Source organism: Bicyclus anynana, chromosome 14 (genome assembly GCF_947172395.1).
Source record: "Bicyclus anynana chromosome 14, ilBicAnyn1.1, whole genome shotgun sequence".
In the NCBI taxonomy this organism is placed as follows: Eukaryota; Metazoa; Arthropoda; class Insecta; order Lepidoptera; family Nymphalidae; genus Bicyclus; species Bicyclus anynana.
In genome coordinates, this window is record NC_069096.1 from 8408965 (window position 1) to 8697322 (window position 288358).

General features: G+C 35.9%; 2 protein-coding genes across 7 annotated transcripts; one reads left to right on the forward strand and one right to left on the reverse strand.

Moving 5' to 3' along the window:
• Nucleotides 1-43028: 43028 nt before the first annotated feature.
• Nucleotides 43029-220856, reverse strand: LOC112053343 (uncharacterized). Of its 4 annotated transcripts, XR_008251418.1 has the most exons (6): nt 220380-220856; nt 82485-82520; nt 47340-48733; nt 46805-46935; nt 45987-46041; nt 43029-45841 (listed from the first exon to the last, which is right to left on the reverse strand). XR_008251418.1 is itself a non-coding variant. In XM_052885308.1 (5 exons), the coding sequence occupies exons 3-5, from the start codon at nt 48703-48705 to the stop codon at nt 45790-45792; spliced, it is 1473 nt and encodes a 490-aa protein (XP_052741268.1). In that variant the 5' UTR covers nt 48706-48733; nt 82485-82520; nt 220380-220856; the 3' UTR covers nt 43029-45789. The 4 variants fall into 4 exon arrangements, 2 of the variants coding, with proteins under 2 accessions (XP_052741268.1, XP_052741270.1); XR_008251419.1 differs by lacking the exon at nt 82485-82520; XM_052885308.1 differs by lacking the exon at nt 46805-46935.
• A 1658-nt stretch (nt 220857-222514) lies between these two features.
• On the forward strand, nt 222515-229983 carry LOC128198723 (P30 adhesin-like). 3 transcript variants are annotated; one of them, XM_052885399.1, is made up of 2 exons: nt 222515-222538; nt 229508-229983. In XM_052885399.1, the coding sequence occupies exons 1-2, from the start codon at nt 222530-222532 to the stop codon at nt 229898-229900; spliced, it is 402 nt and encodes a 133-aa protein (XP_052741359.1). In that variant the 5' UTR covers nt 222515-222529; the 3' UTR covers nt 229901-229983. The 3 variants fall into 3 exon arrangements, 2 of the variants coding, with proteins under 2 accessions (XP_052741359.1, XP_052741358.1); XR_008251440.1 differs by lacking the exon at nt 222515-222538 and adding an exon at nt 226505-226653; XM_052885398.1 differs by lacking the exon at nt 222515-222538 and adding an exon at nt 228065-228222.
• The last annotated feature ends 58375 nt before the right edge of the window (nt 229984-288358 follow it).

Below are 288358 nucleotides of genomic sequence, written 5' to 3' on the forward strand. Positions count from 1 at the left end.
GTAAATATTATGTATACGAAATTAGTGATTTCATATTTAAAAAAAAAACTTAAAACAGCATTCTTTATTAAGCTTGTTTTAGTTTTTTTTTCGATGATTTATATCAATGGTTCGTACCATTTGGGTCATTTTTAGTCTAGTTTTTGGAGCAGACTTTGAAATCGAACGTATAAAATATATAAAAAAAAGTTAAATTGGTACTTAAAATAAAACAACATTATAAAATAAAATTAATGTTATTCGCTCAAACAACATTCCTTCTGTAGCATTCGAATAAAATAAAAACCTTAATAATTCATATTTTTGTGAGAGACATGAAAATTTTAGTTTTTTAATATGTTTTGACAATACGCCTGTCGGCCATAATGGTCTAGATTTCGACTGTTTCATGACGTAACAAAGCGAACGTTTGAAAAAAATATTAGTTAAAAATTTGTTTGACGTCAAGTGTGTTAGTGACGTCACAAAATGGACGACGTTTTGAAAAGCGAGCAATATATCAACTAAAATCACGCGAGTCCCTTCGTCAAAAGTTTAAAGAAATAGGCATTTTAACAGTAGCCTGTCAGTATATATATAACAGTATAGTTTATGTGAGACAAAATATTAATTTGTACAAACGAAAAGGAGATCTAAACCCACGTCTTACTAGACACGGGCATAAGTTAGTTATTTCTGCATATCGTCTCCAAAGAGTTAAAAAATCTTTTGTGGGTTTGGGTGTACTCTTCTATAACAAGATCCCCAAGACTGTGATGGACTTGCCAATGCACAACTTTAAGCAATGTGTTAAAAAACATTTACTTAGTCGAGGTTACTACACTATTGATGAGTTCCTTAACGACAAAGGTGCTTGGAGGCCATTGGATCAGCTTCCACCTTCACACAGGAAATAAAACTATAAGAAATTGTAATTTAATTGTTATCAAATGTAAATTGTAATACTGTATGACTTTTTCAAAAGAGCAACTGTTGAGTTTCTTGCCGGTATCTTCTCAGCAGAACCTGCCTTCCGAACCGGTGGTAGAATCTTTACAAATAGTCAACTGACGTGTCAAAAGTGCTTGTAAACTGAGCCTACTTGAAATAAATGAATTTTTTGAATTTGAATTTTTTGAAAATTTTAAAAAAATCGTGATATATAATATATTAAGTTTTATAAAAAATCTTATTCCATGTACTCACGAAATTAATATTGTTTATATTAAATTTCAGTCAACTACACTATTACAATGAATATAAGCGTTAATTAAGCCTTGCTTTGCTGTTATTTCTAGACTGCGGTAATAATGAAATGGTTGCTATATATCGGTGCTCATAGCAGTACGTCGCTGCAGAACTAATATGAGACGAACACGAATCATCTCTGTCTATCATTTATCTCACTTAGCTCAGATATGTTGGTAGGTACAAAATAATGTAGAAATCTGATTGAAAGATTATTTGTTTGTAGTGCTTAGGCATCCGACGGTTTGAAGTAATGCTCAGTTTAAAAGCAAATTTGTAACGTCAAGTTTGTCTATTTGCAGTCATTATTAGCAACTCATTTTCAGCTCACTGTTGAGCACGATTCTCCTCTCAGAATGAGAGGGGTTAGGCCAATAGTCAAAATTCAAAATTAATTTATTTCAAGTAGGCTCAGTTTTCATACGTCAGTTGACTATTTGTAAAGATTCTACCACCGATTAAAAAATTCTCATTTATGCAGGTTTCCTCATTCTTTCACTGATTGATATACGTACTATTTAATTTCTTAAAATGCACATAACTGAAAAGTTGGAGGTGCATGCCCCGACCGGACTCAAACCTAGGCCCTCCGAATCGAAGGCAGAGGTCATATCTACTGGGCTATCACGGGTCTCGCTCGCATGCTCGCTTTGCAGTAACTAGTGACTATAACCGGTCCGGAAGGCAGACTGTACTGAGAAGAGCCACGGGGATTATTTTCCCGTGCGAGCTCTGTCGCTTAGCTTACAATTTACAGTAAAGGACTTAAAGCTTATTTATTACGACCAAATAACAGCTGGTTACATGAACCAAAACATACGATTTAAATTGTCTAATAATATAAATCATATCTCGTACTTGTGGGTGGGCTGAAAATCATATGGACGTAATTAATAACGCTTGTGTCATGATTGTTGCTTTGGCATAGGGCGACACGCATGTGTAGCGACCACAATAACATGATAATGGATTTTAACTGCTATTAAATACAGTATAGAGCTCAAAATCGTGTGGTTGACTGGTGTTATTTTAAATTTGAATGGTATTATGTGATTGTGAATTTGGTTTGAAATAATACGTCCGCGATCGCGTCAATGAATTTGTATTAAATTCGTAAACTAATCTCGTATTATCTAGGTATGAAATATTTAACTAACTTTAATTTATTATACATATAGGTATGGTTTACTGATTTAATACATTTCTTAGAGTTGAAAGGTGAAATTATCATAAAGGTGAAAGTTTGTGTGTACCTAAATTACCGATTTGGCTAAAATTTGGAATAAAAATAGATTATACCCTGAATAGGCTACTTTTTATCCCGAAAAAATCCATGGTTTCCCGAGATTTGCGAAAACTGATGTTTTTGATGATGTGTATGTTTGTTACTCTTTCACGCCTCGACTACAGAACCGAATTAGCTGAAATTTGGTATTAATATATATTATAGCCTGGATTAACACATAGGCTACCTTTCATCCCGGAATAATTAATTTTTCCCGAGGTATTTGTGAAAAACTAAATTCCACGCGGACGAAGTCGCGGGCGTCCGCTAGTACAAGCCTAAATTAATAACGAAATAGTTCAAGTATCTTTGTTGAAAATAAAATGAACAGGACGCGACGTTCGGCAGACGGCGTGTGGCCGCCCGCCCTGTCCCGTCGGCCATCCATGCTGCCATAAGGCGTAGAGCACACTATCGACAATGATATTATTTAACTTATTTGTTTGTATGTTTGTTTAAGCGATCTAATAATGGGGATGATGACTAGGTTTGAATATATTGATTTTTATGATACATTCGGGTAAATAAGGTCAATGTTAACTAATGTATACATAAAAAGCAAAAATTGTATGGATATTTGCAAAATAAATGATATTATAAAATTTCAAAATCTATTAAAAATCTTTTATCGTAATTAGATGAAAATTCATACAGTTTTAGCTTCCTTACATTAAATGTGTCATTTTTTAATATTTGAACTGTACACATAAACGCACAAATAACAAAGATATTAGTAATTTAGTTTGAACGCACATACAAATCTAACGATCATTACATTACCTACAACGTCATTAGTTCGTGCCATTTTGTATGGGGCGTTTTTCGGGGATCCGCGGCAGCGCCGCAAATCTGACTCTTTAAATGCCTGTAGCTCCGAAAGTAATGATCGTAGATACTCTATTCCTTTTACAAAATTGCTTTACTATTAGCATTCTCTTAATTTATATACAATTTAAAAAACAGCCATCATCCCTATTCCTGGAACAACTAGCTGGATTGTAAAAAAGTGTTTTAGTGTATTATGATAGCCAGGCTCATGAGGCATTCGTATAATAGGCATTCTTTAACAGGAAAGAGGGGAAGAGGCAATAATGTGGGAAAACTTTGTATAAAAGTCTTTGTATAAAATTAGAAGAGTTGGGGTTTTGTACGCGCATAAAGTTTCGGGCGTCTGTTAGTTACAAAAAACGCATATAACATCCTCAAACCTAATTGCCTAAGATTTACGAATGACTGTGGATGTTTGAGATAATAGAATACATCAACTTACTAATTAATTCAAGATAGAAATTAACAGTAGACGGTATATAATCTGAATATTACAAACTAATTTCTTTAACGTTTCCATCCTTGAGTTAGGAAATTCATGTTGTCACAACCCAAATGCCTTGGCAATACATATAATATACCCATAGCAATACGTTGATGCCATTACAATCGCCTACGAAATTTTCAATTATTTGACATCTATAATGTACTGGACAATCACAGAGCACGCGCCTTATTATTTATTATTATTACTTCACTCACTTCACTTCACTTCACTTTAGTTTATAATTCTACTGTGCAGATTAAGAAATTAAATATCACGTGTCTCAAACGGTGAAGGAAAAACATCGTGAAGAAACCTGCATACCTGAGAATTTTCTTAATTTTCTGCGTGTGTAATCTGCCAATCCGATTTGTACCAGCGTGGTGGACTATATGGCCTAACCTCTCTCATTCTGAGAGAAACTCGTGCTCAGGCTGAATATGATTTGATAATTATGTGCAGATAACCTCCATTTTGGTTCAACTTACTTGCCGGAGCCTTTAGCTACTGCTCGTTATTATTAATTATATTCTTCGTTTCGAATTTGCGCCAATGTGAACGAACCCTTATGTGATCTCCAAGACACGTCATGTATTTCACGCTTAGTGTTATTCGTTGAGCAAAAAAAGATCAATAATATGACAGGTCTAATATATCGCGACGAGTATATCCGGGAGATCGAGTCCGTGTGCGGTGCTTCACGGGTTATTAGCACCAGAAATTAGCGCTCTGATTGTATTTGAAATATTATACAAGCATAAGTCAGGTTTTTAGTTTTCTTTTATGAAAGTTCTTGTTTGTTGTCGGGAAAGGTATGGCTAAAAATATTTTTAGCCAAAGGTGATGTTTTTCCTTCACCGTTTGAGACACGTGATATTTAATTTCTTAAAATTAAATCATGACATTATCTTGACCTTTCAAAAGTGCTAAGCCTAATTGAAATAGATGAATTTTGAATTTTGAAAATTTTGAATTAAAATGCACATATCTGATAAGTTGGAGGTGCATGCCCCGGATTCGAACCTACGTACTCCGAATCAAAGGCAGAGGTCATACTGGGCTATCACGTCTCTGTTAATGAATGCAGACTGTTTTTCATACCAAGATTCAATTAATGTGAGTATCCAACCCTCGCGGCAAAACGGTCTTATTCAATGGTAAATGGAATTAAAATGCCAATGCAATAGGTAATAGACACTAGACTGTATTTCACGTTCCCATCGCAATTAGATAAAAGAAAACAGAACGGTTCTCGTGGAACAAAGGCATTAATGATGGACTCACGCCCTCAGGTTCTTTGCACGATACATTTACTGTGTTGGCAGGCTAGTATCACTTTTCTATTTCAAAAGAAAAATCAAATTCAAAATAAAAAAGTCTGATAATAAAAAAAAAACAGACAAATTGTATCCTCAAAGAAAAATTTATTTTGTGTACTATGTCATTTTAATTTAGCAAATATAAACTTTTTTATAGTAAGTATATTGAATACTAATGTCAGTTTACAAAACAACAATCTTCGTTGTTTCGTTTTCAGTTTTAAATAGCTTCGTAACCCATAAATTTTTATTTTCATTCGATACCATGTCAAACTTATAAGACACACTTTTATCTCAAGACCTTAAGATATACGTATACCAAATAAAATAAAAGTATTAGGACCTTCAGCTTACATTATTCGACTGAGCAAGATTGTAATCTCTTGGATTTTTATTTTAAATTAATTAAAGAAGTGATTCCCACTCATCGTTTCATCAAAATTTATTTTTCAGAAAAAATCCATGATCTTCAGAAAAGCACAAAATAGGTACCTAATAAGATAATTAGGTACAGACATAACTTCTTACAAGATAAAACTAGTAACGCTTTGAGTGTCAATAAGTAAGTGTAAACAAACGTACAGATCTACTTTTATATATTTATATAAATAATACAATATTGGTATAGATGTTTCTGAGAAAGTAAAATGAATCATTAAATTATATAAAATTCGCCGATAAAAATCTTCTCCGTATCATAACATCGGGTGAAATTATATAGGTTTTTTACGACGTCGCAAAAATGACCAGAGGTTTTGACATCTGGCGGCTCTGTGTTTGCTAAGACATTTGGAACCTTAATGTTATATGGGGAGAGTGGTAAAAAATAACCAATGTAAAAAGTAAAACGCTATCATAAAAGCGAAGAGGGGTCAATAGCTGTGTCCGATCGATGCCGGAAGCTGCCATCGGCGGACACCGGATGCGATGCCTGGGCAAAGTGAAATTTATTTCATGGCAATAGCTTTCTGCTGGATGGCTTTTTGTACATCTATTGGTGCGATAATTTAAATTATAGTGACAATTATGCGTGACGTTTGGAAGTCTCTAGAGTGGTTTTTAGTCCAGCTGTGGATGTCGGATGATGGGTTGAAAGTCACAACCCTTTATGCTACCATAATACCAGCTTGGCTGTAATTTGAAATGCTGGCTAACTTAGTGTATCAATTGTGATATTTGGAAGTCTTTACAAGAGTCCAGTGGTGGTCACATGCAATCAACCAATCATGGCATAAAGTTGTGATGTGACTGCGGTGATAACGTAAGTCACAAGCTCTTCTTGTTACCATGGTTACCGTGGCGTGGCGTCTATTATATTAGTTTTACATTCTGAACTCAGAATACAGAAAAACACCAGAAGCCTCGTTTAGATGTCATTTATAGCGCGCAGTGTGTCCAAAAATTGTACACAACAGCCTACACTCGTCGCACTTCTCACCCGCGTAATGTTGCTAGTACTGTTAAATTTTTCCCTATTTTGTGGTAAAAATTTATAATGTTAAAAGGAAAACAATAATTGTACAGTTCATCACATTAAATGTTAACTTGTATGGTAAATAAAAAAACAGTGGGACCGGTTTTCTAGTGATTGCTAAGAGTCAGCACGAAAATGAACTCTAAAAAATTCAAGACAAGAACAAATAAATAATATATATAATATGACGGTTATTATAAAACTTATCAACTAACAAACTAAAGAAATACATATTTACAATAATAATTTTATATATTCTCTTGCTCAAACAAACAAGTAGGTACACAAACTAACAAAAGACCAAACAAGCACACGAAAACAAACAAATGTGCAAACAAATACACAAACAGACAAGAACGAACGAACTTATTATAATATAGCACGCCATTGTTATTTGTAAAATTTTAAAGCTTTAAGATTATTTTACACTTTCTTTATCTGCGCTGATTACCGCAATTTTATTTCAACTTACTTGCCGGAACCTTTGCCTAAAGTAGGGAAAATCAAAACAATTACATTGGCAACACTTACAAAATGGAGGCATCGGTTTCTATGACAACTAAATTTACGTAAAAATTATTCATTATTATATCATAAGAATATTTATTTGCGCTACTTACACGTGAAATGTGATCCTATCCAGTTTCTTTTTTTTACCAACGGCATTTTTACACGAAGTAATAGCACAAGACGGCTTAATTTAATTAAATTTGTCACCTGTATAGCACGTCAAACAACACGACAAACACAGTGAGTAATCGTAAAATGTGTAGTTTAAATGGCTTCACTTCTTTGCGCTATCACCCCTTCTGATGTTTTTCTGTATTCTGAGATTCTGAAGTATAAAAAGTCTGGATCCTTGAAACCTGCTTCCTTTCAAAGCCATGACGGTCCTAAGTATACTATACTTGTCTACCATGCTTACCATGATTATGAGTAGAAGCATGAGCTGACCAATTTTCAGCTTTTATAAAATTAGAAAAAGTCTCGTCGCAACAGACCATACGTTTATACAAACAGATTTTTAGTCTTCATATGTTTCATTAAAACGAAATGTTGTATAGGTGTTGTAATAAAAATAAATATAAACTATAGCGGCAAATTCACTTCAATTGTGACAAAATATACTTGTTCAATGATGAATAACGAAAATTGAACATTCCCATGAAAGCCTCTCGTCAGAGGCCAATCGAATAAAGTAAATATAGCCTTCATTTGATTACGTTTATTTCAACGAACCTCACAATTTATCTATTACGTATTTACGTAGCATTTCTAAGTAGATTTAGCAGTTCAATTTTATTAGGCTTGATCTAAATTTGTTCTAATAACATTAGCAACTATCCACTTAATCTATTATCCAATGTGCCTACTTTATATCCTAGCAGGATTATAAAATATTATTACAAAAACAAAAAACCCGACTGCTTAAGCGTAATGAACTGAAAAGAGAAAAACAAGTATCTACATAAAGTTCTGACTAATTTCTTCATGTTGCCGCATGCGGTGACAAACATTGATATTTTCATTATTTGAATATTATTATTCATTCTTTGCCCGTAAGAAAGAATTATTTTTCCCCGCCTGCAGCAGCACAACAGAACTTCATGTTGATACATGTTTTTTTTCTTCAGTTCACACTTAAGCAGTCGGGTTTTTTGTTTTGTAATAATATTTTTTTTTTCGAAGTTTTTAGTTTCTTTAAGACACACTTTTTATATTAAATACTAGCGGACGCCTGCGACTTCGTCCGCGTGGAAATCGATGTAAACTTTCAAGACCTATTTCACCACTTTTGAGGTTGAATTTTAAAATTTTTGAATTGAATACCATTATATTTCGTATTTTTTTATGAACTCTAAAAACGAAGGACTTTCTATACAAACTTTCAACGTCTATTTCACTCCCTTTTTATTTTATTTTCGCAATAAAAAGTATCCTTTAACCTTCTCCGTATTGTGGTCTTAAACTATGCCAAGTTTAACTTGAATTCATTAATTATTTTCTGCGTGATGCCCTAATAACAAAAAATCTCGGTCAGACAGACAGACAAAAAATCGAAAAAAAATATTTTTAGCTTGGGTATCGATTAAGATAAGTATAATGGCCCCAACAAAAAATCCCGATTAAATGTATAGAATTCGACCAGTTTCAAGTATAGATATAGATAACTAAGTACAGACAAAGTCATTCCTGGCTTGAATACATTTTAGTTAGTAAATTTTACTTCGATGCTCCGAATATACTTAATTGGTACGATTTTTGATAGTTTGTGTTAAAACAGTATAATACACGTCATGTAAAACAAACATTCTTGTTTATTGAAGAAATTAAGAATACTAAGCTAATTCAAATAAAGAACTGAAAATGTGGACCAATTTAGCTAAAATGTCGCTGAGGTATAATATTGGTGTATTATTGATCGATGACAGCATTGCTGTGCAAATAGCCAAGTGGCTATAAATTATTCCATCCCGTACTGCGAAGTTTGGCGTGAAAGGCGAGATTTCTGCAAAACATTTTGCGGATTCTCGGTCATAAATATCGTTTTATACATGGTTGGAAAAATACTCCACCGTTTCATTATCACTCGCCGTTGAGTCCTTCTTAACAATTGGATAAAAGAGGCATTTTGAGTGAAATGCCTTTCGGGCATCCTTTATATCAAACTCGAAGGAACAACGACTCTCAACAAATATCAAAGTGTACTACACGTTCCGAATATTGAAAATCTTCGCAACTTTTTCATGCGGAGAATCGTTTTACAACATTTTTTTATTAATTACTAGCTGAGTCCGCGCGGTTTCCCGCCCGTTCCCGTATGAATACGGGGATAATATGTAAGAATTTTTCAAATTGGACCAGTTGTTTCTGAGATTAGCGCGTTCAAACAAACAAACAAACTCAGCTCTATTATATTAGTCTATTATAGTAGATTCTGTTGTCATAAGGATACAGACGAACGGCTACTAGTATAAACTGAACTACAAGAGACCTACAAAACTGAAACGAAACAGACTAAAAAGTTCTAAAATTGTTATGTAGATCGTCGACCATCAAATTCATATCAACTATCATGTCATCATTTATAAACTAGATACTAGATAGTTTATAAAAAATACTGTTTATAGCAATTTCTAGGATATTTTATATTAACCCTAGAAAGATAATCTACGTCCGCGAGACGTAGACCGCGGGTAGAATTTGCTGTGTCTTTTTAACCACAATAGGCAGAGAGAAATCAGTCCTTGGCCGGAGCTAACGTGGGACGGCTGTCATAGTGGTAAGTAAGTTTGGTGCCTAGATATAGCTATGGCTTAAGTCCACAAGACGTATGATTATCTTCTGTGTAACTTTCACTGCGTAGATTTATTTTTTTAATATTATATATTTTGACTTTTATCGTTTGTAAAGTTTGCAACTAAAGACTGATGGTCATATATTAAGTTCCTATATAAAGAAGTAAAGGTGATTTTCAGTTACTTTTAAGAGAGTTTTTAATTTGCAGTTCATACTGACAACTAAATAAATATAATAATAAATTATTTGTTTTATTTGTTTGCATAATACTTAAACTAATATGTAAGTTTTATCCAACAAAAACTTGCATATATTTTACAATATACAATAACGTATAATGACGTCTCTGAGACGTATGATTATCTTTAACGTCATCTGAAATATGATTATCTTTCTAGGGTACTTGATATTTTATTAGTAAGTTGAAAAAATAAAGTGCGACATTCAGGTCAAGAAGTGTTGGATGATGCAGGTCAGCGCTTGACCTAAAATGTAATTAGTAGAATTTTTAGTCGTCAGCAAAGTGAACAAGGCTTTATAAATTTTTCGATACCTTAAATATAAATAGTAAAGCCTCCAAATCTGCTTATATCTTTCAAAATCCTTGAATTACATTATTATTTAGTATTTTTCTGGTATTTAGTATTTACTTTTTACAAATGTAAACCAAACTTGAAGGAACTTAATGTTATAATGAAGGACTTTCCATACAAACTTGCAACACCTACTTCAACCCCCATCTGATTTTATTTTCACAACATAAAGCACCCTATACCCTTTTTCGTAATGGTCTCTTATAGTATACGTTTCAATTTAATTCATTTAGTAGTTACAGCGTGATGCCCGGTCAACAAAAAGACGGACGACAGACAAACAAAAAATAAAAAATATATTTGGCTTCAGTTATGTCCTCCAATAAATATTATTGATATCAGTAAAAGGGCCCTTTAACCCAGCCAATGACGGTTGCCAGCCCGTAATCTCGCTCATGCTTGACTACCTGCCCTATCATAAATAACCCTGGTTTACATGTGATGGTATCAGCGCTGTACTTGATCAATATTGTAGTTGGAGGGTAGCCTAAAGCATAGTGAAACAGTATTAGCAAATGGTCGTTCCAGTAATGACCGATAGTGTTACTTTATGTATCTGCCATCCTTGACACGTAAAGCTTAGAACCTGCTCTTAGACTATGGCTTCTCCGTTATCAGAAGTAGTATTTAGTATGCTCCGCCGATATCAGAAGTGGAATAATAGTCGATGCCCCGATTATACTTAACCTCGGTTGGACGTAGGCAATATATTATCGTATTTTGTAACATGTAACAAACGTAACAAATAAATCCGATATTCACCAAATTAAAAAATGTAGAGGAAATTTAATATAATATGTCCCGACTGTTTTCTAATTGCTTTCGACACTTCTGGACTGAGCTTGTTTTTTTCTTTTCTGTTTTTGTATAATTTATGCAGTCGGGTTTTTTTATTTGTTTCATTAATTTATTTATAACAGTTGGTGTATATTTCAGTTCCTTGTATGCTTTTCATTGAATGCCTTCTGGGAATTTTCAATCGTTGGAAATCAATTCCTACAGTAATTGGAGTTACTTCCCAGTATTTCAGTCGTAAAGGACTTCGCGGAATCTCCTATCCAATGTGCTAACCGTTCAGCAGGGTTATTATGTATCTCGAACCTAGGTGTACCATTCAAATAATGTCATTTAATGGTTTAACACATGTGCTCGTAAAGTATCTCTTATTTCACCAATTTCATTATCGTAGTGTATCTAATTACGCACATGTGCCGTAATGTATAATGTAAAATGCACATCTCAAAATGGACGGTACTTTTTAAAATCTTAGCAAAGAGTTTTTATGTCGGAAAAGTTCTGAACATTTTATTAATAAAATTAACTTTATGAGATAAAATATAACGACGAATTAATAACTTCCTCTTTTTTTGAAGTCGGTTATAAAGGAACAAGATTTTTACGCGAACGCCGAAGTCGACGCCACCTGGTTTTACCCACATAGTTCCCGTTCCCATGGGTATACGGTATAAAATAAGGCTAAGACACTAAAAAATAACGGGTCTTTTTTTCAAAACTCTTTTACTAATGTAAGAGAGAATTTAAACTATCGTGAGTGTTATTTATATTAATTGATTATTATCAGTTTGGATCGTGCCGCGTTGCTAGAACCAGCTCATGACTATGGGCCCCGTATGGATTCGAAACTAGTCGTGCATACTCCGACATAATATATCATTTTAGCCGTGTTCTACTTGATTCTATTGATTCATAATCAATTAAAATGTGAGAGTTTTCAAAATCGATTCAGTATATCCAGAAATTACCACTTACAACCTTAAAAACACACGAACTAGCAAACTTTGCCTCTTTATAATATTAGTATCGATTTGTCTCCTGAAAAGTTTCTTTCAATGTCATAACATTCAAGACGTCATATTTTTCGACCTTCAGACGGCAATAATTGAATGTACCAAGATAGAAGGATTTTTCAAGTATATAGAACTTTTGCTTTTAAGCGTAGGAAATTAGAAGAAACCCCTTGCTTTTAAGCATATCAAATATTGGATATGCCGATAAGAATATATTTTCATTTTTCTGTAAAGATAAAGGGAAATTTTGATACGTGCAATTGTAGTCATTACCATTTTTGAATGGTGTTATGTAGTTAAATTAATCTATACTAATATTATAAAGCTGAAGAGTTTGTTTGTTTATTTGTTTGATTGAACGCGCTAATCTCATAAACTGCTGGTCGGCTTTGAAAAATTATTTCAGTGTTAGATAGCCCATTTATCGAGGAAGGCTACATTTTATTCCCATATTCCTGTGAATTCAGTGTATTAAATATACAGTGAATTATATCATACTTAGTATTTTCTGTTTGAGTTAGACCTTTGCTAAATCAATCAATTTATGAATTCGTCAGATTTCGAAATAAACGTCCTTTTTTGGGCTTTAAATTACAGGTATCAACCCATATTCGGCTGCCGAGTGTCTTCTAAGAATGTGAGGGGTTAGGCCAATAGTCCACCACGCTCAATTCGGATTGGCAGACTTCACACACGCAGAGAATTAAGAAATTTCTCTGGTATGCAGGTTTCCTCACGATGTTTTCCTTCTTCGAGACTTCTCTGGTATGCAGGTTTGTTTTCCTTTACCGTTTGAGACACGTGATATTTAATTTCTTAAAATGCACACAACTGAAAAGTTGGAGGTGCATGCCCCGGACCGAAATCGAGCCTACGCCATCCGGAATCGGAGGCAAAGGTATTTGGGTGTTTGTTACTCTTTACAGCCGCCACCGATTATTATTTATATAAAGGGCTATATATTATATATAGGGCGACATCTTTTCGTCCGAAATTCCTCAGTGCCTGAAGACAAAAGTCTTCGAACAGTGCGTGTTGCCAGTGATGACCTATGGTTCCGAGACTTGGTCGCTAACTATGGGCTTGATAAGAAGACTCAGAGTCACACAGCGGGCGATGGAACGAGCTATGTTAGGAGTATCTCTGCGTGATCGAATCAGAAATGAGGAGATCCGCAGAAGAACCAAAGTCACAGACATAGCTCAACGAGTTGCGAATCTGAAGTGGCAATGGGCGGGGCACATAGTTCGAAGAGCCGATGGACGTTGGGGTCCCAAAGTGCTGGAATGGCGACCCCGCACTAGTAAGCGCAGTGTTGGCCGACCCCCCACCAGGTGGACTGACGACATCAAGCGAGTCGCAGGGATTCGCTGGATGCAGATGGCTCAGTATCGTGATGTTTGGAAGTCCCTACAAAAGGCCTATGTCCTGCAGTGGACGTCCATCGGCTGATATGATGATGATGATGATGAAAGGGCTATCACGGGTTATTTTAAAATAAGTGTTTTTTATTAAAGAGTACCTATTTAAAATTGAAGGAACGTAAACAATCTGCCATCGAGACAGACAGGAGTATTACGTACACGAATTGGCACAAGCCCAACAATATCTCCACACGAGCGCGGCCAAACTAGACTCCGAAGTTTTACATCGTAGACAATGGCTGCAAATAATTTGCACCTCTGCACCACGTGGAGAAATATATTTTAGTCTGTACTGTAGTTCAATTTGCACGTTCAGGTATTGCAAATTTCAATTCAAATTTGTTTTATCAAATACTAGCGGACGCCAGCGATTTCGTCCGCGTGGTATTTACTTTTTTACCAATCCCTCGGGAACCATGGATTTTTCCGGGATAAAAAGTAGCCTATGTGTTAATCCAGACTATAATATATCTTAATACCAAATTTCAGTTAATTCGGTTCAGTAGTCGAGGCGTGAAAGAGTAACAAACATTCATATCATCAAAATCATCAGTTTTTGCAAATCTTGGGAATCCATGGATTTTTTCGGGATAAAAAGTAACCTATGGGTCAATCCAGAGTAAAATCTATTTCCATTCCAAATTTCAGCCAAATCGCCTCAGTAGTAGCGGCGTTAAAGAGTAACAAACATCCAAACATACATCCAAACATCCATACAAACTTTCGCATTTATAATATTAGTAGGATAGGACTAGCAAACTACCCAGTTACCCAGTCACTGGCAATGCTCCCATTAGTGGTGTAGCGTTCCTTGGAGGGGCCCCGTATCAAAATTAATTAGGGGGCCCAAATGAAGAAATTTCTTAGAAAGGAAATTTTTACCCTTCTTGACCTTAGAAAAAAAATACTTGCTTAAAATAAATATGACAGTGACAAAAAACTTTTGTAAATTCTGAAGTGAAACTCTATAGGCAGTTGTTTTTTCTGGCAAGCACCAGATTTAGTGAGATTGTGGCATTTTGCAATTTCTTGTTTTTACACGTAAGGGGCCCCTGTAGTCCAGGGCCCCGTATCATTGATACGGCTGATACAGCGGTAGCTATGCCCTGTCTCCCATGCTCATCACACATTTTCCAGTTGTGGAAATCGGTTTCACGGTACGGAGTACCACTGATACTAAAGTTAATCAGTTGTCGCTAGGTATTTAGGTACCCAGTTCAATTGTTTCGTCATTAATCCATCATCCGACGTATTGTAACGAATGTTGGAGACAAAGTCGTACGACAGTGGCCGATTCTAAGGCGTAAGTAAGCGCGTAACTATACAAAATAGTTCTATGGCTACTTCAGAACTATTTTGCCGATTTCGGATCGGATATAGTGTGTAACCGTTCTCACTAACAAATAACTAAATAATTATTTTGTCAACATGATATTAGAAAATTGCATCAACTCATCAGTTAACATATTGACAATATTGTCAATATTTATTATAGTATTAAAACGACATCAACTGTAAAATAAACAATTCTAAAATTCAGCTAACAGTTTGTTTTAGTGGACTACATAAATAATATTGAATGTGGTTTGATTCGTTTAAATAAATCCATCGAAGCGATGCCTAATATTAGCATTATGCGGTTGTCGGTCAATGGTACCAGTGTAATCTATTGAAGCTGTGTAAAACACGTATATTCTATACATTTTAATTTAATTTGCTTTGTGAAGTTAGGTTTTGCCTTTGTTATCTATGTTAAATTTTAAATTGTATCTGCGTAGGTCTAAATCATAGTTCATATTTTAAAAGTCCGCGAAAAAAATTAAACAGCGTATTTAACTTTCAGACAGATTCATCATCATCATCATTATCATTATCAGCCGATGAATGATGAAAAAATCCACAACTGAACATAGGCCTCTTGCATGGACTTCAAAGCACAACGGTCTCGAGCCGCCAGTATCCAGCAGTTCCCTGCAAACCGCTTGATGTCCTCGGTCCACTTAGTGGGAGGCCGACCAACATTGCGCTTTCCGGTGCGGGGTCGCCATTCCACCACCTTGGGACCCTCAACGTCCATCGGCTCTTCGAACCATGTGGCCTGCCCATTGCCATTTCAGCTCCGCGATTCGCTGAGCTATGTCAGTGACTTTGGTTTGTCTGCGGATCTCCTCATAGGGAGATTAGGAATATATAAATTTGATAGATAGATATAGTTAGTATTATGGCTTTGTAGTCTTTTATTTAGATCAAGAGGATGAAAACGAACATGTAACCTACTTATATTTGATTATTTATTTACGAGATCAAAACTTTCTTACTTCAAAGTTTATACAGAAACAGCTTCAAAAATAAGTTAACATGCATTAATAAAATTCAAGGTATAGTTCTACGTAATAGTTTTAAAAAATAATTGAGAAAATTCAATTGCAAATACTGCGCCAAACTAGTGAGAATAGAATTAGCTAGCGTATTCATTCACAAATTAGATTGCGATATTCGTAATTATTACAACAGTTTCAACTATCCAATCAATTATTCAAACATTTCAATCATTATTAATACATAAAATCGATTGTATTACTCCATTCCGCTTTGTTATTGCAGCAAACACGCCTTGCTGTTAACATTCGCTCTATCTCATAATAATCCATTACTTCCCAACATGATATTATGCCCACCATATATGACAATTTTTTTGAAACTTAATATTTCTTTTTTCTGTTGTTTCTCCCCAAAATTATTGTTTATACGCTATTTGATTGATTTATTATATTTTTTTGGGATGTAGATGCATCCTTTGCCTGGTTAGCATATGTGGCTTCGGATCACGACGTCCCGATTCCTGAGACTATGAGATACGAAGTTATTCTTTAATCTTAGTCATTTGCATTTAAAATTCTCAGCTGGGAGTTGGGAAGTTGGTGGTGTTGCGCCTGCGCCTCGAAGAGCACGTTATAGTCACTATTATTCACCTATGATAGTGATCATAAAATAGTATAACTTTATCAACCAAGGTCCGCCAACCCGCATTTGAACAGCACGATGGGTGTAAGCGTCACATCCCCTCTCCTTAAAGGTACTGTTACGCTTGCTCTAAAATAGCATGCTAAAAACATGCTATTAAGTATGCTCCATACGAGCAAGCTTATCATCAGTTTACATTTGCTAGCAATAAGCATGTTATTTTTAAGTATGCTCCTGAATAAGCATGCTCAAAGCAAACATTCCCATTACACATGCTAATTTGTATATATCCCTCTCTGTCTATAGTATCATGTTAGACAGGGAGAGATGAAGGTGAAGAGAATACAGAATAGCAATGCTGATCGACTAGCATACTCAATAAGCAAACCTGTTCAGGCGCGCAAAACACGGCCCCATCCACCCGCGCAGCAAGTAGCATGCTCATAAACACACGACTGTTGATTCTTGAGCAAGCTCGAAATAAGCATGCTCATTATTAGCAATGTTGCCATACACATGCTATTAAGTAAGTAGCATGCTTTCGTGCTTGAAATAAGCATGTGTAACAGTAGCTTTAAGGAGGGAGGCGTGGTCCTGTCGTGGCTTTTAATATCAGCTGACAATGATGATTTATTTATTTTATTTAAAACGTGTTAGTGCACACCCACAAAAAAACACAAAAACACATTACAAATTATTTACTATGTGTTATTCCTCTCCCACACAAACTTAAGTTGATAATATTATATTTGATATAAACAATGATGTTTTTAATTAAATATTGAATTATGTTTCACGTATTCATTATTTAATTACGTCATTCATAATTTACTTTATGATAAATATAATAGTCCGCTCTTTTGTGAACCGGAGACCCGCTAACTAGAAATAAATTAAATTCCTTCTGTAACTTTTTCCGGGGAAGTAATTATTGTTGTTGGCAGAGACATGAGTAAAATATGTTTCAAGCTACAACCTACAATTTTACTTACCCCGTACGTATATAAATAAGTACGAATGTACGTACGTAATGTAGGTACGTACGTGTCAAATCTTGAAAATTTTTAAATTACTTTCTTTAGACTTGGAACTTTAAAATTTAGTCAGCTTTTTCAGTTTTGGTGATAATAGATTTGAAGTTATAGAAATTTCTTGAGGCTGTAGCTATAGGATTCTATTTATAAGGGTATTCTTTTACGGTTATTAGGGTGGGGTCCACCAGAACCGATACACTTGGATTTTTGCATCTTTTTTACCCGTTAATTTTTGACAAGTTTCGTAAGTACGGACTTTCAATTGACGGACAAAAGGTGATCCCTTCCATAAATTTACTAGAAACTTCTTTTAATTCTTTAACATTAAATGAGATACTGAGTTTTACTTTCTTCTAAAAAAAATTTAGCTAAATCCTCAGCCCGGAGTTGGGAAATTGGTTGTGTCCTCTTGCCTTGCCTCTTACATGTTAAGTCCTGGTCATTATCATTAAAAGATGTCGTTAATAAATAGCATTATCACCTTAAGCCCGCCAACCCGCATTGAAGCAGAGTGGTGCGACTAAGCTCCATATCCCCTCTGCTCCTTACTGGCTGATAATGATGGATGAAAATAAGTAGGACATAAGTAGGTAATTTTTACTGACCACATTCAAGTTTACAAATACCTAAACCTAAACGAAACGAAAACGAGGCACAAATTTTTACACAAAAGAAAGAGTATTTCGTTCGCATGTTAATATTAAAGAATTCCAACAGAAAATAATTCAATACATTACGGTAACAAATTGGGAAACGACTTTTCGTGGTCTTATTATATTTACTTCGGCTCCTTTTTATCTTTTCTCTCAATTGCCAACATGTTTCAATTGTTTTTGAATTACTTCAATATTTGTAAACGTAATTAATCTAATTGTCTGACCTACCAGTATTTTCAATATCTTCTGGTTTCTTGTTAAGTAAACCTCTCGATCAAATAAAATTTAATGCAGATAATAATGGAATTGATTGTTTCGTGTTGCATATAAGTCCATGGACCGATACCATCAAGTTGGTTGCAGGGAACCGCTGGATGCTGGCGGCTTGAGACCGTTGTGCTTGGAGGTCCATGCAAGCCTATGTCCAGAAGTGGACGTCCATCGCTCAGATAATGATGACGATGATGATGCTTATCGTATTCAAGCGAAACTTAGGCCATTAGACTGCCGATCCGTCCTGGATCACGATAAAGACTGCAGCTCGGGCTAGATTTGGTTGGAAAAATCGTTTTGGTCCTATGCACCTCTATGTGAAAGGACAATATGAAGAGAAGAAAAAAATCTAATTATAATGACTGTCTTGTTAATATAGCAATAGACTTAGATTTAATCCTTTGGTTGGGGTATGAAATTAAAATGTTTTTTTCTTTAATGAAATACTTGATATTTCTGCAGGAAGTTTGTAGTATATAACTGCTTTGCCTCAAAGAGCACGTTATACGGCCGATTCTGGTAATTACAACTTTATTTGATAATACTAATTACAGAGTTCAACATTGTCCCCTGTCAATTTGCATTTGGTGGGTCCAAACTACAAAAACTAGAGACAAGCTCAAGCTCATCATCATCATTATCAGCCGATGGACGTCCCCTCCTGGAAATAGGCCTCTTGCATGACCTCCTCCAAAAACAACGGCTCACGAAATCCAGCGGTTCCTTGCAACTCGCTTGACAGCCTCGGTCCACCTAGTCGGAGGTCGACCAACACTTTTTCCACTTTCCAGTGCGGGGTCGCCACTCCAGCACCAAACACAATAGCTCTCAACTCTCTCTGGTTCCAACTCCGAGGACATTCGATACCCACCCGATCGACTTCCTTTACTAAAATTAATATTTGATTTGTTTGACCCACACCTAGCTCAGGCACAAGAAATCTTAAGAGACATTCCTTCATAGAGAACATATTTTTTCCAAAAGAAAAAATATGATCTCTATCAGGTAGGTTTTCCATAAATTAAAAAAAAAAACAAGTTTAATGTTTATTCTTAATTTTCAACAAACTACCTATACCTACTGATTTCTAATTAAACATGTTTTAGCGAAGAAAGAGTGTTCGTACTATATTAAACTTGAGCAATTTGTATAGAGAAACAGCTCGCACTGCTAATGGAAAGGACAGTGTGCTTTATTTGCCTAAATACTGAAGCGGGCGCTGCGGCTTGGCGAACAACTCTGTTCTGGTGCGACGGTGCAATTAAATTGCACATGTTCTAGTACTTACACATGCATCTAGACACTGAGTTATAGCTACGATGTATAGTCTGTAGTACTACAGGGTCTATAAATAAATACTTATATTTTTATTGAACCTATAAACCCATATTCGTACCCATATTTATGACGACCGCGTCAGTATAACCGGTAGACCGCGACGGCGCAGTGGGTAGTGACCCTGCTTTCTGCATCCACGGCCGTGGGTTTTTTCCAGTTTCTGTGTTTATTTATACATTATATAAGTATTTATACGTAGTATATAATTGTATATTAATATTATAATATCAACTATCTTAGCACCCATAACACAAGCTACTCTGTATGCTTACTTTGGGGCTAGATAGTGAAAAAAAAATTTTTTTTTTACAGGTTATATATTTGATAACCTGTGTGACCAACGAGATAATTTCGTGACGAGAAATAGACAAAAAAAAAATACAACCGACTTCAAAATCTAAAAACGTACCCACTAAAGCGAGAAATTAACAATATTATGTTATTTTTAATTTCTTTTAGTTTAGTGGGTAGTAGGTAGGTACATTTTTAGATTATGATGTAGGTTGTATTTTTTTTTATTAAAATTTTATTGTTTTTTCATTTTTAGTGAACAATATATGTATAGATTTTTTTTTATTCTTTACAAGTTAGCCCTTGAATACAATTTCACCTATCGTAAGTGATGATGCAATCGAAGATGGAAGCGGGCTAACTTCTTAGTTAACTCTTCTTCTAACTTAAAAGTTAGGATGAGGATGAAAATCATGAGTTTCTACATGAGATCGTCATCGGAACGCTAAATCGTTTGGCGGTACGTCTTTGTCGTTAAGGGGGTAATTAGCCACGGCCGAAGCCTCCCACCAGCCAGACTTGGACCAATTAAGAAAATCTCAAACGCAGCTGAGGATCGAACCCAAGTCCTCCGCTTTGTAAGTCCACCGCGCATACCACTGCGTCACGGAGATACTACAAGGAAAAATACTTTCATACACATAATGAACACCCTACTATTTCCTCCCCCCCTTAAATTTGAAAACTCCTTAACCGACGAGGAGTTCCCTTATCTGTCTTTCATCTTAATCACCCTAATGACAGTCGTAACCCATCTAGATAGAAAGTTCTCATCAATACAAATAAATCAAGTCCAAACACAAGGTAGCTACTGTAAAACGTTAAGAAGTGCCCTTAATTTACCTTGGTCTTTATCACCCGACCCCCAATGACAATTAAAGCCCATCTAGGTGGAAAGTTCTCCTCAATAAAAATTAATCAAGCCCAAACACAAAGTAATTGCTGTAAATTGTTGAGGAGTTCCCTCGTCTGTATTTTGATTCCATCATCAGATCGATTCCAAACCTTCATTAAATTGTAGTGCTTAAAAATATCATTATAAAAAATAAAATATATCTTTATAAAGTAAATTTTGTGATGTGATGTAAAGTTAACCCTTGACTGCAATCTCATTTTATGTAAGATCAAAATGCAACTAAGGATTACCGGAACTACGGAACGCTAAATCGCTTGACGTTATGTCTTTGCTGGTATTGCACGGCCCATGGATATCATCAGACCAGACCTACACCAATTTAAAAAATATAATATCTGGGTAGGGAATTGAACCCAGGACAGGTTGTAATCCACAGCATTACCAACTGTGCAAGATAGGGTGTGATAGGATATAGAAATATCCAAAAACTTACCCCGGACTGGAATCCTGGACTAAATTACTTCAGTATTTACCATTAGGCCAATGGGACATTTCTATAAAGGGTCTAAAAATGACTAAGTAATTTTCATTATTATGTAAATTTATCCCTTCTTTTGTGGTTGAAAAGAAGGAACATTAATTTAGATCCCTAATCCCGTTACAAGATTATGAAAAGCACATTGTCATTTTAATTAAATTACGCAACGAAATATCAATTGGAACAATGTATGCTCAATCCAATTAAAATTTCACCAAGTTTCACACTCAAGGAAAGTACACAAAATCATATTTCCAAAAGCGTAGTTTGGAAAGAAACTGCATGAATACCCAATCTTGTTGAACTTAATGGAAAAGTTTTGCGCCCGTTGAGATCGTCTGCCATTCGCCCTCTTAACAGTGCAGTCACGTAATGCGCGTTAATGAAAATTGTTTCGTGACGTCTGAATTCGGGGCGGTCTAGGTATGTAGGTACAATTTTATAGTGAACTCTTCATGGAAATCTGTTTACCGATTCATCATTATCAGTCTTTTCGGATAGGCTTTTGATCGGACTAACTATGACGGCCTTGAAACAGCTCGAACCCAGTACTTTCGTCTTGTAAATCCACCGCGCATTTCACTGCGCTACGGCTGCCGCCAATTGTCTATATTCTACTATAATAAATACGTGTATACGAAGATGCGTTGCCATATTGAATTCATCTTGCGTCCCATACAGCAATTGAATTGGTCATGCAAGGTTGCCCTAATTCGGTAATTGGCTCAGAGACATGAACTAGCTGTTACCTACATAATTACCTAGAACTGGTTATATATCTAATAATAATTTGTGTATCTGTACATCTAGATAATATTCATTTATACTAGAGAAAGCTCCCAGAGCGATCTGATAACTCATGTGCTTTGAATATCTGCGTCTTTGTGGAGCCTTTCTCTATGACACCTAGTCACGTTTTGAGAAAGGTAACAAAGTGTTACGTAGCTTAAATTCATGTAGCTAAATTTTATATATAATTTAAAATTAAGGTTGAGGAGTTCCCTCATCTGTGTTTCAGCTCCATCATCAAATCGACTGTAGACCTGCACTGCATAGTAGAGCTTTAATATACTTAATGAAAAATGTAACAAATGCAAAAGTCGTCCCTATGATTTTTGAAAGTTCCTCTCGATTTCCTCAGGATCCCAGCATCAGTTTCTGACATGATGACAATGGGACAATCAGAAGTATACCCTCAGAAGGTGTCTGACAAAAGATCTGGTCAGTGAAAAGTGTCTGAAATTTTTGATACTGATTTAGAATAATATTCTTCAATATATACGAGTATATACAAATCAACCATGTGAATTTAAGCTACATAACACTTTTTTTCTAGTTACCTTTCTCACCTGGTACCTGCCCAGGTGAAAAACGTAGACACAGCAAGTTTCCACACATACACAGGAATTCAAAGCACATGATACTCTACTGAAAACCTAAGGTTTCATCTTTGTGAACATAAGCTGTGTCAGATCTATAAAAAAATAATTTGAGTAGAAAAGAAAGAAAGAAGCCTGGGGACTTACTCGGGCCAACAGTTCTCAACAAGCGGAGTTGTAAAGTAGGTAGTGTTACACCTCGTGCCTCAGAGTACGTAAAGCTGTCAAAAATAGAACCTTTTTTCTTTTGAAGTCAGGTAAAAAGAGGATTCGTCTAGATAACGAAATCGCCAACCCAGCCTAGTGCATCGCAACTATAAAATGGAATGTTGAAATATTTTTCCGAAAACTGGTGTCGACTGAAAATTTGATGTCCGCGCAGTTTGTCCGTCCTCACACTGGCAATCTGGACGCGCGCCAAGTCAAATATTATCTTGATAGTAGTGGCGAGTGGAAAGCGATGTAAAGTGATACTTAAATTTTAGATTTCTTGGCGAATACGCGATGAAACTACCTACTAGTATAATTATTGCGACATCCCAGTGGCGCACAGGTTTTGCAATAAGTAAGATAGATAAATCTATATTGATTACTTATAAAATCTAATAAAATCGAATACACACCATCTAATTGTTCACTTATAGGCAAGGTTTCCCATACGCTGCCGCTGTTACCGCTCTGGATGGCAAGACTTATTCTTTGGGCCAAATAAGCGCCAGCTCTTGGGTTACCTAACGCATGGATCAATTAGTCACAAATAGTTTTTTTTTTTGGTATATTTAAAGTCTCAATGGCTTGCCTTTAGGCGCTAATATATTGTATACTTTAATATTATAAATGCGAAAGTAAGTCTGTCTGTCTGTTTCGTACCTTTTCATGGCTAAACGGCTGAACCAAGAACATAGGTTACTTCTAGTCTCTAAAATGAATATAGAATGTAATCCAAAAATTATGGAAATTCAACCTATACGGGTATATAGGGGTTGAAATTTGCATAAAAACAGCCATTTTTCAAGTTGTGTTAAAAATGGTCTTTAATCGACTGGTTAAATATAAGATAAAAATTAAAAGTTATGATCACGGTAATTACATAGGGTACATTGACTACCGTTAAAATGTAAAATGTAATGATAAATAAATGAGGATGGAAGCACACTAATTATAATAGTCAATAAATATGACCGAGAATTTACCACGCATAATGGAATTGAGCATATATTCAGCAGCTGCGTTAGGCGTTTGCGAAGTGCGCGAGATGATACGGTGCCAACGTATCTACGCAGGTTACTTCATACTAAAGCACATCCCATAGACAATACTCCTCACCTCATTCTCATTAACACCTCATTAATCATTGGACTTACACCAAAACCTAACCTAACCATTGGGTTTGGTTAGGTTAAAATGCAAGGAATCCTGTCTTATGTTCATGTCGCGTTAAGAATCTAAAAATCCCCTTTTCGGCTCCCCTATCTAATGTTTGTTTGATATTTTCCATTAGAGCATGACCTCGGTAAAAGCAATTTATATACGCAAAATTTCCACAATGTATCTAAAAGCAAAATACATCAGTTATTCTAATTGGATGTACTTAATTAGATAGCAGTAAAGATAATGTTTACACTGACAACAAACCCGAATACAGGGTTTGTATTCATTTATGTGTTGTTTTTATTTATGTACATGTTTTAGTTGTATAAATAATTTATTGGACTAAATAGGAACATTAATTTATTCCTGTGCTTTGTAATTATTTAGCTTTTTTGACAGGAGTTTTGTATTTTACATTTGCATTTCTATTTAGAAAACAACTCTAATATACCTAACTTCTTGGCAGTAATAAAGATTTCAAATTGTACCTATATGCGTTTATAATTATTTTTCCTGTGGGTTTAATTGTACCAATTTTAATTTAAAATTTATGTTTGAAACTTACGTTTAGGTTTTATAGTTAAAAATTATACCCGAAGTATAACAGCCAAGACTAGTCATCTGTTAATTTGCCTATGTAGATTGCCCTTAAAACATAAACATTATTTTATGTAAAGACTAGCGTACCCGGTAAAGCTACGCTTTTACTCATTCCCTATCCATATCTTATTCTACCCTTACCCTGTACCCTACTCTACCGTATTCCAACCCTACACTTACCCTACCCCTACCCAAGTTTACCCCTATCCTACGAAATTTTCATTATGTGAGCTGGATCGAAGAAAAGTATTTACTTACAGGCTTTCAAATAAAAAAACCGCATCAAAATTGGTCCATGCATTTGAGGGCAACGATGCCACAGACAGACATCAACGTCAAACTTATAACACCCCCATTTTTGCAACGGGGGTTAAAAAAAACTCTAAAGATACCTGCCATCCGCGATTGTGATAACCTCCCATATTATTGTGATGATTTTCGATTTAGTCAAACGTCAAAAAAGAGGATACCTACTCTGTACTCAATAAAGGACTGTGCAACCTCATGAAATACTGAATATTTCATATGTAAACTTATCTAGGCTGTAAAAGTTCGATGCCTAGTTTGTCTGCGCTCGTGTGGAGATATTGCTGGCACTGAGCCAGCTCAAATACTACGCCGATAGTAGGGCGGTTTGGGGCGACACTTACATTTTAGATTTGCCTACGAATACCTGATAAATTGAAGACTTTAAAGAGGTCACGGTAAAGAAGTAGCTGTTATTGTATAATGAATTAGGTGATCATCAACAACATTCGATGTTCGGCTTTCTGCAGAGCACGAGTCTTCTCTTAGAATGAGAGGCGTTAGGCTAATAGTCCACCACGCTGGCCCAATGCGGATTGGCAGACTTAGCACACGCAGAGAATTAAGAAAAGTTCTCACGTATGCAGGTTTCCTCACGATGTTATTTCTTCACCGTTTGAGACACGTGAGATTTAATTTCTTAAAATGCACATAACTGAAAAGTTGGAGGTGGACGCCCAGACCAAATTCGAACCTAAGCTCTCTGAATCGAAGGCAGAGGTCATATCCACTAGGCTACCATGGCTCTAAGTATAATGAATTAGTTGACTGTTTAATTTCATGTTGCTAGTTGAAACTTTAAAGCTTTCTTTTTGTGGACTTAAAATAGTAAATCTATTACTTTTGAGAATGTCTATTTTATATAATTCAGTTTATTAAATTCAATCTGGCCAATCATGCGTATGTTAAGTAATATTAGCTATACTTAATATTATAAAGCTGAAGAGTTTGTTTGTTTATTTGCATGAACGCGCTAATCTCTGGAACCACTGGTCCGATTTGAAAAATTATTTCAGTGTTAGATAGCCCATTTATCGAGTAAGGCTATAAGCTATATATTATTTCCCTATTCCTACGAGAACGGGAACCACGCGGGTGAAACCACGCGGCGTCAGCTAGTACATTTAATTAACTTTTTAACGAAACAGTAAAAACTGATTCCACGAGCATAGTCGCGTATGTCAACTAGTATTTTTGACAAAACAAAATCACAGTTCAGTTGAAAACTACAGAAATGCACGAGTTTGTTGGAAGTAACGCAAAACTTTGGTCCCGGAGCGGGAAACAGAATAGAGGGGTGTCATTTGCCTTTTTAATAATGCAGTCACGTAATGCGCCCTAATGAAAATTGTTTCGTGACGACTGAATTGGGAGAAATTTACCTAACTTGGTGTTAGGATCGGGCTATTTGACACGAGCCATGCTAGGGTGTGAATTTGAATATAAAATGGTTCGCGTATAAGATACACTGATGAATTCTGTTCAAATTTCACATACCTGCATGATGTACCTGTTATGTACCTAACGGGTAATACTACTAGAATACTAGGAGAATTATGAATAGGTACTTAAAAAATTTCGGATCCGTAAGTCACTGCTCAAACATAATATTGCAACAAAACATAATATAGGTAAAAGTGGAACATACAAAATTTTAAAACTTTTTAGGGAATTTAATATATATAAGTACTTCATCATCATCATCATCATATCAGCCGATGGACGTCCACTGCAGGACATAGGCCTTTTGTAGGGACTTCCAAACATCACGATACTGAGCCACCTGCATCCAGCGAATCCCTGCGACTCGCTTGATGTCGTCAGTCCACCTGGTTGGGGGTCGGCCAACACTGCGCTTACTAGTGCGGGGTCGCCATTCCAGCACTTTGGAACCCCAACGTCCATCGGCTCTTCGAACTATGTGCCCCGCCCATTGCCACTTCAGCTTCGCAACTCGTTGAGCTATGTCGGTGACTTTGGTTCTTCTGCGGATTTCCTCATTTCTGATTCGATCACGCAGAGATACTCCTAACATAGCTCGTTCCATCGCCCGCTGTGTGACTCTGAGCCTTCTTATGAGGCCCATAGTTAGCGACCAAGTCTCGGAACCATAGGTCATCACTGGCAACACGCACTGTTCGAAGACTTTTGTATGGACCGAACAAATATATAAGTACGTGTGTCATCCAAATTGAAGTAAGTCCTTCTAAACGAAATTGCAATATTTTTCTTTTCTTTTTCCAGTCGTATTAACAATTTCAAAAGTGGTAATAGAATGTTTAATTATCATCTGATGCCAAAGTTGGTTTGCAGGCCGGAAGGAAAATTCAAGAACGTTCTTTTGGTAATAAAGTTATTTTAGGCCAAAACTAGAAAAATGCAATCTTTCTTTGATTAATTTATTAGCACCGACGTCAGATAAAGACGGCGAAACCGCTAGTTAACACTGCTAGTTATTAATTAAATCCAATCTATTATAAATTATGTTTATAGTTTTATACTATATCAAAATATGAACATCACATCGTTATTCACATACCACGTTAAACTACACTTAATAAGTAGAGGCTAATGAATTAATTTGATGAATTTTTAGTGACAAAATTGCAGCGCTTTTAGCTGCAAATAAATTAATTTAGTTAAATATAAAATTGTGAGTATGCATATTGATTCGTTTTATTATATGTTTCATTAATACTGGACACCCGTTACTTTGTGCTCGTAATTAGATAAACTATGCGTTTGAGTATGAGTAGATGGTTTTAAAATTATCGTACGTATCTCTTTCATATAAATTGATTTTTACTTAATCTTACTCCGGTTTTGAAAACTGCGTTATGCATACGTTTTTAAATCTTTTATTTATGCTGTGACAAGTTAGTTGTTAACCACGATCTCATCTGATGTTAAGTGACGATGCAGTCTAAGATGGGAGCTGGCTTACTTGGAAATCCCTCTGACGGTTTCTACGCGGCAACGTACCGGAACGCTAAATCTAAAATAATAATTGACGGTAGATACTTTGGCCGTAGGGCTATCTAAACTAAACTATCTAACTAGCCATGGTCGATGCCAATCACCAGACAAATTACTGTTATGTTAGATTTCATCATCATCATCATTGTCATGTCAGCTGATAGACGTCCTGAGCCACCTGCATCCAGCGAATCCCTGCGACTCGCTTGATGTCGTCAGTCTACCTGGTGGGGGATTGACCAACACTGAGCTTCCTGGTGCGGGGCCACCATTCCAGCACCTTGGGACCCCAACGGCCATCGGCTCTTCGAACTATGTGCCCCGCCCATTGCCACTTCAGGTTCGCGACACGTTGAGATAAGTCGGTTACTTTGGTTTTTCTGCGGATCTCTTCATTTCTGATACGATCATGCAGAGAGACTCCTAGCATAACTCGTTCCATCGCCCGATGTGTGATTCTGAGCCTTCTTATGAGTCCTATAGTTAGCGACCAAGTCTTGGAACCATATGTTATCACTGGCAACACATACTGTTCGAAGACTTTTGTCTTCAGGCACAGAGGAATTTCGGACGAAAAGATATCGCGAAGTTAGAAATAGTGACCATATGTCCTAGGTACATGTATTCGTCTACAATTTCGAGTACAACGTTCTCAATTATACCTGGGTGGAACGATACATGAGCATTACATATGTTACATTTAATAAACCATAATACCATACTTACCTTACTAGCAACACCAAAGACCAAACTAATATACAAGCTTTTACAGTGAAATATACACTTTATAAATATCACTTTGTAAACTCCATATTCTTCAAATCCAACTGTAAGTACAAGATCTCAATATCTGATGTCTGGAGCACTCCGCTATCAGAGCGAATATCACCTAGAAAATACGTTTATTTGCTTTACACCTTTGCCGATATTGCAGGTGCGAGAACTTTCTAAAGCTACTTGATCCTCGAATACTGGAGTGAAAAGTAAGCCGGGATCCGTTTTAATGAAGTAAAGTGATTAACTTAACTTCGTTACTCTCTATATTTGTTTTCCTTTTAAAGCTTGTATAGTTTTACGTTTAGTTAGCATTCTATTACTGTTACTTTATTTCTCTAATTCTATTTACAAATCTTACATGCTCGAAAACTTAATTAATTAAACGCTTGAAATATTAAATAATCATCATCTTGTCCTGTATCATTGTCAGTGCTGTATATAGACTTTCTTTAAGGATATACAACATTTTCAAGTTTACCTGAAACTTGTAATGATTCTTTTGTTGTCGTCGTTTGCTTAGATAGTAAGATGTCAATCAATACTGCACTTTCCGAAACGGCATCGTCAATCTAGCAACTCGTACCTTTTGTTAGCTCGTGAAATCCCATAGTACTGGAAGTGGAGAGTTAACATTAACAAGTAGGTATAAAAGAAAACACTGATCATGGCGCAGCTTTTAATTATTAGGTAATAACTTAGGTAAGTAGGTAAATAACTACATATTAATTTTGTGTCCTCTTGCTCTTACTGAAAACAAAACTAAAAAGGCCTATGAAAGTATTTCATAATTTCATTCAACGTATAGATTTATATTATTCTATTATGATTAACATGTTCGGAGAAACTCTGCACGATCGAATCAGAAATGATTCCAGATTCGCAGAAGAACCGACATAGCTCAACGGGTCGCGAAGCTGAAGTAGCCATGGGCGGGGCATATAGTTCGAAGAGCCGATGGACGTTGGGATGGTGCAGAAATGATGACCCCGCACAGCGCCGGACCGAGGTAAATTTTAGAATGGAGCGAGATCCAATTATGGCGCCTTTCCTGTTTGTTCCTAACATTATATACTAGGGACGTTTAAAAAGTTCGTAGCCATACATACATACATTTTTAACCGACTTCAAAAAAAGGAGGAGGTTTCTCTATTCGACCGTTCGATTTCGATTCGATTCAAGCCGTTTAAATCATAAAGATTTTAACTGGATTTTCAGACACTTCTTTCAGATACGTCTTTAATTAACACAGCACTAACTTGGTACCGCCTTCAAACTGATCAGATGATAGCACATACGATGTTATGTTTCGCTTTTAATTTAATGAAAACTTTTTATGATATAGTAGTATATTATAAAGTGCGCGGCCGAAGGCCGCGCGTTTTTTGCGCTTAGGTGAAATGCCCAGCCAAAGTCACAGTCAGAAGCCCTATTACAAACCCCGGCCGCAGGCCGGTTCACAACAAAGTTCGCGTTTTTTGCTATATATCCGATCTTAATGAAACAAAGCCTATATGTTGCCCTGGACTATGCTTAATCTATTTGTGAAATCCGCATCAAAATCCGTCCAGTAGAACCAGAGAATAGCGCGAACATTCAGACAGAAGGACAGACAGACAGATAGACAAGAAATTTAAAACAAATGTTTTCGTATTCAATTGCTCATTTCTAATTGCCCTAACTTGATTTTAGTTAAATTTGGGCAAAGTATAAAACTCGATTTCTACTCTTTTATTATAGTACAGATAGATAGATAGATTAGATTGACTTTTAGGAAAATAGCTGACACTATTGGCATCTCAACAGAAGGCAAACATCACATAATCGCCTTGGCTTCTTTGAGTTGAACAAATACGCGATCGACTGACGAATTTTCGCAACTGCTTGGAGTTGTTTGAGGCAGATACTTTTTTGTATGTTTTGTGACCATGGTTAAAACCTGAGTATATTACTTTAACTCCAGAAACAAAAGTACAGTCTAAAAAGTGGACACGATCAGGATCCAATGTTCCAAAAAGGCAGAAGCGGTTTTGCGTGTTGCAAAAGTAATGGCCTTAGTTTTTTGAGATTCGCGGGATGTAATTACGGTGGATTACTAAAAAAAGGCGTAAATATAAACTCTGCTTAGTAGTGAAATCTGCTGCGATGTTTCAGAGGACAAATTAAAGAAAAATGGCCATGATCATTGAGAAGAAAAGTTTTGTTGCATCAGGATAATTTGCGAGTTTCTGCTATGCTTTTAATAAACGTGTGAAACGTTTGTTAAAAGCACATAAATTATAATTCATCAGTATAATTTAGAATTCTTACCTTACCACCATATTCATATGATCTAGTCTCGTCTCGATCATCGACTTTTATCTATTTCCGAAGCTAGAAAAAGCACTTATTTTTATGAAAGTGGTCTATGCATTTTCTAAGAGTTTAAAGAAAAAAAAATAGCTGGTATAGAAATGTTTCCAGGCCAACAAAATAAGTGTATTGAGCTCTAAATAAAGTTGAAAAATAAATTAACTAAAAAATTATAGCTTTGTAGTTTCCTGGTTTACTTAGGCTACGAACTTATGGAACGCGAAGATTTTGACCATACTCAGGCCAATTGAAAATCAGGCACAATACCGTCTCTCGATCACGTAGTGCCCGGGTGCAATCATCACCCTAGCGCCCCCTAGTACCTATAGAACCCGCGCGGCGAGTGGCGCTTGGGCGCCCCTGAGATCGCGGCACCCGGGTGTAACGCACCCCATGCACTACAGGTAAAGACTCTAGCTCACGTAGCGCCCGGGTGCAATCATCACCGTAGCACCCCCTAGTACCTATAAAACCCGCGCGGCGAGTGGCGCTTGGGCGCCCCTGAGATTGCGACACCCGGGTGTAACGCACCCCCTGCACTATAAGTAAAGACTCTCTAGCTCACGCAGCGCCCGGGTGCAATCATCACCCTAGCGCCCTCTATTACCTGTATATACCCGGGTTAAAATCAACGCACTCCCTGCACCATAGGTAAGGAAAGACGCCTCTATTAGAAGTAAATTCGCGCACGTCGCGTTCATCTCTTCGCTTTAAATATAGACGATCGAAAAGAAATAAATTTCTTTTCGATCTTGTCTTTACCATTTCGGCGCCCCCTAGGATTTGGCGCCTGGAGCGACCGCTCCGTTCGCCGTATGGACGGTCCGGCCCTGACCCCGCACTTGAAAGCGCAGTTTTGGTCGACCCCTCATAGACTGACAATATCAAATAAGTCACACGGAGTCGCTGCGGCTCAGGATTGTGGTTAATTGGAAGTCCCTAAAAAGGTCTATGAGGTCTTGCAGTGGACGTCCATCGGCTGATATGATGATGATTTTAATACACAGAAGCTCATAGTTATTAACTTTAAAAAGGTAATAGTACCTACTTTACTATGTAAAAGCTCACTCAGGATCAGCTATGAGGTTCTCTTACCTAAGTATTCTCTTTAAATGCTTCTTGATCGACATAAGACCACGTTAATAACAACACTCGGTATGTTCTTACCTAAATATGCAAGTTGAGAAGATTTTTAATATTCAAGCCGTCTGACGTACTTTCATGTTTGTTGAGTGTCGTTTTGCCTCAAAGTTGGATACAAAGGGAACCCGAAAGGCATTTCACTCAAGATGCCTCTTCTATCCGATTGTTGCGAAGGACTCAAGGCCATATAATAATGAAACATTGAAGCATGCTTATAAACTTGCAAAAAGTTTTTATTTTTCTTTTACAGATTTTATGAAATACCGATATGAGAAAGCTAATCGCTACCAATTTTGGAATATCTAGACAAAAATAAAAAAAAATGTACAGGTATGCACTTACTTTTATAATAATAAATGATCAGTCAGTGTTTTGTGGCAAATAGGTAACGCAAAGAGATAATTTTGTTTACATATCACTATTTCTTTCATCTCATCGCAACGCAAGACAAATTTCCTTATGTAGCCAAAATTCCTGCTATTAATTGGAGTGCAAATTTGGCCTTACTTGGCTTTTAAAAAATACCTGATGAATGATAGTGATATGCAATTCATATGTTTAATATTTTGAATCTAGCGGACGCCCACAATTTCGTTGGCGTGAAATTAAGTTTTTGTATATATAATCCCGCGGAACCATAAATTTTATTTAAACTTAAATAAATTAACTTCATAGTAATCATTTGTAAAAAATGTTTTACGGATCCCGGACTTTTATGTTGCTCTATAACCTTCTTTATTTTCCAGTGAAAGACCCATTAAAATCCGTTCCAATCCAGATTAGCCCAGATAAACAGAAAGACAGACAAAAAGTTCAAAAAAGCTTCATTATGTTTGTCTTGTAAATAGCTTTAAGGACTTGAAAGAACACTATTATTTAGACAACAGACAGACACTTCAATTTTATTTATAAGTATTGTTAACAGCAGAGTATTGGTTGTTGACAAATTCAGAAGTTCTCCGGTATTTAGTTTGGCTGCAAAACTGACTGTTTTCTTTGGACCAACTTAGATTGCTACGATTGTGCATGCTCTGATTGAGTTCAGCGTTCCGATTCGTGGTAGTTGATACGAAATAACATTCGGTGAAACTTACTCCAGCCAATCTTATTTACCTAGCTACCATTGCATCAATACCGTGTTGTGAAGTTGCCACAGACGTTATCGAATATTTATACGTGAACGTGACAAAATAAAATCTCATAGTCTAAGATCCGATATCAGAAATATATACCCTCATCTATTATTTATTAGTGATAGGAAATAAATAGCAGAAATTATTTTCTGTGACACATTTTTTATAAAAAATCCAGGAAACCTTGAACTAGATAAAATGCAACTTAATAAAGTTAAAATAAGCTTCCATTTGACATATTGGACGACTAAATAACATTAGTAGATGAGGGTATATAAATAACATTTGTCAATTGTTTATATCTAGCAACCCACAGTTGCAGTGACAAACCTTAAAGTTATAAATTATGTTTATACTGTTTCATGCAACTAATGTACGATTTTTATTAATTGACCAATGAGAGAAGTTGTTTAGACAAATTCAATAAAAAATTTAATCATCTCCTGTCGCAATTTTACTAGGCAACCAATGTGTCAATGTGAATTTTTAAAATTTATTTCTTATCTTAAATAAATAACAGATGAGGGTATATATTTCTTATGCCGGATCTCTTACTATTAGTATTTCGAGTAGTTTCACGGTTAAGGGCCTGGACTAAAATCCAAAAGGTCAAGGATTCAATCCTTTCTCTTTGGACTTCTTTTATACCACTAGCTAGAAAAACAAAGGGGAATAAGACCTACAAATGCCTATGTATTATATAAGATTGCTAATTCTAATATAAAAATACGCATTACAAAATATAACGGCGATGACCAAATTGACCTCATGTGGTCAATATACACACACACGGGGCCAATTTTGCTCTTACATTTTGTAAGGAACTAAAATAAAATTCCAACTATGAGTTACGAACCAAAAATACGAGACGTAAAGCTATAAAAAGTGGATTTCATTTATTTTACAAATCTACCTTCATTTTACATAGTTACATGACAAAGAAAAGGCTACAGCTGACGCGTTTTCATATCCGTGGTTTCGATAAATATTAAGAGTATTATACAGGCTTTAAATATTAGGAACGCCAATAATTTTTATTTTAATCTCCCGTAGCAGATACTTCATATTATTTTATGACCCCGAGACGGATGAAAGATAACATTTTCCTTATGAAAATCCATTACACGGTAGCATTTATAATTAGAAGAGCTTGTTTTGGCTTGATTATGTAGATGGATTCGTTATAAGAGATCGTAAGAGTAAACCTACAATAGAACGGAGTTTCTGAACAAAAACAAACGCTTGCGGCGTTTGTTATTACAAGCTCCTTATTATACAGTTATCTTTGTAGTAGGGTGGTACCTATTAATTTTGTTCCGCTCTTGGACAAACTTGGGAGGCTTAAATGGGTGTTGTGTTGGACTAAGTTTTGCCCGCGGCTTCACCCACTTAATTGCTTATGCGGACAACTTGTAATGTGTGTAATGTGAATGACCCTTCAAACTTTATGCGCTGCTCAAAATTAATTAATTAATTATTATATTAGCAGACATAATAGATGTGCTGTGAACATTAACTTACATTTAATTTCTAAAATATGACGAAGAGGAGAGGAGGTGAAAAGGGGTAAAGAAAGAATTATTAAATTATATAATTAAATTTTAAATTATATTACAGCTTAACTGTCCACGCAAAAAGTGGAGCAGAACCTACCAATGAAGATACCTGATGTTTTAAAAAATCTTGCAAACTAAGCCTACGTAAAGTAAAATAATTTTTAATTTAAAATTTGATAAAACACTGTCCTAAGAAGTATGAACTGAAAGTTGTATATTTCTACAATTAAAGCGACTTCTGAGATACTAGTTATATTATCTACGACACTAACTAGAATAATTAAAGTAAGAATTCTTTTTTAGCCCTTATTTCTCGTTAATTTTATGTTAGAATGTAATTTATCTTTTTTTCATCTGCCGTTCAGCACGAAACAGCATGCATTTCTTCGTACTGACTTTCCATTTTTCATTTCTCTCTTTCTTTTTTTCGGATCGTTCTTTCTCTCTCCTAATTATAATTTCTCTAAGCATCTGTGAATACGTCTATTTTTCCTCGTCTGCTAGAATGTGTGCAATAAGGTTTTACGCATCTACGTTGCCCCTAGACTACGTGTGCCTAGTGGGAGTTTTCAATATTTTCATACTGTTACTATCACGTGATGTAAACGCAAATTTATATGGAATTGAAACAGTTGTGCAGTATTGCCACTAGATGGCGCTGTTTCAATTCCTTAGAAATTTGCGTTTACGTTACGTGACAGTAACAGTATCAAACTGCCACTAAGCCCTCTGTTCTTAGGTCAGCGCATCCCGTACACTCGAAGATCGCATGTCTCGGAGTGTACACCTCGGTAGCCTTGTATTTTATTTTGTATGTCGGCTATACCACTTGTTAGGGTGGTAAGAAGTGCGACTTACCTTGAATTACGCAAAATCATTATTTGCGTTTAAGCAAATAAATATCACTTGATTCAACATTGAAGGAAAACAACATTAACCTGTTCTTAGGTCAGCGCATCCCGTACACTCGACGATCGCATGTCTCGGAGTGTCCACCTCGGTAGCCTTGTATTTTATTTTGTGGCTATACCACTTGTTAGGGTGGTAAGAAGTGCGACTTACCTTGAATTACGCAAAATAATTATTTGCGATTAAGCAAATAAATATCACTTGATTCAACATTGAAGGAAAACAACATTAACCTGCATCCTTGAGAGTCCTCCACAATTTCCTTCAGACGTGAACTCCGCTAATGCAGACCTTGCCAGCGCGGTCTTGCCACTTTCAGAGAATACTTGTACTGATTAGTGCGCCGATGGTCTAATAAAGACACAGAACAGGAAGTTTAATTTAATTGGCCGAAATCGAAACGAAATCCAATAATAATCAAAATTTGTTCCGTATAATATCTATACTTATTAACTTGTTGATATTTTCACAAAGTTAATTAATTGAATACAGAATTTCATATGGTATTGCATAGCTTACCCGGGTTATTAAGTTGATTTTCCTCCAAGCGTGTACAAGCAGTACAAGTAAGTAGCTTTAAGTTCGTGACATTGTGTACCTACATTTTAGATTACCAAAAATTTTGTTTACATTTACGCAGCGGTTGAGCCCGAAACAGTTAACCACTAACCAAATAGTTATTTTTTTCAACAAGAGAGTAAAGTTTGTTTTTGCTGCAAGTGCCAAGTTTGAATCCGGGGCAAGCGAAAGATTCTATCCTGAGCCTTGCGAGGGATTCAAAGGGGCAAGAAGCAAAATACTTGTCTCTCAAGTGACAGTTCAAGATTCATATTCTATGAAATTTTGAGCTTTATTTTCTTCTTAGAATTTTTCAGTAAAATTCTCAGCCCCGAGTTGTAAAGTTAGCGGCGTTACTCCTACGAGCCTCGGAGAAATGGAAAACCGTAGTCCCAGACATTTTTAACATTAATCGATTAATTTAGTATTACTAACGATATTATTACTATTACACACAAAATTTTGTCTTATACCCCCTCTCTTATAAGAAGGGAGCCTGGCACTGTAGTGGGCCGTAGATATAGGTTGATGACGATGATGTGCGGAGTGGCTTGCACTTCATAGATCCATAAAGACAATGCATACCCTGAGGATACATTACGAACCTATATTGCAGGAGCCATTTTCTGTTTTGTACAATTTGTGTGTATAGTGCCTAGTGCCCTAGTTAAGAACCTCGTGCACGCCACTATGAACGCGTATGTAGTGCAATAACTGATTGGTGTGTTGCTGAAGTAAAATTAAGTTACTTTCGTGGTTTAAATCTTGTTTATTTGATACACGCATGTACACGCGAAATTAGTCTGGATGATCTTTATAAATGTGTTTGCTTCAACTATTAATTCTATTGCCGTGCGCAAGCTAAAATCCAGCAAACTCATTTGCACGGAGTGTGATTGGTACACTAAAGTTAAGCTACAGCTTAATATTATGAGAACGAAGCTATCCTATTGTGTGGTATCATGCATATTTGCTTCGAGTTGGCATACGATTAACTTAGCTTCATTAAAACATACACTGGCAGATAGCTTAGCTAATTTTCGCCGGGTCGACCGGGTTTCTAAACGTGTAACTAGGCATTATATTATGATAGTGAGCATCGTTACTTAAAATATATTTCGCGATATTATTAACTGACAAAAAACAGGTTATTTTTTTGTTATTTTGCATCCAGAGACGCACGCCAAAAAATCCAGCTGAATAAATAACAAACAAAAATACTCAAATATATTGTCGACTACCTAGTCTATTCCATGACTAAGTCCACGTAAAAACTCTAACCTTTTGACATTTCATAGAGTTTTCCTATCTATTTCTCACCTCCTTTAAAGTAACTCTTTTGTATCTGGCTATCTTAAACAAAAAAAAAAATATCATCATCATGATCATCATATCAGCCGATGGACGTCCACTGCAGGACATAGACATTTTGTAGAGACTTCCAAACATCAAAATCCTGAGCCGCCTGCATCCAGCAAATCCCTGCGACTCGATTGATGTTGTCCGTCCACTTGGTTTAAAAAAAAAGTGTGTGTCAGCTCCGACGCACGAATGGAACAGATCGACTATCTAAAATTGTATTCCAACTGACAGTTTTGGGTTTAAACAAACATACCAACAAACTCTTAGATATAATAAACTCGTACATTTCTTGCTTGCTTGCATATACTTCGTGAAAGTGCACCTTTATCACGGCTATAGGTAAAACGTTACATCAAAGCTTTGACCGTCGACAACGCGTCTGTGTTTTGACGCCGACGAGTGCTCTGCAGACACTTCATATTATGTATGACACAAACGCTATTATACAGTACACTCCACGTACATTGTACAGTCAGCAGAAAAAATGCTTTTAAAAGTAGGTTGGTGTACTGGTATGTTAAACAACTGGCTAAATCATCCTTTTTATGATCTCCTGTGCGGTTTCTACGGAACACTACACGAAATCCTTGGCGGTCTTTGCCGATAGGATGGTAACTAGCCACGACCTGGACCAATTAAGAAAACATCAATCGGCCCAGCCTGGAATCGAACCAGGATCTCCGTCTTGTAAACCCACCAAGCATACCACTGCGCAATGGAGGCCGTGAAAACGTTGCTTTACAAAATAGCTAGTTCGATTCACCTGTGTCTTCGAGCTCTTCACCTATGTCAGAATTGATCTCACTGAGCCCATTTAACGGCCTCCGTGGCGCAGTGGGATGCGCGGTGGATTTACAAGACGGAGGTCCTGGGTTCGATCCCCGGCTGGGCCGATAGAGATTTTCTTAATTGCCGTGGCTAGTTACCACTCTACCGGCAAAGACGTACCGCCAAGCGATTTAGCGTACCGAAAAGGGGTGTGGATTTTCATCCTCCTCCTAACAAGTTAGCCCGCTTCCATCTTAGACTGCATCATCAGTTACCATCAGGTAATATTGTAGTCAAGGGCTAACTTGTAAAGAGTAAAAAAAAAAATGTCCCTCTAAGCCGATGTCTAAGTGTCACTAAAGACGACGCTATAAACACATTTCAACCTCACCCCCTGTTCATTACGCCTCGGGCTTACTGGAGGTAGGGCCTTCTTTGCCTAGGCTTCCCGGTGATGCTACATAGCAAATATACAATCAGAAGAGTTCTTAGTAGTAGTAGTTTTGTATGTAGCAGCCCATTCGGGGAAGTTCTACCATGCTTATTTATAACACAGTATTGTTGGGTGATATGTAGGTGCAGGTTTTTATGTTTAAGTATCATCATCATTTTCAGTCGATGGACGTCCACTGCAGAGACATAGGCCTCTTGCATGGACTTCCAAACTAAACGGTCTCGAGCCGCCAGCATCCAGCGGCTCCCTGCAACCCGCTTGATGTCATTGGTCCAACTAGTGGGGGGTCGCCATTCCAGCACCTTGGGACCCCAACGTTCATCGGCTCTCCAAATGTGGCCTGCCCATTGCCCAGCTTCGAAACTCGCTGAGCTATGTCAGTGACTTTAATTCGTCTGCGGATCTCCTCATTTTTGACTCGGTTACGCAGAGAAAACCCAAGCAGCAATTCAGCCGCGGGGTTCACACAAACTTTATTGCTCCTATAAACATAATCAGATGGAAATACTAAATTATTGATGTCCCACCGACATTTCTAAATTTTTGGCTGTAACCGAGAAATAAAAGGTAGGTGTGGTGGCTTTGGGAGGTAGCAGGTTTTAAAGATCCAGACCCTCAAACGTCTAAGTATAAAGTGTAATTTTTTCATGTTTTCCTCGGCATAATACGTTACGTTACGTTATCAACCCATATACGGCTCACTGCTGAGCTCTAGTCTCCTCTCAGAATGAGAGGGGTTAGGCCAATAGTCCACCACGCTGGCCCAATGCAGATTGACAGACTTCACACACGCAGAGAATTAAGAAATTCTCTGGTATGCAGGTTTTCTCACGATGGTTTCCTTCACCGTTTGAGACACGTGATATTTAATTTCTTAAAATGCACACAACTGAAAAGTTGGAGGAGTCGTGATAGCCCAGTGGATATGACCTCTGCCACCGATTCTGGAGGGTGTGGGTTCGAATCCGGTCCGGGGCATGCACCTCGGCATAATACGAGAAATTATATTTTCAGTTTCCAGTCGCGGCAAACCTTCGTAAACACTATTTAATTTGAAACTTCAAAGGTCTCTCGCGAAGGGTTGCCATGAAGTCAAGTGTCTGGCAAATAATGATATCAATTCTTATTATGCCGATATAAATAAGTCTGATTCCTTAAAACCTGCTACCTCCCAAAGCCACCACGGTCCAAACTCCATAATTGGTTACCATACATACTTATAGTAGAAACATGAGCTTACAAACTTTCAGCTTTATTATACTGACAAAGTCACGAGCTCTCGTTTAAAGAATATAAGCTCAGCCAATTTTAATTACGCGTGGAAATACATGCCTTTAACGCAATATTATGTCTTTATATCGCCATTCGGCAGCTGTACATTCATCGAACGCTATAAATACCTACATTGATTTTTATTTTTATTGGTAATTAAACAATTAACCCATTTAGATGTACAAAGGGCTGTCTGAGCCCCTCTCCCGAGGGAGAAATTTTATACCCATTCAAGGCATTGTGGTGAATTTTAGGACGTCTATTCAGCAAAACGGATGAAAGGTTTACGTCGAAAACAAGCTATTTGCTTAATAAATCGGGCTATCTCGAGACGGTTTGTGGTTTTGTAGTAAATATTTCGGGTCATATGAATATTCGCTCTATTTACTTACATAATTCATATACCGAAATATATTTACCGTGAAATTTTAATTGGTTTGTGTTACAAGACGAGTCAATATTTATTTTATTATTGTTCTTTTGTCTTCTCTAGGTATGACTTCGAATCCTGGTTCGAAGAGACATACTTTCAAGCTTTCATCTAGCCTCAATTACAGCAGGTAAATAGCATGGACTCAACACCATCGAGGTCATTGGTTCGATCCCAGCCCGCTCCACTAATATATTGTACCAACCTACTCCTAAAACATTTCCTACTATTATCTGAATATAGAAAAAGGTTATATTAAAAAAATTAAAGTTAAAGTATAATATAATGTAAAAATGTAATAGGTGCTTACTAGTGGATATCAGACAGTAGGTAAATTATATTTTGTCACCTTTATTTAAATAGGTTTATAATAAAGACCAAAATAGTGAATAGGCCAGCTGATCATTAGAATTATTAACATCTTCAAAAATTTACTACCACATTCCCACTCTAAAACTAACTTAGTTATTAAAATTTGTGACCTGTGTGACCAATAAATATATGATTATGAAATAAAGCCTACGTAAAGCATAGGTACCAACAGATTAAATACAATATACAAATAAACCTACGTAGTACGTAAGTATATCCCGCGGCAGACAAATAAATTCAAGTTCTTTTAGAAAATATCAAGATCTCTCAACAATAATAGTTCGGTAAGCCTGATAGGCGGATACTAACCATTTGGAAAAGAATTATGGCTCATCATTCTTACTCCTTCCTTTGATAGCATGAACCGGCTCCTTTAAATTGTCCGTCACGAACACTTGGCTTCCGTTTTATTTGATAAATGAATATTCAACTTTGCTCCTTTGGAGTCTAGTTGCAAAAAGCTTTTGTTATGAAGCTTGTAAAAATATTTGACTTTTATGCCTTACTTACCTTAAAATGTAGGGTTGTTTCTGGTGGAATGACGGTGTTTCTATATTGCTTTAGGTTTTTTTATTGGCTTTATTTAAGTATATCTGCAATCAGACCTACTCCACGCATAGCTCGTTGCAACGTCCGCTGTGTGTCTCTGAACCTTCTTATGAAGCCCATAGTTAGCGACCAGTTAGTATATAATAATACATAGTACAAGTATAGTATCTACATCTACATACTAGTATCTACATAGGGAGGTAGCAGTGACGAAGGTTGGAATTTAGACGAAGGTAAGCCGTCCCAAAGAAAAGGAAATTCTTTCAGCGTGGTACTAACTCTGGTTTCACATATATTATCTACAGATGAACTCGTATCTGTAGATATATGAGAAACAGTGCAACAATGAATATGCATGGATTTTAAAGGTAACCCGGCGGGAATCGGCTTGCATGAACTTTTCGGCGCTGGTAGGTAGGTAACTAGGTTTTGATTCAAAAATAACTGCATTTTTGGTCTAATGGTCTTGGTAAATGGACTTGTGGCTCAGGTTGATGGTTAAGCTCTTTTAAAACTAGTTAACTCTCCCTTTCTCCACTAGATAGATCGCATTGAATTCTCAGTATTCTCATTTCATTGTCATAATTTGAGGGTTAGAATAGAGTAAGGAATGATTGTTAAGTTATACCTATCAATAAAATGAAAAAAAAAAAAGTTAAAAAGAGAACATGTTAAGGCATTGGTTTCAATCATCCCCATGAGCCCGCAAATCAACATTGAAGTAGCGTGGTGATTAATAAGCACCAGATTCCTGTTTTTGAAAAACGACTCAGATTGCTGAAATTGTATTCCAATTTCAGTTAATTCAAAAATTGAAGAATATTTATTGGACAGATGCAGGTAACAGCAATATCATAAGCTATCTGACTCCACGTGGTTTCAACCGCGTAGTGTCCGTTCCCGTAAGAATACGGGGAAAGAATGCAGCTTCTATTACTCGGTGAAAATGTAGATTCCTAAAGGCGAAAGAGTTTTTAAAATCGGTCGGGTAGTTTTTGCTTTAAAATTGAAACGAACAAAAAATATAACTCACTTCTTTACAATTAAGTTTAAATAAATAAAACAACCGAAGGACTTTTTAGAGTTTATTTAATAAAAATTTCTTTTGACTTGAACACGATCACTAAATTACAGACAGTTAAAGAAATTGTGTAACATTGATTAATTATTTACGTCGAATCAGTCGAGCCGCTTACAACAAACAATCATTAAATTATATTCTCGCTGACATCTTGAAATACGTTATGAACATTAATATTTACAGTGAAGGTGGTAACTAGTAGAGCAGATCCAGGAAAAGCAAAATCTCTAGAAGAATAAATTAAAATTTTATCGTTAACCCTCAGCATGTCTGGTAGGATCTATAAGACCCACGCTGGCCCATAAACCGTCATAATACGTTCACATTTGAATTTTGCGCGCAAACGTCGTCAGTAGTTGAATATTATGAATCGCTCTATCTACTTTTAAAGTTTAAAATTAACATTTCAAGTGCAAACTTCTAAGAAACCACATTTCAAGAAGATGTTGATGTGGAAAAGACAGATTTTTAAATATAAGTTCTTTAAATGTATGAAAAAACAGTTAACAGCGAAGCGACCGACTTTACATTAGGCGTGAGCTTTCAGTTAAGCTAGCGAGAAATTTAAATTAAAAAATATAATGATTGGTCAACTTCGTACGTAATGTTCGAGTAACTATTATAGTTAAAAAAAAAATAAAGTTAGTTTTGCGTGTGGAAAAAAGCGTAGTGTGTGTGTGTCTATTGCTTGTGTAGGCGCTTCTTCAGTATAAATTATCATACTTTGGTACATTTTACATCTTTTTATATTTCATAAACAGGTCTTTTCGACCTTGTTTACTTAATATTTTTTTATCTGAAATGCAATGAATTAGAATAATTATTTATAATTAATTAGATGTTACTTGTGTTGTTAATAGGGAAGATTTTGCTCCACCTTATGCTCTACTAAGTGCCATCATAAGTTTCAAAATTACAAACATTCATTAAACATACAGAAATAACGATCATTGTTCTTTGTTTATTTTTTCTAACATGGAGCTAAAGGTAGACAAGTGTTCCAATGTGATGGTTGGCCAAATTTTGTTCTAAAACAGAACCAATTTTGCAAAATATTTATTCAAAATATGTACGTCGATTCAGAAGTATGATTTGGGTTAAAATATTCGATTAAATACGCGGTAATGCTGTCAATTAAATTACGTACCAAAGTAAATAGCATTGTAGTTGCTCATCTCATGGAAAAAGATGAATTAAATTATGAGATCATAATAAATATCATGACGCTTGACGGCAAAGAGATTGTTTCTTTAAATCTTGTCCCATATGTAGTATTTTAATGATGATTTTACAATGGAGGGGTTTTGAAAATGGTACGATTTTGATGATGAATCGATCCTAATCTTTTCATAATAATTATTATTTAAATATCAACAGTTTCTATGTTTGGCGTATTAAAGGTAAAAAAGCTTATATCAACAAAATTTACAAAGATCATTCTGAACGTTTGAATAGAAAATTAAGATAGAGATAGAATAGAAGCTTCCATATAAAAATTGTAATTTTTTTTACAAAGTGATTCATTATGAATAAGTTAGTCTATCTGTCGTGAGTTCGATAGTGTTTATGTAAATCCAAATTGTAACTGTACACATAAATCAATACTCTATTTGAAGGCCGGCAGTCACTGGGCAGATTTGATTTTCATGAGTTGTACACATCTGTAACCTATATAATCGCATATAAATACTATCTAACACAATTGCGACACATATTTAATGTTTATGTACAAGTTACATACGACGTAAAATGAGTGCACCATTTTTATGTTTATTTACAAAATTTACAACTACTTATTACTAACAAATATTAACAATCATATTATTTTCACCAAAAATTAACGGCATTATTTTAAAAATAATACTAATGATTCATTATTATTATTTTACAGAAAAGTGACGCGTAAAAATAATACATTGGACCTTGATTTTCAAATATGTTAGATGACTACAATTTTGAACTAAAGAAAATTTTACTTAATTCTCATAAATTTAAAATTTTACACCACAAATCAACTGACACTAACAATTACGAGGTACAAGAAAGCTTTGATAAATATAAAAAAGCCATTTTTATGTATAAAATCGGATTAATCGTGTCAGCCTTTTTGTACCTAATATCTACTAAAAATTGATAAGTAACAACAATGTAGTCATTATGTTTCTATGAAACTGTTGTCTTAACAATACAAAATATCAATTAGGCTCTTCTATCACTTCAACGTATACGCCTCTTTTAACATCAAGTAAGTTATTATATTTATATTTACAATGGCTTTTATGATACAAACTCTATTAACGTCAAAGCCTAAAACAGTGTCTTTGAGACGCCCTTAGAGGTGAAAGTGACACCAATGTGGTACCCCTTGCATGTGACGTATGGAATGTTGATATTAAAATAAATTCTCTTTAAACATCGACTGATATAGTCGAAACATGTACTTTGATAAGGAGTAAGTATGCAAGTTAGCTTTCATTCTAATGCAATTGACACAACTAGCGATAAAATTTCTCCGTCAACAGAGCGTAGTATAGAATAGATAAGATAACTCCGCGCCGGTCCTAATCAGTGACGGTCTCAGTATTGCGTTTCGATGTGAACAATTCTTAACTTTAGGCGAGGTTAATGTAAGGTTAACATGTAACAGTTGCATGTTTCGAGCAACTTTGCAGATGGCTTTTATCGATGCCGCTTAGTACTGAGTAGTCCTTCGAAGGAGTTGGAGGCGGGAATTGCGAGGGGGTTCCACCCCTCAGCTCTGCGCTAGGGAATCCAGTGGCACCACCAGTTTTCCGTTGGAGTAGCTGCAACAAAGGAAAAATTCTAAATTGAACGAACGCTCCGAATGCCTAAAGCACTTTTATTTTTTTCGCTCAATACCTTTTAATGATTGGGGGACTCTGTAAGCATGCATTATTTTCAGTTGATTTGAATCTGAATAATAATAACCTGTATGGTATTGTTGCCGTTCTGGATTTAGCTCTGCTTGGCCTACAGGCTTCATCTGAAACCAACATACTTCATTTTAATAATATAATTGGTACGTGTAATCGCTAAACTATTGGATTGGATAGACGCTTTCATGAATACTATTTATTGTTTATACGTTCCTTACTTTTGAAATGAAAATATAACATCAAGAGATTAATTTAATATCCCAAAATATGATTTAAAAAACTATATATTTTTTGTAATCCAAAAAAGTTATATCAAAAATTTACCAATATGACTTTGATCCCATAAAAAGAAAAACAAGTTTGCAAGGGTCTAATCGAAAGTTCCGCCAGCTCGTAGTATCGGCAAAGCTTAATTAAGTGGAAGCGCATTCTATTGTCTCGGTTCTTGCGGAACAATACTTATCTTAAGTCGAAGTTAGCAAAAGTAATATCTACGATACCTTAATGAGAGAACTTTGTATCGACTTTGTTAATCGTTTCTGAAACAGCCTCATCGCTGCTCGTTTCTGTCTCACTTGGAATTTAAGATGTAATATTTTCATAACCGTTTAAACAATAAGAACAACAACATTTAATTGTGCTTTACAAATGAGAAATATTAATGGTGAAAAGAAAAAAAAACCAAATAAATGAAAAAATAAAACATGTAGAGAGTTCCTCATGAGGGAAATAGCATGTTTTTGATTGGACGCGCTATAAGCCAATTGTTGTAAATTAATGAAAAATTAAAAACAAAAATATTTGTATTAGACGTTTTAGTAAGCCACTTTATTACGAGGTCATTAATGTTTAGATGTTTAGGTGCCTTACCATCAAAAGCGGCTAACATCGTTGTGAGAGGCACGCATCGCATTTGACGGGCTCGGCACGCCTCTTGCCCTGAGAGCCCTGAGAGCCCTGCGAGCCGGACTTACGCCGGAAAGTGTACCTAACGAGCAGACCTGCAATGAAATGCCGCACCGTTAACAAAACAATCGAAAACAACAAGCAGCGCCCATCTGAATAGCGCCCACAGGCGGATGAAAGTGGACAAATAAAACAGGATGTCATGACTTGTACTGTACCCGCTCTAATTCATTTGCGTTCTTGTGACTATGTAAAAATTAAATTTTGTCTATGTGTTACTTCGGTACGAATTGTTTTGTGTTTTGAGCTAAATACAGAATGTAAAATTAATCAATTGTTATTAAATATTGAACTCTCTATAAAAACTGTGTGATGAATAAAAATTAAAAACAAAGAAATTATAAATTCAAGTGCAAACAAAACAAAAATGAGTGATATTTTAGTGCAATTCAAAATAGTAGCGTAAAGGGCAACACAAATGGAGTGGATGATGTCTCACCTGTTAATCCTGCTTTGTTTATACTGTTAGAGCTGGAGAAACCAGAAATTTTCTTCCACGCTCTCTTATTCCAGAAGCCACTGGTTTTGGCGTCACCGCAACTTGAACTTCTCGGCGACGGTCCGTCTTTGGGACAACGTAGATTACATTCTTCAGCACCTAAGATACGAACACTCGCACCCCGCGTTCCATATGCTACAGCTGGCAAATGAGGTACAGATCCTGTCGGTTTTCTTCGCAAACTACCTACATAGCTTGCTCCACTACTACTTCCACTAAAGCCACTATCCAAATCTGGGGGATTACAACTAGCTGGTGATAATAATTCATCTGTTGGACCTACCCTAAGTAGTTCTTCTATGTTATCCCTATCTTCAGCACGTTCAGAATCAGGGGATTCACACTCGGGCATAAGCATAGCTTCGACGCTTAGATTTAATTCTCCCAATATTCTCTTATGCCTCGACTCTACTCGACGTACTTCCTCTTCAACAACACTTCTATCGAGTGAAACTAGAGACTGTCTAGGAACAAACCGATGCTTTGGACACGTTCTAGACCCGTCAGTTATTTCCTCGTAGATATTTTCTTCGGTACCGTATCTTGTAACAAAATTATGACGGTTTGTTCGATCTCGCACTATCCCACCACGTCCCCGTTGGCGGTTCGCTTTTCTTGACGAGGAAGGCATTGATAAATGATGGTCGTAGTAGGCGTATGAATAATCGACCGGTTCAAATCGTTCCATAGTAGCCGCGATATTACTTCGGTTCCACGATTGTGGCGGTGGGTCCCTAGAAAGATTTACAGCTGCAAGTCTGGCGGGCAATATTTCATCGAGATCGCGTGCACAGCGTTCATCCAGTGATTGAGCTCCGTCGCCATCTTCGCGTCGATGTTTTCGATGTGGCCGACGTGCTGTTTGCGACCGTGGATGTCCTCTATCACAGTCGGAATCATCGTGATTATAGTCTGGTGTATGACTACGGTTATAATCCGATCTATGCTTATTGCAATCGATTGTGTGAAGAAAATTATGTCTTAAACTATAACTGGAGTTTCCCTCGTAGTCTGATCGATCATAGCAAGGACTATCGTCGGCATTGCTCGAATGGGCGTGTGGGCAGTCGGCAGCGATTCCGGATTCGGATGAAGGGTAATCGTGAACCTCTGCTGTGGTGAGTACTCGATCGTCTGGGCGAGCTGGTTCTGACGTTGCGTGTCGATGATGGGGACGCGGTCGGCCGGTCTCTCGGCAGCTCGCAAACGCTCTCTGGAGCGAGGGTGGTGGGTATCGTCCACAGCGTGAGTCGAACACCGCCTCCCCACACTCGTCGGGGCTCGGCGGCGCGCTGCGTGATTCCATTGCTCATCGTCCAATCACCATATAGTGCCTGTAAAAGAAATATTATTTCATTATCATCGTCATCATCATCATTACCATTAGTCTATTCAAAAGGCCCATTACAGGCCTTTCACCATATAAGAGAAGGGATTAAAAACTTAACCCTACTACACTAATGCGAGTTTGCAATGGTTTAAGGTGATAATAATGTTGGGTTCTGTAATAATCACTATCAGATATCAATTATAATGACCTGTATCAACGGCTTAACACGCTCTACAATGCCTGGAGACTCCTTCAACATCCTACCCTAGTTCATATAAGAAAAGCTTAATATTTCAAAGCCCGACTCAGGAGTCGAGCATCTAAAAATCCAATGCCACTTTACAAATGATTGAAACAAAGAGGAGGTAACTATCATTTTATGGTATTTGAAATATATTAGTCAACAATATAAAATATTTCGTCCAATAAAAGAGCCAAGAACTCTGCGCATGGGTGCCGGAGGGCAATGAATCCGAAATTACATGCCGTGATAAGGGTAGGGTATGTGACGATCAACAGCGCAGCCGACGTCGATATATCATCATCAGTCGCCGGATAATAAATTTGGGCTTCAAACTGTTTATTGTTGCGTTTTATGCGGATAATGTATTCTCGTTTGATTGAATTTTACTTTATTGAGCTACTAGCGGACGGCCGCGACTTCGTCCGCGTGGAGTTTAGTTTTTTCCAAACCCAAAAAATTCAAATTCAAAATTCATTTATTTCAAGTAGGCTCAGTTTACAAGCACTTTTGATACGTCAGTTGACTATTTGTAAAGATTCTACCACGGCGTGAAAAAGTAACAAACATTCATATCATCAAAATCATCAGTTTTCGCAAATCTCGGGAAACAATGGATAAAAAGTAGCCTATGTGTTAATCCAGGGTAAAATTTGTTTCTATTCCAAATTACACTCAAATTGCGTCTATAATAATAATAAGTAGAAGTAGGAAGTAGGATAGGATAGGACTGTTATCTATATTTTTAACCGACTTCCGGAAAGGAGAAGTTTCTATATATGTTTTCATGTTGAATATATAAATAACTAATGAACAATAGAATAGGTACGACAATTGTGCGACAGGTGAAAATCCAACTTTTCATAGATTCAGTCCATTGTGAACTAAGATATAGAATCCTTATTAGTTAATAGCGATTAACCCACAGATTCAACCGTGCTATTGGAATACGATGATAAAAATGGCCTATGTTACTTGCTTATAGTGTAACTTTCTATTGGTGATATATTTTCAAAATCAGTCAGTGATATAAGTACCTAAAATTTGGGCTATAAAATTCATTTATTTTAAAAAGGCTTAGTTTACAAGCTCTTTCGAAACGTCAGGTAATATTATCGCATCATGTATGCTATTGTATATTAAAATTAACTCTTTGTGTATAAAGTAAAAAAAAATCTTTCATTTCATTTATTGCTGAATCTCAGTGGTTTTTATTATTGTCACATAACTTACTTATAAACATAACTAATAATAAACTGCCAACAGGTACCTACTATCTGTTACACGTCATGATTTTTCAGTTTATTATTACTATCTACATTCTAAATTGTAACTAAATCGGTTTAGTAGTTGCGGCATGAAGGAGTAATATACATACACAGACACAAACCTTTATATGATTACTATTAATGTGATGTGCGAATTTAAGACAATTTTGCAAACTTGTATTATGTCAGAATGTCTTAGAACGTGCATCTTTAAATGTTAATTCATAAAAACCCCAACAATTTCACTGTCGCATAAAAATGAAAAATGTATTCAAACGATGCAAAAAAAAACGTAATAAATCCATTTTTATCATAACAAAAATTCCACATCTGAATTTTATTGCGAACTCGCTTGAAGTTATTGCACGCATTCCAGACCAATTTATTACGATAACGATAATAAGTGTCCGTGAACTAGACAGTGTCGGGGAGCCGGGGACTACCCTCCCGTTGCCATAGCAACGGTCCCGCGGTTTATCGGCCCTCTTCCTCCCAATATTCCTTGCATCTAAATCATCATCAACGTTGGGAAGCGCCTCGTAAAGGGCCCGTTGACCGTCCGGTGACAATAATTTGTTATGCTATTGCACCGCGCTGAGATTCCACGTCCCCGATTGCGTATTAAGACGTTCTTTTGGCACATTTCTTATTCTTTATACGTTTGGGGGAACTGCTAATGGCGGTTTTCGCTTCATACTCGTACCTTCTTGTTTGTTTTTTCGTCCCCACGTATCGAGACCGCAGCCAATTCCATTAATTTCCCTTTATGGAGGTCTTACGAAAAACGTTTTGGTTTAAATTGTATTGGCACAAATGCAAGAGGCTTTTAGAGTCTTCTTTTAGTTAAGATTTTAAAAGCGACACATATAAAGTTTTATAAGATAATAATTTTTTTGTATATCTGACTAACGGATGCCCGCTACGTTAGGCTCGTGATATTCAGTTTTTAAAAATCCCTCGGGAACCTTTGATTTTTACAGTATAAAATGCTTATAAATAACCTATCTATTTGCTCTATCTTCCAGTGCAAGTCTCATTCAAATCAGTCCAAAGATTAGCCTGGACAAACAAACATGAAAAACGATTTTTTTAAAAAAGCTCGTTTGTGTTTTGGTATAGTGTGAATAACTATAATCATCTTGTAATATGCGAAATCGCGTATTTTTTGAAAGTTTATTCATATGTAGGTATTGATGATGATGGACAATCACGATTTGTGTAAATTCATTCCTAATTTGTGTGAATTCTTGTCTAGGTATCTATAAACTCATAAATGGCACGCTAAGTCTATTTCTTCGTAAAATACTAGTTTAAAAGAAGATAATAATATTATAAAGTAGATATTTTATAAAGTAATTTTAAACGGGGAAGCCGGTGTATTTTTAAACTTCTTGCTTTTATAAAATAACTTTCATCTCGGTTCTATAGCGAACTTAAAGTTCCCCTTCCAATATAAGCTATGCAAAAGAATACCTTCTTGCAAATGCTTAGTAGAATTTATCGTGGGCATTATTCGAATCGTGATATCAGCAAATTTACTCCCCTAACGTTCCCCTAACCTTACGTGTTGGGTGCGGGGGTTAAAAAATCATGCAACATTGCTTCCGGTGGCATAATTGCAATCAATTCCGTGTTATTTAACATTTATTACGGAACTGAGTCACTTTTTTAGAGCTTTTCCTCTATAATTCTATTATTGTTGTCATCAAAGCAATGTCAGTAAGACTCACTGAGCTTACAACTAATCGTGTTAAGTTAAATTTAAGTCACTCGTAGACTTCTAAAAATAATAGCCTTTTCTTTTAACTTTGTCAGTTAAAATGTGAATTTCACAAAAGCTAAAGAAATGGTTTTTCACTAAAATTAGATGGGTCATCAGCAGCGTAACTCTGTAATGATTTATAAATCGATAGTGAGACTCGTATACGTCTCTATGTCTACCATACTATAGATAGAGAGGGAAAGAGACGAATTCGAAACTCACTGTCAGCGCTGCTGCTCGTTCCGTCAATAATAATTAGTATAAAAAGAATGTCACACTCCAATATAAAATTAATTAGTCTCGGATAATTACCGCAGTAATTTGTAACTCATGTTTTAACGCCATCGGAGCGGGACATCTCGCTATTATAATAATACATCCATCCATCACGCGGCGATAAGATAATAAGTGTTTTTTCAATGCACCCCTCGTTGTTTGTTCGTTAGAAATAATAGTTTTTTGTTCGGGACACATGTGTACAACTTTTTTGTTTGGAATTTAATATTTCGTAGTACGACCATGTGAGGCTTTATTTTATTAAAGTTTACCACGAGGTAATCTGATTTTAGTTTTATTATTATTTGTCATTTTTTGACATGACATGCTCGTGACACAACGGGGTAGCGGCTACAATACTACCATCAGAGGATGGTATTATCGTGTTAGACCAAATACCTTATGGACTTCTGAGCTTGGGTTGAATGGATCCTTTCGGAATGCATTAACCTTCACCTCCCCTCTTCAATATGTTCTCCATGCCACACAATTTATAAACCAATTACACTACAAAACATAATATCACAAAATCTTTAACGCGATAAGCAGCGTGACGGTGTGCACGCTGGTCACAAATAACTGAACCCAAGTCACTAAACACTGTCAAGTCACACAAATCATAACAACTTTATACAAATACTTTTTTTATAATATTATATCCACTGGGCTATCATGCCCTCAGGTGTGAAGAAGTGATCGTCTAGTGTATATGACCTCTGCCTGATTCTGATCTGATTCCGGAGGGTGTGGGTTCGAATCCTGTCCGAGGCATGCACCCCCAATGTCTCAAACGGTGAAGGATTATGGTATTCTGGCCATAGGTACCATTAGATTATCGTCACATTAATCTGTGAAAGACCACTGCTGGACCAGGACCAGGTAAGACCAGGTAGGGACTTAAAAATACCGACATTAAAATTCTTGAACTAAAATATAAGTATCTTATTTTACTTTGAAAATAACAACTGTAACAAACAATTGAACTTATTATAGTAAATATTGGAATAAAAATAAATATACATACGACAATAGACATACGTTTTATCTATTTTCGCTCTATCAAACTACTTATATGATTTTCATATGCTTTTCGTACATTGTCTGTATTTTTTTTTCAGTTTAGTAGTCATGTCTTTTTAAAACCATACTCGTATACCTGATTTACCCTCAATTAAGCGGGAAGCTTCTCTTAGTTATGGTCACGTGTAGCGATTGAACCCAGAACCCCTTCGGCCTTGAGTCTACCCCTTTCGAGGCATTGAGATCGCATGTTGGGATATAAGTTATCCATAAAATAAAATAAGCCAGCTATATAAATTCATTTAATTTTACAATCTGCAATAATTTAACAAAGATAAAAGATAAAGGTTTTTATGTACGATAAAAGAGAATATAAATTTTAAATAGTCTGCACTATTTAGCTATAAAAAAAATAAAACAGTCGTTGTTAATCGAATCAAATGATCGTTAATCCGTATGTTTAATGGTCATTTAAAATGAAACTACTTTTTATTGATAGCCTACAAATAAACCCTAATCCCATTAAACGAGGGTATTACGAATTGTTCGAGGTTTACCAGCTGAGTTTATAAACTATTGACAAATGTTACGGAGAATCAGTTAAATGTTAATCTATTTTCAAAACCTGCTATTACTAACACTTTCGCTGCGGCACCGATTTTTCTGTATTTTACTTTGGTGCGGTACGAGGTTCTTTGAACTCATACTAAAACTTCATGTAGTGTGGTACGATGTACATCGACCTCGTAACTCTTTAGCACACTAGAACACAACACGCTAGAGATACGAGGTCAATTGACCAATTAGTTGTTATTTAGGTACAGAACTAGCTTATCCTCATAAAGTTTGCGTTTTTGTGGGGATGGCGAATTTACAGAACTCTAATGCTAAAATAAAACAAGCTGCTAATTATAATATTCCTAGTTTAGAAGGGTATTGGAACAAGTAACCTTCCGTAACTCGTTCAGCTCTTTGTTCTCGGCTTTGATACAAAACTGCGATCGTGGTACAAGCTAGAACATTACACGGTTAGATAAACTCTATTTCACAACAGCCATTTATGTTCTCAAGCAAAGCGCATCCCGTATTAAATACTTGTAGTATTTTTCAAAGAAGGAAAACCTACTTCTTTCTTATGGTGTTAAACTTCGTATGTGCGTAGCGGGGACTACTTACACTTAGCCGAAGATGGGACAATCAAGACCGAACTTAACTTATTGGATCATGCTTCGTCGGCCCAGTTGTTAGCCTATATGAATTCGGATCATGAGTTTTGGGTCTTATCTTTCTTCCGAGCACTTTTTAGTGTTTGTACACATAAAGCTGAAGTGGCAATGGGCAGGCCACATAGTACGAAGAGCCGATTTGCGTTGGGGTCCCAAGGTGCTGGAATGGCGACCCTGCACCGGAAAGTGCAGTGTTGGTCGACCCCCACTAGGTGGACCGAAGACATCAAGTGGGTTGCAGGCAGCCGCTGGATGCTGGCGGCTCGAGACCGTTCTGCTTGGAGGTCCATGAAAGAGGCCTATGTCCAGCTGTGGACGTCCATCGGCTGATAATGATGATTATGATGATGACACATAAAGATACGTCAGTAAATTATATAATGCATAATAAGCAGCAAAGTATCTATCATGACTTTGGTTTTTAACAGTTATTCTGTAAGCAACGTTAAATAAAAACAAATCACGTGTTAATAATTTATTTATTTTTTTAAATAAGAAAAAAAGTAAATACACAATGAAACAATGCTTTACTGCCTAATACTGTGTTTTTTTATTGTAGTTGTTTTGTTTGTATTAGTACATTTACGTACCCATCTAGGCTAAAAGGTTCTTTTATTACGTTGTATTCTACCAAAATAGTAAGTTATTATTGTAGTTACAATACAAGTATCAAGCTTTTTTCCACAAAACTGATACAGAAAACCAGACCACACGTATAACATTATTATTATGAAATCGTTCGTTCGTTTTACGGCTTAGGTATTTCTTGTCTAGATTCTCCGTCTATCTGACATAAGCCCGGCTTAAGCACAAATAGAAATTTATATCATTTGTCACACGCCTCGAGAGAGCCGGGTTGAGTTGGTAAATAATATAGCCAATATTCAATAGGATTCATATTTTGTTCAATTTAATAGATATTCTATTGCGTATTGAACTGAAAGTGTTAAGTTTGTAAATAAGGTTTTTCTTTTTCGTTGTACTATCTGTATCTCTCACTACAGTACATCTCATGTCTGTGGGATTATCGGAATATGTTTAGCAGTGGCGAAGGATGGAATTTAGATGAAAGTAAGCCGTCCCAAATAAAAGGAAATTCATATAGCCTGATAAAAACTCCGGTTACTCATAAATCTAGATACAGTACAACAATGGATATGCATGGATTTTTAAAGGTAACCCGGCGGGAATCGGCTTGAATGAAGACTTTACTCTATATTTTAGCCAGGTTTCATCTATAGCTTGGCAAACTCGTTCGTAACACTCTCGATGGTACGCGGGACGGGAGGCGGGTAGCGCTGACAGCATAATGTTGACCGCTATACATTACTTATTACGTTACAAATAAGTCTTCACGTTCAGATATATCTGAAGATATTCAGAGAGATCAGCTAAGCAGATCTATTGATTGAATAACAAATTCAATCATAGCTGAACAGGTAAGCTGATCATTCATTCAGAAATTGAAATTTTTGCATTTATAATATGAGATTGAGTACTTAAAGAACTTTTGATTAAAATTCTTGAATAATCTGATATAATATCTAGTAGATAATAAATTATAGACTTGACAGATTAACATATTAAGCAGAAATGAGAAAAGAACCGCTTGATTTTTCATTTTGCTAATTGTTTTATAAATTGAAAAATAAATTTAAAATATATTCGTAAGTAAAGATGATAAAGGCCACAGAATCGAATAAGACCCAAATAAACGGAAAGATGAAAGTAAACATCTTGTTATTTCACCTAAAGTGTAACCAATAAAACGCCACTAAAATTGAGGGTATTTCTAAGTGAAAATTTGCTAAGGAAACGGCGCGGCGAATTGGCTACCAGCCTATAAAATGTAATGTCACATTCATTTGCAATTCAAGAGTCCTCAGCTTGTATTATGCCTAATAAAATTTACATATTTAAATTAAACAGCGGAGTAACAAGACGTCGAGACCATCAGGGCTCAGATTACTCGTTATATACGCATACGCGTTTCGTTTGTCACGATCGGAACATGTTTTTTCAATCTAAAACCCATTACAGAGCAATTAATATATTTCTGTTATAGAATTTTGCTATCTTTCTTTTACTTTGCTGGACTGAAACTGATTAGTTGTTTTTAATCAGAGGAGTTTAGTTATTTCTTTAGGAGAGTTTTCCTTATTTTGAACTGATTCTGACAGTTCTTTAGGACGCAGTCCAAGTAAGTTCTGATCATTCGATTATGATAAGCGTTTCGTTTATCATAATCGGAACATGTGTTTTTAAATCTAAAACTTATTGTACATGTAATATATTTCTGTGTCTGTATGTGTATGTGTATGTGTGCGTGTGTGTGTTAAAATTTTACTATCTTTCATTTTTTATTTGTCTGCAAGTGACAGAGCTTTGTACTGTTTAATAGCAATAGAATGATTGACGATAAGTCTATTAAGGATCAAATTATATGTACATAAGCGTTACGAATTCACATATTGGTTGTTATGAAAGGAAGATGTTTCTTCAATCTAATTAATAAGCATAATTATGTATATGTTAGAACTTTCCTATTTTTCACTTATTATACTTAGATACTTGATTGAATCTGACATACTTTTTCTATACAACTTAGCTAGTAGTAGCACCAAATTGAATTCCACAACAAATTTGATGTTTAAATTTAATATGAGGCGGTGTATACTGCGTAGCCTATATCAGCAATTGCATATTTTACAGTGAACGCGTCAAGCAATCTGGCGAACACAAAGCATTATCACATGTGCACTGATTGATGTCAAAGGTCCTACGCTGTGAGCTCTGCCGATATATTACGCGTCAGCTTATCTATCCGTGAGAGTATATACGCCGTGCACTGGATACACCCTATACCTACTGTATTATGATTTATCACTTGCACCAATGAGTCATCAAAATGAACAGATATTACAATAACTACAATAAAATTACCATAAAATTGGTTTAAAAAAAGATGAATAGAATAAAATAGAATATATCTTTATTTGTCCACACACGAGTAATAAAATAAAATAAAATAAACAAACAGAACATACAAATATCTGGTAGTGGACAAAACAGGTATCCACCTCAGCACGATGCCACAGCGAGCTGTGGCGCTGGTTTTCAGGTGAAACCTTGTGAGTTCACGGACGTGTCTACGTGACGTGTCTTAACTTAAAACTTATACATGAATACAAAGTAAAATAAAATAATGAAACAAAAACGAACAGAGTAATAAAATAACAAAATTAACATTTATGGGAAACTAAATTAACAGGGAAAATCAATTAATACGAGTCAACCTGTAAAGTGAACGATCTGCCGCCACCATAGTAGATGAAAGTAAACATCTTGTTATTTCACCAAAGAATTAAACGCCACTGAAATTGAGGGTATTTGTAAGTGAACATTTTCTATGGAAACTAATTATTTAAAATTTTAATTGATTCATTATAATGAACAGAATGAATGAATTTATTTATTACAATAAACAACAATTAACTACAATAAAATGTAGGCTTATGATATTTGTTTTATTATACTATTGAAACTAGTAATACAGACAAAGTAAAAAGGTAGGAATGCGGTCCCTTTGTTTACATGTAGATATACTTGTAATAGGTAGAAATCATAATAGAAAATTTTTAGATTTTTCTAAATAATGGAAAACTAGGAATTACCACACAATGCAAAAATACAATAAATTTGTTAGCTTTGATTTACGGCAGGTATTAAACTTTCGAAAAATAAGTATTTTCTTGAAAACGGGCATGTAATTGAAAAGGAGTGTATTTTATAATACAATTGGCAAATAAAGCCGCAAGTCCTGCGGTTAGAATTCGACTGTAAACAGCTAAATATAATTAATTATACAAAAACAGGGCTTTCCTAAAAAAGTTTTAAATTTTAATAGGTCACTCGGTAGCACCTTTAAGTAAAATTTAATATTATAAAATACTGTGGATTAAAAGATTAACCCTAAAATTTATTCAAAAGTGTATGATTTATAAAATGTTTTATTTATTTTCACGAGTTATAATGGTTTTTCTTACTACTTATAAATGAACTTTTTAGCTAAAACAGAATAGTCAATCTCGTATTAATGACAAGTCAACCCTTTGGCTTCATCACCATGTTAGTTCCATATATTTGCTGTGAAAAAATTCACCAAAATCCTCAATGCTGATTTTGTATGATCACTAACATTAACATTTATTTTTAGGAAAGCACCTCGTTTGGTTCGGTCCGTTCGGTCTCGGTCATTATCATTACAGAAAGCTGCTAGCCCAGTAATGATCCGTTAAAGACCGATAATGGTGAATGTGCTGGAATGGCGACGCCGCGCGCCGCACCGAATAGCGCAGTGTTGGTCAACCCCCCACTAGGTGGACCGATGACATCAAGCGGTTGCAGGGAGCCGCTGGAGGCAGCTCAAGACCGTAGTGTTCGGAAGTCCATGCAAGAGGCCTATGTCCTGCTGTGGTCGTCCATCGGCCTTTAATAATGATAATGGTGATGAATGGTGAATGATGAAAAATGATAATAATAACTTGTAAAATGTTACGACTAAGGTGTTAACTCCCTGGTTACTGCTCGCTATGACGTCGCGCCTGTGGCCGCGCTTACTTCATGCCGAAGCGTCTACTCCCCAATCGACTTAAAACCTTATTTTAAATATACCTAAAACATTATAAAAAGATATATTTTAATAACTTAAAGATGGCCCATATATCTATTAGTATATTCCCCTTTACAGAATGATAAAATATGGTTTGAAAATGGAACTACAATTTTTTTTCTAATTACAATTTTTTCGCATATCCTCGATGCTAAGCTTTGTTCCCAATTTCATTATTTTATAACGGCTTTTTTCAAAATTCGGTCGTCGAAGAGTAAATGAAAACGGACAATTCAAATGTAATCAGTAAATGTATCCGTGAATCCTGTGGTTTAAGGACTGTTAAGTGGGGTCTGCCGCATTATGCGGAAGCGGGCGCGGCGGTGACGTACGATTTCACATTACATGGGTTTTACAAGTCACCTGTGCTAATGAAACCACTCGCCTGAATGGGTTGCCTGCGCAATGGATATTAATCTTTATGTTGTCACCATTTGACTAACTCATACAAGAATGACGACGTCTTAAATATGCAAAATTTAATGTGTATTATATAATACACATTAAATGCAACGACTTCGGTACAGACACTATACTTATAGTACGAGATCCGGCATAAGAAATGTATACCCTCATCTGTCATTTAATTGGGATGTGAAATAAATGATAGGAAATATTTACATTGACATATTGTACAAAGGTTGCCTAGTCAAATTGCGGCCAGATAGTAGATTATTAAAGGACTCAAAAGGTGATTACAAATATAAGAAAACTAATGTCGAACAAAGGTTATTTTATATAATTCACAACACTTGTCAGGACAACTTAATTAACAAATCAAACTGTAACCAATGTAAGACCCTAGAATGGCAGAGAATGACCTTGAGTGAAGCCACGTACTCGTGAACGATGTGTGTAGGGTTAAAGGTACCTTTGACTGATATCAAACACTCCCCTTTTTCACTCAAGTCACTCTCCCCGCCTATCCCAAGTATTCTTTATGGGTATAAAGAATACTTGGGATAGGTTGGTAATTACACAACAAGAGATTTAAATCATAACCTTTGTTCGACATTAGTTTTCTTATATTTGTAAACACCTTTTGAGTCCTATAATAAGATTTTTTTTTATTTATTTTATCTCCTTCGCTCGTTGGTTAGTTAAAAAAATACTACAATAATTAATAGAGTAGGTATACCCAAAATAATTGAAAAAGTAAAGGTTGCCTGCTTTTACACTTCAACTTTGGGGTTCTCAGATATTAACAGTTAAAAAACGAAATGAAAGCGTATTTTATGCTTATTTTAACTGTATTAGGTTGCCTTTGATCTAGATCATAGTTAACTAGATTTTGTATAAAAAATGTGTTTGGCCTAATTTAACTAGGCGACCTATTTGCAATGTGTTACTTTAAACATTGTCTATCATTTATTGCTTATCACTACTGAATAACAGATGAGGGTATATATTTCTTATGCCGGATCTTAGACTACAAGTGCTTATTTTAAAGATCATTATACCATTAACAGATATTTAAAAAAAATTGTTTAACTGTTTACTTGTCCGGGCTAATCTCTGGAACGTTTGAACCAATTTTATATAAACTTATATTACAAGAAAGAAGAGGTGATTGTGCAGCATTAAAAGGGTACTTTTGTCTCGTAATTGCTGAAGATAGATAAAAATAATAATAAAAATTATACCAAATTCACGTGGACAAAATCGCAAGCATCAAGCAACTATATACAACCAAAGCAATATAAAACCACATGCATTGCAATGTGGAATAATTATCCTTTTCATCATCATCATCATTAGCAAACCATTTTTCAGCTCTCTGTTGAACACGAGTCTCCACTCAGAATGGGAGGGGTTAGGTTAGTCCATCACGCTGGGTCAATGCGGACTGGTAGACTTCACACACGTAGAGCATTAAGTAAATTCTCAGGTATTCAGGTTTCTTAACGCTGTATTTCCTTCACCGTTTGAGGCACGTGATATTTAATTTCTGAAATAAATAAAAAGTTGGAGGTGTATGCCCCAAACCGGATTCGAATAAACACCTCAGAAGTCGTATCCACTGGGCTATCATGACTCTCAGTATCCCTTTACTCAGTCAAAACTAAGAAAAAAGTAATTTGAATAGAAAATGAATGTTGAACATTCTATACAAACTAAAATTACTACAATATCAATTCAGCCAGCGTATGTTAGACGTAATGAAATTATGGCCCCCAAAGGGATTTTCCCCAAAGGGCTGCAAAGTTGCCGCGAAATCAGGTCAGCTTTGTCATTTCTTGTAAAGGTACAGGCGACTTATGACGAATAGGAATTTGTTACACACCCTCGTCTGAAATTACGCTAGGGTGGAGTCCCTTAATGTTTTACATATTAAAATGAACTGGGCCCAGTTGAGATAAATTATTTTCGTCCTAATTAATTTATTAATAGTACGTTGACTTGTTATAAATGATTATAATATCCGAATTATAATCTCTATAGTAAATGATACTTTAACTAGAAAGCGCTGTTCTTCTCATAAATTAGACTGACGACATCAAGCGAGTCGCAGAGATTTACTGGGTGCAGGCGGCTCAGGATTGTGGTGTTCGGAGGTTCCTACAAAAAGCTCATATCCTGCAGTGGTCGTCCATCTGCTGATATGATGATGATAATATAATGATGGTGAAATGTAAATATCTGCAGTCGAAGTCTGCCAATCCGCATTTGACCATCGTGGTGGACTAAGGACTAATCCCTCTCATACTGAGAGGACTGGAGCTCAACAGTTTTTTTATCCTTTACAAGTTAGCCCTTGACTATAATCTCACATGATGGTGAGTGATGATGCAATCTAAGATAGAAGCGGGCTAACTTGTTAGGAAGAGGATGAAAGTCCACACTCCTTTCGGTTTCTACACGGCATCGTATCGGAATGCTACATCGCTTCGCGGTACGTCTTTGCCGGTAGGGTAACTAGCCACGGCCGAAGCCTCCCACTAGTCAAAATTTCATTTTCTGTTTTTTTATTAACAATTACGATATGTCGTATAAAAAGTAATAAAGTATTATCTGTGATTAAATTAAAATCGATTTACTTTTAAAGGAATCTAATTGACTTACAAATTCTGGCGTTACGTCGCTTTAATTTTATTGACATTTATAATTACACCTTAATTACAAGCCGAAAATAGAGAAACTTAATTTAAACTTCAGTGAACTTTTTGCATCGTTTCCGTTTCAGGGAAATTGTTGGAAATCTTGGCTGATTGACTAATTACAAATTTGTATTTCCAACTTTTAATTAAAATCAATTTTATTTTACGATTTCGTGTAAGCTTTTAGTATTGGTAGAATTTACTATCAACACTAAAAGCTTTCACGAAATCTAAATAGGTTGCTAACTATTACCCTCATATGAAGGCTCAGAATCACTCAGCGTGCGATGGCAGAAGCTACAAGAATGTCCGGAGTATCTCTACGTGATCGAAACAAAAATTTTAAAAAAAATGAGGATGCCGAAGTATATACATATAAGCATACAATACATACATAGGTCAACGATCCCCAAGGAGCTGAAATGGCGACCTCACACCGGAAAGCGCAGTATTGACGGCCTCCGTGGCGCAGTGGTATGCGCGGTGGATTTACAAGACGGAGGTCCTGGGTTCGATCCCCGGCTGGGCCGATTGAGGTTTTCTTAATTGGTCTACGTCTGGATGGTGGGAGGCTTCGGCCGTGGCTAGTTACCACCCTACCGGCAAAGACATACCGCCAAGCGATGTCGTGTAGAAACCGATAGGGATGTGGATTGTCTTCCTACTCCTAACAAGTTAGTCCGCTACCATCTTAGATTACATCATCACTTACCATCATATGAGATTGTGGTCAAGGGCTAGCTTGTAAAGAATAAAAAAAAAAAAAATTGGTTGACACCTAACAAGGTGGATCGATGACATCAAGCGGGTAACGAGGAGCCACTTAATGCAAGACCTACGGTGTTTGGAAGTCCTTTCAAGAGATCTATATAATATTTTTTAATAAATACAAGATAACTTAGTCTTTTGTTACTCTTTACAAGTTCGCCCTTGTTAATCTCACCTGATGGTAAGCGAGGATGCTATTTAAGATGGAAGCGTATAACTAGTTAGGAGGATAAAAATCCACATCCCTTTCGATGTCTACACGACATCGTAGTAAAACGCTTGGCGGTACGGCTTTGCCGGTAGGGTGGTAACTAAACACAGCCTTCCAGCCAGACCTGGACCAATTAAGAAAACCTCAATCGATCGGGATCGACACCAGTACCTCCGTCTTGTAAATCCGTACCAGTGCGCCACGGAGGCCGTCAAAATCTACGTTTACAATGTTTAGAAGTCGTCGTTATCAACCCATATTCGGCCCACTGCTGTGCTCGAGTCTCCTCTCAGAACGAGAGGGTTTAGGCCAATAGTCCACCACGCTGACCCAGTGGATATGACCTCTGCCTCCGATTCCGGAGGGTAGTGGGTTCGAATCCGATCTGGGGCATGCACCTCCAACTTTTCAGTTGTGTGCATTTTAAGAAATTAAATATCACGTGCCTCAAACGGTGAAGGAAAACATCGTAAAACCTGCATACCAAAGAATTTTCTTAGTTTTCTGCGTGTGTGAAGTCTGCCATCCCGCATTATTAGAAGTACGTTGGTAAAAAAGCTAATTGAAATAACCTACACAAAATCTCAAGCCCCTAAAGTGGAACACAAACTTATCTAACCCTCAGTCGAGCCGCTCCATTACCGTAACATGCCGCAACCCGCTGCAAGTCACCAAATTAATGATCTTGGTTAGTTTTTCTTCAAATAGGTACTCGTTCCTGTTCATTAAGCTAGAGTTAGTGAAATGAATTTGCGGTTTATTTCGGAGACATGTTTTATCCGACCATTAATTAAATGGTGCTTACACTATTTTAAAGGTCGTAATTTTTTAAAAATACTTGCAAAATGATGTTTTGAAAAGATGAAAGGTATTATAATCCGGACAGCATTGACTGAAATAAAAGCACAAGCTTTAATGCGAAGGACTGTTTTAGGACATGTTTCTAGTAATCAGTTCTATGTTTTTAACCTTCGACGCAAAATGAGGAGTGTTATAAGTTTGACGTCGATGTCTGTCTGTGGCATCGTACCACTCAAAGTTTAGATTTCAATGCAGTTTTTTTTATTTGAAAGCCCGTTTCTTTGCGGTATTTCTTAGCTATTTTTAGCTTATATCGGTCCAGCAGGGTAAGAGCACAGTAGATATATTACAAGCAGTATAATAACTCGGCGATATTTTTGAAATAAATACCTACAGCCGCGCGCTCCGTAAACATGTGATAGGGCCATGTCTCCAGCATTTTAATTACATTTGCCAACTTTGTGTTTCCATTTAGTTATGTGATTGTAAATATACTTTTTTTTAAATAAACAAATAAAATACTTTGTAAATTGTAGTAAAATAGGAAGTAATCAATAAAATGCGTGTTGTTTTTTGATTGGTAGATTTAAATAAGGCTGATACTAATCAATGATCTTGAAGGACCTTCATATATTTATTTTGGTGATGCCATCTATCTATTACCACCACACTAGGTGACCAAATAATAAAAAATCGGTCAAGTGCGTGTCGGGCCACGCGCAGTGTAGGGTTCAGTAGATTATGTTAGCACTTTAACCCCTTATGTAATGTACAAAAATACCGATAACGATACCCCCACACTATAGAATAGACGATAAAAAATTGACCCTGACTTGGCATGTAGGGAAGGAACTACAAAAAACAAATTGAGATTGACCGGGTTCGCTAGTAGTTTAATAAAAAAATCTGGATAGGTATATTGATATCAGCTGGCTCTTTACTTTTTTTATTCAAATACATTAAAGTATGAGCAACACAATAATGTTGTTAAATTCAAACAACTTCTTTACGTAACTTCTTTATTACCTTAAAATACAGGTATACAAAACATACATGTCATAAGATTTTAATCTATGTATTACATAATAATCAAAGAAAACAACCTAAATGAAGAAGTTAATAAATAATTATTTAATAATATTATATTAACGTTTACGTCATTTACCTATTTACACAATTTTATCATTTAAGCATTTATTTATATATATATTTATTAAATTATGCCTTTAGAATACAAAATATTAATCAAACTTTATAAAAATAATAACTTTTTTCCTAGTCGTCATAATTAAAAAATCCAATACACTGCGTTCGTCACCGCGGCACAGTCGCAACGGTCTTCACCCCACGATCACCCCACGTACGAGCTGCGTAGGTATAGCTCGCGTTTCGACCTTTAGTATGAAGTCCAACTACTGCTTGTAATATATCTACTGTGGTAAGAGTGTTAGCGCTTCTCCAAAATAATGTAAGGCACTTTAACTTAATAAATTTTATTTTAATTTTTTATTTTAGGGTGTTATAATTTGATGTCGATGTCGGTCTGTGTTTGTGTCTGTTTGTGTTTGGCTAATATCGGTGCAGCAGTGTAAGAATATCAGCTTTTTTCGAAAACGAAGGAAACGAAATTGATCATTAAATAAAATTTATAATTAAATTTCAATATTGCTAAACTGAGCCGTGGTAGTCCAGTGGATATGACCTCTGCCTCCGATTCCGGAGGGTGTGCGTTCGAATCTGGTCCAGGGCATGAACCTCCAACTTTTCAGTTGTATGCATTTTAAGAAAATTAAATATCACGTGTTTCAAACGGTGAAGGAAAAACATCGAGAGGAAACCTGCATACCAGAGAATTTTCTTGATTCTCTGTGTATGTGAAGTCTGCCAATCCGCATTGGGCCAGCGTGGTGGACTATTGGCCTAATCCCTCTCATTCTGAGAGGAGACTCGAGCAGCAGCAGTGAGCCGAATATTGGTTGATAATTATGATGATGATTGCTAAACTTCAATATATGCATCTGTATAAGGTTTATGAAAAACCAGTGAACTAAAATGTTTGCCTAAATCTCGTTCCAGCCAATTTATCACAGTAGCATGCCAGTTAACTATCGCAAGTCACTGTACTAATGATCGCAGTTAGATTTTGGTTAACAATACCTTTCAGTTACCGTTAAATTACAAAGGTAGGTATGGTACACCTATACCGTTTATCGTCCTTGAAAATAATCTATACTAATATTATAAAGCCAAAGAGTTTGTTTGAACGCGCTAATCTCAGAAACTACTGGTCCGGTTTGAAAAAATATTTCAATCTTAGATAGGCCATTTATCGAGGAAGGATATAGGTTATAAATTATCACCGTATTCCTAAGGGAACGGGAACCACGCGGGTGAAACCGCGCGGCATCAGCTAGTAATAACATAAAACGTAATATACCTACGAGTAATTTGTCTAAGCGAGTAAAATTACTATAAAGGTTGTCTAGAACAGCTGTTTTATTCAATTACAGCTTTAGTTGCGGTTATTACTAATGGGAGTGGGAAGCGGGTGCATCAATCATGTTCTCATCCACTTTGTGTCAACATGAAATTTTGATACTAGCATGATTGATTGCCGTTTGCGTAGAGAAAACTTTAGGGAGTTAGTTCACTAAATGTAGCTACCTAGTTTCACAAAGACAGTTTAAAGCATTGATTATTTTATACTATAGAGATTTTACGTGCCTACACAATCACCGCAAAAAGTTATCCGAATTTAGCGACTCTTATATTATTATAAAAGAGTTTCTTTCTTTGTTTAACGCCTTGTCGTCCTAACCAATTGTCATGTAATTTAGCATACACATTTTTAAGGAAACAAAAATATAGATATTTACGAGATATTTATGAAGATAAAATCCAGAAAAAGGAGGACATTAAAATCATTTCATGATATTTCATAATTTTCATTTTCATTTCATACATTTTCACACATTTCATTTCATAGATGATCATCCAGCAATACAAGGATTAGGAAATTCACGTTAGGAAGAAAAGAGCTAGCAACAGCTAATTTAAGATAAAATTGAAGTGCTGATTGTTTGTGGTCAGTCACCATATTTGTATCACCCTTTGACAGATATCCTATAGGTCTACTGCAAGGAGTGCCAAATACCAATGTGCCGCCAATATACCAATTTCAATCAGCTGCTACCTTTATGAATGGGTTCGTTAGAGGTTCTCGTACTCTGTCTTTCCGGTGTGTTGCTATTCCAGCAGATTACGATCCCAATGTTTATGGGCTCTTGCACTATGTGCCCTGCTCATTGCCACTTTAGCTTCGCGACTTTATGAGTCTAACTTAATCTTTGCAGTAACCAACATGCATATTTATATTTTTAGCAGAAGCTTCAAAAGTGGATTTAAAAAATAAGAAAACCAATACTGAACAAGGGTTATGATTCACAATATTTGTCAGGACAACTTAAATAACAAATCAAACTGTAACCAAAACAAACCCTAGAATGGAAGAGAATACCTTGAGCAATCCCAAAGGCTTGTGACTCCGGATGCAGGTTTAAGGGATCCCTTAGCCAACACTCACCATTTAATCCTCAAATCACTCAATCCCTATTCCAAGTAACTCATGTAGGACGACACAACAAGAGTTCTGGACGCCACGTGAATACTGAAGCCGACTGCCGACCGTCCGCGAGCGCCTTTAATCGCCAGTCGTTTCCGCCCGATCGCTACCCTCTCTAACTCCCTACTCTTTACAGAAACAAAACGCGCCACCTGGCGTCGGTACGAACCAACACGAGATTGAGCGACGTCATATCTGTCTCAGACTACTATTTCCTACAATATAAAATACAAGGATGAGCGTATAATTAAATGCAATCGATATAACAGTAAAGACAATTATTAACATATAAATGTACCATTTATAAACTGTAGACTTTGCTTTAGTGGTGTAAAAATAAAAAGGCACACTCAGCATTCCCGGCGGCTAAGGCGACGACAGAAAACGAAGAAATAACGCTCCATCCTCGAGCTGAAATACTTAAGACAGAACGGTTCAAGAACGACTCATTGTTTGTGTTTTATATAGATATATAATGTTACAATTGTTCTGTGAATATAAAATATTGTGTCTAGACTTGTGCGTCTTCATAAACAAAAGGTGCATTTGAATATTTGTAGCGTTTAGGAGATCGATGCATTTACCCTACTATCTGCTGCTTTTGAGTAGTATATTACAAACTCTTTCTTGTTGACTTCTGCCAATTTTATCAATTTTTTTTATTCTTTACAAGTTAGCCCTTGACTACAATCCCACCTGATGGTAAGTGATGATGCAGTCTAAGATGGAAGCGGGCTAACTTTTTAGGAGGAGGATGAAAATCCACACTCCTTTCGGTTTCTACACGGCATCGTACCGGAACGCTAAATCGCTTGGCGGTACGTTTTTGCCGGTAGGGTGGTAACTAGCCACGGCCGAAGCCTCCCACCAGCAAAAAATAAATATTACAAATAAATATTAAAAAGTAGCATATTACAACCTGTTTCTTGTTGACTTCTGCCTATTTTTCCGATTTCAGTGAGAGGGAACCAGAACACAATCTTAAGGCTTTCCTAAAGCTCCTAAAAGATAAAATAAGATCAATTGTATAGTTAAAGATTTTATTTATACTGCTACGTTGGACCCAGGTTTGGAAACTAAGATGGATTCGAAACTTTAGTCGTTATGTACAATATTGAATTATTATTTTTTCTAACAAACTTACTTTTTTCCAAGAAACTTATATTTTCCAAGAAGCTTTACTGCAATACCTATCAGTTTATAAAGGTATCATATATCAGTTAGAAAAGTACCTACGGCTACAGCTGTTCATAGCCGAGTACCTACTGTCAGCACCAGCAAGCGATATCTTGTCGCGACACTACTGATTTTTCTATGTATTTCTATGAAACACCTTCTAGACAATGTGTGAGAAGGTACCTTATAGCAGTATGTACGAGTAGAAACCAGAACTGACACTGCTGTCAATGTAGTCGGCTACGAACTCGTACCTTAACCATTTGACTCCTAAATGGACGACTGGTCGCCCATCGTATCTGATATGTGACATGTAAAAAAATATAACTACCACTAAGGGCAATAGGCGAGCACAGAATCATGCTCCGCGCGATAGAGGAATATAAAGATTTTTTAACTGACTCACAACGGTAGATTAAAACCGCATTCCCTGACTGTCGGCTTCTTGAACGCAGACGGGCTCACCGATAAAATACTCGCGGGCATCGAATGGTGAAATAACTCTTAAGGTACGATTCCGACAAGTAAATTCAATAAATGATATCTGCAGTATTCTCCCCTGAGATTAGCAGCTCGCTTGGTCGTAACGGTCGTAGGATGTTCGATATTACCCAGTAAATATAACAAAACGAGGCGACCGCAGACCGCAAGAATAGCGCCTGTCCAGAAAAATGAACCTCTCATGAAATTTAATGTGAAAATATCTTGAAAGCACGCCAAAACCACGCCTGAATTATTTATGTAGCACTATTTTAATGGCGTACTCCTTCGTTCATTACAGTAAAAGTGTTTCTTAATTTTGTATGCTAACTCAGTATTCCAAACGACTGTCGTGTGCGGCCATTAAAATGAAGTATGAAGCATGACTCGGGATGTTTTGCGAGGAAAAATGGGCATGCGAAAATACGAGAGCCTCGTTGGGTGTGCTCATTTTATTTGGCAAAACTTTCCGCTAAAAAGTTCGAGTGCTTAACATCAGACTGATTGGATCCGATTTTCGGAGCAATGAGGCGAATGAAGTTCGATTAGATGAAGGATTTATTATAAAAAAGCTTGATTGAAATCTGATGAGTTTTTCTCCGGACGTAACCAACTGATAGTTTGTTGGAACGGGGTGTTTTTCCTGCAATTTAATCTTCACAAAATGTTTCCGAAAGATCGGTTTGTAATTTAAAATGAAATAAGTTAATACAAACAAGTTTCAGCTTTGGCATAGTAGGTATTGTTCAAAGTACAGTGGACTTCCATCGGAATCGCGATGAAAATTCATCATCATCATTATCAACCCATATTCAATAACACTACTGAGCTTGAGTCTCCTCTCAGAATGAGAAAGGTTAGGCCAATAGTCCACCACGCTGGCCCAATGCGGATTGGCAGACTTCACACGCACAGAGAATTGAGAAAATTCTCTGGTACGCAGCTTTCACGGTGTTTTTCCTTCACCATTTATGACACGTAATATTTCATTTCTTAAAATGCACACAACTGAAAAGTTGGAGGTGTAGCCCTGGGCCGGATACGATCCCACACCCTCCGGAATCGGAGGCAGAGGTCATATCCACTGGGCTATCACGGCTTCGATGAAAATTAGCTAAGCTAAATATTCGTTGGTTCAAAGCGGATCTTGTGCCTAACAACAAACAATTTTGTATTTTCAGCTAACATCATTATTCCAGCCTTCAATAATATGATTCAGGATAATATAGTGTTGTGATAATTTTAGACAGCACTCAATGTGGGTTGTAACAATGCCTGGCGCGTTGCGTAGGCAAATTCGAGATCGATATGTGTAAATCAATCGCCTACGCCGCGGATGCGCGCGAGGCGTTATAAATATAAACAATAAACATATCAACACTTTGTCTTTTGCAATAAAATGAGTTTGCGTATTTCTGTGCAGACATGATCTTTTTTTACAGAAAATAAATTAAGTAACGATTGGTAAAAGCGATGACAAATTGAACACCATAGCAAAAACGCTCATGATTATCACCAAGGTTATATGATATAGCTGGATGCTGGCGGCTCGAGATCGTTGTGTTTGGAGGTCATACAAGAGGCCTATGTCCAGAAGTGGACGTCTATCGGCTGATAAGGAAGGTATATTCAATCGTCAGAATCGTCCATCTATATCATATACCTATATGATATAGATGGATTGCGTGGAAAATTTGTAAAAAAATATTGTTAACAAACAAGATTCTCCTATTGTACGATAAGTTTGCGATAGGAAAAGGTACGGTACGAGTACAATAGACCTATGAGTATTGATCTTAGAGAAACAGTAGAGCTATTAGCCTGGTCTACAGTAATATAATAAAGAGGGAAGGTTTGTTTGTATAAGCGAAAGGCTCCGAAACTTCTTAGTCGATTCTAAAAATTGTTTCCATTGAAATTTCAATATTTTTTTTTCTTTCATATGGTAATTGATAATAATAGCCATGATAGTATTAGCCATTACCTGAAATAAAGACAATTATTGGAATTTCAAGCACTCGTGTGTGTTTAAGTATCTTCACACTGAAGACCTATCTGTCTGTAAGGTTAAAACAAAAGGTAGTATGCCGTCCATTATAGACGTGCATGAAGCACGGCGCTGATTTTCAGCTGAGACACATGGTGACGTCACAGCTAAAGGAAATAATAAATTGGCTATATTTTATTATTTTATTCCCACGGGAACGGGAACTACGCGGGTGAAACTGCAGCGTTCCACTGGCTACTAATAAATTTTAATATGTACATGTACACCACAGATAAAGCCTCCAAAGCGTTCAGTTGCTAATAAACAAATCTAAAATTACCTCCATTCATTTGAGGAAAAACGGAAAACAATGATTACGAAATACAACCATTCTATTCAAGGAAGCTGCTCATTTCGCGAAGATAACGGTTTCATTCAAAATAAACACCCACCTAATAAATTCGGTTGGAGGAAATATCGCCAAGTCAATGGCAAACAGTGGGACGAAAATGTTATGTAAACATAAGGAATATCTGCTCCCTGGGCCGAGTCCTCCTACTGAATAAATAACGCCACAGTGAAAGCAAACTCAAACAAAAGTAAATTTATTCACCAAATAGGACGATTAATACACGATCTCGGGAGCCCTACTATCAATTTCATGGAGAATTACTATTTCAATTATGAACTGCAAAAGTTATTCGTTCTGATTGAATATACTCAGATTAAAGTTTTTTTTTTTTAAGAATATTTCTTTTTTTAAATATGACCAATATTCACATTCCTCTCCAATTAGACGGGCAGGACTGTGTTAGCCTATAGCCTATAGCCTCAATAGCGCAACGGTAAGAGCGGTCGGGGATCGTACGACCACCCCTCGGTGATGAGTCCGACCGCTCTTACCGTTGCGCTATTGAGGCTATTTATAATAATATAATGTTTATAAAGGCTGAGTGAGGTCACTTCTATCATTCAGATCATACTAATAATATTTGGTACTGGCTTAACGAGTAGATCATTGTTACTCTATCTTTAATTGGACCTAAAAATACGTAAAAACGGGTTTTATATAGTATATACTATTATGAACTTTTTCTATTTATAGTCTACAGAATATCGTTTAATTCTACTGTTAAAAATACTTTTTATTATCTTCAAGGACATTATTTGCACCATTCCAAATTATAATCACAGTGATTAAATTTATCAATTAAAAAAATCAAACTAAGTAACTCATTTCATTTAAACATTATAAATTACATTTCCTATAACCATTATTATCAGCCTATTAAAACGACCCACCAGGGCCAGACCGCCCAAGACTAGAGATGACGGCAGCTTAGGCCCACCAGGTTGTTCTAATGTAGGTTAGCGGGCTTAGAGTGAAACGACCAATCAAATGTTAAAGAATGTACCGACGCCAAAAAGTGCGCGATATGTCCAAGAGTCAGACGAGACGCCCTTAGAGAGTTTTTCTACATCTCGAGTCTTCGGACTCATCAGGCGATGCTTCTATGCGCGCGCCCACAACCGCCGGTGACTTCGCTGCGGTTCTATATTACTTTACCTACACAAGCAAAGAAAAATAAGAAAAAAAGTGCACTCCGGGGCACCACTAAGGTTTTGTAACACCACTTTTAATTCCGCGCCGCGATTATTTACTAAAATTTATTAGAAGTTAAAAAAACTCAGTAAGTAGCTTGTCCCAGGACTTCAACCTGAATTTCGTCATACGAAGTCACACAGGCTAACCTTTGGACCAATGATGCATATTACCTTACTGCTATGTATCTAAAGGCAAACCAGAATACATATGCGGTCGTGCACCTTGCCGATTAGCAAACAAGGCTCAACGTTTGCTTTATACATAATACAAAGTCCGTATCAAGATGCTACGCAGATCAAGCCTGCACTCTGCATAGTGCACATTGTACCTACTATATTATTTAGTTACGTGTCAAATTGTAGAATCTGTCTAGTGACTGTGGTGAAATATACATGGTCATTAGTTGCAAATACTCGTAGTTTTAGTAAAGGATTTAGGATTTTCTCTTCTTCCTTTTCTTTCCATATTTTATTTATTTGAAGTTTATACTTTTAAAAATATGTTCACATCAGAAGTGGGATAGTATTGTTGTCTTCTTGATTGTTATCTTAGATAGATAGATATACTTTATTTGCACACCACAAAGACAAATACAAGTGAAATAAAAACAAATTAAAAAGAGATCAGCATACAAAAGGCGGCCTTATCGCTAAGTAGCGATTTCTTTCAGGCAACCTTCGGTTTAGGAAAACTTAAGAACATCAGCAGGTGGCGTAAAACAAAAATAACCATAGTATTAGTAATACACACATACAAATAATTTACATCCTACTGCTTTTATGATGACTGTATCAACAACAGGGAGCAACCGTTTGGTCGCTTTCTCTCAACTTTGCTCAGAACTATGCGTTTGGGAAGGCGGCGGACAATATGACCAAAATAACATAAAATTGTTCCAAAAATTCTTTACTAATAATAGATACCAAACAGAGGTTTTGTTATTATTTTGCAAAAATACAAAAATATCTGAAAGAAAGAAAGAAAGAAAGAAAGAAAAGATCTTTATTTTTAAGTAATGCCACATATCACATTAAATCTAAATTATAACATATTATGGCTTAACTGTCCACTCAAACAGTAGAACACTAAAGAATGCCCTGTAATATGTGGCATAACCTAGAAAAAGGCCAAAACTCAGCATTTTGCATACTTTCAATAAAAAAAGTATCTAATATAATGAGCATTGAATATTTGTTGAAAGAAGATCCATATAAGGATCCGCTACTATTTGAAGTCTTGTTTTATTGAAACCGATCATTTTGTAAACATTTTGTGAGAAAATCAAATTCCACGCTTCAGCTAGTATTTTAATAATCATAAAATGAAAAAATCCACAGTCACAAAATGAAAGTAGTTACCTTTCATTTTGTGTAAGTGTATATATACCCTTACACTTATATACCTTATATTATATGTAATAATATACCCTTACACTTCACGCAATGAAGTGTAAGGGTATATTATTACTATAATAACGGTTTTTTTTTAATTTTAGTGTGGCAGTATTTCTAACAAATGTAGGGCAAAAGTTTCAAATGGGCGAGAGAATATTAGTCGCTTTTGTGGTTTCAATGTACCTTTTGTTTCGATTTTCAGCTTCAAAGGGGATGTATCGATGGTCCATCATGCACCGTGTGTATTGACAGTGGAACGTACAAAGGGAACATATTTTTTACTTCCCACGCTAAAACATTGACTGGTCTCGTGATGTATGAAAGCTACCTTCCGTGTAGTATCGGTTTTTGAAACATAGATTCAATGTTTATTTAAAGTCAAAACTAATTAAAATTGTACGAGTAGGTCAGAATTGACAATAAAATGTTCCCATTTGATAGTTGGTAAATAGTAATTAAATTATGTTCTTCATATCTCTGTACTCCGTTACGGCATATTTCGAAGCGATTTGGAATGGAAATAGAATTTACTCTGGATTAACACATAGGCTACTTTTTATTACGAAAGAATCCATGGTTTCTAGAAATTTGCGAAAACTGATGATTGAATGTGTGTTACTCTTGCACGCCTCGACTACTGAACCGAATTAGCTGAAATTTGGTATTGAGCTATATTATAGCATGGATTAACAAATAGGCTACTTTTATCCCGGAAAAATCCATGGTTCCCGAGGGATTTGTGGAAAACTAAATTCCACGCGGACGTCCGCTAGTGAATAATAACTACATTCTTTGTGACCTATGTCCAGGCATAAAATTGATTATGGGTGCCAGAGGTATAGTGCGCAGAGTTACTGTCATAAAGGGAAGCCGGCATCAAAACGGAAATTGAAGTTCCGTGGCTCAGAGCACCGCGCAGACCGGAAACTACGCCATTACAGACTTATGGGCACTGAATTATGGAAATTTAAGAATATGATCATAATGTCATGATACCAAACTGATTGGATACCTGTAGGAGTTTAGAGAACTCAGGTTGTGAATGAATTAATCTATTATTTCTGTTTAATTCTTTTAAAATAAGCCAGTATTTAAAAACTGAAATAATGTTTTCAGTTCTAATATACTGATTTATAAGTAGCTATATTAATATAGTGATCAGTATTATGAACCGTGTTAGCCCAGTGGATATGACCTCTGCCTCCGATTTTGGAGGGTTGTTTTTTTTCACACTTTTCGGTTGTGTGCATTTTAAGAAATTAAATATCACGTGTCCCAAACGGTGAAGGAAAAAATCGTGAGGAAACCTGCATACCGGAGAATTTTCTGAAGTCTCTGCGTGTGTGAAGTCTGCCAATTCGCATTGGGCCAGCGTGGTAGACTATGGGCCTAACCCCTCTCATTCTGAGAAGAGACTCGAGCTTAGCAGTCAGCCGAGTATGGGTTGATAACGAATAAGTATATTTATCTAATGTGTAAAAACTTGTACCTAATTCGCTATTTAAAGTAGTAATGTGTTGTTTTACTTATTTCTGTTATTAGCTTATGATAAAAATTTTAATAAAAAAAATTCAACCGACTTCCAACTCAAAAATTAACCTAAACTAAAAAGCAAAAAATAACATCTTACCTATGTGCTACCTTCTGATCAATTTGAAGGCGGTGCCAAGCCAGTGATGTTTTAATTCAAGCCGTTTAAGTTACAAAATTTCTGTGGTTCTTTCAGAAACGGCTTTAATTAAAACATGACACTGAATTGGCACCGCCTTCAAATTGATCAGAAGGTAGCACATAGGTAAGATGTTATTTTTTGCTTTTTAGTTTAGGTTAATTTTTGAGTTGGAAGTCGGTTGAATTTTTTTTATTAAAATTTTTATTTTTTTATTTTTAGTGTTAGCACACCTACTGAGTGTAACCAAAACTGATACTAATAACCTTCGAGAAGTTCTCTTCATTGTCCTTCGTCTTCAATACCAGACCCTTAATTCAGTCACAATCCTTCTAGGTGGAAAGTTCTCATCAATACAAATTTATCAAGTCCAAACACAAGGTAGCTACTGTGAACCGTCGAGGAGTTCTCTTCACTGTCCCTCGTCTTCATCTCCAGACCTTTAATACAGTCGCAATCCATCTAGGTGGAAAGTTCTCATCAATACAAATTTATCAAGTCCAAACACAAGGTAGCTACTGTGAACCGTCGAGGAGTTCTCTTCACTGTCCCTCGTCTTCATCATCAGACCCTTAATACAGTCACAATCCATCTAGGTGGTAAGTTCTCATCAATACAAATTTATCAAGTCCAAACACAAGGTAGCTACTGTGAACCGTCTTAGGAGTTCTCTTCACTGTCCCTCGTCTTCATCACCAGACCCTTAATACAGTCACATCCCATATAGGTGGAAAGTACTCATCAATACAAATTAATCAAGCCCAAACAAAAGGTGACTGCTGTAAATCCTTGACGAGTTCCATTGTCTGTGTTTCGGCTCCATCATCAGACCAACTCAAAACCTTCGTAAAGTTGTAGTGGTTTAAAATACCTTATGGAAACACTAACAAACGTACTAGCCGTCTCTACAACTTTCGAAAGTTCCCCTCAATTTCTCCAGGATGCCATCATCAGATCCTGATATGAAAAAAATGAGACCACCCTGGAAGTAAACCCTACAAAACAAAAAAGAATTTTCAAAATCGGTCCATAATTGACGGAATTATCGCTGGACATACATAAAAAAAAAAAAAAAAAAAAAACATACATACAGCCGAACGTAGAACCTCCTCCTTTTTGGAAGTCGGTTAAAAAGTATACTTAATTTGAAAAAAAGGTTCAACTTTATTTTCATCTCAAAAACCGTCCTAAGACGTAATCTTTAAGATATTAACTTAAGTGCATTGCAGTGGTTTATGTTTTAAATCCTCTTACAACCAATGGTGTCCTATTCCTTCTTATACGCTATCAACTTTACTAAGGATTATGTTTATAATGTAACATTTGTTACATAAAAACTTAAGAAAAGCTCCTTATCATATAAAAGTATTTCGTAAATGTTTTTTATTGAAAAAAAGCTCATTGACCATGCATGTTATTTAACCAGTAAAAGGTTAAACTTGTTTTCTCACAAAATTCTATATTATAAGACTCAAAAGATGATTACAAATATAAGAAAACTAATGTCGAACAAAGGTTATGATTCACAACACTTGTCAGGACAACTTAATTAACAAATCAAACTGTAACCAAAATGAGACCCTAGAATGGCAGAGAATGACCTTGAGTGGAGTCACGTACTTGCGAACGATGTGTGTAGGGTTAAAGGCGCCTTTTACTGATATCAAACACTCCCCTTTTCCACTCAAGTCACTCTCCCCACCTATTCCAAGTAACCCATAAAGAATTACACAACAATAGATGTGGACGGTTCGAACGCCACGAGCACATTGAAGCCAACACCCAACACGAGATCGTGCGACGTCATATCCGTCTCAGACTACTATTTCCAACACTAAACGGCGATAACATCTAATTGACTATTTTTATTCAAGCTAATAAAATAATTGAAAGCAGACCTCGCAGAAGGAAAAAAAACAGTATTTCAAAGCCATACACAGGACCTAAGGCAATGATTATTCTATATACTATAGATATATTACGTGGCCACGAAATCATCTTGAAAAATTATCAGAAGTTAGCAACTCCACTAAGCTCATACTGCATGTATGAACTTTGTTTTTACTTACGTTATATTTTTATAGTTCTTAAACTTCCAAAACACACAACTCAAGATTGTAGACAATATTTAGATAATATGTGTTTAACTGAGTTTATTTGTTTAATAAGCGACTAAATGAGATTAAGACAATTATGCACACTTGTCTGCCTCAGTTTTAATGCGCTAGTGCCTTATCTCTAATAGAAAATATCATTGATCTAAGGCCATGTACAGTGTACTTACGGAACCAACAATTCTCCTAACTTCCATAGGGTAGGTACAATGTCTTAAAATACGATCAAGGAGGAGTAATAGTCCAAACACTAAAGTAACACACGATTATTTCCACGAAACCGTAATGTTAGCAGAACTCCAAGTATTACGCCCCTATTAAAACGGGGTGTTGGCCTCAATGTTTATTTATCAGCTACTGTAGCCCGTTCCAATGAAAACCTACGACCTTTACTTTGTTTGCTTTTAATACAATAACAAACGATTTCTGATTGAAACAAACTCAATTTATGTGTTAAAGTTCTCAGACGAGGGTAGGAGTAAATAATTTTTTTTGTGAAGTTCTGTTATGTTGATGTTGTTATATTTAGGCCGCTAGTAAACGTTATGCCACAGTCTAAACAATATCCGTTATAGTTATACGGTAAATTAGTTGGAAACGTGGGTCTTCATGTGCGTAAATTACAAGTCATGGCTAGGGCTGTCACTAATAATATAAATAACTTATTGATACTTTTTGACGTGACAACGTCTTATAATTCGATCGAGCCTGCACACCCGAAAAAAGATGACGACAAGAAATAAAATATATCCTGGTGTATGAAGAATATAACAGTATTTTATGCTGATTGGCAGCTGGCCCAATGCGGATTAGCAGACTTCACACACGCAGAGAATTATGAAAATTCTCTGGTATGCAGGTTTCCTCACGATGTTTTCCTTCAACGTTTGAGACACGTGATATTTAAATTCTTAAAATATACGTAACTGAAAATTTGGAGGTGCATGCTCCAGGCCGTATTCGAACCCACACCCTTCGGAATCGGAGGCAGAGGTCATATCCACTGGGCTATCACGGCTCTCAGGTCTACTAACTTCTACGTTATTTACATATTATTTGAAATAACCAGAGAACCTCAAAGTATGATAATATTACAGTAATTTAAATGAATGAAATGGAGAGCTGTAAGGCTAGATCTGCAGATTTTATTTGCTCTTAGCCTTTACTCTATTTTCTTTGAAGAGGCATGTTTAAAATGTACCTTTTACATTTTAACATTCCTCTAGTATTGTTTTTTTTGTCTGTACTCAAACTTGATCTTGTATTTATTTTTAAAACTAGTTGACGCCCACGACTTTGTCCGCCCTTAGACCTCTTTAATCTAGAGCTCTTTTAGTAGTATCGCTGTAAAAATGGAGTAACTTCTCCTTTTTCATAACATTTCCCTTCACTTCTCTGCTCCTATTTATCGTACCATGATGAAAAGTATACTATAACCTGCCCAGGAGTATGAAGAATAATTGTACCAAGTTTTGCTAAAATCCGTCGAGTAGTTTTTGCTTCTATACCGAAGATACAAACAGACAGACAAAAATTTTACTGATTGCATTTTTGGCATCAGTATCGATTACTAATAGCCTGGTAATTATTTTAGAATTATATTTCATGTACAGAATTGACCTTTCTACAGATTTATTATATGTACAGATAACGTCAATCTATACTAATATTGTAAAGTTTAAGAGCTGTTTGTTTGTTTGTTTGTTTGATTGAACGCGCTAATCTCAGGAACTACTGGTCCGATTTGAAAAATTCTTTCAGTGTTAGATACTCTATATATCGAGAAAGGCTATATATTTTCCCGTATTCCTACGGCAACGGGGACTACGCGGGTGAAACCGCGCGGCATCAGCTAGTTTTATATAATAAACTAGCAAACGCCCCGCGGTATCCTGCGTTGCCTATGATACTCATAAACAACGTGGCTTTCTATTAGCAACAAAACTTTTAAAAATTGATTTAGTAGATCCTGAGTTTATCAATTTTTTGATTAAACTCAGGATCTACTAAATCAATTAGTATTAGTATATATTAGTATAGTTGTTAGTTAACGTTACCCCAGCCACGGTTGGTTAGGCAGGACAGATTTAGGGCGAACTTAAAGGGCTTCCTGACTTCCCGTTAAACCGGCGTAATGCCTCTTATAGGTTAATGGATTATAGATTTTTTCTTTGGTTGGTTTCAGTGTTGTTTTTTTTTTGTTTACGTCAATCGAGGTCAGTCTACTGTTATGGCGAAAAAGCAGATACATTTTATATTTTAAATGCGAAAGTTTTGGATGGATTTGTTATTCAATCACTCCAAAACGGATTTTTGAAACCGAGAAACGTTTAGTTATGGAAAGCAGCTAGGGTACTTGATATATATATTATAGACCTATTTCTACGGGACCGAGATTTTGGTTGGTGGGAGGCTTAGGCCGAGGCTAGTTACCAACCTACCGGCAAAGACGTACCGCCAAGCGATTTAGCTTTCCGGTACGATGACGTGTAGAAATCGGAATGGCTGTGGATTTTCATTCTAAACCTAACAAGTTAGCGCGGTTCCATCTTAGATTACATCATCACTTACCATCAGGTGAAATTATAGTCAAGGGCAACTCCGCTTGAAGCAAGGTACTTTCTTTGAGATCGTAGGTAGAAAAAAATAACATACAAGAGAGCACTGTATTGTGCTATATTCGATATTTTATTAATATAGTTAAAGTCATCAGATTTTTTATTAGTCATAATTAATCATTAATTAGTTGTTTTCAATAGGCAAATAGTTCTAATTACTTGCTTTATGGTTTAATGTCTTACTAACAGTGGAATTCATAAACGTTGCAGGGGCATCCCCAGGACATTATTCACTTGCTGAGTGTCGAATTTTCATACGCATAGTGTTTAAATTCAACACTCAGCGGGTAAAGGATCTCCTGGAGGTGCCCCCACAACATCTATGAATTTCATTGTAAGGCAATTCACTTCATTTTATTGGTCAAAAATATTTATCATCAGTTTGAGCAGACTGAAGCCGAAAGACGTAAGTGATTTAGGTATAAAGAAAGAGGATTATCCCGTAATCCCGCGTGGCGATGTCGGGGCACGTTTGTGACTCGGAGCCAACATTAAACCCACATTAGCTCTCCATCGATTACCATTTGCGACATTTTATCTAACTCGAATCATCTTCTAGTTACGGTTAAAGTTAAACAATATTTTTTTTTATTCTTGACAAGTTAGCCCTTCACTGCAATCTCACCTGATGGTAAGTGATGATGCAGTCTAAGATGGAAGAGGGCTAACTTGAAAGAGGAGGAGGATGAAAATCCACACTACTTTCGGTTTCTACACGACATCGTACCGGAACGCTAAATCGCTTAGCGGTACTAAGGTACGTCTTTGCCGGTAGGGTGGTAACTAGCCACGGCTGAAGCCTCCCACCAGCCAGACCTGGACCAATTAAGAAAATCTCAATCGATCCAGCTGGGGATCGAACCCAGGACCTCCGTTTTGTAAATTCACCGCGCATACCACTGCGCCACGGAGGCCGTCATATAGTTTAATGGTTATAGTTTTATATAATGGATACATAAAAATCATTGGCAAGTAATACACAAACTGTTATATAATTATTATCAATTAATTCAATTTTATTGTCCCAAAACATTATCATCTATTTGAGCTTACTAAACTTTGAGTTAAACCCACATTAGCTCTCCATCGATTACCAATAATTGGCAACATTTTACTTAACTCGAGTCATCTTCTCATTGTCGTGGTTACTGTTAAACAAAACCTGCCTTGTCTATATTATCTAAGGATTATTATTAAAACCATGAGAGTAACATACTATTTAAAAGTATATTATATCCCAATATATTATATATTGTGTAGCCGTGATAGCCCAGTGGATACGATCTCTGCCTCCGATTCCTGAGGGTGTGGGTTCGAATCCGGTCCGGGGCATGCACCTCCAACTGCTCAGTTGTGTGCATTTTAAGAAATTAAATATCACGTGTCTCTAACGATGAAGGAAAAACATCGTGAGGAAACCTGCATACCAAAGAATTTTCGTAATTCTCTGCGTATGTGAAGTCTGCTAATCCGCATTGGGCCAGCGTGGTGGACTATTGGCCTAACCCCTCTCATTCTGAGAGGAGACTCGAGCTCAGCAGTGAGCCGATTATGGGTTGATCAAATCAATACCTATGGGGATGACCACTAGTTCTACTAGTACATAAATATTTATTAAGATCGGAGTTTTATAGTATTTGTTGATCTACGTCACCAATGCCGTGGGCAAAATGAATTACATTGACCCGATATCATGCTGCCGAGGGCAAGCGGTAGAAAGAAAAACAAAAAAAAAGACAAAGTTACCTTATGACATGTTTAAGCCGCCGCGAGTGTTGTCAACTGAAACAAAAACAGAGCGTTACAATCATGACTCGGGCATCGGTCGAACTGACCAATTGTCAGATAATAGCCGCACCCACATACGGGTGTATTGACTCACAATAAATGTCACATATTTCTTAATAGAGCCGCACTCGTACCTAACGCTCGGTCAATTGAAGTGACCGTTAAGACAGGTTTATGTCAATCGAATCACCTGCTGCGAGCTATCGTCATTGTTGGAGTGTTGGTCTTTATAAGCAATTTCCTGCAATCAATTTGTGCATTTATGTGCACGTAGTACATGATTGAGCATCAGTCCTCTTGAGATTATACGAATGTACTGTATAAATAAGCTCGAGTGGGGCGGTTGTTTTCATAGCACTCTTTGTGGAGATATTATTAAGCATTTTGTTATTTGTTAGTAGCGACTAACGGACACTGCTAATAACTGCTTCGTAAATGAAATATTAACATACTTAAGGTGCGAATAAACCCAAAATTTGTATATTACATACATTACATAAACATAGGGCACAATGAATTTAAGAAATTAAATATCACGTGTCTCAAACGGTTAAGAAAAAACATAGTTAGGAAACCTGCATACCAGAGAATTTTCGATAGCCGATGGACATTCACTGCTAGGCAAAGGCCTCATATAAGATCTTGCAAACACCACAGTCTTGGTGGAGGTACAACAGGGGGCCGCTTTATGTATGCGATTCCCTGTTATTCGCCTTGATGTTACTGGTCCACTTAACGAATGACTTTGTCCTCGTAAAAGTTGACTATCATATTATCAGCTATGTTATTTAATCACTACGTTACTGTTTAAGTAGTTTACAGTTTCTCACCTTGAAAAAGATATGTTTAAATATTACATTGAAATTGGATCACAACGTATGTGACCCAGATAAATTTCCGATTCGGTTCAGCTACATTAATTACTCATATCTGCCAAGTTGCTAATAGTAAAGAGCCCGAGATGCTAAATTTGCAGTTACTAAAGCGTCATGGGGACCAATTGCATTTGGTAGATTAAATGATTGGATTAATAAATGGATATATACTTTTTTCGATTTTAACGGTGGAAAAAAAAAACTACAGACTTTAAGAACAATTTTTATTACTTTGGCTTAATGAAATCGTCAGAAAACATGAGCGATTATTCAGGAGATTATTTCACTCATAATAAGTAAAAAATTAACCGCGCTCGTGGTCCGATAACAGAAATATAAGGGTTTTATTTTGTAACTTTGGAACCCTCCCATTCCATTACGTTACGCTAAAATCTTTTCTATCAACTCACCTACCTTATCTTAATCTGACGTGCTGGTTGAATATTTCCGAAGTTAGTTCTTTTTTTGGTGCCCTAAATGTACCCACCAATATTATGGGCTCATACTTGGTGGAGGTACTCAACAACGTGCAAGGTATAGTCCCTTATGTTTATCTGCCGCGCTCGAGTAACTGCAAAAATCCCCTCTTCGGCTCCCCTACTATAAGGCTTCGACTAAGAAGTTAATGCATGCACGAGAAGGTATTTTGTGGGTAATAATAATTATAACTGTTCCTGTCAGGAGTAACAAATTACATTTACAAAAACAAACGTACTACTTCCTACATGCTTGTTGCTATAATTGTGAGATTTACATAATACAGGTGTTTTTAGTTCATAGTATTCAGTCAAAATCGTCATCATCAACCCATATTCGGCTCACTGCTGAGCTCGAGTCTCCTTTCAGACAGAGAGGGGTAAGGCCAATAGTCCACCACGCTGGCCCAATGCGGATTGGCAGACTTCACACACGCAGAGAATTGAGATAATTCTCTGGTATGCAGGTTTCCTCACGATGTTTTCCTTCACCGTTTGAAACACGTGTTATATAATTTCTTAAAATGCACAACAACTGACAAGTTGGAGGTGCATGCCCCGGACCGGATTCGAACCCACACCCTTCGAAATCGGAGGCAGAGGTCATATCCACTGGGCTATCACGAAAAATGCCATGACATAAACATGCCCGTTACCGTGTCATAATGAAAAGGCCTTTACAAATACGAAATGCTTCTGAAAGGTTGATGGTGTCTATAAAGAAGTGTGCAATTATTTTAACCACTTCTGATAGAGACAGTACTACAATACTGTAGAAGGATAGTACAGTATAGTTCTAACTCAGGTAGTATTACAAATAACGACCTTAATAATTGTGTACTTGATCTTGAAAATAGTACCTTATTATCCCTTTAAATTAAAATGCACCTTAGAGTGTGTCGTACTCATGCACCGTGGGTTCCGTATTTATAATACACTATTAATAATTGAATGTTAATTTTAAGGTAACAAGTATAAAGTATTTAGCAATTTCTTGATAGGTACTTCAGCGCTACAGTTACTTAGCTGTAGCATAGAGCTGAGGCAGCGCCCCATTCAGCTGAAGCCTACTGTTAGTATTAAATCTCATGTTTTTTTTTCTTATTTATGTTATGTTTTTTTGGCTGAATAAATTTGGTTTTTATTATTATTATTATTACTAATCTCTAATTTATTCTAGACATTTTTTTTTGGAATTTTGTTGGATAGTTTACATAATTTCTACTTCATAAGCCTCATTATTCAAAGAGATAATAGTTGTTTACGGGTAAATAGTCAGACGACGTTCAAATTGACAATGTGTACAAACATTTTAATTGTAGTTTTATTTTATTTCATATCTCTATTACCTTCGTTTACATTTTTTTTTTTGTTTGATTGGATTGATCTAAGGAAATGTGTGTTTAATTTAAAATATTTTTAGATGCTGATAATAAAAAAAAATATTCCTGACTGAGTATGTTGTGGGCTTCTTCTTCACTGGGTGTGTTTGGAACCCATATATTTAATTTTTAAGTTTGTGTCTTTAATTATCATGATTACTTTAGAATAATGTAAAAAATAACTTTTTGATTCTTATTCCAATTAGAATTCAAAATCACTGACTTCGACTTTGGATTACAATTGGAATTCATCTAATCTATTACATAGAATCGTATCGGATACGTATACCTAGATGTACACTATAATACCTACAGTAGATGTGCCTATGTAGATAACATACAATTATTCGTAGCGTTTAAGCAGTTCGCGTGTTCAAGTCCCGACTCCAAGTTGTAGTAAATTCATTATGTAATTTAAAATGCTAATAGCTTGTCGTCTGGAAAGTAGGGAGAGATGAATAATGAAACATCCGATACGAATCTCCCGTGTACGGTATTGATTGAGCCGATTGGTGGATTACGAACCTGTTTTACCTGCGCTCGATGTTTTCAAGTACAATTGAACTTGTAAAAGGCACTTTTAACCTTTTGATGGGTACTCTAGACGCGAAATATTGTACAGTTTCAGAAAACCTTTGATGTTCTCTATCAATGGATCAAAGAATGTCAATATTCTTGTTTTTAGCGATCTTAAAAATAGAAAAGAAGCAAAATCACTGAACACTTGACTGTCAATAATTTTGCCAATCATAGTGATTTAGCCAATGATGACTTTAGTATCAGAAATTTCTTTTAAAATAATAGAAAAAGGGTGGGATTATTTAAGAAAAACACAAATGACAAAATTTTTGTTTTGTTATATTTTTTTTTTATTTTAAATTATCATTAGTTTTTAGTAAGCTTTTTAAAATAAGAATGCATTGTATTATAGGTACTGCTTACCTACACGAAAGATTTTTGATACGAAATTGTTTTAAATATTTTACTGGTAAAAGTACCTAGAGTCATTCGTTATCAACCTATATTCGGCTCACTGCTGAACTCGAGTCTCCTCTCAGAATGAGAGGGGTTGGACCAATAGTCCACCACTTGGCAGACTTTACACACGCAGATAATTAAGAAAATTTTCTGGTATGCAGATTTCCTCACGATGTTTTCCTTCACCGTTTGAGACACATGATATTAAATTTCTTAAAATGCACACAACTGAAAAGTTGGAGGTGCATGCCGCGGACCGGATTCGGACCCACACCCTCCGGAATCGGAGGCAGAGGTCATATCCACTGGGCCGTCACTGACTCCACTGACCTAGAGTCATTACGAAAGTATTTTAAATAGAATTTGACTAACTATTTCGATAGTAACAATCATACTACTACTATGTTTAGTCCTAATTAATTTAATTTTTGTAACTGTCAAAATAAAATCCATTCAAATACAAATTTAAAAAAAACACCACTTACAAAGTTGAGGTCGGCTGCAAGTTAATACTTATTACAATTGATCGCGGTGGGCTGTTTAAAAGCTCTCACGATATCCCTATCGGAGACGGCATAACAATGGCGGCGTGGTAGATAAAGCAGCTTTTTTATTTAAGCGACTTGATAAGGAACCCTTTTAAATTTAAAATGGTTTGTTCCATTATATTCCACCAGGCCTGTTCGCTTATTCTCTGTGACTAAATGTGTGTTTTTGACGGCCTCTGTGACGCAGTGGTATGCGCTATAGATTTAGAAGAAGAATGTCCTGGGTTCGACCCCATTTCTTAATTGATCTGGCTGGTAGGAGGCTTCGACCGTGGCTAGTTACCACAGTTAGCGTTTTGGTATTGGTGATTTCATCATCCTCCTAACAAGCTTCAATTTCATTTTTGATTGCATCATCACTTACTTACCATCAGGTGAGATTGTTGACTAAAGTCTCACCTGAGGACTGACTTGTAAAGAATTAAAAAAAATAGATAACTAAATAAAAAGCTATTAGTGTTAGGCACTTAATAATTGAAGTTACTAGTTGGTAAGTTTATAAGATAGAAATTGCGAGTGGTAAAGATGTAACATCCCTCTCCTTTGCACAATAGAAAAATTATATGGTGCTTCTTGAACCTGAACAAAACCAAATTATTATGTTAAAAATCTCAACATCATCAAACTCCTATAAACCACATGCTATTCTAAGAGCAGGGAATTAAAAGCTTAAACCCAACCCAGCCTAAAGACGATAAAGAAAGAATTTAAAGATCTTTTTATATCGGGATATCTCCATCTCTCTAGGCATTTTTATAATTGGCTTATAAAAAAATTAGCTGACCCAATGAAGCTTCGCTTTGAATTACCCCATTGGCTAGTTGACGCATCAACCAATCGCAACGAAATAACCCACGATATACAGTTATAATAAAAGTTTTTACTTCGCAGATAGAAACTAACAAAACAAAAGTAACTTGAAAAAGATCATAATGGAACAAACCTCTCAATCAATATAAAGGCGGCCCACGTCGCGCGCGCTAATCGCTCATTTGGATTACGATTATGTAGACGAATGCTTGATGGTGGACATTAACGTACTATTGCTTCTAATAGCTGAAGAGCCGACATGAAAAATTCGTATTACGGAACAGTTACGGAACAGTTTTACGGAAATTGAAAGATGTAAAGCCTTTCTGACTTACGGATCCGAGACCTGCAGGGTTATTATGTAGCTCGGTGTGCCATTCAAATAATCAGTCACTACATCGTTTTTTATCGTATTTTCGTTTTTTCAAACATCTAACATTGTGTTTTCAACGAAATAACCTTAACTGCTTAATTTTACATTAAGTGGTAACGTTTTTTGTTTCTACGATCATCTAACAAGATTATTTCAACGAAATTACGTTAAATTTAAAAGAAACACATTAACTTTATTTACGGCCAGCTCCTTGCCTATGAATGGAATTAGCTGTTGAAAGGAATTTACGATGAAAGTTCCGAGATATAAGGTCTTATGTGTCTGTCATGTGTCAACTTGAGTGGTAATTTCAAAATCGATTTTTATACGCTATCCTGATTATATCGATTTTTCATATTGTATGATGATTACCTATTAAAGTGTTATTTTAATCCGAACATTGTTTGTATCGTTTTGTATTTAAGTAGATTTGTAGTGATTTTTTCCATTTCCTTATTGCGTTGGCAAAATTAACTCTTAATATAACGAATTATGTTGGTATGGTACGAGTGTGTTTGGTACCGTGACTGAACTACTAGTGTTAACATATTTGTCGTCATCAACCCATATTCGGCTCACTGCTGAGCCCGAGTCTCCTCTCAGAAAGAGAGGGGTAAGACCAATAGTCCACCACGCTGGCCCAATGCGGATTGGCAGACTTCATACACGCAGAGAATTAAGATAATTCTCTGGTATGCAGATTTCCTCACGATGTTTTCCTTCACCGATTGAGACACGTGATATTTAATTTCTTAAAATGCACACAACTGAAAAGTTGGAGGTGCATGCCCGGGACCGGATTCGAACCCACACCTTCCGGAATCGGAGGCAGAGGTCATATACACTGGGCTATCACAGCTCTGTTAACATATTACCTATAGATTATTTAGTTTTCTTAGGTTCTTTTTTTCTTTGTATTACGACGACGATGTTCGTTACTTTTTTATTTTTATTTTATTTATTTATTATTCTACAAAAACATATTTAAATTAAGCCTAACCATAGTGCAGCACAAACCACAGTTGGTTTTACTGTGCACTCGTTATTATTACATAATACAATATTTAAGAAAAAAATAACTAACAAACAAAGCACAATAATTAGCGGGTAGCGGGTAAATAAATATCATAATTATGTTAGTGTGAGTGAACCTCTTTAAAGAAAAAAAATGATTTTTGGACTCTTAAAGATAAAACTTCAAAAAAAAAAAACATAACAATCCTATATTTATTTAAACGTTTTTTTTAAATTTTACAAGATTCTACTCTATAATGCTAGTACATGCTCGCAAAAGCTATGAGAAAATTACCGGTATTATAAGTCCAAGTAAAAAAATTCACCTCCATATTATAATAGTTAAGTTGTGCCTACTTACCTGGAATTAATAAAGAATTATTAGTGAGTTTTTGTAATATAGACAATTATGACACATTATTAGACAACATTAATAAGGTATAATTTTAAACTAAACTTAATTTTAGTCACAAATAGTCTGCGTAACAATTTTTAGCTTTCTACCTTGAAAATTGCGGAATGCTCCATACAAATTTCCACCCCTCATTTTTTTTTAAATTGAGAGCCAAACATCCCATTGAATGTTCAATTCAGATCAATTAACTTGTTTTTATAAATACAATTATATTAGTTTATCTACAGCACGCAATGCTTTGCATACATCAAAAGCAAAATGTGAAACGTCACTTGTCAAACTCAGTATCTGTGGTCTACCGTCGGCACACATCATTGTCTTGTGGTTGTCATGTCTAATTAATGCCCTAATGGCTCATTTACACCATCACCATTAATCGACAACCACAGAATGGCTCGTGATTGGCACCAACATTGTACAGCAGTAAACACAATCGTGCATCCTTTATATTTGTACCATCATGTCGAACTTCCAGAAATATTTATCCGATAAAATATACAACGGTGGTTGTCCGGGTACGTACTTGTATATTATTTGATATATTGGTTATTTGATGTATTGGTGGATGATGTAAAGGGGCTGTAATATTGGCTACCTAAGCATTTAACGTCACTCTGACTTTATTTAATCCAACGATACAACGTTTATGTTTCCTATAGGTACATTAAGTCTGGTGGTATGCCGTATGCATCGTTAGCGGTTAGTTATAATCTTACTGGCTTAGACCATGACAATTGTATCTTATGATGCCGTGGAAAAACCAGTCAAGGGTTCAATAAACTGTACCGCAAATGTTAGCCGCGGAAATACAGTCAGACGTTTAATAACCTTCCAAGTTTACTACTATATACGTTATTTCGAATCGTTATTCCGAACGACCTTGGTTGTCATTACATAACTTCGGCATTGGTTTTAAGGAGGTTTGTAGGAGGATTACAAGGCAGAATTGTATGTCATGTACCTTGCAAGCCCTGTGTGAAGTATGTATCTGCCAAATAGCATTCTGTGCTCCGGTTACAAAGGCATGGTTGCCGGTGTGACGGGCACATAACCATGAGGCTCTCCGACGCCTAGTGTCATGGACGTTTTGACGGCTTCCGTGGCGCAGATCTTGGGTTCGATACCCAACTGTGCTGTTTGAAGTTTTGTCCAAGTCTATCTGATGTGAGGCTTTGGCCATGTCTAGTTACCACCCTACCGGCTAAGACGTACCGCCAAGTGAACAAACCGAAATGGGTGTGAATTTTCATCCTACGGCTAACAAGTGTGCCCGCTTCCATCTTAGATTGCATCAAGACTTACCATCAGATGAGATTGCAGAAAAAAAGAACAGGGCGGTATTTTGTAGTAATTGTTCATGCCTGTGAAGATTTGCCCTGTATATGGCTATCCACTTACCATTAGATTGTTTCGCCAATCATTATTAAAAATACTTAAAAATATATTAATCAATAGTCCACCACGCTGGCCCAGTGCGGATTGGCAGACTTCACATCGCAGAGAATTAAGATAATTCTCTGGTATGCAGGTTTCCTCACGATGTTTTCCTTCACCGATTAAGACACGTGATATTTAATTTCTTAAAATGCACACAACTGAAAAGTTGGAGGTGCATGCCCCGGACCGGATTCAATATGGGTTGATGACGATATTAATCAGCTTTATGTTTGAACAATAATTTACTACATAGCTTCCTAAATACTTCTAAAACTTAATTGCCGGCATTAGAAATGCTATATTTTTTTGTTTCCGTTATTAATCTTTATTTAATTAATACCTTTTAAATTTTATGCGCCTGGCCCGACGTTAACATTCTATTGCCCTATTGAAATAAGGCTACGCCCACACTGGGCGAGTTAATCGCTTGCTTCGATTACGTTTATGTGAACGGACGGCTTGCCTTATCGTGCTTTGTAATGGACTAAAATCCTGCAATAGCCAGACCTTCTTCATTTTATAAAAGATTAATGGTAGTGTGTACGAGGTACTGTGTTCGAGACCTGGTCAGGCTATGAAATAGAGCTTTGATTTCTTCTTAGAAAATTCCAGTTAATTTTCTCAGCATGTAGTTCTGAAGTGGGTTCACACTTCGTTTCCAGTCACTGCAATAAATATTTGATAGTACCATTACCACCCAAAGCCCGTCAATCCACACTGGAGCATCGTGATGGATCTTAGTCCATAGAGAAGGAGGGCTATTAGTGGGCTGATAATGATTAAGTAAAGTATATTAGCTTATGCATAAGAAATGAGGAGATCCGTAGAGGAACCAAAGTCACATAGTTCGAAGAGCCGATGGACGTTGGGGTCCCAAAGTGCTGGAATGGCGACCCCGCACTAGTAAGCGCAGTGTAGGTTGACCCCCCACCAGGTGGACTGACGACATCAAGCGAGTCGCAGGGATTCGCTGGATGCAGGTGGCTCAGTATAGTGATGTTTGAAAGTCCCTACAAGAGCCCTATGTTTTCTGTTCATGTACGTAGTGGACGTCCATCGGCTGATATGATGATGATGATGATGATTAGCTTATGCTCCAGCTATAGGTTAGTAAGTGAGGTGATTACGGAGAATAGACCGTGGTAACTTTGAGTGGAAAGTCAATTCCTCAATTGGCCAAGTATAAAATAAGCTTTTATAAAATGAGGTAGGTCTGGTCACTACAGGCTCTTGTTCTTTAAATTGAATTAGCTGTTGAAAGAAAACCGTGTAACATCCGAGATGTTAGTTGTCTATCCGATGTCAACTTGTGTTGTAATATCAAAATCAATGACCATAATCTTGATTGTCGATATTCAATTTAGAGGATTAGAGAAAGTATTCTATTGCTTTTGTCATACATTGCCGCGCATAATTTAATTCTTAGATTTTTACCAATTTTATATTAATTTGACATACACATTTTCAATTTATCTAAAATAAAAACAGTTATTTTGGTATCAAGAGAGCGCGCAAGGCCGGCGGTGATAGTGAAGTCACGCTTTTTCTTATTTTTTTATTGAGGTAAGTTAAGCTTAACCCTGTGGATATGACCTCTGCCTCCGATTCCGGAGGGTGTGGGTTCAAATCCAGTCATTTCGCATGCATGCACCTCCAACTTTTCAATTGTGTGCAATTTTAAGAAATTAAATATCACGTGTCTCGTACGGTGAAGGACAAACATCGTGAGGAAACCTGCATACCACAGAATTTTCTCAATTCTCTGCGTGTGTGAAGTCTACCAATCCTCATTAGGCTAGCTTGGTGGACTATTGGTCTAACCCCTCTCATTCTGAGAGGAGACTCAAGCTCAGCAGTGAGCTGAATGATGAAGTTAAGCTAACTTATACTAATAACTATACAAATCATGCCCACGTGGAATGGTGGCAAGAATACTGGCTGCATTACGGCGTTGGACAGCCAGGCTGATCCTTTGCACGTAAAATAAGCCTGTCGAGGCAACTAGCCGCGGTACATATGTTTTCTGTGCCAGTGCCTGTGTGTGTTTCAGTAGAAAATGAAGGCACGACTGCTGAGAAAGAAACCACAAACAATTGGTTTAAAGAGGTTAAAAATTAATTTAGTTTTTATTACCATTTGGTAATAAAAACTCAATTAATTTTTAAGTTATAAATTTTTTTTATAAAGTTTAAGTTATAAAATTACATAAGTCTATAATTATCGAAGGTGAAACACTGAATATGGAGAACTCCACAGTTTTTCTGGGAGTGACCTTGGATTGTAAACTTCAGAGGGGTGCTCATATAGAAAAACTGTCTGGAAAACTTAGCTCAGCTGCATTTGCAGTGAGAAAAATAAGACAGTTTACTGATGTTGACACACCTAGGCTTGTTTATTTTGCGTACTTCCACAGCGTAATCTCTTACGGTATTTTGTTGTGGGGCAAGGCTGCTGATATACATTCTATATTTGTACTTCAAAAAAGAGCAATTCGAGCAATATATCAACTAAAATCACGCGAGTGATTCGTCAAAAGTTTAAAGAAATAGGCATTTTAACAGGTTTATTGTTAAAACAGACAGACAAATTGGTTTAAACAGGTTAAAAACAGCTTAGTGAGTCTTGTTAAAACATTTAACCGCACGGCCGTTTGTTGTCACAGTAAGTGGCTGGCTACACACCTACATCATACACTCGGAGACCGCAGCGGTATGACACTCATTCCAACAATTTGCGGTTTAAGGGTACAGTCGACATCTGTGTAAAGGGTTATAGTTTATACAGGATGTCCTGTAAATAGTACGCTGTAGTAACTTTTATTATTATTCTTTACAAGTTAGCCCTTGATTACAATCTCACCTGATGGTAAGTGACGATGCAATCTAAGATGGAAGCGAGCTAACTTGATAGAAGGAGGATGAAAGTCCCTTTCGGTTTCTACACGACATCGTCCCGGAACGCTAAATCGCTTGACTGTACGTCTTTGTCGGTAGGGTGGTAACTAGCCACGGCCAAAGCCTTTCACCAGCCAGACCTGGACCAAGAAAACCTTAATCAGCCCAGCTGAGGATCGAACCCAGGACCTCCGTCTTGTAAATCCACCGCGCTTACCACTGCGCCACGGAGGCCGTCATAACATAAGTAATGATATGACGGCCTTAACTGTAAGTCATAACTGTAAGTAATGATAGCCCAGTGGATATAAGTTATAAAAAAGCTTGGTATTAAACTGTATTATTATACGACTGTGTGCTTAGTTTTAAGTAAGTTTGTAAAATGGTGGTATACAAAAAAAATTAATTGGCTGAGTTTGTTGTGGATTCTTCTCGGACCAAGGCGCGTTTGGAACCCTCGTAACTTTAATTTTAAGTTTTTGACTATTATTATCACCATTAGATTAAATTAAATTATGACATAACCTTGACCTTTCAAAAGTGCATATAAACTAAGCCTAATTGATACCACCAATATTGATTCTATTGCAAAATGTAAAGAGAGATGAATCAATTATTTTGATTGTTTAATACTCAGATTAAGAAAAAGAACGTAAAGAAAATCTTATTGGTCAATAAACTCAGAAAACTGAATGTTTATATCGAACGTAAACACACTGATATGAGTAAGTAAGCTCATTTTAGATTGAATGTAATTGTACGCTCCCATTTATCTCAAACAGCTCAGACGTCAGCGGCATCACAAAGGGATACGTGTGGATATGGATGAAAGGCGCACACAATAGGAACCCAACAATGTCTTCGAAAATTTGGCTCCTCATAGTAATGGATGCTCTATTACTCTTTGAGGAGATCTTATTGTCACATATTTCATCTTGATGTCGACATATTACCCTAGTAATTGATCTCAGTTTGAATCTCGTACATTTATTTCGATGAATTTATTAAAGTGCGTGATTGTAGCTGTATTTCGAAATAGATTTAACAATACCAGATGGTCTATTTCACTAACTTCGGTCTATTCGTTCGTTCGTTATCAACCCAATCAATATATAAGTATCCAATGTATCATATCAATAGTGAATACGAAATTATGTGACTCATGATTAACTAACAAATAGCTAGTTAGTAATTTTCGTGTATGTACATTACATCGACTAAAATTACTCAAAGTTAGTAGTTTTTTTATATATTAAAATTAATATCACAATATCGTTCGACCTCTAAATAACCGACCATGTTTTATCGTGGGAGCGGTATCGGATCGATTACCAAAGGTAAAAAACGTCAATCTTATCAATCGTTGAATAATGTCGGCCAAATATAGATAGGGACAAAAACACGACGAACCTTCGATTTGACGTGACAATTTTAACATCCAAAACTTAAGGATAAAGGTTTCACCTGATGGTAAATGATACCCTCTTGTGTCCACAAGAATCTGACATCTGCAATACTGAGCAGCTGTAGATAAAATGGACTTTGAGGGGATGAAGTAACTCTATAAGAGTCCTTTGTTTGTTTTAATTTTACGTAACCAATTATTATGTAGACATTATTTATACAATCGCTTTTCTTTTCTGTGACCACATATTGGGAAGTTGGTACACTTGGTACGGTTTAACAACATCAGTAGACGAAATTTAGAATTCAGAAATTACAGATATATAAACTGACTAGAAATTTGAGCTAGAAATTTATAAATACATCAAAAACACATACATTTATACAGAAATTTATATAGACATACGTTATTGAAAAAAAAAACAGAAGCACTTGTTAACGTGCAAAGCTGCGGACTTTCCCAAACATGCTAAATGATGCTATTTCTATAAGAATCATAATGTAACTAATATTATAAAGCTAAAGAGTTTGTTTGTTTGTTTGCTTGAACGCACTAATCTCAGGAACTACTGGTCCAATTTAAAAAAAATTAAAGGCCATTTATCGAGGAAGGTTATGGGCTATATATTATAGCCGTATTCCTATGGGAACTGGAACAACGCGGGTGAAACTGCGCGGCGTCAGCTAGTTAAATATAAAAGTAATTAATTGTAGCCTATATCTGAACGATCTGATATTAAAAATATAAAATTGAAAACACAAGTGTGTTCTTGCTAAACTTCAGTTCAAAAGTAAATATTAATCACATTAATGCACTGCTTCATACAATCCTATACAATATATGCGAGTGTGTTTTATTACTGAGGTTAAAGAATAATGCAACGTGAATCAGATTGATCACAATGTAAAACCGCGAACACACTTTCGTCGGCCATTACTAAATTCTTGACATGTTAACGAGTGTCCAGCGTGATGATTGTTAATGCTTCCGCACAAAAATAAACTTTGTGTATATGTTTTAGTGCTCATATTGCATTGGCATCTTCATGTGGTTGGATGAGGAAACTATAGTAGTAAATTAATTGTTAACATTTTAAATTTTTTCACCAACCAACCAAGTAGCAATAATTTATTTTAGTTGAAAAAAAAATATTTTTCGTAAAATGTTAATAGCTATTGTTCACATAGGAATTATAATACATAATTAACTATCTGTGAAATATATTTTGAAATTATTTTAACGCCTACTACAGGGCCAAGTCTCCCTACTGGAAGGGAGACATATGGAGCACAGAACCACTTCAATTTAGTTTTATTATATTAATTTATTATAAAACACGGCTTAAAACGTTCTTGCAACGCGGCAAAGAAACAGCTCATGACTAAGGGCCCCGTATGGGTTCGAAACTAGTCGGACATACTCCGACGTTGCATTACGTGAGTTTTAACCGCGTTTTATAATAAATTAAAATGAATAACACTCACGATAGTTTAAATTCTAAAATACTTTTATTATTTGAAAAACAGTTAAGTACACAAATAAAACTCCAGTTTAATAGGTTTTTATTGTCAAGTTATTTGTAAAGGTCATAAAATTATCGGAAAATTAATTGTTTTCAGGTGCATTTTTCGAATCCGGCAGCACGATCGGAAATGAACGAGGTGACGAAGTATGATTTCGAAAAGAAAATAGATAGGTAGATACTTATATTAATCTAGAAAATTCTTAATTTGAATTTCCTGAAAATCGAATACCAAAAGCTGTACTAAGGGGCAGTGGCGTAATTTAGACCCGAGACAAATTCATTGGATGTGGCCCCAGAAAAATCGTGACATTGTATTTTTGTATGTCACAATATTTGTATTAATGTGGACTCTGAGCTCACGGTCCCTCGGATCAAGGGCCTCGTCGGATCGAGGCCCCGAAGCATTTTGCCAGCCTTACTAATATAGTTACGCTACAGCGTTACGATGAGGACGGGTTAATTGAGAATTTAAATCATTGACTATCACCAAAAGCTGTTAATTATACTGGGTCCGATAATTTGTAGTGCTCTACGAGGTACAAAGGCGATCATTATAATTATTTTATTTAATATACACAATAGTGTGCACAGACCCTTATTCCCCGCCCATTCTAATACATCAGGCGTGCGTGACTCGCACCAGTAACGTCACCTGCTTTATATCAATTAATTCCCGAGGTACTAAAACTGAATACCTTTCTGACGATCTTTTGTTTTGTTTTAAATTGGCAACCTAGCGCGAGGTGTCTTGATACTTGTAGTATCAGAATTAATTAATATAATTCGTTATAATAAGTAGATTCCTTAAATTTAAGTAATTTAACCTTCACCCATCTGTTTAAATGATGAAAAATGTTATATATCAAATTTAGTAGGTAGGTACTTGCGTTAAAAATATATAGCGAGTAGTTGCCTAAAAGTTTCCTGGCCAAACTATTATTAACTATCATCAACAATAGTTTCGCCAGGAGTTTTTGAGGCAACCTACACGCAATATAATTTTTAATGTACTAAATTCGATATAAAATACTTTCATCCATTAAACAGATGGGTGAAGGTCGTTTCTAATACGGATCTAGGACTATGAGAAGACGTCGCTTGTTCAGTAGGTTCATCCTTTTATTACCTATCTGTATTTAAAATAATTGTTGTTTGTTAAAGCCTCGCTAAAACTTGTAAACGGCTTGACTGATTTATTCCTATACAAGCAGGCTTATTATATTGTACGAAGGTTTTATAGAATGGGAAACAGATATGACTAGTATAAAATGCAACCGTGTCAATTTTTGTCATCTACAATGACGTCAAGAAAGAAAATTGTTTCGTGATGTTCATAGCCTGCATTCTGTAAAGTTACAGCGATGCGACATCGCTCATTGCCACATCGTTATTAGTGACATTTTATTGTTGACATAATATACAAACAAAGTTCAAACTTTAATAAAACTTGTTTTAGGCGAATATTACATCGACGAATATAAAATAGTGGAATCACACCCCTGAACATAAATTATTTATATCCGCGTGTTAAACAAAAATAAGTCATTTTAATAATTTCTTTGTTAAAAATTTTGAAAATTCCAACAACAAAAGATTGACGTACTCAAATCTGCAAATCCACTATAACTTAAAAAGACGATAAAATGTAAGACTTTTACACTAATTAATTCTAAAGCAAGTAAAGTGTTTCAAACAAAGTCTCCCTGAAAGCCTTACGAGTCCTAAGATTGCCTTAGGTGCTCCTACAAATTGAGTTTGAAATTATAGTACGCAGTTTGAATCTAAAGTCCGGCGAATTTACTCTGTAATGCAACTAGATTCTGCCTTGGGCTTCTCTTGTAAATTTAGGGTTTGTGCACAAAATTTCCGGTATTAAAATGAATCGGTATTTTGAGTTTTTGACCCTTCAAGTAGGTATACATAATCTATACTAATATTATAAAGCTGAAGAGTTTATTTGTTTGTTTGACCGTGCTAATCTCGGGAACTACTAGTCCGATTTGAAAATTTCTTTCAGTGTTAAATAGCCTATTTATCGAGGAAAGCTATAGGTATATTTTTACGCGCGGCGTCAGCTACTAAATCATATTAGTAGACATCCTAGTGTTTCACCCGTAGTTCCCGTTGGTATAAAATATAGCGAATGTTACCTACTACGGTATCTATCTAATTTCTATTGAAGAAAAAATTTTTAAAATCAGTCCGGTAGTTTTAGTCGGAGCGTATTCGCTACAAACACAAAAATAAACAAAATATATATATATATATTTTAAGATAACATAGTATATAGAGTAGAAGTAGTAAGGGAGCCCGGGATACTAAATTTGCAGTTACTACTATTGGAATTGATTAGATTTGGTAGATTATATGATAGAAAGAATAAATAAATAAATGTACTTTTTTTGCTTATTGCGGTAGGGAAAAAACTATAGACTTTAAAGACAATTTTTGTTACGTCGGCTTACTGAAATCATCTGAAAACGAGTGATTATTCAGGAGATCAGTTCATTCATAATAAGTAAAAATTTAACCGCGCTCGTGGCTCGATAAGAGAAATATATAGTTTTATTTTGTATCTTTAGAATTACCCATTCCCTTACGTTACGCTCAAATCGTCAGATTTTCGAAATGCACCTTTTAGCTATCAACTCACATACCTTATCTTAATCTGACGTGCTGGTTGAGTAATTCTAAAGTTAGTTTTTTTTTGGTTGCCCTAAACGTACCCACCAATATTAAGGGCCCATACATGGTGCAGGTACTGAAGAACGTGCAAGATTTAGTCCCGTTCATCTGCCGCGCTCGAGTAACTGCAAAAATCCCCTCTGCGGCTCCTCTACTATAGTATAAACTACCTTCGTACATAGTGAAACAAGAGATTTCACATAGTTAAATAACAGATTTTATGAAAGAATATTACAAAATTAATAGATATTTTTTTATTAGTAGATGTTAAAATAAGGTGCAAGATTTTTTGAATTTGAAATTTATGTTACATCACTATTATAAGCAGCCAAAACGATTGTAAATTTCAACCCGTGCGAACACTGTTTGTATTTAGAGTAATAATTGAAAAAAAAAAAAAAAAAAAACAAACAGATGACCCACCCAAAATATCAAACATCAAAATATCTGTCAGAAGGTTTATTTGTTAGATAAGGTATATTTTGCTTTACTTGTTCAGCCTTAGAAAACTTAATTAATTAAAGAAAGTCTTTAAAATTAACGATTCTATAGAAACTTTTTCATCGGCAAAACTCATTCGCCGTTCGGAAAATTTCTCATTTTCTTTTTGCTTTACCATTTTACTTTTAGGAACAATATTATTTTGCTTTAGAAAGAAACACATTTTGTTAGAGTTTCTTTAGGATACTGTCATTAATATTGATATTAGGTAATATTATAATGAATACAAAAAAATTTACATCGATATGAAAACAGACATTTTACTAAGCTGACTTTATAATCTTGCATTGTTTTAGTGTTTCAACAATTGTATAGTAGTTTATCTACGAATAATATACTTGGACAAAATAGTCCGAAAAATCGGCCGAGTGCGTGAAGGCCCCTCATACCTTTCAACGATACTTCATACTTCACACTATTTTTTATTTTTTTATTTTTTACAAGTAACATAACTAACTATGAAATAAGCGAGTAAAAATTCATCCTCACCTTACATTCAGTGTAATTCATTGTGTTATTGTTGGAAATGTTCTAAACATAACAATTATAACATAATGTTAAAAAAAATCTTTTGTAATTGAAAGCTATTTAGAAAAACTTTTGCGTAAAAATAAATGTGTTTGCATGAAAATTAATTCATTAATTTGGGGTGAATTATTATGTTATTGTTTGGTGTAATTCAGTATCACACTCATAAAATATGTCAAAGGATTTCCATAAATTATCTAAAGGCCGTAAATACACAAAACAATATACATTCTTAAACATATAAATTTAGGAAAATATAACGCAATTTAATCCAACAGTATCGCGTGCCTCGAAAGCAAATGTCACTCGTTCTATTTCAATTATCTGGGCCCATTTGCCCGAAAAAATGGAAGTTGTTATATTTGACTGTATGCTTTGTACGTTCGTCCTAATTTTTCGTAACCTACTTTGTATTGCCATTTTGGTTTTACTATTACAAATTGTAGGAGCATAACTTAATTATGGAAGGTTTCCTGTAAACAAAGCACCTATAAGTGGGGTTATAAACATTGAGTTATTAAAAAAATATATAAAAATCTCGTGTCACGGCTTTGTATTCGCAAAAATCCGAACCGGCTTAATCGATATTAATATTTTTTTTTTCCTTTTTACTTACTTTGGTAATAAAGTTTAAATTTTTCAGTTTTCCTACCCCCATCATCATCATCATTATCATCTTATCAGCCGATGGGTGTCCACTGCAGGACATGGGCCTTTTTCACGATACTGAGCCACCTGCATCCAGCGAATCCCTGCGACTCGCTTGATGTCGTCCGTCCACCTGGTGGGGGGTCGACCAACACTGCGCTTACTAGTGCGGGGTCGCTATTCCAGCACTTCGCAACTCGTTGATCTATGTTTTTTAGGTTTTTCTGCGGATCTCCTCATTTCTGATTTGATCACGCAGAGATACTCCTAACATAGCTCGTTCCATCGCCCGCTGTGCGTCTCTGAACCTCCCCCCACCCCCCGTTTAATCGCAATTTTAGTATTTACGTAAGTCATACATACATATATCTATACTATAATATTATAAAGCTGAAGAGTTTGTTTGTTTGTTTGATTGAACGCGCTAATCTCAGGAACTACTGGTCCGATTTGAAAAATTCTTTCAGTGTTAGATAGCCCATTTATCGAGGAAGGCTAAAAGATATACACCATCCCTGTATTCCTACGGGAACGGGAACCACGCGGGTGAAACCGCGCGGCGTCAGCTATTTATATTATTATATATTAAATATGATATTATTGGCATTTTTAATGCCCAAATTAACGAAGTGAATAATACGAGTATGAAAGCCTGTAGGCACGTAAGTCCATCTGAAAGTCTAACAAAATAAAATGTAAGTTTTGCTCCATACATTTATTTACACGTTGTCACTTTATAGAGAGAATTTATCACTGCATGGATGGTTGCCAAACCACACTTTTCAACAAATTTCCATTCACTGAACAATCGCTATAATTAGTAATGAGTGACTAATTATTGCGATTGTTCAGTTAATTTAAACGCAAAAACTCGTAACTTATGCGCTTTTTGAAACTGCACTTAAACTACATACTAGTATTATACTTAATATTATATTATGAATGAAATTAAATGAATGAAATATACTTTATTGTACACCAAAAAGAATAATAACAGGCAATAAATTAACTTAAAAACTAATGTACAATTGGCGGCCTTATCGCTAATGAGCGATCTCTTCCAGACAATCTGTATCGTCACTTAACATCAGGTGAGATGACGAGATGAATGAGAAAGAACGCAGTCAAGAGTTCAGTTGTCACTGATAAAAAAAGGTAAAAATTAATAAATTGTTGAACTATCGGTTACCTATACTTTACCATTTTATTTCATTTACCGCTTAACTGAAGTAATAATTAGAGAAGATTCTAATTGAATATGCAATTTCGAAAAGAGCACATGTCGGATACCTATTCTATATACATATTATTTAGATTAATTTTAAAATAAATAAACATAATAATTTACTAATTTTAACACCAAAACGTAACATAATAGTTACTTTTATAATTTATGCACTGGTTTGGAAAATAATTAGTATTTTTTAATTCCTGGACATTTTAAATTTTTAGACATGTGCCCTTTTCGCAATTGCTCATTTGGGGTAGTCATGATATTAATCGAAGATTACACCATTAAAAATCGAGTATATAAAACATAATTTATTTAAATAAAAAAATAAAAATTAACTTGATAGTTTTATTTATAGATAATAATAAACAGTTTGAATTCGAGCTATTTATATATATTCATTTAATAGATTTTTGAATTGGCACTCAAAGTCAAATCAGCTCGCCGATGGAGCAGAAATCAAAGTTGATTTCTATACACAAGTGTTATGACCTCATTTCCAATACCCCAGCAATGTGAGGCCAATAATAAAGTCTGAGCCACTCCACCCTGAATGGCCCTCCAACCTTTCAAATGCGCCTCTGATGATGAAAAAGGGAATTATTCTTATTTCACACTACGCTAACCCTGCGTTCAAAGAAGCCCCTTTCGCTTTGTTCCTCGAAAAACCGACGTCATTGTATATCAGGGTTAATTATTGGACTTTCAAGATCGGCACGCAAGCCACCAAAACTCCGAATACGAGACACGGTGTGTGTTATTTGTTTATTTTGTCATGAACGGTAATGGATTTGATCAGAGATTGCATGTGAATTTAATATTATTGTTTAAATTTAATTAACAATAGCTAGTTAGCGTGGCGTTAATACGAACACGTGGTTCTAGGTTTATTATGTTTACAACTTCTGGTCCGTTAATGTTCTATAAGGCAAGTTAAGGCAAGGCTTCTTCGTTCCTCTATTACCTGCCGGTCAGTACGGAACCGCAAAGCATTTCTTCGCACTGACTTTATATTTTTCATTTTCATTTCTCTCTCGCTTTATTTTCGGCCGTTCTCTTTCCTATATCCTAATCTTAATAGCTCTCAACATCTGTGAATTCCTTCTTTCGGTCGTCTTTGTATGCTAGCATGCGTGCAGTGAGGTTTGCGCTTCCATCTTTCCCCTGGGCCTCTGTTCTTAGACCAGTGCAGGCCGCACACTCGAAGATCAGATGTCTCGGGGTTAAGGCAAGACTGTAATGGTATAAAACCAATTTTTTAGAATCTCTGTTTTAATGACAAACAGTCTAACATCCTATCCTACTTCCTACTAATATTATAAACGCGAAAGTTTGTATGGATGTTTTGATGTATGTTTGGATGTTTGTTACTCTATAACGCCGCTACTGCTAAAGCGATTTAGCTGAAATTTGGAATGGAAATAGATTTTACTCTAGATTAACACATAGGCTACTTTTTATCCTGAAAAAATGCATGGCTTCCCGAGATTTGCGAAAACTGAAAATTTTGATGATATGAATGTTTGTTACTCTTTCACGCTTCAACTACTAAACGGACGTTGTCGCGGGCGTCCGCTACTCAATTATAATTTCTTCATTTTTTGATAAGAATTATAGCTCAATCGTTATAATGCAAATGTAACCGAGATTAAGAGTCCTTTGTTCTGTCATAACAATGGCTTATATTAAATCATAAGGTGTATTAACATTTTCCACGGCTTGTCCTTGACATTAAGCACAATTTGTATTCCGCGGTTAAAGCGCGCAATATAAGAAATGGTCAACGCCCCGCAATGGCGGAAACGCGAGGGTTCTTAGAAAAAGATATTGTGAAGATGTATTTATTTATAGTCAACTAGCGGACGCCCGCGACTTCGTCCGCGTGGAATTCATTTTTTCACAAATCCCGCGGGAACCATGGACTTCTCCGGGATAAAAAGTCTATGTGTTAATCCAGGCTATAATATATCTCAATACCAAATTTCAGCAAATTTGGTTCAGTAGTCGAGGCGTGAAAAAGTAACAAACATTCATATCATCAAAATCATCAGTTTTCGCAAATCTCGGGAAACCATGGATTTTTTCGGGATAAAAAGCATATGTGTTAATCCAGAGCAAAATCTATTTCTATTCCAAATTTTAGCCAAATCGCTTTAGTTGCTGCAGCGTAAAAGAGGAATAAACATACTTACACACATACACACTTTCACACTTACACACAAATTTTCGCCTTTATAATGTTAATGTGATGTATTTTTAAAAGTCTTTTAACTTTGGATAGATGACAGCTCATGACAATTTGTGTGTATCAATTATTAGTAGAAGCCCGCCACTCCATCCACGTGAAATTCAGCTTCTCACAAATCCCGCAGGAACCCAAGAACAATAGGTACAGTGTAATAGCAACAATATACAATAATAAAAAAAATACTAATTGTTAATGTTTTTTTTTTATTTTTGTCGACGTGTAACAATTCAGAAGTGTTTCGGTAAACTTAATGTTGTTGCTGACCGTACGTGTCAGAATGTAAAATTTAGGGTGCAGCCATACTAGACGGTTACAAGCGATGGGTATCGTGATAAGTACAAAACACTTCCGGGTCCCAACTGGCTGCCCACGAAAATTATGATCTACTCCATAAAGATTGACTCGATAGGCTAATATTAAAGTAAACGCTTAAAGAAAATACAAACTTTTTGCTTTTTAATACGTACTTCTTCTTTATTCGTATTACATTTGTGGACTTTATGTTAAAAGTCCGTGAAGAGCCATGATAGCCCAGTGGATATGACCTCTGCCTCCGATTCCGGAGGGTGTGGGTTCAAATCCGGTCCGGCGCATGCACCTCCAACTTTTCAATTGTGTGCATTTTAAGAAATTAAATATCACGTGTCTCAATCGGTGAAGGAAAACATCGTGAGGAAACCTGCATACTAGAGATTTTCTTAATGCTCTGCGTATGTGAAGTCTGCCAATCCGCATTGGGCCAGCGTGGTGGACTATTGGCCTAACCCCTCTCATTCTGAGTGGAGACTCGAGCTCAGCAGGGAGCCGAATATGGGTTGAGAATGATGATGATGAATTCCAAAATACCAGTCCATTTATTTATTGTTTACAACCCCTAAATATGCCTTAATACAATTGAACATTGAACAAGAGATGTTTCCTGGTTATAATTTGAAACAGTAACTTGCACTTTGTGGTCTTGATCCACTCTACCGACGCATCAAAGGTCGTTCCATTAGACCCTTTCCTTTCCTGACATTCGTTGGATGATTGTACACTTTGTAATGTAAACAGGGAACATAGAGTAGAGAACTTCAAATTGTTTGTTTATGTATCTTGTGTAATGTAATATACGAATAATATTAAGATTTAAATTTTATTTTGTGACTAGCTGAAGCCGCGCGGTTCCCAGTCTCGTAGGAATACGGGGATAATATATAGCCTATAGCCTTCCTCGATAAATAAGCTATCTAACACTGAAAGAATTTTTCAAATCAGTCAATAATCATTTACATTTGTGGACTTTATGTTAAAAGTCCGTGAAGAGCTGTGATAGCCCAGTGGATATTTCCTCTGCCTCCGATTTCGGAGGGTGTGGGTTCGAATCCGGTCCGGGGCATGCACCTCCAACTTTTCAGTTGTGTGCATTTTAAGAAATTAAATATCATATTGTGTCTCAAACGGTGAACGAAACCTGCATACCAGAGAATTGCTTAATTTTTTGCGTGTGTGAAATCTGCCAATCCGCGTTGGGCCAGCGTGGTGAACTGTTGGCCTAACTCCTATCATTCTGAGATGCTCGAGCTCAGCAAATATAGTTTAAGAAGACGAATATGGGTTGATAATGATGATATGATAGGTCATTATCATCATCATTAACAATCTATACTCGGCTCACTGCTGAGCACGAGTACGAGCTGAGTCATCTCACAATGAGAGGGCCAATAGTAGCCCGCTGGACCAATGCGCATTGGCAGACTTCGCACTCGTAAAGACTTAAGAAAATTCTCAGGTATGCAGGTTTTACGATGTTTTTCCTTCACCGTTTGAGACACGTGATATTTAATTTCTTTAAAGGCATATAACTGCAAAGTTGGAGGTGCATACCACAGACCGGATTCAAACCTACGCCCTCCGAATCGAAGACAGAGAATCCACTGGGCTATCACCTCTCTCCAGGAGTGGTAGGTACTATTTATTCATTTAGTACTTAATTATGTAACTACCACCTCTCTCCAGGTAGTGGTAGGTACAATTTATTAATTTACTACTTAATTATGTAATTAATATAATATACATCGAATTTTCATTTAATCAAAAAAAAGAGTAAGCAATTGTTTTACGCATAAATAAAGTAAAAGCTGCTTTAATAAAGCACAAAATTATCACTTTTTGTTAGGTATAGCGGTTTGATTTAAATTACCACGCCTCAGAGCATTACCAGTGCGATAGGGGGTAGCGACGATATATTATAATCTTCACCCGGATGTCATTTCCAGTCAAATTACGTAAATGTAAAAAAATCGTTGCCTTCCCGACATCTTTCACTTAAACATATTCGTTTAGCCCCCAGGGCTTTGGGCCGGTGATTAATGAACCGTGCCGCGTATTGCCGGCTCCTGATTCGTGCATAAATAAACACCGCCTGAAATTATAACAGGATTATGTGTAATGACGGTGAAAGTTGAAAAATGGCTTTGCACCGTTTTTTATTCATTTCCGTAGATAGCTATGGCGACCGCCGCGCCGTTTTATTGTTCAAAGCGTACACTGTTCACAAAAATATATTAAACTAGCTGACGCCGCGCGGTTTCACTCGCGTGGTTCCCGTTCCCGTAGGAATATGGGGATAATATATATAGCCTATAGCCATCCTCGTTAAATGAGCTATCTAACACTGAAAGAATTTTTCAAATCGGATAAGTAGTTCCTGAGATTAGCGCGTTCAATCAAACAAACAAACTCTTCAGCTTTATAATATTAGTATAGATAGGGTAGGGGTAGGGTATAGGTACGGGTAGGGTAGGTGAGGGTAGGTGTAGGGTAGTGGTAGGGTAGTGTAGGGGTAGAGTAGGGGTAGGGTAGGGGTAGGAGTAGGGTAGGGGTAGGGAAGAAGTGCAAATAAATAAATAAATAAACAAGTCAAAGCGAAGCTTGACCGGGTCCGCTAGTATTAGTATAGATTACTGGCTGACCCAGCATATTTTGTTATCGCTATTAATATTAGGGATGATGGTAGACGGGTCAAAATGTAGAGTTGTATGTATTTTTCAATGCAAAACCATACCGGTCCAGCCGTTTTGGAGGAGTTTCTAAGGTACCATGGAGTTTAAATGAAATGAATCACCTTATAACGCATTGACCCTTAAATTATAAATCGATTGACAGAGAGCATACGTCCGGTCGTAACTTCAGCCATCCCTTTAAATTGCATTTAAGGGGATGGCTGCTTAAATTGCATTTAAGGGGATGGCTGCTTCTCCATTACAGATTTGCAAGTATTAGGTAATCAGTGAGCTAGGTCAAAACTAGGCTAAGAAACTATAATGTAGTTTCTACTAATGCTAAGTAGTGTGGCAAACCACATTCGTAGATTTTGTTTGTATCTCTCACGCTTTACACAAAAACCTGGTGGCTGGTGGGAGGCTTCGGCCGTGGTTATCACCCTACCGTCAAAGACGTACCGCCAAGCGATTTAGCGTTCCGGTACGATGTCGTGTAGAAACCAAAAGGGGTGTGGATTTTCATCCTCGTCCTAACAAGTTTGCGAGCTTCCATCTTAGATTGCATCTTCACTTACCATCAGGTGAGATTGTGGTCAAGGACTAACTTGTATAGAATAAAAAAAACCAAGTAGTTAGCAAATAGAGATAGTCTGTTTTTTTATTTATTCCAAAAATATGAATTATTGAAGTAAATTTAAAGTGTTATTGCCTTTTAAATGTAAGTAAACTAAGTAGTTTTTTTTTATGATAGTAGCTTAATAATAAATACCTTACTTTAATTATTATTCTGAGTAGATATAACTATGATAAAATTTGTAATGTGCCATTATTTTTATATTATGTGTTTTGTTCCATAAAACAAATACCTACGTATTTTAAAAATTATATGCATGTATTTAGAAGCCAGTTTAAAACGATATTGGAATACTTGAAAGTGTAACCGGTATTCAGATATCCGGGCAGGTACGAAGCGTCTTCCATATTTGGTAACTTACTCTCCCGATATTGTGACTAACTTGAAACAGTGAAGATGAATGCCGTTTTGAATTAATTTTATATGATAATTCATAGTTTTTTTTAATTATCAACTGTACTAGGGAGTTAGTGGAGTTTGACAAGTTACAAGAATTCAGTTTTTGCAATATGTACTTAAAGTATTTTCTCAGACATTTAATTTGTTTGGTTTATAGAAGCCTGTCTGACCATTTTTGAATTTATGATATTTCAATATGTACAATGTTTAGTCAAAACGAAACAATAAAACGGATACTATAACTTATTATCGCAATTCTACTTATTTAATGGTAAGTATCTAACTCTTGATTTAGTTTATGATCAATACTGTCTTCAATATATCAAGCAAGCCGATCATTTTTATTAAAAAACTACTATTTATTTTTTGAGCCGTGATAGCCCAGTGGATATGACCTCTGCCGATTCCGGAGGGTGTGGGTTCGAATTCGGTCCGGGGCATGCACCTCCAACTTCTCAGTTGTGTGCATTTTAAGAAATTAAATATCACGTGTCTCAATCGGTGAAGGAAAACATCATGAGGAAACCTGCATACCAGAGGATTATCTTAATTCTCTGCGTGTGTGAAGTCTGTCAATCCGCATTGGGCCAGCGTGGTGGACCATTGGCCTATCCCCTCTCATTCTGAGAGGAGACTCGAGCTCAGCAGTGAGCCGAATATGGGTTGATGACGACGACGACGTCGACTTTTTATTTAATTGCGTCATACATATTAATCGTGAGGTTTATTCAACACATTAATCGTGACTTATTTCTACGAGGCATAGTACTAATACTCTTTGTAAGTACAATGTTACGAATAACAAACCAAACCAAAGGCGAAATACACCAGACAAGAACTTATTTATAAACTAGCGGACGCCCGCGATTTCGTCCGCCCTTAGTCCTCTTTAATCTAGCCCTTACAGTAGTATCGCTGTAAAATAGTAACTTCTCCCGTTTTCTCAACATTTCACCTCACTGCTTTGCTCCTATTGATTGTAGCATGATAAAAAGTATATTATAACCTGCCCAGGAGTATGACGGATAATTGTACCAAGTTTCATTAAAATCCGCCAAGTAGTTTTTGTTTCTATAACGAACATACAGACAGACGAAAATTTTACAGATTACATTTTTGGCATCAGTATCGATCACTAATCACCCCCTGATAGTTATTTTGGAATTATATTTCATGTACAGAATTGACCTCTCTACAGATTTATTATAAGTATAGATTAAGTACATTTGAGTTTCGCATCGAACCCAATACTTGCCAGATATATTTTTTTTTTATTCTTTACAAGTTAGCCCTTGACTACAATATCACCTGATGGTAAGTGATGATGCAGTCTAAGATGGAAGCGGGCTAACTTGCTAGGAGGAAAATGAAAATCCACACCCCTTTCGGTTTCTACACGGCATCGTACCGGAACGCTAAATCGCTTGGCGGTACGTCTTTGCCGGTAGGGTGGTAACTAGCCACGGCCGAAGCCTCCCACCAGCCAGACCTGGACAAATTAAGAAAATCTCAATCTGCCCAGCCGGGGATCGAACCCGTCTTGTAAATCCACCGCGCAAACGACTGCGCCACGGAGGCCGTCAAACGATATAAGGAAACAAACTGTAAACAAAACAAATAAAGTATCGTAATACAGAACTGCAAGGTTGTATACAACTCAAAGTGTTATAGCAATTGTAATGCGTAACATGAAAAAATTATTAGCGGCGCCCACGATAAATAATCCGTATACAAAAAATAAAATTCGTATCGCGTGCATCCTCAGCATACTCGTAAGCATTTGTTACCCAAATGCTTTACTCGGTGGCTGTCAGTCCACAAATTGAATACAATTTATCATGCAATACATAAAGAGTTGAACGGGCACGATATTTTTCGTGGAATATACTAACACAACGGTGGATTGTAGGAGTGAAACTAGAAATGAATAGGTAACTAGGTACCGAACGTTGGTGCTGATAAATCAAAGGATTTATATTTTCAAGACACAACAGAAACATTGAAAATGTATTACGAATTTTCCATATGGAACATACGAAAACGTTCAAACGTGTCCTTTTCAATAATTCAATGTTCAAATGATCAACTGATGGACACATTCGCAGCACTCAGAGGGATTTCCACTGCTCTTTGGCCGCTTATGTTTATTGGATATATTCGCTTACATGCATATAAAAGTTATCCTTATTCAGTACAAGTAGGCAATTATCATTTGTTTATGTATGTTACGCTCAAAGATCGAAAACGCTCAGGGAACGGAAAAATAGCTCCCAACGCATTGTGGTCACAGTAAAACGTCCACATGGCGAAATTCGTGTTATGGCACTAATGAAAACGCGCACGACGCATTGTGGCAATCAGAGAAATACCAAATAGCGAAATTCGTGTCGTTGCTGACATGCTATTCGATCTTAACGCGTTGTAGCAATGAAGAAGAGCGTAGGAAGAGCCATAACACGAAATTCGCCATGTGAATGTTTTACTGTGACCACAACGCGTTGTCAGCTATTTCTCTGCTCATTGAGCGTTTTCGATCTTGAGCGGAGCTTTCTGACACGGGAGTATACAACTCTTAACTCTTTGTTTTGACACAGCGTAGAGTCAAAATCGACTCTCAAAACTGTGGTGCCAGTATTGAGAGTCGATTGCCTATTGCTGAATACCTACTTACTTAGTTCATAGTCCCGTTAACTATTACTACAAAAAAAAAACTTAAACAAGGCTCTGTTAATTGATATTTTCAACGGAACTATCATCAAGATTCAAGAACACAACCCAGCCGGGCTTAATTAATTCATGTTTAATTATATTTTGGTGCAAGGTCGACGAAAGTTAACACCGTCAGACAGTCAAAGACACCGCCAATCTAATTAGCGTTCTAACAAGATGCCATGCCGTGTCGATGTCAATTATATATGAGATCCACCAACCCGCATTGAAGCATAGTCATTCTGACTTTTTATGATAAGGATAATAACAAGAGAATTTCAGCATAAGGATAAAAATTTGTGAATATATGAAGCTTTAGGGTCACTCAACGAGTTACACACGGCGTATCTCTGCGAGATGGGATCATATTTTGAGAAAGTCGAGTCGCAAAGCAGAATTGACAGAATGGCGACCCCGCACCGGAAACCGCAGGCGAACCACAGGGAGTGGCTGGTTACAGACCACTCAGGGCCGTGTTTAGTAGCTCCTAAACCCACAAAAGACCTATGTCCCGCAATGGACGTCCATCGCCTGATGTGATAATGATTTGTTGTAAAATTATATGCAATATGGGAATTAATTATCATGATTTATCATGGTGTCAAAATATAGTTGTGCACAAAGCGTATCAGTTAATTGCGTTAGTTAAGTAAAGTCGCCGAAATCATCATCTTTATCATCATCATCATCATCGTCACCATATCAGCCGATGGATGTCCACTGCAGGACATAGGCCTTTTGTAGGAACTTCCAAACATCAGGATCCTGAGCCGCCTGCATCCAGCAAATACCTACCTGCGACTCGCTTGATGTCGTCAGTCCACCTAGTGAGGGCTCGACCAACACTGCGCTTTTTAGTGCGTGGTCACTATTGCAGCACAGGCTTTGTAGTATAATATAAATACAAATATCCTAATTTTACTACAAAGCATTATCTTAATAATTACCGATGCTTGCTAATAGACTTAAGAAAAAAGGAGGAGGTTCTCAATTTAACTGTAATTTTTTTTTCTACCTACTAACAATTTTAAAAATAAAACTAAAATGAAAATATACTGTGTTGTTGCAAACTGGAAACTATTTAAGAATCTGTTCCATTTCAAATATGTTGTTTCATACCAGAACGGTAGCTGTCCGCATTCCGAACGTAGATATAATCAACTCGGAATCCTACTGTTGTAAAATGTACGCGTAGATACTGTATCTCAAACGAATACCGCACCATTGTATCCTGCAGAATGAAACCACACCAAATACTGTTCAATTAAGCCAAAGCTAAACCGAACACAGCGCAGAAATTCATGGAAAACAAATGATGAACAAAACGTTTTCCCAGTAGTTGCATATGTGACTACGGATGAAGCTCTGTATAGTTACGTATCAATAAAATCTAGGTTTTTAGGGCTAGGATTAAAACAAATTCTAATTAAAGTTAGCAGCCTGGAATTGGTAAATTTATAGTTCCTTACACCCTTGTGTCTCTCCGAGCATGCTAAGCTATCGATAACTGAGTCAAATAAATTATTGTTCTATGCCCGCCAATCCACATGAAATTAGTATAGTGGGTCAGTCTAAGTTCCAAATTTTATTTCCTTTACAGAAAGAGTCCTGGCCTCGCAGTGAGGCCTTTGAAATATTTATAAGATGTTATTATAACATTCCTTCAGCTAAGTGATAATGACGAAGAAGTTTTGAATTATATCATTTCGTATTATATACATGATATAATACGAATACTAGTAATAATATTTCTATCAGAAGGTAATGAAGTCACCGTCAATACATGCAAAACAAACAGGCTCTATGAATAGATTTCTTTTCTAAGAGCGTTTCGTCATATTTTCGAAACGTCGAAGGAAAGGTGAAATTAGTCCCAACGGTTGTGACCCAAGTCCAAAGTAAATAGCTCTTAGTGATCTTTATTATACCACATTTAGAAGAATAAATAAGCAATAACATTAACTATACCTGTAGGCCCTGCTGGCCTAATTCACTACTTTAATCTTTATTATCAACCTATTAAAATAAACATCAAATCAATTGAGAAATATCACATACCTACTGTATGATATCCACCACTAGTCTTCTGACATGACAGACAGTTGTTACTTAGATTCTCAATTGCTTAGATGACATCTAACATACGTCAAAGTGTGTGAATTTTATTGATGAACTGTACACATTTATAAAAAAGCAAAGCTAAGTCCATAAAGACTAGATCTTTTGGCAACGACGAAAATACTTGTATGATTTTCTTTTTAAACGGGAAATGTTGAGTTCCAAGTAAGCTTGGTTCTTGGTTAAAATCTGCCACCAAAATACTAAATTTAGACTAAAGGAAACATATCTGTTATTTCAAAACTTTTATTTTCAATTACCTAATTAATGGTTGTAGACTATTTTCGTTAAGAATTGTGACCAAGTGTCAGTGTTTGTAGGGTGAAAGTGTTTTATGCGACAGAAGGGTTTCAACATAAGAAATCATTACACAATAGGGAGCCGGTTAATGGGCCATTAAATGAACCTATAAATTTAAGTTAATCATGACTAATTGAAGTGGCATAAAGGGTACACGCATGCATCGGCTTAAAGCCCCGCGCCGATTACGACAGATACAAATTGAAAATTCAGTGTTTTGTTCCTTAATGACGAATAGACGTAACATATCTGGTTTATTTTTGGCCAGTGGGTTTCACATATAAAATCAAGTGTTGATTCCTCTAGAGGAGGTAAATTCGCAAGCAATTTGTAAAATTTTTACCATCAGACTATAAATAAATGCCATGTTCATTGCAGGTTTTTTTACGTGGAATTTTAATTATATCAATAGAATACGAGCGGGAAAAGTTAACTAGTATAGTTAAAGTTAAAGCCCCCATACCCGGGTTACAAGTCCGGGGCAGATCAAGAGTCGGATACAGAAAGCTGTGATTCTTGAGACGGCGCGTATTTTGAGGAGATTCCTCACTCTAGAGCCCTGACCACCGATTGCTTGGGCACTCAAATGTCCGGCAGCGTGAGGGTTTCTTTTTAAATATTTTATTAGTGTTTTGTATTGTTTTGTATTTCTTACATTATTAAAAATTAAAAAAAAAAGAACAAATGAATAAAAATAGATACATTAAAAAAAATGTATAAATGTATAAATAAATACCAAAATTCATACAATTATAATATATTCTATAAATAAAACTTATGATAAGTACGTATTTTTCAGCTTATTACGATATACTTACGATCGTTAGTCTCAATCGTACAATATGCGTGCGCCTTAAGTTTTAATATACCGGGTGGTCCCATAAACATAGGTTTCGAGTTTTTAGATAGATAATATACTTACAGGCAAAAGGTAAGCTGCGTCAAAATTAAGATACGAAAGGAATTCTTAAGTGGAAGCGGTGAAAGAACGGTCATTTGATCCATTTTTATCAAGTCCATTAAAGGCCACGCTGTTATAGGTTTAGATAAATAGTAATTTTGTAAGTAATGACGATTGTAAACGAAATTGACTTAAGGGTACGTTTTGTATTACGTAGTTTTATCGGTCTCTTTCTACTTCGTAAGTTTGAGGATATTTGACATTATCAAAGAATATTAATGATGTATGCCGTGATAGCCCAGTGGATATGACCTCTACCTCCGATTCCGGAGGGTGTGGGTTCGAATCCGGTCCGGGGTATGCACCTCCAACTTTTTAGTTGTGTGCATTTTAAGAATTTAAATATCACATATCTCAAACGGTGAAGGCAAACATCGTGAAGAAACCTGCAGAATTTTCTTAATTCTCTACGTGTGTAAAGTCTGCCAATCCGCATTGGGCCAGCGTGGTGGACTATTGGCCTAACACCTCTCATTCTAAAAGGAGACTTGAGCTCAGCAGTGAGCCAAATATAGGTTGATGATGATGATGATGATGATTGGATTTGTCTTGTTATTGGATTATGAACAAACATCATTTTCTCGTGAATTTTATAAGCATTGGCTCTTTTGATGATATCTAGAAAATTTCCATTAAGTCGATAAATTAATCTAACAATCCCTGCTCTGCTTAAATAAATTGAAAAAAAAAACAGTATTAACAACGCCAGCATTAGGACAACAATGAAAACGTGATATAATGGAATCACCAATCAAGTTAATTCCACCCAAAGGATCACCATTTAAAACCCTTCATTAAACTTATCCAAGTAGCATCCAAGCTTGGAATCCGTGTAACGTAATCGATTTAGAAACGAGAAGCCGCGAAGGACAAAGTGCGGTCACAAATTTACATATAAATTTGGGATTATTTTAATTTAAAATGCATTTTGAAAGTTTATTTGCATATATATGAGGATCATTACCTTTCCTTTGTAGATTAGTATGGTACCTATCCGGTGTAGCATTCGCGTCGAGGGGACGGACGGAGTCGTGAAACGATTTTACGCCGAACAAACATGTCGGTACTGCAGCCACTTAATAAAATTAAGCAATTTGTCAGCCATGCATTACACCCATATTGACAAAGAGGGTCGGTATCTAGGCTTATGTGAAAATCTCATTAATATAGTGACCTATTAGTATTAAAGGTTTTGAACAGGAAAATTGTACTAAAGGTATATTTGTTGATGACAAAAATGTATGTGAACTTTACGGATTGCCAGACAAAGATCTACAAACACCGTCACTGTAATTGGCCCCTCTGTACACACTGATCAATGCAATGATCTGTTGACCAATTTACTATTTTGGTATGTAATCTCTCTCATTTATTTATTCCTCTTTTTTTTTTTAATTTTTAACAATGTTATACATAAAATATACAAAACACTATTAAAAACTTATAAAAAAAAATTCAACCCTCCCGCTGCGGGACATTTAAGTGCCCAAGCAACCGGTGGTCAGGGCTCCAGAGTGAGGAACCTCCTCACAATACGCGCCGTCTCAAGAATCGACCTATTGTATCCGACTCTTGATCCAACAGTTAAGCGAAAGCTTCTTAAGGTGTTGGTCGAAGCTTTTCGCTATAAGACCATTGACTGAAACAACTATCGGAACAATAATAGTTGACTCAACATTCCACATGGCGGTAATTTCGTGAGCAAGGTCAAAGTATTTTGATACTTTTACTTACTATTTTGGTTTTTATTATCAACCTACTAAAATAAACATCAAATCAATTGCCAAAATATCCTTTACCTATACTGTGTGATATCCACCAGTCAGCACATGACATGTTTACATAGTATCTCAATTTCGTATATGTCAACTAGCATAGGTACGTCAAAGATTAAGCCTGCTGGGAAGCCCTGCCAGATTACGTTTACTTTACCTACTTATTTATATAGGTATCTTCAAGTCGGCGTGGTAAGACAGTTTCTTGGTAAGCGCATTCCACCAGGACGCAAAAAATCGTATCGTTATTTAAAAACAATACTAATTATTTGATATACAATTAATGTTTTGTTGACCGATTTATATCCCAGTTTTGAGCGTGAATCAACTTCAAAAGTGAGCAAAACGGTGTTCGTATTAAAATATAATTTAAACAATATTACACGCACGAAATTTAACTCACGCATGATACATCAAACGGGCAAACTGATTTATTAAGCACCTCTAATCAGAGCGCTGGGGATTACGTAAATCAGCCATTCGCTAAGAGATTTCTGTGATCCGATTTTAGGGGGAGAGAGAGATGCAGGCAGCGCCTAATATTTGTTCTTGTTGTGCTAATAGCTCGTAAATATTTCAGCGGGAGCGGACACATGCGCTTGAGACAAATGGCCGCTTATAAAATATATGCGCCGTCACTTTGAACCTTTCCCATTCGTTACGTACCCGACGACTGAAATAACAATACCGACCCGACTGATTCCCGGGTTTTAAAACTCGGGCGGAAATGCTGGCTATCCATCAATTTTGTCGCATGCTCCACGAATACCACCTTTAATGGCTCAAGCATCGGAGTGCGGTTGAGGCGTTATTTTCGTCACTCTAATTTGGGAATAAACCCGTCATTCGTGTCACGAGTTCAAGTTTAAATTTTTAAATCTGCTTAATTGTCGTAAAGTAGTAGTTATAGCGTTTTATAACCAGTGAACGGAATTATTACTGATTAGGTACCTACTGTTATTTTTTAAATGTTTCTAACCCCTGACGCAATAGCGGGGTGTTGTAAGTTCATGTTGGGTATTAGAGTGTCTGTCTGAGGTATGGTAGCTCAGTAGCTATTAAAAATTCTACTAAAATTTAGTTTTCTGATTAAAAACCGCGTCAAAACTGCTCCTATAACAGTGTAGGAGCAGTTTTGACGCGGTTTTTTTATCAGAAAACTAAATTTTAGTAGAATTGTTTTGAATTTTCAGTAGAATTGTTTTGAAAAAATTCAATTGAATTGAAATGAACTTACAACACCCTTAGAAGAACTTTTGAAAAGAATTAGGTATGAAGATGAAGATTAAAAAAAATCAATCGGTAGAGATTCTAGCTAGTAATATGACAGGCTGGGGTTGTAAACATTTTTTATTCAAATAAATTATGGTTATGTAAAATACCACTGATTAAAATTTTTTAATATTTTTAAGTTTTACTCTTCAAACTATGTTTAATGATTGTACTTAATTAAGAGATTTTAATTCAAACAAAATTCATATATTTTTTTTATCAAAAATTATAAAACAATCATCTGTTAGTTACATAATAACAAAATCTATAAAACGACTTATTTTAGATTCTAAGCCGAGGCGTAGCTAGCACAGATAATAACACTACGGCATGCCGCCATTCTTAATTTGTCGGGATTACCTTACGGCAGCTTTGCCGCTTTTAGAACTATATTATCCTTCATAATCCTATTGAATTATCCCTTTATACCTATAACAAGCATAATAAAATACGTCATCAACATTCTAAATTACGAAATATTTATTAAGTAATAGTGAGTAAGAGGGGTTAGGCTTATAGTTAACCACACTGGCCCATTGCGAGAATTGAGAAATTGTCAGGTTTCCTCACGATGTTTTCCTTCACCGTTTAAGACACGTGATATTTAATTTCATAAAATGCACATAGCTGAAAAGTTCGAGTGAAAAGTGTCCTGGACCAGATTCGAAACTACGCCCTAACGCAGCGGTCTTATACTGGGCTACTACACTCTCAATCAGTAATACTCCGCCAACCCGCATTAGAGCAGCGTGATGGGTGTACGCTCTATATATCATCTCCTATAAGGAAGACGTGGGCCTGGCCTGGCCTTCTGTTGAGCCTTACAAAATAAGACTGATAATGATAAAATAGTGATAGAGACAATTATCAAGACGAAATACAAGTATGTACTTTACTTGTATCCTAACTGTTAAAGATTTTTCATCTTACTTGATAAAAACAACAGAAAAACAGAGAAAAAACAAAATAGGCAAAACCACTGGATTGGAACAAAGTATCTGCCTCGTTGGTACAGTGACTTCGCATCGCAAGGTCCTAGATTTGAGTCCTAAGTCGAACATATTGAGCTTAAGGAGGAGGCTTGGCGTTAGGCCACCTTGTAACTTCTCTGGCACACATTTCAAATCGGAGCACAGCAAAATATTGCTTGGTGGTAGAAATAAGTTTAGGATACATAATATTCCCTAGACGAGCTCTTCCACAGACAGCTCTAAGTACTATTCTAATAACTAGGTACTTATTTTAAATGTGAAAAGTGCGTGATTTCACATCACGAAAATTCAGAAACTGCTTGACGTAAGAAAATGAAATTTGGCAGGAATGTAGTTTATAGTCCGCTAAAAACGGATTTTGCGACAGGGCTGGATTAAAGAGGTCTAAGGGCAGACGAAGTCGTAGACGTCCGCCAGTACTTGTATAAAACTTGTTGGTCAAAGTAAAACTTGTCCAACGTCACTTGTCAAGGATAGCAAAACAAACTTGCGCGACGACCGACCTAGTGTAATTAGATTACATAATTTGATTAGGTTTTATTAAATAATAAAATGTCTACTGGATTGGTTTAATCGTAAAGATAAAGGAATAAAGTTTAATATAGTCAAAGTTTAATACAGCGTAGCTTGTGAAAAGGATTATCTTAGATCGAAGCGTACAAAAGATAACACCGCGATGCCGTCCCCGTCATTTTTCATCTGTGAAGATTACCTTCGGGCGGTCATATTTCTCCTCGTCTAACAATTTGTGGGAACACGCGTATAAACCGACGAATAAATAGAACACGCCGTGATTATTACTGAAGTTTTTGTAACTCTATTGACAAGCCAAGAGTATACCTAACTTATTTTTTTTTTTTCACTTTTGTGTAAACATTTTTTTACAGTAATAGAAAGAAAGAAACTTTTTGGCGGCCTCCGTGGCGCAGTGGTATGCGCGGTGAATTTACAAAACGGAGGTCCTGGGTTCGATCCCCGGCTGGGCAGATTGAGATTTTCTTAATTGGTCCAGGTCTGGCTGGTAAGAGGCTTCGGCCGTGGCTAGTTACTACCCTACCGGCAAAGACGTACCGCCAAGCGATTTAGCGTTCCGGTACGATGCCGTGTAGAAACCGAAAGGGGTGTGGATTTTCATCCTCCTCCTAACAAGTTAGCCCGCTTCCATCTTAGACTCCATCATCACTTACCATCAGGTGAGATTGTAGTTAAGGGCTAACTTGTAAAGAATAAAAAAAAAAAAATTTAGCTACACTGCACGTGATAGGTGGCTAAACAATCAGATTGGCCACCTGATAGTAATAAAAAAAAACCATCACCTATAACGGAATTATGTTTACACTTTGCAAGGCTTACAATAGTAAAAGGAAAACCATCGACTAAAACGGAATTATGAGTAGGTACTCTTTGGCTTACAATAAATACGTCATACAGTACGCTAGAATGGCAACCATACTTTCCAGAATGTAACACTGCATAGTAGACAGCAGAAATAAGGCGGTAGCTCAAAAATACAATGTTCAAAGTCAAAGTCAAAATTCATTTATTTCAAATAGGCTTAATTTACAAGCTCTTTCGAAACGTCAGGTAATAATATTAAACTTAAGATAATGGTGATAATAATCATTCGAAAACTTAAAATTAAAGTTACGGGGGTTCCAAACGCGCCTTGGTACGAGAAGAGCCCACAACAAACTCAGCCAAGGTTGTTTTTTATCACCATTTTACAAACTTATTTAAAACTAAGCACCAGTCGTATAATACAGTTTAACACCAAGCTTTTTTATCATTTAAATACTCATTGACACTATAAATCAATTCGTTCAATTCCTTCAATACAATTTCAATTAAAATCATTCAATACTTTTTATAATAAAAAAAACTTTACTCAGTAAAATAAAAAAGTCTCTCCACGTACTCCAAAGTTAGGCTAACAACTCCCAAAATTGTTTGAGAATCCATACAACAGCATCGTCAAAAGTTATAGCATTGTTAGCGGCCCAGCCGGTGCTAACCGTTCACTACCCCTAATATAGTCCCTTCGACCTTTGTAGGGTTATTAGTCGGCGTATATAATTAGCGGTTTCACTAGTAAGGCATTCAGAGAATACAAGGGCTGGATTGCGTCAAATTGCGTAGAAATAAAATAAATAGCCATGTTTGTTAAGGTTAAGATTTTTTTCAACGACAGGTGACAACGCCTTATTGGTTCCACTTGGAGCCATCGGCACTTACTCAACATGAAAAAATAAATCATAATTTACTAGTGAAAACTACATCAATCGAGTAGTTTTAAAAGATGAATGCGAGTTATTCATCATTATCAACCCATATTCGGCTCACTGCTGAGCTCGAGTCTCCACTTAGAATGAGAGGGGTTCTTTAGCAGGTGATTTGTGGGTTAGGCCAATAGCCCACTACGCTAGCCCGATGCGGTATGGCAGTCGTCACACACGTAGAAAATTAAGAAAATTATCTGGTATGCAGGTTTCCTCACGATGTTTTGCCTTCACCGTTTGAGACACGTGATAATTAATTTCTTAAAATGCACACAACTGAAAAGTTGGAGGTTTATGCCCCGGGCTGGATTCGAACCCATACATACCCTCCAGAGTCGGAGGCAGAGGTATCGGTAGGTGATCACAGCCTATCACGGCCTAGGAAAATTAAGATTAACACTTAAACTACATAATAGGTATATTCACAGAATACATAAGTATATTAGATGCAGTTTATATACAGTTCACACGTTAGGGGAATTATAATTACTTAGAATTTCCTAGAAGGTTGGAGGTAAAAAATAAATGCACCTGAACTTAAAGACTTATACGGAAGGTTAAAGCTAATAGTCTGTTACAATCGTTTTAGTATGAAAATTTAAATATTAAAAGGTTTAACTGCATAATTTTAATTTTATTTCAACTGTCAAATGCGTGTAGAGTTAGAGAAACCAATTTCTTAAGTTTTCAATATATTTTATGAAGTTATCCCTAAAATAATTCGAGTCGTTTGGATAATCTATTCGTATAAAGTCATCAAAATTTATTGAAAAACATCGTGAGGAAATCTGCATATTTGAGAATTTTCTGTTCTGTGTGAAGTCTGCCAATCAGCAGCGTGCCAGCATGGTGGACTATTAGCCTAAACCCTCTCATTCTGAGAGGAGACTGGTGCTCAATGGATAGCCGAATATGGGTTGTTAATGATGAATGTTTCTAGTCAATATTTAATCTTACGTAAAAAAAAATGTAAGGATCATAATTCGAAGGACGAAAAACTAAGACGTCCTGTCAAGTCGCCCCTTATGGCAATACTACCTTAACTAGAAGAAAAGTTGCGGCAGGGATGGATTTATTTGTCAACTTTGCTCTGATAAAACTTTGTTTGACATTTGATTGTGAGGTCATGCCGTTCCGCGATAACTTTCGAGGACCGCCTCTTTTAACTTGGAATTAATTTCCCTCGATAATATCGACGTTCAAAGCGTTTAATAGAACTTACATTTCTATGGGCACTGAGTGGAAGGTTTTATGAAAATTAAGTTCGTTGAAGCAATGTTTCCAGTATATTTTTTGCAGTGACGTGCATAGGGTTGTCAATCAAGGTATGCACAAGTAAGAAATTAACCAAATTGGGAAAATCTGCACTTCATAGGTGGTGGTTATTCAATAATAAGCATTAAAAAAAACACCTCTTAGGGTATGCAGTACTTTAATGGATGTATGAAGTGCACGCCACTGGATGCAGTCTAAGATGGAAGCGGGCTTACTTGGAAGTGGTACAAGTTTATTCCAACCATACCTCTGACGGTTTCTTCGCGGCATCGTAGCGGAACGCTAAATCGAGCAGTGTTGCATTTTCTTTTTTTTATTTTATTCTTTACAAGTTAGCCTTTGACTACCATCTCATCTGATGGTAAGTAATGATGCAGTCTAAGATGGAAGCGGGCTAACTTGTTAGGAGGAGGATGAAAATCCTTTCGGTTTCTACACGGCATCGTACCGGAAGGCTAAATCGCTTGGCGGTACGTCTTTGCCGGTAGGGTGGTAACTAGCCACGGCCGAAGCCTCCCACCAGCCAGACCTGGACTAATTAAGAAAATCTTAATATGCCCAGCCGGGGATCGAACCCAGGACCTCCGTTTTGTAAATCCACCGCGCATACCACTGCGCCACGGAGGCCGTCAAAACCACTAGGTTTCAAACCACTAGGTTCAAAAACGTAGGTTAACCACTGGACCATATTATTAAAAAGGATATTGTGTAACAAAGTTATTCCGAAAGTAGAACGTCGGAAATCAAGTATAATATTGTATTTTCTTTAGTATAGCGATTGGATGAACATTTTAATTTAGAATGTAGATTAATATGTCCAACGGAACATTAAAATTAAAAATATAATACATTAAGGAGAGACCACCCCGATTTACAACAAAATCTTTTTCTGAAACGATATATTTATGATGGACGAGATTTTACAGGTTATAAGGCTTGGCACACACTCGCGACCAACACAGCATACAGTAGTGCGTGCCTACTTGATATTATTAATGAATGGTTGCTATACTGTTGTGTGTAGTACGGTAAATAGCAAATAATTTATTATTTTACGGTAAGGGATAAGTATAGTATCGAAATTTTTTTAAAATAAATTTTGTGTTTTTCTGCTTCGATTGCCTCGTAATCCGACACATTTTAGAGACAAGCTGTCTGTTCGTTGAATACGTTTACGTACCAAATACTACTCTTGTATTTTAGTGTAGGTATACTAAGCATTTTTTTTTTGTAATTTCACTGCCTACAAACTTAACCTTTCATAACTGTATAAATTTTGATATATATATGATGTATAAAGTAACTTCTTGCCGTATGTACCTTTGCTTAGATTTTAAACTACACTACGAATTATAAAGCGGTTTTAGTAGTTTAATGAACAATGACGTATTTCAGGGTTTTCACGTACTTAGGTGTACGTGGGCGTCTGCTAATAAGCTATTTTGATCAATAAACTATAATTAAAGCATGTTGTGTAAAAGTGTGTAAGTTAAAAATTAAAAATGAACGTCTTTACGTCTTTCAACGTGTCTAACGTCCGTAGGAAACCTTAGTATCACCGACGCGCAAGTTTCTAAGGAACGATATAAAGCTCGGAAGTTGACAAATACCCCGCGTTATTTCTGTCCTAATTAGAGGCGAGCGTGGGCGTGTAGTGACAGGCGACATGTTTGCGGAGCATTTTTCAAATAGATTCCTTTTGTGAATGCCGTGCGTACTGGTACGTGATTGGTTCTTTTGTGTGTTACGTCCATATTGATCTAGAACAGTTTGTGCAATTTTTTTTATCATTACATAGTATTTTTGACTATTTTTAATAAATTCAAATAAAAATTTTACAATATTAAAACTACGTACATATCTATATTAACTACCTACAACTATTATAAAATAAAAAAGGAAATATACTAAAATTAAATTATATCTAAAGACTTAAGCGTCGTAGAATTCGTCTGAATCGATGTTCAATAGTAGAAACCTATAGCACTAAGTGTTTACCTACGTACAGATTTGTTACAACTAAATTGATCCGAGTGTTACTAAATCTCAGACTAAATACATAAGGACTAGTATCGCACCCAAATTCACGAACAAAATTTTCTGCCATTTTCTAAGGAAAACTAGCTTAGATTTCATACATATTTTAAACTAAACTAGCAGTTTTTGTTCGTTTTTTACACCATATAACTACATAAAAAGGTATTTTTACGGAGGTTTTTAACCTTTTTTTTTTTTTTTTCCTGTCTGAGTAGGTGCCGATAGCTCCCTGCGGAACCACTACGGCGTCACCGGGGGGGTTGGGCGAGCGCAGAAGCATCGCCTGATGTGACCCGAAGGCTGAAAGAAAGATAGAGGACGGAACGGCTCTCTAAGGGCGTCTCCTATGAGACTCGGACCTCGGCTTAGAAGGCCATTCTGGAGGAGGTAACCGTGACCTGAGTGAATCAGTCCGGACGCCCCCAAGATCGTGAGTTAGAAAACCCACGTCCGGGTGACGTTAGATATCGGGGACCTCGTCTTCGCCGGCGAAGACGCTGTGTAGCTTGTGATTGTGTTACCTGGGAAGCATTGTCGGTTGTTATGTCATCGTCTGGATCGTAAAGGACGTTCTTGGGACGCCTCTGCTTGCAGTTAGCGTTTAGGTTGGGAGTGTAATTGCAGGCCTCAACCACTAGTTGGTTGGGATGGATGGCAGCTCTGTCAAAATAGTTTTGAGAGAGCTGTTTCATGTACTTAGCTATTGTCGGTAATTCTAGATCTCTATGGAGGTCATTATTGCGTAAAAACCACGGCGCGCCCGTGATTTGACGCAGAAAACGATTCTGTAGGGTTTGAAGCGGCCTAAGGGTCGCTTTGGGACGGTGGGCAAACACTACACTAGCGTAGGTTAAGATCGGACGGATCGTAGTTTTATAAAGCGTTAGCTTTGAGCGGAGGGACAATTTACTTTTCTTATTTATCATAGCGTAAAGGCGGTGCATTACGTATGCGGCCTTTTTTCTCGCTTTGTTAACGTGCATGGAGAAGCTCATGCGGTTATCGAAGGTAACGCCTAGGTACTTGGCAGTACGTTGCCAGGGGATGGGTGCTCCGTAAAGGGAGACTTCTTTGAGTCCGGACTTGAGACGGGAGACCGCTTTGCCGGTGAAAAGCACGGCTGCGCTTTTCTCTGGGTTGACTTCTATACGCCAAAGGCGGAACCATTTACCTATAATGTTTACCGCCTTCTGGAGGCGGGCTCTAATGTGGACCCGGTTTACTGCCGTCGCGTACAGTGCGGTGTCGTCCGCAAACTGGGCGACGTGTACGCCCGGGTGGTCGGTGGGGGTTTTTAACCGACGGACACGATTTTAAACTATGAAACATCGATTCTTTAGAGACAGTGTTTATAATCGCATAAGATCGTTGATCATATACGTTGACAGAAAAATAATGTCTTGCGAGGCAGGTCTTTATCTAATTAGTCTGAGTACTAAATGGATACACAGTGACATATCACTCACACACACAACTCAACCACAACCCTGATTTGTAAACTTTTGTCTATCTTTACCTCTTTGTCTATTGCATAGCAATATTTATTAAACCAAAGTTCGATTCCAGCTCATTTTTATTTTATTTATTTTTTTCTAAAGAAAAAAAAACTGTATGTTTAATTCGTTTCGGTTTCTTCAATGTCTACAACACCTTGTTGATTTTGTATTGTTAAGCGACAAGCTTGAAATGTAATTCTTACAAAAACAATTTTTAGGTAACTAGAAAGACAATAATCCTAAGGGTGCCGAAGGAAACCTTAAATTAACGATGAACAAGTTAAGAGTTTGGCTCTAAATGTAAAGAGAACTTAACTTTATTTGAAACAAAATAAATTATTAGTGGACGAAGTCGCAATTAAATAAGCGCTTTATTACTAGAATAAATATTAAATAATAACTATTAGATATATTAAAAATACAGTGGTTAAATGTGAGCTTGACGGCCTCCGTGGCGCAGTTGTATGCGCGGTGGATTTACAAGACTGGGGCCCTGGGTTCGATCCCCGGCTGGGTCGATTGAGGTTTTCTTTCAATTGGTCCAGGTCTGGCTGGTGGGCGGTTTCGGCCGTGGCTAGTTACCACCCTACCGACAAAGACGTACCGCCAAGCGATTTAGCGTTCCGGTACGATGTCGTGTAGAAACTGAAAGGGGTGTGGATTTTCATCGTCCTTTAACAAGTTAGCCCGCTTCCATCTCAGATTGCATTGTCACTTACCATCAGGTGAGATTGCAGTCAAGGGCTAACTTGTAACGAATGAAAAAAAAAGCTTTAGTCCTTTACTAGTGAAAATGAGTAATCAATAAATGATACGGGCAACTACGGAATTTTACAACACTACCCGTGACCTGGCATCGCCATTTTTTAGTTATTCTATAGAATCAATGATTATTTTATACTATAGATAAGTTACGTGCCTACAGAATAACAGCAACAAGTAATCAGCTGCCTACAGAATCACCACAACAACTGATCTGAATACAGCGACTCCACTGAGCGCACACATGCATAATTTTGTGTATTATTCATTATATATTTATGTATATAGTTTTTAAGCCTCCTAAACGCATAACTCGATATTGTAGACAATATTTAGGTATTATAGGTTTAAATAACTTTCGTTGTTTACGTAATAAACGATTAAATGCAATTAAGACAATTATGCACATTTGCCTCAGTTTGATGCGCTAGTGCCACTTTAAAATACCATTGTATAGAATACATAAATATAACCTAGCTTACATGCGAATAGCTAACGCACACAAGTCTGCCATTAGCGAGCACATGTTATTCCGGAAACTAGAATTTAGCATTTTGATATTTTACTCACGACAGGTGCAAGGGATTCCGTTTATTGCACATCTTACAGTCTCACAGTTAGATTTTAAGACAATTGAAGCCGTTAAAATCATAAAAGGCTTAGGATTTTCAGACAGTTCTTTCAGAAAAGGCTTTAAATGACACAGCACTACCTTGGTACCGCCTTCAAACTGATCAACACTGAGCAAATTGAGAAGGTAGCACATCTATATTAATATTATAAAGCTGAAGATTTTGTTTGTTTGAACGCGCTAATCTCAGGAACTACTGGTCCGATTTGAAAAATTCTTTTTATGTTAGATAGTCCATTTATCGAGGAAGGCTATAGGCTATATATATTATCCTCGTATTCCTACGGGAACGGGAACCACGCTGGTGAAACCGCGCGGCGTCAGCTAGTTTTTTATAATGACTAGTAACTAACAGTTACCAAAATCAAAAACTTTCGTAAATATAAAAGTTGAGCGTCTCATCAAGATGAAGCTACTGACTTAAAATTTACTTGGCACTTGACAGTAATCAATTGTAAAACTGCTCCACGGATCCTGGACTAATACGAGTGCCTATGTTCTTGACAAAATTAATTAGGGTAACTACTTATACAACATGATTTATTTACCTACCTGAGACTAGCTTTATTCAGTCACCAAATGTGATTTTCAGACTCTGTAACTATTTTTAAAACGTCTTATTATCGTGTCAACATTGCCAATGAGATAAGTCAGACCAAGATTTTATATTTTACCTAAATAAAGGCACTGTCTCCATTTTAGGCCGTATCTACACAATACAACTAACAACGCAAAATGTACTTTTAAATAACATACGTTGTAAGTACTTATTATGGACAAAAACTGTCGTTACCCGGTCTATACTCTCAAAAGAAACTTCGCAATCCTAGCATTATACCCATATTAACTATATTCCAAGGAGTTTAAACTCTACCGAGTTGTAAATAAATGACATATTCGCGTGCACTCATTTGACGGTTGAGCCAGTGTGAAGCTTTTCTTACTCCTATTTCACAGTCATACATTGCCTTTAAAAGTCTGTGACGACATATTACATATTACGTCTAAGATCCACTCTAATGAGCTCTTTCCCTAAAAAGGCACTCTTGATAATTCTTGTGATAAATGAAAGACACGACTCTTCAAGACTTGTACGTGTAGAGATGTCATTAAGAGAGAGGAACTGACTAATTTTAGCTATTTATATATAATAATAAGAATAGGTATCTAGTACTAACAAAGTAATTGAGTTGGGGTTATATGTTATATGCGGTACATGCACTTCAAACTTTTCAGTTATGTGCATTTTAAGAAATGAAATATTACGTGCCGTGGTAATAGAAAAAATATTGTGAGAAATCCTGCATACCTGAAAATTCTCTAAAAGTGCGAAGTCTGCCAATCCGCATTCTATGTTGTAATGTTTGACTATTATGGTATTAGCCTAACCTCTAATTCTGAGAGGAGACTCGTGCTTAACAGTGAGCTGAACATGGGTTGTTAATGACAATTAAAGAAGAGAAGCAATAAAAAACTTTTTTTTAATTTTATATCTTTCCATCAGTCTGTTTACGTTATATTATTATTTATTAATTAATTACATTCCTTTCCAAGTATCAATAATAACTATGAACTTAATCAAATCTTAACTCAAAATATTAATCTATGTGCGATCGATGTGGATGTTCTGAGGTTCTCTGTCTACGCTTCTCGACTTCAGTGACTTGTGTGGTAACGGCAGCTTGAGTGGTCAGCCCAGACATATAACTACTCAAAAACAGTACTACAAATTACGAAAAATTCTTCAAAAATCAAAGGAAGCGTGAAACTTCCTCTAAATGACATTCCGCATTCTTGGCGCGGCTACTCGCCTGGTGTGTCGTAGGCCTTACAAACACTGCAACGCTGCATTCCAAAGTGAAATGCCAACCTGCTTCTATGTACTGTCCACCTTTACACGATAACGTCTCTCTACTATCTCCCTTTAAATTACGTACAGTAGCAAAGTTAAGTGTTAAAGTGTTTACTAGTTTAATGAACTCGGTCATTAAACTAGTAAACGTATTTTTTGCTTAAGTTTAAATAGTTTCTTATGTTTTGTGGGCGGGATATTTTTTAGGGTTCCGTTCCTAAAAGTAAAACGGGATCCTGTTACAAAGACTCCGATTACTAAATCTGCCCGTCATCACAAGGCTGTATCTCAGGAATTCTGAAGTTAGACAAATTGTAACTTTCACAGATCATGTATTTCTGTCGAAAATAGCTGAAAAACAGAATAACATAAGTATTTAAGGGAGCTCCCATTTTGCCGTTTTTAAAGCTAGTATGGTTAACTATCATGATAGTTAAAAATGGTTATTCATAGTTTGGCCAAGAAACTTTTAAGCAATCAACTCGCAACATATTTATATATTATATTATACTTTTCATCTACTAAACAGATGGGTGAAGGTCGTATCTAATACGAATCTTCTACTATAGCTTGTCAACTTCGTTCGTAACACTACCGATGATCCACGCGGGCCGGGGGGCGTGTAGCGATGAATGAAAACCCACGACTGATGCACCTCACTTCCCCGCACGCACGATTTCACACCCGCACAGTCTTTCCCCCCGTCGCCCGCATACCATGGGAGTGTCATCAACGAACTTGCCAGACTATATACGCTTCGTGCGCGAGACCGAGTTGCACTTGGTCGGTTTTTTGCTCAAGTTAAAATAGTTTTATACGTTTCGTGGGCAGGATATTTTTTCGTTACTTCGGTTGACGTATTTCTATAGAAAATTCGGGCTTGATTCAATTTTCCGCCTACGCTTTTTGTCAAATCGAGCACGCTCTTGACCGTCAAAAGCGCTGCTGTAGATATTTTTTGTCATCCTTTTTTTTTTAATAAAACTTTTTATGACAAATGATGAGATTCGATTTTGGATTGATAGTTTTTTATACTTCAAGAAACACTTTATCGACATTTTATTACGTCAGTATAATTTAATTTCCCATTTAAATTACAATAAAAACATGATATTCGATAAGTGTCACAAAATGTTATAGAAATGTGTCATAAATGAGATAAATATACATATAAAAATTCAGCTTAAGTAAGTATATTTATGTTGCAATTATCGAGTTAGACTTCGTTTTGAAATTTCGAATGATTTTAATGTATAATAAAATGTAGGCTTTTAATAAAATATCGTATAACATTCATGTATAAAGCTATAAATATAAATAGTCGTATGAATGTAAACGGCAGATATGAATTTGGAATTGATATGTATTTAAGTAAATTTATTCAGTATTTACTTACCGTGTCGGTTGTCCGCATGTTACATTGCATATCTACAACGGTTTTAAACAAAAATATTTGTTTTTTACATTTTTTTTAACCGCAAACGATTTTGGCTTTGTGGTCATTATCACTTATATAAAATAGACAATCATGTACGAATTGAAAATGTAGAATACTTTAAGAATAGGTTCGATTTCTAAATTTAAAATTGAACTTCGAGATGCTCGCAAAATCGATGCTCGTATCGAGTTGCCTTTGTATTTCACCTGTGAATTTCTCTTAAAACAGATATACATCTCAGATTCTCGCAGCACCGCGGCTATTAAAATAACAGGGAGCTTATTATCAAGCTATTAAACTTGTTATTAAAGCTCAGACTACACAATTATCTCGATTCCCGAGTTATAATTGCATGCCGACCTTCTGAATTTATTGCGTAGGTTCATATTCCCTACGGCAAAATGGGTATCAGTGTAATGAAAAAGGCATGATTAAATGAAATCGAATCTATCTTTGCACGTTGCAGTGTACTGTATTGAAAGAGAGTCAGTTAATTTACGTTTATAACTTTATAGTAATATTAAAATGGATCGCTGGTGTTATTTTGGGTCCGTATTTTTCTTGGATTAATTTTATTTTACGTTCTTTACACTTCAAAGTAGGTTAAATGTTTACATTAATACCAAAAAATCAAAATAAAAAACTATTTTTTTGTTTCAAAAGTTGTTTACCTAAAAAACTAAGTTTGTTTAATGTTTAAACACTTTGAAAACGGCAAGTTTGACTATTTGTACAGAATACATAAATACTAGACCATTACATTATTTATTGTAAAAAGCCTGTGTAAATGTAATTTTGTAACTAACACGTTCAATTTAGCATAAAATATAACTTGACTTAAATTATGTATCTATTATGTTCAGAAAGATAATTGTATGAAACTGAACAAAATAGTTTGCTTCTAAATTCTAAAATACTATGAATAATTTAATTTTGCGGAACCTCTTATATTTAAGCCATGCATTAAGACAATTTAAACAATAAAAATATTTAAGGCAATGAAGTCGTATTTGAAGTTAACCGAGGGCTATTCTACTATATAAAAATAAGTCGGGTTTTCCTTCCTGACGCTATAACTCCAGAACGCACGAACCGATTTCCACGGTTTTGCATTCGTTGGAAAGGTCTCGAGCTCCGTGAGGTTTTTAGAAAATAAAGTTCAGGAAAAGGTAGGGGTAGAGTAGAGTAGGTAGGTAGAGTAGTTGAAAGTTTACATCGAGTTTCACGCGGATGAAGTCGCAGGCGTCCGCTAGTGTACAATAAATAATTTTATATCTCAATAGATACCTAACTATTATTTTCGATATATTTTTATCATATAAAAAGTAACAAATCTCTCTCCACTCGCGCCGTACTACAAATAAATCACAGTAGGTTTCTATAGCCAGGACACTGTAACCCTCGTTCACTTAATTGGTCGTGCCTAAGAGCCTGAATTGAGGTCAAGAGCCTTTACACAGTTCTATAGACTGACCCACTAAATATTAGCTTACATACTATACATATAATATTAACTCCACTGTAAGAATAATTAGGTTGATAGCGTTTTTTGCTGACGGCTTTTTATTAGGAACCCAAAGCTCCGATCTAATTCAAACATTTTGAAAGCTAACCCCTCATTGGCTAAAAGGAAAAAGGTCTAGTTATTTTCTTGTATTATATTATGAAAAGATTTTCGCATCTCATTAAATGAAAAGTTAATGGAAACACACTATATGCTTTTAATGGATACCTGAAAAGATATTGTAGGATATAAATGCAATACAAGAAACGAAAAAGAAATATTTATAGTACCGAAACTTGTAGATTGGACGTAGTATTTTGTAACTATGGTATTTTAGGATACAAACAACTAATAACATCGATCGTCATATGTGAACTAGCGCTATACCATACCATACAGGCCGTTTCCACCGTTTACCTTTTCAAAATCCATACATACATATTCATTATTGTAATGAATATATATGACTGTATGGATATATGAGAAACGGGAATTTGTATCAAGCGGTATGAATTTCTACCCAATCTTATAGATTGGACGTAGTATTTTGTAACTATGGTATTTTAGGATACAAACAACTAATAACATCGATCGTCATAGGTGAACTAGCGCTATACCATACCATACGGGCCGATTCCGCCTTTTACCTTTTCAAAATCCATACATACATATTCATTATTGTAATGAATATATATGTCTGTATGGATATATGAAAAACGAGATTTTGTATCAAGCGGTATGAATTTCTACCCAATCTTGTAGATTGGACGTAGTATTTTGTAACTATGGTATTTTAGGATACAAACAACTAATAACATCGTTCGTCATAAGTGAACAAGTCTATACCATACCATACAGACCGATTCCGCCATTTACCTTTTCAAAATCCATACATACATATTCATTATTGTAATGAATATATATGACTGTATAGATATATGAGAAACGGGAATTTGTATCAAGCGGTATGAATTTGTTTTTCTTTGGGACGGTTTACCTTCATCAAAATTCCATCTTTAGTCACTATATCCGTAGTTAAAAAAAGTAATTATATTTCATTTTGATACAATATTAAACATCAGGTTCACAGTCATCAAAAGAGTATATAAATTAATAAATCTAGGCTTTAATTTCCCACTGTAGTTATCTGAATCTTACGTCATCAACCCATATTCGGCTCACTGCTGAGCTCGAGTCTCCTCTCAGAATGAGAGGGGTTAGGCCAATAGTCCACCACGCGGGCCCAATGCGGATTGGCAGACTTCACACACGCAGATAATTAATATAATTCTCTGGTATGCAGGTTTCCTCACGATGTTTTCCTTCACCGATTGAGACACGTGATATATAATTTCTTAAAATGCACACAACTGAAAAGTTGGAGGTGCATGCCCCGGACCGGATTCGAACCCACACCCTCCGGAATCGGAGGTAGAGGTCATATCCACTGGACTATCACGGCTTCTGAATCTTAACTATAATTAAAAAGAAAAACTTCAATGTTCTACTGACCTACTTAGGACATACATTAGGCTGATGGCAATGATAAAAATCTGGGAGACAGAAATAAATTGGCGTAAAGCTTTTGTCCAAGAAACAATCTTGTACATTTAAATAATGCTAATAACGTTAAAAAGGTATAAAAGGTTTTACTTTTTACATAAGACATGGGAGTGAAAACACTCAAAAGGCAAGTCACGGGCTATTGCAATGTGTGCGTGCGACACCAAATATCGCGGACCAATCGCACAACACCACCTATCCTTAGCACGAGTTGCAAATTCTACCGTACGAATACATTCGTATATCGAGATTATATTAAGTTGGCATATCAACACACTCATAGGTACCTACGGATACCTAGTCACATAATGAGCTCAAAGTGTCAATTTAGTGAGATGTCACCTTCAGCGTTATAAAGACGTTTCTTCAACACAATGTGAGTGTGATAACATGCCAAGTTAAATTAATCTAGATGTAACAATTTACAACCAGATATTGTTTATTAAACTATTTTTATTCATTTGCTGTTAACCGTTAAAATTTCAGGGAATTAAATTAACAAAAATGTTTTAAAGATTAATAAGTTTTTATATTTAAGATTTAATAAAGTTTGAAAAATTAGTTTTTTGTGTTATAAGCAAATTAGTGAAAGCGTAAGTAAATGGTCTACCTGATGAGGAAGCTGGGATTTATAGCCAAGTACCTATAACAGAAAATTTGAAATATATAATTTTTGTAACAATTATAATCTACAATTAACAACTTCATCGATCATCATTTGAGGCGTAGACTTTAAAGTCTAGTAGACTTTAAATCGCTTGAAGCTTGTTAACTTGTATGATTGTTGAACAACAACCATACAACTTAACAAGCAACCATACAACTTAACAAGCAACCATACATTTAAGCAAACACATCAACGCCGTGATGCAGCAGCTGGAATGAACATTTTCGGCCACCGCTGTGATGCGGTGACTGCAATAAACATAACAGTACAATTTCGATGTCTAACGAACCGAATACGAGACCTACACGTGTGTAGTTTCGATAATCGAAGAAGTAAATCGAAAGTGTGCAATCGTACTCAGGACTAAACTTTCGGCGACGGACAGCGTTTAACATTTCGGACGGGCCGCGAGTATTAATTTGTGATCAATTATGTTTGAGCACTGTTATTTATCGTTGTTTTGTTTTATTCGCCGTCTCAGCGCCGGTGGGTGGTCCGAGCCACGATTTACGAACGTTCACCAATACGTTCCACCGATTGTGGCGCAGGTCTAACGAACCAATAACGGATCGATTACTTCAAATATTATAGCTGTTACGAAGCGGAATTACAATTTGATTGGCATTTTATAATCCAATTCTATTTGGATACGGTTCATTTGTAATTATTTTTTTAAACAGATTTATTTGATAGGCTTCGTAATTAATTTTATCGTAATAGGAAATTGTATTACACGTTGTACTGATAATTTTATTTAATGCTGCCATTAAATGATTTACCCACATTGTCTAATTTTTTATCGCTTGTTATCTTTAACAGCCAAATCCGGTCAGTAAATAACTCTGACATCAGTAATTTGTTGTGGTCATTTTTATTCCATAAAGCACTATATGACCCTTAGGTAATTAAGTAATTTTCAAGCGGTAATTTACGTTAATTACGAAAAATACATAATTTTAATCTTGGATGTTAGATGTTTCAGTGATAATAAGTAACTAATCCAGGGTAAAATCCATCATAATTCCTAACAGCCATATCCATTCAGTAGATTTTACGTGAAAGAGTAGCAAAGAATGAAAACTTTCGCGTTTATAATATTAGCGAGATCTTCAGAAGTTGCCATTTTCATTTGTAGAGTTGTTCCAATTGCAAGATAATCCGGAAGTTACATAAATTCCCACCAAGCTGAATATCGGTAAGATTGTTTAAAATATCATTAAAAATAAAATCTGCAAGTTCCCCATCTTTCCCCTGTAAAGAAAAAAAAATATTTTTATAAATTTTTTTCTTACTGATTTTTATCATATTTTTATAAATCTTTGTCTTACCGATTTTCAGTTTGGTGGGAATTTAGGTAATTTTACTCTTATTTTTTGGTTTAATTTGACCGGACTAAGAATTTAGATGTGCATCTATAGAAACGCGACAAAGTGATTATAGAAAATGTTCTTGAGAAATTGTCAATACATTCACGTTCTCTCCAAATGTATGTTACATTTAAATACACACGCGGCCATTTTGTTATTCGGCTCACATCAGAACTCCCCCCTCGGATGGTTAGCGGTAAATTGTTCCACGTAATGTGATTGTAATTGAGCACACTTGTTTAATAAACCACATGGTTAACTGATAATATTTCTCGGTACTTAACTAATACATAATATAATATTAGCAATCTCTTATACATAATATACCGATATAATTTATATATATTTTTTATAATACCAAAAGGAGATATAAGATTTCAGAGAAAGTATGGAGTAGCACAAATTACTAATTCAGAACCATAATTTTATTTATAATACATTTCTTCGTAAAGTATCGCTTATTTCACCAATTTCAATATCGTAATGTATCTCATTACGCACATGTGCCGTAATATAATATAAAACCTTTATCATCCGTCTAAAAACGAACGGAACTTTCTTAAATTAAAATTAAATTTTTGAGATAAAATATGATAAAAAAAGCAGTTACTTTTAATAATTTTGACAATTCAACCATTTATCTGTATCAGGAACACAAAAATATTAATTTACTTTATTAGTAATACTGGCTGTTTTTTCGCATTTGTCTTAAAAAAATAACAAACGCTGGTGTGCGCACTTCGTTATCTGTGCAAAAATGATAAGCGTATCAAAATGTCATCTTATGGAAAACAGGCAAAGATGCAAATTCATTTTTAAAAAGTGTATTCAAAGTGTGTTTCCTCGCAAATGTGTTATAAAACTTCGTATAACATACGTGCGCTTTGATAATTACAGCCTCTGCTTCCTATAGCTCTCGCCAAGGCTCGAGCCTAAAAACTAAATTTTAAATAAATAAAAAAATTATAACAAATACCATAATAAATAACTTACTGTTAATTTATTTGAATAATTATTTATTTATATATCTGCTCTAGTTCCAAAGGCTTTTAAAATACTTAGTTCTGTAATAATATAGAGACAAATATCATTCCATGGATTCACCGTGCAGGTGCCGTGTCCTGTGCATGTCGCAGAGAAAAAACCTCCGAGCAGAGCCCCGGACTTTTGACTTGTGGGTGTAAGGTTAAGGACTTCCTTCATAACATGTTAATACTCCCCTTCTCTGTATATTATATATACAATAATATCGTATCTTGGGATATTGAAAAACCTAAGAAATTAGAAACTTGTCTTTAATTGTCTTAAATCTTGTCGTCGTCTCTTTCAAATCCTGTAATGCTCAGTTCATGTAGTCGCCTGTGCTACATATTTTAAATATTATACCAATCAAATAAGCAAGGATCATCGAGTATACCTAAACCTAAACCTACGTCATTGTATACTATCTTTTCTGAAATTCCCAACGTTGCTTCGTCTATTAGGGCTCTTGCAGCACTATCAACTTTATTCTCCAATTTTCAATCAATTAATTTGTGTTTCCGGAACTAAATAATTATTATAACAAACTATAACATTTGATTGAAGGACGTTGTGTGGGGTATGTAATATTCAATCTTCTACGGCATTTACGATAACAATCGCTACAACATTTTCGATTTTATCGACTACTTGTGATGAGATACCAGTGTGCCTAGTGGGAGTTTTCAATATTTTCATACTGTTACTATCACGTTGACGTAAACTGCAAATATATATGGAATTGAAACAGTTTTGCAGTAGTGCCACTAGATAACGCTGTTTCAATTCTTTAGAAATTTGCGTTTACCTTACGTGACAGTAACAGTATCAAACTGCCACTAGGCCTAATATAAATATATATTTCTAAATACATAAATAACATAAAATAACACATAATAATACATACATACATACATATATATCCTCACAAACATACATGAAATATGATACCAAATCGCAAAACACTACTACACTACATTTTGCCCAGTGAACATTAATCTCAGGCAAAAACTTTTTAGTGAGGGTATGCCTCACTAAAAAGTTTCACAGGCAACCACTTTGCAGTGATTCTGCTTACGGACTTAAAACCATAGTAGGTAGCACTTGTGAATAATTCTAAAACCCAAGCAATCTATTGCAATTAATCAATGTTATAATAAATGCAGTTATCTATTAATCATGACAATGCATTCATGCTGACACAACGTCGTATTAACTAAGAGCTTTAACGTCTAATCATGCCTTCAATTAATGGAACTATATTACGAGTCGCTGGTCTGATTTGATAGGTATGTAATTAAGAGAATATTAAAGAATAGAAGCTTAAAAGGGATATAAAAAAGCTTTTATTATATTCGTACGTTGCTAAAGTCGGTCACTGGCGATCCAATAAGCTCATTTTTTCTGCAGCACTAACAGCTTGACAGCCGATAAAACTGATCGTGAGTCGCGATGTGCATGACATCATGTCGATCGCTACCAACACACGATCAGTTTTAACGGACGTCAAGCTGTTAGCGCTGCAGGCATAAGGGCTTATCAGATGGTGAGTGACTAGCATAAGGAATCACAGTAACTATTTTTTCCGATTGTGTATATTTTATTGTAGTATTTTAAGGATTATAGCAATGCCACTGTAATATTTGAGTCTGAATGCAGTAGGCCCTATGTTATTTGGGCTCTATTTAAGAGCTTCTGCGCTTTCAGCGCTTTCTTGCTTAAACAATCCAGAAGCTTTTTTTCTTTCTAAAGGTTTGAGACTTTGTGAGACTCGGGCTCGGGCTTAATTTGTGACAGGGACGATCAGAACTATGGAATTTGTGGACTGATTGACGTCAGTCCTAACGGTCTCGTAACTGCGATTGTAATACACAAATAACAATTTAAAATAATAATTTGCATTGTAATGTACCTACTTTATTAGTGTTAGTTTTGGAAAAAAAATGTCTAAGCCACTTTTTGAACAAACCAATTTTTTTAATGACCGCGTTACAACAATATTAAAAAAACTCGATTGTAAAACAAAATATGTATTAGGTAACAGTCTTAAATGCCAATGTATATTTTATCGAAAATATTTCCTACGGCTTATGTAACGTGGAAATCGGGTGAAAAGAAAATATACATCCATAAACAGAAAAGCATTATATTTATTGCTGCTCTAATGGACCGATGGACGAGGCGGAAAGAGGCTAGCTGGGAAAGGCGCCGGAAATGGCTACAGGATGTACTTTCACTCCTTAGAAAATAGTCTAAGCCTGAACATCTTTGATTTTAGAATTTAAGATATAATTTAAAATTTATAATTGGTTTAGTACATTACATGAATGTACTAAATAAGTGCCCCGACATTTTTGAATAGTTCGATGTATAAATAAAGTCATAAAAATAAAAAAAAGACGAAAAATGTGTCGTAGTGACTTTCTTTGAACCCATAATAAATTATGATTATTTTGATTCTAAATTCATAAGCCCATCACCTCAAAGCTATTCGGAATATACCCGCGGAATTATACTTTTTTTTTCTATTTTAGTGATACATCTGATACCTTACCTTACCTACAATTATGCACATATTAAGAGTGGAGCAAAGATACTTTTATTTATATGACATTGACAGTGTGTAACTTGTTTGTGTGTATCTGCTTGGTCCGTCAACTATAAAAAAACTATAAAAGGCAAAATAAGGCAACTATTGTAAAGAATCATTATATATTATCACCAATCAATTTATGGTAAAACTTTGTCAGCGTGGAATCCAGTTATGAATGGGATGAAAAGTCGCATATGTGGTAATACAGAGTAAAATATATTTCCATTCCAAATTTCAGCCAAATCACTTCAGTAAACGCAGCGCAAAGGAGGAACAAACATACACACTTACACAAACACACACACACACACACACATAACATTTCGCTAATTATCGCTTTTTCATATTAGTATGATGACATAAGTCTACTCCATAAAGAAGCGACGACGAGAGAAGATGATTTAAAGCTTAGGCCCATCATGCTGTTTCAGGTACGCGGGACCAATTCAGCTTGACGATATTGTACCCATAAATAACATTAAACCAAAATTAAATCAACTTATGCACCTCCAAGTTAATACACTGTTCCTAACCTTCAGTAGGTGCCATTGTACTTAAAGCCATAACTTTTACTAACATCTAAACAAAAGGGTCTTTTGTTTACACAATGGTCGCATTCAGAACAATATGTCACAAAAACTAACTGTGCGGTTAAGACATTTTCTCTATTTTATGATAAAGCCGGCTCAAACGGTCGGCTAAATATTGTTTAACTATTTACAACAACACTGTTTTATGAACAAAGCCCTTTTGTTTATGTTTACGGCTACTTTGTGTCTCGAAATTGTATTTAGAGAATTTTTCGGATTTTGAACTAAGTGCCCTGTTATATAATAATTTATCTATCGTCTATTTGGTTGTACCTACTCGTATGTATTTTGTACTGCTTTTCTAGTTTTTTTCATGTAGCCATGACGTCATTCTTCTTCAAGTCTTTCAACACCTGGCGGTGCATATGGCCGAAACAAACTTTTTCCAGACAGATCTATCAACGACAGCCTTCAACTCTGCCCCAACGGTCCGCTTCCATGTTGCCTTTGTTGATCACGTCTTCTCTAATCACCCACTAGGATGACACTGAAAGGACTCCTGTGCAACAACAGATGATCGCCGTAAGACATGCTCTATCCAGTTCCACTTCCTGCGCTTTATTTGTTCGAGGATCAGGGGTTCTTTAGCGAGGGTCCAGAGCTCATTATTGGAGATTGTTCTAGGCTAAAAGATGCCACACGTGTCTCGCAGGCACTTGTTAATGAACACTTGCAGCTTCGTGATGACGTCTAAATACACCAAAATTGCCTAAAATGGAGCGAAAACCTCGAGCACGCAGTTGATAGCCAGCGATCCGCAGCGGATGCTAAACCAGAAAACAATAAGGTTGGCTTTTCTATATTGTAATAAAATGTTTACATACAATGTCACAATCATTGTTTGTCATCACAATAACATGTCAAATAGAATTCTTGCCTCACATATAGAGTTAATACAATCGCGAATGTAATCAAACAACTCTACAATTGCATTGAATAGACATGATTGTCGTGGAACGCATTAAAATTCATTGAAAACTTGTCTAATATGGCAGTACGTGGCAAGCGTAATTGTATATTCTGGCGCCAATAAAAAGCTCTTTACACGTCACGACAAAATAGGTGGAGTTTTTGTTCTTTATTGGGCAATAAGCCGTAAGACTTACGATGCGTGGGGTTACCTTCAACAAAAAGGAACATTGTATAGCTCACTGAGAACATTTCTAATTGTATTTTATTTATTTAATTATTTATATTTACAACATACCTACATATAGATACATACATAAATAGATAATGTTTATAAATGTGTCACTTTAACTTATACGTACATTATATCTATGACAAGTGCACACAACACTCACTAACAAAAGAAGGAAGAACTCTTTTTTTTTCAACAATACAATATATAATTGCAAATATGTCTATATTTTACGCATAGGTATATCTACAAGCAACGGTTGCTTGGTTTCCAAGATTTGTTCTATCGAAATGTTATACGCTTCTTGCAATAACTGGAAAAGACAAATTCGGTAAAGTTAAGGTTGCTGCATTTTACATTATGTTATATAAAAAAACATTAAAATTTTAAACACCATAAACTAAAATAATTCCATGGCTGTGCAAAGTTAATACTTTGCACGGCCTTGGAATTTTAGTTTGTAGATCGAAGCCCAATCAAATCACAAATTTGATTGGGCTTCGATCCACCTTACAACAATGTACTGAGAGGCATATTAAAAAGGGGCATATTAATCTATTTTTTACATTAAATTATCATAATTACAGACAACAACAAAAAATAGTTATTGTAATTTAATAACTTATTCCATATTAAATTACTAGGATAATAGTCACACAACAGAGACTAACAACAAGTTATCACAGTCTAACTACTAGTTATAGTTAGTCTGTGGTTGTTCGGCTGTTAACCCGATCGGTCGAGTAATCTTATGTGTCAGTTCCCACTCAGTATTCTCTCGACCCACCATTGGGCTGCAACCCACACTTTGGGAACCCCTGTAAAGGATTTTTTTTATTTTATTGTTCAAAACAAAAAGTTTTACATTATTTAGGTACATAGTTAGCCACTCTCATAAACTTGACGTGTTTGTGAGGATGGCGAGTTCACTATTATTTTATATTCTCTTTATTATATTATTTTAATTAAGCACTATATTATTGTACATAAATGACACAATTAGGTACTATGTTTTATAATACCCAATTATGTCCCCTGGAAAAGTGCATCCCCGAACCCTCCCCTCCCGTTCGAGAGTCCCGTTGAGTATTTTAATGATTCTTTTTTTTGTTAAATTAACATTGAACAATTTGTCAGTATCAAGTCCTGGCAAATTGTTCAATATAATATGTGGCACCATATAATCTTAGATAGACTAGATGAGCAAAATATAAAAAATATATTAGTCATTATCGTATCTTTACAGTCACTTTACCGCAAGGCTAAATGATACGCACGATGAATACGAAAATCTCATGTCGAGTCGAGATCCCCGATAATGTTAGGTACGATTCGCATGTCACACGGACTTGATTTATAATCCAATTTGACGGCTTGTGTCCCTAAAATAGACGAAAGAAAACGAACCTTAATCGTAGCTGCTCAATAAATATTCAGAATTCTAAGTAATCGTAATGGAGTAAGCATGTAGTGATGCTACATGTATTAAAATGTTAAAATATGTTGTGTCCAACGTTCTTATATTTTGTATTTTGAAATAGGAATACAATTTCAAATTCAGAATATTATGCACCGTTCACAAGTAGATAAGGACGCTTTAGATTCGTCATACATTATTCACTAGATAACAATCCACGCATCAGTTTATAGTCGGTAACAGTTCAACCAAAACGTTTTTGTTATTCTCGAATATGCTTTCGCAGAAGAATGTGACTTTTAGAGCGGCAATCTAATTCAACTTCAGTTTTTTCAAATTAATTTATTTAAAAAAAAAATCAAAAGTCATTTATTTCAATTAGGCTTAATTTACAACTTTTGAAATGTTAAGCTATGTCATAATTCTATTTAATCTAATGGTGGTAATAATCGTCGAAAACTTAAAATTAAAGTTACGAAGGTTTCCAAATACGCCTTGGTCCGAGAAAAGCCCACAACAAACTCAGGCAAGGTTTATTGTTTTTTGTTTACCACCATTTCACAAACGTATCTAGAACTAAGCATACAGTCGTATGAAGTTTAACACCAATCTTTTTTATCATTTTTATAATCATTAACACTATAATAAGACTTCCCTTTCAAGTAGACTTATAGACGCGCACTTTTTAAAAGTCAAGTAAGTTAGTAAGTAGAAAATCTACTACCGGTTCAAATGGAGAGAATAGAGAAGAACCGACAGGAAACTCATCAGTTGCTCATTTTGCAAAACTGCCAATTTTCAATTAGTTATGTAAAATTAAACTATTATGGTATAGAAGCGGAACCAACAGATTCCATGGATATTTGTCATTAAGAAAGTTTAAATTATATCAATACATCTTAAGATAAATCTAACGCTTTGATTTCTACGATAAAGATAAAAATACGATGAGAAACAGAAAGTCAGGACTGCAATATCTACGCCGTAACCATTTTACCCGTTTTTATCTCCCCACTAAGTTATCAAGATAATGGTAAACAGAAATCAAATACTTGTAAATGTAAATCCGGAGATACGTTGAATGCATAAGTAGGAAATACGAAATATTACAAATGGAGACAATGTAGATAAAGTGTAAAGTACTGAGAAACCGACGGAATAACATCGTCGATAAGTATTATCCGCTTATCATAACAAATTATGTCTTGTTTTTATTTCCCTTTACATTTTACTTGTGTCCTTGCCTCCGAGAACTCCCATCTCTTGCCTATCGAGTCTACAAATCAGAAATGTATTACAATAACTGTACGTTTTCAAGAAATTTGGAACGTAACTCGTTAGGGATAAGGACTGTTATGCTTTGACGATGAGTTAGTATATGCAAGATGCGAAGATAAACTTTAAAAGGAACAGCTCTTACAGCGTTGTACTCTATGATTGGTTTTCCGTACAGTAGATAACAAGGTACAAGTTTGTTAGTGTCTCCTTCTATGCAGCTTTATCGAGCGATAGCGATCGACTTTTTTATACCTCTTAGATGAAAGGACGTATGCGAAAGCGATTAGCATAGACTTCGTGATTTCGTGTAAAATACTTTAATAGACAAAATAGACGTAGGTAAATGACACTTAAAACTAAAAATAGAAAATTTAAAACAGTTTTGTAATATCTTAACTAGAATTTTGTTTTACATTACGTATTTTGGTTGTTTTTAATAACACTTATCAAAACATAAGCTTTTTTTTTGTGCTCAAACTAAGCCACGTATACGGCTTAGTTTGTGGCTTAGTTTAAGCACAGAGTTTGAGTTATAAAGAGTTATTAACATAGAAACCACAAATGCGAGCAATGCAAATCTTCTTAGGAACCTCCTCCTTTTTGAAGTCGGTTAAAAATTTGAATAATTTTTTTTTTAATAGATAATTAGAAATACTTATCCCAGAATTACCTATTAAAGGTTTTTATTAAATGTCTTTCAATTATATTAGTAGTTAATCGAATCGCTAGACTTCCATATCGAATAACATACGTTACTGACAGGATTTTCACTAGTCCTGTTATGTACCTGAAAATTAAAAAAAAAAAATTAAAACACAAACAATGTTAAAATTACGAATACATTGTTTTAAATGAATTTCAACGTTCTCCACCTACCCCTTAATTAACATGTCAGCCCCATCGTCATCCCCTAACCCAAACAATAACAATTTACAAAATTGATTCAATTAAAACTTTATAAACAAACATAATCGATTAACCCGCCAACTTAACCACGTAGGTATATTTTAATATTTTTAACCTCCGTCGCAAAAACAGGAGTGTTATAAGTCTGACCGATAAGTGTGTCTGTCAGTGGCATTTGAGCAAATGAACGTATTTGGAAGCAGGTTTTTTTACACGCTTTATATTAGCTTCACTTGTAATGTATGTAAGAAAATCTTGGAATCTTAATTTGACCCACTTCCCGGTTTTCGATTGGGATGAAATTTTGCACACGCTCTGAGTTCTGATTACAATACATGACTAGCTAAGGACATCGAATCCAGGACCTCCGTCTTGTAAATCTACCGCGTACACCGCTGCGCCATGGAGGCCGTCAAAAGCCTATTTTAAAAATAACACCGATTATTATTGATTACTGATGTCGTATACAAGACTGTCTTGATTAAATACTAGGCGACGCGGTTTTACCTGCGTAGTTCCCGTACCCGTGAGAATACGGTGATTAAGTATTATAGCCTCACAAATATTACTCACAAATAACGTAGCTTAATAGTGGTAAAAGAATTTTTAAATGGGTCAGTAGATATAAAGATTACCCACCACCTACAATCCTTAAACGTTGAAAGATTAGTAATAGATTTTAATTTGTATACTCTATACACTGCTGAGCTGTGATAGCCCAGTGGATATGTACCTCTGCCTCCGATTCCGGAGGGTGTGGGTTCGAATCCGGTCCGGGTCATGCACCTCCAACTTTTCAGTTGTGTGCATTTTAAGAAATTAAATATCACGTGTCTCAATCGGTGAAGGAAAACATCGTGAGGAAACCTGCATACCAAAGAATTATCTCAATTCTCTGCGTGTGTGAAGTCTGCCAATCCGCATTGGGCCAGCGTGGTGGACTATTGGCCTAACCCCTCTCATTGTGAGAGGAGACTCGAGCTCAGCAGTGAGCCGAATATGGGTTGATGACGACTCTATACACTTCTAGTCGCTAAAATATTTTTTATGACCACAAATTATACATACAGCAGAGTATTAAATATTGATTGGTTAGAAATTGTATTCACAGTTCTATTTCTAAGGTAAGTTATAATTTAAATAGACAAGAGGTCAAAACTGCGAAACTAAACTCTCTTAAGCGCCTGGACTTGGTATGTACCGAGTGGTCAAACAAGTTTGTCGGCACTCCGTTGGAACTACATTTGAAAGCATTTGGGTCACACAGAGCTTTTTATTGAATTAGGCTTTGTTATTTATGTTTAATGTGGAAAAATATTCTTAACTCACCACGCAATGCGTGTTAATTTATAATGGTTTCGCTCACACCGCGTTATAAGAACCAGCTCATGACTAGTCCTGTACAGTATTGAGTCCTGTACAGGATCGCAACTAGTCAGGCATACTCCAACATTGTGTTACGTGAGTTTCAGCCGTGTTTTAAATAATAATTAATTATAAATTTATAACAACTTAAATAGCCACACATACTTAGGTACCTTATTTGTCAACAAATAATCATCTCATCATCCTTATTTGTCAAAAACTATTAATTTGTGCTATAGATAGTGAGAGTCTAAGTAAATAGATTTTTTATGATTTCAAGAAATACGCTTTCAAATTACTCGTATATTAGCTTCGATATCAAATATAACAAAAGCTAAAACGAAAACAAATCGAAGTATTTTTGAATAAATCGTGAACAACATACTCAACATACTTACGAAATCAAAACCTTCTGTATAAGTAGCTACAGATACTTGTAAAAAAGCAGGTACTTTTCCTAATAAGTATTCGTGCCCGCACCTCACTTAGGAAAGCTAAGAAAATTTATGTAACTAATTTACTAAACTAAGATCCGGACAAGGTAAGGTGGTAATTAATGAAATTACTCTTTTTACAAGTTGGTAATCGTGTAAGGTTAGAGCAGAAGAAATTGATACTCTTAGTAAGTTTGCTATTAGCTTAAAACTGTTTTACGATGCTCTAATCGACGCCTAAAACGTTCTAGATTTATGAATTCTGTACAACCCGTATTTTTACCCGACTGCGTCAGAAGGAGGGTAATGTTTTTCAAGCGTATGTACTCTTATGTATATTTGTGGTTATGTATGTCCATTTCTTTGGCTCGCCCTACAGCCCAAACGGCTGGACGAATTTCATTGAGTTCGTCAGAATTGTGGTAATGAAATAGGCCTTATAATTTTCAAAATGGCGCCTGTAAATGTTAAAAGGTGGGGTGTGGGTTCGTTTTTTTTCTTACCTGCTGGGTACTGAAAATTGGGTATTAGAAAATTTAAATCCGTCTCTATCCAACTGCTTTAAATAGTCAACTATTGTCTTCCTAGGTCAATAAATAAATTATGTAAGTATTCTAGAATATACCAGCAACTCTAGCCTTTTAGGACGACTAACCAGATCTAAACAGACAGACTATACAAAAACAGAGCGACTTAAAACTTAAAATGTTCAAGTACTGTTACGTAAACAGTTTCGGAACTACTAATGTGTGTAATTAGATCGTTAAACTGCCATCAGTACCTAATCTAAATGACTTAACCGTACACAACAATATATAGTAGGAAGCGCCATGTAAATTGTTCTTCACGATGACAAGACCGCGGGTGTACGTTCACATCCAAACTTCATTAAAACAGGCCATTGTTCGCTCGTCACACTATTAGTTTTTGCCGGCTCCATTACAAAAACTGTGAAGGATTACAAAGGCCCTCAACATTCGTTAAGCCGAAACGATGGAACTGGCTACCCGATGCATGAACAAAATAAATGGAGTTAGTTGCAACAAAATACCTACGTAATGCCGCTCTACTGGGGTTTTATATAATATTTTTTTAACACAAAGTATTTTAATTGATTGGAATGGTTGTAATAACTTTCAATATTTTTTTTGTGTAATACCTATACTACAGTCTTCCTTGATGAGTACTGTTTACAAACAAATTAAAAATGAGTGTATAAATCACTAGTCATTTCACATCTAATAATAATTATAATTAACTTGTTCTTAAATTAATGAAAGTAAATTGGATTAATAAGCTCAGAACAGTTAGTAAGGGTTACTATTTAGGGTTATTATTTTACATAACATTTAATAAACAAACCATACATAATTTAAAATAAATAAGTTATGAAATGGCATGCGTTTTCTACCTTCATTTCTAATTTCTTTGTTGGTAAACAGTACTCATCAAGAAAGGCTGTAGTATAGATACTTAGATTATTCAATTTCAATTTTCAATTTCAAAATTCAATTCAATTCAAAATTAATAATACTTGTCTACTGTGTCTTTGTTTTGTGACTTATAGATAAGTAAAATAAACATATAACTTGAAGAAGTATGATAGATAGAGATGTTTTTTTAAACAACTTTGCACATCACTGGTATATGTCCTGATGTTAAGTTGCGATAACTTCGCACCTTAGTGTAAGACTTATGAGCACAATAACTTGCTTTTCTATTCAACTTGTAGACTACTGGCAGAAGATTTTTATTTTATCTTTCATTTGTTACTAAGTCAAGAAAATCTATTAAACATACAACACTTCAAAACAGTTTGTACGGGAACAATGCCCACAAAAAGGACTAGCAATAACATAAATAAAATATCGAACCCAGGGTCTTTTAGTTATAAAACTACGTTAATACTATTGAGTCAGAAGTTGTCAAAAGATTTCAAATAAGAGAGTGGAGTCTCAGACCAATTATAGAAGGACCTGTATCGCACGCATAGTCACGAACAAAATTGTCTGTCATTTTCTGAGGAAAATGAGCTTAGATTTGGTATATATCTTATACTAAACTAGAAGTTTTTGGACGTTTATTACACAATTCAATTACACAAAAAGGTATTTTTACGGAGCTCTTTAAACGACAAACACAATTACAACTATTTAACATCGATACTATAGAGACAGTTTTTATAATCGCATTAGATCGTTGATCATATACTTTGACAGAAAAGTAAAGTCTAGCGAGGCAGGTCCTAATAATTATTGGTCTGAGGAGTGGAGTGATCCCAAAAGGGCACTCAGCATGACTTTGCACTTTAGATATTGCACTTGAGACTAATTTATTATAAGCATAGCAATTAAAGTTACTTTGAGTAACAGACGTAAATAAATCAAAATTAAAGAGATAATTTATCATACTAAAACACAGAGAAATTAACCTTTTGAACTCGAATTTTACATCGACTAGCTTCTGATCTCGACAGCTTTAATACCCATCTCACAGAATCATTATGCAAATAGAATCAAAAATTCAAATTGATACGATGTATAAAAAGCCAGAAAAGTGCTAGTCGGGCTCGCCCACCGGGGGTTCCGTACAACTAATTCTTCCTAAAAATCAAAAACATCTGAAACGAAAACAAAAATCTGTTTAAGCTTGAGCCTTTCCTACGATATCCCTCAGGATGTGGCTAACTCAAGTCAAAATTTTGACTGCCGTTCCTTGTTTATAGACCCCGTTTTTTGTGATTAAAATATAAGTTACTAGCTAACCGCGCGCGGTTTTACCCGCGTGGTTCCCGTTCTTCCGTTCTTAGGAATGCGGGAATAAAATATAGCCTAATAGCCTTCCTCGATAAATGGGCTATCTAACACTGAAAGAATTTTTCAAATCGGACCAGTCATTCCTGAGATTAGCGCGTTCAATCAAACAAACAAACAAACTCTTCAGCTTTGTAATATTAGTATAGATTAGTTATTTCCCTATATTTGTTGTAGGCGGTATTACTTGCCAAATTTCATAGTTTTAATTTAACGGGAAGTACCCTTTGAATTTTCTTTTCCTTGAGTGTACATTTTTGACGCATAAATAGCCGTATCTTATTTAAACTTAGAACTTTGATCAGAGGATAGAGGTTTAAATTTCAACTCCATACATACACGCGGATCAACAACAACGTGATCCAATAAGGCTTCCGTTTTTTTTTGTTTTTAAGGCACGGAACCCTAAAAATGATCATCCATGTACTCGTTATCATTAAACGCGTTTCAGATTAAGCTTCAATTTTAAAGATTTTATTTTTTTGCTAAAATACTTTTTATTCTGGGTCGAATCGCGGGTGTTTTTAACGAGCTCTGACTACCTATTCTCGTTACGCGGGTTTTTATAAAACTAATGAATGTCAGAGACTAGCTTCACCCCCGTTTGCGTATTACCTTTGAAGTCGTCGGAACTTTGATGCGAATCAATTTTGATAAAACGTTTTTTTTTTCGACGCAAATGCCAATTACGAGAGTACAATGCTAGCAAATATAACTAATCATTTATAGAGGTATCATCCGTAGTCTACCTTGTGTGTAATATGAGAAATAAAAAAAATACTATTCATGAAAAACAGCCTTCAACCGCTATAGTAGGGGAGCCGAAGAGGGGTTTTTTGCAGTTACTCGAGCGCGGCAGATGATAAGGGAATATACCTTGCACATTGTTCCGTTCCTCCACCAAGTATGAGCTCTCAATATTGGTGGGCAGGTACGTTTAATCATCATGATGATTGCCACTTCAGCTTCGCAACTCGTTGGGCTATGTCGGTGACTTTGGTTCTTCAGCGGATCTCCTTATTTCTGATTCGATCACGCAGCGATACTCCTAAGATAGCTCGTTCCATCGCCCGCTTTGTGACTCTGAGCCTTCGTAAGAGGCCCATAGCTAGCGACCAAGTCTCGGAACCATAGGTCAAACAATAGGCTGGTGATAATGACGTCGCTGTTAGAAATAGCTAAATTTTCATATTAATTAAGTGCTTTTGAAAATTCCAAATGAAAATAAAAACTCGTATGTAAAGTGGTAAATGGTTGGATAATATAACATTCTAGCGGTTTCTTGTATGCAATTCTTGGTTCACGGCCAAATGAGCACAAATTACTTTGCCAATGTCAAGTAGGTCGGAGAAGACACGAATGAGATTGTTCGCTTGAAGCTTGCAGCTTGTTTTACAGTTGTATTATTTTAAATATTTTTAACATAATATTCATTCAGCCTGCTTCTAAACAAAATATGTTGTAAATAGAATCATGCGTTACTTTTTGTACAATGAATTATGATGAAATTAAATAATGATAAGGTACTAGGTAAAATATTAAAAGATGCACGACAAGACATTATAATATATGTATATATATTTATTCTTTACTAGTTAGCCCTTGTCTACAATCTCACCTGATGATAAGTGATGACGCAATCTAAGATGGAAGCGGCCTAACTTGTTAGACGGAGGACGAAAATCCACTCCGCTTTCGGTTTCTACACAACGGAACGCTTGGCGGTAAGCATTTGTCAGTAGGATTATAATTAGCCACGGCCGAAGCCTCACGCCAGCCTAAAACTCAAATTCGACTAAAGTCCATTACTAACCCAATATGTAGTAAGTAAAGAATCTACATGAATAGGTAAGTAATAGAAAAATCTGTGTAAATGTTAATAAAAAGAATGTAATCCTGGACCATAAATACAGTTTACATAGTATATTATAACAAAGTCCTTGCATAAAAAAATAACATTTTGGGTGTTTTAGCTAAAATACTCTATTATTAGTTGTCTTATTTGCCTCACCAGCCCCCCTAGCCAAGTGGCACGTCGATTCTCTTTCTACGATCGCTAACGATTCGATATAGAATAGAAAGATGTATGTTAATGACAAATCTTGATCACGTGACCTGTCGATAGCAATTGTCATTCCCATAAATCTTTCTAGTTTTCGAAGCGTTAGCGATCGTAGAAAGAGAATCTACCTGCCACTTGGCTAGGGGGCAGTCTATGTAATTATGCCAAATAATCCAATTCTAAGAAAATATAGTAACTAGTTCAATGTATTTTACTAAGTACCGACTAGTATATGAATTCTAAGAAAATATTATTTAACTTACCTTCTAGGAAGCACCGACCTTATTAACACGTATTTGTACTTACACGTATAATGAAAGCGGTGATAAGTATCTCCATTTTGTTAACTTGGGCTAAGCAAAGTTATGACGAGCAAGCCAAGTTTAACAACTTGAAAAGCTTAAAGCCATTTAACATTTATGAGGTCTATCAGAAAAGTAAAGTTGAAAATGGGTACAACCAGATTTTCACTAACGGACCTTGACATTTTCTTACGGAAATGCGTATTTTGTTGTTTTTAGGGCTCCGTAATCAACAATGATTAATATTTAAATTTCCTCTTTTGTACAAGGTTGTGTTAGAACTACGAGGACTTATGTTAACATGACTAGCTGGCTTCTTTGGTGATTTGACGATAAGTTTAGTCTTACTTATAATTTAACCCCATCAGTCTGTCTTTTGTGTCTATCAAGAGGCTATCCAGAGCTACTTATTCGAAAACTGGTACTTTCGTACTTTGTACAATTAGAAAAAGTTATGTGCCTATTTCTGATGGTACCTATTCGAGCGTTTTTGAATTTGTATTCTTTTAAGTTTATTAAGATAAGCTTTCGGAGTAATTAATTTTTTCCGCAGATATAAGAAGTAACGTTAACTTTTAGCGATGTCTTTTAGCGATGTCTGTTTTGGGATTTTTTTTAAACCCAGTAGGTACCTAATATACTTCTATATTTTATAATATATCACACTTCACACTTTACAGTATTACAGTAATATTATAAAGGCAAAAGTTTTTGTGTAAGTGTGAAAGTGTGTAAGTATGTTTGTTCCTCTTTTACGCTGCGGCTACTGAAGCGATTTGGCTGAAATTTGGAATGGAAATAGATTTTACTCTGGATTAACACATAGGCTACTTTTCATCCCGGAAAAATCCATGGTTCCCTCGGAATTTGTGAAAAACTGAATTCTACGCGGACGAAGTCACGGGAAGTCTAAAAGTTTCAAGCGTTCTTAGTAAGTAGACTAAACAGCATACCTACAGATAATTCAGCCAGTACATTACGCCATAGGTATAAAAAAAATAGCTAATGTGACTGTTGTTGTAATAATACGAATGTGTTAGAATTTACAACAGTAAAATTAGTGTAAGTATAACGAGCAATGAATAAAATTATTCAAAATATCGTACGTGATTAAGCGTGGGCTGTTCCTTACCAACAAATACAGCTGCTATAGTATTCACGTTCAAAACTATTCCTCTTGTGAAACTGGTTCCAATAAGGGCTGTTATAACATCAGCTCATTCAACTTGATACGTTACTGCTAACAAAATACGGTTTATTTTAGAAAAATGGACGATTAGTTCATGGGAAACGACGGCTACAATCACGGTAGTGAAGATATAACGAAATATATTATGTTAATTTTTTACAGCTGTAATAAAGCAGGCCATAGGTCGGAGAATGTTAACATAAATAGCAATTTATTGAACAAGTCTGATTATTGGAACGATCGTGTTTTTGGACACGCTACCAAAAACTACAGTTTTGTTATTACGTGATACGGCAAGTATTTAGGACAAATGTGGTACGTTCTAAAAATATTTTCCACTAAGCTTCATCGAAGATATATGGCACGGATGACTTTATTGATACCTACTATAGTATATCCGTGAGAATTAAGAAACCCCTCTGATAGGAGACTCGTGCTCAGCAGTGAGCCGAATATCCGTAGCCGGTATATCCATTTAAGTGGATTTATCAGATAGAACAGAATTTTTTATCTAAGTCACGGAATACGACATCCAGGGCCGGCCCGTCCATACAGCAAACAGAGCAGTCGCTCCAGGCGCCAAATCCTAGAGAGCGCCTAAATGATAATCCTAGTCAACCGTAGACGGTACTGCGCCTGATATTCAATTGGTCACCCCAGAGTATGATCAAGATTTTCGCGTTCCATGCTTACTTTACACTCATAATTTGGTATAGGTATCTGCCTATTATTAGGAGCAAAGAGAAGAGGCGCCATAATTGGATCTCGCTCCATTTTAAAATATACTTTGGGCCGGTGCTGACGACATCAACTGTTTAGCTACTAGATAACCGGTGTATGATCAAATATTTTTTCAAATATTATGATAACAGAAAATATAATTGACGATTAGATTTTGCAACTGAACGTTGTAGATTCAACACCTGAGGATACTTGAGGGTTTTAGAATGAAATATAAGTACGTAGAGGATTTGTGTAATGTGTAGAGGATTTGTGTAGGATATCACAATAAATCACGAAGATTAAATAAATTATGACCTTATGCAACTGTGTTATCCAAACGAAGTGTCAGTCAACGTCCTACACAGAAAAATAAGCTTCTTAAATGATCTACTTACATAGGGTGCCAGCACATCACTATTTACTACAGGTGCAGGATACGTACAATAGATGCCGTATACTTAGTAATGACGCAGCTTACTGTTAGAAGCAACACCATGTTACATATGGACTTGTATACAACATGCCGGCTAAAGCGTGGTTTGCTACGTATTTTAAGTATGGCGCACCAGGAATTTTTTCTCAGTGTAATAAATCTATTTAATATTTACTTTAAATAATACGTTGGCAGAGTATAAAGCAATTTAAGATTTATCTACTTAATTTATTTTTATCTTTTACAACTACGAGTAAAATATGTAGGTATCCTAATTTACTAACACTAGAAAGCACTTTATTAACGTAACAGTAATGGTTAAATATAGCTTGCCTGGACAAGAAATTCTCCTTGCGCTTAAGCCGAACAAAATGAACCAGCTTTTCAGCTTATCTGGAGCTTCGTGTACTAAAATAGTTTACGGATAATTGTTTACTTGCACATAATTCTTGATGTAGGTACGTTTTATGAAAATTTAAAATTGGCTTTTAAATTTCACCGATCTGCTGTGTTTATTTATAGATTACCTACTATAACCACAAGAACTTTAACAGAATTGGAAAGAGATGGTACGTACATAAGGATTAATTAAAGAAATTCAACCTTTCGTTGAATCAATCGAAAGTCATTTCAGAAAATAAGGAACAGCTTTAAAAAATATCTTACGAAGCTTTCGCCTGGTTGATTATGTCGGGTACAGAAAGCAATAACTCAATGACAGTAAGTATTACGAGGAGAATACTTGACCATAACAATGGGATGAGTGGGCTATCAAGCTTTTTATAATAGTTTAAAAAGTTTTAATTTATCTTTGGGAACATTGTTACGTTGGGGTCCCAAGGTGCTGAAATGGCGACCCCGCACTACAAAGCGCAGTGTTGATGAGCCCTCTCCAGGTGGACTGACGACATCATGCGAGTTGCAGGGATTCACTGGAAGCAGGCGGCTCAGGATCATGATGTTTGGAAGTCCCTACAAAAGGCCTATGTCCTGCTGTGGACGTCCATTGGCTGATATGATGATAATGATGATGAACATTGTTAAAAAATTAAAAAAAAAACGCATAGTTCAGCTAAATACATCAATTAGTATTCGCGATTCATAGAGAGCTTTTTTTTTTAATACGCACTTACTAACCATCTCATTGAAGTGTGTATACAAAACCTCTACAAGATCTAAAAACAGACCATAAATACAAACGGGAATTTGTCTCAAAAGCGAGCTGCGCCGCGGAAGTTTACTAGAACTCTCATCCCAAGGTTTTTGTTTTGTTTCGCCGTAAATGGTAGCACTGCAGGCATCTCTTGACTGCGGTCGGTGCTTCGTGCAATTTATAATTTATTAATTTTAATCGTCCCTCTTTCATAGGGCATTGCATTCATGCCACCTGCTGTTACGAGGTCTTGTACATGGTTTTAATGATGAGTATAATATTAATTATACCTCACTCGATGGTCCAGTGGTTAGACTATTTGGCTTCGAATCCTGGTTCGGATACTGAGATTTGAGCAATAGTACAAATACTCAGCCCGAAATTGGGAAGTCGGTGGTTATACCCCCTGTGCCTCGGAGAGTACGTTAAGCCTTCGTTAATAGGTCATTAATTAATTTAACATTATTACTATAAGCCCGCCAATCCATTGAGCAGCGTGGTGGGTCGAAGCTCCATTACTCTTATAAGGCCTAGGCTCTGTAGTGAAATAGGCTATTCTTCATGAACTGATCTTATGGATAGAAGTAATAGTGATCTGAAAAACACTGATATTATATATAGATGTCTTATATTTTAGCTTCATCGTAATTTTTAACTAAATTCCTATTTTTAAGATCTCCCAGCTTGAACCTCGAAGCCTCACAAAATTTGTCTTCTGCTTAAGAAAATTTATCAAAAGTTGCTTGTTCATAACAAAACTTGAGCATATTTTTGAAGATTATATGTAAGCTATGTGTATTCGTAAAAATGGAATTTCAGTCATCTATAAATTGCGTTGATTTCCAAATACCAAAGAATACAGATGTGTCAGAGTCAGAATCAGAAGGCAGTCACGTAACCGTTGTATAAATATTCCAGTAGGCACGCAATAGAAATGTGGTAGCAGAAATGTTATAACTCACGAACTAAAAGCCTATTTCGTCAAACATATATTTTTTTTTAACTTTAAAGCGTCTGACCAAAGTTTTGGTCCATGAAAAGTGTCTGACACTTACGATGCTACTTTAGAATAATATTCTATAAAACATATACAAAAATCAGCCATAAAAATTTAAGTTAGGTTAATCTTATTTTTAGTTACCTGTCTCACCTACTACCTGGCTAGGTGCGCCACGGCGAGCTCCATAAACTCACAGGTATTCAAAGCGCATGAGACACTACTGAGGTCCTAAGGTTTTATCTATTTGAAAATAAGTTATGTCAGATCGCTCTGGGATCTTGGACTATAATTTTTGGCAGCGTAACACTCGAAAACATCAACGTTGTTATTCTTAAAATTATTTTGCTGTTTTTAACACAAGGAAAGGAAGCAATTAAGTGCTAAATTCGTAATTAAGTAATCGTACTTATATAACTGGCAATGAGAATGTATTTTTTTTCGATAAACTTTATAATTATGTTCAATGTTTTTCTGAAAAAACTACACTAAAATCGAAGATCAGAGTTGTTGAGCTATACCACGAATATACAAATATACCTACCAACATACAAACTGACATAGATCTAGATAGACTAGATCCAAAATTAAAAGAAGTACCTAGATAAGAATCTCTGAAGTACGCGTCAGAAAATCGCTTTTAAACTTATAACCGGATGGCCTTTGCGCATTTAATTTTTATTTTCGGTTTCGTTTTTAGGTGCTTATGTTAATATTGATAGTTTAATAAAGAATTTATTCATCTGTCTGACACGCTAAATGACAGCTTAGTACTAAAAAAAGAAAAAATAAAAAAAATATTTTACATTATTTTAACTCCAGCAATGTGAATTTTGACAGTATCAAACGCTTGGCCGCACTTCGTCATGTCTGCGCTGACCCTAAGCCGTCCTAAGATGCAACGAGAGCTTAGTAGTCAATTAATTTTAACATTAAGTATTTTATTTCCAGCAATGTGTGAATTTTGACAGTATCAAACGCTTGGCCGCACTTCGTCAAGTGTGCGCTGACCCTAAGCCGTCCTAAAATGGCTGATCACGTGACAGGTTGAAGTGGCACCAGCCGCTCTACTGTTTTTATCCAGTGTTTTTTCGAACGCCATCGAATAGCCAACCCACACTTAGCCGGCGCTAACCTGTAATCTAAATTCATTTCTCGATACGACCCACCGGCCGAATCTCTTTTTATTACATCTCCGGGGCCCATTTGCAGGTTTTTTTATTTGTAACAAATTAGCTATTATTATTGTGACGGCCGGATCCATTATCCAACGAGGTTTTATAATACATCGTACATATTTTGTAGAGGCACATTTATTTACAAGTTTTATAAGCGTTTTTGGATCCCGCACAGCCTTATTTCTAAGTTTGTGAATTTAGTTGTTTCAAAATGTATGGACTGTTGACGCATTATAAGTGTCATGGTTGTTCAGGCGATTGTTAAACTTTATTGAAAGTAAATCGTTGGAATTTTTCAACACTTTTAACGTTGACTTTCAGAAGCTCACATTCAACTATTTGGTACAGAAGTATCAAGACTATTTTGTTCCAAAAAGAAATGCAACAAATGAATGGTATTTTACACTACCAAATGGCAATGAAAGTCTAGAAGATTTCCTAACCACCTTAATAAATAAAAGCAAATCTTGCGATTTTGGCAATTTAGAAGAGAGGATGTTAAAAAAATGCATGAAAACTGTTCGTGAAAGGTAGCTACTTGAAGATGAATTAACACCAGAAAGGGGTAGGAATTTGTCGAATAGCATAGTCTGCTAGGTCTAATGCAGTGGAGTTCAAATAGTCTACAAATGTTTTTTATATATTAATTATATAGCTATTTTTTATTCATATTTTTAATATTTGTTTCTGTGTGTTTCTGATTTATTATTTCTAATTTTAACTTTGACTCTTGGTTTAATTTTGAATTGCTTTTCTGTATTACATTACTCAATGTATATTGAATATTTTGTATATGGATCTCTGGCTCTATATGGATCTCTCTAAAATGATTTTTTTTTATTGACGCCAGTCATTTAATCAGTCTATAGTCAAATTACAGTCAAGGGGAAGGTCACAGTCAGTTTCAAAATTACAGTTCCAAGAAAGAAAAATCTGCACACGGCGTGGTCATATTTGAGATCAAGAGATTTTATATTTGTTATGTTTGATTAAAAAAAAATACTTGTAAAATTTAACCTTTCTCTATACTCTTTCTCTACTTTCTCTATCTCATACCTACACAACTAAATTACTTTAATTAAAGTTTCAATTCGATGCGATTTTTTCGTTATTTTTTCGTTACTCGTTACTTTTAAGAATTAAAAAAGGATTTTTCTCAAAATCCATTTTTGAAGTGGCTGACTCCTTGCCATACGTTATTTGGTTCTGGTTTACATGTGATAGTATCAGCGCTATACTTGATCAAGTGTGATTCGAGGGTAGACCTGTAGTTGTAAGTTAAGCGATCGATTCAGTGATGATTGATAGTGTTACTTTATGTATCTGCCATCCTTGACAAGTAAAGCTTAGAACCGGCTTTTAGACTACGGCTTCTCTATTATCAGAAGTAGTATTTAGTCTGCTCCGCCTTAATACTTTTATTAACAAATGAAAAATATATATATATATATATATATATATATAAAAAATATAAAAACTATATTTGGTGTCGTCCAAAGCTATTTTTATGAAGACGCTTGTAATCGCGATACTTATTTTATTCCACCTCCCAGTCTAGTGATTGCCTTTATTACTGCTCGGTAAAGGTATATTAAATATGTATTAGACTCCGCTTTCTGTCGCACTGAATAGACGATACCAACGTATGAATTATTTACATAGTATTTGTACGTAAATATTCCCATCATAATATCGAAGTTCTATACGCCTGTTAGAATGAAACTTTGTATAATGTTAAGCTTTGTATAATGTTTGACGGCCTCCGTGGCGCAGTGGTATGCGCGGTAGATTTACAAGACGGATATCCTGGGTTCGATCCCCGGCTGGGCCGATTGAGGTTTTCTTAATCGGTCCAGGTCTGGCTGGTGGGAGGCTTCGGTCGTGCCTAGTTACCACCCTACCGACAAAGACGTACCGCCAAGCGATTTAGCGTTCCGGTAAGATGTCGTGTAGAAACCGAAAGGAGTGTGGATTTTCATCCTCCTCCTAAGTTAGCCCGCTTCCATCTTAGACTGCATCATCACTTACCATAAGGTGAGATTGTAGTCAAGGGCTAACTTGTAAAGTTTTACTTTCAAACTAAAATTTTGAAAATTGTAATTTATCTATTCTATATTAATATTATAATTATAAAGCGGAAGAGTTTGTTTGTTTGTTTGATTGAACGCGCTTATCTCAGGAACTACTGGTCTGAGTTGAAATATTCTTTTAGTACTTATTAGATAGCCCATTTATCGAGGAAGGCTATAGGTTATATATTATCCTAGTATTCTATTAGAAACCGCGCGGCGTCAGCTACTATAAATAATAAAAAAGCCATTCATTTCCTAAATAAATCTTACAATACCAAAAAAAAAATAAACAAACAAAAAGGGAAATTATTTACTATATACCATTTTTGGTTCATAATCATATAACACTGTTAAGAACTCTCAGGTGAAGGCCTCTTCCAAAGATTGGCATTTTTCTCTATCTTAGGCTATTTGTTTCTATTGTAATTATGAAGTACAGATTATTAGATATATCAATTTAAACTGATAGGTAGTGTTTTGCTTTCGACATTATCATATTCCACTCGCTCAGAGGGCTTAGTGGCAGTTTGATTCTGTGTTGATAACGTTAACGTAAACGGGAATTTCTAAGGTAATGAAACACTGCCATCTAGTGGCACTACTGCACAACGGTTTCAATTCCATATAAATTCGCGTTTACGTTAACGCGATAGTAACACTATGAAAACATTGAAAACTCCCATTAGGCACACTGTAGTAATTAGTAATCACTTATTATTTTAAGGCAAACGTTGTTTTATTAAAGATTTTTCTGTAGCTCATCAATATTTCAATACACTTAAAAAGTACTCAAAAATACATTCTCCCAAAAGACAGTATTCATAATAAGAAGTAAACGATTGCCAACACAAAAAATAAACAACACAACCGTTGTCGCTTTTTCATACACAATATTACCTTTTTTGCTCCTTTCATATTTAATGAGGTCGAGTGATGGCAACACCGAACACACGGTGTGAGGCGCTATGAGGCGGTATGAGGCGGTATGAGGCGCTATGAGGCAGTGTGAGGCGATGTGATGCGTGGCGACACTCATTACGCTCCATTATGAAACGATTTTGTGAGAGCAGGTAGCTGGATAATGTTCCTAACAAAATACTTTGTTGTAATTTATATAAACATCCAAAATACAACCGACAATTTCGTGAAGCTTTCTGATGTTCTTGATTTCTCAGAGCGATTACAGGAATTGTGCTACTGGAAAATTTCACTTGAGGCAACGTTGTTAATTATCTACAGTATTATTCCGTGAAATGTTATGTCAGCCACTGACGATCAAGTAATCTCACATCCAATTGATTCAATTGACCATTTATTTCTCAAGTGTGATAATTTTGCGTCTGCATTAAGAAAATGTACGTAGGTATGATTTAAATTTTTGTACAGTGGTACTTTGTGGATGGTGGCCGGTATAGAACTACTATTTTGGCTTCTATCTACAGATTGCCACCGTTTTACTTTATTTTTTGTTCTATTATGTTATTTGTTTTCTACTCTTGTTTACTATTAATAAGTCTTGTTGCCAACTCCCTAATTGTGTATGTACGATCTTTCTATGGAAACTTAATTGGCTAAGTGTTTCTAAAATGTGTAAATTATTGTTTTTATGTTAATGCTGTTTGTTTCCTAAATAAATTAAAAAAAAAAAATCCTGCTGCAGCACTTTTGACGTCCAATAAAACTAATCGTGTGTTGGTCTCGATGTGCATGACATCATGCCGATTGCGACATGACGTCATGTACACGCTAGTTTAGATTTCTGACCAACACTAAACTATAACAATCATCCAAATAATAAATATCAATAATTTTAACAATGAGTAATGGAATCAAATGTTCTCTATTATTTTAAAACTAGCTGATGCCGCGCGGTTTAACCCGCGTGGTTCCCGTTCCCGTAGGAATACGGGGATAATATATTAGCCTATAGCCTTCCTCGATAAATAGCCTATCTAACACAGAAAGAATTTTTCAAATCGGACCAGTAGTTCCTTAGATTAGCGCGTTCAATCAAACATACAAACAAACAAACAAACAAACTCTTCAGCTTTATAATATTAGTATAGATACAAAGGGTCTAATTTAGGGGTCTAAATTAGACATCGTTTGATTACCTATTGTCAAACTAATATTTTGTGCTGGGAAATTTTTCGGAAAAGCCTTAATAAGTAATAAATTAGGTACCGTACATTAGCAAACACCCACATTAAAATATACGATCTAGGTAATTAATGCATATTATCTATACTAATATTATATATGCGAAAGTAAATCTGTCTGTCACGGCTAAACGGCTAAACCGATTAAGATGAATTTTGGTATAATGGTAAATGGGACTTTGGAGCAAAAAATAAGGTCCATTTTGACCCTAAAATAAAAATAGAAGAATGTGCAATAGGGGTTGAAAGTTTGTATAAAAGTCCTTCATTTTTAGAATTAAAGTTTTAAAAATTTGTTTATAAATCATAATATATGAGGTTATATATAATTACGAAGTGAAATGTGAATCAAGAATCTTTTAAATTCAACCCCTAAAGTGGTGAAATACTTAGGAGTCGCAGACGAAGTCGCAGCTGTATGCTAGTATGTACATAAATCCGTAAAAAAGGCAGTTTGTATTATGTTATCAAAATTTAATCTTGTAATCTAAAGAAACGACTAACTTTTAAAGGAACAATTATGTAAAATTACTTTCATTGTCTTTGTCACACGAAAAGATAAAATCTGAAGTTGTAGATTGACAAACGTTCTCACAACAATGTCGTTACGACAAACTTCACAAAATGAGACCGTAATATAAAAGTTGTCAGAGATCATCAACTTTGCTTCCTTGGAAAAAAATCACACAGCGATCATATGATAGTCAATTTGGACCATGTCCAGTAACGTCATGACATAATTAGTGATGGCGGACGAAAAATATGCCAATGTGAATAGTTTAGCATAATCGACTCGCTTAAAATACGTTTAGAATAAAATGTTCCTGGTTAAAAATTCTCAACAGTCCAAAATTAGAAAAATCTGCTCTCATAATATATAAGACTAGCTGACGCTGCGCGGTTTCACCCGCGTGGTGCCCGTTCCCGTAGGAATATGGTGACAATATAGCCTTCCTTGATAAATGGGCTATCTAACACTGAAATAATTTTTCAAATCGGACCAGTAGTTCCTGAGATTAGCGCGTTCAATCAAACAAACAAACTCTTCAGCTTTATATCTGCTCTCCGAATATATAAGATAAATTAAGCCATTGATTAGTTCTAAAATCTGATATGGCATTACTTTAATTTTGCCAATAAATATTTTAACACAGCTCTCCCGCTAATTATACATTAAAACTTAATGATTTCTAACATCACACGATTTGAAAACGAAAGATCTACAGTGCAAATTGAATACAAATTAAAATGTATTTTGTCATTCTCAGCCGATGGACCTGGACTGCTGGACTTGCTTCTTGCATGGACTTCCAGACACAACGGTCTCGAGCCGCCAGCATCCAACGGCACCCTGCAACCCGCAACAACCAACACTGCGATTTGCAGTGCGGGGTCGCCATTCCAGCACCTTGGGACCCCAACGTCCATCGGCTCAATCTGTGCTGTGTCAGTGACTTTGGTTGGTTTGCGAATTTCCTCATTTCTGATTCGATCACACAGCATAGCTCGCTCCATCGCTAAGTGACCAAGTCTATTTTATAATATATGTACAATTAATATTTTTCTTTTTAATCACCTTACTTCCACGTACTGTACACGTTGTTGTCACCGACTTTCCATTCATAGTCGTCAATCGAGATGAAACTTAACCAAAAGACAGTTTTTAAATCGTCTGTCACAGAGTCTTGTCTTGAGTATAAGCCCCCATTCGCACGAGCGATTTTTAAACGGACGTTAAAAAGCGTTCAAATATAACAAATGCATTCCCAAGTATATATTAAAAACGCGACGCTTTTTTTCGAGCTGTGTTGCATTTTCGATTTTGGGCGTTGGGAATAGACCTTCATTTAACTTTATACTATATTTGAATGTTAAATTCGCTCGTGCGGCTTGAGATTACTTGGGAATGGACTTGTTCTATTTTAACGCTTTTAATGTCCATTTAAAAAAACTCTCGTGCGAATACTTACGGATTGAGGCACAACTAGGAAGGACTAACTAACAGCATGCAGTCGAATGTTGTCATAGTAATTTTTACTACTTACTTACTTTCGAAGAAAAAAAGAATGGCGGTCTTATTAAAGACAAAATAGTATTTTATTTTTAATAATTTTTATTGACGGTGTTTTCGTGATATCTTATAAATGAAAATAGCATTTATAATTTAAAAAATGAATTATAATCGTGAAAAACTTGTGACACAACTTCAATTTACTCAGTTCACCGATACAGCTTTTGCCCATTGTCCTTTCCAAGTAACGGTATATAAGGTGACGATATGTAGATACACTGAGATAACGATACACTGCAACAAGCACATTAGAAGTTCCAAATAAACAGTCTGACCATAACAATCGGATTACTTGCAACAAGTACAGCGTTCCCGATTCAGGATCTGGTTTCACAAACTTCAGAGCAGTTGCGTTTAACTTGCAAGCTCGTGTTCCCGTTGTATATTGGGTGTTAATATAGAAACTGGAGGCAATTTTGACGGCCGTATGGCGCAGTGGGTAGTGACCCAGCTTTCTGCAACCACGGCCGTGGGTTCGATTCCCACAACTGGAAAATATTTGTGTGATGAACATGGATGTTTTCCATGTGTATTGTTTAAGTAAGTATATCTATTTATTATTATTTAAAAAAATCAGTCTTTCCAGTTGTATAATTCTCGTAGCGTAAAATGTAGTTTTCTTTAGTAATAGCTGACGCCGCGCGGTTTCAACCGCGTAGTTCCCGTTCCCATGGGAATAAAGTACAGCATATAGCCTTCCTTGATAAATGGGCTATCTAACATTGAAAGAATTTTTCAAATCGAACCAGTAGTTCCTGAGATTATCGCGTTCAAGCAAGCAAACTCTTCAGCTTTATAATATTAGTATATATATTAGAATAGCTTAGGTAAGAGGTCAATTGACCTCGTACGTCTAGCGTGTCCAAGAGTTACGAGGTCGATGGACCTCGTACACAACTACATAAAGTTTTAGTATAACTTCAAAAAACCTAGTACCGCACCAGAGGAAAGTACAGAAAAACCAGTGTTGCAGTGAAAGTGTTAATAACTCAAAACCTATTTAAAATAAAGTTATATAATCTATAAAGTTTTTCACCCACTTAGATAGCATTTCTTTTGTTGGCATCATGGACAACGACACATCTGTGTTATAGAATTTGGCTCCCATTTTCACATTTATGTTTTGATAATATTAGCAATATAACATTACTAACTGTTGTCAAAGTGTATCCCACGCATTACCTTTGACCGGTTTCAATTTGTTGATTGCATGCGTGTTACACGCATCACCAAAACCGTTTGCTACATAAATTACTCAGCCGTGAGAAAAATAGCGATACTTAATATTCGTTTGTTTCGTAACCTCTTTCTAAAGGCACGCCCTTTGAAGGTACCGCCTTGTTGGTAACAATGCATAGCATCTGTTGAATCATCAACTGCCATTTGGCAACTGATTGATGATTCAAGACAGATTTCAAGGCCTTGTTGGTCTTGGTGTCTTGGCTCAAGTTCTAAGTGCCACTTAATATTGGCAACTATGTCGTTGTTTGTGGTATGTGGCTTCGGATCACGGGTTCGAATCCTGGGTCGAGTTTCGTAATATACCTTGGCTATTTTTTTAAGTAATTGTAAGTTGAAATTCTCGTCATTATAACAGCCTTTGAGAAGCTGGTAGTATTACCCGAGTCAGGACTAGCTCGTTAAGTTATAATTTAAAGTCTAAAGAATTTAACATTATCGCATCACTTACAAGACGCCAATCTGAATCGAAAAACCGTAGTGGGTGTGAGTTTCATCTTCTCTTGTATTTATATGGACGCCTGGCCTTAATATGGACCTTTTAAAAAAATCAAATCGGTTCAGGCGCCTTTGAGTAATCGGTGAACATACATAAAAAAAAAGATTCCGACGAATTGATAACCTCCTCCTTTTTTTTAAGTCGGTTAAAAAGGTGATAAATAAGATGACGATAAAAATAAAAATATTCCAAATTCGCTTATTACAAGACTTAGTTTACAACAACTTTAGAAACATCAAGTTAGACTATTTACAACTTACATTAAAGACATGTGCTGCTGAGAAGAGCTGACAGTAAACTTAATAGTTGTTCTTTAATAAAGCGTAATTGTTTACAATGAATTAATCTTCAAACATGAAAGAAAAACCAAAGTTTTCTTTTGAAAAGCGGCGAGTTAACCACTGCGCTAAAATTATCAAGTTATTATTTTAAATATAATAAAAATGCATTATTAAAAGGATAATATTCTCATAACAATAAAATCGGCATTATCACGTAGTCACGTATAATTTTAATATACGAGCAATAATTCACATAAGTTTGCACAATATACACATTATAAATAGCTTTACACTTTATAGTGAGCTTTTATAAGCGCTATAAAAAACTGGTAAACGCTAATTTGAATGGTTGCTTTAATAAAGCTGGTGCGGTAAAAACAAAGAGAGTGGCGAGCCAATCAGAATCGGCAGCTAGTGATGGGCGGAGCCTTTATAAGCAGAAACAAAACCTCATACAGTTTGCGATGGAACGAAAAATAATTAACGCATTCAATTTTAAGTAGTAAATTCCCTTTTGTTTGGGCAAACCTTTGACGATACATTCCGGTCTTGCGAACCCCTACGCGTACCCGATTACGTGTCGGCGCAATTGTGTTTCGTCATCACCGTACCTACTTGCGTACAAGCAATTAATGGTAATACCCTTGTCTACCATGTTCATGTTGGTAGATACTGATTGACGCTGAGTCGGTGCTAGTCTCTACAAAACAATAGATTTAACTTTACAAAAGCTTAAACATAGTAATCCTATTGCAATTATATTTTTTTAAACATTGAAGAATTTCAGAACTTTAGCCATATTTTTCAGCGTGTTCATTACTAAGTGACCCTTTCGTTTTTAACTAAGCAAAACGCTCTACATAGAAGGTGGAAAAATGTAAAGCAAGGTTTATAGTCGTAAATAGGCAGGTCGAGTAAAAATAATATATTTATTTATATATAAATATACGTACCGTTAAAAGGAGACATTTTTGTTGGGAAGAAGAAGAAAAAGAGTTAAAAAAGAGTTAAAAAATCTTTTGTGGGTTTGGGTGTACTCTTCTATAACAAGATCCCCAAGACTGTGATGGACTTGCCAATGCACAACTTTAAGCAATGTGTTAAAAAACATTTACTTAGTCAAGGTTACTACACTATTGATGAGTTCCTTAACGACAAAGGTGCTTGGAGGCCATTGGATCAGCTTCCACCTTCACACAGGAAATAAAACTATAAGAAATTGTAATTTAATTGTTATCAAATGTAAATTGTAATACTGTATGACTTTTTCAAAAGAGCAACTGTTGAGTTTCTTGCCGGTATCTTCTCAGCAGAACCTGCCTTCCGAACCGGTGGTAGAATCTTTACAAATAGTCAACTGACGTGTCAAAAGTGCTTGTAAACTGAGCCTACTTGAAATAAATGAATTTTGAATTTTTTTTTTTTCAAGTTTATGATTTTATTTTTTTAAATCTCGAATATCAATACAAATCGTTTACGTGAATCTTACTAAGTGTGTTAGTTGTTTGTGATTCTGGTTACTCCTGTTTGAAATGCATTAGCTATAGAGTCAGCGTAGGTGTTCCTAGATTACGTTCTGAGCTAGTTAGATTAATAACCAGTTTGAAATCTCCTACATAAATTATATTTTATCAAACTTATATAGTATGTGAGATTGAAATGTAAATTACTGGCGCTTATTTACCTAGACATCAGCTCCATCGAATAAGTGCTTTATGTCAGCCACTGACGATCAAGTAATCTCACGTTCCTGCAGCGCTAATGGCTTGACAGCCGATAAAACTGATCGTATGTTGGCCGCGAACAGCACACGATCAGTCGGCATAAATCTAGTGGCGCACAACATCTCAAGCCTAGGTACCTACAGGCTATAATAATGATTTATTTGTGGTCTTTGGACGGAACAGCTAAGCTTTCTTGACATAAGTGTAGCCGTTCTGGGATTATTAAATTTATATTACTTACAAGTTAGATAGGTATAGGAAGTTAGGTAGTTAAAAATATGTATTGGAGGAAATATCTGGATGAAATTTTCTTCATCCGTGAATGATAACCTTCCGGTATTGTACCTACCTACTAACATAACTGTCGAGACAGATATACCCAGTGTATGATTGTCTGAAATAAGCGCTTTCGCTAATTAATAATCCTAACAAGAACATTAATACCAGATATTAGCTTTGAACTGGCTTAAATTGTGTATAGATTTTCCGATGTTAAATAGGATTTGGAAACTCGCAACATAAATTGGTTTCACTACCTACTGGATACAGGAACCGTTTTAACTTCCTTGTTTGTACATGGGTTAACTTGTTTGACCAAGAATCTTGTGGTCTCGGATTCTAATCCTTGTTTCGGCTATTATAATACTATTATAAAAATAATAACATAAATTTGAAAATTAATTACTCTCTCGATCAAGTAAAATATTCTCTTTCAGTGCGCTTTCATTTGAGTTCCAACTCGAGTATATTTGCAGACATTCGGTTTTTCTTCCCCACTTTCACCCTCCACAACGGTTCAACCAATTTTCATCAATCATGTCTAAGAATACTCTCACATAAGTCACCTTTAATAAAAAAAAAACTAAACTGAAATCGTTTCATCCAATCAGGAGCTATGGTGCCACAGACAGACTGACAGACAGACAGACACACAGACAGTCAAACTTATAACAGCCTTTTATAACACGCTTTTTTGCGTCAGGGGTTAATAAGGTTTTTGTAGTGCTGTTACTTACTAGCTTGTGTATCAGAGAACACGTTTAACCGTCGGTTCCTGTTATCATTAATTTCTTTACAGATATATCTAAGAGACAGGCAAAAAATGGCGTTAGCAGACTTGGGGAAATCTTTAAATCTGCATAGAGTTGAGCATATCTGCCCGTTTTAATCTTTTGACTCTATCAGTAACCCACAAGCCAGTGGGTTTGGATGTTTCAGCAAACGTTCCCGACGTTGCGTTTTGTACTTCTTTATCTCGTCCTGAACTGTTGGCATTTTCAAATATTAATTAAATCCTCACAGATAAAAATGAAAATTGCCCCATGATACTACCCCAGAACCAGCTGTTTGTTACTATAATAGCTACTTGCCTTGTACGAGTAATTACCACACCCATGCACTTTAAATTAATTTCCTAGTGCAGTGAACCGACGGGCACTGTCATTATGTTCTGATATTGCTGGCTGTTTATTATATTTTGTAGATAATGATGACAGCCGACCCGATAAAGCTTTGGGCACACTTAGCGTTAACAATTTTTTAACCGACTTTAAAAAAAGGGGAAGGTTATCGATTCGTCCGAATATATATATTTTTTATGTATGTTCACCGATTACTCGAAGACGCCTGAACCGATTTAAAAAAATATTTTTTTTGTTTGAAAGGGTTTGCTTTCCAATTGATTCCATAGTAATCATGTCAGGATCTGATGATGGGATCCTGGAGAAATCGATGAAAACTTTCGAATATTATATAGGCAACTAGTGCGTTTGTTAATGTATTCATTAAGTATTTTAAAACACTGTAATTCAATGAAGGTCTGGTGTCAATCTGATGATGGAGTCGAAGCACAGAGATGAGGGAACTCCTCAATGTTTGATAGTAGCTACCTTGTGTTTGGGCTTGAATATTTTGTATTGATGAGAACTTTACATCTACATGGGTTTTTTTTAAAGAAAGAGGTAGCACATAGTACGATGTTATTTTTCGCTTTTTAGTTTAGTAGAAACATAAACTAAAAAGCATAAACTTCGTTTATACATACAATAAAGTCAATTACAGAACCTACTTTTTGTAGGTTCTACCAAACATTTAGTAGACATGTTCAATCTTATAAAATATAATTTCTCTAATATTTTATTCTATACATTGAGTTAAACGCTGCGGTAGGTAATCATAAAATACGATTCATTAATTTAGAGGTTCTTTTATAATTCAAGAAAAAAATAATCGAACGTATTAAATAATATTACGTAATGGCGATTTATGATGAAGGCTCGCAAGGCTCAGCTTACTTATATTAAATTAGATTCTAATAGGGTTACCATCTTAAACCCATGAATGAAACAGGACACGAAAATACTATAAATAGAAAATAAATTTTAATAGTGCTCTGAATGCTATTAATTTAATATTTGGGTACTAAAATCTTATTACTTACAAAGTTGTGTATTGATGTTTGTATGGATGTTTGTTTGGATGTATGTTTGGACGTTTGTTACTCTTTAACGCCGCAACTACTGAACCGATTTGGCTGAAATTTGGAATGAAAATAGATTTTACTCTGAATTAACATATAGACTATTTATCTCGAAAATATCCATGGATTCCCGAGATTTGCGACAATTATGATTCTGATGGTATGAATGTTTGTTACTCTTTCACGCCTCGGCTACTGAACTGAATCATCTGAAATTTGAAGTAGAGATAGGTTATAGTCTGGATTAACATAATATAGGCTACTTTTTATCCCGGAAAAATCTATGGTTCCTGAGGGATTTGTGAAAAACTAAATTCCACGCGGACGAAGTCGGCTTCCGCTAATATTGTATAATTAATTATAATATAATGCACTGTGTTTGGGCTTGATCATATTATGTGTATTTTGTAGAGTAATAAATAAAGTCCTGTTTTTGAGAATCACCATTGGGTCACTACAAGGCTGTCTTAAGAAAACAAGCCAGTTGGCAACTTTAGTGTAGAGGTTGAAATTGATATCTAAAAATAGTCAATAATAGTCATCTTTTCAAATACAAATGAAATACAAATAAACCTTCTCGGCCATAAATTAAAATGAAAAATGAACACCCCTGTTCATATTTCCATTTCATTTCAAATGAAATTATTAAAAACCAGTTGTTAGTGTTATTCAATACTTAACAAGCCGTTTGAAATTTTATGCAGTGTTAAAATTTAAGGCATATTACAGTCGTTGTATTTTATTACTTTATTCGAACTATAATTTATTTGATTATGTAAATAATATGAATTGTCAATGCACGAGACGTTAAGTGTGTAAAAATTCCAAATACATTTATATTATAAATATTTTCTAATTTGTAAATAGCCAAAAATTTTATAACTTAGGTCGCTTATTCAGGTATTGTTGATTTTCTAAAATTATGGGGATTTATCTGGTGTACCAGGTGCTATGAACGTGAGTTCCTGACTTCAATTTCCGGCGTAGGTCAATATAGAGTCAGTACATATATACTATGGGCCTCGTAAGAAGGCTCAGAGTCACACAGCGGGTGATGGAACGATCTATGCTCGGAGTGTATCTGCGTGATCGAATCAGAAATGAGGAGATCCGCAGGAGAACGAAAGTCACCGACATAGCTCAACGAGTTGCAAATTGAAGTGGCAATGCCCGAGGCACATAGTTCGAAGAACCGATGGAGGTCCAAAGGTGCTGGAATGGCGACCCCGCACTACAAAGCGCAGTGTTGGTAGACACCCCCACCAGGTGGACCTACGACATAAAGTGAGTCGCAGGGATTCACTGGATGCAGGCGGCTCAGCATCGTGATGTTTGTAAGTCCCTACAAAAGGCCTATGTCCTGCAGTGGACGTCCATCGGCTGATATGATGATGATGATGATGATGATGATGATGATGATGATGATGATAATGGTGATGATGATGATGATGGTGACGAACCGTTACGACCACCACTCAGAGGAATAAACTTGTGCCTCTTCCAAGTTAGCCCTTAAGGTAATGTACTTAATTTATGTAAGTATCGTTAATTATTATCATTAGATGATATCGCAATCTAAGGTTAACACGTTCTTAAACAAAAATAATAACTACAAACGTATAAAAATCACATCATTACAACGTAGAAATATAAATAATAAAAAGGGTACCTAGCCATTACTCTCAAAATAGATTTTCATTAACACGAAAGCGCAGGTAAAACTGCCTTTTGATAATGACAGTATTCAACTCTTTGGCTTCGTTAATGCACTCCAATGTAGCGAGACTGAATGCTTTTTAATGGGCTGCCTGCATATTAAATAAATTATAACTTGCATGCCTCTCCATAAATAGTTTGTGGGCTTATGTAGGCGGGTGACACTTGAAAAGATAATTAATTTACTTGGATATAGTACAAAAAGCGTCGCTTCCTCTCTCCTCATTAATCTTACTCGGCGAATGTTGAACGCTGAATAAATACATTCATTTTGTGTAGAAACACAGCTACTATACAAAATAGTTAAAACAAAGCGACGTTATACAAATAAATTATGGAAGAAACTTACATCTAATCATTCCTACTGATATACGTGCAAAAGTCTAATTTTTAACACTTTACCGAGTTAGGTACGATTTTCATGTAAATACGAGGTCATAAAACAACGAAAAGTACACAAAAACATCGTATAGTTCGCGGCATGTAAGATAAACTACGCGTAGTACCCAGTAACATATTTTCGGGTGTTAGCGTAAGTAACTCTACCGTAACCGTAACTCTTTGAGGCCATTACAATTTTTTGAAAAATTCAATTATATAAAAAAAATTGACACTCCTATGACACTCACAAATAACGTGGCTTAAGTGGTTAAAGAATTTTCAAAATGTGTTAGTTATGTAAATCCAGAGTAACCCCCTACAGTACCATAAACTTTACCTCTTTTTAATATTAATATAGAAGTACATAAAGACAACTGTCATTTTGGTTCAATTTACTTGACGGGATCTATACCTATCTATTATACCTATGTTATCTACTGATCGGGTTGAAGGCGGGTTTCTTTAATAGATGTTTAACCCAAACTTGAATTTTTAATTCATTAAGAAACTGGTATTCATTATTGACAACCCATGTTCGGTTCACTGGTGAACACGAGTCTCTTCTCGGAATGAGAGGGGTTAGGTTATTAATCCACCACGCTGCATCAATGCGGATTGTGCAGACTTTACACACCGTGAGAATTAAGAAAACTCTCAGGTAGGTTTCACGACGATTTTGCTCCACCGTTTGAGACACGTGATAATTCATTTCTTAAAATACAAATAACTGAAAACCTAAAGGTCCATGCTTCGGACTAGATTCGAACCTACGCCTTCCGAATCGAAAGCAGAGACCATATCCATCCACATACCTATATTTAATTTGAGTGTTATAAATGACTGTTAGTTATAAATGAGTGTTATAAACACAAGGCAGTATAAAACACTCTCACAAATCATAACTCAATAATACAAATAATTAGGTGTTAACAAAATTGAATTACCACTAAACCGACCCAATTTTTAGAAACACAATTGAATTCCCTGAAGCACGATGGAACAGTATTTGCAGTAACTCCAATTTCACGTGAAAATTTAACGAAATAATCGCATAGTTCGAATGAATTAAATTACTTCCTGTTAAGTGATTCAATTTAAAAGTCCGATTGAGTATTCTGTTAAATTTTCGAATGATATTACAGCTATGATCACATTATTTTATACTCGGAGTAAATTAATAACTTCCCATTTGGCTTTAAATAATTAACTAACAGTTAAATCTTTCATTCATTAAATTTATTAATCAGAAACTAAATAAGTAAAACTAAGAAATTAAAAGTACAGTCCTCCGTTCCTAAAGCTGGAGGGCTCAAGAAACTAGTGGTCAGGGCCTAGACAGAGGCACTTCTTTACAATGCGCTCTATTTAGGGATTATTACATCTTGTATCCCCCTGATAAGCCATAATAAGCCAAGGAAAGACTTCTTGAGATGGTTAGTTAAAGTTTAAAGACCGGTGACTGAGTACAATGACGATTGACTCAATATTCCACTTGATAATAAGTCCGTGGCCCTTACCAACAACTTAACACTTTTCCTTTACAGCTGCATTAAATTATTGTCATGTGGAATTATCGTAATATTAAATCGGGTGAACGAAGGATCACAGTGCAATGATAGATCGACTAGCAATTATATCCGGTCTATTGGCAGCAATACACCTAATATTGCTACATTGATCGATAGAATCATTTCAAGAACTGATGTCGGGTGGTACCTTCCTAAGCTTTCTATAAATCAATAGGACCATATTGAAGAGCAAGCAGTTGATGGATTATCTTGGCTACTTGATTGTATCTTTGTATTTGTCATTAGCAAGATAAGAACACAAATATAACATACCTACTGCAGAAGAGACTCATAATATGGTCGAAAAATGTGAATGAGACAATGATTAGTAACCATTACCCTAAGTCAATAGGGTATATTTTGTATCTTTTAGTATATTTTGCTCCAAAGTCCCATTTACCACTAGGTATACAAAAAATCATATTAATCTGTTAAACCGTTTAGCCGTGAAAAGGACGGACGGACATACAGACAGACAGACGATAATTTAAACAAAAATAAATATAAAAGAGCAGCATAAACAAGTTATAACAAAAAGCGAGAATCATCTTCCACAATAACTGTCACTACATACATAACAATATGTAAATATTGTAGAATAGCTGACGAAACACGTGTTGTCGGCGCATCCATTGTTAAAAAATATGTTGATATTATAAAAAACCGGCATGTCGAATCGATTAACTGATAGCATCTAGAATATATTAAACGAAGCGGCCATTTATAAATACCTCAAATTGAATAGATGGTAATAACCAAAACTTGACTACATTATCAGCCTCTTAGAATGCTCTATCGGACTTTCTTTCTCCCTCTTATAGGTGGAGGATTAAGAGTTTAAACCTGCCTTGCTACTATGGTGCAGATTAAGGGGTACATGACGAGATGTATAAAATAACTTCTTGTCTCTCTCTCTTTATTACCACTACGAAAGAAAACTACAAAAAGTAACTGTTATTCTGTAACTACAACAAACGTAAAAAATAGTAGTTTAAATAACAAACTAAAACACGAAATATCTGCAGGTCCTATACATTATAATTCGCAACAAACTTAGCCCCGTATCTTGATTATTATCAACAAATAATTATAATATTTTAACTCATTAATTGTCATAAAGATTTATGTCTAAGCACCGCACCGGTTTAAAAGATTTAGTCTTTATATTATTCAGTTCTTTGTTTGAACGTTTAATTCAGCTTAATTCTATTTCGTTCTTGATCTAAGTTGAGTTTCATTTTATGCAAAATTTCAAACTTCACAAAGTCCATTCTTGACGCGGTAAAACGTGTTTAAATAGTACAACCGTGGGGCAAAAGTTTTAAACAATGTGTCTTTAAGTACACAGTAGAATTTTGGGAGTTAGGTATATAACTTATTATATATTTATTCTGATAATCTATTTTTTAAGTACGACACATTAAAATCAAAATCGAATTTCATTTATTTCAAGAAAGCTCAGTTTACAATCACTTTTATACGTCAGTTGGCTATTTGTAAAGATTCTAGCACCGCCGGTTCGGAAGGCAGGATCTGCTGAGAAGAAACTGGCAAGAAACTCAACAGTTGATCTTTAAAAAAAAAACATAGAGTATTATAATTTACAATTGAAGACAAAATTACTATTTCTTATAGTTCTCTTTCTGGTAAAAGAATTTTAATAAGAATCCAGAGATTACTCCCTCCAACACCACAAACTTTACCTCTCTTTAATATTAGTAAAGCATAGATTAAAGAAAATGAAAACTTGAAATCTATACTAATATTATAAAGCTGAAGAGTTTGTTTCTTTCTTTGTTTGATTGAACGCGCTAATCTCAGGAACTACTAGTCCGATTTAAAAAATTCTTTCAGTGTTAGATAGCCCATTTATCGAGGAAGGCTATAATTATCCCCGTATTCCTAGGGGAACGGGAACCACGCGAGTGAAACCGCGCGGCATCAGATAGTATTACAAATACCCAATAACTTGTTATAATGATGACATAAACCTGATCGAACTAGTCATGAGATTTTTAAATAAAATATTTTTTAAGCAAAAAAAAATAACTAGCTAAAGAAGTTTCACTTAATTCGCGTGTTTATAAACCGAACTTGTACATCTACAAGTTTAAATTTTGGCACGCTTTAGATGGATTTCAAAAGCGACGTCCAAGTTTGCAGTTTATTAAATAAACTGCAACGCCCCGCTACATTCACAGCGGCACTTCGAGCCACCGTTTTGTGGGGTAAAGTTTATGAAAAACCAAAACCGAATTGTATAAAAGTTAGATCAGCCTGCACGCTGCACTAAAGCCTAGTTTGGACTACTTTAGCATTTTAGTCGAGTGGCGTACTAAACTACTTGCTACTCGCCCAAAAATCGTTCGCAGTTTGTTCGAGTACAGTTCACAAGTGAGTAGTTGTAGTAGTGTTGTAGATTGTTTGCAAACCACCGCAAAATGAACAACCTACCATGCAATAAAGTAAATAAACTGATTAAGCTAATCACAATGGGTATAATAGTAGAAGTGGATGAGGAAATTTGTGTAATTAATAAAAATAAGCTATGGGTAATAAAATGGATCAATAGAAAAGAAATTTCATAGTTGTTACTTCGCTTCAGCGAAACGTCATTTTATGATTTTAGGAGCAACTAATGAACTCGACTGTTTCGCCAGGTTCGGACTTGTTCAGCCGGTGAACCAGTGAGCGTGGTCACGTGGTGGGAGGCGCTACTCGCCAGTTAAAATAGAGTAAAATGGATTGACTCGCCTAAACTATATACCAACCTACTCGACTAAATGTTTGGTGTTCAAACATGTTCAGCCGCTATATTTTACGCTACTCGACTAAACTGCTAAAGTAGTGCGAACAAGGCTTAAGCTCCTACTTTTAACTAAATTGAACTTGCTGTTCAAAGAGTGCACTGCGAACGTGATGCGTCTGTCTATCTCCAACTTTGTGACCGCATTACGTGAGTGGATCCGCGCTTGTTCGCTATGCACCGTGTGTCTCTAGCACTTGATGTTAACGAAATACTAGGTCTAAGAGCATGTGATGTCTAGATCTTCATAGTTTTTAACCGACTTCAAAAAAGAAGGAGGTTCTCAATTCTATTCGTCTGATTTTTTTTATTTAAGTTTGTTACCTCATAACTTCGTCATAGTAATTTTGTGTTAAAATGAAAATAACGAAATTGCACGTACTGTGGCATTTCCGTTCACTATGCTAGGACACACTAAAAACAGAAAAATAAAATCTTTTCAACCAAATCAAATTCAACCGAAGTCTGCGGTGTAGTCAATAGCACTTTGCTTCTGCTAAGTATTAATTCATGAAACTGTCATTAGGAATTACTTGTATTTATGTAACTGTAGGTACATGTTTTGTAAAGCGTGACATTATTGTAAATAACCGTATACATAGGATAGTTATAACCACAGAACTTGGATATAACAAAGAAGCTGGTCAACAAACAAGATCATATATAAGTACATTCGTAGATCGTTCGCATGTCTAAGCAAATAGGCAGCAGGACTTTTAGGAAAAGAAAATCCAATATACTCGTAGTCGATTTGTGGACTTTGTCGTGAAGCCATCTCTATCCAAGTTTTCTTTATTTTCGAAACTGTCTATAAAAATTCGATGCACATGTTTGTAGTTTATTTAATATACAATGTCCGCTGAATTCATTGCAAAGACTTCCAACCTGCATTTTATGCACAATGTAAGCCACGATTCCGTTAGCATACATAATATTTATGTTTCCGATAGAAGATGTACGTAATGCATTAGAATTAAAATTTTTGATCACAAGATTTATAACATTCAATTTATGTGTATAATTAGTGTCGAACACAAGGTTTTCAACTTGGGTAGGCACTTAACTTAAAAATTGTACAAAATTCTTTCTCCACTACAAATTCGTAATGAGTCCTAGACAGACATTAGACAGTGCATTTTTGCTTTTATGTAGTGCGCTGTACCTACTCGTATACAATAGTGTCTGGATGTTGATTTAGGCGGATAAACAGATAGATAGATATAGATAGATAGATAGATACTACGGTACTTGTACTATTATACAGGGTGCTCGGGAGTATTTCCCATAACTCTGAGGTTACACGAGTTGAGTTCTTTAACGTGTTGTAAAATTAATATTTTTGGAGTAAATAATGTTTTTTTTGTAAATAGGTCCTAAAATGTATCCCTTATACGCATCCTTAAAAATATGACGTAGCCAAACTATAAAATCTTTTAAAGGCGTGTGGTACTCGTGTATGGATTATTTGAATTATTTTGTATGAAAACATAAAGTTTCTATTTTTTAGTTAAACAATATTAGTAATGCAGTCCGGCTCCTATGAGTGGACTCGTCAATAACTTGAAGTTATGGGAAATACGTGGAGTATTCCCCATAACTTCAAGTTATTGACGAGTTTACATTTACAACACCTTGTATATTCTGTGCTACGGATCCAACAGCTCAAAATATTTAACTCAAAATGTTTCGTAGAGGAAAGTTCAATAAATACATTCAAAGACTCATTAAATTTATTTCACTAAAGTCTAATAAACGAGTTTTTTTATAAGACGTATTCATTCAATGTATTCATTAATATGACAGTACGTACAGTACAGTGTACGTACTGTCATATTAATGAATACATTCGGTGGCTGTTAGCTAACGTTAAAGTTATTTATTGTACATACATTAATTTTCATATAAGTACATTCAATTATTCAAATTAGAGATAAATTCTTGTGAATCACGTAGATTTAGTATCTAAAACATTACATTTAAAATGTATGCTAGTAGATATGTGGCTTAAAGATTTAAAATTTTGATTTTGAATTTTACGAAAGGTAGACCAGGATGAACGTTCCTATAAGCTACCTACGCTTTTAACTAAATTGAAGTCGCTGGACAAACAGAGAACTGAACGTGACACATCAGTCCATCACCCAGTTTGTGTTCGCATTACGTGAGTGGGTTTGTACAGGTTCTTTGTACGTGTTTTGGAAAAAGAGCTATAAATGTTCATTCACCATGCTTTTTGAACATGAACATGTATAAATCTTTTGACGACACCTCTAGTGTAGTTTGTATGCGTTGCTCTGTAGTTGCAAGGTCCTGATTTTTATTTGCGACTCGTGTCAAGTTAAGGATTCATCATTTATTAACAATAGAAAACGCTTATGTTATCTAATGCGGGCTACAAACCTTCAGATTATTTTTTGCAGTTTTAACTGTACTGTTTAATCTATACTAATATTAAAAAGCTGATGAATTTGTTTGTTTGTTTGAACGCGCTAATCTCAAGAACTACTGGTCCAATTTGAAAAATTCTTTCAGTGTTAGATAGCCCATTTATCAAAGAACGCTATAGGCTATTTATTATCCCCGTATTCTTACGGGAAAGAGAACCACGCGGGTGAAACCACGCGGCGTCAGCTAGTATAATCGAAATTTCAAACTCCAAAATACTATTACTTCGCCAATGTATCGAAATATATTTTCAATTAAAAATACAAAATAATTATGTACATATTAGTAGATTTCATGAGTATAAGCAACGAATAGAACAACTTCTGTCGGATCTAAGTACATTAAGGAATTTTATGTAATTCATTTCAAAAAGCAAAATTATGTATTCCGAATCCGAAGTTAGATCACGATATGCGGTGTAGCCAGTAGCACTTTACCTCTGCTAAGCTTACACTTTTAGGTAAATTGAACTCGCCAGGCGAGGAGTGCGAACTGAACGTGTCAGTACCCTGTTCGTGCCCACACTACATGAGCTGTACGGTTATATATACAGCATATTTTAGTAACGTTGAGTAGTCTGAATACCAACGTTTTACATCCAGCGACTTAAGCTAAATATTCTAGAACACAAAGTAGTTTATATCGCTCTAGTGACGTTGGCTTGGACCACTTTGGGTATTACTAATTGTTGTCAGCTGCATGTGTCATGTCAGTACCCTGTTCATTTGCGTACTTTCACAGCGTAATGTCTTACGGTATTTTGTTGTGGGGCAAGGCTGCTGATATACATTCTATATTTGTACTTCAAAAAAGAGCAATTCGAGCAATATATCAACTAAAATCACGCGAGTCCCTTCGTCAAAAGTTTAAAGAAATAGGCATTTTAACAGTAGCCTGTCAGTATATATATAACAGTATAGTTTATGTGAGACAAAATATTAATTTGTACAAACGAAAAGGAGATCTAAACCCACGTCTTACTAGACACGGGCATAAGTTAGTTATTTCTGCATATCGTCTCCAAAGAGTTAAAAAATCTTTTGTGGGTTTGGGTGTACTCTTCTATAACAAGATCCCCAAGACTGTGATGGACTTGCCAATGCACAACTTTAAGCAATGTGTTAAAAAACATTTACTTAGTCAAGGTTACTACACTATTGATGAGTTCCTTAACGACAAAGGTGCATGGAGGCCATTGGATCAGCTTCCACCTTCACACAGGAAATAAAACTATAAGAAATTGTAATTTAATTGTTATCAAATGTAAATTGTAATACTGTATGACTTTTTCAAAAGAGCAACTGTTGAGTTTCTTGCCGGTATCTTCTCAGCAGAACCTGCCTTCCGAACCGGTGGTAGAATCTTTACAAATAGTCAACTGACGTGTCAAAAGTGCTTGTAAACTGAGCCTACTTGAAATAAATGAATTTTGAATTTTGAATTTGAATTTTTTGACCCATATTGCATACGAGTAAGCCTACATATACCAGTTTGTTTTAGCTACATTCATCATTCTCAACTCTTATTCGGCACTGCTGAGCTGAGTCTCCTCTCTGAATAATAGGGGGTCAATAGTCGACCACGCTGGCCGAATCCGGATTCGCAGACTTCAAACACGTAGAGAAATTCTCAGGTATTCCGTTTTTCCTCACGATTTTTTTTGCTTTTATTCTCTACAAGTTAGCCCTTGACTACAATCTCACCTGATAGTAAGTGATGATGCAATCTAAGATGGAAGCGGGCTAACTTGTTAGGACTAGGATGAAATCCACACTCCTTTCGATTTCTACACGACATCGTATAGCGACATTAGCTCGAATATTCTAGGATCGTGATACCCGTAGTAATCTATATCGATCCCGTGGCGAGAATACCACCGATACGACCACTTTGGATGTGGTTGTTAGATGCTCGCTAAGCGAGTGCAAGCTGCAAATGCCACGTCAGTACTCTGGCCTTATTACCTATGAGTAAGTTATCTCTGGATATTTATACAGTCATGCAGGGTGTGGGTTCGAATCTGGTCTGGGGCATGACCACCACCTTTTCAGTTGTTACAAGAAATTAAATATCACTTGTCTCAAACGGTCAAAGGAAAATCATCGTGAGGAAACTTGCATACCAGAGAATTTTCTTAATTATCTCGGTGTGTGAAGTCTGCCAATCCGCATGGTGGACTATTAGCCTAACCCCCCTCATTTAGAGAGGAGACTCGAGCTCATCAGTGAGCCAAATATGGGTTGTTAATGATGATGATGATGATGGATGATGATGATGATTTATACTGCATGTTTCAGTGACGTTGAATAATCTGCACAAGCACGTTTGCCATTTAGCAAGCTTTCGAATATTTTATAACAGTAATACATAAAGTGATTATAACCCTACTTACTATCTATAGCTTGGCAACTTCGTTCGTAATACTCCCGATGGTCCGCGCGGGCTGGGAGGCGTGTAACGATAAATGATGCACCTCACTTCGCCACACGCACGATTTCACACTCGCGCAGTCTTTCCCCCCGCCGCCCGCATATCATGGGAGTGTCATCAACGAACTTACCAGACTATAGTGGAGTTTTTTTTCGTTTCTCTTGCTGAGCACAAAATAAGCAAATACTAAATAAATCGTAGATCTACTAGTAACTAGAGTATAGTAGAGGTACATAGATACTATAGTATACTTAGTTGTTTTTTAGTCGCTTTAAATCGAATTCTTCCACGTTTGCCATGCCAACTTCGTATTAGTCATTGATTCCGTCATGTCTGCGGTTGAAATAAGTACCAAAGGAATGGCTTGTGGCCAATCCTTTTGATATTTTCTGTGAATACGTGATCGAGGTGCGATAACTGCTCACGATCGATATATACTGCATTTACGTTTTTTTTTTTTTTGACGTAGTATCCGTCTGTACTAAATTAGTCACCCATTTAAGGGAATGATTTTATCTATGTAGCGCTGAAATACATAGCACCTTGTACTCGTAGTTCAAAACATGCGATTCTTTAACCTCTTGCAGAATATAATAATACCAGCGGATGCACGCAGCTTCGTCCGCGTGAAATTTAGTTTTTCACAAATCCCTCGGGAGCCATGGATAATTCCGGGATGAAAAGTAGCCTATGTGTTAATCCAGAGTAAAAACTATTTTCATTCAAAATTTCAGCCTAATCTGTTCAATAGTTGCGGGGTAACAAACATCCAAACAAACATCCACATAAACATCAATACATACAAACTTTCGCGTTTATAATATTAGTAGGATAACTTGTACTTAAAAATATACATAGGTAATGTTCCCAAAAAAATAATAAAATTTTACCGCTTAACAGGTATAATACAATAACATCTCGAGCCCAAAATTATTTAGTCATTAATTTAAACAAGTATTTTTAAGGATATTAACTTACTCCTACACATAAAGAAACAAAAAAGCATTTCAATATATAAATATACACGTATGTAAAATATTCAAGTAAACAGTAAGCTAGCGTTGCCTATTATTCATTTGGAAAATGAGAGAGTATCACGCCACACAGCTACCTACTCGTAGAAATTCCCTTCTTAATGTTACGTTTCCCACTTCAACACCTCCTTTTTATCAGATCACAAAACATTTGCCAAATATTTTCCAGCAAACATGCAATTTCCTCAGCTTTATTGCGGGAAATGGTCATTTTCCGTAACTTACTGTTAGCGCTATGTACACACGCCATTTTTTTCCCTTGCGGCTTAAAACCCATAACCAGCTTTGTATGCAGCATAGTTTTAGGCTTAGCCTACGGAGTACAAGCTCGTATTGCAGCTTATCCGATGCAGAGAGAGCGTCCATATTGAATCCAATATTCCGATATTCTATTTTAATATTTTTATGACCTCCGCCCGTGTTAGGCTTCAGTCGGTTTTCCAATTTGTACAATTTAATCAACTATATTAAATTTTAAAGCATTAAAATCCTTTGGGATGTCGTTACAATCTTCAATAAAAATACGCCATGAAATAAATATTATAAAATGAATCCTACTAAAATTTTAGATGCGAAAGTTTGTCTGGATGTTTGTTACTCTTTAACGCCGCCACTACTGAAGCGATTTGGCTGAAATTTGGAAGAGAGGAGATTTTACTCTGGATTAACAGATACTTTCACTCTGGAAAAATTCATGGTTCCAGCGGGTTTTGTGTAAAACTGAATTCCACGCGGACGAAGTCGCGAGCGTCCGCTAGTAGAAAATATTGCTGTGACCTGTGACATAGCAATTAGCTGCCTCGTTGGTCCAGTGGTTAGCCTTTGTGGCTTCCAATCACGAGGTACAGGGTTCGAGTCCCGGCTCTGGCCATAACTACTGAGTACACAATGATACACAATTGATAAGTTCCACAATGCTTGGAGGATCAGCTTCTACCTTCACACGGGTATTAAAACTAAAAGAAATCGTAATGATGTTATCAATTGTTAACCATAATGCCATCAAATCACTTGGCAATATGTCAATTCTTGCAACTCAGTTGTTCTACCGTAAAAAGTTGTGAGATCCATGTACCTGTATATGTACCAACTCGGTTACTTTATTTATTCCGTAATCTTCTGTCTCGTGTTATTACGTAATTAGCTCACTTATCAACATCTTAAGTGACCATACTAATATAAATAACCCTTATATTTTAAATAACATAGATTGGCTTGGCCATCGCATGAATACACAATATATTTTACAATTAATACATATTTTAAACAATAAGATTGCTTAGAGCGCTTGCTAAGTCAATCTATTTTATTTAAAACTGGCGGACCCGGTAGAGCTTCGCTTTGACTTGTGAGGACTTCTTCCCTATCCCTACCCTACACTACTCTACTCCCTACTCCTACCCCTACCATACCCCTACCCTACCTGAATTCATTTGTTACAAAAAATGTGATAAACGAAGAACCGCTCGATCCATTTTGTGTAAACTTCACTTAAACCATCTACTAAATAGTCGTAGTTCGAACAAAGCCTAAACATTTGCTTTAAAATTACAGCGCAAAGTGGCATTGATTTTAATAGAAATAGATATATAATATTTTTAATATTAATATTATGATGTTTTAAATTGCTGGATATTTTCAGTTGTAATGCAAAATTATGCTCACCGAGATTTTAAACCGTGTTACAAATGTAAGAGAGCGTAATAAGTGTCGTTACACGAGTTACACGTTGGAGTGTGTACTACAACCTACACCGTTTACCGTGTTAGCATTAAAAATATAGGCTTCAGCCCTTGAGAGAACCTTGACTTGAAGTTTTTGTTACGTATGCATGGGAAAATTATACTGAACATTAACTGAGATTACTTAGCGAAAATTCTTGAAATATAATGATAGATTAAATTGATATTAAACACTAGTTGACACTTTTTTTAATTTATTAAATTTATTATTATCGTTCGTTTTTTAAATATTTATTTGACAATACGCTGTCGGCCGTGATGGTCAACTGTTTCATGACGTCACGTCAAACAATGGAGCGTTTGTCAAAAAATTAAGTTATTAATTAGTTTAACGTTTAGTACATCAAGTAGTAACATTGTGACGTCACAAATCGGACGAGTGTTTTTGACGTTTGGAAGTTTTAATAAAATATATGATTTTAAAATTAAGTTTTATAAGAAATCCTTAAGTTTTAATAATTGATATAGATTCGTACCCTTATTCCATGTAGGTACTATAGAAAATTAATATTAATAATATTGTTTAAATTAAATTTGATATGAGTCAACTACCTCATTGATTCTGTTATATTTTCATTGTTAAAAACATTATATTCTACTAGCCTGTATTTCAACCGCGTAGATTTCAATGACAATGTTCAAAATAACAAATATCTGTTAATAGATATTTGATATTTTACAAATAGATCGACTTGGCAAGCGCTCTAAGCAATGTTAGTAATCGACTTGGTATTACATGGATCTCACAACTTTTTGCTGTAGAATGACTGATTGCGAGAATTGCTACATTTCATACGTGTTGTTTTTATGGTATCCCTATTTGCTATTCTAGACCATATTTTATCTCTGTTGCAGTTTTGGTGTTAGAAATTAAGTAAGCAATATAACTCGACTCCTTAATTTAAATACAGTTTGAACTTTGTACCATATTGATTGTACCTTAAATTTGAAATTTCCGGTTTCAAAAGCCCATTAGGTAAGTACCTGGAACAGAAAATTTAAATGTGAGTACAATTTTATTTTCACAGCTTTGGATTCTTAAGCGAGACAAAATGATTACCATTTTCTGTACATCATCAGAACTTTAAATTACTTAGTTAAAATGCAAATTAAAAAACAAATCACTGTAATTAGTTAATTAGTAGAGGCTTTTACTCCATCAGTGTAATAAAGTAATGTTGAAGGATAAAACCCAGCAGGGAACAACATTACGACGTATTTAGGCAGAGGCAACAGGTGGGTACGCCTCGGTAAGGAATATTAAAGAAAATACACGCCGTGATGAACCGTCTAAAATTTCCATTCGGAGAGTCGTGTTTTTCGTGCACCTTCGTATAGAGTTTCTTAAGAAACATCGATTTGGTGCCGCTTCATTATTTTTATTTTAGTGTTACCTAATTCAAAATAAAACCGGTGTGTTTTTTTTTTAATCTTTACAAGTTAGCCCTTGACTACAATCTCACCTGATGGTATGTGATGATGCAGTCTAAGATGGAAGCGGGCTAACTTATTAGGAGGAGGATGAAAATCCACACCCCTTCCGGTTTCTACACGGCATCGTACCAGAACGCTAAATCGCTTGGCGGTACGTCTTTGCCGGTCGGGTGGTAACTAGCCACGGCCGAAGCCTCCCACTAGCCAGACATGGACAATTAAGAAAATCTCAATCTGCCCAGCCGGGGATCGAACCCAGGACCTCCGTTTTGTAAATCCACCGCGCATACCACTGCGCCACGGAGGCCGTCAAAAAGTGTGTTCTTTTGACCGTAATTGCCAATACGTTGGTAATCTTTTAAATTTTTAAAATTCATAATACCTATAAGTAACAGCAGGGTTATTATGTAACTCGGTGTACCATTCAAGTAATCAGTCACTACATCGTTTTTCATCGTATTTTCGTTTTTGCAATCATCTAACATTGTGTTTTCAACAAAATGACACAATAATAGTCATTTAACGTAAAGTAACATTAGTCTAAGTGGTATTATCAGACAGGTAGTAACGTTATTTTAACGAAAAACAAATATTAAGTAATTTTGTTGAAATATTCATGTTAGACGATAGTTAAAACAAAAGATCATTACCACTTGATAACAAATGACATATTCAAGGTAATTTCATAGAAATAACTATATTAGATAATCACAAAAAGGAAAATACGACAAAAATCGGTGTAGTAACTCATTGTTTGAATGGTACACTGAGATACATAATAAGGACACAGATAAAGGACCAATCCTACATTCTTAATACCACTGATCCACCACCTATTTATTTCTACTGTCAATGTTTGCCATGTCCACGGATTAAACAAGTAAAAAGCGGTAGCTTTTAGCGTTTTTTTGTTCAGTAGAAATCTGTGCAAAATTCAGCAAAAATGTGTTTTTCACCAAACCTAAAATCCTCTGTGTGTGTTCTTCTACCACTTAGTACCTATTTATTATTACAGCAGGCTAGTTCAATATCTTTGGCGTATGCTAGTTGACATATACGAAATTGAGATAATATGTAAAACTGTCATCCGGTGCTTACTGGTGGTAAATGACATTTTGTCAATTGATTTGATGTTTATTTTAATAGTTTGATAATAAAGACCAAAATAGTGAATAGGCCAGCTAGTCTATCCAGCGAATACTTTGCTATAAACATAACGTATTTCATGTGTAGTCAAAATTTACCTGCATTAACATTGCATTACCGAATGCTATTCACGGCTACTCTATAGCCGTGTCAGTAACAGCAACGAAATGACAGTCTGTAAGCTATCTGCCGTAGACATCTGTTCACTAATTGACAGTGACACCCTATATCTATACAAACCTTCTCTTATAGAAAGGGAGTCCTAAATTGTTAGTAAAACTAAATTAGAAACTCTCTTTTTAAAAATCGATTAAATTAGATATACTTTACAAGTTTACTTAATGTTAGCCACTCACTATCCGATAAACCCACATGCCTACAGGGCTAACGACTTGACGTCGTGTGTTGGTCGCGATCGGTATGATGTCACATCGCAACCAACACACGATCAGTTTTATCATCTGTCAAGCCGTTAGCGCTGCAAGTATGTGAGCTTACTTGATCGTCAGTGGCTGACATTAAACCGTTATCTCAACTGAGCTTAAATGACGTAGTTTAAGATGGTAACGGGTTAAGCTTGGAAGTGAAGTTATGAAATAGAAACCAAGTGTTTATTCTATAGAAGGAAAACAAATTTCCTTCGATTTTACAGGTAAATTATGCTAAGCTTATAGGCATTGTCGAGATTTTTTGATTTGAGACCAAACATACTGAACAAAGCAATATAACTCCATGTAGAACGCATGACTCTCGCTGATAAAATCGTCTAACAACAGCTATGTTGATCTTGTAGGTAAGTATTTAGTTATGAGCTCGTGGGTAAAAGTTATACCTTGTTCCAACGGATTAAGACTCGGAAGATCGCCTACGTCTTGCATTAAATGAAATATTTATGAGAATTTACGCTAAACATAAACCTATTTAATCAAAATGCGCATGAATAAAACGGCTTGCTGGTACAAATATGGTTTTTAGTTTGTATTCGAATTTAAATGTATAATATTTTATGGCTACAGAAAACAAAATGCATCATAGCCGACAGGCGTTTTGGATCGTATTGTCAAAAACATACACTAAAATGTTCACATAGTCACATCTAAAACAAAAATATATAAATTTTTTTTTAATCTAGTAGAACGACAATGAACTAATTACCATTTAAAAAAAACCTTAAAATCAAGTGTCAACTAGCCAATTATCATCACCACGGTTACTTACTAATTTTATTTGCCTACCCATGTCACTTTACTAATAAAATATCTGCATATGTGCAGACGCTAACGCTATCATTTTTAATATACGTCATGTTTATGGAGGATTCAGCAATATAAAAAATACGTATTCCAAACGAGTTTCCATGTAATAAGATATTAATACCAATTTGTCACAAAATCGTGACAGGCGCAGTGATTCATTTGAAAGGCACACATGAATAATTTGCACGAGCCCGTATCACATAGGCACATGTGCGTGTGCCCGCATATAGGCACATGTGCGTGTATTTTTACACTATTTCGTGACGCAGGGCCCTTATCGCCAGCGACCCGACCGCCTGACCTGCATATATCATTTCGTAGCAAGCTAAAGTTAATAGAATAAAGCTTATCGCTCACTTTATTTAAATCATCACACTATTATAATCTACTAGAATCGTTACGATCGCTAACTTTGAGCCTCATAAGACGGCTCAGTCACTCAATGGGACACGGAGCGTGTTATGTTCGGAATATCTCTGCACGAACAAATCAGAAATGAGGAGATCCGCATAAGAACCAAAGACACCAACACACTTATTTTCATATGTGTTGTAAATCATCACCTACCGTCAGGTGAGATTGTAGTCAAATATTCGCATTATATACGCACTCACTTATATGTAGACTTTAAACACACAAGCCAATTAATTTAAAATACGTCCTTAACACGTTTCTTAGCCGTTAGGCCATTAAACAAGTTTTTATTTAAAAACCCAGCCTAGGTTGCAGTAATTTATAATTACCCGACTGCAAGAAGGGTTATGTTTTTCGCGTTAAAGAAAAAAAATAAGCTCAGTCCAGAAGTGTAGAAAACAATTAGAAAACAGTCGAGACCTATTAAAAAATGTAGACGAAAATCATTCTATTCAATATAATATAGGTCCCGACTGATTTCTAATTGTTTTCTACACTTCTGGACTGAGCTTATTTTTTTTCTTTTCAGTTTTTGTATCATTTATGCAGTCGGGTTTTTTTATTTGTTTAATTAATTTATTTATTTAATCTGTAGTGCTTTAGGAACCACTGAGTAGGTACTTATAATAAAGAGGTACTTACTCAGAAAAATATCGTAGCACTCGTTGTCCTTCTTTTAGCAAAATTATGAAGTTCGAAATTCGAATCATCATTATCAACCCATATTTGTTCGTACAACTCTCAAAATGAGAGGAGTTAGGCCAATAGTCCACCACGCTGGCCAAATGCGGATTGGCAGACTTCACACACGTAGATAATTAAAAAAAATCCTCACAATATGAGACGAATATCTTAGAATTCCATGGATTCACCGTGCGGTTGCCGGGTCCATCGCGTGGTAGAGAGACAAACTCCGAGCTGAGTCCTGGACTTGTAACCAAAGGACGTAGGGTTAAGTAATTCCTTGACAATCGATTAACACTCCCCTTCTCCGCTCGTGTTGTTCTAACTACCTAGCCAAACTCTATCTTTATATATATTGCTTCAAAATTAGAAATTCCTCAATGGGTGCACACGTTTAAGCTATAGCGTGATTCACTTAGTTCGAGAGCATCGGCAATAATAATAAACGTTTATCAAATTACTCGCTCAATGCGTTACGGAGCGAAATTGACAAAGCAAGCAAAAGGCTTTCAAGCCAGCTCGCGTGCTGCGATGTGTTTGCATCAGTAATTTGTTTGCTGGCGGCAGCGCGAGACAGACTACATTAATGGATCTTCGTCCTGCACGCAACTACATGCCACTCACTATGGAAAACAGTTTATATCTTTACATTTACCTATATGGTATACTAGCTGACGCCGCGCGGTTTCACCTGAGTGGTTCCCGTGCCCGTAGGAATACGGGGATGATATATAGCCTATAGCCTTCCTCGATAAATGGGGCTACCTGACACTGAAAGAATTCTTCAAATCGGGCCAGTAGTTTCTGAGATTAGCGCGTTCAAAAAAACAAACTCTTCAGCTTTATAATATAAGTATAGATTAGTATAGATGTGGGTAGCTAATTAATAAATAATATACAGTTCGGAGCTTTTAAAAAAGCATTATAATGAGTGTATAGATCAATCTCTTAATACTTTATTTAATATGGTATTGACAGACCCTGACCAGTGATGAACTATGGTTCGGAGACTTGGTCGCTAACTATGTGCCTCAAGAAGGCTCAGAGTCACACAGCGGGCGATGGAACGAGCTATGTTAGGAGTATCTCTGCGTGATCGAATCACAAATGAGGAGTTCCGCAGAAGAACCAAAGTCACCGACATAGCTCAACGAGTTGCGAAGCAGTAGTGGTACATAGTTCGAAGAGCCGTTGGACGTTGGGTCCCAAAGTGCTGGAATGGCGACCCCGCACTAGTAAACCGCAGTGTTAGTCGACCCTCCCACCAGTCGGACTGACGACGTCAAGCGAGTCGCAGGAATTCGCTGAATACAGGTGGCTCAGTATCGTGATGTTTGGAAGTCTCTACAAAAGGCCTATGTCCTGCAGTGGACGTCCATCGGCTGATGTGATGAGACAGACCCTAGCAAGTAAGTTAAACCAATATGGTGCGCAAGTAAAATAATTATAAATCGAAGAGTCAACATAGTGTTCATCTGCTCAGGTACCAAATAAACCAAAGTTTTAGACGCGTAGGTACTTTGAGTACGCGATAAAGATGTCAAATAGGATTAGCGTGTTGCTTGCCGTGCGTCACGGTTACCCCCTCCCGAATGGCCCTCTAAGCCGAGGTCCAAGTATCATAGAAGACGCTCCGTCCTCTATCTCTATTTCAGCCTTCGGGTCTCATCAGGCAATGCTTCTGCTTCTTCCCAAACCGTAGTGATCCAACTTGGAGCCATCGGCACTTACTCAACACGAAAAAAAAATTACCGTACGTCACTGACATCCGAAAATGTGTTACTGTGCATAGTTCAAGTTACAGACCGCGTATTATACTTTGTTTGACGCCTCTTTTTGCCAGTTCAGTCTACTGTGAGACGCATAAAATAACATCGTCCCAATAATAACAACAATTTGTGTCATCGACACGACATTTCATTGTTGTTGCTCTCATTTTCTTACATCATCTCATCGTAAATATAATATGTAATACATAAGTACATCAAATACTCTGTCTGTGTTGTGTGACTATGTGTGATTATGTGATTCAACGTCACATAATCACAATCAGAGGGCCTAGTGGCAGTTTGATACCGTTACCGTTACGTAACGTAAACGCGAATTTCTAAGGAATTGAAACAGCGCTATCTAGTGGCACTACTGCACAACTGTTTCAATTCCATATAAATTTGCGTAAACGTCAACGTGATAGTAACAGTATGAAAATATTGAAAACTCCCACTAGGCACACAGGATAAACTCTCTTTTCTGTATATATTACATAATATGTAGGTACATATGCTTAGATTTTGATACGGTTTACATCTACACATAGAGTGATTCGAGAGAAGTTTATTCGTATAAAGAGTATCGTAGTTTATGGTTTACATGTGGAAAAAGTTGTAGGCGTCAATCATTAACAATTAATATTTGACTCAGCGTTGAGCATGAGTCTCCTCTCAGAATGAGAAGGTTTAGGGTTCACATACCTACAGCTACTTGATCGTCAGTGGCTAACATAATAGTGCAGCACGCTGGCCCAATACGGCTACCAACCCGCATTGGGCCAGTATGGTGTGGCCAACTTCACAAACGTAGAGAATTAAGAAAGTTTTCAGGTATTAGTTTCTATAAAAAAAATGTACAAAACTGAAGAGTTAGAGGTGCCATGCCTCGGGCCGGATTCGAACCTACGCCCTCTGTAACGAAAGCAGAGTTCACACATCTTGGGCTATCATGGCTATATTATGTAATAAGAAAAGCCAGTCGATGAAACTTGACCTCGAGCTTTTTCAAAAGCAATGAAAGGATATCAAAAGGGTTTTAGAATTCCCTTCATGTAGAAGTGGAGATAGGATGTAATTAGAGAAAGTACGAGTAAAGAAATCGCGCAAGAACGAAACATAAACATAGGCACCTTCTTTTAGATTGACTTTAATGTTAGCAAAATTGAAGGAAATTGCTTTGAATAGTAAAATTAAATTACAGATTCAATGCAAAATATTCTAAAAATGTTTTCAATAGCGTCTAGACTGGTCTGATTATTTTAATGGTCCGCCAAGTAAGAAAGAAGACAGTTATTAGTGGACATCTAACAAGGTACAACAAAGGATCGTCTGTGTTATCCAAAGTACAGAAATATTTTCTTCGAAGATCTAATAAAGGTATTCAAAAAATCTAGACTCATTAAAATATTCTTTGCTCATCAAGTATTTTTATATAAATGGCTTAGAAAAGAACAAAGAAATAAATATATGAAATATTTCTATAAATGTAAATTGACATTTTAATTTAACCGATTTTCTGTTGGTAGTTTGTTTTCTGTACTTACCTACATTAATTATTGTGGTTAATATTGTGATCTAAAAACTGCATGTTGTAAAGTGAAACTTTACCAAAATTATAGTTTTATTAATTACAAAATCTGAAAGAATTGTATTCGTAATAAACAATACAGATTTAAAAGAAATTCCAATAAGGAGAATAATTACTTTATCTTCAATTGATACGATGATACATTTTCGATCAAAAATTTAACAGAAACCTGATGATGTTTCTCTTAATGACCATGTCAGGTACAACAAGATATAAAGCAATTAAAATTAAATGTGTTGTGATTTGCAATCCTTTCCTGGAAATTATATGACAGAATAAATAAAAATATAATACATTACTTTCAAAGCAATCTACCCACAAATCGATGCAGCGAGAACAACGATAAAACAATTAACAAGACAAGTTAAACAAGTGAAACTTTTAAAGTCATTAATCAAGGAAGCCAAATCTCTTGCTACTAGCGAAGTGTACAAAAAACTTCCACTCTAGACTTCAGGCATTATCTAACCTCATCTAAACCAGTGTCAGAGTCTAACAAGCCGCGAGTTATAACGTGAATACAGCGAACAGTTTCGATCTATCGTGCAATGTCACTGTATTTCACTGAATGTAAAACGAAATTCTCGTTTCCATTCCTCCGACTCCGCTAAAATTATCTTGACAAGAAATTCATGAGGCTCTCAAAATGAGAGGAATTATAATGTCACGAATATGAACACCTACACAAAGACATAATATCTTATAGCTTATCTAAAACTCCCCAAGAGAACCTTGCGTCAGAAACAGATGATTTTAAAGGACATTATATCTTTTACTGAAAAGATATTACACGTGGTATTCATTGTTGGAACTGTTATATCATAAATTTTATGATTTATTTTAGTTCTATAAAATATACCTATATGTATTAATATAAAAACTATAGTTGAAAAAGCTTGGATTTAGGCGATATTTTCGGTGAAGGCGACAACCCAAAAAAAAAACAATAGTTGCCCCCGAACGCATATTGATTATCATTTTGTACTTTAGAATTCTTTATATATCGTGGTTCGGTCAACAGACGACCAGACGATAGCAACTACAAAGTCATATGAAATGTCAAAGTTTAACAAACCATACATATATGATGTTGCGATCAAAGTAAGGAGTCAGGGACTCAGAAATAAATATTTCAAACATACGAACGAGTAGGCTACAATTTTGATCATTCTTAGACTTTAATTAAAATGCCTTTTTGATTACTATCATCATCATCATCATCATATCAGCCGATGGACGTCCACTGCAGGACATAGGCCTTTTGTAAGGACTTCCAAACATCACGATACTGAGCCGCCTGCATCCAGCGAATCCCTGCGACTCGCTTGATGTCGTCAGTCAGTTGATTACTAGCTTGTAGCTTTTATAAATTGACGTTTCAAAAGTGCTTGTGAACTAACCCTACATGAAACAAATGATTCTCATTTTACTCTAATTACTGGTAGACGTAATTATTTTCTAGAGTTGCATCGTAGATTTTTATCGACCATTCCTCTTTTCCTCGGATCTCATAATAACTTCATCAGGCGTTACGTCTTCGCAACCCTACCGCCTTTCGTCATATTATTTAGGAAGGCTGGCACTTAAGTAAAATCCTTTGAATATATACGAATTTAGGTCTACAATTAGCGAAGCATAAGATTCAAATTTCAATGCAAAATTTAGTTTTACATACAGTATTGTGCCTTATCAGCTTAGCGCTTTGCAATGCCAATTAAATAGACTTTACTCGTGCAAAAACATCGCTCCCGCTATATTTATGCATTGCATAAAAATATTTAATTATTCACAATCACGAGTCAGTAACTCAGTTTTGTATTTTGATTTTCGTATTTACATTGCTAACAAACTGCGAATGGGTGTAATATACTCAATTTAGTGAAATGAAAAAAAAATGGAGCTTTAAATTGAACAGAATTAATTAAAAAATACAAAATTTAAGTACTTTGTTTGCAACAATAGTTGAAACGTTTGAATTAAAATTTGGTTATTTAAAGAAGGTTTCATTTGCAATCTTTTACAAGCAGTCCTGGAAATTCCATGTCTTTTCTTTATTCTCTTCTGCGTACAGAAGCAGTAAGTGGTGTAACAGACTTTCAAAAAGGAGGAGGTCATATGCTCATCTGTCTTTTTACCCGACAACTTTGACAAAAAATCGAGTCACACAATTTCAGTGGCGAAACCAACGATGCAGTCTCAAATGCTAATAAGAGAGAAGTGGGTATGATTAATTAATCTACGACCCCTTTTTGCTGTGGAGACACTTGGACCATGGAATCACAGTGCCAAAAATATCTCCGAATTTTTGCAATGCGGCTAGGTGCCTAGACAAAAGGACTGACTTATGCGTAAAGGATCAGCTTTGCTGATGAATGCAGTCAGTATTCTTGTCACCATTACACGTGGGCATGATTTGTATAGCTATTAGGATAAGTTAGCTAACCTTTTATCTTTACTTTATGCCTATATTATATTACTAGCTGACCCGCGTGGTTCCCGTCCCCGTATGAATACAGGGATAATATATAGCCTATAGCCTTCCTCGATAAATGGGCTATCTAACACTGAAAGAATTTTTCAAATCGGGCCAGTAGTTCCAGAGATTAGCGCGTTCAATCAAACAAACAAACAAACAAACAAACAAAAAACTCTTCAGCTTTATAATATTAGCATAGATATTGCCTGGAAGAGATCGCTTGTTAGCGACAAGGTCGCTTAAATTGTGCATTTTGTAATTTTTCGGTATCTATTGATTTGTATGTTCTTTGTGGTGTACAATAAAGTTCTTTCTTTCTTAAATTTCTTATTGTATTCCATCTAGGATAGTTAGTAGGATAGTTAGTTAAGGTTTATGAGGCTTAATTTTAAAATTCATAAATATTTACAAAAATATCTTCTAACTCCAAAAAACTTTTGAAAGTAACAAGTTCATCCTGTGTGCTTATCTTTCGTTTTTGGTAAATATTTTAAATAGACCTCCTGTTTAAACAATACACCTCCTGTTTTATACCTACGGATAGGCGATATATTTACGAGTTCATCGTTATTTGATAAGATCCGGACATAGTTCTAAAAGGATCCCCGATGGAATCTACTGCATACTATGCATATAATAAAGCACGGAAAGGTTTGAAAGTTGTAAAATCAGGACTTATTTAGAGGCATTGGCTTCGTTAATTGACAGGTGCATGGCGTGTCGATGTAGATAAGGAAGGTAAACGTACAAATTAGAATGCACACACGTTTTACTTTCCTCCTTTTATTGGATAATAAAACATGTATACGACATTAATTGGTATAGCAGATCACGATACGAAGGCTACGTCGTCTTATTTACCGTTATTTTATAAATTCACTAAATTTACAATCATATATATAGCCTTCCTCGATAAATGGACTATCTAACACTGGAAGAATTTTTCAAATCGGACCAGTAGTTCCTGAGATTAGCGCGTTCAATCAAACAAACAAAGAAACTCTTCAGCTTTATAATATTAATATGTAATAGATTTATAATATATACATACGTAAATATATCTAAATTACTGAATATATGGTCTGTCAGCGCCTAGCCAAAATACTTACGAATTTACTTAAATTCTTTTGAAATAATATTCATTATCTCTCAAGAAATGCAACGTTATTAAGGGTAATAATGGCGGATAGATGACGTTTTCAATGCATTAATCGATTTGGCGTTTGCTGTCAATAGTCGATCTATGGGCGCCACTTTGGCAATAACTCAAAAACTTGGGTTTTTATTTTATTTATTTCTTTTTATTTAGTTAGATTTATTCACTTTAATAATTTTTAATAAAATCCTTGTATTTTTAAATTTTAATGATACGGGGTACAAGAGTGGACCTGAAATGGGCCATCTTCTTTATACTGAAGGAGTAGCATTATTACTCGTACTTTCGATATCAGAATATGTTGCATAAAATACAAAATTTATATTATATTCTCTTCGTTATTCTTATTGACAAACATCCAGTAAATTGACTACATAAAATGCATTTAAGCTCGGTGTGCACTTACGGCTTATCTCGACGAAAACACGCCAACGTTCAATGTTGTGCCAATTAAACGGGTAGCTTGTGTATTTGCAAAAGCTTTTGTTTTTATTCACAGTTTTTATATACATTACAAAAAATTTACTTGAAAAAAAATACTAGCTGATCCAAGGAACGATGTTTTGCCACAGATAAACCATACACTACTTTTCACTTAATTTAAAAAAAAAAAAAAATTTGACTTCGACTTAAGTACTACTGCTACTATTGCACTACTAACTACTATACTGTGAGTTGCCAGTGATGTCCTATTGTTCCGAGAATTGGTCGTCAACTATGGGCCTCCTAAGAAGGCTTAGAGTCACACAGCGGGCGATGAAACTAGTTATGTTAGGAGTATCTCTGAGTGATCGAATCAGAAATGAGGAAATCCGCAGAAGAACCAAAGTTATCGACATAGCTTAACGAGTCGCGATGCTGATGTGGCAATGGCAAATATTTCGAAAAGTCGATAGACGTTGGCGACCCAAGGTGCCGGAATGGTGACCCTGCGACCTGACAAAGAAAGTGCTGTGTTGGTCCAACCCCCACCAAGTAGACTGACATGCAGGCGTCTCAATTTAATACAAGACCTGCTGGTAATTATGTTAGTAGGAGAAAGAGGTACTTAGATATGTTATACGCGGACCGCAAGTGGCACGTTAAAACTATGCTAATTAGCAAACCTAAGCTCAGTCGCCTCACTGTCATCGTTCCGTTGGCAACGCCACTGAAATAGTTTTGTGTGCCAGTTAACATCGAATGTGGTTTAAGTAACCAATCTACCTTTTTTGACTTCTTTATCATTAACATGAACTTTAGAAAACTCTGTAGTCACTACATCGTTAATCTGAAGCTTCAGTTTCCCACATCATTCGTAGAAGCGGTTAATTATACATCTCGAGTACCGGTAATCACTTTATATGCATTCTCTATTAATATTCATATGAGACACCGTAGTGCTAAGTTTATACAATGTTCTAATATGGGAAACAATAGGTAGGTATAATCACAAGATTGAATAGTAGTATTAGTAGTTTATCCCTGGACTACCACAATCTATACTAATAATGGTACCACAAACAAACTGACAGACAGACACGTCGAACCTGTAACACCCCTATTCTTCGCCGGGGCTTAAAAATACACTTAATAAATCAATTATCATTTGTTGTGAGTTTACACTTAATATAGTATGTACCAATATTCATATTAAATAAATGAAAATATTAAGTTCCGAATAAAACTTTAACTGCCTATAAATTAACACATAATTAAATTTTGTGTGTGCATTAAAATGTCATATGAAATTTAAATACGATTCACCGTGAAGGTAATATTACTTAAATTACTAAAGACATAATTATTTAATCAAATCTCGTTTCGAACATAATCTCAACATCTGAAAAAATATGTTATATGACTAATCTAGTACTGAGGTGTCAAGTCGCTTGTTCTAGTCTATATCTTTCGTCCCAACGCAATAAAAGATATAGGTAGTTATTGACCACTTATAAAAAGGACGCACAATCATGTAGAAAATTTCACTTAAAAACTGGTCAATTTTGCTTTGACAGTTTTAGAATTGTTGGTAAAGAAAATTATACCTACCTAGGCCTTTGAATGTAGTCCAATATTTAATAAAATCCCAAATTCAGAGCAAATTTAACCTTAAAGATCGAGTTTAAGGTTTTTGAATTTGATATTTAAATAGACTACTATTTAAATTGAGCGCCAAGAAGTTGTGTTTGGCATTCATTGAGTGGGGACGTTTTTTGGTTGCTGATTGTGCATCCATCCACTTTTTAATAGGAGATGATAGATGTAGTGGTATTTTCGGTTGCAGAGGTTGTTTGTCTATTTCTCTTCATGAAATTATCTCATTGGTCGCATGTTAGCGTCACAGGACTTAATATCAGCCACTGACAATCAAGTAAGCGCACATGCCTGAACGCTACCGGCTTGACAGCCGATAAAACTGACCGTGTGTTGATCGCGATGTACATGACATCATGCCGATTGCGACATTTGGCCTCCGTAGCGCAGTGGTATGTGCGGTGAATTTACAAGGCGGAGGTCCTGGGTTCAATCCCCGGCTGGGCCGATTGAGGTTTTCTTAATTGGTCCAGGTCTGGCTGGTGGGAGGCTTCGGCCGTGGCTAGTTACCACCCTACCGACAAAGACGTACCGCCAAGCGATTTAGCGTTCCGGTACGATGTCGTGTAGAAACCGAAAGAAGTGTGGATTTCATCCTACTCCTCACATGTTAGCCCGCTTCCATCTTATATTGCATCACTTCACATCAGGTGAGATTGTAGTCAAGGGCTAACTTGTAGAGTATAAAAAAAAAGCAAATCGCCACGATTCTTATCGTACACATCTTGAAATACTACATAATTTAAAGAAATTAGAAATAAAAGAACCGAGTAACTTTCCTTTTATACAGCTGCAAGTTAGAAAAGTTCGGAGTAAAGAAATCTTTTCATACGTCGCGCGGATATAATATATGGCACAGTAACGCAGAATTTTATTTCGACTTCAACATCCCATTGTGGTCGAAGTTAGAACGACGTGGCGCATAAATAAAGTTGAATAATCCGGGCGACGATTACTAAGGCCAGTGTAAAGAGCTATGTAACAATTTCGTTAGGCACTTCATCTGCGGTGAAAGTTTAATAAGAAAAGTTCATACTTGAACCGCGTAGACACTTGATAGAGTGTTTTGATTTATTTATTTGGTCCACCAGTGAGTGTTGCAGCATTTACACAACTACAATTTAAAAAAAAAAACACAAACAAGGCTCTGCACAATCAAATGAACATAGACACGGCATGCACATTATTTACGAGTACTATTAACTAACAAATATTGCTAGAGTTTGAACTAATTAACCAGTAGGTAATAAATTTCATACTGGCAGACTTCTAGCGGTTTCATCTTATTTTCCTATGGAAATACGGGGATAAAATATAGCCTATGGAACTCACAAATATTGTGGCTTTCTAGTTCTTAAAGAATTTTCAAAATCGGATTAGTATATTTAAGGATTACTTACTACAACCTTACAATCACACAAACACACAAACTCTACATCTTTATAGTATTAATATAGTCATAATATAATAGTTAATTGTGCTACATACTTTGAAAGTTGCTTGATTGTCTGTTATGTGAAATACTAGGTAACTATTCTAATAATAGTTACGAGTAACTAAATTGGCGACCAAACATGAATAAAACTATTCAAAAATTGCTTACGGTCTCTTGTGTATTGCTTCTTTTCTCTTATTTACTTAGTATTTTTTTTGTTATTTCATTCAGAACTCGGTTTTAACTCTCATTACTCTTTATCTAATTAAAAAATCTCGCATTATGCCTGGTTGGTGGTGGTTGGTGGTTGGCGTTGGTGGACGCTCAATCCAAAAATGGCATGACTGATTTTTATGAAATGTTTTTTTTAATATTTTGGTAGTTACTTACCTACCCACCCCTCATTTTAATTGCGTTTTTGATATTTTTGTTTGAAAGAAATTTATATATATAACAGTTTTTATTTGTCATAAAATAATAATATATTATAGCATAACAACATTTGTCGGGTCAGTTTGTTATCAACCCATATTCGGCTAACTGCTGAGCTCGAGTCTCCTCTCAGAATGAGAGGGGTTAAGCCTTAGTCCACCACGCTGACCCAATGTGGATTGGCAGACTTCTCACACGCAGAGAATTAAGAAAATTCTCTGGTATGCAGTTTTCCTCACGATGTTTTCCTTCACCGTTTGAGACACGTGATATTTAATTTCTTAAAATGCACACAACTGAAAAGTTGTTAGTAAATACATAAATTATATAAATATGCTCTCAACGAGTTTAATGTTTATCCATTTCTGTGTGCTTAACAAAAAAAGGTTTGTTAGCTTACCGTCCGTGATACTTTATTGTGCGGTTGGGGCGGTAAATCCTCAAAGTTAAATACGGCAATTATTCAGAGAAGGCACAACTTTCATTGTGCGTGCCCTTAACAATATGGCCGTCCGATGCTCACTAAATATGAAGATTCATGCCGTGTCATCCAATCCAAATATTTCAATACATTTATTATCATTTTGTAAAGCACGTGATTGCCCAGTGGATATGACCCCTGCCTGATTCGAAAGGCCTAGGTTCGAAACAGGCCTCATTATGAGAGGTGCCTCCTCAACAGTAAGTCGATTGTGGGTTGTTATTGATGCTTAATATATTATAATAACTGCTCCGTTGGTCGTGTTGTTAGCCTAAGATGTGGCTTTAGATCACGAGGTCCTAAATTCGAATCCTGCGTCGGACCATGGTATACCTACTGAACTTTTCTTTCTTCTAAGATTATTTCGGTGAAAACCTCCTTGCCTCGACTTGAGTAGTTGGTGGTGTCACAGCCCCGTAATATATATGTAAAATACCTATATATACATTAAAAATGTATGTACATATGTATTTATTATAATATTATATATGTAATTATGTATTGAAATAATAGTATAATATTTTTTATTAGGTCTATGGTTTAACTCATTTTAGTTCTTTTTGGTTATTTATTATTAAGTTTTTAACCGACTTCCAAAAAGGAGGAGGTTCTACGTTCGGCTGTATGTATGTTTTTTTTTTTTTTTTTTTTTTATGTATGTCCAGCGATAATTCCGTCAATTATGGACCGATTTTGAAAATTCTTTTTTTGTTTTGTAGGGTTTACTTCCAGGGTGGTCCCATTTTTTTCATGTCAGGATCTGATGATGGCATCCTGGAGAAATTGAGGGGAACTTTCGAAAGTTGTAGAGACGGCTAGTACGTTTGTTAGTGTTTCCATAAGGTATTTTAAACCACTACAACTTTATGAAGGTTTGGAGTTGGTCTGATGATGGAGCCGAAACACAGACGATGGAACTCGTCAAGAATTTACAGCAGTCACCTTTTGTTTGGGCTTGATTAATTTGTATTGATGAGTACTTTCCACCTATATGGATTGTGACTGTATTAAGGGTCTGGTGATGAAGACGAGGGACAGTGAAGAGAACTCCTCGACGGTTCACAGTAGCTACCTTGTGTTTGAACTTGATAAATTTGTATTGATGAGAACTTACCACCTAGATGGATTGTGACTGTATTAAGGGTCTGATGATGAAGACGAGGAACAGTGAAGAGAACTCCTCGACGGTTCACAGTAGCTACCTTGTGTTTGGACTTGATAAATTTGTATTGATGAGAACTTTCCACCTAGATGGATTGCGACTGTATTAAGGGTCTGGTGATGAAGACGTAGCACAGTGAAGAGAACTCCTCGACGGCTCACAGTAGCTACCTTGTGTTTGGACTTGATAATTTTGTATTGATAAGAACTTTCCACTTAGATAGGTTGTGACTGTACACACGTAGTGAGTATGCTAACACTAAAAATAAAAAAATAAAAATTTTAATAAAAAAAATTCAACCGACTTCCAACTCAAAAAATAACTTTAACTAAAAAGCAAAAAATAACATCCTACCTATGTGCTACCTTCTGATCAGTTTGAAGGCGGTGCCAAGCCAGTGTCGTGTTTTAATTAAAGCTGTTTCTGGAATAACCACAGAAATTTTGTAGTTCAAACGTATTTAATTAAAACATCACTGGCTTGGCACCGCCTTCAAACTGATCAGAAGGTAGCACATAGGTAGGATGTTATTTTTTGCTTTTTAGTTAAAGTTATTTTTTGAGTTGGAAGTCGGTTGAATTTTTTTTATTAAAATTTTTTTCAGTTTAATGTCATTGTAGGTATTAGTTTAGATTATAAGGTTGTGTTGGCTGTGTTCGTGGCGTTACCCAATCTACGTGCTACGTGTCCAAATTCAAATGGTCACGTAGCATTATGATGAGCTGGGGCCATTTCGAAATAAACGCATTTTTTTTTCTTTCTTTCTTTCAAATGTAGAAAATTAGAAATGTGTAACAATATTTTTATATCTTCAGTATTCTTAGAACTACGATAATATTATATTTTTCACAACAGTTATACTCGTAATAAATCGTACTTCCTTTAGTAACTGAATACAATTTCGTCAATCACATTGAATATCGATATAAAACCACAGTCGCCCTAACAATATTACGCGGTATAATTTGAAAAGATTTCTCAACGGAATAGTTCCTCTGATCGGAGATAAGAACTCGGTAACCAGAGATATTACCGACTCCATTAAGCCTACCGCACATACTTATTTTTAATAGAGATTGAAATTCATCGTAATTTAGTGATCCAAAGTAACATTTTTTTTTAATAAATACTTACTACATTGCTTGTTATTAATCTATTGAAATAAATAATTAGTATCTGTTTGTAAAAATTATGCTGTTTAAGATACGGTACTTATTTCAAAAATCAATGTTCGTCTGTCTTTATTATGTTACGGCTAATCTCTGAAACAGCTGATTTTGACAGAACTTTTACTGGCATAGCTATATGTTATAAGGAGTAACTTAGGTATGTAACTTTTATTTTTCATTTCCAAGCGGACGAAGTAGCGGTTAACTGTTAATCCTATTAATATTATATACGCGAAAGTTTATATAGATGTGTGTTACTCTTTAACGACCGCACTGATTTGGCTGAAATTTGAAATGAAAATAGGTTTTACCCTGGATTAACGCATAGGCTCCTTATCGTCCCGGAAAAATCCATGGTTCCCGAGGGATTTGTGAAAAACTAAATTTCACGCAAACCAAGTCGCTCCGCATCCGCGTCCGCTAGTTAACTATAAAATTACACTTCTATTTTAACAAAACCAAGTGCTCATAATCGAATCAAAGGTAATATTGTTTTACCTCTATCTTTTAAAATCATAATATTCTTTAACGTAACTCGTAGTTAGTCCATTTTTCAATTAATAAACTGTTTTGAAGAAAACTTTAATATTATATGTAAAATATACTAAAAACATTGCGTCTTGAATATTTCATCTCGTGAATATTAAAAAGGCCATGCGCGCTTGTTTTTATCAATCATTATATGCCAATATTGGAGCTATATTCACAAAAAAACGAGCACTGATCCCACATAGGAGATGTTTATCGCATTAATATAATACAGCATTAAGGTTACAATGAAACGGCTCAAGAAAGGTCCAATATAAGAAGCTCGGCTTTGGCTTTGTTGTGAGAATATTTTCATGCTTAGAATGTACCTTGGGCTATGGGTTTCAATAAGGCGTTGGCTCTTACGGACTTTGTACTTTTGTCAATGTCTTTTGTGCAAAATTTAAATGCAATTCCGTTCGAGTGTGAGATATCGCTTGCTTTCTACTTTAAGTACCATTTGGCTGTTGGTTGTACTTTGTAGTGCCGTTTCTTTGTTTGTTTCATTTGACATTATTGTAATGTAATGGAAATTAGAGTAAGTAATGTATTATTATTTTTTTACTACTTTTGAATTATTTTTTACTGTTTTGATCTTATTTCGGTGTATATATAGAGAATTCTAACTAAGTATGGGCCTTATTTGAAGTCATTCAGCTGGCTATGGAGCGAGATATGCTCTGCGTGATCGAATCAGAAATGAGGAGATCCGCAGACGAGCCAAACCCCAAACTCACTGACATAGCTCAGCGAGTCGCGAAGCTGAAGTGACAATAGGCAGGCCAAATATTCGAAAAAAAATGTAAACAGCACATTTATCTAAAAAAAAAGTTTTGTTTATATTTTGTCAAAATAGGGTACTTTATTTATTAGCCTGACTCGGACTTATTGTCAGCCACTGACGATCAAGTAATCTCGCATGCACGCAACGATAACGGCTTGACAACCGATAAAACTGATCGTGTGTTGGTCGCGATGTGCATGACAATTCCAACACATGATCAGTTTTATTGGACGTCAAGCCGTTAGGCATGTGAGATTACTTGTTAATATAGTCGCAAGTAATAAGTTTTTTGTAGTAGAAGCACAGAATAGCTATAATAATACATCTTTGCGACTTTATAGAAGAAGAAGAAGAAGAAAAAGAAATACTTTATTGCACACAAAAATACAATTATAAATTAAAACATTAAAAAGATAATTTAAACTTAGCATGCAAAGGCGGCCTTATTACTATAAGTAATCTCTACCAGGCAACCCCTGACGAGAGAACTTGCGAAGAAAGAGCGGGAAGGTGCAACAGGTACATTATATGTAATTATATATATAAATAATTAAATAAATATATATACGTAAATATGATATTAAAATTAACATATGTATTGCATAATATATTATAACTAAAAATATAAATATAATATATACTACATAAATAACAATAAAATAAATGCCTATTATTTATAGTTTATGATTATAATAATAATCTTTGCAACATTATAGCTCTATGCGAGGAGTTATGAAATTATGTCGTTTTAAATTGTTGTGCGACGATTTGAGACCAACAGGAAGGGAAGCGACGCAAGGTATGAAAAGATCGAATTTATTGCTTCATAAGTCATAAGGTTTAAGTAATAATAGTCGACAATGGGCAATAAAGAGTTTATAGGCACTAAACCTCGATCTCATGCCACGTCGGAGTTCAGAAGTCAACTGCACGATTTTCGAAATTATTCCAAGTAGGTAATAATTTTATGGAACGCCAAAGTATTAAAGCAACAAGTTTTAAATCGGTATCTACTTAACTCAATTTATGAAAGTTTATATCTACGTTTGTTTCTAATCTTGTAAATGATATATATTTTTAAACATAGTCGCTACAAGCTTTTATGACATAGTTGTAATTCTAAAGACAATTTAAATATATCATGCCATAAGTTATATTATAGTAGTTAAATAAGTTTAAGCTTTAAAACAAAGTTTTGACCGCCTCTGTGGCGCAGTGGTATGCGTGGTGGATTTACTAAAACTGGTCTTGGGTTCGATACCCGGCTGGGCCGATTGAGATTTTCTTAATTGGTTCAGGTCTGGCTGGTGGGAGGCTTCGACAAAGACGTACCGCCAAGCGATTTAGCGTTCCGGTACGATGTCGCTTTGAAACCTAAAGGTGTGTGGATTTTCATCCTCCTCCTAACAAGTTAGCCCGCTTAAATATTAGACTGCATCATCACTTACCACCAGGTGAGATTGTAGTCAAGAGCTAACTTGTAAATAAAAAAAAAATAATAAAAAAAAAAATTGTGCGCTAAGTCTGACTGCTCGCAATAAACTTGAAAACTACTAAACGAATTTTTATACGGTTTTCAGCGATAAATAGTGATTCATTTGAAATGATTAGCCTAATACATCAATGCATGGTGGAATGGTCTGTTTTTATATTTTGATAGGGCGAATTGCTAGTTTCATAATAATTGTAAGAATAGAAAGCTGTAAAAAGCTTTTGAATTCAATTTGTCACACTTTGATCCAACGGAAAATTAAAGTTTCTGGTTCAAACGTGGACACTAAAGGATGAAAATTTCAATTGCAAAGTTCTTTCTTGAACTAAACATAAACAAATTTGAATAATTAGTTTAATTACTTGTTAAATAGCCGTATAACTAATGCAAATTATTTTTTATTAACCTTAAGTGTCCCGGAGAAACACATAAAAGGCAAGCAATGTGGTAGTACCGTTCATTTTTACTGCCAGTTGACAATTTTATTCATATTAAACGCAATTCACTATGACACGAGAACGTTGTCGGCTCTACTCAGCAGAACAGAGAGATAGAGTCTACAAACAAACAGCCTCGACTACTGAAACGAATTAGATGGAATTTGGTATTAAGAAATATTATAGTCTGGATTAACACATACGCTTCTTTTTATCCCGGAAAAATCCGTGGTTCCCGAGGGATTCGTGAAAAACTAAATTCCACGCGGACGAAGTCGTAAGCGTCCGCTAGTATCAAATAAAGGTGATACTTAACACCTAATCTATAAACTGTGAGTAAAGATTTATAAAAACAAAGAAGATATCTATGACAACAAAGGACGTTAAAACTGCCTGGAAAAGTAGTTATCCGGTTTCCTTCTCGGAACCATGTACGAAGTTACGCATAGCGCAACCGTTTGGTATATCTGATATTTCTATTAAGTATAAACCTTCCCCTCTAGCCAAGTGGCATTACGATTCTCTTTCTACGATCGCAAACGCTTCGAAAACTACAAAAATGTATGGGAATGATAAATCTTGATCACGTGACCTGTCGATAGCAAATGTCATTCCCATACATCTTTCTAGTTTTCGAAGCGTTAGCGATCGTAGAAAGAGAATCGACGTGCCACTTGGCTAGGGGGACAGGTCGCTAAGATGGCGGATCTTCACCACTGAGTGTGTCGTAAATATTTAAAATATCTTAATAGTCAGAATATTAGGATAGTCAAAAGCCCTTATGGAATTTGATGAATCACATTAGCATGTCATTTGAATACATGGTTTGAATGTGGCTGATAGTTTATGGTTTAAATGACTTTTAATTAATTAGCTATACGGTGATACATTTGTCATCGGATTAGAAATATTTATCTTTATTGATATTAAAGTTAATATGATTGAAGGCATCGTTTAAAACGTTTATTGTATAAGGCTTATAATTTAACGCTTACAGAAAGTCGAATACGCGGCAGCTTATCAGTTAAATTCTAGCGAACGCCTGTATACATACCTACTCATATAGATTTTCTTAAAAATTTTGGCTTAAAATTCTGAATTTTATGATACTTTCGCTGACTCCCAAGTGATTTAGTTGCTCTTTTATGACATTTGAAAGGTAGAGTGCAATTTAAGGTAATTTTGAATATCACATTAGAAGGTTATTAATATCACATTAGATTTAATGCCATAGCTCTTTAAGCTTTTTAAAACTGCTTAAACATGTAGACTGATTAAAACCTGATTATTACCATAATAAAATAAATTCTTATAAGTGGCAGTGACCACTAAAGTAATTAGTTATTGGAAGAACTTATATGATAAGATACATGAAGAGTTATTGATTCTGAATAATTCTAAGAAGTGGTATGAGTCACAGTTGTCGCTATGAAATTCCACTCGAGAGGACTTGAATAAAATATTTATCATTAAGAATATCAATTACCGTGATAGCCCAGTGGATATGACCTCTGCCTCCGATTACGGAGGGTGTGGGTTCAAATCCAGTCCGGGGCATGCACCTCCAACTTTTCAGTTGTGTGCATTTTAAGAAATTAACTTATTTTAATGTTATTAGATATGTAAAGACCCTGGCAAAGTCAAAATGGCGCAGGTGCAATTATAAGCCAAAGAGTTACGTGTGCTCCGAGGTTATATGATTGAATATTTCCTATGCGATTGTAATGGCGTCAACGTGTTGCTATGGATACTCGTCCAACGTAGCTCTTTTTTATTCTTTACAAGTTAGCCCTTGACTATAATCTCACCTGATGGTAAGTGATGATGCAATCTAAGATGGAAGCGGAGTAACCTGTTAGGAGGAGGATGAAAATCCACACCCCTTTCGGTTTCTACACGACATCGTACCGGAACACTTAATCGCTTGGCGGTACGTCTTTGTCGGTAGGGTGGTAACAAGCCACGGCACACAATTAAGAAAAAAGCAATCTGCCCAGCCGGGAATCGAACCCAGGAACTCCGTTATGTAAATCCACCGCACATACTTCTGCGCCGGAGGCCGTCAAAACCTAACTAGGGTCCAACACCCGAAAATGTATTACTACGCATAGTTCAACTTAAAGTCCACGTACTATCTCGTTCTAACCTGTGAGCGTATTTGTATACCTTTCAACGGACGAAACTTATTTTAAAATAAATTGACACGGCAAACAGTCGCCGAATGATTTGATGAATTTCTTATGCGATTGTAATAGCGTCAACGTTTTGCTACAGTCGCTCGTCCTACGTAGCTAACACCCGAAAATGTGTTACTGCGTATAGTTCAACTTACACTATACCTCGTTTTAACCTGTGGGCGTATTTGTATACCTTTCAACGGACGAAACTTATTTTAAAATAAATTGACACGGCAAACAGACGCCGAATGATATGATGAATTTCATTTGAGATTGTAATGGCATCAACGTGTTGCTATAATCACTCGTCCTACGTAGCTAACACCCGAAAATGCGTTACTGCCTCATACCAATTATAGAAGGACCAGTATCGCACCCATATTCACAAATTAAATTTTCTGTCATTTTCTACGGAAAACGAGCTTAAATTTGGTATGTATCTTTTACTAAACTATAAGTTTTTGGCCGTTTTTTACATTATTCAACTACACAAAAAGGTATTTTTACGGAGCTCTTTACCGACGAACACGATTACAACTATGAAACATCGATGCTATAGAGACAGTTTTTATAATCGTATTAGGTCATTGATCATATACTTTGACAGAAAATTAACGTATATATGTTAATTTTTGGCAGGTCCGATACAATAGTTGGTCTGAGGTTACTGCGCATAGTTCAACTTACACTATACCTCGTTCTAACCTGTGGGCGTATTTGTATACCTTTCAACGGACGAAACTTATTTTAAAATAAATTGACACGGCAAACAGACGCCGAATGATGTGTACATTAGTGGAGTTTACGTTGGCTTACTTCCCCGGGCGTATAATTACTCTTTGTTATGGAATCCTGTTCAAGCTCGCGCACATTAAAGTTTACATAATACCCCGCTCTAGGAGCGGACAGTGAAAACAATGATGTTATGATAGGGACTGCCCCGCGGCGGTTGTTTAGAATACACACGCTCATACGGGGCATATGAGTACAGTAGCTGCACGTTTCAGGGGGTTAACGTTAAAGGAGATGGTCCAAAATTGTATGGAGCCCAGGTCCAGTCATTGTACCCTAGCAGAAATAAAAGAAAATATTTTTTTTAACTATTTATGAATACTTACTACTTTAACTATTTATTTATGAATTACGAAATAATATTCATAACTCCCAAGAAATGCAACACTATTGTGGGTAATAATGGCGGATTGATGACGTTTTCAATGTAGTAATCGATTTGACGTTTGCTGTCAATTGTCATGTCGTAGTTGCTTTAAGGGCGCCATCTTGATATAACTCAAAAACTTGGGTTTTAATTTTATTTATTTCTTTTTATTTAGTTACATTTATTCACTTTAATAAATTTTAATAACATCCCTGTATTTTTTAAATTTTAATGATACGGGGTACAAGAGTGGACCTGAAATGGACCATCTCCTTTAGTACTGAATACCAGTGGCGTGCACAAAGCTGTCACCTAGAGTAGGTAGTGTTTTACATACAACTATGTTCTGCTTTAAGGTCCAATTTATCTCTACACGAAAATTCTTCAATACCGTTTCAGATGTTTAGTCCTAAAAAGTAACAGACCGACGGACTAGTTGATTAAAAGTGCGCAACTTTTAATATTAGTTTCGACTAGGAATAGACAGCTGCACATTTCAGGCGTTAAACTGAGATATTTTAATGATTATCTGATTTAAAAATCCATAATAGGTCCTTATATGCTATAATATTAGCAATATTACAAAGAGTTAAAGCTAAAGATCTACTAAAGCGATTTTGAAAATTCTTTCTCCAGTGAAAAGCTACATTATTAGCGAGTAAAATAAGCTATATCTAATGCCCGCATTGTCATGAAGACGGGAACTAAGGGGTGAAACCGCGGGGCGGCCGCTTGTACACAATATAAGTAGGTACAGAAACGTCTTTTACAAATATTATAAAGAGGTTAAAGTTTGCAAGGTAGTAGGGGTTTATCTCTAGATAAACTGAAATGATTATGAAAAATTTTCACCTATAGAAAGCCACGTTATTTGCGAGTGTCATATGCTGTATTTTATTACCGTTTTATCAAATGAATAGAAACTACGCGACTGAAACCGCGGGGCGTCTGCCAGTTTGAAATAAAATACAACCTACTCGCGCATGTCAAATAACACCGACAAAGAACCAACACTTCATAAATATCAATGTAAATAAGTGTAAATATTGGAACCCAAGTCATTGTAACCTTCGAGTGGTACCGACTGGGCAGCATTCCACCCGGCTCGGTCAACAAAGGATCAAACTATCTCAGCATGGGAAAGTGTCACGAAATGGTCAGAATCCCATTATTTTGCTGTGATATTTTGTTTACAACCTGAACGATATATTTACATACTGTATACGTTAGTAACTGCCTCGTTGGTACAGTGGTTAGCATATTGTTATGAGTATAGTTGAACGATATTTTATACTCTAGATATGTTACGTGCCTACAAAATCGACCCAAAAAGTGATCCGAATTTAGCTACTCCACTGACACATGCACAATTTTAGTGTTTACTTACATCATTCTATATTTAAGTATTAGGTACTTATTAGTTTTCACAGTTCATGAACACACCACTCGATATTGTAGACAGTATTTAGGTCATCATCATCATCATCATCATCATCATCATATCAGCCGATGGACGTCCACTGCAGGACATAGACCTTTTGTAGGGACTTCCAAACATCACGATACTGAGCCACCTGCATCCAATATTTAGGTACTATTTGTTTAAATAACTTTCGTTGTTTAATAAGCGTCTAAATTAGATAAAGACAATTACGTATGCATATTTGTCCGCCTCAGTTTTGATGCGCTAGTGCCCTATCTCTAGTATAAAATATCATTGGTATAGTCTATGTCTCTAAAATATGTAACGTCGAACGTGAAAGTCACTGTCAAAGTTTGTCTATGTGACACCTGTCACTGTCATGTCGTGTCGATTAGAATAGTCATTACCACGGATTTTATATTGGTAGGTCCATGTTAATGACTATTATTCTACAATGACATATTGATAATTGATATGATGACATTTTACTAGTAAAATGACATTTCAATGACAGTTGCACTTGTCATTGAACTGACTGGAATTAATAATCATGGAATAGTCATTACATTCGCCATACTAATTCAAGACTAATTCTGAATATATAACTCGATAAGTTAATGCCGTTTTAATCAAGGTTCAAGTCTTTATTATATCTTCCAATGTCACACACCTATTTGGCTTCAGTAGTCTTTGGTTCGAATCCTGAGTCCGAGTCTCAGTGGGAGAGTTAGTAAGTTTATTTTAATCATTCAGATCTATTAGACTTTAATCCCATCTATTTTATATACTTAGTAAATAAATAAATATACTTGAAAAATATACACATCAGGACTTGGCCCTTAATGTACCTAATTAAATACACACAAGACATTAGAAACACCGACATGCTCATCCCACAAATATTTTTCAGTTGCGGGAATCAAACTCATTGAATGGTTAATTCAAACTTAGTTTAAAATTACTTGTTTTTACATTTTAGTCTAAGACTAAAGATGTAGTAGCTGTTAGAAAGAATAAATGGATATTGTAGATACCATTTTCTCTTCATTCAATTAATTTTTCATAACACCTTTGAAAGAAAGAAAGAAATTCAATTATGTAAAAGTTACGTCACACAGACCTTTTTAGTGTGAAAAATAATGAATTTTGTACCAACGCAAAAAGGAACACCAATTTCATTTTATTATTCTTGATATTTTTACAGATGTCCCGAGTAATGTCGTGTCGAGTTTATTTCCTATTCTGTTGTAATAAGATGTAAACTCCTTTAATATTGGGTGCACATTATATTCCCTGAAGATCGTAAAAGATTCGTTTACCTGCCTGTTTGTTGTGAGCCGAAAAGGGGCTATTGGAAGGGCCATTTTTTCATTCAATTTTACTTGTGGGAATTTTAATACGGGACCCGAGACGGCACGTTCTTCTATCCACAGATGTGCCACATTTGGTGTCTATTCGCAAACACGTGTTGCTTGTCCTAAAAATTTAGTAATGCTGTTAATATTATTCAAATGGGGACAAGCTTTTTTATTTTATGATTGTTAAATAGAAGCAGCTTAGATAGGCAGTACAGGTTGCTGCTGGTGATTAATGCTGGTCTTAATTCCGTGGTGGTGAATAGTTGATTTATTTCGTTATTATTATTACGTATCCGCAAAAAATCGACGAATCCAAACGGCAATGTCATCCAGATTCAACTGAAAATCCTCTATATACCTATGTTTCATTCGAGGTGCTTGGAGGCCATTGGATCAGCTTCCACCTTCACACAAGAAGTAAAACTATAAGAAATTGTAATGTTGTCATCAATTGTAAATTTTAACAGTGTATTATTTTTTTTAAAAAGAGCAATTGTTGAGTTTCTTGCCGGTTTCTTGTCAGCAGAACCTGCCTTCGGAACCTGTGGTAGAATCTTTACATATAGTCAACTGACGTATCAAAAGTTCTTGTAAGCGGAGCCTACTTGAAATAAATGATTTTGAAAACTGGAGCATGATCCGGAGATTTTGACTCCACAATGGATTGGAATGGACACCTTCCGATTCTTCCAGGCTACTGAGGTTGGCCCGGTTTTGAAGAGAAAATGTACGTTGACACAAAAGAAAGTAAAACAATTAATATTTATGATTGTTAAAAAACGTCACCCTAACCTGATGTTCATTATTTATTATTTATCCACAGAGTACAAACTCATCAAACTGCGTGCTGAAGCCGGTGAAACCCATAAAAAAAACAACTCATAAATAACCAATAAAAAATAATTCCATCTTATTTCTTTAGTTTTTGAGAACAGTTTTTAAAACATTCAAAAACATAAGACGCCATTTTTCTTGAATAATATTGAAATTACTGATGCAACGCTTCGTGTCGTACTGACACAAGAATGTATTCGTTTTTGAATATTGTATTTGTGACGGGTACGACACCGTCGTGTTCCGAGCGTTCCATCTGCTATTGATCTGTGTTATTATCATAACATTTTAACAGATAGTAGGTACGTTTTCAATTACTGCAGTGATGATTGATGTATCTAGTTCTTTCCACATACATACAAATTTATCGCTGCCATCGATAGCTGGACAACTATTAATTTTATCAGCGACTATAGGCTCGCCGCCTCGATATAATAACGCCAAGTCATCGGATCCCTCATATGGCCCCTGGCAGCTAAGCCTTCGGCAACTTCGATCCGAATAAATAAACATGATTTCTTGGAAGCCATTTTCGGTTTGTTTTTCTATCAGATACCGAAAAATAAATATCACAATCTGTTAAGTATAATATAAAAATATCTATAACTTCTTTGTTCGGATTAAAGTATTGTTCTCGGATAAAATAATAATTGAAAAATTAAAAAGTTATGTTTCTGTCAATATGCGTCGGATAAAAGCTTTATCCTTGAAACTTGATGAAGTTCCTTACTATTCTTTAAGCACCAATTGCTTAGTGCCCTCGATCTCTGTACCCGGAGGGCAGGGTGTTGCTTTTTTATATTTTAATAACTGATTTAAATATATTTTGAAAAAAAAATGTAATAAATAGTTAACACAAATTAAGCCAAAGGACCATTTAAAGTCCTTTATGAGTCGCCGCTTCTCAGTTTTTATTATGTTGAAAACAACAAGAACAGATGTTGTTTTCTAAACACGAAAGCATTTCGGGGACACAAAATTTAATTTCCATTCGTAATCGACTAATAAGAAGTAACTAATGTTAGAATCAGCTGGAGATCCAGAAAGAAATCCGGCGCGGCACCCTGCGGGACGCCCAAACAATGCCAACCAAATTAAAAGGAACCGTAAGCGATTCAACTTAAGCCTCGCTAAATTTATTACTCCAACTTTTTATTCTTTGTTTCCTTCGCTAATGAGATTCGAATGCTGCAACTGTTATTTGAGATGTTGGGAAAAAAGATTAAAAATCTTATCAAGACTTCCTATTCGAGTTTCGTAATTTGCGTAGTTTTTCTTCTTTTTCTCCAATTCCTCGAGACGATATTACATCCTATAATTTAGATAAATACAATTTATAAAATGATTTGGAGCGAGTAAGATGATTACACAGAATTGCAAGTAGGAGCAATACTTGCACTAAACTATATGGGATTCTATCACGTCGAGATAAAGTTCGTATTGAAATGTAGGTATAAGGCTTCGCGGGTGGTCTAAGACGAGTTAACTGTTGAATTGAAACAGGAACAAGAATGCAAATTTCAAGTTATGTTTATAGCCGGTGTGCTCTAAAAAGAGGAATGCCTTAATTAATTTGGGCGATATAAGTATGCCTTGTAGAATGCTACGTTCATTTTTATTTTTACAAGCTTTTGCTGGTAGTTATAAAGATTAACAAGCAGTAATTTTAAATTGTAAAATTGTAATTCGTTTTTTAAATGTTGTTGAAAGGTTGTAGCTTGGAAGCTAATTCAAACTACTCGTACGTAAATTACTAAAACATTTTTAAAAGGCCATCAATTAAAGTTAAGACCTTAAAAGAGCTGTTTTAAATTTTTTTTATTAATTGGTAAAAGCTTGATGCTCTAGTATTCATATCTGTAAAATCGCAAGCGAGAAAAAAAGTTATCCCAAAAAAAAACTGAATAGCAACTGCTTCTGGTAGAACTTATAACGTATTTTCAATAAAATATTGCATTAATTTACATACATTTAGTTTTATATATCTATATATGTACCTATTTGTTTAGCTTACATCAAATCATAAACATAATGAATAATCCTAACCTAATGTGGCAGTCATGCTAGTACTTGTGAAACTATTCCTGAATAATGCATAAATACGAATAGAATGGTACACAAGCAAAGGCGTAGCATCGTGACGAGGTGCAATCCACGCGGCTTGTCAACTTGGGCGTGACATTCTATAGGACTTACTTAATTTAATGGTAGATAAATGATGGGGCAATATCACTTAGGTACTATGTCCTGTGATTTCAACCGTATACCCGTAGTTTCTATGAGAAAATTAGGTAAAATATAGTAAAAAGTTTAGTAGGTATTCCAAACGAAAGGTGTGTTAATTTTCAACTTCCTTCTAAAAAGTTTAGTAAGTATTTCAAACGAAAAAGGATTTTAAACTTCCTCTTAACAAGTTAACCCGCTTCCATGTTAGACTGCATCATCCAGCTATCAGATGAGATTGTACTCAAGGGCTAACTTGTAAAGACTAAAATAATGTAATTTTATTCTCTGTGCCAAAAATTAGTTTAGCCATCCACACATTTCTATCCAAACTGTCGCATTTACAATATTATCTAGCAAGGGCGTCACCGAGGGTGCAGGTAGAGCCAACCCTTCTCTAGATACAAGAAAATGTACCCAAAGCAAAGCAAAGCAAGCCTTTTGTGGACTAGGTATCTACATAACTCCAACTATTCCATTCAGGATCAACAGCTCGAAGAAGTATCAGTTATAAGAGATGTAGGTGTCATGATGGACTCCAAGCTCACTTTCAAAGAGCACATTGATTAAATATTGTCAAGAGCATGGAAGTTATTAGGATTTAAAAAACGTAATACTAGGGATTCATTATTTAATTATAAAACGAGTTAATTCGTGGTATTTATTCTATTTACTTATTTCTGTAGATATACCTATTCAAATTCATTTATGTCTTTTTTTGTATAATCAATTTGTTTGTTTTTTAATTTATTAGTATAGATTATTATTTTTCATTGTAATTATTTAACAATTTAATCAATAGGATACTTGACGTAAACGTAATTTGTAGTTTTAAGTGTACCTAGTTTAATTTTTAAATTTCACCGGACAACAGACAACATGCTGTATATACCTATAAAAGATGGCTTCGTTTAGCACTAGTACTTTTTAAGTTTACCTATGTATAGATTATTAATGTTTCTTGTTGTCATTGTTTGTATATCAATAAATAAATATATTCATTCCAAGTACCTACATGACATATTATGCGCCACACAGAAAACTTACAAAATAAAAGCTTACAAATTAATTGACTGTGTATGTTTTTCTCATCCTCTTTAATGTCAATTCGCGATGTCCCAGGCAATGGGTTAGCAAAAAAATGTGTCTAACCAGTGGTAGAGTCTTTACTAAAGGTCAAACTTGACGTTTCAAGAGTGCTTGTCAACTACGCCTACTTGAAACTTACGTCCTGACCGACTACTAATGCCACCAGACGACCAATTTAAATAGAATATCCAAAATTGACGAAAACTGACTTGAACCCTGGACCTTTTTATTACAAAACAACAGAGAGGTCGACGAAAATGGTGTGGAACGAATGATGCAATACGAGTTAAGTGCGGCAAACTAGATCTATTGAACAATGCGCCGCTCTTTTGAGAGCCTGACGAGGCTAAGTAGGAACAAAGGGACAATAGTGAAAGAGCCGAGTATCGAAGCGTGGCGATCCAACTCCACTTCCGGTAACGTGGGAACGCCTTTTTACCAACGATAATAATATTCTCCATCAAAACACCCCTGCCAACCATTATTAATGCCTATTAACGACCTTCTGTATCACATTTGAGTCATAATCAAGGGAAATCTATGTATGTACTCATATTTAATCATTATCACTATTGCATACGAGTATGGTATAAAATGAAGTCGCTTTTGCTGGTTGTTCGCCTAGATCTTTTAAACCATTCAACGGAGTTTAATGCAGTTTTCAGCAAGGTAGAGCTAGTTAAATGGAAGATATATTTAACAAACAAACAAATATTGTTATTTGTGGTATATATGTATTCTATTATATTATAACAGAAAAACTAAAAATTAGTAAGATATTCTATAGTAAGTATAAATTAATTATACATACTATCACTCTACACATACTTATGGAGCACCATATTAAATATATCTATTTAGTACATGTGCAAAGCCGGAGGTTGTTAGTTATATTATAAGTCATGTATATCCTCGTTGATTAAGCACGTAGGGTTTTGTATAATTAATAGTTTAATTTATTATTGCAATTAATTATTCAACTGAATGTTTGCAGACTATTGATATTATGAATTACATATTTTGCAAACATACCTACTAGAAATATTATATTTAATCTTAATGTTTTTACATGACTATTACTATAAAATAGCCCTTCTATCTCACACATTGTTACTCTATACAGTTACAGCTATATCAAATATTTCAACAACTTTACTTGAACTAATAACATATTGTTAGTAATCTATAGCTTCATATTTTGCTCAAGTTGAAAGTAAAATTTTCTAACCAACGTAGTATGCAAAAATGACAACATACTCGTATATCGCACTGTTAGACTACAAGCCCTTAAAAAAATACCTGTGAAATGAACCAACGTGAATAACGCTTAGAAGGCTATTACTTTATCAGAAAATAATTCTGAGCACTTTGCCACTTTTTTCAAAGGCTTGTAGTCTATGCATGCCAATGACACAAACGAATAATGTACTTAATTAAGTGCAATATTCTTAACTTAGGAATTATTTTTATGCAGATTAATTGATTCCAGACAATGTAATGTAACCCACCCTAAACCGCTTAAATCGAAATTAAATTACAGGCATCCAAGGATTTGGGGGCTTGTCTCCTCAACGTTCAAACAGAACACATTTAATCAAACCCTGTTGTCGAACAGATTTCCAAACCAGCAGATTCAATATCAATAGGACTCTGGAGAGAATCCAGCCACATCTCTACGATTCTAAACAATAGTTCGTCAAGTTGGTATGTAGGTACCACGAGTTCGGCACGTTATTTCACGGCCCATCGGCTTCTCTATTTAGCTCTTACTTTCTTGATAGAATACCGACGTTATCGAGAGCGATGTTCTTCAATTATTTGTTTCATTTCGTTCCTATTTCGTCTTTTATCATTTTATTCAACAACTTGATTCAAGCTTGATCTTTTTATTTAATAATACTTAAGTAATGTATCATCTTTCGTTATCAACCCATATTCGGCTCACTGCTGAGCTCAAGTCTCCTAACAAAATGAAAGGGGTTAGTTAGGCCAATAGTCCACCACGCTGGCCCAATGCGGATTGGCAGACTTCACACGCAGAGAATTGAGAAAATTCTCTGGTACTTGCAGGTTTCTTTTACTTCACAGTTTGAGACACGTGATATTTAATTTCTTATAATGCACAAAACTGAATAGTTGGAGGTGCATGCCCTTAACTGGATCGAACCCACACCCTCCGGAGGCAGAGGTCATATCTACTGGGCTATCACGTATCTAATTGTACATTCATAAATATAAAAGGTTTCATTTTATTTGTGCTTGCCACTGGCAGTAAGGATTTATTCCCACGGTGTTTCTTTTATCTAGCGACAAATAAGTTAAACCACCCCAAATATAGCATAGCATCAGATGTAAAATAAGCCAAATTTGCAAAAAATTACCCAATCTTACATATAAAATTAGCTACTGCACCAGATATCTCAGCAAAAATGGTCATTTTACTCGTAAGGTCATCGCAGATAGAGCTAATGAATCACATGAATTTGAAAGACATTGAGAATCATAACTAACTGTAACATCAAGTCGACTCGAGATTTTTGAAGTTTATGTTCTTGTAGATCTTTTATCTACAAGAACATAAACTTCAAAAATGCCTTTGCATACAGTAATATAATGGTGAAATCTTCACATACGAGTACGTAGTGCGCCTTAAATATACCTTACTAAAGGAACAATGAAACACAAATATTAAGTAATCAACTCGAAAAAAACAACTGTAAAATAAATAAATAACAAAACGTCTACAAAGTTCTTGATGCGAAATACATCTAAAACCAGAAAATTTATTTGACTTAAAAATATCTGATCATAAAGAAAAGTAGCCAGCAAAATAAACACCTCGCTTCAGAAGTTCGGATATAAAAGATTACCAAATGATACCCTTAAAAGCTATATTTTTCTCTGTAGCCGATTGCAGACATTAGATAAGGGCGTCTAACAAAACTAACAAGTAAGGAGATCTCTTGCCAAATACAACCCCAACGCGGAAGCTCCACTCGAACGGGGAAAGCATGATTTATTGGTGAAACTTGCACCATTACTCATCTCACCATTCGTTACTCCAATAAAAAGAACGTCTTCCGATAATTTATTAGAAGCGGTATGGAATTTTATTACAGCTGTCTATTTTAAAGTGCTGTACTCCCCGTCGACGTTATTAAATCGTAAATAACTAAAATTATTTATGACAAGTATCAAAAAATTTGAAACACTCATATTCTAATGGCTAAAAAGCAGTTTATTGGCCGTTATCTTAATTGCCACACCTGCTTAGGTATTTCAATATACAATTAGATATAAATTAATACATTATAAATTTAAACAGTAGATTAAATACTCACCACCCTTAACAATGTTAATTTCATTAAGTTACCGATACTTATTTTATTTAATACATACCTAGGTACTAAAAACTCACCCGTCATAATTATCCTAAAAATCTATAATAGTCAGGTAGGTAAGTACGTACCTCTATTACTGATTTTATACACGTACAGATAAATATAGTTCCAGTGGGTTAGTGCTACAAACCATTTTTAAAAATACGGACGCAACAAAATAATTTTAAATTCTAGACATACTCGTTTTAAACGAAAGTATAAAAGAAAAGTTACGTAGAAATGTTGCACCTCAACACATTCAAAGTTTGGACATAAACAGATAATAAAAAACAAGTAAAATAGAAGATGTATGTGATAATAAACAGTAATAAAACGGTGCTATAAAGAATTCTGATTTATAACGGAGCGAAAGCCCCAAATAGAGTGATTCGAGGAAAGCTAGCTACAAACGTAAGATTTTTTGAGGTTAGTTCACTACATAATACACAAATTTTACTATAAAAGTATTTAGGATAATAAAAGCCGGTTTCACCACCTTCTGACAAGACGTGTCGATTAATCTAACCTTACGTTTTGTCACTGTCTTGCTTTATGTCAAATGACAAAGACAAAATTAGTAAATAAGTTATCCGACAATTATTAGAATGTGGTGAAAATTGGCATTAGACTAATGAATGCCGAACTCACTCATACAAATATTCCTAATTTTTTTCATGCATGACAAGAGGTTGAGAATATGTTGCTAAATATACCGACATCAACTTGACAAATTGAAGATACAGCGTCTCGCATTATAATATCTGAAATAGAAGTTAACCTAGAAAATGCTATCGTACCGTCGCAGCCCATAATATACCTTTCAACTGTTTGTACATTATGAAGTGCCAACAATACTTACTCGTACTTTGCGCGCACTTATTCTGGGGGTAGTCAAAACTAAAGTATAAAAATATGAACAAAATTTTGAGTTGTACGAATCTTCCAAATAAATTAATGCCGTCTACTAAATTAAAATTTTTTGTCAATAATGTTAGGAATGTAGGTAACTTAGGAATTTGATTAGGTAGGTAGATAAATAAAAAATGCTCACTAAATAATTACATACCTGCTTAAATTTGAAGTTCAACTTAAGCGTTTTCTTGGTCTCCCAAATGAAGATAAGTCAACTTTTTTAAGTTAAATTCTATCAAAGTTGTCTAAACTTCACTTACGAACGTGAAAACAAATCCAATCGAATCAACGGGCTTAACGCGTCGCACAAACGATTATTCCACAAGATAAAACAGTTTGTGTCACTTGATTATTCACAGAAAAAACTTTTCAAAACTTACACTACCACCGGAAAGTGAGCTACAACGCACGCACTCAACAAAAGCTTTGTCCTCGGAAAAAGTAAGCACTATGTTCACAGAAAGCCTTTTCAAAAGTTGGTATAAAACACTGCACAATAATATTATTAGCGGAGAAACGTGTGATCACATTTACAAGACCGGTTCGTAACAGCGAAGCGAGCGCGGGACGGCACGATACGTACGTATGTCCTGCGAGGCAGCGCGAGGCGCTCTGCCTGCATAGTAGAAGCGGGCGAGCGAGGGGGCACCGACAGACGAAAATGGCTTCACAAGTTAATTTTTTTCTCTTTCCTCCTTTAATATTCCGCATATGCCGTGCGCGGCTGACGGTGCACGCGCCTGCGCCCCAACCCTAACAAACCATGTAGGGTTGTAACGCGATGCACTTTACATAACTTATTGGGCCGTTTATTGGAGCCACTGTTTAATACCTTTCCCATGTCGGGGTTTGGTGCTTCCTACGTACAAAGCGAGTTAGGATATTAATCAGTGTTATAAACACTTTGATCTGTATGAACGGGATGCTTTCCATTAATCTCAATAATCCACGCTATTAGTTTAATCATTCGATTAACATGATTCATGTTGCTGATTTATTTAACAATAGATTCAAATAGCCTCCAGTTTATAAGTAAATCAATAAGTTTTTGTTTTTTTACAAGGTTCTTCATTTACAAAAAGATAGTTTAAGACGAAAAATAAACTGTATGTATGTTGTAACAAATAAAAATATGAAATTAGCGTACCGTAGTCCACATAGAATCCTTATAGCCTTCAAGCCAAAAGGGCGTATACGCCAAACCTCAACTTTTCAGAAGACAAAAAAAACTGTTCATTTTTAGGCTCACAATCATGTTGAGAAACTCCGCTGACATCATTAAACATGATGCTAAGGAAACCGGCTTGTTAGAGAGGTTGTAAATCGTCAAACCTTCGAGAGAGACGATTCGACATGGCTCTCGAGAACATGCTGTAGACATGACTCAACAGTGAGATGGGTCTGTAATTCTTCACCATCATGCTCCTGTGCCTTGTGACCTGGTGCCTTGTTGTTCTTTAGTTGTTTATTGTTTAAGAGCCATACTAATCTCTTTAAAGCTGATGTCCGTGATATCTTTAATATAGGGTCAATTTAGCTCTAGGATCTTTTGGCCTACATGATTTTGAGTATCTGTCCGTAGAACTTCTCGACCTATCTTTCTTTCTATTTTATTTTATTATTCTAGATCTATGGCTTGTAAGAAATGAGATGGCCTTGATTGATCTTTATACGCATCAACTTCCTCTTTGTCGTTACACTCTTGACAGAGTGGTCGTGGTCGTCATTTGGGTGTGGTGGCAAGCCTCACTATCCGTCGCCATTCATCCCGTAGTATGGCTCTCCTAGCACATTCGTGGAGCAAGCCATAGAGAGCGGTGCTTACTTGGTCACTCCAGCGCATTGGCGACGTGGATTCTCTAACTCATGATCATTGGGGCGTGCGGACTGATTCACTCAGGTCACGGTTACCCCCTCCCAAATGGCCTCTAAGCCGAGGTCCGAGTCTCAACGGAGACGCCCTTACAGAGTCGTTCCGTCCTCTATCTTTATTTCAGCCTTCGGGTCTCATCAGGCGATGCTTCTGCGCTCGCCCAAATCCCCCCGGTGTTGTTGTAGTGGTCCCGCATGTAGCCAAACGGCTTTTACTCAACATGAAATAAAAGAGGTCAATTTACAATTTAGTTCCCGAAGATTTCGTTACCAATCTTTTTTCGTTTAAAAACGAATCACAACCAAATTTAGATAAAATAATAATTAAAAATAGATTTATTTACAATGCTTAATACAATCCAGTTTAAATTCGTAAGTATAAAATAATCCCCGCTCTCGGTAAATCTATCAAACTTGATTCAACTGCACACAATGAAATTCGTAAGTTTTTTTTTTAAATAATTGTATATTATCGTGTTTTCTTAAGTATATACACATACAATATTTATTATTACCATAATTACTTACCCGATTTATCGAAGACACCAGGACGGTTTGGAAAATACTTGTTTTGTTAATTGTTAAAAAGAATATACTCCATCAGTATCTGTTATCAGGATCTTCAGTATCTGTTATTCGAGGAAAATTTTCTAGACGAGAAAAATGTCTTTAGTTTTTGATGTACTCCTAACTTTTGAAACACAATGTAAAATTGGTACATAAATAATTGCTGTGACAAAAACTACACACAAAAAGAACTTTTTTTTTCGACTTGACTACCGGATATTGAAATAAACGATGAAAATGCCTAAATTTCTAATTTTCAAATTTAATAAAATTTACTTTAACTCATGACATCATAAGTCTGTTTCAATATTTCGGTCTGAAATTTTAATGCAAGATATTTCAAGTAATTCTGTGTCGAATTAAATAAAATAAATTTCTTAATATTCATAAGATACAAAATTGCGAAAAAAAATACATTAAACAATCAATAATTATTGAATGAAAGTCTATCAGGTCTAACAGTTCGCCCTAAGAATGTTACCAATAAACCTTGAGTGGCAGAGAATGACCTTGAGTGGAGTCACGCACTTATGAACGATGTGTGTAAGGTTAAAGGATCCTTTGACTGTTAACAAACACTCCCCTTTTCCACTCAAGTCACTCTCCCCGCCTATCCCAAGTAACCCATAAATAATTGCACAACAAGAGATGTGAACTGCTCGAACGCCACGAGCACACTGAAGCCGTCCGTACCGCAAGTCGTTGCAACGCGGCGATAACAAGTAGAGCCCATTTTCAGCGTTTGGAAAACTTAAGAACATCAGCAGGTGGCGTAAAACAAAAATAACCATAGTATTAGTAAACACATACATACAAATAATTTACATCCTAATACTTATACAATATTACACAAATGCCTACAATAATGAACATAATACATATCAAAATATACTATTGAATACATTTGGTCATATTGAAGAGAAATAATAGATACAGATCTTTGCCTCGTCCTTACTGCAACAGATAGTCCTTACTGAGTCTTAACGGCATTTTTAAAAATGTCCAGTGACTTTGCTTGCCGTATGTTTAAAGGGAGAGCATTCCATAACTTAACGGCTTGCACAACGAAAGAATGTTTATATTTTGTCTGATGCAGGGGTAAACACAGAGTTAGTAAACGCCACTGTCTCAGTTCAGACTGCACTCCCAGAAACGTGAATTTCTACTTCAGATACACAGGAGATTTTGGTGAAAGGTGATTACATAACTTGGGGTCTACTCAGGTCCCCAAGGAGTCTAGTATTATATTATTGAGCCAGCTAGCTCGTCAGAGAACCAGGAGATGTTAAGTGGTTCTCCGATGTAGTATTTTAGCCATGAAAGAGTGTGGAATTATGGGGCCAACACATGGCTTGATTTAATACAACACTAACTTGGTACCGCCTTAAAACTTATCAGAAGGTAGCACAACGATGTTATTATTCGCTTTTTAGCTTAGTAGAAACATTTTTGTGATTTTGAAGTCTGTTGTATATATTTTTTTTAATTTTTGATAAAATGTTATCACTTTAAAAAAAATTACACATTTTTATAAATCCTTAAACCACGACTTTATTTTCATTAAGTTTCATTTCATAAGTTACCTCGACGCATTCAACCGAACCAATTTAAAAATACTATACTAGAGCCTTTACTCGCATACTCTCCATTTACCCCGAAAAAATGCGTATAATCAAAATCTTCTTTGTTTCTTTTTCTTTTCATCACTATACCTCTAATGACACAAGCTAGGCGAAAAGTTATCATCGATATAAATTTATCAAGCCCAATCACATGGTAGCTACTGTACACTGTCAATGAGTACCTTACCTGTCTTTCGTCTCCATCATCAAACCCGGAAACACAGACGCCGGAAGAGCATTAGAAGGACAGGGCTAGATGTAAAGTTCTTATCAAAATGAATTAATCAAGCCCAGTGACTAAGTCTTGGTCGCTAACTATAGGTTTCATAGAGGCTCAGAGTCACACAGCGGGCGATGGAACGAGGAGAACCGCAGAAGAACCAAAGTCACGACATAGCTCAACGTGACGCAAAGCTGAAGTGGCAATGGCTAGGGCACATAGTTCAAGAGCCGATAGAAGTTGGGGTCCGAAGGTGCTGGAATGGCGACCACGCACTTGAAAGCGCAGTGTTGGTTGACCCCCCGACAGGTGGACTAAATAAATAAAAATATCAGTTTTAAAGAATTATAGTCAGAGATATTTAGTTGAGTTGAGTTGCCCCGCCAACTAGCGAAAAATCCTGGAATGGCATCCATCGTGCCGACTGGCGACCGGAGAGAGGGTCCGATGGCGATTTCCAGGAGGGTTTGGGCGTTTCCGCAGTCGCCATTCGAGCCTTTCATTAGTGTATCTTTTTTATCAGATAGCAGAGCCACAGCACAAGAAAAAGAAGAATAAGTTTGTACAACGGTTGCACCCCTCTCTTAAGTTTCATCTCACTAACATAAGGGGATTGTACTCCAATCTCGACGCAGTCCATCATAATCTTGAGACTGAGAGGCCGATTGTATCCTTATTGATGAAGACGAAAATCGGCACCTGCACGGCCTGATACCGAATCGTCGCATATTATGTGCGCAGTTGAATCGAGTGTGATAGATTTTCCGAGAGCGGTGATTATTTATACTTACGAATATAAACTTGATTGTATTATACACTAGCGGACGCCCGCGTCTTCGTCTGCGTGGAATTTAGTTTTTCACAAATCCCTCGAGAACCATGGATTTTTCCGGAATAAAAAGTAGCCTATGTGATTAGCCTCTACTACTACTCGTTAAGAGGCCGTATAGAAACCTTCAAGGGTATGGGTAGAGTAAACTTGTAAATACTATTTCATCCACTTTTTACTACTATCAAAAATTAAAAAAAAGACTAAGTAGGTAATTTTGCGTTTCACGTTATTACTACAAATATGTTTATTTATGTGTAATGTATGAATATACTTCTTGTGCATCTTTTGACATTGGTGTTTCTGTTCATCCTACTAATATTATAAACGAGAAAGTTTCTATAGATAGGTACATGTTTGTTTGGATGTTTGTTACTCTTTAACGCTGCTACTACCAAAAGCGATGTGGCTGAAGTTTGGAATGAAAATAGATTTTACTCTGGATTTGTTAGGAAGAGGATGAAAATCCACACCCCTATCGGTTTCTACGCCGGAACCGTATCTATCGTACCGGAACGCTAAATCGCTTGGCGGTACGCCTTTGACGGTATGGTGGTAATAGCCACGGCCGAAGCCTCCCACCAGCCAGACCTGGACCAATTAAGAAAACCTACATAGACCCAGCCGGGGATCGAACCCAGGACCTCCGTCTTGTAAATCCACACGCGCATACCACTTCGTCACGGAGGCCGTCAAACACTGATGATTTTGATGATATGAATGTTTGTTACTCTTTCACGCCTTGACTTCTGAACCGAATTAGCTGAAATTTAAGGCTAATACTAAGAAGTAAGTAAGTAACATGTGATAGCCCAGTGGAGATTACCTCTGCTTTTGATTCGGAGAGCGTAGGTTCGAATCCGCACACAAGTCAGGTAAAAGAATTTTTAAATCTAATCAGCAGTTTCAAAGATAAAGCGCGCAGCGTGCCTGTAGGTATTTATGTACCTACCTTTAGTTGGCAATTTTCGTTTTATTTATTGATAAACTTGAAAACTGTTAATTTCAAAATTACAAAAAAAAATATATTTGCGATTACCTTTGACGGCCTTCGTGGCGCAGTGGTATGCGCGGTGGATTTAAACATGGAGGTTCGATCCCCGGCTGGGCAGATTGAGATTTTCTTAATTTGTCCAGGTCTGGCTGATGGGAGGCTTCGGCCGTGGCTAGTTACCACCCTAACGACAAAGACGTACCGCCAAGCGATTTAGCGTTCCGATACGATGCCGTGTAGAAACCGAAAGTGGTGTGGATTTTTATCCTCCTCCTAACAAGTTAGCCCGCTTCCATCTTAGATTGCATCATCACTTACCATCAGGTGAGATTGTAGTCAAGGGCTAACTTGTAAAGATTAAAAAAAAAAAACCTTACCAAACTCGTTTGTTTGATGTATCACACGATGCAGTTTGAATTTTTTTTTCCTATTTTGCACCCAAAAGTGATTTTCATATTAAAAAATTACAGAGTTTCAAGGTTTTCCGAAAATATTTAAGTAAAAAAATAACTTCTAAAACTTTTTAAAAATTTCAGATCTAGTAGTATTTTCGGAGAAAGGGCGGCGGAATGTTCTATTTTCTATTTTGTAATAAACTATATATTTCAAAAGTAGAAAAAATATATATATGCAATCCTCTTACCAAGTTCGTTCGTTTAAAGTGTCACACGATGCAGATTTAATAATTTTTTTGTTAAATTTTCCATCTTTTTGTTCCATCTTCTTGTTTGACTTTAATGATGGTATGGCTCCAATAAGGTAACAGACATACAGGCAGACATACAGTTACACATTTATAACATACATTTATAATATATATAAACAATTATAATAGTATGGATACTTCCGTCCAAATTAACAGTACCGTACGTCTCGCTAAAAGCAGTCGTCTTCAATTCCGATACAGTTCCCTTGTGACCTGTCAATCGTCCAAGCTCACCATTCCCCGGGAATACAAATAAAAGAAAACCCGATTCACATTCAACGTCGAAACAGATTGCTCCTTTTACAGAATTTGTATGTTTTATTGCCAGGATAATGGTCAGCAGGGTTATTATATAACTCGGTGTACCATTCAAATAATAAGTCACTACATAGTTTTTAATCGTTTTTTCGTAGTTGTGATCATTTAACATAGTTATTTCAACGAAATGATCTTGACTACTTCATTTTACATCATGGGCAGTGATTTTTTGTTTTACGATCATCTAACATGATTATTTCAACGAAATTACGTAAATAACGGTTTTTCGTTGAAATAATCTTACTACTTGTTACTACCACTTATATATTAAAAAAAGTGATCCGAACAATATGCTACAAAACTGAGCGCACACATGAAAAATCCTATATTTATTTGTGTATAAATAGTTTTTACACTTCCTGAACACACAACTCGTCATTGTAGTCGATATTCAGGTATTATTTGTTTAAATAACGTTCTTTGTTGACCACAACTAACATTGAGATGTGGAAATTTCCTCTTTTAAGCGCCTCATATTTCATGACCTAGTAACACATCTAACAGTATTTGACACCATTGAGTACATAGCCATATACAAATTAACAAATAATAAAAAAATCAAAAACTTATTTTACATACTATAACAAATAGCCCACTAGGCAACCTTTGTGAGTTCTCTCAAAGTACAATTAAATACATCTAGGTATGTTGTCAGCGGATCCTCTTATCAGAACTTAATTGTATAATAAATTAAGTTCTGATAACATCCGAACATATCGTTATCAATCAACTTTCTTCTAAATACAAATCACATCTAAAATTAGATATTTTTTTAATTATCATTAAAAATAGATTTATATACAAAGTATAAATAATCACCGCTCTCGGAAAATCTATCACACTTGATTCATCTGCGCACAATGAAAATCGTAAGTCTTTAATAGTAATTATTTGTTGTCGTGTTTTCTGTAAGTAACAAATCCATTTGTAGGATCCGAACTGCTTAACCAACTATTTTTAACTAAAAAAAAAAAAAAAACTTTTTATGTTTTCATACAAAGTATTTCAAATAATTCTGACTATCCATATATCTTGCATTTTAAAATACGTAGTCGTAGTGCTGAGACTGTCGATATCGACGAGATATTACAACTGGCACTCCGCTGTTCACTAGTAAGCTACTTCATGATATTTCTCAATGAATAAGTTTGGCTAGGTCGTAATAAGGACACAATTTAAGATCTATTTACAAAAGAAATATGTTTTACTTCGAAAATATAAATATTTAATTTTTCTTTGATTTTTTTAATTAATTTTCCTTAGACCCTAGAATTATGGAATATACTCCCGAGCACCCTGTATGAGAGACAGACAGTATTAATTATTAACATCAGCCTACTTCTGAAAGTCGGAGGTTTATTCGTTTTATCGAAACCTTATTATTATGTGGTTTTTGTATACCTAAATATTTTACCCGATTTATCGAAGAGGCCAGGACGGTTTGGAAAATTCTCGTTTAGTTTTAGGATATACTAGCATCTAACGAAAGTATCAGATGAAAGAAGTATACTACAAATGGCCAGGTAACCTTAGGCTTATTAACTTATATTAATTCCATTTCACGGTCTGTGGGTCCAATATCTAAGTACTTACATGCATGTGGGTACATTATTTATATAGTACATGATATAAATGCTTTTATAATGTGTAAATACACTTAGACACTGGAAAATATCCATGCTCATCGCAGAAATATTTTCCAGGGAATCAAACCCACGGCTGTGTTTGGTAAAGCAAAGGTATATCTAATGTATAAAATTCTCGTGTCAGTTTTCGTTTTTCGTTGCCATACTCCTCCGAAACGGCTAGACCGATTTTGATGAAATTTTTTGTGCATATTCAGTAGGTCTGAAAATCGGCCAACATTTTTCAAACCCCTAAATCCTAGGATAGGGTAGTGGTAGGATAGGGGTAAGGGATAGGGTAGGGGTAGGGTAGCGGTAGGGTAGGGGTAGGGTAGGGTAGGGTAGTGATAGGGTAGGTGTATGGTATAGGGATTAGGGTAGGGGTAGGGTAGCGGTAGGGTAGTTGTAGGGTAGGTTAGGGGTAATAATAAATAAATTAATAAGTCAAAGCGAGGCTTGAGCAGGTTCGCTAGTAATATATATGTATTGAGTATTAATAATTATGACTCCTAACTGTTGTTGTTGTCAGCTGTTGCTGTGTGTCGTCGCAATAGCGGTCTACGTCACCGCGGAACCGGACCCGTACCGCGGGCCCGCACGGCGCCTCGGTACCAGTTTGCGCGCCACACCAGTACGGCGCCCCGGGTCCGGCTCGCACCCCGGACCAGTACGGCGCCCCGGGTCCGTCTCGCACCCCGGACCTGTACGGCGCTCTGGAATTGGCTCGCTACCTAGACCCACACGGCGCCCCGGATCCGGTTTGCGCCCCAGACCCTTACGGCGCCCCGGATCCGGTTTGCGCCGCAGACCCTTACGGCGCCCAGGAACTGGCTCGCGCCCCAGACCTTTGCAGCGCCCAGGATCCGGCTCGCGCCCCAGACCCATACGGCGCCCCGGATACGGCTTGCGCCCCAGAATGTAAAGTAGCGGAATCTTTTGATCTAGATATAAATATGTAATCTAGCGTTTTCTTGATGAATAAATTTCCTTGAGTTATGTATTTGACTTACTTTTTTTTTTATTGGCTCCCAAAACCTGTATCCTCCCAAAGCCACAAAGGTACTAGCTACATAGTTACATATGGTAACATTATTTTGATTAGGTATACTTGTTGCGCGAAACAAAAATTTACTGTTTTTTTGCTAGCCAATAGATCAAATCTACCAAACAGTTGCATTTCTTCTGCGACAGGCCTGCGCGACATGAATGGGTAAGGTCCTTTGTTCAGTGCTCGCTTAACATCGATACAAGCACAAGCAAAAAATTTTGTGTGTTTCGTAATTTGATCACTTGCCTACTATGATGAGTAGCCCATCATTAGTCCATTGTGACGGCACGGGCCTAGACTATGAACAAACTGAACTTTTACATAAAGATTAGTTTTATTAAGGTACGGACGCAGTTATTTCATAATTTCTTCAGGAACTTTGCCGCATTGAAAGAGCCGAAGCATTGACTACCTGAAGAAGCAGTAGCGCAAGACCCTCTCCCCGCGAAGTAATGCCTAACGACGGGTCCGCGGGGTACGCAAAGGCTGAAGACCAGAGGAGGAGGTTTTTTAGTCGGTAGTGGTTACCCGAGCCCGACATACCGGGGCAGACCATCAAGCCCTGATGACACGTAAATGTATTTTTCCGAAACATCTGAGGAAAAAACAACACTCACACACACACTAAATGTTTTAATTCTATTATGCTGACTGACTGACTACTTATACTACGGTTGTTCTGTGTGGTGAATGAGCGGGGCACCCAGTAATACGGGTTTTTCACCTCGAACAGGGGTCCTTGCTACTTGTTTGTAAGAATTATGTTTTAATTAGTTAATGAATAAATATTTTTTTTGAATTGCAACTAAATCCATTCCGCAGGTTTTGCTTGAAAGAGTAACAAAACGCACACAACTTTGAAAAACTTCCGCAGGAGTTATGGATTTTTCCGGAATAAAAGAAACCTATGTGTTATACATCATATAGTTGATCTTCATTTAAAATTTTAGCCTTAAATCAATGTTATATATTACTTGTAAGTCATAGCTTTTGTGTTTAAGAGTAAGAGACATCCACGATATTATGTACGATCTTTCTATGGAAACTTAATTGGCTTAAGTGTTTCTTAAATGTGTAAATTATTGTTTCATGTTAATGCTGTTCGTTTCCTAAATAAATTAAAAAAAAATATATCGTAAACAGATCACGCAGGCACCATGGATGTCTCCGGAAAAAGTAGTAATAGGCTAGTTAACACTTTTTTTTTAAATGGTCTTAAATTGTTCATTATCGCTCTACTAGTTTGAAAAAACGTTATTACATGAAAATTTCAATTTTTAAATATGTATTTACTAGCGGACGCCCGCGACTTCGTCCGCGTGAAATTTAGTTTTTCACAAATCATTCGGGAACCATGGATTTTTCCGAGATTAAAAGTAGCCTATGTGTTAACCTACTGTAAAATCTGTTTCCATTCCAAATTTCAGCCAAATGGTTCAGTAGTTGCGGCGTTAAAGAGTAACAAACATCCAAACATCCATACAAACTTTCGCGTTTCTAATATTAGAAGAATTAATAGGATTTGACAATACGAGCCAAAACGCCTGTCGGTCATGATGGTCTATATTTCCACGGTTTCATGACGTCACGTTAACAAATCCTATACAAGGACCGTTTGACAAAAGTATTACTTTACAATTAGTTTGACGTTTAGTACATCAAATAACATTGTGACGTCACAAAATGGACGACAGCGTTCATGGCGTTTGGAAAATTTTAAAAAAACATGACATATTTTTGCTATCTGCAGTTTTCCCAGATGTAATAAAGTATTGAAGTCACCTTATTTGAAGTCATACCATCAGGTTAGCAGAATGAAATATGTATCAGGTGCTGCATGACGTACTTTCCGAAGGATTTCCTTTCAACATACGTGAACCACATCAAGATTATTATGATACGAGTGTAAAAAAAACCGGACAACTGCGAGATGAACTCGCGTGACGAGGGTTCCGAACAATGTTAATCTATCATGTTTTGAAAACTGACCTGAAATTGTACCTAATTATATAATTTTCGTTAAATAATTTAATATATTAATTATTATCTTTTAGCAGACTCAGAAGTGGATTACAAAAATAAGAAAACCAATGTTGAACAAAGGTTATGATTCACAATATTTGTCAGGACAACTTAATTAACAAATAAAACTGTAACCAAAATAAAACCCTAGAATGACCTTGAGTGGTGTCACGCATTTATGAACGATGTGTGTAGGGTTAAAGGCGCCTTTGACAGATATATAACACTCCTCTTTTCCACTCAAGTCACTCTCCCCCAAGTGACCCATAAAGAATTACACAACAAGAGATGTGGACGGCTCGAACGTCACGAGCACATTGAAGCCAACAAACACGATATCGATCGACGTCATAACCGTCACAGACTATTATGTCCTACACTATTTATTAAAACCATTTAAATTTAAAAGCGGCCAATGCGACTATACATATAATAATTAACAAAACTTAACATTAGTTTTTATGAATAGGTTTTATTATGCAAGTTGGTAGGCACAATATTGAATGATTTGCTACGTTAGTTAAAGATCGTGAATTTGCACAAGTTCTCCTGAAATCTACTTAAAAGTAAAAAACGAATCAATATTTTTTCTAAATTTTAGATTCAATATTTTCGGAGTCAAGTGCGAGCTTTGTTGTGTGTTGGCTCTCGCACTATGGCTTAAAAAATGTATATAATAAGTATACTGTATTTACATGCCGCATTTGAATTTACATGTTTTTGATTAGTAGATTATTAGGTTAATTATAAAATGTGAAATATAAATATATTGTATAAGTAAATAACAATAATAATAAGATTAATATAGAATAAAAATACTTCAAATTGGCAGCACCGTCTAGTTCGCTTGACAGCTTGCAGCATCGCTATTGGTTCCCGCCAAAAGCGCTGAATCGTGTTCAAGTTAAAGTATTTCAAATAGTTAAACTAAAGAAGTTAGGTTGTGAAAGTGTTGTTTATAGTGTATCGTGTATCCGAGATATAATTAAATCAATTTAATGTAGTGATAAGTGGCTAAGTATACTGTGAAGTGATGTTAATATGGTTAAATGTTTAATTAATATAATTCTGTTACTAAAGTGCTCGTCTTATTGAGAGTATGATAACAATACTATATTATCTTGTTATAGAAATCAATCGTCGTGATTTTATAATACTGTGTCATTGTTGTTTTAAATAACTCACTAAATAAAAAAAAGTGATATAAGATCGTCACTACTTTGTAATACATTTCTTAATCAAAAAACAGAATTCACCAGAAGAATAATCTAAAAATCGAACAAAAAGCCCCCTATTAACATTTGAATAGGTTCCACTAAAGCGAGGAAGTTGTATTGTGGAGTGCTAAAACAGTTTGATGGGCATTCATCGCCCGGCCACGATTGTCGGATTGCGTGTACGGAGTTGATAACGAAGCTAAAAGTAAAATCTACCGTGAAATATGGACGCGATGTTGTCAAAATGTTGCTCTACTTTTTTATGTAATGTTTGTCAGCTGAAAATGTTAGCTTTTTTTTACCTTGTTAGATAACTAGATCATTGTAATAGCGAAATAATTAAAATGAAAATATATATGTATATGTCGGAGAAAATGGATTTGACATCAGAAGCGGTTGTCTGCAAAATACAATAATTGGATGAAAGTCAGTCAGGCCTAACAATTCCGACCAAGAATGTTACCAATAAACCCTGAGCGGCAGAGAATGACCTTGAGTGAAGTCACGCACTTGTGAACGATGTGTGTAGGGTTAAACATATCTCTGATATCGCCAGCACTTGGTCTCCAATTACTTCTCACCTAGCTTCGTATTATCTCGACTCATGACGATACGAGCTGACCGATCAAATAACTTACTCGCGCCGACATACATTTCATATTTACTAATTATATTAGAAAGATTACTCGTACTAATTATATTAGAAAGAGGTAAAGTTTGAGATATTATAGCAGGTAATCTCTGGATCTACTAAACCGATTTTAAACATTCTCATACCACTATAAAGCCCTATTAATTGTAAGTATCATAATGTATAGGATATCTCCGTATTCTCAAAGGGGACGGAAATTTTCCGGTTTTTCCGCGAGGCGTCGCTAGTAATTTAATAAATCGACAAACTGCGTTGTAGAAGTTAATACAGGTGCATAGGTGTGCATTAGGTAAAAGTGCACCTTCATTTCAAAAAGATTTCTATAAATAAAGACATAAAAGTTAATCCACAAATATTATATGAGGCTTAGGAATCCTACTGGAATGAAACAGTATTAAATAGGAATATTATTTTATAAGAGCTGAATGACGTACTTTAAGTGTATTTGTCGTCGTCTCAGTCGAGCTTCTAGGATTGCGTGATACGAGTTGATATAAGCGTTATAAGTCAAACGAAGGAAATGTGGACATGCAAAAGACAAAAAAATAAACAAATACTTGCCCATTTAGATAATATACTAACTATATTTAAATGGTTCATTGTAGTTTTTGTACTTTGTAGAATAATAAATAAATAAAAATATATAAAAATATATAGGAACTATAAAGAAGAAGGAAGTTAGGAAATCTAGGAATATTATAAAGAAGGAGGTTAGGAAGTCTGAGAAGCTTTAGATAAATTTTAAATTCATCGTTTGGATACCTACCGATTTTTAGTTAACTGCAGCCAAATATAAGGCATGTTTTTAATGCTTGCTTTTTCAGCATTGTTCGTTTATATAAAAAGACAATCTTTCAATTATACACTAAAACTTTCCCAAAAAAAAAACAGTATTGTTAAAGTTTCGTACATATTCAATATAATATCGTACATATACAATTTAATATGACACTGTTAATAATTGGCGATACGGTGGTATCTATGTAAAATATAAAAACGCTGAAGCAAAATATCTTAAGAAATTAATAAGAAAGGAATTTCCTTCCTTCTCGTCCAATTTTAATTTCAATCGTAAAATGCTTCCGCTATGAACGTCATGTTTTGTTTTCAATGTTATCAATTATTTGCCCATATTATGGTTCATAATATCTCGATTCTCGACTCAATATTTTCTTTCATTATTTATTTGCATTTCATGGCTGTCTGATTTAGTTTATTCTGTGAAGATTTCATGAAAAATTCAAATAAGTACAGATTAAAGTCAATGGTCGGTCATCATATAGTCAATAAATGTGTGGATTTTTAACAAAATCTGTTTAAATTTTGCGTAATTGAGTTATACATAATCATAATTTTGACATTTTCTGTCTTTGTATCGTATAGTAGGTATCAATACTCAATACAGAAATAAAATTGAAGTGTCTGTTTGTGATTTCATAATAATCATGTTTTTTCATAATATACTCGTAGTATAGCTATATTCACGACACTAAAACATAATCAAGCTTTTTTAAATTTTGGGTCTGTCTGTCTGTATATCTGTTTGTCTACGCTAATCCCTGGAACGACTGTACCGATTTTTAAGAGCCTTTTGCTGGACGATAGAAGAGGTTATGTAGGAACATATAGTCCGCTAGTATAAAATAAAGTCTGGTTATTATATACATTATTTACACAATTTATAGACGGACGGAACCGACGAATCTGAAATCTGAATCAATGATAAGACGGAAACACAGACAGACATATTTTCGGATTCATTCACTTTAAATTCTTAAAGATCCGAAAGTTTTTTTCCGAATATTTCTCTATTCCGAATAAGAGGGGTTAGGCCAATAGTCCACCACGCTGGCCCAATGCGGATTGTCAGACTTCACACACGCAGAGAATTAAGAAAATTCTCTGGTATGCAGGTATCCTCACGATGTTTTTCCTTCACCATTTGAGATACGTAATATTTCTTAAAATGCACACAACTGAAAAGTTGGAGGTGCATGCCCCGAACCGGATTCGAACTCATACCCTCCGGAATTGAAGGTAGAGGTTACCACTGGGCTATCACGGCTCTCACAGGTTTGGGAGAGGAGACTTGAGCTCAGCAGTGAGACAAATATGGGTTGATAATGATGATGATGATTTCTCTATTGGAATGCTATTCGAAAATAAATTCCCCGTACCTATATCGATTATCCAGCATATTCTTTCATTAATGTTTCAAGGATTTTAACGCTAGGAGCGGCTTGCTCGTATCACACAAATACTCCATTTAGTGCTGAAAGCTGCCAGTTATTTTCGAACTACATAAAGTGATATATTAATTGAATTTGTGAATGAATTTACTTTGCCATTCTCAACGAAACACCGACATACGCATCCACGCAACCTAGTAGGCTAATTCACTAACTTTGACGTTGACATTGTGATATTTGTTAACAATCAGCTGGATACGGAAAATGCGGTCGTTATTGATTTGACGTTAATTATATTATGTAGCTAACATATGTCAAAGTTACGACTGGAACGCTAAATCGCTTGGCGGTACGTCTTTACCGGGAGGGTGGGAACTAGCCACGGCCCAAGCCTCCCACCAGCCAGACCTGGACCAATTAAGAAATTCTCAATAAGCCCACCTGGGGATCAACCCCAGGACCTCCGTTTTGCAATCCACCGCGCATACCACTGCGCCACGGACGCCGTCAAACCTACTCATATTTAAAGGAAATAAATAAATAAATTTTGTTTTTGTTACTTAGATGCGTTGTGCTGTATGTGTACATTTAGAAATATTGTTGTGTGTTTTTTTTTTTAATGTTTAGAGGCGCCCAAATAATAAAATTATGAAATATAAATAATTAAAGAAAGAAATGTTTGACATATACCGATATAATCGAAAAATAAAATTGTATTATAGGTCAATTTTTGACGAGGTCGGCTTTCTAAAACAGCAATTCAAATATCAAAGCACTTAGGACGCTTTCATTCAAACACTTGTACTATTCAAAGCAAGTGGCTAACAGAGGTTCGTATAAGGCCCTTGTCGCCGCCTAGTTGATATTCATGATGACTCAAAGCCTCCGCGACGCTATATAGCCCTGCGTCAGCGAAATTGGTTTATGGCGATGGGTAAACGTGCATATTGTAAATATTTACAACTCGTTTACTACGACGCAGAAGTTACTTACATACGATGAATGGTCTAACATCTATACTAATATTATAAAGCTGAAGAGTTTGTTTGATTGAACGCGTTAATCTCAGGAACAACTGGTCCGATTTGAAAAATTCTTTCAGTGTTAGATAGCCCATTTATCGAGGAAGGCTATAGGCTATACATTATCCTCGTATTCCTACGGGAACGGCAACCACGCGGGTAAAACCGCGCGGCGTCAGCTAGTCCCGTATATAAGACGACCTTGCCGAACTACTGTAAGGAAAGTTTTTATTCTATGATATGGAAGCCCTTGAGCGCGATATCTCTTGATGTTAAGTACTAAGTTAGTCTGATCTGGGGACTAGGAGATTCATTTGAAACATTACATTTCTAAATTGGGTACATTTCAAAAGTTGTTAGTAGTGTGTTGGTAAGTGTAAGTCCTTACTGTAATAGCAGTAAGTCACCGTCTCACCACTACACTGTTATACACTATAATGGCCAGCAGCACACGTCCGCCTTCTGTCGATGCCAGAGACAGAATGACGGCTCTCTCCCACTACCGGTGTATATGTCGTAAAAATCGGAGAGTCATTAATAAAAATGTGGACAGAACCGCTGACCTAACCTTGGTCATCGGCTCTGCCGATTACAATAGGTATGCTATGCTTAACCTCACTAATCGCTTACACAATAAACTACTCTTAATTTTACTATTGTACCCTGGTAGTTGTGGTAGAGGAAGTACATCGAGCAAGTCCCTGGACTTGTGACCAAGGTTGTGGTTTAAAGGCGCCTTTTAATACTAGTAAACACTCACCAACCCTGCCCGACATGCTCTCCATGCCCACAGTAAACAATTTAAGATCAATAATTACTTCATCACGAAACATTATCGAACAAAATCACTAACGCGACAAGCAGCATGACGCCTCAAGCTGCTCAACAAAGAATTGAACCAATTAATAGCCCAAGTCACTAATCACTTTCCTTTTCTTAATAACACTACTTAACACTTCACTATTTCACTATACTTAACAAGTAGAAGACAATTATTCCATCTTAAAAACGCGTTTAGAACTGAATTACTAAATCAGCAGACTACGGAGACAGACGGAGGCAGGATGCCTCACTAGAGTGAATACACAGTGACGGTACACGCGTAGGCGCCATTTCGGACGCGATGCCATTGGATGAGAGTTACGTAATCATTTGCTATTGGTCGATCGCCGCCACGTTCGTTATGGTGGTAACGTTTTACAATCTTAATTACTTAAAGAGTAAATAATCAAAACCTAATTACATGAAAACTTGATTCTAAATTTATTAAATTAATTAACGTAGATTTTGCTGACCATTACGACAGCAAAATCTCAACACAGAACCTAAAGAGTTTCTTTTCTACTGCTGTCAACTGTCATCATTACTTGAGAGACTAATTATTAATTAAATCAAAACGGAACAGTAGTTTGATTGCAAAATGATTAGATTACTAGATAATAAGTCGATTCGAAATAACTACAGAGTAAACATGATAACTATTAGGTCTGAGGCCATAGAGCCTTCAGTGAGCCAAGCTTCCCCGGCGACATATATATACTACAGTAAGTTTTCTTAAATTATGTTAGTAATATTAAGTATGTTCTTTTTAAATATGGACCCCTGAAAGAGTAAAGACCTTGTTCTTCTTCTTCCACTACTCCGTGTCTTTGCCTGATTCCATCCATTCGTTTCCGGCTATCTGAGTGATAACAGCCCACCGTCTGATTGGTCTTCCAACATTTCTTTTACCTAATGTAGTAAAGACAAATAATAATGATACTGGCTGTGTTTGTTGTGGGCTCTTCTCGGACCAAGGCGCCTTTGGAACCCTCGGAACTTTAATTTTAAGTTTTCGAATAATTATTATCACCATTATCGTAAGTATAATATTATTACCTGGCGTGTCGAAAGAGCTTGTAAACTAAGCCTATTTAAAATAAATGAATTTTGATTTGATTTGATGATGCTAAATAAACCAAGCCATTTTATTCATATTTCCTCGAAACAAACAAGTTGTAAAACAGCCCTCGGATAAGAAAATAAGAAATCGCTGACCCCAACACAAACTACAGCATTTTAATGAACACAACAAAAGAAATAGCCCAAGTTTCTATCATGCCTTGTTTGGGTCGCTATTTACCCGAATGCCCAAGGAAGGGTTATGTTTTTTATACATATCTATTATTTTATTAGCCTCAATAGTTGAACGGTAAGAGCGGTCATTACCGAGGGGTGGTGGTTCGATCCCCGCGCCGTTGGTCTATTGTCGTATCCACTAATAATACAGTCTTGCTTCAGTCTGATATAATATAGGGCAAATATTATTCTTTATAATATAAAACAAATATGAACACATACCATACCTCATTTTATGAAGTCTGAGAATTTGTTAGCCTACAGTCTTGCCATAGTTAGGTAAGAACGATAGCCAAATATTTATACATTTTTTATTCTTCACTTGTTAACTCTTGACTACAATCTCACCTGATGGTACGTAATGATGCTATCGGAAGCGAGCTAACTTGAGGAGGAGTATGAAAATCCACATAAATCGCTTAGCGGCACGTCTTTGCTGGTATGGTGCTAACTAACCACGGCCGAAGCCTCCCACCAGTCTGACCTGGACCAATTAAGGAAACCTCAATTGGCCCAGTCGGGGATCGAACCCAGGACCTCCGTCTTGTAAATCCACCGCACATACCACTCAGCCACGGAGGCCGTCAAAACGGGTTAGCAATATGGTGGCATTTAAAGATTTCAAGGGTCCAGAACATCAACTGACCAAAGATCCGGACTGACGGTACTTTATAAAACAATAAATACAGTATAAACAATACTTAAATACTAACAGGATGTGGCCAGATCTACCTCATTTACAAAAGCGATAACTTTGTCACCTAATACTCCTACCATAGGTACCTCATACGTTAGGTATCTATGAAGGTTGGACCGAAGGTAACAGATTTCAAGGGTTTCCAACGGATATCATAAGAAATCATGTACCCATTCGCCAGACACTTATCTTCGTAGAAAATTAGAGACCCTTAAATGTTTTAACGTTTTTGAATTTGTGTAAATAAAGTTACATAATACTAAGAAAATAAAAATGTGCAAGGGTGGGCCACTTTTACCTACTGCAAATCGCAAAACAGCAATCAGTGTAAATATTACCATTAGGGTCTGTGCACACTAGTAGACGGCTTGGGATGACGGGGATTTGAAGATACTATATTCGCTAGGTGACAAAAAAAAATACTGCTATACAGGATGAGTAAGCTAGCTTACCAGAGGACATTTTGGTATCCCGAAGCATCCACAGAAATATTTTGATTATTCAACGACTGAACATTTGACAGTTTCCTTTGATAGAGGTGTATGGCGCAGCTTGGTAAATAACAGCATTTATGTCCAACGCTTAACATTTATGGCTTAAACCACCATCTCCTGCTACAGTATTTATGAAATTTATGTAGGTACCTTATTTCGATCTGACAATCATATTAACTATCAAACAAAAGGCACCAAAGCATGTAAAATGGAGTGGAAAAGATAGAATTGGGACGATAATCTAGATTTAGTTAAAGATTATAAGGGTCGCATTATTGGTATTCACATATTTTCAAATCGTTCGAATCGAAACCACGATCTTGGATGCAGAAGTCAGAGCCACTACACACTACGCCACCGGGTTTTCAAATAGTAATAATTGTTATTACGATATCTAGAATAGAATAGAATAGAATATATCTTTATTTGTCCACACACGAGTAATAAAATAAAATAAACAAACAGAACACACAAATATCTGGTCGTGGACAAAACAGGTATCCACCTCAGCACGATGCCACAGCGAGCTGTGGCGCTGGTTTTCAGGAGAAATCCTGTGAGTTCACGGACGTGTCTACGTGACGTGTCTTAACTTAAAACTTATACATGAATACAAAGTAAAATAAAATAATGAAACAAGAACGAACAGAGTAATAAAATAACAAAATTAACATTTATGGAAAACTAAAATTAACAAGGAAAATCAAACAATAATTAATACGAGTCAACCTGTAAAATGAACGATCTGCCGCCACCATCTCTTAATAGCATTGGCTTTTTATTGATCTGGAACACTTTTACTCCCACGGTAAATACTAACATTATAAAAGTGAAATTTATCGTCATAATTTAAATCTAGTTTGTTTATTGTACGTGATTTTTCACAAATTGTTTTAGTCAGATTGTGCCCACTATCCTAGAAACCCTCTGCCGTCCTGTCGGCAGTCTGCGTAGGCCATTACTTAGTTGTATTTTAGCGTCAAAGGTTTCGATGTAAAGAAAGGATGTAAACATTCGTGATTGCCAGTTCGCGTGTGCGATTTAATAGTTTGTGTTTGTAAAAGCCTGCGCCCATGTTGTCTATTTATCCGTTTTACTCCATAAAGAATGTTATTTGCGGAAGGTTAATATATCGCATGAAATATTATTACGTATACATTGCAAATAATATTGTTTATGGTGTATTTTTTATAGTAACAAGAGGGGAGAAGGAAATTGTAGTAGACATGAAATGTTGATATCTATACTAATATAGCGCTGAAGAGTTAGTTTGTTTATTTGATTGAATGCGCTCATCTCAGGAACTACTGGTCCGATTTGAAAAATTCTTTCAGTGTTAGATAGCCCATTTGTCGAGGAAGGCTATAGGCCATATATTATTCCCATTTTCCTACGGGAACGGGAACCACGCGGGTGAAACCGCGCGGCGTCAGCTAGTGTTGTATATAACTAAAACATACTTCAAAATTAATTTAAACCTTTCCGTTTTAAATTGTTCTGAGTTATCACAGATGTTAATAAAAACCAGAATTTGTAGCCCCTAAAAGCACTGGTTTTACAATTATAGATGGCCTGAAGGGCTCGCTCCTTCATCTGATAACGGAATTGGGTCAAGCTTACCAACAATTACCACCCTCAAAAGATAGTAAACAGCGTGACAAACGAGCTGAGATTCGAAACCAGGACCTTTCTGCTGAGAACAATACTAGCAACTGCGCCTGTTAGATCATCACTTGTTTTTGATCGTAGAAAACTATACTAGATAGTAGAAAACCGTTTTGTTCAACCTAAGTTTACTTTTACAATTATTTACACTAACTAAATACAATAATATTTTACTAAATTACTCGTAACTAACCTAACCTATACTAATTATAAAAATAAAATAAAAGGAAATATAAAATTATAACTACAGACTTAGGCCTCGCTTGTAGAATTCATCCGAATCGATGTTCATTGGTTAAGTGTCCAGAAGGCTGGCAGTATTGCCACGTTGTATGACAATACTGATTCTCTAGCCTAAATATAGGCCAGCCTTCTGGTCACGGGAGGCGTCGATTAGTCGCTTTGCGATTTCTTTAAAAAGAAAGCGTTTTAGTCATATTTTTTGACGGCCTCCGTGGCGCAGTGGTGTGCGATGTGGATTTACATGACGGTGGTCCTGGGTTCGATCCCCGGCTGGGCAGATTGAGATTTTCTTAATTGGTCCAGGTCTGGCTGGTGGGAGGCTTCGGCCGTGGCTAGTTACCACCCTACCGACAAAGACGTACCGCCAAGCGATTTAGCGTTCTGGTACGATGTCGTATAGAAACCGCAAGGGGTGTGGATTTTCATCCTCCTCCTAACAAGTTAGTCCGCTTCCATCTTAGATTGCATCATCACTTACCATCAGGTGAGATTGTTGTCAAGGGCTAACTTGTAAAGAATAAAAAAAATCACTAACAATTCACAGCGTTGTGTCAACATAGTCAAAAGATAAATTATATATAGCTGTTGCAAACATTGTAAAAAGTCCACGCAGAAAACTCCAGTGAAGGCAAATAATAGCGGATGAGAACGTATGTGACATAATTTATGTGTTAGAATTTTCCTGATAATGGAGAGCGCATATCTGGGTAGGCTATATTGCAATGCAAAAATGTATCTGAAGCCTGTTTCATACTTTCCTGCAACTGTGTAGTCCTGCCTGCCTGTACCTGCCTGTGTTTTTTACAACTGTAAAAAACTGAAAACCGAATATAACCTCAATACCATGATCATTTTAGTGCCTCTGCATTTTTCTATTTCTATCTGAAATATTTTCTTGTTTCGTCCTTTTTAGACCACCTTTTACGTAGTTGGTTATAGTTTTTAAAGTTTATTTTTTATTTAACACTTTCCGTTTCCCAATCGGTCACAGTAGCCGTGCAATATCTATAATCTGCATGATCGCAATATACAAATCAAACGACTGAACCGCACGAACTGTGGTACTGCATTTTGAAGATATATTTTGACTTAAACAATATGATACACATACTTGTAATGTGCTCGCCAAGACGTATATTTTAATACAAACACATAGTGATTATTTCGGTTAAACTTTTTTGGGAGTTAGAATATGAGGTTTAAATTCAGTCATAATTTAATAAAGGAGAATGGTGAGATTGCATGTATTTTGGGAATAGCTGATAGAAGTAGCGTACATAATGGAAACCTATTAACAGTTGTTTATCGTGATTAAACTAAGAAATAAGTAAATGGTAAGCAGTCTTAAAAGGTAGGGAAAAAATATATGCCTTAAATAAGTAGGTACTTATTTATACATGTGAAAAACACCACCGCTGACTTACAACTGCGTGATTGCTTCGTAAATACGACAAGGCGTTTTTGCAGACGACTTTTTTTTGTTAATAAAATGCATTTTTTTCTTTTGAATCCCGTTCTGTAAACTCTCAATATTTTTTTACAAGCATCTTGTAAAATAATAGTTTTTCTCAATACAAATGTATGACTGTACGACACTTCAGAGTGTGACTCCCACTTTCGCCAACCTCTTATAAATCCTCACCCACGCTATTTTTAAAAATCTTTTGACAACTCATTCATTAAAATCGGCTCAGTAGTTTAGGCGCTACGGTGGAACATACATAAAAACATAGACTGCCAAAATTATTATTTAGCCTTCCTTTTGGCTGCGCCGTAGTAGGGTAATAGAAAAGGAGTTGATAGTCACTTCTCCATTCAATGTCAATATTTTTACGAAGTTAAGCAAATAGGTACGCAAAAAGACAAAATAATGTTGGTTTTGCATTATTCTGTGTCAATATTGACTTCCAGTTTTCTATTCGTATTCCGAGCTTCACGGTTATTGCGGGTTGGTATATATTTTTAGCCTCTTAGGTCCATTGATTACCGCATGTGTGGCTTTGGATCACGAGGTCTCGGGATCGATTACTGGGTCCGGCTATTATTGGAGTGTCGTTACACATAAAATTGTTAAAACCTCGGAGTCCAGGACCAGTCTGGAAAATCGGAGATGATACGAGAACCAAACAGATGTTGTGAAATGGGACGACTCTATCTCTAATGATTTTAGATTAGAATGTGGCGTGCGTCAAGGTGGGCTGACCTCTCCGGACCTTTTTAGTCTACATGTCAATGATGTGATTGGAGAACTCAGAAGTGCTAAAGTAGGCTGTCATATAGGCACAACATGTGTAAATAACTTAAGTTATACTGATGATATGGTACTTCTGACTCCCTCAATCATGAGACTTAGACACTTGCTGAAACATTTGTGAACAGTATGCGAAAGATCACGGTCTCAAGTATAATGTCAAGAAAACACAGATATTGGTATTTCAAGCAGGTAAAGGTCCGGAAAATGTGCCTCCTAGAGAAAGGGTGAAAAATTCAGGTACTTGGGGCTAATTTTGATTTTGATTTATTTTTTATTTTAAACAAAAAATAGACACAACAGATAAAATACAACAGTTTAAACAAAACATAAATATACGAATCTAAATAAGAACCTTTTTGAATTCCGGTTGTAAGTTATGCCCTAATTCATTTTATATTCATTTCTTAATATCAAGCTTTACTATCTAAGCAAAAAAGTATAAAATTGTCATTAAATAGAAATGCAATCGCAAATAACAACCTAAGAAGGGAAGAGTGTTATTCGCAGTGTTTTATAAACAAAAACAAAAGAAATAGCCGAAGTTTTGCCGCGTGTTGTTTTGTTCACAAACTTTTTGAATTTGGGCTTTCAGTTTAATAACGAAATACCAATTTTGGTAAACGGCATTCTGTGTTACTAGTTGTCACCATAATCTGCCTATTTTAATGACACACTGCAGGGCCAGGTCTCCCCCCTTATAGGAGAACGATTTAGAGCTTAGACCCGCTGGCGGGAGGCTTCGGCCGTGGCTAGTTACCTACCAACAAAGACGTACCGCCAAGCGATTTAGCGTTCCGGTACGATGTCGTATAGAAATCGAAAGGAGTGTGGATTTTCATCCTCCTCCTAACAAGTTAGCCCGCTTCCATCTTAGATTGCATCATCACTTACCATCAGGTGAGATTATAGTAAGGGTAAACTTGTAAAAGAATAAAAAAAACCAACCACGCTGCTCTAATGCGGGGTGGCCGGCTTAAAATGATATTGTTTCTCTACCGACCACTACCAGATATCACTATCTGTAACAATGACGGGGACTAACGGCTTAATGTACTCTACGAGGCATCGGAGTACAAGAACACCAACTTCCCCACTCCACGCATTTTTTTTTTAAATCTATACTAATATATAAACCTGAAGAGTTTGTTTGTTTGTTTGATTGATTGAACGCACTAATCTCAGGAATCCAGTAATTCCTGAGATTAGTGCGTTCCGATATGAAAAATTTTTTCAGTGTTAAATAGCCTATTTATCGAGGAAGGCTTTCCTTTGACGTTATTTCTAAAAGAAATAAGTACTAGATTTTCTTTTGTTGAAACACGCACATAATATTTTAACTCTTTTTATTGAAGCCTTCATTGTAGCACTGTTTGGATAAAGTTCCGAAGCCAACCGAAGGACGAAGTTTAAACTAGCAATAATGTTCTAGAACCTTGAAACTTGGCAAATTTACTGTTGCTGTAATCGTTTTTGCGGTGGAAGTTTGGCAATCAAATTCATACGTCATTCCGTGAATTTGGGTATTTTATCTACTCTTTCTTTTCATTGTTGATGCTAATGTATAACATGCTTTTTTACTTGTTTATGGAGAAAGTAAAGACTGAAAGAACTGAGTAAAGACTTAATAGACGAAATTAAAATTTCGATTTCAAGAATCTACTTCCTACTATTTTATCCAACTAATATTATAAACGCGAAGGTGTGTATGGATGTTTGGATGTATGTTTGGATGTTTGTTACTCTTTAACGCTGAAGCGATTTGGCTGAAATTTGATATACTCTGGATTAACACATTAAAATTTCGATTTCAAGAATCTTACTTCCTACTATACTATCCTACTAATAGTATTCCTATTAATATTATAAACGCGAAAGTTTGTAAGGATGTTTGGATGTATGTTTGGATGTTTGTTACTCTTTAACGTTGCTACTACTGAAGCGATTTGTCTGAAATTGGGAATGGAAATAGATTATACTCTGGATTAACACATACTTTTTATCCCGAAAAAAATCCATGATTTCCGGAGATTTTTGAAAACTGATGATTTTGTTGATATGAATGTTTGTTACTTTTTCATGCCTCAACTACTGAGCTGAATTAGCTAAAATTTGGTATTGAGATAAATTGTAGCCTGGATTAACACATAGGCTACTTTTTATCCTGGAAAAATACATGGTTCCCGAGGGAATTGTGAAAAATTTAATTCCACGCGGACGAAGTCGCGTGCGTCCGCTAGTTACGAGATAAGCTATCAGCTATTAGCATCTGTTTTAATAGTTCTCTATTAACAGATACGATTATACTGCATAGTTTAACATAAAATATAAATTTTTAATATTATTGTTTCTTACAATTTTTCATTTTATGTTTCCTAAAGTTGGCTATAAACCTTGCAAAGTCTTAGATTTAGAAAAACCTAAACAATCAAATAATATTATTAAAAAAAAAACAAATTAAGTAGTGCTTAAACAAAAATAACACTAGCCCATAAAACGTTCAACTTTGGACCGGCTTTATGTAGATATCCACGTAAACAAGCTATAAACACAGAGTGAAATTGCAAATAAACGAAAGCAAAGAGTTTCGCAATCTTCAATGTTTTTCTCACTTTAATAAACAAAACAAAAGAAACGCCCGAAGTTCCCTTTTTGTTGTAGCAGCGAACTTTTCGAATTCGGCTCTGCAATTAAAACGTGGAAAGCAATTTCATAAACGCCAGTAATTAATTTGGCTTCGCAGTGAATTGCGTTAGAAAGTCCATTTGATTTCGTCAACAGTGGTGGAAATTCCGGAAAAGTAATGAATAGATTGGCTATCAGATAGGTGACCACGCATTGTGAAAGCCAAAGACCTTAAAAATTTACAAAATCCGACTGTAACTACTACGGCTACACCTCACTATAATTGCCAAAGTTTTAAATTAACATTTTATTTAATAGAAAATAATTAAAGGGGAATAACCATCTACGTCCCAGACCTCCCTGGCACCCACCCACCCGGCAGTTTACTTATATCTAAAAAAAATCTTGATCATCAAATCATTACTTTATCAAAAAAAGTTTGCTTCAACGTTTTACATTTTTAATTCATTTTTAATTTGTCCACAACAGGGGGACAAGCTAAGATCGTTGACCATACAACCTAAGTTTTCCGATATTTTTGAAGACTTATGATTGATTTGGTTGTTCGTTATCTAGTTTGTTAAACTTGTTGGTAACAGAAAAAAATAATACAAAAATAAATAATACAGTTCAAATGTTACTTTGCCGTCTTTGGAGACACTTAACATATAGTACAACTATTTTATTTTCAAATATGTGCGATACTTTTTAGTAGGTTGGCATCTGTCGATTGTCGTTATATATCTAGTTCATATCATGGGCATTCAAGTGGCTAATATAATCAGAGGCACAATTATCCGCCCTCTTTAATAGTATATTAAAGTGGGCGGATAATTGTGCCTCTGAGTATATATTTACTACATAAATGTCCGTCAGGAATACATATAGCTGGCGCTCCTAGCGATCGGTGGCAATGTTTTCACATTAGGCAGTATTCTAGCGGTGCGCGTTTCGATTTGTTGCATTCAACCATTCTATGAATTGCTGTGATTGCCAGTTCGCGTGAGCCACTTCCGATAGTATATATTCGATGAAAACTGCGCTTATTGTCTACGTGGATTGTGTAATTAAATCCTCATTGAATGGCTGCAGAATAATTTATTGTGTGTGTATGAAGCTTTGATAAAAAACCTTATCCTATTTATCTTCATCATCATTAAGCCGATGGACATCCACTGCTGGATATAGGCCTCTTGCATGGACTTCCAAACAAAACGGTTTTTGGCTGGTGGGAGGCTTCGGCCGTGGTTAGTTACCACCCTACCGGCAAAGACGTACCGCCAAGCGATTTAGCGTTCCCGTACGATGCCGTGTAGAAACCGAAAGGGGTGTGGATTTTCAACCTCCTCCTAACAACTTAGACCGCTTCCATCTTAGATTGCATTGTCATTTACCATCAGGTGAGATTGTAAGGAATTAAAAAAAAAACGGTCTAGAGCCTCCAGTATCCAGCGGTTACCTGAATGTTATCTTACAAATAATATTATGTATGCGAAAATTGTATGGATGTGTGTATGTTTGTTATTCTTTTAAGCAAAAACTAATGAATGGATTTGGCTGTTTGAAATAGAAATAGATTATACCTTGGATACATACAGTGGGCTAGGTATATTTATCCCTAGGCTCAGTTTTGGTAGCTTAGTTGATGAAGGCCAAATGGAACAGACATTTAAATAGAGATTAGGATAATTATACACTAAAAATGTACAAAAATATTGCAGTTAAAAATACTAAGTGAGCCGTATCATGTCTAAATCGTAGTTTCCATATATTTGTTTAAAACTCCACTGCGGTAGTATTTTAGTACAATTCTGTCGCAAATGTGTTAGAATAAGTATCTACAGTGACGTATTTGGCAAGCCAGCCAACTGTGACAACACGCTCTGTATGTTGTGAGCATTGTACGAGTAAATTCAGTACCTATAACTTAAAGTCTGAGCGCTTTTGAAGATTTATACTATGTCCTGTACATGATTGTTTATCATTGATGAAACTGTACTATCTCGGTCAAATGATACAACTATACTAAAGCCATACTTGAGGAGTACAGTTTACTAACAAATAAATTAGAAATGAGGGTAGAATACGCATGTCATTTTATAACTTTATAATTTTAAATTATGTATTGTTGTTTTATAAAATATTATTCAAAATATATTAACTTTATCTAATTGTTTTTTTATTAGTTAAATTTATTTTCACCAATTAAAGAACAAGTTACCCTCTTTTTAAGTTGTTTGTTGGTAAACAGTACTCCTCGAGTATGGCTTTAGTATAGGTAGGACTAACTTCAACAAGGACGCTGACAGAATATATTTATAAAATGGCGAAAATCTGACTTTTGGAAGACGGCTTACTTGTTAGAGGTTCATTCTACCAATAGGTACTGACGGTTCCTACACGGCATCGTACTGGAACGCTTAATTACTTTGCGATACGTCTTTGCCCATAGGGTGGTAACTACCCACTGCCAAAGGCTACCACCAGACAAAGGGCTTGTGATGTATAAATCCTTGTGTACGCAATATGTTAAATATTCACTTCTGATGCCTCCAATTAAACCTAAACAAATATAGGTTTAAGTTTATACTGTAACAAGCTGGCCCGACATACGTTGTCCTGAGAATAGCCAGACACTTTCTATGTATGCAAAACAATTTTGGTCTTAAATCAAATCATTAAGGCCTCATTTGCACAATAGTTATAAAAGCGATGCGTTAAAAACCCCAGCGTTGGCGGGCGTAGCGTACAGTAAGGTCTATTTCCAACGCCCAAAATTAAAAATGCAACATTGCTAAAAAAAGCGTCGTTTTATAAAAACGCTGTCATATAAATATTCTCAAAAATTCATTTTTTGTATTTGATCGCTTTTTAACGTCCGTTTAAAACTCTCGTGCGAATGAGGCGGAGGTCAATTTAAAATATTGACGTGAGCTTATTTGTTTCTAACGCTTTTTAATAACATCAGCCCTCATTCGCATGAGAGTTTTTTTAACGGACGTAAAAAAATAGATCAAATACAGTATGAAGTTAAATGAAGGTCTATGGTATATTTACAACGCTCAATATTTAAAAAGCAACACTGCTTGAAAAAGAGCTTCGTGTTTTAAAAACGTTGACATGTGAACATATACTTGGCATTTGTTGTATTTGAAGGCTTTTTCACGCCCTTTAAAAAACCTCTCGTGCGAATGAAGACTAATAAGAATTTCTTTTCAGTCTGAATATGCCTTCCGAAACGTTGGTCGGTCAATATTATCATTACGCTTAAACTTGGACGTTTCAGAAGAGTTTTCATTTCTTGAAATAAATGAACTTGAATTTAGAATTTGAATATAGTAAAGAAATTCTTATGCATTTTATTAGAATATATGCATCTATATAATTTTATCGTTACTCGGTCTCAGACCACTCCACGTGCTTCGGTGACTTCGTGTCCGAGACGAGAAGTCATAAGGCTAAGTTCACACCTACAGCATTCCAGAAAAAATATATGAATTTTATTATTTTTTATTATTAACAACCTGTATTCGGTTCACTGTTGAGCACGAGTCTCCTCTCAGAATGAGAGAGGTTAGGCCAATAGTCCACCACCCTGAACATATACGGATTGGCAGACTTCACACACCTATAGAATTAAGAAAATAGGTAGGTAATAATTGATTAATTTTGCTTTCATAAGCCATAATTATATAATTAGATATAATAGGTAAAGCAGTATGCTACTTATTAATCTCAAAAAATCAAGGCTAAACTCTAAGTTAACACATTTTTCAAACCATATGATATCGAACAAATTATGAGATGGCGTTAAAACTGTTTTTAATTTAAAAAAAATTTTTAATAAATATAAAATCGTTATTTTTCATCATTATGCCCGCACCCGCTACAGGGGGTGTAGCACCACTAACTTTCCTAGACAGACCAGAAAACGTAGATCCTCGACATCTGACGTCACCCAGACGTGGGCTTTTTAACTCACGATCTCGGGGGCGCACGGACTGATACACTCAGGCCAAAACACCCTGCCCGAACAGCCGAGTTCCGAGTCTCAGAGGAGAAGCCTTTAGAGAGCCGTTCCGCCCATCTACTCTGCTTCTGCCTTCGGGCCCTATCAGGCGATGCTTCAGCGCTCGCTCGGTGATGCGGTGATGCCGCTGAGGTCTATAAGGAGCCTAGATTGTGTGACTTGAGAAATTTCACTAAAAATTTCTTAAATGAAAAAATTGCTCAGCATTTCATAGACCGACCCAGAAATCGAAACCAGAACGTGATACAAAACCACTTAGATCAATGAATATATATTAGTACAGTAGTTAGTCTGTGTGGTAAAATAATTGTTTTTTTAATTTCCTGTCGCTGTTTTTTAACAAAAATTGGTTTACTAACTTAAGATCAATGAAAATAAATATTAGTACCGTGGTTAGTCTGTGTAGCTAAATATAAAATAAATGTTTTTTTTTTAATTTTTGTAGTTCTTCAAACTTTTGTGTTCAAAGTTATCTAGATTGACTTGTCAATTTCTGAGATTATAAACGCTACATATATAAATAAGTTCAAGAGTTTCTTTTATATTAAATAACTGCATAATCATATGAACCTGGCCTTATAATATTTTCTACTCTAAAGAATCTTGGCTAGAACTGTTCACCGAGTCGGACACGCCACCTCATTACTTTGCTACAAGTTCACTCTCTTATATAAATAATATTGAAATGTAAGAGTAATATTTTTTTTTATAAAACGACTCATGGTCTAAAGCTCATGTAATTAATTTTACGTTATATGATTTGAAACGTGTTCTCTTGTGAACTTTTTTAATTTCGCAGACCCTGAGAGAAAAACATTCGTTTAATTTTGCTGCTATTTCTACATAGCTGGTAAGTTATTATAATATCAAGCCAGCGGGTATTTATTTTATGCTTTTCTTAACTCTAAAAATAGACTTTTAGGAATGTTCTTGCGTACTTTAGTATTAAAACTTTTACTTTTACTAAACAGAGGTATAAACCTCTGTTTACAGTACAAACCAAGAAAAACAGACACACAGTGGCGGTAGAATAAGTAGAATACAAGTATTTAAGAGGGCATATAACCTTGCTTTTTTATAAGTACACTAGCGGATGGCTGTGGCTTTGTCCGCGTGGAATTTAGTTTTTTACAAATCCTTCGGAAACCATGGATTTTTCCGAAATGAAAAGTAGCGTTTTAATCCAGAGTAAAATATACTTCCATTCCAGATTTCAGCCAAATTGGTTCAGTAGTTGCGGCTTTAAAGAGTGACGAACATCTATACAAACTTTCGTGTTTATAATATTAGTAGGATTATTTTCTTGAGAAAGAATACAATAAGAAACATAGGTTTACTTATCCTTATGCCCACGTGGAAAGGTGGCAAGAATATAGGCAACATTCTTTCGTAAGCCAGGCTGAGATCCTTTGCGGCAAAATTTCTTGCACTGTTACTCCAAGGTATTCACGACAAAAGAAACAATGATTTTGTTACGAATATAATAATCCTCATCCTTGTTATCAGCTTATGTTAGCCACTAACCATCCAATAAGTCTACGTGTTGTCAGCGCTAACGGCAGGAAACCCGATAAAACTGATCGTGTGTTGGCTCGAACCGCCATCATCCAGCGGCTCCCTGCAACCCGCTTGATGTCCTCGGTCCACTGCGCTTTCCGGTGCGCGGTCGCCACTCCAACATCTTGGGACCCCAACGCTTCGGCTCTTCGAACTATTGCCACTTCAACTTCGCGGCTCGCTGAGCTATGTCGGTGATTTTGGTTTATCTGCGAATATCCTCATTTCTGATTCGATCACGCAGAGAAACTCCAAGCATTGCTCGCTCCATCGCCCGCTGAGTGACTGCTCCATAGCAAGTTGATAATGTTAAAATCTTTAACAACCATTAAATCACACTAATATTATAAAGGTGAAAGTATGTGTGTAAGTGTGAAAGAGTGTAAGTGTGTAAGTATGTTTGTTCCTCTTTCACGCTGCGGCTACTGAAGCAATTTGGCTGAAATTTGGAATAGAAATGGATTTTACTCAGGCTACTTTTCATCCCGAAAAAATCCATGGTTCCCGCGGGATTTGTGAAAAACTGAATTCCATGCGGACGAAATCGCGGGCGTCCGCTAGTTAATGATAATAACCACGAACGATGGCTCGGCTTTAAGGCACGATTGTAACACCACAGACTTCCTAACTGCTAACAGAATTTTACTGAAAACTTCCAAAAACAAAGAATAGTAAAGTTTGTTAGTGCAAAAATATACGCCATAGCATCCATTTGTATCAAAAAGCAAGGTTAAACTCTCGTTGTAGAAAGGAAATTCAATAAGAACGGGTTTCCACTGATTTACGACTACTATTTCCTCGTTAAGTCTCCAGACCTCGGACTGCGACGCGCACGTAATTTCACTACAAGTAAACTTTGTATGTTTTTATCTGAATTTCTCTAGGGTTTCCATTTCTGCAGTTAGAAACAGTTTTTCTAACACAATCCAGGAACAAAGTAGTTTTAATAACAAACAAACTTTCAGTGTTTGCAAAATGAAGACGGCTCTACCACTAATACCTACCTTTTAACTACCACTACTACCACCTTGGATTGCATCGTCATCACGTCACGTCATCAACCCATATTCGACTCACTGCTGAGCTCGAGTCTCCTCTCAGAATGAGAGGGGTTAGGCCAATAGTCCACCACGCTGGCCCAATGCGGATTGGCAGACTTCACACGCGCATACCAGAGAATTAAGATAATTCTCAAGTATGCAGGTTTCCCCACGATGTTTTCCTTCACCGATTGAGACACGTGATATTTAATTTCTTAAAATGCACACAACTGAAAAGTTGGAGGTGCATGCCCCGGACCGGATTCGAACCCACACCCTCCGAAATCGGAGGCAGACGTCATATCCACTGGGCTATCACAGCTTCCCATCGTCATCAACATAACATAAAATAACATAACACAACACGACACAACACGATACGACACAACACGACAATACACAACATAACATAGCAGGTGTTATCATAGCAATAACAAAAAAATATATATTGAAGCTTCGAAAACGAATTAAATCGTCAAGACATTCAACCTGTCTTTCTGACTTTTAAACCGAAAATGCGTGTGAATCCTACAAATTGATTGCCGTCTTCCGCGTATCAGATCGTCCCAAGCGGTTTCGATTAGTCAAAGTCAACATTAATCTGCTCCTAATTACTTCGATATTGTATACAGCGTCTTTGTACGTGAGTATCACAAATTTGTCATTCTGTAGCGATTCAAAAAATACCTACTATTTTATGAATGTAGATTTTACAACGTTTTAAAAGGAAAGTTCACTTTTTTTCATTATGGCTTCGCAGTTTTTGCATAAAGCCAGTCAAGTACTTTTCATATTAATAATTGGAAAGTGGTCATATAATCTATCGTTCATTGTTCGACGCGGACGGTCGGTCCTTTGTTTTTTTTTTATTCTTTACAAGTTAGCCCTTAACTATAATCTCACCTGATGGTAAGTAATGAAGTAATCTAAGATGGAAGCGGACTAACTTGTTAGGGCGAGGATGAAAATCCACACTCCTTTCGGTTTCTACACGACATCGTACCGGAACGCTAAATCGCTTGGCGGTACGTCTTTGTCGGTAGGGTGGTAACTAGCCACGGCCAAAGCCTCCCACCAGTTAGTCCTATGTCAAGTAATATGTCATGCTTTAGTAAGGCGAAAGCAACCTTACCAAAAGTTGTGATCGAGTCCAGTCCAGTTAAAATACAACCAATGGCGTGCACAAGATTTATAACTAGGGTATGCACTATAAGGACAAATTGTACATTCCTTCTTCAACACAAGTTCGTTCTGGCTCTTCAGGGTAGGAGAGCTACAAGTAATAATTATATTTTCTCGTCAAACTTCAAAATTTCATCAATTATCACATTGGAAAATTCTGTCCTCAGGCTAGGCAAATTTCGTTTACGCCACTGATTCAACATGAGTCGACATCTACTGAGATTCGGTTATGTAGTAAAAATTACGTAATTCTTTTATCGTTAAGAAATGAATTAGGTACATATCTTTTTCTTAATTCTAATGAGGAGGAGGAGCATCACAAATAATCATTTTAAATAATAGTATTCATGTGAATGTCCATCTGTATGTTTCTTAGGTTTTCACACCTAAACTACTAAACAGATTTAAAAAATCTTTCACCAATAGATAGCTTCATCATCAGAGTAACATACGAGTAGGCTATATTATACCTTCGTATTCCCATGAGAAAGAAAACTAAGCTCGTGACACATTGGAGTGTGGTCAGTAAAATAAAAGCCCAGTGATAGCCCAGTGGATATGACCTCTGCCTCCGATTTCGGAGGGTGAGGGTTCGAATCCTGTCCGGGGCATGCACCTCCATCTTTTCAGTTGTGTGTATTTTAAAAAATTAAATATCACGTGTCTCAATCGGTGAAGGAAAACATCGTGAGGAAACCTGCATACCAGAGAATTTCTTAATTCTCTGCGTGTGTGAAGTCTGCCAATCAGCATTGGGCCAGCGTGATGGACTATTGGCCTAGCCCCTCTCATTCTGAGAGGAGACTCGAGCTCAGCAGTGAGCCGTATATGGGTTGATAAGAGTAAGTAAAAAATAAATATAGAGGTTCCAACGCAAGAAAACCTAAGTGAATACTTTCGTGGAAAATAATTTTCATCTAAACCGAATAAGTACGCAATCCCATCAAGTCTACTACAATAACAAATAATTTAGAACGAAAAGTCAAGGAGACCTTCGCTATAACGTAGCGATAAAGAGTAATTTATGTACATAATAATGAAATAGATGATTATAAATACTCTCTAGGCAAACATTTAGCGACTATAAACATGGCTTTGCCTAAAACTTTTCTAAGTAATAGCTTTTAGGTATATTATAGTTGTTTTGTTGTTTACGAAATTGCGCTCCATATCCCTCGGTGTGTGAGAAGAGTTTCTTTTTGAGGGCCGTACATAATATTTCATGCATCTTACTGTTACTGTGATTATTATACTAATTAACTTATATTATACCGTTAGGAGAATTCCGAGATAACATCATCAAAGTAGGGATAAAAGGTGGTGGTAGTGCGCCGACACGGCTATATTAGTCGCTACGCGCTTCATTCGACTAAATATTCGTGTAGCAAGAACAAGTAAGTAAGGTCAAAGCTCTGTCCATTTGAGTTAAATAATTTGTTGAAATACTCAGCTAAAATTATTAACGAGTTAGACCTTTGATTTTGTTTAAATCCGTATTACAATGTACATGTGTGTAAATAAATTATTTGTATGTCGCAATTTTTATTAAATTACCCAACTGGTTTCTAAAAATATACTAACTGAATTTATCAGCGGGTGATGAAGCGAGATACGCTTGGAGTTTCTACGTGATCAAGTCAGAAATAAGGAGATCCGCTGACGAACCAAAGTCAATGACACAACTCAGCGGGTCGCGAAGCTAAAGTGGCAATGAGTAGGGCACATAGTTCCATAACCGGGATCGGGTCTGATACACACATCAGAAGCCGTCACGACATGTAACAACACATAAGCGAACGTTGCATACAAAATGTATTATACCGATTCTGTTCTGATACGTTACGACAGGACACGACAGACAAATATAAAGGCGGATTTATATTTGTCTGATTTGTCGTGTCGTGACGCATAAGAACAGAATCTGTATCAAACATTTTAAATGCGACACATCAGTAGCCAACACGACATGTAACAACAAATAAGCGAACGTTGCATACAAAATGTATTATACCGATTCTGTTCTGATACGTCACGACAGGACACGACAGACAAATATAAAGGCGGATTTATTTTTGTCTGATTTGTCGTGTCGTGACGCATAAGAACAGAATCTGTATTATACATTTAGAATGCGACACATCAGTAGCCAACACGACATGTCACAACACATGTCTGTAAGCGTTGCCGTACAGAATGTATGATACCGATTCTGTTCTGATGCGTCACGACACAACACGTCAGACAAATATAATTCCGCCTTTAAGTTATACTGGCGGGCGTCCGCGACTTCGTATGCGTATTCACTTTTTCACAAACCCCGCAGGAACCATGGATTATTCAGAGATGAATAGTAGCCTATATGTTAATCCAGCCTAAAATCTATTACCATTCCAAATTTCAGCCAAATCGCTTCAGTAGCCGCTTTGCAAACATACACACAAACTTTCGCCTTTATAATATTAGTGCGATTATAACATTATAATTGTTTCTACTTAAAGAACCGCGTGTTGAAGAACCACATATTATTAAATGTGGTTCTTCAACGCACGCGTTAAGTTCTAGCACCGCCTCATTATTTTGTGAGACCGCGCTTTTGAATAAATGTTATTAAAATGGAAGTGCAATATTTTTAAAACGTTAAACGCAAACATTTCGTGGCACACTGTGGGCTCTTTAATTAAAATTTCCATACATATCTAAATTTATACATCCAGCTTTAATAATGTCTTATGTAACTAACAAGGCAAATGAAAAAAAAATAAACTTTCAAAAACAGAACATGTAAAAATGCAAGGGTAGCAACGCTAACCTTAAAATATTTAAATGAATTGATTTATTCTGTAGCAATCATTAGAAACATGATTAATGATTTTAGGCATGTAGTGGCCTGATCTTCGGAATTCTGTAAAAGCTAAAAGCCAGCTTATATCTCCTACCACACGATACGATAGGCGAACTATGGAGTTTTTTTTACTTTGGTAGAAGTAACAAACAACAAAGGTCCATTACCCCATGATATAAAATATTCATTATCAAACTCAAAAACAATATTGATGTTTTTATTTTGATTTCGTTTGCTAGCTCTAACGCAGAAGTCGTTAAAAAAATAGGAATTCCCAAAAAACAGCCGATACCCCTAAAGTTTAATCCAAATAAAATATAGGTAGTCCAGTACCAAAACAGCAATTTCTTGCTTTATTAAAAAACGTTTATTTTAAGTAGTAAGTAGGATTATCACCGAAAATATCTACTATAATTATTTAATAAAAAAGAATGGCTTCTTTTCTATTATTTAATAGTTAGCCCTTGACTATAATCTCACCTGGTAAGTGATGATGCAATCTAAGGTGGAAGCGGGCTAACTTGTTAGAAGGAGGATGAAAATCCGCACCCCTTTCGGTTTCTACACGACATTGCACCGGAACGCTAAATCTTGGACTTGGATCAATTAAGAAAACCTCAATCGGCCCAGCCAGGGGATCGAACCCAGGACCTCCGTCTTGTAAAACCACCGCGCATACCACTGCGCTATGGAGGAAGTCAAAAATTGTTATTGGCATAACAACATTTTGAGACCTGAAATTAAGTTAGCACGTGCTTCTACCATAGATTTCAATTATCGTGGGATTGAGAAGCAGGTTTTAAACCGTATGTTTGGACTATTGTGGAACTGAGAAGCAGGTTATAAATGTACAGACCCTCAATCTTCCAAGTATAATTTAATTACAGTACAGTACAAATTGTCTGATGTTGTGGTCTGATAGTCTAGCTCAAACCTCGCCATCGCTCAATGTCAACGACTATCTTCTTGTAATGAAATCTAAAATAACAATTGTTGGAGACAAAGTGGAATGGACTTTATTTCATCTCTGTAGAAGGAAATAAATAATCTATGGAACAAAAATGTTTTGTATTGTACGTGGTTGAGCTGAAATGCAACATGGTTTAGAAAATTTCAACTATCGTGGGTATAGTTTGTTTCATTTTGTACTTACCTATAATTTGCCTCAATTAGAAAAATACCTATTATTTTAACTAGAAAAACACACGCAAGTTTACTAGTAACTGCTAGTTAGAGTTCCGCAGCCAAATGGTAAAAACGGAACCCTTATAGATTCGTCATGTCTGCCTGTCTGTCTGTCCGTATATCACAGCCACTTTTTTCGAAACTATAAGACCTATATACTGTTGAAACTTGGTAGGTAGATGTATTGTGTGAACCGCATTAAAATTTTCATACATAAATTGAAAAAAAAATTATGGGTCCCATACTTAAAACTGAAACTCGATTTTTTTTTCATCAAACTCATTCTTGTGAGGTATCTATGGACAGGCCTTCAAAAATGATATTGAAGTTTTCAATATCATTTTTTCTAAACTGAATAGTTTGCGCGAGAGACGCTTCCAAAGTGGTAAAATGTAACTTCTAAAATAAGAGAATGATGAAATTTAAAAAAATATATAATGTACATTACCATGCAAACTTCCACCGAAAAAATTGGTTTGAACGAGATCTTGTAAGTAGTTATTTTTTATACGTCATAAATCGTAATCGTAATATATAAATAACGTGTAGGTATATTTAATTATTGACCAAGAAGTTTATGTTACTTGCTGCTACGGAACCCTTCATGGGCGAGTCCGACTCGCTCTTGGCCGATTCTTTTTAATTGTCTATTGATAAATTTTCATAAAGTACTTGACATATTTCCGTGCTGCTTTTATCGGCACATTAGGCTAGTGCAACATTTTTAGAAATACTTTGTTTTATTAGGCAGAGAAAAAAATTGGCCAATCAACATGTTTATCCAGACTAACTGATAACATTATATTTTTCTAAGAATTTAAATTATAAGGTATCTACTAAGTATGCATTTATATATTGAAAGCTCTACAGTACTTTACAGTATCAAACTATATCTGTTCTTTTGAGAACAAAAAATTAGACATGCAACCACGTATAATTTACATACCGATTATACAGAACTTCCCATTTTGAAGTCGATTAAACACTTCATTACAACCGAATGAAGAAGAAAAAATGCGGCTTCCACAGAATAAGACAATTAATATTGACTATTTTTCCGTAATGAAATGTGTTAATGCAGAGTAGATTATTATCAAAATTTCAGCCAAATCGCTTCAATTCAGCCTTAGCGCAAAGGAGGAACAAACTACAAACTTACACGTGTACGTAGACACACACACACACACTTACACACAAACTTTTGAATTTATAATATTAGTGTGATGAAAATCGGCTACTTTTGAGAATGTGAAAGGATATTGAAACCGTAACGACCTATTAATTGCGGATATTCGAGGCAAAGGCACCAATTGAACAAAGTGTTTGATATCGCGATCCTGATTGATCCCTATGCTTAAATTGCGCGATCGGTCAAAGTCACGATAATCCTCTCATAATGAGTTTTCCAACGACGTCCCTAGGAAATGGTTTGTACTTGACGACCCGTGTATTATTCGAAATCTACACATTTGAATAAGCAAAGGACATGTCCCAAAATGGGCCTTTATTATTTATGATCTATGATTTATAAGCAGGTCGATAGTTGATGTTGAGAAAATAATTTTCAGAATTTTTGGAACCCGCATTAATTAGATAAATATTTTTTTTTATTTCGCTCCCTTGTCTACAAATTAAACATAGACAATCCAGTAAAAACGTTCAAAACAGCCAAGAAAACACCTGGAAGAGAATTCATATCCGGTGTAAGCTGTCAATGTCTTGTAATATTGTCAAATGTTAATAAGACACAAGTTAAATAGACACATTAAATCGTAGACAGAGAAGCATTAAACAAAAAAATCCATAAATTGCTTTAAAAACGCCTTTTACGAAGGCTACTACGAAGATCACTGACAATCTGTCAGGGTGTGAATTACAAGGATGTTGCCATGATAAAAATTCTTAATTAATAATGTTGTTAGCTAATGAAAAAATACATTTTAATTAATTAAAAAAAAATGCCGGTTCAAAACTTTTTTACTTTGGGTTTTAGGCCCTATAATTTATGTTTTTTAAAAAAACTATAATTTGTTCTGCTTAGTTGACACTCGGAATAAAGGCCCAGCCTCCATACAAAATTAGGACGTGTCCTTATTTTTTTTTTGTTTTCCTTAAAAAACATTTTGAACCACAATTATTTGGGTTTTTTTTTATTGAGAAAGAATACAATATAGAACTTAAGCTAACTTATCCTAATAACTATACAAATCATACCCACGTGGAATGGTGGCAAGAATTTGGGTTATAAACAATAGGGTTGAAAATCAGAATTCGTTAATTTACCATTGCTGGCGTCATGAAATGAATTTGTAATACAAAAATATATAAATTATCTTTCCTCGGGGAAGCATACAATTTATGAAGCTGAATTCTATATTGTCCCAACAAAGCAGGGACGACAACAAGTACCTATAAATCTTTTAAAGTAATAACTTTTAAGTTATCCATTCAGAATGCGACTGCATCCAACACAGTGTAGTGACACAGTCGCTCCAGAGCAGAACTCTTGCCAAATACGTCACTACGAATACCAGCGCATATGCAAAGAGATTTACACACAAGTTGACTTTGAGAAATCTACTTTTGAATCTCGGCAAAATACGTAAGCCAAAATACAAATCATATTATGAGAAACGATAAAAATAATATTTTATAGGCTTATACGAGTCTTTTAAGTAAATTTTGTTGTACCAATAAGTACCAAAAAGATGGTAAATAATTATATCAAAGTATTTAGAGTGGGTTTAGTATCAGATTCCGTGATGGCCCAGTGGATATGACCTCTGCCTCCGATTCCGGAGAGTGTGGGTTCGAATCCGGTCCGGGGCATGCATCTCCAACTTTTCAGTTGTGTGCATTTTAAGAAATTAAATATCACGTGTCTCAATCGGTGAAGGAAAACATCGTGAGGAAACCTGCATACCAGAGAATTATCTTAATTCTCTGCGTGTGTGAAGTCTGCCAATCCGCATTGGGCCAGCGTGGTGGACTATTGGCCTAACCCCTCTCATTCTGAGAGGAGACTCGAGCTCAGCAGTGAGCCGAATATGGGTTGGGTTGATGATTAGTATCAGATACTCGTATTTCTTTAGGTCAGGCCTCTAGCGAAAAGATAAAGGGGCCTGGGTAGTGTATGGAGTATAGACCCATCATCATATCAGCCGATGGTCGTCCACTGCAGGGCATAGGACTTCCAAACATTACGATACTGAGCCACCTGCATCCAGCGAATCCCTGCGACTCGCTTGATGTCGTCAGTCAACCTGGTAGGGGGTAGCTAAGGGGTGGTAATGTTTAAATTTTTATTAAGATTACTACTGGACGTTAATAATAGTGACCGGGGTTTCCAATTCCAACGCCGCCGTCTTTTACGATCCTAACGATGACATAACGAATTGCTTCCCAGGCAACACAAACACAAGTTACACAGCGCCTTCGCCGGCGAAGACGTGGACCTCGATATCTGTGGTCACCCGGACGTGGGCTTTTTAACTCACGATCTCAGGAGCGGCCGAAATGATACACTCAGGCCAACATCCTTCCCGAGGTCCGAGTCTCAGAGGAGACGCCTTTAGCAAGTCGTTCCGCCCATCTACTCTGCTTCTGCGTTCGTCCAAACCCCCCCGGTGACGCTACTGAGGTCCCATCAAGGTGCCTACGGCACTTCCACATCAGGAAAAAAAAGACCGGGGTCGATACTAAAGTGTTTTCTTCTCTGAAGCACAGGCGAGTGACACCACTAACTTCCTAACAGTGCTGAGAAAGTTTACCTTCTGATAATTTCTTAGAAGCTTTGCTAACAACGACTTAGAAACATGCAGTAATGAATTCTTATAAAATGTACCCGATTTTTCCGGGATAAAATATATGCTATAATATATCTCACTATCAAATTTCAGCTAATTCCGTTCTGTAGTAGAGGCGTGAAAGAGTAACAAACATTCATATCATCAAAATCATCAGTTTTTGCAAATCTCGGGAAACCATGGATTTTTTCGGGATAAAAAGTAGCCTATGTGTTAATCCAGAGCAAAATCTATTTCCGTTCCAAATTTCAGCCAAACCGCTTCAGTACCTAGTAGCGGCGTTAAAGAGTAACAAACATCAAAACAAACATCCGAACATCCATACAAACTTTCACGTTTTATAATATTAGTAGGATTATAGTTAGACTTAGCAATTAGTTTTAGATTTAATTAGAAAAATGAGCGTTGACTCGACAACAAACTGCTTGTTCAGTTTGGAGAGAGAATAGATTAAAGAATAATTGTTAAGACTTATCAATAAAAAAAAATTCACCGAAAAGATACCCGCCAAGTCGACTATCGTCGTACCTACTCCTGACATAGTATTTTCCGACTAGTTAGAAGGGAACAGGAATATTGGTCATATTTAAAAAAAAAAGCTATTGCAAATATTATGTTGGAAAAAAAAATAATACTAAAAGTTAAGTTTGTTTCCGAACGGGGTCGAATATAAATCTTGGAAAGCCTCAGATTTTAAGTTACCCGTTCAAATAACTGCACACGACACACTACGCTGTCACAGTTGGCTGCGAGCACGAGCCGCGTGCCAAATATGTCGAGTGATACCGATGCGTATTACGATAAAATTTAACACGTTACTAAATTTTCACACATTCGCTTTCCATTCACACTACATTTTTAGGGAACGGTGCAAAAACGGAATAGAAATGTACAAGACTACGCAGAAGTGTGATGTGAATAGACGAAATCTCATTAAGGAAGTCACTTTTGGGAGCAAGAAGGGAAATTAAAACACAATATTGTAAAGTGCATCGTGAAAATAAAGAATAGATTAATAATCATCTTTAGGAAGTAGTAGTCTGAGACAGATATGACGTCAGGTGGCGCGACTTGTTTCCATAATGAGTGGGGAGTTAGAGAGGGGTACCGATCGCTTGGCGGAAACGACTTGCGATATAAGGCGCTCTTTGTGCGGTCGGCTTCAGTATAATTGTGGCTTTCTAGCCGTCCACATTTATTGTTGTGTAATTCTTTATGGGTTACTTGGGATAGGTGAGGAGAGTGACTTGAGTGGTAAAGGGTTGGTTAACTGTCAAGGGCACCTTTAACCCTACACACAACGTTTACACACAACTAAATTAAAATATGCCAAGTTATTCAAAAAAAGAGTCGTCTCGTTACCTAGCATACCTAGCCGGATTTTTTTCTAGCGAGAGTGCCCTGCAATGTGATACGTATTCTGTGATCTGCCTATTTTGTCGAAACTTGTCTAATGTCTTAATATTCTACCTTGCAAAAGTTTTAGCTATTTTTAGTTACGTACTTATTTATTTGCCTCTTTACCTGCCTCATTAGTCAGACAGAGCATAATGGAGCTCGAGACCTGAGTTGGATTATAAAATATTACTCAATTTTATTCCAAGAAATTCTCAATAGCAGTTAACACAGTATGCTACAGCAATTTTTTTTAATCTAAAATTCCATATAAGTAAGTAGATAAAATACCAAAAAAGTAGAGCAGAAAAAAAAGGGAGAGAGTCCTAATTTTCTGCCTTCCAAATGTCATTCAAAACACGAGATAAACAGTTCACGAAATCCGTCCCCAAAGCCAACGACGCGATACAGTGACTTATTTTGTTTTGCGCGACAACTTTAATGCGAAAAGGGTTGCATTTGTTCTACTTAGAGTGACAGGATACCCGAGATACCGCGCTGTTTGGATTCTTGAAGAAACAATTCTTTGTGAATGTGCGTGAAAGTATACACCTGTAATACAGGTTACCTTCTATACATTGGGCATGCAATGTTACTTTGCGTTGAGCTTTGTGATTTACTACCACAGGTTTGTTACTCAAGTTATTTTGGATTCTTGTTTAATAGCTGCAAATTAATAAATTACACTAAATTTTCACCAACTGCTACTGCCGGTTGAAGCTGGCTAAAACCAAATATAACAGTTTTTCGTTTTGTAGTCCTTATGTACTATGGGTTTTATTAGAAAGCTCAAAGTCACTCAGCGGGCGATCGAGCGAGCTATGTTTGAAGTTTCTCTATGTGATCGAATCAGAAATGAGGAGATCCACAGATGAACCAAAGCCACTGACATAGCTCAGCGAGTCGCGGAGCTGAAGTGGCAATGGACAGGCCACATAGTTCGAAGAGCCGATGGACGTTGTGGTCCCAAGGTGTGTGTGGAATAGCGACCCCTCACCGGAAAGCGTAGTTGTTGGTCGGCCCTCCACTAGGTGAACCGAGGATATCAAGCGGGTTGCAGGGAGCCGCTGGATGCTGGCGGCTCGAGATCGTTGTGCTTGGAGGTCCATGCAGTGGACGTCTATCGGTTGATAAGGTAAGGTAAGGTATGTACGTATATATACTTGTGTAATATAAAAATCCCATGTCATGATGTATTCGTATGTTTCGGATAAACTCTGAAACTACTAAACTAACTTTAGTAAAATTACAAAATGGGATAGTTTTAAAATCAATTAATGATACCTTATTAGAGAATTTGTCATAAGCCTTACTAGACAATCCTTTATAAAATAACAGAACAACTCTTTAATGTTTTGTATTATCATTACAATCTGAATCTTAAATTAGATTAGACTATGGTCCCTTTTCGCAAATTGCAATATACTATTAAGAAAATGCACTAAAACGTGATTTGCAAATTTACGTTCAAACTCAAACTGCCACAATCTTACTCATGGTACTCGTTAAGAAAAGATTAACGTTGACTTTGACAGATGGGAGCCATTTGGAGCTGTGACGATCTGATACAACGAAGACAGCAATCAATTTGTTGTAGTCTACACACGTTTGCCAGATATTGCCAATATCGTATCCACAAACAGAAAAAAAAGAAAGAAACGTTTATTTGAAAATTGTACCAGACATCACAATGTATTTAAGTAATCACTGTTGTAGTGTCTTATCTCAATCCACTGGGCAATTGAATACCAAAACTCAAGTAATAGGAGCATCAAACACCACTCTGTCATGTTTGGCACGACCTCGAAAAGATTGAAACAAAAACAGCTCAGCATTGTGCCGCATAAAACAGCAAAATGCTGGAGTAAGCGGCGCTGATTTTCAGCTGTTACTTTGATCTAGGTGACATCACGGATATGCAAATAACAATGGAAGAATCGTTAAAAAACCAAACTAGTGCGAGTCGGTTCCGCCCACCGAGAGTCCCGTACGACTTCGTACATAGATTACTTTCGTTTTGAATAATGACTATAGCACATCACTCGTAACGTTTCCCAACCCTAGAAGCGCCGGCGACGGCGGCGCCCGCGCGTACTGGGCACTTTGGCAATCGGCAATTCGGCACCGGCAGTCGATCCAAACATAATACATTGTAATCTTTGATCCAAACGTCGTTATGCGAACGGACGCACTCGTGGTCGAGTGCGCTCATAAAGTAATTATTGTATCAACTTCTGTTCTTTTATTTGCATAACAATAGGTTTTTAATAAAGTGTATAAATAAACAATGTGTTTTAAATTTTATATATAAGTGTTCCTATAATACTATTTTTAAGGATTTAATTACAAATGCATAGTTTCAGATTCCACAACACACAAAATCATGGGCGTCTATCAGAATAATGTGTGTTGTTATATTAGAAAAGTTTATTAGCTCTTACGAAATCGCCTCACCTTAAGATCTACTCTGGGACTCATAACATCATTTAAAGAGACTCGTAAATAACATAAACACAAAAGAAGTTCATTTATATTGTTATAATACTCGTAGTAGGGTTATGGCATCCTAGGCTATGACTTGGCTAAAAAAATTCGCGTATTTTTTTACGGGATGTGAAATGAGTTATTTGAAAAAACTTAGTACATTACCTACTTCAGTAAGTATTACATTTTTGATCATCTATACTAATATTATAAAGCTTAAGAGTTGTTTATATGTTTGATTGAAAGCGCTAATCTCAGGAACTACTGGTCTGATTTGAAAAATTCTTTCAGTGTTAGATAGCCCATTTATCGACGAAGGCTATATATTATCTTCGTTTTCCTACGGAAACGGGAACCACGCGGGTAAAACCGCGCAGCGTCAGCTAGTTAGGTATAATCATCAAAAAAGGGAACGAAAGAAGTAGTGGTTACGGTAATAGCACCGTAGGTGGGGATAAACCTTAGCTAGCTCTGACAGACTGGCTGGTGGAACTATTGAGGTGTGGATCAAACGTAAGAAAAAACATTGCCCGAAAACACCTAAATTCTACTACGAGACGAAATATCGGGTATTCGAGGTTTCACTCACCTAGCCCCATACTCATAAACATGAACAAGGACTTTCCTCAATTTTCTTCAAAGTAAGTGGTAGGTCCACCTTATTTTGAAGTCTCTGCTGAACTCTACATCACTACTGTAAAAAAATCGAGATATCAACTATTTTTTTAGCTTAAAGAATATGAGATTTTTAGTAAAACCAAAAAGCTCGTTGCAAGCTAGCACTAAGTGATTCTGATATATTCTGATGACAATAAATTACAAATAATTCGACCTAAAATCTATCTCCATACATCGTGGTAAAAAGCAACGCACATTGCATAATATTCGTTTTATTTTGTTGTTATATAGATACGATGTGTTACCCTTACGAGAATAATGACCCTACTACTTGTGGTCGGGTTGTGGTCAATATAAAAGTAACAAAGAGAAAATCCTCTTTTTCTCGAAATCGTTAAATTTTTGCCCCATATAACCTAATTCAAATTAATAGCTAATGATCCTTACTATCACCCCTTAAAGGGATCGCTATACGTTCCAGTGACCTTGAATATATGTGATATTTTTCATACACCGAAGTCCTGATGGTAGTCCACCCTAATATTTAGGCAAAACAACGTTTTCCGCTACTATTTTTATAATTTTTCATTAATCCTGTCTCTCGTAAGTTAACTTAATACTTTCAAGTGCTTCCACAAACCTGTAAATCTCGGGTGTTTTATACTAATGTGCTTGCATTTAAATATTATATATTTAAAGGCTGTAAACTTTTCGCAAAGTAATGAAAAAGCGTCTCGGATAGCAGTCAAAGTCGAGCAGCATTCGAGTCCGCACGACTGCGCGTTGATATTTCGACTCGAGCATAAAATAATATTTTTGCTTGAAATGCCTAAGTTACTTTTATTTTTTATTTTATTTTATTGATGGCTTACAAACAACATCATAGTACATAATCATATTATCATAATAGTAATATAAATAAAAATTATAACTATGACACCAGCTTCGGTAACCACAGATTACAATACTATAAAATGGACTACTACGCACCTAAATATTTTATATAAAATTATTACAAACAAATTTTGAAAAAAATAAAATAAGAAGTGAATAAAAAAAAAATAGATGAAAGAAAATACTAAAGATTAAAACTAAATTATTAATTAACTAATAGCTATAAACTCTGTAAGCGTTTTATAACCAACCTCTTGAAGGTACCTACACGTGTAGAAAAATATATCAATATTTTTAAAGCACTCATTGTAAGATTGCGTCATTCTGTATAATGGAGAACGTTTGCCCGCATTTACTTGTAGTAGGTACAGCACTGGCACATACTTCTCATGTCAACGCTCTGATATCTTTACTGTGGCTCTGATCAGATACTACATAATACCTGCCTCCAGAACTGGTAGTAGACACAGTAGAAGAAACAGTAAAACTCGACGTCTTAAAAGTAGGCACATGTAAACTAAGTATTTGAAATTAACAAAGTTTTCTTTAGATTTTTTCCTTGCCATCTTTTGTACTACTAGCGGAAAAGTGGAATATATAACTTGTAATACTACTTCTGTCTCCGAATAACGTGTTGAAATTTTTGGCTATTTTTATAGCTTAATCATTTCTGACTTTAAAATACGACTTTATAAATAAGTATCTAGTAATGGCGTACGAAAATAAGGAATACTTAGTATATGAGTACTTCACCTTGTACCTACTACTAGTCAAAAATCTTATAATAAGTATTTTAGATTAGACATCAATCGACATAACGTTTTCTCTATTTCTTATTTGATGATTTAAAACTTTATAAACATATTCAATAGCTTCTATTTTTAAAAAACTAGTATTTACTATGTGCTTTAGTTTAACCAATATACCTTTGCAAATTCAGGAAAAAAATAAAATAATTTCATCGAGGTAGCATAAATTTTCAATCTCCTTCACGATATTGGAAAAAATACTATAACTCTTCGCGTGGAAAAAATATACAGTAAGTACGCAGAATAAAACCGGATAAGGAGTAAAAACGTATGTGACGTAATTTATGTACTAAATTTTCTTGTGAAAACTTTCGTATAGCACATTTCCCAACACGAATTTTAAGGCCAACTTTTTCGTTATAACTCAACTTCTTTAGTGGCTTTACTCAGAAACATTGGCACTTTAGGTTGACCCTTTTTTGTAAGGCTTGTTATAAGACAAAATTTATTGTAAATATTTCTTGACTAAAAAATGCGATGCGCGTAAACAAGTTACGGAATAACATTTCGGGAGAGACTGCCTTGAGCCTTGAAATATTGGTCGCTAACTATGGGACTTATTAGAAGGCTCAAAGTAAATCAGCGGGCGTTGGAGCGAGCTATGCTTGGAGTTTCTCTGCGCGATTGAATCAGAAATGAGGAGATTCACAGACAAACCAAAGTCGCTGACATAGCCCGCAAAGAAGATGTAACTGTATTTAGTTAGTACTCGTAAAATGCATTATTTCTACAATTGAAAGAAAAAGACATTGCAAAAAAACGTATTCGTCCGTGCGACGTGAACGGTAACCGGCGACTGGTAGCAATTTATTCCTCTCACAAACACGAGAGCCGCTGATTCAATATTGACACTAGCGGGAGCCGGAGCTAGGGCATTCCCTCGTGCTAAAGATAAAACCTAACTTAAAGATACTTTGCGCTTGTTGAATTATTTAATTTGCCAACTCTTTATCATCATTATAAGTCTATTCAGATTTCTATTTTCATAAAAAAATATATAGAATAAAAAATTTTGTTCCCTGTTTTGTGGTGCTAACATCCGTAAAAATTCAAAGTTTCGTTCACGCCCAGTCTAGTGACAGTTCAAAGGCATATACAGATATTACTGCAAAATCAAAATGCATTACAAAATATAATGCACAGGGTCTGCTCCAAGTTCTAACATATTCCTATGGCAAATTTACTTCAAGTAGGTTCAGTGGTGGGTATAGCCATGAAAAGCCATATACAGACTTACTTTTGCACTTATAATATTAGTATAGATATGAATGGATGGGAGAGCTGTAATGTGCCCAGTGGATATGACCTGTGCCTCCGATTCCGGAGGGTGTGGGTTAGAATCCAGTCCGAGGCATGCACCCTCCAACTTTTCAGTTGGGGCATTTTAAGAAATATCGCGTGTCTTAAACGTTGAAGAAAATGTATCGTGAGGAAACCTGCATACCAGAGAATTTTCTTAATTCTCTACGTGTGTGAAGTTCCAAACCGCATTGGGCCAGCGTGGTGGACTTTTGGCCTAACCAATCTCATTCTGAGAGGAGACTCGTGCACAGCAGAGAGTCGAATATGAGTAGATAATGATGATTACTATAAGGTATACGTAAGGTAACGCTTACATAACCGATCCTCAGCGTGAGCAAAATTTGTTTCGTTCTATATAATCAAAAAGGTATAGAAAATTGAAATGTTGTCCAATCCGTATTAAATAGCCTTATTGTGAGATATCAGCCGCAGGCTCCCGTGAAATATGAAAATCAAGGACAATTTCTCTCATTGGAAATAATTTATTTCACAGAAATACTCCAAGCAATATCGAGCTATAAAGACGTCTCAAAATTAAGTCCCTTGTAGATTTCCACGATATTATAAAACGTAATTTGAATTATCAAGAAGCAGAATCATTCTGTGGGATGAAATTATTTAATACATTTTACAGTAATATAGTTGAAAAGAAATTGTTTTATAACTTTTTCCATTTGGCAAGACTTCTAAAGATTTCTCTCCACTAAACAAATTTAATTTGAAATTGCTTTAAGTCTAATTCCATTGGTTTATTAGGCTTCAGATTTTTAGGGTTCCGTAGTCTAGGAGGAACCGTTACCGAACCGTAGTATGTCTACGTGAAAAAAGAGTAATGAATATATCATATTATTATAATAAAATTACAAGAAAAACTACAACAGTTAAGAAGCGATTGCTATTTAAAGAGTCGACCAATTTAAAATAACTCAAGAGTGTGTTAAAACTAGAAAGCTAAAATTTGGTATGAGTACTTGTACATATGTTTTCTGTGGTATGGGTATGTATATTAATATACCTACTAATAAATAAATTTGAAAAAAAAAACAATTTTTGGGGTTATACATACAAAGTAGGTACAACATGCAAAGTGAGATTGATTTTTTTATCGTGTGGGATACCGTTATCCGTATTTTTGTGCATTACATATTTGAAGACGGGATTGAAGTGCTAACTTAGTCTACGGAACCCTACACTGTGAGTGGCCCGATACGCACTTATTTCATTAAATTTATTAAATACTTACTAAACCATGCCTTATTTCGCTGTGGGGTAATCTCAAATCAATTCCTTTATTGTAATTGTTTGATAAATGAAATCTGTACCTAACGATGGCTATAAGATATCATCTATACTAATATTATAAAGCTGAAGAGTTTGTTTGTTAGTTTGTTTGATTGAACGCGCTAATCTCAGGAATTACTGGTCTGATTTGAAAAATTCTTTCAGCGTTAGATAGCCTATTTATTGAAGAATGTTATAAGTTATATATTATTATGCTAAAACCAATAGGAGCGGATCACCAATGAAGAATGTTTCAAAATCGGGGATCTCTTCCTGATGAGAGCTTACGCTGCATGCGCTGCGTAAACGGTCAAATTTTCGCAAAAATCATGTATGACAGAATTGTTCCCCTTTAAAATTTCTAAAAAAAGTCCGCGACAGTTCCCGTGGGTTTTAAAATTCAAATCCGAAATTCAAAGTATAGTACCTAAGTAAAGGAAAGTAAGTTCTTTTTGATATTAAGGTACTATTACACATGCTCTAAAATAGCATGCTAAAAACGTGCTACTAAGAATGCTCCATACGAGCATGCATCATCAGTTTACATTTGCTAGCAATAAGCATGCTATTTTTAAGTATGCTCCTTAATAAGCATGCTCAAAGCAAACATTCCAATTACACATACTAATTTGTATCTATCGCTCTCTGTCTATAGTATCAGAATTTTTATATTATGGAGCGAAGTTCATTGCCGAAGAATTTTGTTTTCGATAGGATATTAATAATTGTAAGTTATTTTGTTTTGTTTACTTGTAAGATAAAGAATAATATTTTGGAATTTCGTATAAGAATATAAAGTTGTTTCCAAATCCAATGGCAATAACCCTTCTCACAATGATTAAACTTTTCCAGACAAATTAATTGAAGGCAGCTCGATTGCAGAGTTTTTCAGATAAATGTACTCACATATATCACTCAGTTCTCAGATTGAAAAATACTCGAAGACGTATTCTCGGTTGATCAACGCTATTTGTTAAATTCATTTAGATACTCTTTTTGTGAAAACGGCTATCTAGCCTCAAGATATTAATACAATGTACTCTTTCTTTTTTAATATAATTTAGTTTAATTTATTCTTTTAATTGCATAGCTTTAAGAAATGTGTTACTTAGTCGAGGTTACTACACTATTGATGAGTTCCGTAATGTTAAAGATGCTTGGAGGCCGTTGGATCAGCTTCCACATTCACAGAGGAAGTAAAGCCTTAAGAAATTGTAATGTTATCATCAATTGTAAATTATAATATTGTACGATTTTTTTCACAAGAGCAACTGTTGAGTTTTTTGCCGGTTTCTTCTCAGCAGAACCTGCCTTCCGAACTGGTGGTAGAATCTAGAAAGAAAGAAAGAAAGAATATATATATAGACTCTCTATTGACGTATTAAAGTGCTTGTAAACTGAGCCTATTTGAAATAAATGAATTTCAAATTTTTGAATTCTTTATTTGAAATTTAACCACTCAGACACTTTTGACGACCTCCGTGGCGCAGTGGTATGCGCCGTGGACTTACAAGACGGAGGTCCTGGATTCGATCCCCGGCTGGGCCGATTGAGGTTTTCTTTATTGGTCCAGGACTGGCTGGTGGGAGGCTCCCGCCGTGACTAGTTACAACCTACCGACACAGACGTACCGCCAAGCGATTTAGCGTTCCGGTGCGATGTCGTGTAGAAACCGAAAGGGGTGTGGATTTTCATCCTCCTCCTAACAAGTTAGCCCGCTCCCATCTTAGATTGCATCATCACTTACCATCAGGTGAGATTGTAGTCAAGGGCTAACTTGTAAAGAATAAAAAAAAATACCCATGCTAATCACACAAATATTTTCCAGTTGTTCGATGAATCGAAATCTTGGATGTAAAAGCAAGGTTCACTACCTGCTGGCCCGACCTACGATCATCAAGACCATAAGCCGTAAGACTAGGCATAAGTTTTGTTCCAGGCCTAGGCTTACAATGTATGTTCAAAGCCGTTAGTTGCATGCGTCACCCCCACACCGCAACGCTATGAAATCGTCGGCAACGACACTGTCATTGTTTCCACAACACTACTTTTTATGGTTACAGCGCACTAAGGCGGTATTGCTGTAGAAGCAGACAATATAATGGGGTCAGGTTTATTCTTCGGTTTGTCTGTCTTCAGTGTTGTGTAACTATATATCGATAAAAGAATAAATAGTTTTCCTAGTATGTCTATGTACTAGCCTTCCTCGATAAATGGGCTATCTAACACTGAAATAATTTTTCAAATCGTTAGTGAGATATAATAGTAATAATAGTTCCTGATATTAGCGCGTTCAAACAAACAAACAAACTCTTCAGCTTTATAATATTAGTATAGATACCTATTCTTTTCTTCATTAATTATAGATAAACGCCGAAAACTTCAAACTTGAAAAGTAATGAAAAAAATTGCATTCTTATCGCTTAGAAAATTATGATGCCAGAGACATGCATATACACAGACAGACCAGTTAAACTTTTAAGAACCCTTTCCTTTTATTGATTTAAAAACGAAAATTGAAATGTATCTACCAAAACTTACCATTTTTGATATCCCGAGGGTTAGGTATCAGGATAGGATAGGAGGCAAGGGTCATCTTCTTAAAGTGAGGAAAACTTAGACCTACCATGCTACTGCAAAATGGGTTTGCGGACTATTACGTATTTATAAATAAACTAAATTAAATATGATATCTTTTTACCGAATACCGAATACCCTTTTATCTTACACAACGAATTGTGTAGATATACGAGTATAGGTCTAAGAAGTATTTAGTGCGAATGAAGATTGAGGGGTAAATGTTCACATTTATGACGCCATAGCGGATCTAACACCGCGGAAATGATACACCCAGGGATCGTTGAGTAATACATTACTGTAGTGAAATGTCTTCGTCATATACTTGAGATATTTTTGATGTCGTCATCAACCCATATTCGGCTCACTGCTGAGCTCGAGTCACCTCTCAGAGAGAGAGAGAGAGAGAGAAAGAGAGGGATTAGGCCAATAGTCCACCACGCTGGCCCAATGCGGATTGGCAGACTTCACACACGCAGAGAATTAAAAAAATTCTCTGGTATGCAAGTTTCCTCACGATGTTTTCCTTCGCCGATTGAGACACGTGATAGTTAATTTCTTAAAATGCACACAACTGAAAAGTTGGAGGTGCATGCCCCGGACCGGATTCGAACCCACACCCTCCGGAATCGGAGGCAGAGGTCATATCCACTGGGCTATCACAGCTCGTAATATACACGATTAGTCCCTAACAAAATGATATAATAATCGTATTATAAAAGTTTGATTTAGTAGAAACTGTTCGGTGTTCGTAGAACAAAAGTGTCCTGAAAATTTCGTTCCAGGAAAATGCATTATACTCTTCAACAAAGCGAAATTTATGAGGTAAGTTTTACTGGGAGCGCCAGGTAAGTCGTAAATAACCATTTGATTTATGTTCGATAACTGATACACCATAAGTCAGTAGTAATTACGGGTACATTACACTTTAGTATACTGAAGAGCCGTGATAGCCCAGTGGATATGACCTCTGCCTCCGATTCCGGAGGGTGTGGTTTCGAATCCGGTCCGGGGCATGCACCTCCAACTTTTCAGTTGTGTGCATTTTAAGAAATTAAATATCACGTGTCTCAATCGGTGAAGAAAAACATCGTGAGGAAACCTGCATACCAGAGAATTATCTTAATTCTCTGCGTGTGTGAAGTCTGCCAATCCGCATTGGGCCAGCGTGGTGGACTAAGGCCTAATCCCTCTCATTCTGAGAGGAGACTCGAGCTCAGCATTGAGCCGAATATGGGTTGATGACGACGATACTGAAGAACACAGTCTTCATCTTCCGAAAGTCTTAAATTATATTATTTACTCTCATTTATTTATTTGTCCTTTTTTAATTTTTAACAATGTTTTTTTTTTGTACTATTATCCTCGTGCGATCAGTCGACAGACTATGAGCAGAGGTGTTAACAATGTTAATAATACAAAATATAATATGAAATAATACAATTACTAGCGGACGCCCGCGACTTCGTCCGCGTACATTTGAGTTTTTCACAAATCCCGCGGGGACCAGGGATTTTTCCGGGATGAAAAGTAGCTTATGTGTTAATCCAGAGCAAAATCTATTTCCATTCCAAATTTCAGCCAAATCGCTTTAGTAGCTGCAACGTAAAAGACGAACAAACATACTTATACACTTACACACTTTCACACTTACACACTTTCACACTTACACACTTGCACACAAACTTTCGCCTTTACAATATTAGTGTGATATTTAGCTTATTATCTTTATCTGTATTATATTATGCACTAAATACACAAAAAAGTCAGGTAGTTACACCTGTATTCTTAATACCAGAAAAACTAAGTAGATTTCAATAAAATTTTGCACAATGATCATTGACCTTTTATAATAAAAATGAAATAAAAAAAATTCAACCGACTTCTAACTCAAAAATTGACCTACACTAAAAAGCGAAAAATAACATCTTACCTATGTGCTACCTTCTGATCAGTTTGAAGGCGGTGCCAAGCCAGTGATGTTCTAATTCAAGCCATTTAAATTACAAAATTTTTGTAGTTCTTTCAAAAACGGCTTTAATTAAAACATGACACTGGATTACGCTTAAAATTGAGAACTTCTTTCTTTTTTGAATCACAGGCATCTTTTTAGAAATTTTCCTTCTTTAAAAATTTAATGGAAACTATTTGGAAGATATTTTTAACCCTTTTAAAAAAAAAAATATATATATTTAACGAATTATAGAAAAAAGAGGAGACAAACATAAAAAAGAAAAATATATGCTTCAAATTGAGCATCTCCTTCTTTTCTAGTAAGTATAACACAACACTGGACATTTATTAAATAATCACTTCAAATTAAATGTAAAAAAAAATCAATATAAGCAATTAAAAATAGCTCAAGAAGTTCAATACAACAGTATCCTGTAACTAGATTAATAGTAATATATCACAACAGCTGTGCGATCTAGATTGTATCTGATAATTGCAGACTGTAATTTGTATTTGTAATTATCTGCGGTAATGTTGCTTCGAAGTAATTACGCGAGTTGTTCTAAATACTTCACATAAAACTCGCATTAGGTAAACTTGCTTGTGGCATTGCTGAATCGAGATTACGATGTTTATACAGAAGATACGTAGTACCAATTAAGATCTAAACAGATACGTGCTCAGTTGTAACATTTAATTGACGAAGAGACTTCATTTACAACACTACTTTAAAACACTGGGCGGATTTTAGATTAAGTCTTAAGGAATTCGAGTTGTAAATACTTCACATAAAACTCGCATTAGACAAACTTACTTGTGGCACTGCTGAATCGAGATTACGATGTTCTTACATAAGATACATAGTAACAATTACGATAAAAACATACGTGCTCAGTTGTAACATTTAACTGACACATTGAATTTAACATTAATATAACAATGAATTATTACATTGTCAACGTTACTGTTCTAGAAACACTGCGCTAATTTTGGATTGTCTCAGTCTTACAGAATTCGAGTTGTTGTAAATACTTCACATAAAACTCGCATTAGATAATTACTTGTGGCACTGCTGAATCGAGACTACGATGTTTATACATAAGATACATAGTAACAATTACGATAAAAACATACGTGCTCAGTTGTAACATTTAACTGACACATTGAATTTAACGTTAATATAACAATGAATTGTTACATTGTCAACGTTACTGTTCTAGAAACACTGGGTGGGTTTTGGATTGTCTCAGTCTTACGGAATTCGAGTTGTTGTAAATACTTCACGTATAACTCGCATTAGATAAACTTACTTGTGGCACTGCTGAATCGAGATTACGATGTTCATACATAAGATACATAGTAACAATTACGATAAAAACATACGTGCTCAGTTGTAACATTTAACTGACACATTGAATTTAACATTAATATAACAATGAATTGTTACATTGTCAACGTTACTGTTCTAGAAACACTGGGCGGATTTTGGATTGTCTCAGTCTTACGGAATTCGAGTTGTTGTAAATACTTCACGTATAACTCGCATTAGATAAACTTACTTGTGGCACTGCTGAATCGAGATTACGATGTTCATACATAAGATACATAGTAACAATTACGATAAAAACATACGTGCTCAGTTGTAACATTTAACTGACACATTGAATTTAACATTAATATAACAATGAATTGTTACATTGTCAACGTTACTGTTCTAGAAACACTGGGCGGATTTTGGATTGTCTCAGTCTTACGGAATTCGAGTTGTTGTAAATACTTCACATAAAACTCGCATTAGATAAACTTACTTGTGGCACTGCTGAATCGAGATTAGGATGTTCATACATAAGATACATAGTAATAATTACGATAAAAACATACGTGCTCAGTTGTAACATTTAACTGACACATTGAATTTAACATTAATATAACAATGAATTGTTACATTGTCAACGTTACTGTTCTAGAAACACTGGACGGATTTTGGATTGTCTAAGTCTTAAGGAATTCGAGTTGTTGTAAAAACTAAACATAAAACTCGCATTAGATAAACTTACCTAACTTGTAGCACTGTTGAATCGATATTACGATGTTTTAACAACCGACAATGCTTTCCAGGCAACACAATCACAAGCTACACAGCGTCTTCGCCGGCGAAGACGAGGTCCCCGATATCTAACGTCACCCGGACGTGGGTTTTCTAACTCACGATCTTGGGGGCGTACGGACTGATTCACTCAGGTCACGGTTACCTCCTCCAGAGTGGCCCTCTAAGCCGAGGTCCGAGTCTCATAGGAGACGCCCTTAGAGAGTCGTTCCGTACTCTATTTTTCTTTCAGCCTTCGGGTCACATCAGGCGATGCTTCTGCGCTCGCCCAACCCCCCGGTGACGCCGTAGTGGTTCCGCAGGGAGCTATCGGCACCTACTCAGACAGGAAAAAAAAAATTACGATGTCCATACATAAGATACGTAGTAACTATTACGATCCAAACATACGTGCTCAGTTGTAACATTTAATTCTTCATTCAACGTTACTGCTTTAAAATATTGGGCGGATTTTCGGTTGGCTGTCTTAGGGAATTCGAGTTGTTGTAAATATTCACATAAAACTCGCATTTTACATAAACTTGCTTGTTGCGCTGCTTAATCGAGATTACGATGTTTATACAGAAGATACGTAGTACCAATTAAAATCTGAACAGTTGTAACATTTAATTGATGAAGAGACTTCATTATGAACATTAATTCTCTTAAACACAAGGAAGTTATGGCTTGATCATTGCTAAAGGAATTTAGGTTGTTGTAAATACTTTCTTAAAAAACTTAAAGCATTATATTAACTTTGTGATGGTTTTTCCTTTAAAACGGAATTAACAGTTGCATAGATATAATCATGCACATTCTAGAATAAATACTATTAGTATAAATAATAAATGTACATAACGAAGGCATAAAATACACGAATGAATCTTTAAATATTGATTACACTTTTTTAATAATTTCAAGCTTCAGCATGATATTTCAACAATAATTAAAACGGAACGAGACCATTTCCGCATTAGTAAATCAAAAAGTCAACCGTAAACCAAAATTACGTAGTCAAAATAAATCACAGAAAAATAAACCCAAAAAAAAAAAGAAAAACAAGAAAATAACTACCGTATTTTAGCGATGAAAAATGTTACCGCATCGTAAAGCAAACTGTTCCAGGGGATAAAGAAGGCGAGTCATTTGAAGTCGATGTTTGTAGCGGGGCTTTATTCCGCCTCAAACGCGAGTGGAGATTGCACTCGGGTAGCAAGTGATGCAGGTCGCACACACAAAACATTCGATAGAGCTACAGTATAGTGTAATTTCCCCCAAGTGGGGCACGACCCTAGACGTAGCAATCAAGCGACGAGCTTCGTTCCCCTGCTACCTCAAAAATAACATTAAAACCCTATTGGGTGGGTTCGCGATATTTAATACCCACTTCATATCGAAGCACTCATCCTGATTAAGTAAATATAATTATAGTACCTTATATTATAACGTTAACATTTCCTGTTTTTGGTAAAGAGAATTAATTAAACTAGATATAATCCTCTGAATTAAACTAGATAGAAAATAGTAATGAAACTATTAGTAAAATATGAGTTTCTTCTTCTACCAACATCATTATCTTTTTTGAGTCGCTAAGACTATTTTGAGGGCCTACTGGGCCGGTCCTGTATAAGAAAGGCATTATGGAAATTCGACCCACCACGCTGTTTCAATGCATCTTGATTCTTGTAACTAACATGACCGGGGCAAATAAGCTATACGTGGTCTCCGACGGGGATGTCGTCGCGCTAAGAATATTTACTAAAAGTTACTAAGAAGAAAAAAATACTATTAGTTTATAGCCAGCATGCTAATTCACTAACTTTGACGTATGTTAGTTGACATATACGAAATTGAGATACTATATGTAACACATGGCATTCGGTGGATATCATACAGTAGTTAGTTGACATTTCTCAATTGATTTGATGTTTAATAGTTTGATAATAAATATCGACATAGTGAACAGGCCAGCAGATCCAGGGTTCGAACCAAGAGTCTCGCAATCAAAACCCTAATAATATTATAAACTCGAAAGTTTGTATGGATGTTTGATTGTTGCCGCTACTACTGAACCGATTTGGCTGAAATTTGGAATGAAAATAGATTTTACTCTGAATTAACATATTTGCGATATGTGATAAAAAAAACTCCACGCGGACGAAGTCGCGGGCGTCCGCTAGTATCTAATACTTGTTATTCAAACATCCTTGAAGTTAACAGAGACAAACTACATTCGCTCCCGAGTATTGAATCGCCGGAAGAAATAGTCGCTCGGTGTATCCGATTTGGAAAACAACTGACTACTCCGTGTCTCTATAACTCTTGATAATATCCTGTTTTCTTATCCTATGTTATTTACCACATCCTTGGATCTGAGTGTTATTCCTATTTTAAGGCCATTCATGAAGGCAAACTCATCCGTACATAATCTATATCTATACTAATAATAAAAAGCTGAAGAGTTTGTTTGTTTGATTGAACGCGTTAATCTCAGGAACTACTGCTCCGATCTGAAAAATTCTTTCAGTGTTGGATAGACCATTTATTGAGGAAGGCTATAAGCTATATATTATCCCCATATTTCTACGGGAACGGGAACCACGCGGGTGAAAACGCGCGACGTCAGCTAGTATTAAATATTAATAAAATTATTTTAATTGCCTACAGTATCGTGTTAGCAATACCGCAGAGCGTAAGTTCTGCAAACTTATTTTACTCGTATTCATATAAATGACAATGATAAATGATTATCAGAACCTACTTGTTAAAGAAAATTATTTCATATTCAATAAAAGTAATAAATATAACCTTTATCTAAATAGCCGACGCCCCGCGGTTTCATCCGCATAGTTATCGTTCCCATAAGAGTACGGAAATAAAATATATCCTATGACACTAATAAATAATGTGGCTTTCTAGTGGTAAAAGAATTTTCAAAATCGGTTCAGTAGATCCAGAGATTACTCCTACAATACTATATACTTTTTTTTACGACATTTACGGCCTCCGTTGTGCAATGATATGCGCGGTGGATTTACAAGACGGAGGTCCTGGGTTCGATCCCCGGCTGGGCAGACTAAGATTTTCTTAATTTGTCCAGGTCTGGCTGGTAGTAGGCTTCGGGCGTGGCTAGTTACCACCCTACCGGCAAAGACGTACCGCCAAGCGATTTAGCGTTCCGGTACGATGTCGTGTGGAAACCGAAAGGGGTGTGGATTCTCATCCTCCTCCTAACAGGTTACTCCGCTCCCATCTTATATTGCATCATCACTTACCATCAGGTGAGATTGTAGTCAAGGGCTAACTCGTAAAGAATAAAAAAAAAATTAAAAAAAAGATTCGACGTGTATACGTCACAATAAAATCCAATATCTATACTTAATATTAAAAATGCGAAAGTAAGTCTCTGTCTGTCTGTTTGTTACCTTTTCACGGCTAAACGGCTAAACCGAGCAAGATGAAATTTGGTATAATGGTAAATGGGACCTTGGAGTGAAACATAGGGTACTTTTTGGACCTAAAATAAAAATAAAAGAGGGTGAAATAGGGGTTAAAAGTTTGTATGAAAGTCCTTCATTTTTAGAGTTACAGTTTTAAAAAAATACGAAATATTTATTGTTCTAAATACGAAGTAATGTTAATCAAGATTTTTTAAAATTCATCCATCATCATTTTAAGTGGTAAAATCGCAGACGAAGTCGCGGGCGTCCGCTAGTAGTACATAGTTCATTGTATTAAATATCTAAAATATGATAAAATTACTCCATGATACAAAATTAGGGCAGAATGGATCTACATTTTAATGTTTTATTCTCGAGTATCAGTTTCTAATTAATAAAAATTCCAATAGGTACAACGAATACTTTAAATGAAGGCCAAAAGATTTGTTCTACTTATTGGAAAATTAATTAATTTGTAGGAAATATTTCACGTCATATTGAAAATTAATTCTTGTGAGGGAACCTTCTCAAATTGGTTCTCCAAAGGTTTCTTATATTGTTAGAACCTTACGTTTACTGAACATTAATACCAGATAATTTATTTTAACCCATATCGGCTCACTACTGAGCACGATTTACCTCTCAGAATCAGAGAGGTTAGGCCAATAGTCTGATCGCTGCGAATTGGCAGATTTCACACACGTAGAAAATTAAGAAATTCAAACTTAGAGAAAACGTAAACAATTTTCAGATATGTAGGTTTCATCACGATGTTTTTCCTGCACCGTTTGAGACATGCACGTTTAATTTGATAAAATGCAAATAACTGAAAAGTTGGACGCGCATGGCTCGGAACGGATTCGAGCGTATGCCCTTCAGAATCGGAGGCAGAGGTCATATCCACTGGGCTATCACGGATTCATATTTCAAGACTCTAAAAATAATAGCAAATCAATATGAGAAGAAATACGAGTAAATGTATAAAATAAATTGTCTGAAATAAAGAACCGTCTGTAAGTCCTAACTCAGCCTGTCTTCAACAGTGTAAAGTAAAAGGAATGGAGTTTCTAACGCATTCTCTCCATTCGCTTTATTTCCCAACATCAATTGTCGGTACTGTAGGTGAAAATGTCGTTTTTGTGCTGTAAAATTGATATTAGATTATTTTTAACCAACATTCGTAAAATGAGGAGGTTCTATGTTCGGTTGTATGTATGTTTTTGTACGCCTTATCATTATCAGCCAATAGACATAGGCCTCTTGCATGGACTTCCAAGAACATCGGTCTCGCTAGATATCCTCGGTCCACCAAGTGAGGTCGACCAACACTGTGTTTACCGATGCGGGGTCGCCATTCCAGCACCTTGGGACACCAACGTACATCGGCTCTTCGAACTATGTGGCCGACCCACTGCCACTTCAGCTTCGCGACTCGCTGAGCTATATGACTTTGATTCATCTGCGGATCTCCTCATTTCTGATTCGAACACGCAGAGTAACTCCAAGCATAGCTCGCTCCATCGCCCGCTGAGTGACTTTGAGCCTTCTAATAAGCCTGATGTACCCTTACACAGTAATTTATTTTGTAGATTGAATTTAAGTATAGCTGCAGATCCTTGTAGAGAGGTCAATTCTGTACATGTATTATATTTCCAAAATAATAACCATAACCACCATGATTAGTGATCGATACATACTGATGAGAAAAAAGGAATCAGTAAAATTTTTGTCTGTCTGTAGGTTCGTTAAAGAAACTACTCGACGGATTTTAACGAAACTTGGAATTATTCTTCATATTCCTAGGCAGGTTAGGTATATCATACTTTTTATCACGCTACGATCAATAGGAGCAGAGCAGTGAAGGGAAATGTTGGAAAAACGGAAGTTACTCCATTTTTACAGCGACTCTACTGTAAGAGCTGGATTAAAGAGGTTGAAGGGCAGGTTGATAAATAAAATTGTCAGTCATCTGATGTTAAATGATTACTTTCGACTATGATTATCGGCACCAGAGGGACTGTTAATGCGTGGCAGGCCTTTGAGGGATTTATTTATCCACCCCTCAAATACCTCCTAAATAAAAACTGTGGGGATGCCACGAAAAGGAGCACATAGAACTAAAATAACATCAATCTTACTTACTTACTTGTACACTGATTGTACAAAAAGGAATGTTAATTTTTGTATGTATTTTTGTAGAGAAAGGGCTCTGTAATTATACTGGACCTATTAACTATTAAATTATTGAATGGATTCAGCTGAAGTTTGGAATAGAAATAGCCTGTGTTAAAACTGTATAATAATTACTTGCTAAACTACTTAGTAATAATAATACTTACAGTTCTTGAAAATAGGACAGTTCTTGAAAATAGCAGTGCATTACTCTACTGGGACCGAACGATTATCACTGACAGGTATATTGTAGCCAATAGACCTGATATAGTGCTAGTCGATCGGTCAGTGCGTCGTGCAATAATTGTCGATATTACAGTTCCACATGACGATAATCTGGTTAAAGCTGAAAAGGAAAAGTATCAAAATACTTGGACCTTGCTCACGAGATTACCGCCATGTGGAATGTTGAGTCAACTATTATTGTTCCGATAGTTGTTTCAGTCAATGGTCTTATAGCGAAAAGCTTCGACCAACACCTTAAGAAGCTTTCGCTTAACTGTTGGATCAGGAGTCGGATCGTTTTATCTACTATCTAGTCTCATGTCTCGAAATCTTCGGGAAACAAGATGCACTGTTAGGCTTTTGTAGTGATCTTGGATGGCTGCACTAACAAGCTCGGTGGTGAAGTGGCACTTTGCCTATTGTACGTAGAACGAAGACAATTTATGCACATATCAATCGACTCAGAAGTGAAGAAATTTACGTAAAAAACTTACTTCAAGGAAAATCTCAAGTTTGCAAAATCCTTGTTAGTTAATACTTTAACAAGAATGTCGTCCTTAGTATTAGGTTTTTTTTTCAAGTTTAATGGAAATTGGCTCGTCTTCATTTACATAACTAAGAAACTTCTGCCTAATTATTAGTTTTATGTTAAAAAAAATACGGCACCCAAATCGTCATCTTATCGAATCTGTTTTCTCCTATATTATTACGTTACAAATTTTTTACTATTCAATAAATAAATGAACATGGTAAACATCCAGCCAACCTGAGGAGCCCGCCAACGATCAGACGAAGCCTCCCTCCTCATAGGAGAGGGGATATGGAGCTTAGACCCACCACACTTCTCCAATGCGGGTCGGCGGGCAATAATGTTTCATATGTGTTAATGATAAGGACTGGGACCGACAGCCTAACGTGCTCTTCGAGGCACACGATCAATTTCGGGCTCAGAATTTGAACTGATAATTTCTAAGAAGAAAGAAAACTCAGTATCTGGTAGCCCGACCCAGAATTTGAATCCAAGACCTCGTGATCAGAAACCATTGAACTGAACCAACAAAGCAGTTTATAGGTAGGTACGGTAGCCAATTAAATCATTCGCAAGTACACTTCATTCAACCCTCCACCCGCCCTTAACATAATGACGTAACATGTTTTACTTCTGGGTTAAAACCCAGGAAACAAACGAACCGTCGTAAATATAACCACGGAAGTATTAACAGTCAAAGTAAAAGATGTTGACATTAATACTACCCTAGAAATTTCATAAGTATGGCATACGTGAACAAAGAATACATGCGTACTTGTATTAAACAATGCGCGCATCGCTACCACCTCAAGTAGGTTCCGAGAGGTCTTTAATATGTTGCTTATTTTTAAAACAAAAAATCTAAAATGTCAAAATCAACTAACTTAATAATCCACCTTACTATTCTCACAATTTAATTTTTTAACCAAACTGAAAATAATTAAATTAAAGTATCAAAATATTTGGGACCTTGATCATGAGATTACTTTCTATTTCGTATTAATAAATCGCATGCACTATTTATAGTACCTAAGAAATATTAATGAATACTTGCAAAAATCTGGAATCCCTTACATAAAGATTCATAATTTGATGCGTTTTGTAAAAATACAGTAAAACCGTGCCATTAGTTTTTATAGTTTTAGTTTTATATGCCTTCCCAAACATAATAAAAATTACTTTTAATTCTCCTATTTGGTACCGCATGCAACAAAGTCTACATTAATATTATAAAGAGGAAAAATTCGTATTTTTGTATGTAATTAATAACCTCAAAAACTACTGGGCCAATTTGAAAACTTCTTTCATCTTAAAAAGCTACATTCTCAGGAATCTCCTGTATATTTTTATTCCTGTATTTCCACGGATACGAGAACTACGTTATTGTATCCGTGAGGTTCTGCTTTAGTAATTAATTTATTAATGTTTATTTTCACAAACGTCTTTTTAGTTTGTAAAAAGCGCCATTTTAAGGCCCATCGAAGTCAAACATAAATCCCCTAGAGCATACGCGCGTAGAGTAGCCCACTTAAGTAAAATTAGCTCCTTCTGTAAGCGCGAGGCAACACTATTGGATGTTTTATACTACTCTAATACTCCCTGACTCCCGTTTGACGTCTCTAGATTAAAAGGGAGGGTGTAGACGCACAGATTTCCCGATACGCTTTGTTTGAAGCCTAACTGCAGGCTACATGTTGTTATGTACCCTCACTTTCGAATTCTCTTTCCATTTGCGCACTCAAGTACGTCACTTATCTTAAACATGACAGGTACGCTCCGTGCGTTCGCTCCCGTAATTATGACCTTTATTTTCCGTAACGCGTACGCGTTAAGGACTTAGAGTGGTATGAGATTTTTAAAGTAGGCAATGTAGCTGTTAGTAGACTGTAGTGTTTTGTTACCATCCCTATTTATTATATGCGATAGTAAGATTTTATTTAATAGTCGTCACCATTTTTCATGTGACAGTCATTAAAATTAGTTTAAATATCGTTAACATGTACCTAATACTTATATAATTATGTCTTTGGAAAGGGAATTAAATCTTAAATACTACAGCTATTTTATAAATCCAGGTCACTACTGAGTTTTGATAGTAGATTATGAATCGGTATCATAATGACGGTCATTAAAGCACGAGTTGCATTTTACAAAACGAACGAAGTGAGTTTTATAATAGAGACACTAGTTTTTTTTTATTCTTTACTAGTTAGCCCTTGACTAAAATTTCACCTGATGGTAAGTGATGATGCAGTCTAAGATGGAAGCGGGCTAACTTGTTAGGAGGAGGACGAAAATCCACACCCCTTTCGGTTTCTACACGGCATCGTACCGGAACGCTAAATCGCTTGGCAGTACATCTTTGTCGGTAGGGTGGTAACTAGCCACGGCCGAAGCCTTCCACCAGCCAGACCTGGACAAATTAAGAAAATCTCAATCTGCCCAGCCGGGGATCGAACCCAGGACCTTCGTTTTGTAAATCCACCGCGCATACCACTGCGCCACGGAGGCTGTCAAAAACGAGTGCTTTAATGCCAAGTTATGCAAGCTTCATACTCTACTTTATGTAATCTTATAAAGTAGAAATCTAACAAAATTAAATACTACTACATTTTCCGTGACTTAAAAGGTAAATCATTGATGGCTGTATTTGTAGCTGTTTCCAATATATCCGGGAGAGTTTGTTCCATATCAGAGATCGAGTCAGTGATTTTGCTAAAAATACAAAGCTAAAATGCACTTAAAATATAGATTTTTAATTAAATCAATAAGGTTATTCGAGTGGAAATAGAGAACATGTGTAACTTTTTACTGAATTGTCCGATATTAATTTTTTTTATTAGAATTTTGAATTTGGTCCTTTTTATTCCTTGGTCTTGTAAATGTTAATTGACACTGACAGACTTTTTTCCCATATTCCCACGAAAATGGAAACTACGCGGGTGAATTCGCAGGGCAAAGCTAGTAAAAAATAAGGGTCTCTATATATATTTTCTTTGTTTTAAAGAATATTTGCCATATCCCCTCCAACTAGTTGGGAAAGACTGTATTAGGAGTGGGTACGACATAGACCAACGAGGCGGGGATTGAATCACCACCCCTCGGTAATGAGTCCGACCGCTCTCACTGTTGAGCTATTGAGCTCAACTCTCAAAAATAATATCCTTACCAAACCGATTTATTAATAGACAGTAATAGGTATTATCTAATTAGTCTCAGACTGTTGTTAGTCCCTAGGTTTACAAGGTATTGCGTCGCGTCGAGGCAATATAGCCCTAAGTCTTAATTACACGCCTGAAATGTTTCGCCTGCCAAGTTTATTATAATTTCAAACCTTGTTATATAACAAAATAGTTATGATTCAAGAGAAAGCATGGCAATTGTCTTTTGGAATAGAAGTAATAATATTTAGTAGTAACGGACGACCGCAACTTCGTCGTAATTCAGTTTTTTTGTAAATTCCGCGGGATCTATATATTTTTTTTTGATAAAAAGGATGACGCTCCATGACTTCCTCTATAGTGAAATTCCCATTTAAATCGGTGCAGCCATTCCAGAGATTAACCCGGATAAACAGACAGACAGACAAAAATATATAAAAAACTTGATTTAGTATCGTGTAAATATCTATAAACACTTACCTAATTTATTTAGATCATATTTTAAATCATAGACTTATACAATAAAATTTTATTTTAATGTATCTAAATGTATTAATTTATCATTTGGT

Excerpts from the sequence above, each read along its gene's own strand:
- LOC112053343 (XM_052885308.1), bottom strand. The coding sequence starts at position 48,705 with ATGGAATCACGCAGCGCGCCGCCGAGCCCCGACGAGTGTGGGGAGGCG. Across the intron at positions 46,042-47,339 it reads AAACAAAGCAGGATTAACAG|ATGAAGCCTGTAGGCCAAGC; the intron begins GTGAGACATCAT and ends TGTTGGTTTCAG. Across the intron at positions 45,842-45,986 it reads ACGGCAACAATACCATACAG|CTACTCCAACGGAAAACTGG; the intron begins GTTATTATTATT and ends CCTTTGTTGCAG.